At 36.8% G+C, this 288,358-nt stretch overlaps 1 protein-coding gene across 3 annotated transcripts; it reads right to left on the bottom strand.

Moving 5' to 3' along the window:
- Positions 1 to 83,258: 83,258 nt before the first annotated feature.
- LOC131035147 (uncharacterized) lies at positions 83,259 to 258,564 on the bottom strand. Of its 3 annotated transcripts, XM_057966786.2 has the most exons (10): positions 257,893 to 258,560; positions 254,730 to 256,617; positions 220,710 to 222,188; positions 220,064 to 220,458; positions 217,585 to 219,545; positions 154,286 to 154,736; positions 125,063 to 125,225; positions 89,640 to 89,740; positions 89,434 to 89,525; positions 83,259 to 83,868 (listed from the first exon to the last, which is right to left on the bottom strand). In XM_057966786.2, the coding sequence occupies exons 1-10, from the start codon at positions 258,240 to 258,242 to the stop codon at positions 83,792 to 83,794; spliced, it is 6,957 nt and encodes a 2,318-aa protein (XP_057822769.2). In that variant the 5' UTR covers positions 258,243 to 258,560; the 3' UTR covers positions 83,259 to 83,791. The 3 variants fall into 3 exon arrangements, 2 of the variants coding, with proteins under 2 accessions (XP_057822769.2, XP_057822782.2); XM_057966799.2 differs by lacking the exon at positions 220,710 to 222,188 and having other exon boundaries at positions 257,893 to 258,558; XR_009103919.2 differs by lacking the exon at positions 125,063 to 125,225 and having other exon boundaries at positions 83,824 to 83,868; positions 257,893 to 258,564.
- Between the last annotated feature and the right edge of the window lie 29,794 nt (positions 258,565 to 288,358).

Genomic DNA, 288,358 nt, shown 5'->3' with positions numbered 1-288,358 from the left:
AGCTACTCCCTCTGTCACAGAAGCATACTCTGTTCACATGCTCCCAATTATGGAAGACATATTTCTCCAAGAGACTCACATGTTTCTGAGTATCTCAACTCATAACATCATCTAGCATGATCCACACATGGTTGAATGCATTGGATTCAAGACAACCTTGGATCTCCTGTCATAAATTGATAAGGAACTATTGACACTCCTGTCAAGTGCACAAATTATGTAAGTGCAATTGTTCTCTTTGAAAGATCTGTATCCATCTTTCTCAAGACAGGCATGATGACAAGTTTTCGATGTCATAGCTATCATAAGAAGATATAAATGCTTGGGTTGAGCATCCCGACAAGATATATAGGCCTCCCTCTCAAATCATAAATATCATAAGATTGAGCCATGCACAAATGCCTCGGAAAGATTCCTAATGCATCATACTTCTTTTCCCGCAAAACCCATTTTAAGGGCCAAGGAAAAGAACAAGAGCATAATGAGGCAAATAACTCTTATAGTACATATAGGAATACAAATAAGAGTTTGACTAGGACAAACATAAAAACTAAAGAGATAATAATAAAGATAAATACTTATCTCATTATTCAAGCTCCATTTGGCTTTGGATAAACTTGCAACCCTTGCAAGTAGCATAACAACAGGCCAACCTTAACTACTAAGGTCTTCAAGTGTCCCCTGCAATCACACATACACTTGCACATGGACTTGTAATAATGTGTTGTTAAACATAACTCATAACAAAAAAATGATAATGATAAATTAAGATGTCTTAAATAGTATGAAATCATAGCTAAGGGGTACATGACTCCACCTTACACATGGGCAGTTCTAGTCTCATGCATAGGAAGGCAACCATTAGTCCAATGCATACAATAGACAAATAACATGAACATGAGCAATGCACCATATACATTCAGATAAATGTGGTAATAGGGAGAATATTTATCTAATCAGTTTGGTTCTATCATCTAATGAAGGTCCTGATCTCGTATTTTAGTCACCATTGACAGATGCAGATCTGCAAAGTTTCCAAGGTTGAAGATAGAAATGTCACTTCTATGAAGAGAATCATCAAAGTCTCACTGGAAAGAAGTGGCCCCAACCTCCTTCTCATTATTCTTGGCATCGTTCTCAATTATAACCTGTATCCAATAATCTCTCTCTACTCAATCTAAAGATGAACATTATCCCCTGTCATATCATTCCACTCTTGAGCTCAAGCTCCTCCTCAAGACAGAGGGGATGCACTAATTGTGACAATGACTCTTCAAGAACCTGCTTTGATACCATGTTGAATTTTATTACAATACTAGGATCATAGGAAGACGACCATGCACAGTAATCATAGGGTGTGCTCGATTAACCATGAGAAATGATTTAGATAATTGTTTCCCTCCCAACCATAGATGATATATATGGATATCATCTCCCTCGAGCACAAAATTCTCTCTCTCTCTCTCTCTCTCTCTCTATATATATATATATATATATATATATATATCAAATATGAACAACAAGATTCTCTTACAATGATCAAGTACAAAGGCCAATGTGAATCGCTTCACTCCTTGAAGCTATATGCTCAAATTAATTTACAATGCACAGTTGTGTATGTAGTATGCACTGCATTAATCTATCTAACCTATGGGGTCAGTGCAATACGCTGAGTCCACTTTTTGGCCAAAAAGTTGAAGTGTTTTCCCTGATTTTCAGATTTTGTCTCATTTGAGCTTAAATTTTGAAACACTTGGAGATTGAATCTTGGAAAAAGTCAGGAAAATAAAAGATAGCCCTCTGAGTGTAATATCCAAATATGTAATTTATTTTAATACCCACATAATAAAAAATAACTTTTTGAATGGAGTTCTAAAAACTATTTTGAAAATGTTTGTTTCAAGACCATACCATGCATGTGTACGACCCACACTTTTTGACACAATTAAAATTATTTTCTCAAACTGTTTTGGGAAATGGTTTGTAACACACTGAAGATTGATGAGAATATTTTTCTATATTTTTTTAAATATTTTTTTTAATTAATTTTTTAATGACCGTAATTATCTTTTTAAAAATTTGATGTGTACGACCCACATAATTTAACGTAAACTTAACATTTTTTTATTTTTTTTTTAAATAGAAAATAATTTTGTGTAGATTGATGACATAATTTTTTTTTCAAAATTCATTAAAATAAAAAAGTTATTAAATTAACATAATTAGTTAATATTTCAAGTTCCTGGACCTGATTTAGTATAAATTAAATGAAAAATAGTTATAATAATTAATTTTTAAATAAATTTACATATTTATAATCTAGACAGTATAATTTGAAATGGATTTTAATTTCGTATAACAATTCTCTAATTAGAGGCACGTAAACTATTTCAGAAGTTCATATTTGTGCTTTCGTTGCAGGTCCATGTCTCAGGTGTGGCCATCCCATGCCTATCTCAGACCTAATCCTAAGGCAAGTGGTGGGTTGTGGAATCAACTTCCATAAAATGGGCCCCCATTTTCAAAATAGGGGCCCGTTCCTTTTTTTAACCGTTGGTTTTAGGAACGGGCTTCCATTTTAAAAACGGGGGCCCTATGAAGAATGTGTTCGATCAACTAAGGAAGAATACGATCTGCCAAGTAGTGTATTCACTCTCCCAAGTAATGATTTCGCTAATAATAATTTAATTCAATCTGAGATATATGAAAGTCGATCTGTTGTGTATGATGAACGAACTTGTTCATGATAAACACGAACTACATATAGGAAATCTTCCACACGATTAGAGTATGTTCCAAAATTCACCAAATCAAAGAGGTAGCATTTCCCTTATACATGTCATGGTGACTCTTCATGAAGAATCAAATTCTTCAAGGGCAATGTGATCCTTCATCAAGGGGTGGCAAACAATATCAATTAGGAGATGTGTGTAACCATGGGTGACAGGTGTGTGTCTTAATCGATGCTTAGTTAAGGACTTAAAAAACAAAACTGCTTCATAATGTATATTACCCACTTTCTCTAGAGTATACACGGGTTTATGATTGTCTAAGGTCGATAGGCTAATTAGACAATCATGTTTGCTATGTCGACCAAGGGAAGGATCCAACATAGCTATAACTTCATTAGAGGGTTGAGTTGATCTTGAAATATAGGTTGATGATTTGCATAAATATATGTAATATTCATTTGTGAGATGTATCTATGTTGTATCTGCAAGTGTGCGATCGAGAAAGTGTTTAGATCTTTCAAAAGTGTGTGGCAGAGAAGATTAGATTGTACTTAACCAGAAATGTAACCAGGCATGTGGAGATGCTATATCATCAGTTCATGATCCTCTGGATGTAATCCGAATGTTTTGGAAAGATAGCACGAGTCTTTCTCAAGGTTGTAGCCCTTCTTGTTTTGTGATTTGAGCAGTGAGCTCTAGGCAGTGTTCCTGAATGCATGTACATTCCCCATTGTAATATTTTCACTTACTCCTAACAGGATATTATCTCATTGTGGGTAGGTTCCCACAGTGGTTTTTCCCTCAACCAAGTTTTCCACATCAAAAAACTTGGTGTTATATGTGTTATTGATGTGGTGATGGTTTATGCTTTCATTTTTAATAATCATATCTAAATTTAAGTTTGAGTTGTGTAGAGTTTGTAAGCAAGTTGATTCACCCCACCCTTAGTTTGTTGCCTTGTTGCCAAAAAATATACCAAGGAAAGATTCAATACTATGGACTTTGGTTGCAATCCCGATTTTAGGCTTTCACTCAACTATTAGGTTTGATTACATACTAATACTAATCCTACACCTATTCCTACAAACAAAAATGATTTTTTTTAGGATGAATGGTTTTGAAATAGTCTAAGAAGATGGGACCAGTGTCTATCCTATGGTGAACAACATCAAATCTATAGATAAATTAAAACTCATTGTAATGTATCATCATTTCAATACATTCGAACATGTTTATGACTTGCATATTATGTTAATTAAAACCACATCAAGACTGAAATACACCTCACTATATGCACATTGTAGTAGTTTTGGAACAAAATTTAACTCTTTCATCAAAAGAGATCCATTATCAAAACCATACATTCCTACTTTGAAGAAGACGAATCAATGTGTCATTAACACACATCTTCATACAAATTACACCCAAAGAAATAAAACAACCCACTAATGATTTTCCTTCATTAATCTTCAAGAGTTGATACAATATGACAAAAGTGTGCAAAATATATATAGAAAAGAAACGTTCCAGCTTCTATTTCCTCTAACTGGTTCCTATTAAATTCTACTTCTCAAAATTTTCCAGAATGCCTCTTATGGTCCTTGATTTCCCTTTCATAGGACAAGAGAGAAAAAACAAGCTTCAGGCCTTTCACAATATAAAAATTTAGGTAACCACCTGACAGGAGAAAGACAAACAAATTTTGGGATTTTCTGACAAAGATGAACATTCTTTCCCTTTGCTTTGTAGGTGGTAGGTGTTGGAGATGATCTGGAATCCTCCTTTTCCTTGTTCGAGCTCCCTTATGAGGTTGAAAAGAGCGATAACCCTACACACCTATTTAATGCACAGTGACAAAGAGAAGCTTACAAATTATTCTTAGAGATATGCAATTAATAAGTAGGATAAAGATCAAGATCTTTAGAGAGAAGTAAAGATTGGTGATTTAACCAAGAAATGTACCATCTGTTATCTCCTACATTTGAGATTGTACAATAATATCCTCTTAGAACTTTCTCTTTCCCAAACTAGAGGATTAATTAATGCAGTAAGAACACTGCAACAACCCTTATCACATAAACCTTACTTGTGATAGCAAGGAATTATAAAGAGATTCAAAGCATATCCAAAGCACAATAAATGTGAAATTGAAAAAAGATCATGTTGATATAGTTGAAGAAATCTGGATCATCAGTCAATTGAATTCATTTGTTTCAGGAATGTAGGCTATTGTGATGGTTGGAGATAGTTGTTACAATTCATATTTGAATGTTGGGGCCCCAACAACAAAATCCCAGTCAGTCAGCAATGAATGAAAACTTGGCACGTAGAAACTTTATTATTTTTTATTCACTGTCGCCTCTTCAAGCTTTCTCGGCACTGTGGAATTAAATCAGTATTGCCTTCCTTGTTTAGTCATGTGATCACATGAAAACCACTTATTTGTCGTCGCATTCTTCAAAAGTTCCTTCTTCTACCCGATTTTAGAAGATGGGAGAATAGGACCCACACCCTTATTACGTGGCTCATCCATCCATGTGTCCACATTATTATTGGTTCAAGTGTCTATTGTCGTCACACAAGTTTTTGATCATGGGGCAACTTCCATCAAAGAATTAGACTATCAATCTCTTTAAGAACCATGGAACAATAGAACGTGTGTGCAAAAAGATCCTAAAAGTGTGATCAGTTGATATGAGACTTGTGAGGGGCCCACTGACACAACACTATAGGGGATCAAAGATCAGGTGGAACAAAGCTTGGTGACAATGAGAAATAATAATTTATACTCCCACCGGGTGATGATAAGCCAATAAAGAAAGGGTAGGGCCCATTTACAGGTAACCAAGACTTGACACCTAAAATAAGGTTGATCGATTGATCAAGCAGTTTTAGAACTAAAGCATGTGAAATGCTACCCAAAATGAAAAAAGACTTTGAGACCAAAGGGGATACTCTGACTACAAAGACCAGGGTTTAGGGTTTATGGTCTTTAGACCAAAAACATTATAGCAGAAATAAGCCTTAAACCCATGATGAACAAAATTTTCAAAAAGCATCCCAACACTTTGAAAGGGTTTTTTAGGAAAATATTTAACGCAACAAATACGACCAAACCCTTCATTAAACATGACTGGCCCGATTTATATTACCTAGCACATGGGTTTGGTCAAAACACAACGAGGAACCCCTCTCATGATGACTTAAAAAACTTACGACCCGCTACAGGTGGTCAACAACAAATTAAAAGAAAAAGAGGGGATCATACACTAATGAAAATAAAGCTTAAACCCTCCTCCCTTTTGATAAACCCTAACCCCAAGGGATTTAGGAGACAATACAAACATAGACAAAGACAAATATTAGCCACTCCTAATAGTGCCTCTGGTTGGGGATGCTTGATTTACTAGATCAGTGTGAGAATCCAGAATGTTTGGGGAGCAAACTGACCAACAAAATCACCAAGGGCTATTTACATATATACAAAACCTAACCTACCGTGCATGGAGAAAATGTTAAGCAAAGAAAATCTTGAGGAACTATCCATGCACTGGTAGTTCCTAAATTTCACCATTCATACCTTTCAAGAAGTAAAAATTTGCAATGTCATAAAATTATGACCCTAGCAATTTTAACCACATTTGAGGTCCTCACCTTGGTGACAACATCTTCCTTCCCAACTGGGACTTCTCTCTACATTTTCACCTCAAACCTCTCCTTGTTTAAGCCCTGAGATGGCCTCAGGACCCTGTCCAAACCCCAAGATAGGGTAGGACAGGGGCGTGACGCCCTTGTCCCCCCCTCTTAGGGTGGCCCCAAGATAGGTCCCTCTGGTCCTATCTACATTTCAGGATTCCAAATCTCCCCAATGTTGGCCTTTGGTGAGATGAATTAATTATCCGAGGCATGCATAAAAGGGAGATAGTCATCTCATTTGCAGATATAGAATAGATAAAGGAGGAAATATACACAAAATACATGATATGCAAAGTTCAAGCATCCATCAAGTCTTCTTCTTCATCTGTCTTCTTCATTCATCATTTGGAGCAACATTTACAACATTCATTTGTAAGCATATGTGTGTTAGGATTTTGTCATGTTACATGTCATTTCATGCAACATTTGTGTTTACATTCAAGAAGCAAAGCAACCATCATCAACAAATTACAGATCTACAAGTTATACATTTCCATTGTTTACATTCAAGGATTTGCAATCACTTTCTTCCAAGGTTGATTCCTCAACTGGGGTTTGACTGGGGAAAACCCCTATCCACAACCCCTCTTCCCTTCTTTTCTATGTGTAGGTTACAAGTGTGCAACTATATTTCCAGATCCAAACTTCATTTACAAAGGCATAAGAATCCTTTTCATTTCGCGGATTTTTTCAGAGAATCGTGGACACTTTCAGCATGGTCCCAACAACATTTCCTCAAATTTGCAGGGTAGATCTGTATCAGTCTAAATATCTCAGATGCGAAGTTACAACGCAATCCCAAACTAGTAGCTCTTCATTTCACTCATTTTATCTTTCTTTTCTACATAGTCAACAAGTCAACTTTCTCATTTACAAAAGAGGGTAAATCACACTTCAACCCTTGCAATCCACTTGGAATTCGCATCCTTGTTTCCCTTGGATTTGGATCTAGTGGATCCAAGCCCCTCTTTTGAATGTAAAGTTACTCCAAGTGAAAATCATCCTAGTGACTTCCTTTCTCTCTCCTAGGTGGGGAGTCACTAAGATCCAATTTTCCACTTTACATTTTGGTGAACCCAACGTCTTACAAATTAATTTTGATTTCTCATCATTAGATATGATTAATTGCAATTTGAATTTCAAAACTTCATTTCCAAGTTTGATCTATTTGCAGATTTTAGAGGTTAATTGCATCAAAACCCTAATTTTTCATTTTAAGGAAATTAAGCTTGTGAAGTACAAAATTTTAATTGCTTGTTTCAGATTTGGTTTTTATTTCAAAATTGCAAATCAAATCTATCTTTTTGTTTTGAAAATTCAATGGTTAAAAAGAAAAACCCTAATTTTTAAGATCCTTTTATTTTCGACCTTTGACTACCAATTTGACTGATCTAGACATCTCCAAATCAACTGTTTTTTTGGATTCTGCAATAAAATCATAATATCTATCATCCCAGAAAACTTTGAAAAAAGTTGGTTGGACCATGTGCACTTTCAACATGGTCCCTAGTTTTTTTCCCGAAATTTTAGGAGACAGAATTGACTATATTTTTCTACTTAAATCCAGAAAATTGGCATACTTTATTAATTTTAACACCTCCTAAGGTCCAACACAAATTCAAATTTCATCAAATTTAAATTTCAAATTAATTTTCATATAAAGGTCCTAATTTTAGATCTTCTTTTCCAGCAAATTAAGATTTTAATTAAGAGACTTTCAATGGCAATTAATAAATTGGATTTACTTGCTCTTTCACATATGATTACATTGTTTTTCACATATATTTACTACAATCATGTGTCGGATAAGGGTTTCTTTCATTTCCCATTTCTTCTCTTTATTCACAACTCTTGGTCATATTGTCTTGTTAGGATTTCCAAATTATTTCCTTTTCAATTAGATCTTAAAGCTTTCATCTATCATTTATCTTGTATTATGGTAGTGCTGTTAACAAAATGCATTTCCTATGTTAATCACCTTAAAGCTTTTGTAGATCCTAACCCTTGTACCTCTCCTAGGGTATCTTGTGTGGATGAGATGAGACCTAATGCTTTAACCAGTGCTCTCTTTAAACAAGTGCAAGCATTGGAAAGTGAAAAGGACCCATCTTCTTCAACACATACCCTTGAGCAAGGGGAGCAAAATCAAAACATTAACATTCTTACATCTTTAGATCCTCCTTATTCTCCTAAAACCTATCTTCAACATCAGAGTATATGTAGGGAGGATGATGTCATGCATTTTATTCATGATCTTTCCGCTCGCATAGAAATACCTAAAAATGAGCTTCTAGATGATGAAGATGTTCATACCCAATCCCCCACAAAGGATAAGCTTGATAAAGGAAAGGAGATTGTAATTTTACATGATACTCCTTCTTCATCTACAAATCCTTTTCTTCCCCCTTATACATCAGATTTCAAATAAATTCATGATCCTATTCCCCCATCTAGTCAATTGCAACATTCTTATAGTCGTGGCTTTCATATAATAACAAAACAAGGTTTTAAAGGAGAGGGAATTGCGAAATTTGAGCAAGGAATTTCTGTCCCTATAAACCCTCCTACACAAACTACTACAAAAGGCCTAGGAAATGATGCTCCTCTTTCTACGGATGAACTCCTTAGGCTCCAAAATTTTAAAAATTATCTTAAAAGACAACAAATCAAAAGAGCCTGCAAGAATGCTTCTTCTTCAAAACGTCCTTTTTGTTCATTTCATCAAACCCACGACCATAATGCTGATGATTGCCCTCATTTTCAAAAATCTATTCAAGATGGCATAAACAATGGCAAAATTAGAGTTGTGGATAATAAATCTTCCTCTTCTAACAAACCTTCTCTATGTCAAGACCATATTTATCACCCTAAACAATTGGCTGCAAGAATATATTGGAGATTAAAGTATGATAAGAACATTTCCTTCCCTCCTCAAAATAAAAAACAAAAATCTTAAGCAAGTGGAAGGAATTGAATATTGCCTTTATCATGATTTACATTCACATTCTCTTGTGAAATGTAATGCATTTAAGAAATTTGTTCAAAAGCAATATGATCTTGCACGAATTTCTCTTACAATAGATCTAGATGTCTTCCTTGACATCAAAATAGTGCCTTAGTGCTTCTTTTCTCTTCATGTTTCTCCTCACCCTTATCACATAAATAGTCAACTTAGTTGGGGGATTTTTATCATTTGTGGTAGTGTTGTTTCAACTTTACATACTTTGGGGCGGCAACATGAAATTTATTTCTCTTCATTCTTTCTATATATTCATCTCTATTTTGGTGCATTATACATTATTAGATCTCTTTTCTCACATAAGAATTATTCCCATGTGAGCATATAATTGTTCTTGGGTTTTCCTCTTTGATTGAGAGTGGTTTCTTTAATGAATAGTGCACTTCTTCTCTTTCCTTCATTCTCTTGAAAACATTACCTCTTCTATGGTCTCGATTAGTCGCAAGTAGGATATGCCCCCTGACATGGAATGATCTCTTGAGATGTATGTATCCCTTCCTTGTGAGGATTTGTTCCACTAGGAAGGCATACCACTTTCCAATACTCACCATTAGAAGATGTGTAATGTTTCTCTTTGTCCTCCTCACTTGGGGGGCAAGGATTTTTACTCCTTTATCTTTCTTTCTTTTTATCTCATGTATCATTGTTTCCTTAAGGGGCTGCATTGTTCATATGTGATTATCATTTCTTACTGTAGTGTCATGAAATTGCGACCCTTGCAATTATCGACCACATTAGGGTCCTCACATACATGATTCAAATCCCTAAACCTGATCGGAGACCGTAGACTTGGTCAACACCTGAAAAACTGCATCTCTCTTGCCCTTCACACTGCTCGAACTGCATCCTGTCCTGGAAAAAAGGGCAGGACAAGGGCATGACGCCCCTATCCCCCTAGAATAGGGGTGTGATGTCCCTTTCCCTACCCCATTTTGGGCCAGGACCCTTCTTAATTATGCTTTGGTGGTTGTGCATTGAGTGAGAAAACTCCCCCAGTGTCGACCTGTGACAAAAAATTAGTCAATTAACCCTAATTAACAAGTATATAAGTCACATTTCCCCTTCCATTTTGGCATAAGACAGATACATGAGATCACACATTCAAGCATTCTTTTCCAGCATTGAGCATTCTCAAGTCTCCTTTCAAGGCTAGGTGTTGCATTCAAGTCAAGGATTCAAAAAATGAAGAGGAGATTCAACTTCATACAAACAATTCTATCAACATTTCTATCACAACCTCACTTGAGGTTATTACATTCCAGTCTTTCATTTACATTTACTTGCAAGTACTTTCTTTCATCGTTTGGTTAATTTGAAAATTGGGGTTTGACTTGAAGGGAAACCCCCAATCCCAACCCCTTCTCCTCTCTTTTCTATGTAGGTTGCAGGTGCACAACTGTATTTTCAGATTCAGACTCCATTTGCAGAGGCAGAAAAACCCTTTTCATTTCGCGGATTTTTTCAAGAACCATGTACACTTTCGCAATGGTCTGGGCAACTTTTCCTCAAATTCGTAGGGCAGATTTGTCTCGGTGCACAACTTCATCCTACGCTTCTATCTCGAGTTATAATTGGATCTTTGTCGCTTTTTCACTTAGGCTTAATAAACAATTCAATCAATTCAAATCTGATTCTAGAAGAGGGGATTAACTTACCATTCTTATATCACTCAGAATTCAATCTCCTTTTCTAGAGGTTGAATCTAGTGTATTTTCCCACCTCTTCTAATGTAATGCATGAAAAGTGTTTGAAGGGAAATCCAAAGTGAAACTTTCATCTCTCCTTGAGGGGAAGAAAATCTTTCCTCTAGATCTCCATCATTCACCTTTTCTCAATATTACACTTACAATGGTATGTTTTTATGATTAATCCACCTTGGGGAATATATGATGCTTTTTCTCTCTTCCTTTTGAAGATTACCACTTCTTGAGACATGCATTTTACATATACTAATGTCTTTCCTTCCATTCATTCACTTATGTTTAATCTCTCTCTAGAAGATTGTGTAAGCTCTTCTCATTGTCCCTTAGCTTGGGGGGAAATGATCCCACTCTCTCTCTATCTCGAAGGATCCACTCTTTCCTATGTTATGGATGATATGAGTTTTATTACTTGATGGCATTCCTTGTGTGAAAACATTGTTGTTTCTTCAAGGGTTCTCTCTTATACAAGAGGTTTAAGTCCTTGACTACAACCTCTTTCACACTTGGTTATGTACATCTATAATAAATTCACCCATCCCCATCGGATTAAAGGTGAGTCATCCTTTATCAAGAATCCCTTTCACCTAGCAATAGGAGGAAGGATTGAATTATTTTTTCTCTTATGCGCTTCATTCTAGAAGATGTTATATTTGTCTAAGATGACTCCTCTTGGGGGGTTGTCTTATTAACACAAATCTCTTCTCCTCCAAGGATCTCCTTTACACTCACAACAAAATATCTCTTTTCAACTATCTTATCCTAGCTTGAAGAGTATTCCCTCTCTTGCTTGGATTTATGATGTTGTTGCATAGCATATAACTTCTTTGTGATGAAGGTAGGTATCCTTGTTATACTTTACTTAAGATATCAACATCAACCTATGTTGACATCTTAAGGGGGGACACCCACATTGCTCATTTGTACCATACTTCTCTCGTGCATTGTATAGTGGGACATTCTTGGAACTGGAGGGTAGCCTCTTAGAGAAAGATGTCATCACTTTTCCTTGTATAGTGGATCATTCTCGGAACTAGAGCACAAAATATTCGAGCGAGATGATGCTACTTTTTCCTTATATAGTGGGTCATTCTCGGAACCAGAGCACAGACTCTTAGAGCGAGATGTCATCACTTTTTCCTTGTACAGCAGGTCATTCTCAGAACTAGAGCACAAACTCTTAGAGCGAGATGACACCACTTTTCTCTTATGCAGGGTGATTATTCTCGGAACCAGAGCATAGACTCTTAAAGCAAGATGTCATGCCTTTCTTGACACTTGTACTATACATTCTATATAGGTTGTAGCATACTCGAGCATAGACTCCTATGAGGTGCTTCAAACCTCACTTGCACACACACGCGCTTGAGGTTGGGTGGAACTAAATGTGTTCTCACTCTCCTCCCTTACATGGATCACCTAGACAGACTCTGGGGGCTAGATTTCCATTTCCTTCTCTCCACAGAACACCTAGTTTTAGGCACGAGATGTCTGTGGTTTCTCTCTTGTTCGCCTTTCTTCTCATGGATCACCAAAGTGTGTATTTGTGTTCTCTCTCTTCTTCCTCCCATGAACTCATAGTTTTACTATTGATGGTTCACGGATGATGTCAACTTTTCTCTTTTATGTGATCGCTTGTATTTATGTGATGGCATTGGTCCTTATGTCTTGATTAGTTGTTGAGACATCTAAGTATCGAGGTCTCCTCGACTAGTTGGTTTGTCTTGTATCTTGTTTTTGTTATGTGTCTTTTGCACTTTATTTTTGTCTTGTGTGTCTTATTCCTTTTTGTTTTGTATTCTCTAGCATATGTTTGAGTGAGTTAAGACCCTAAGATTGGGGGCTTTGTTCCTCAAGATTAGTGATGTCTTATACTCCTTTTGGTATTGCTCTACATCTCTCATCTTCATCTCTATTTCTTCTACTTTATCGATAGTATTGGCATAAGTCGTACTCTCACTAAAGTGGGAGCTAAATGTAGTGTCATAAAATTGTGAACCTAGCAATTTTAACCACATTTGAAGTCCTCACCTTGGCGACAACATCTTCCTTCCCAATTGGGACTTATATCTGTATTTTTACCTCAAACCTCTCCTTGTTTAAGCCCTGAGATGGCCTCAAGACCCTATGCGGACCCCAAGATAGGGTAGGATAGGCATGTGGCACCCTTGTCCCCCCTAGGATAGGGGCATGGTGCCCCTGTCCCCTCCTCTTAGGGTGGCCCCAAGATAGGTTCCTCGGGTCCTATCTGCATTTCGGGATTCCAAACCTCCCCGATGTCGGCCTTTGGTGAGATGAATTAATTATTTGAGGTATGTATAAAAGGGAGTTAGTCTTCTCATTTGTAGATACAAAATAGATAGAGGAGGAAATATACACGAAATACACGATAGGCGAAGTTCAAGCATTCAAGTCTTCAAGCATCCATCAAGTCTTCTTCTTCATGTGTCTTCTTCATTTATCCATTGGAGCAACATTTACAACATTCATTTGTAACCATATGTGTGTGTTAGGGTTTTGTCATGTTACATTCCATTTCATGCAACATTTGTGATTACATTCAAGAAGCAAAACAACCATCATCAACAAACTGTAGATCTACAAGGTATACATTTCCATTATTTGTATTCAATCATTTGCAATTACTTTTTTTCAAGGTTGATATCTCAACCAGAGTTTGACTGAGGAAAACCACTATCTAAAACCCCTCTTCCATTCTTTTCTATGTGTAGGTTACAGGTGCACAGTTGTATTTTTAGATCTAGACTTCATTTACAGAGGCAGAAGAAACCTTTTTGTTTCACGGATTTTTTGGAGGACTGTGGACATTTTTAGCATGGTCCCAACAAATTTTCCTCAAATTCACAGGACAAATTCATATTAGTCTAAATATCTCATATGCGAAGTTACAACATGATCCCAAACTGGTAGCTCCTCATTTTACTCATTTCATCTCTCTTTTCTACATAGTCAAAAAGTCAACTTTCTCATTTACAAAAGAGGGCAAATCACACTTCAACCCTTGCAATCCACTTGTAATTCACATTCTTGTTTCCCTTGGATTTGGATCTAGTGGATCCAAGCCGCTCTTTTGAATGTAAACTTCCTCCAAGCGAAAAACATCCTAGTGACTTCCTTTCTCTCTCCTAGGTGGGGAGTCACTAGGATCCAATTTTCCACTTTACAGAATCTTCTCCATTCTTTTCTACAACTATGTAGGGGCCTAGCCACAAAGCCTCAAAATTCCCATGTTTTCCTTTTTCTTGAGCTCGTGCATTCTATAGTAGCACCAAATCATCAATATTTAACTTCTTGTTAGATGCTTTCTCGTCAAACAAATATTTTCTCTTCTGCTGCAGCTTTAAGTTTTTTCTGTGGGCCTCACCTCTAACTTCATCTAGCTCAACCAGCTGGGCCATCCTTTCACTCATTGGGTTAGGTATCTCTAGATCATTTTCATGAATAAATCTATATACTGACAAGAGGTTGTTCATAAGTAGTCTTTCTTGTGTTTCATATACCAATTCAAAAGGGAATTTTCCAATAGCCTTCTTGATTGTTATCCAATCAGCCCATACTGCTATCGTCGGTTTTGAATCCCATGCCTTTTTATTCTTTTCTAAAGTTATTTTGATGATCTTCATGAGACTCTTATTACTGGATTCTTCTTGTCTATTACCCTATGCATGGTATGGAGAGGCATATGATATGCATATACCATATGATTTACAAAAATCAATGAATTCCTTAGATCTGAAAGACATTGCATTATCCATTATCAATTTCACAGGTACCCCAAATCTAGTGATGATATTGTTTACTAAGAAATCAGTGACAACTTTTCTTGTTGCCTATCTTATTGAGATAACCTCCACCCACTTTCTGAAGTAGTCAGTAGGTGCAAGTATCCACCTGTGTCCACCACTTGATCTTTCATCTATCTCTTTGATGACATCAATACCTCATTGGTAAAATGGAGCCTCTACTTGAATAGGTCTAAGTGGAAGTGCTCTTGAATACTTAAGCTTGCCTAAGAATTTTTGGCATGACTCAAACTTTCTAACATGGGTATGTGCATCCTTGAATAGAGTGGAACAAAAATAGTTTGCCCTCAATACCTTGTGAGTTGTTGTGTTTGTTGTGAAATGACCTCCACACACTCCATCATGCATCTCCCTTAGCATCATTTTTGGTTGGTGCTCATCCAAACAAAACAGTAGAAATTCATCCCTATCTTTGTAGTAGAGATCACCACTAATGAAAACATATCTTTGACATTGCAGCTTCAAAGTCCTTTTCTAACTTTTTGTCAATTCATCAAGACACTTCATATATTTCAAAAAAAAAATGATGTTGGTGTACCAAGGGGTACGCTAAAGACTACAAATGTTGTCCTTAGAAGCAGATAAAGCATTCACCTAAGCAACTTTAGGGTTCTCCTCTGCTATGAGTTTTGCCAAGCCTAACCCTTTGACCAATTTAGTGACTTGAATGTCTATATTGAATTCTTGGATCTTATTTATCCACTTGCATCTTCTCCCTATTACTTCAGATTGGAAAAAAATCTTTCATCATTGCATTTGGGACATATGCCACAACTTTGGCTCCCAAAAGGTAAGGCTTGAAATTATTGATTGCCTTAACCAAAGTGTAGGCTTGCTTCTCCACTATGTCATAGTTGAGTTAACAACAGCTTGGAGGGACTTGTTGTAAAAGGCAATGGGCTGCTTATACCCTTCATCATTCTTCTATAGAATGACTACTGCAATAGTATGGAATGAAGCAAAGGAGAAGATATGAAAGGGATTATCAAAGTCTAGGGATTTGAAAATAGGGGCCTCCTTAATTTCTCTTTTTATTGCTACAAAGGCTTCTAAGGATTCATTTGTCCAATCAATCTTGGCTCCTTTCTAAAGAATTCTTGAGATAGGTTTGACAATCTCAACAAAGTTGAAAATAAACTTACGGACAAAGTTAATCTAGCCAAATAATGACTATATTTATTTCATAGTTTTGGGGATGGGTATCCTATCAATGGCTTCTACTCTCTCTAGATCTATCCTAATCCCATCTTTTGATACAATATGGCCAAGTAGTTTACCTTTAGTCACTGCAAGGCCCCGATGAACACCTTCTCTAGATGCAAACAATGATCCCCTACCTTCTTGGAGATTGTAGTCAAATCATCCTGATATACTACCAGAATAATATCAATTAAATCTAAAAAAGCCATGTCCAGAGCTCTCTAAAAAGTAGGCCCAACATTGGTTGATCCAAATGACATTCTCACATACACATAAGTCCCCCATGGTGTAGTAAAGGTAGTTTTGTATTGCTCAAACTCTTTCACCTATACTTGAGTATAGCTTGAGAATCCATCCATCATAGAAAGTAGCTCACATCCAGTTACTTTTTGCAGCATTGCCTCCATGTTTGGGAGAGGATAGTTGTCTTTGAGTGATGACATGTTTAGATTTTTGAAATCTACACAAATTTGATGTCACCCTTCTTTTTCTAACTGGAACTAAATTTGAAACCCAAGAAGAATGTATGATTAGTTTTATGATCTCGTTGTCTCTAATCTTCATCAACTTTTCTTGCATTTTAGGTTTGAGTGCCAAATTGATTGGTCTTTGTTTCTACCTAAAAGGTTTTGCATTTGTCTCCAAAGGGATTTCATGTTGAAACAAATCTTCCCTATAATCTTTTAGGTCATCATAGGACCAGGCGAAGACATACTTATACTTTCTTAGTAGAGCCACTAGCATAGATCTGATATGTGGATTGATCCTTCTACCAATATAGACATTCTTGGGAGCTAAATATGTCCCTAAATTGATTTCCTCTAGATCCTCTTTTCAGACAGGGGATGGTCTCATGGCTTGACCATCATTGTTATCAAACACTCTTTCTAAGGCCACTAACCCTCTATGGAAATTGTTTGTTTGTTTGTTTGTTATCAAACACTCTCTCTAAGGCCATCCACAACCTCTACAAAGTCATTGAAGTCTATTTCTTGATTTTCATACTTATCTACACAGTGGAAAAACTTTAGTAAGTCATCATCATTGTTTAACACTTGCCAATTACAAATATTATCTAGGATGGATGGCCTAGTTTTCACCTCCACTTTTGAAATTCTAGCAAGGGTTATGTCATTACTTTTTAAGGCTACATTCACCGAGAAATAAGCCATAATATTCTTCGAACTTTCTACCCAACTGATATTGAAGGCATCAAACAACTCAATTGAATCCCAAACACTACACCTATATTATTTTAATCTCTTAATTTTTGAAGAATACTTTGCCCTGATCTGAGATATAACCAACTCCAAGTATCCCCACACTGTCAACATCTTAATTCCATATTGTGTGGCTAGGTTTAGTCCCAATAGAAGAGCCTCATATTCAGCTATATTGTTAGTGCATTCAAATAGAAATTGGGAAGAATATTTAAATTTTTTTCCACTAGGTGCTATAAAAATCATACCGACACCTGAACCCTCTTTACTACATGCACCATCAAAATACATGTGCAATAACCCTCCTTGATCACTTTGGATTTCATTTCCAATAGGATTAATATTCTGAAGGAATGGTTGGCTTGGTTCAAATATGAAATTACCCATATCAATGTCATAAAAGCACACTATATTGTTCGTGTCAATATGGTCAACTATGGTGTCTGATCTTGACTCTTTTTCCAATTTAAAATCTTGACCATTCACAGGAATAGTGGCATATGACAAGTCTAATTGTATATTACCCCCTACCACTATTGTCCACTGCCTTGATAAGAGAATACCATAGTTAGGGGGGACATCTACCACTATCACATCCACCTTATATGTAGCTTCTGGAAAGTTGGCCAATTTGATCTCTAAATCCTTAAAGATGCCTATTACTAGTATATGCAAAAAAAAGGGTTAGTGGTCAATTAAGAATTAAATGAACAAGCATACCAATGAAACATTATATATGAAAGATAAAACAAGTTAAACAAGTTTAAACCAATATCCTCTCAAAACTGTTCCATTATTCTCTATCTCATAGGATTCCTTGAGTCATGATTGCTCTCAGATCATTGAGCAATTGACTCTTGTAATGACAACTACAAGAATGAGGGATGAGATGATAAAAGATCTATATGCAAATGCAACTAAGATCTATGATATGATAATGAAATCTAGTTATGATGGAGATTATGCTATGATAATGAAAGTTAAACAAGTTATGCTAACATGATAAAATGCTATAGTAACATGCTTCTAAATGTTTAAAATGATTATTAACAAAAAGAGGCAAAAGCTTGACGAAATGAACTATAATCTGGATGCATGAAAACTTGGGGATGATGATAATGAAGGAAATGAGATCTATTTATAGAAGAAATGGGGAATTGGATGGTTAAGATTGAGTAATCTTAACAAGGGCTAGGATTGAAGGATACTCAATCCATGTGAGACTTTCAACCCAATCCCATGTTGACAAGTGTCACCATGAGGAGGCTTGAGAGGAGAGATAAGGAGCATTAAATTCTTGAGAGGACATGATGGTTACCCTAGGGGGAAAGGTTAAGGTTGAGTTAGTGGATAAATCTTTTATCCAAAGGATAAACTCTTGTACAAGGGTTAAAGGGATAACCATGGTCAAAGCAATCAATGCTTGAAGAGATCTTGTGGGTTAAATGGATGGTTGAGTTAGAGAGAAAGTCTCTAACCAGGGGTCAAAGGTGGGTTAGTTATATTTAAGCCTTAAAAGCTTGGGAAGACTTTGGGGTAAAAAGGATTTAAATGTTTGTAAGAGCCTTTATTGTTTTGGAAGACTTTGAGGGTTAATTTGGGTTTAGGATTGTGTAAATGTTTATGAGAGGATTAGGCTTAATTAGAAGGGTTTAGAAGAATCTAGAAGGAGGATTAGTGTGAAAGTGGATTTTATAGGAGAATGCAAGTGGGATGGGTTTTAGGATTTTAATTTATTTAAATGTGCATGTGAATTTTTTATTTTATTTAAATAAATCTTTAATTTATTTAAATGAAAAAGGGGATTAAAGCATTAAATGCTTGAAGACTTGAAAGGAGTCATTAAAGGTTTGATGACTTTAAAGGAAGTCATTAAAGGTTTGAGAAGTCTCTAGAATGAAACCATTAAAGTTTTGAAGAAATAAAGCCTTTAATGCTTTATTAAGACTTCAGATGTTTTTGATAAGTGACCCCTTCTTAAGGAATGTGAAAACCATTAAAGGGTGATTAGGCTAATAATATGGGTTTAGACATGATTAGGAGGAAGGTTAATTTGCAACTTGCATTTTCTAGAAAGTGCAAGTGGGGGAGGGATTTTAGGATTTAATTGAAATAAATTGATTTATTTCAAAACGATGGGTTACAACTTGCATTTCAAGGATATTTAAATTAATATTCATTTATTTAAATGCCATTGGATTTTTAATTAAATAAATCTGATTTATTTAATTAAAGGCTAGAATGTGGTTAAATGAATTAAATTAAATAAATTGAATAATTCATTTAATTAATAGAGGAATTGGGGGTGAATTAGTTAAATATGATTTAATTAATAGAAGAATAGTTAGTGGATTAGATAAATATTAAATATTTATTTAATTAGGTGGTTAGATTTATGCATCTACATTTTGCCCCTCTTTGAAATGATGTGTGGTGACACGTTGATTCAAAGAAAAAAATCGTTTGATGATGCTGATAAATTTTTTGATTTGCCCTAGATATAAATTTTTATTTTCCTCAGACACTGATGGTCAGATAATGATGTGAGTATGCCCCCTCAGGAGATGAATCAGATTGATTTTTTATTTTTTTAGGATTTTGACAATCGATTCATTTCCCAGTAAATTAAAGAATTGATGTTATCAATTAACTTGATTTGATCTCCCAATAAATGTCAATTTCTTGATTGCACTGATGCATTCACTCAGTTAGATGACTGATTGAGTTTGATTGCCCTCATGGTTGATGAGTGTTAATGATATAAACTAATGATTTAATGATTGGATAGGTTTGATTGATTGTGTTATCTCATAACGGATGAGAGTCACTAATAGATTGAATTTGATTGACCTCTTGATTGATGAGGATCAATGATATAAACTTGAGGATTGATGATTTGATAGGTTTGATTGACTACAATGACTTCATGATTGATGAGAGTCGTTGATAGGATAGATTGGATCGATTTATGTGACTGATAAGAGTTTTTGATAAAAACTCCAAGGTTGATGATTGCATGATTACATCACTGATAGAATAGATTTAATTTGATAAGATGTAATGATATATTAACTCCAATGATGGTTTGATTGTGTCACTAATAAGATAGATTTGATTTGATTACCCGATTGGTAAGAGCTTATGATAAAAACTCCAAGTTTGATGAGTGTCGTGACTTGCGTCACTGATAGGTTAGGTGTGTTTAACCTTTTGATAAGAGTTTATGATAGAAACTTCAAGTTTGATGACTTTTTGTGACTTGCATCACGGATAGGCGCTCAAAATAGTTGATGAAGATCTCACATGAGCAGATAGGATAACTAATGAATTGATTGATTGATAAGAGTTTGTGATAGAAAATCCAAGTTTGATGATTGCGTGACTGACGTTACTGATAGGATAGGTTAGATGAACCTCCTCATTTATTGGTTGATGACTTTGATTGATAAGAGTTTGTGATAGAAAATCCAAATGTGATGATAAAGAACTTGACATTTAGTTGATATCACGTTGCAGGCAGATTTAGATGTGTTGATGTTGGGGCATCTGGGGAAGTAGCAAGGTGATTTCTTGTGCTTATGTATGATGACGTGTAACTAATATGCAATGATAATGATTATGATAATGATGATGAATGCAACTGAATGCACTAATGATAGTGAATGCAAGTCTAATTGTGCCACGTTGTCATTCTGTCGGTCAATTGTTTGTTCTCTTTTTGTCATCATTGAGCTTTTAAAATGTTGGAAGTTAGTACAAACATCGATGGTATAATTGAACCATGATGACCCGAGTACAACTTACATGGATTTTGATATTCCAAAATAACACAAGCGTCAAGGTATAAGGGAACCAAGATGACCCGAGTGTTGTTTGCGTAAAACAGACAAGAGTTAACCATCAGTACATGCAAATTTGAAATATCTTTAATGATATGTTTCCAATAATTTATTGTGACAAATTTGCACCATAATAATGATTCACTCACATATAGCAGACAAATAAAATATCAGAGTCATTCCTTGCTTCTCTAGTTCAATACATCCTTGAGTTGACCAGGAGATCTAACAACCAAAAAAAAAGTCAAGATACAATAGTCAAACCTCATGCTAAAGTAAACAAATAATTAATAATAGATCATCCATTGATTTTCATTTTACTGATGTTGAAGTTGACTCTGACGATCTTGATCCTAATCCTAGTGTTGAGTTTGACGATTGTCTTTGTATATTGTTTTCTAGGAAGTTGAGGTGTATTTTGAATTTTGTTTTGATGCCTTTGTCCTCTTGCTAGTTGTTTGTTTGTAAAGCCTAAAATGGATTGCCCCTACTGAGTTTAGGATTTTGCCCCAGTTTTGACACAACCTTATTTTGGATATATACACCGATCACCAAGCCATGGTGAGATGTTATGCGCTATTTTAAACAAAGAAGGATAGTGACTATGCTAAGTGTATACAAGCTTGTATGCATTAAAGGGTTTTGCAAACCGTGTGTATTGTGTCGATGACTTAGATCATGTGGATACAAAAAAAGTATGATACATGTACTAATAGATAGAAGAGTTGATCTATCACAAATAACACCTGTTGCCAAGTTTTCACCACTTTCTTTTATTGCACCCCCTCCTTTTTTTTTGTTGCTTTTCCGTGCATTGGATAACTCATGTATAGAACCTATTGAGATGAATGATGGTGATAGGTTCATTGAATAGGTCCCCTTCTATTGTGGATAACTGATATGCTCTAGATCCATATGTCATTATGATGACAAAAGAACCAAGCCAGTTTGGTTCAAACTTGCCCTTCTTTTCCCAATCCTGTTAATTGCAAGGATTTTCTTTCAGTACCAAGTCACCAACCTGAAACATTCATGAATTTACTCTGTGGCTATATATTTGAGCCATCCATTGTTGATGTGCTTTTAGATGATCAAAAGCATGCTGACAATGTTCATCTATTAGTTCTAGTTCTTGTAGTCTGTTGACCTTGTATTCTTCATCTGGGATGATTCCTCTTAGTGACACTCTGAGTGATGGTATCTCAACCTTGATGGGTAAAATATATTTTTATCCATATACAAGGGAGTATGGTGTGGCTCCTATTGGGGTACAAATGCTAGTTTTGTATTCCCATAAGGCAGGATTGAGTTGGACATGCCAATCTCTACCAACATCGTTCACTGTTTTCTTCAGGATTTTCAAAATGGTTTTATTGGAAGCTTTAGCTTGGTCATTCCCTTGAGGATAATAAGGTGTTGAGAAGCGATGCTGGATATGAAATATTTTGCACAGATCTTTCACATCTTGGTTCTTGAAGGGTCTACCATTATCAGTGATAATGGAACTAGGAATGTTGTATTGACAAATGAGATAGTTCAGAATAAATGAGGATATTTTTTTGCAGGTAACAATCATTAATGGAACAAATTCAATCCACTTTGTAAAATACTCAGTGTTTGTGATAATGAACTTGTGTCCATTTGAGGAGGAAGGATGAATTTTACCCACAAGGTTGAGTCCTCACTGATAGAAGGGCCATGATGTGGTGAATGATTACAATTCCTATGTTGGTGCATGTATAAGATTTCCATGAATCTGACATTTCTTAGAAAGCCGATAGGAATGTTTTTCCATGTTTGGCCAGTAGTATCCCAGTCTCAATAGTTTCTTGGCTAAGGTAGGACTACTTGAATGTGTACCACATATACCCTCGTGAACTTCTCATAAAGCATTCTTAGATTTGTTACTTTCTAGACACCTGAGGAGAGTACCATCAAGACCCCGTTGGTAAAGCGTATCGGCGGTTAGGGTGTAATGGGTTGTTTGATGGATGAAGTTTCATTTTTGGTTTCTAGAATGATCTGGTGGAAGGGTATTATCTTTCAGATAGGTATAGATTTTTCCATAGATGGGAGATTCAAAACCAACTAGGTGGCATATGACTTGGGATTCAAGATTGTCATAAGTGGGAGAAAATAATTGGTCCACTAGGAACTCATAACGATTTTATCTTTCTGGAATTTATAGAAGAGTGGCAATGGTTTCCATGGCATTTGCAACTTTATTGTCCAACCTTGGAATTTGTTCAAAAGTGATATTGACAAAATAATTCTTGAAATCATCCACCATTATTTTATATGGCATTAGTTTGTCATCCTTTGTTTGATAGTCAAAATTGACTTGATTGATGACTAATTGAGAGTCACCGAAGACTTGGAGCTATGTTATTTTCCATTCTACTACTAGCTTGATACCTATGACTAGAGCTTCATATTCAGCCATATTGTTGGTGCAAGTGAACATCAGTCTGTAAGATCTAGAGAGTGTATGCACTTGTGGGGTAGCAAATAAGATTCCAGCACCTGATCCATGATTTTGTTGTGACTACCAAGACATCTATATTTGGAAATTCCACATAGATTGGATGATTGTCTTGTAATGGCGCTTCTAATAATTGGTCTGATATTGCTTCCCCCTTGATAGCCCTTCTATCTATGTAGTGAATGTCAAACTCACTCAATATCATCACCCATTTTGTCAGTCTGCCTGTTAGAGTATCCTTGATAAGTAGACATTTTAGAGGGTCTATTTTTGCTATCATCTTGATGGTGTGAACTAACATGTAGTGTCGCAGTTTTTGAGATGCAAACACTACAACAAGACAAGATTTTTCCATGAATGTGTAGTTAAGTTCATAGCCACTTAATTTTTTGCTGATGTAATATACTACTCTTTCTTTTTTGGTAGAATCTTCTTATGCTAGAAGAGCTCCTTGATAGTTTTAATACTTAATATAAGTACAGATCCAATAGCCAACAAGATGAGAGAGGGGGGGGGGTGAATCATATAAACTTAATCATCCATTAAAACATTAGATTCAACCTCGGTAACACATATATCAGTCATATAACCAAAAAATGTCAAACATGCAAACTCAAAAGCATATGAACAATATAAACCTCATAACACCAGATTTAACGTGGAAACCCAAATAGGGAAAAACCACTGTGGGATTTCAGACCCACTAAGAAATATACTCTTCTAGAGTATGCTCAGTTAAAAGCAAATCCTGTTAAAGATTAAAAACACATTGCTAGATGTGACCTGGTTAAGGGATTTCCCTCAAATCTGTTAGGATCTTCACTTTGTTAGAAGTGACCTTGTCAAAGGATTTCAAACACTCAATCAGAATGTCACCTTGCTAGAGGATTTACATATAAGACTGTTAAGTCCACTCGGTTAAGAGATTTCCTGTCACTTTCACAAAATAACAGTAATAAAATCTGTCTGCAACTTCAGATCTAAAATGCTAAAGCAGATTCCTATTTGTTAAATACAATCTAGACATAGAACTAATCTTGTCTATCTATTGGGCATCAATACTCTATTATTCTAATATCTCTTCAAGCTTCTATGCTCGGTAATCACTATGTAGCATCCCTGTGCATACACTTGCCTGCATAAATTGTTTATCAACAGTTTCCTATTTATAAACAATCTTCTAACCACTTAATCTCATTGATCACATTTCCCATGATCAATCATAGCCACCAGATCTTCAATCTTGTCCAAGTTCAATGTATCTTTCAATCTGAAAAACTTTTTACCCCGCCTTGGAACTTGTGTTAGGGTAATGCGGTTCAATCTGAGCTGTAGATCTTCTTGCCGACTTTCCATTGCCTTAGATTCCTTAACAAACTTCTTCCACGGCTCACCAATCATTTGATCCGCTCTATCTCATTAGCATAATTCATTAAATATCACATGTAAACATTGAATACATTCTGTTATAGCTCGGTTACAACTCGATGAATACTAAACTTCACTTGGTAGACATTCTGCCTTCATTAACCGATAGCGATAACCTTAGGGTTTAACAACTAGGCTCCTTAGGGTTTACCAACTAGGTTCTTTGCTTGATAACATAGTATAGTATTAACCTACACATTTTACAACATATGTATGATGTTAAAATAATCTAAAACATCAAGATCTCATCATTGTCTGACTCGGTAGAGTTGCCCGTTGAATAACTTATCCCCTTATTCATCATATTCTTTCCTATGTCTTTACCGACTTCTTTATAATCTTCATATCATACTTCTGAAGATATGGCAACATCATACTAAATTAGAAAATCAATTTCTTGACATCGATGACAAAATAATAATATCAAGATAGTAAAACATCTTTAATCAGTTATGTCCATAATCATCAACAACCTTCTCAATATCCTTATTGAAATGTCAACAATCTTTCATTGTCTGTTATAATGCAATATTGCCAACAATCTCCCCCTTTGGCATTGATGGAAAAACCAATTTATTTGACCTTTAAAAGATTCGGATTGCTGTGATTCTGAAATGCTGAAATGCTCTCCCCCATACATTAGACTTCTCTTTTGTTTTTAGTCTTTATTGTCTTTATTTCAATCTGTAGTCTTCTCGCAGTCTTCTCAAGTCTTCTACCCCTTTGGTAGATCTTCTCCCCCATAATAGTCTTCTCCCCCTTTGACAACAATGCCAAAAAGAATAGAACTAAAACATAATTTCTTTCTGTAAGAAGTTATTTCCTGCTGTTGTGTATCAACTGAGTCTCGGTTAGAGTATTTGTCTTCAATTCCTGTTCCCTGTATCATTCTCTGTATTATTCTAGTATTAATTCCAGTACACTTTCAGAAAAACATTCTAAAGTGTATCACTCCAGCATCAACTCCCCAAAAGATATTCAATAGAGTCATCAAATTGATGCTTTCACCGAACTCGGTCAGTGAGTAGAAGATAGGGGTAGGACCCCTAACTTACTTCTGAGATATTCAAAAGTGTCCTTTGGTAGTGGCTTGGTGAAGATATCTACTATTTTCTCCTTTGTGTTAACATATTCCAACACCAGTTTCTTCTCTTGAGCTTCTTCTCTAAGATAATGATATTTGATAGATATGTGCTTTGTCTTAGAGTGCATAATAGGATTCTTTGAAATATTAATGGCACTAGTATTGTCACAGAATATAGTTACTGGCTTGGTAACTTTTTCATTTATACCTTCCAACAGTTGTTTGATCCATGCAATGTTGGTACAATTTAGTGGTGCAGCAACGTATTCAGCTTATGTTGTTGACTGAGAAATACATCCTTGTTTCTTGCTAAGCCAACTCACTAGTCTTTCTCCTAAGAAGAAAGCTCCTCCACTTGTGCTTTTCCTGTCATCAATGTTGTCTGCCCAATCAGCATCAGTATAAACTTTTAAATCAAAATCATTTCCTTTTTGATATACTAAGCCATACTCTTCAGTGCCTTTTAAGTATCTGAAATTTTTTTTGATTGCTGTCATGTGTATTTCCTTAGGATCTGTAGAGAATCTTGCAACAATACCTACTGCATGTGCTATATCTGGCCTACTGTGAACAACATATTGCAACTTTCCAATCATGGATCGGTATAGTGTCTCATCAACAGATGCAGGTTCATCATTCTTTGATAGTTTACAGTTGGTAGTCATAGGAGTACTTACTGGTTTTGAATCCTCCATTCCAAGTTTCTTCAAGATTTCCTTTATGTACTTGGATTGGGTAATGCAAATCTCATTTTTCATTTGCAGTATCTGTAAACCTATAAAATACTTTATCTCACCGATTAATGACATCTCAAATTCTTTGCTCATTTCATTTCCAAAGTTCTTGCATAAAGAGTCATTTCCACAAAATATAATATCATCAACAAATATGGCTGAGATTAGTATTCCATTTTCATCATTCTTCATGTACATGTTGTTGTTCTCACTTGTCCTTATAAAACCAATCTTAATCAAATAAGAGTGCAATCTTTCATACCATGCTCTTGGTGCTTGTTTCAGACCATATAAAGCTTTGTTCAATTTGCATACCTGATCTTTATTATTGTCTTCAACAAATCCTTCAAGTTGTTCAATGAAAACTTCTTCTTCTAATATTCCATTCAGAAATGCAGATTTGACATCCATTTGATATACCTCGAAGTTCTTGAAAGCAGCATATGCCAACAATGTTCTTACTCCTTCAAGTCTAGAAACAGGTGCAAAAGTCTCACCATAATCAATTCCTTCTTCTTGGGCATAACCTTTGCAAACTAGTCTTGCTTTGTTCTGAATGACCTCACCTTTTTCATTTAGCTTGTTTCTGAAGATCCACTTTGTACCGATTACATTTTTGTCCTTCGGTCTTGGGACCAGTGTCCATGTGTCATTCTTCTTGATTTGATCAATCTCTTTTGTCATAGAATTTATCCAATCTTCACTGTTAAATGCCTCTTTCACTATTCTCGATTCAAATTCAAATATCAAACATGTGTTCTGTCTCAATTTGTTCCTTGTCATCACTGGATCATCCTTATCTCCTATAATCTGACTTGGTGCATGGTGTCTTCTGACATACTTGGCTAATACAGGCTCGGTAGGCTCTGTATGATCTTCTTCATCACTCAGTAACTGGATATTTTCTTCATTTTCTTCAATAGTTATCTCGGTAGAACTTCTCGGTTGCACATAGACAAATTTATCATAGTCTTCTGGTTCTTTGTAATTTCCTTCATCATTTCTTTCTGCAAATTCATCAAGTTTCACATTTGCACTTTCTACTATTTTGTTAGATGATTTGATTAGACATTTAAATGCTTTGCTTCTGGAAGAATATCCTAGAAATGTTCCTTCTTCACTTTTCTGATCAAACTTGCCATTTCTATCATCTTTATGAACATAGCATTTACTTCCAAAGATTTTAAAATAACTTGCATTGGGTTTCTTGCCATACCAGATTTCATAAGGTGTCTTCAAAGTACCTTTCTTCAATTGAACTCGATTCAAGGTGTAAACAACTGTGCTTATTGCTTCTCTCCAAAATGTTTATGGAACCTTCTTCTCAATCATCGGTGTTCTAGCACAATCCACAATAGATCTGTTTCTTCTTTCAGCTATTCCATTCTGTTGTGGAGTTCTCGATGCAGAGACTTGTCTTTTAATACCATGATCATTGCAAAATAGGTTGAACTCATCAGATGTGAACTCTCCTCCTCTATCTAATCTAAGACATTTCAGTTGTCTTCCTATTTCATTTTCAACTCTAGCCTTGTACCATTTAAACATTTGAAAAGCTTCTGATTTTTCTTTTAAAAACATTACTGACATCATCCTTGAATAATAATCCACAAATAATATGAAATACTTATCACCATAATAACTTTGAACTTTCATAGGACCACAAAGATCAGTGTGCACAAGATCTAAAATTCCCTTAGAAGTGTAGGACTTACTTGTAAAGCTTGATCTTGTCATCTTACCCATCTGGCATCCTCGGCATATAGCATTCTCAGGTTTTTCAAGACTCGGTAGACTTCTTACTCGGCGCTTCTTACTTATTTTGATCAGATTATCAAAATTAACATGACAAAACCTTTTATGCCATAACCAGGTATCATCAATCTTTGCATGCAAACACTTATTGTGAGTTGATTCAAGGTGAAATGTATTACCTTTTGTTTGTGTCCCGGTAGTAGCTAACTTTCCATTCTTGTCATGAACTTTGACAATCCCTTTCTGAAATTCTATTCAGTAACCTGTGTTGTTTAGTTGTGCTACACTTAACAAATTGTATTTCAAACCTTCAACCCAATAAACATCATTGCATCTTGCATTATCAAGAAGTGTTATGGATCCTTTACATCTTACCGGACATGGTGCATCATTACCAAATCTAACATAGCCTCCATCATAATCTTCTAACATAACAAACTTGTGTTTATCTCCTGTCATATGATGTGAGCATCCACTATCTATAATCCAAGAATCATTAGTGTTTATGTGAGATATTAGGGATTTTTCTTCATACCTTTCTTCATATGATCCATCCTTGATAGCCACATAAACAACTTCCTCTGTATCGGTATCATCAGATTCCTCATCAACAATTAAGCATGTCTTTCTATCTCTTCTTTTGAAGTCTCGGTGTCCTCTGTAATGATTATCTTTTTGTCTGTCATCTTGGTAATCTCTCTTTTTAGTGAAATCTTTGTCAAGACAGTTAGAAGCCATATGTCCAATCTTATCACAATTGAAACATTTCAAAGGTAGTTTTCCTTTATACTTACCTTTGCCTCTCGGTAACCTTTTGGCCAATAGTGCTTCAAACTCTTCTTGCTTTCTGATTTCTTCATACAGTTTGTGTACCTCCTCCATGTTCTTCTGAAATCTTTCACTTGCTCCACTATGATCTCCTTCAGAGTACTTATACTTTCTTTCATTGTAATCATTGGATTCATTCAAATGAAAAGAACTAAATGCAGATTCAACTTTATTTACCAATGACCCACTGTTATCAAAATTACTTAACTCAAATGCATGTAGCTTGCCAATAGTATCATCCAAGGAAACTGGCATATTAGGTACAAACCTCAATTCATTGATTGCAGAGACTCGGATTGCATAGGTAGGTAGAAGGGTTCTTAACAACTTACTTGTCACATCCTTTTCTTCAATAGTTCCTCCTACTCCTTTGATTTGATTTACAATTTCCTTTAGTCTTGTACTGTACCGGGTTATGTTCTCACCTTCATTCATCCTCATAGATTCATCCTCTTAAACTATCTACTTTTTCTCTTTGAACATGTTCATCTCCTCCATATATAGATATGAGCTTAGTCCACATTGCCTTTGCATCAGTACATCCTTCTAGATCATTAAACTCAGAATCGGTCAATGCAGATGTTATTTCAATCATTGCTTGAATATGTTCTTGCTTCGCCTTTATCTCTTCCATAGTCAATGGATAGGTGCTCAGTGCAACAAAATCATTCTCTAGATAGTATATAGCATAATCTCCAACTCTTGATAGATGTAGCTTCATCCTTTTCTACCATGTAGAGAAACTTGACTTATTCAGCTTAGGTGCATCCCTCTTATACATCTTTGGATCTTTAACTTAAGTGCCTTTAAACTTTCCTTTCGGAGTCCAAAGCTCTGATACCAATTGATAGTTCTAATACTTAATATAAGTATAGATCCAATAGCCAACAAGATGAGAGGGGGGGGGGGGGTGAATCATATAAACTTAATCATCCATTAAAACATCAGATTCAACCTCGGTAACACATATATCAGTCATATAACCAAAAACTATCAAACATTCAAACTCAAAAGCATATGAACAATATAAACCTCATAACACCAGATTTAACATGGAAACCCAAATAGGGAAAAACCACTATGGGATTTCAGACCCACTAAGAAATATACTTATCTAGAGTATGCTCGGTTAAAAGCAAATCCTATTAAAGATTACAAACACATTGCTAGATGTGACCCGGTTAAGGGATTTCCCTTCGATCTGTTAGGATCTTCACTTTGTTAGAAGTGACCTTGTCAAAGGATTTCAAACACTCAATCATAATGTCACCTTGCTAGAGGATTTACATATAAGACTGTTAAGTCCACTCGGTTAAGAGATTTCCTGTCGCTTTCACAAAATAACAGTAATACAATTTGTTTGCAACTTCACATCTAAAATGCTAAAGCAGATTCCTATTTGTTCAATACAATCTAGACATAGAACTAATCTTGTCTATCTGTTGAGCATCAATGCTTTGTTATTCTAATAGGTCTTCAAGCTTTTGTGCTTGGTAATCACTATGTAGCATCCCTGTGCGTACACTTGCCCGCATACATTGTTTATCAACAGTTTCCTATTTATAAACAATCTTCTAACCACTTAATCTCATTGATCACATTTCCCATGATTAATCATAGCCATCAGATCTTCAATCTTGTCCAGGTTCAATGTATCTTTCGATCTGAAAATGTTTTACCCTGCCTTGGAACTTGCATATTCACCTTGGAACTTGTGTTAGGGTAATGTTGTTCAATCTGAGCTGTAGATCTTCTTGCCGACTTTCCATTGCCTTAGATTCATTAACAAACTTCTTCCATGGCTCACCAATCATTTGATCCACTCCAGCTCATTAGCATCATTCATTAAATATCACATGTAAACATTTAATGCATTTGTTATAGCTCGGTTACAACTCGGTGAATACTAAACTTCACTCGGTAGACATTCTGCCTTCATTAACTGATAGCGATAACCTTAGGGTTTATCGACTAGGTTCTTTGCTTGATAACATAGTATAGTATTAACCTTTACATTTTATAACATATGTATGATGTTAAAACAATCTAAAACATCAAGATCTCATCATTGTCTGACTTGGTAGAGTTGCCCGTTGAATAACTTATCCCCTTATTCATCATATTCTTTCCCGTGTCTTTACCAACTTTTTTATAATCTTCATATCATACTTCTCAAGATATGGCAACATCATACTGAATTAGAAAATCAATTTCTTGACATCAATGACAAAATAATTATATCAAGATAGTAAAACATCTTTAATCAGTTATGTCCATAATCATCAGCAACCTTCTCAATATCCTTATTGAAATGTCAACAATCTTTCATTGTCTGTTATAATGCAATATTGCCAACACTCCTAAAGACGCCTTTGTAGTTGATATGTAGAGAAGTAGAGGTTTTCCTACTACTGGTGGTACCAAGATCAGTGGATCCATTATATATTTATTTAACTGGTTGAAGGATTCTTCACATATTTTCTCCCATCTGAAATGAACATTTTTGTGGAAGAGATGAGTGAAAGATATACATTTGCCAACTAGTTGTGCGATGAATCTTCTGATGGACTATAGCCTTCCTTGGAGTGATCTTAGCTTACCAATATTTCTTGGAGGTGGCATCTCCTTGATAGCTTGGACCTTTGCTAGATCTACCTCAATACCTTTAGCTGAAAATATGAATCCCAAGAGTTTGCTTGAAGTTACTCCAAATACATACTTCTTTGGATTCAGTCGCAAATTGAATTGTTCTAGCCGCTAATAGATTTTGTCTAGGATCTCCGAATGTCCTTCTCTGGTAAATGATTTTGCTAATAATTCATCAACATAGTCTTTCATGAAAGTGTGCATCATATCATGGAATATTACGGTCATGGACCTTTGATAGGTTGCCCCTACGTTCTTCAAGCCGAAAGGCATGACATTCCAACAATAGGTACCCCATGGACATGTGAAAGTTGTTTTGTCTTGGTCTTCAAGTGCTATCTTGATTTGATTGTATCCTAAAAATCCATCCATTAGTGATAACATGGCATGTCCACTTGTTAGGTCTACAATGGTGTCTATGCTTGGCAAAGGAAAGTCATCCTTCAGACAAGCCTTGTTGAGATCCCTGAAATCTATATAGATTTTGATTCTTTTTATCTGATTTGGATATAGGTATAGTGTTAGAGATCTATTCTGCATAATCTATGGGTCAGATAAAGATCCTACATGAAGTATCTTCTTCCGTTCTAGTTTGACCAAAAGTTCGACATGTGGATTCATTTTTCTCATCTTTTGCTTGACTGGCTTAGCTCTTGGAGCTATAGATAAATGGTGCATAATCAAATCTGGATCTACCCCTGACATATCTGCATAGGACCAACAAAAATTGATTTGCTTCTCTTTGAAGAAATTGGTGAAGTTAGGTCATTCTTGTTCTATAAATGATTTTGCCAGATGAATGGCCTTTGATGTTACTTTAGTGTCGATGTTGATTGATTGAGTTGGTTCAATCAAAATTGAGGATCTCTCTTGATAATGTTTAGGAAGATTGTCAAGTATCTCATCCTTTAGTGCCTCGGAGAGGTTTTCATCATTGGATATGTCCTTTTTTTTCCTTTTTTATGATCTAATACTACCATTGAATGGTTTTCACCATTAGATCAATTTTTCATTTTATTCATTTTGCGACTAAGAGACTTGGCACTCTCCTGATTGAGAACTTCATTATGAGATTCACTAGTGGAACATGTTTCTGAGTTTACCGAACAAAGGTAATGAACAATGGCTTCATCATCTTGAAAGATTGGGATATTGAGTGGCTTTGTTTGTTCCCAATCAATGATTTTAGGATATATTAATGGTAAGGGATCATCTGGTGGGTTAAGGTCTATAGCAATGAGGGTCATGATGGATATGTTATCAAAGTTGGTAATAGTGAAGTCAATGTCTATGATGGTACCCTCCTCATAATCTATCTCACTCTGAACCTGATCATCCTCACTAGAGTCATTGATATGTTGTGATCCAAATTCAAATGGTCTATCTCATGAGCTTTTTCCCTCATAGGGTATTGGTGTATATCTTTGGATGATAATGATCTCTTTCTCATCACAAGATATTTCGTCGGAGGAATCCCATTCCCATTCATGTGAGTCAGTCTCGGAATTAGCTTGTATCTTGTGGATCTGTTCATATAGATTTTGAGTGGCTTCTTCCTTCTTGATAGCAATTTCTTCTTCTTCTTCTTGTCACTTGTGAGATATTTCTTCTTCTTGTCTAGATACTGCAATTTTTTACCAAAGCCTATTCTTGATTTGTCTTTAGTATTTTAGGATGGAAGTTGTACAGTTTCTATTATTCCTTCTTTGCCTTTTCCAAGAGGACCACTTCCTTTCTATCCCATGTTTTTCATGATATTGAACCCTTTACCATATTGTTTTGTTTGGATCTTGATATTCATAGCTGATTCTTCATTTGCTTCATCTTTGTATAGCCAATTTAGGATGTTTTTGTCGTCAAATTCATCTTCTAGAGTTCCTGCCCTAACAAATGTATCATTAAAGAGTTTGATTGGTTTTGAAGATTTTTGTTTAGATGTTGAAGGTTGCCCATGAGATCTTGGTGATATTGGCATCTTGGATAAACAAAGAGAATGTTCAAAATAATATTCTCCCATTCCTATATCTTTTAACTACATCCTCTTTTCAAAATCTAATGATAAAGAATTTAGTTGTGTACTATTGCTTGATGATGTAAAAGTGATAGCTTCTCTATTGTGTGGTACAAAAAACTTCTGTACCACCTTGAGATCATTACAGTATTAGAACGGATTGGAATCTCCAGGAATTGAAATCTCTTGGCCATTGCAAGGGAATTTTAGACATTGATGATACGTGGATGGTACCACATGCATTTCATGGATCCAAGGTCGACCCAAGAGTATGTTATAAGGCAAGTCCATGTCCAAGACTTGGAAAATTGTATCCTTCTGAACTGGTCCCACTTGGATGGGTAATGTTAGGAGTCCCTCAGAAGATATTTCTTCATCATCATATGCCTTGATAGTTATCTTTTTCTTGGGGTCTATGGCATTTTTTGAGAAACCCAATGCATGAATAATATTTAAGGTACAAATATTTAAACCGGATCCTCCATCTATTAGTACACGCTTGAATCAGTGTTTATAGATGAGAACTTCAATACAAAGAGGTATTTTATGCAGATGACTTAAGGAGACGTCATCATTCTCAGAAAATGATAAGTTGTGAGGCATAGTTAAATGTCCCAAAATCGATCAATATCCAAATTATTTGGTACTGTTGTGTCTACTAGTGCTCTTTCAAGAATCTCCTTATGCACAGGTGAGATCTTAAGGAGTTCTAATATGGATATTTATTTTGGGGTCTTTTGTAACTGATCCAGTAAGTTGTATTGATTTGAAGGAATATCAAGTGCTTTAGATGTGCTGCCTTTCAATACAAACTTGGATTGTGCTCGTGTGGTCACATTGACTGGTCAATATTATTGTGTGTCTTTGATTCTGGTGACATTTATTTGGTTGTCAAATGTGGAGATGTGGTTGATGAAATTATCATAGATGCAGTTTCCCTTGTTGCCTTTGTTATTTGATGAAGATGACTCTCCCTTATTGTAATTAGGAAGAGGATCTTTGAAATCTCTATGGTCATCATTTGTTTTGTGTCCTTCAACTGTTATGTCACCTCTATCAAGCAAATATTGAACCAAATTCTTTAATCATTGACAATAATTGGTTCTATGACCTTTGATTCGATGAAATTCACAATGATATGCATCATTCCACCATGATGGTTTAACTTTTGGTTCAAAGTCTTTGGTGTCAGGCAATGTTATAAGTTTGCTTGCCAAAAGTTCTCTAAATGCTAATTCAAGTGATTGGCCCAAAGCTGTAAACTTTCTGCGATACGGGGTTGTTTTTGGTTTTAGTTTGGTATTATCTGGAGGGTTCAAATGTGTTGTTCCTGATAAGTTCAAAACTGGTTGTTTTGGCTTTACATTGTGAGTGTTGACTACACCATCATTGACAATATTCTTGTTCCTTGTCCAGAATTTGGATTTGTGATTGTTATTGTTAGAAGGACCAGCTTCTTCTTTGCGAAGTTTTAACATTCCCTTTTTGACAAAATCCTCTTCAATTTTGAGACCATTTTCAATCATGTTTGAAAAAGAAGGTGGACATTGTAATTGGAGTTGATAACACATTTCATCAGTTAAGGTATTAATGAAGATGTCCATTTTTTTTTGTTTATGGAACATCTTGAGGATATCTTGAAAACAATCTTCACCACCTTTGTAAGTAGGTGAGAAAATATTCACCACTCTTTTGTCTTGTATTGCATAAATCGATCATGGTGACCTCATGTTGAATGTTATATGCGTATTGAGACACAAATTTGTCTACTAACTCATTGAATGTTCTGATTCCTGATGGGAGTTTTGAGAACCATTCCATTCTTGGTCCTCCTAAAATTCATGGAAATAATCTCATCAAGTAAGTCTCGTTATGTGTGAATTCCAAGATCATAGTGCAAAATTCCCTCACATGATCTTGTGGGTCAAGTTTGCCATTATATTTGTCATACCTTGAAATTTCACAATTTGGTGGAAAATGAGGCATGATTATGTTTCTATTGAATGGATAGGGACAAAGATCTTCCTCATTATACCTCCTTGTTGTTCCTCTTTGCATATCTTGCATTTGTTGTTGGAGATTTTGGATTTGTTGAGTTAATGCATTCAAGGGGTTGTTGTTGTTATTGTTGTTGTTGTTGTTGTTGTTGTTGTTGTTGTTGTGGTGGTGGTGGTGGTGGTGGTGGTGGTGGTGGTTACTTGATTCCGTTTCTGCTCTATGATGTGTTGCCTTGGGTTGCTCTTGGTCAAAATCAATAGTTATTTTGGCTCCATGACTATTTAGCATTAGGAGATACTCATCCTTATCATTTTCTAGAAGCCTTTCCATAAATTTTTGGAACTTGGGATCTTGTTGGGATTCCTAAATTTGTCATCGCTTATGTCTTCCACTTCGATATCTTGATACCTACTCCACACATTTTCCTCCCTATATGACATGGTTGCTTATGTTTCCTTCTCTTTTTGTTTTAGTCTCTGAGATCTTGTCCAAATGGGCATGTGAATGATCTACATGTGATTCAATAAGTGATTGGTTCTTTGAGTAGATGGGACAAATTAATTTTGCCACTAAAATTGAGATGTTGTGGTAAGGCTGATCTTTATTGAAAAGCTCGAGTTTTTAAGGATTCCTCATCAAACTCAGTTCCTTTACCATGTAGATAGTTGAAGAAACAGTGCAAGAAAGTTTGATGCTTTAGGAGTTTGTGATTTATGTAGAGAAACTTGCTTCTCTTCAAAACCTTCTCTTGGCTAGGCTTTTTCCTTTTCAAATCAGTCTTTTAACGAACATTCTTCTTCTTCAAGTGTCGAGGGGTGGTCATACGAGTGATCAAAGTTTCAATTTTTGATAGGTTGATTTGAGAAATACTTTGCTTTGATACTCAAGCCTACTAAGTCAAATAGAGGGTTTGATATTCCCCTATTGATATGACTAAATATGTCAAATGATGTGATGAAGTTTCTCGATGAAGGATGATATATCCTAATTTTGGAAACTAGATTGTTTTGACCAACTTGGATAACTAACTAAGTATTTGATGTTGATATTGGTTGAAATTGTGCAACTTAGATCACTAGTTGATATCCTCTGATTTTGTTTGAATAAATCTTGTCTGTGACAATTGGATCTGAAAGAAGACCTAAAAGGGTATTTGAAGATGGTGTCAATTTTGCAAAAGAGTTGATAACGTGCTCTTTGTCTAAGACAATTTTTTTGAGGCACTAAAGTATGTGTCAAATGCGCTACTCTGATCTTCCTATGCGCTAAGTTGTCCGATAAATGCGCTAAATTTCTTTGCTCATGCACTATCTAGTATTTTTAGATTGTTTGATGTTTTGAATATTTGATTGAGGTTCACGCACTATTGTATGAATTGGATGCGCTAATGTTTGCTTCCTAAGCACTATTATATGAATAATACGCGCTACACTGTTGTTTCAAAGCACTAATCTACTTTGAGGTTGAAATTTTTTTACAACTTGACTTGTGTTTTTGAAAAACTTGTTTGCTTAATGGATGATCTTTCGAAGATGATTTGAAAACACAATAACAAGAAGAAGACAATTTGTCTAGTCTAAAAAATGAGTGTATGTTCAGTAGGATCTTTTCAAATCCCTGTTTGTTTTCACTGGTTTGAATAAAAAAGATACATCAAGAAGACTCTTTAATCCCAAGGGTCAATTAAAATATCAATAGCTCACATCTTGATACTCCTTCAGCTCAAATAGTCGCGTCACACCCTAAGGTGCGCACATTTTTTTGCCTTTTTCTAGAAGTTGAACCAAAGAGAATTGCTTCTCAATTGGATCATTTTCTTGGGGGCGGATTCTTCCCCACCCTTGCACTATGATATTGGAAATGTTTGGCTAACTAACTCAGCGAGGCTTCTACTCTTAAATCTTTTTAGTAGGGATTTCATTTGGTCTTTAGTGATAAACTCCCTCGGGAGGCTTCCCAACCTTTAGAACAAAGGCTTTACATATCTCAAGGATACTGGAGGAAGGCTAATCACTGAGCAAAACCATTGAACATGATTTTCATCATATCCACATTTGATTATAGTGGGTTGGAATACTTGGCATTAGTCGTTCCCCTCTCACTAGCCTTATGAGCTTCTCGGGAGGACAGGCTTGCTAAAGGATTTATCTTACTTGCAAAATTTGAAAGAAATAAAATAAATGGCGAGTTTGGCTTTTTGATCACCCAATTAAGGGGAGAGCATATACCTATCACCTTCGATTCATGGAATACAAGTTTTTCTTTTTAACCCTTTATTGCGATGGTGATCTAATTGCTAATTGGAGATGTTGTTCCAACAAACATGATGATATTTTTAATCCAAAATAACAATGATGAGAATGTCACAAATTTTGAACCTTTTGCAAAAATGAAGCCTTGTCAACAAAAGAAAAATCGCCAAATGATAAACAATGATTTTCTTTGAAAGTAAACTCCTATTTTTTATGTGGATTGTTCATTTGTTACCTTTTCAAAAACCAAAATGGTTTGTTCTTTTTACCCCTTTGCAAAATTGAAAGTTTGTCTTGTTCTTTTTAATAGACCAAAAAGAAGTGTGAACCTAACTTGCCAAATGGAAGTTTGATTTGTTGTTCTTTTTACCTCTTTGCAAAAAATAAAATGTGATTCTTTTTAAGCACCAAAAAGAGAAGTGTAATTCTTTTTAAGAACCAAAATGATTGCAAAGTTCTTTTTACCTTTGCAAGAAAAAGAGGTGAATTCTTTTTACTCTTTTGCAAAATTGAAAGTTTGGATTGTGGTTCTTTTTACCTCTTTTGCAAGAAATAAAGTGTGATTATTTTTAACCATAAAGAACAAATTAGATTCCTTTTAAGAACCAATTGACAAGTAGGGTTATTTTAAAGCCTTTGTAAAAAATAAAAGATGAATTATTTTTTAAGCCCCTTTATAAAAGAAAACTTAAAAGAAAAATCTAAGATTTTAGACTATCTCCTTGGACCCTACAAAAAATGTTAATACTTGCAAAATCTCTTCAAAAAGTTAGTTCATATGGTGGGCTCACAAACCTAAATTTTTCTTTGGGGTTACAAATTTTAGTTCTCTGTCTAAGACAAAAGTGCTAAACAAAAGAGCATATGCGCTATAAAATGGAACAAATGTGTTACTTTCCAAAGAACATGTGCTACTCTGGGGAAAATATGCGCTATACTCATGATTCTATGCACTAAGAGAAATTAAGACACATTAGATTGGAAAGATCCTCTATGCACTGGAAACAAGTGTAGATGTGCTACTTTGGCCTTCAAATGCGTTGTAGTAGAGGGCAGATGCACTGAAATATCTATTGTATGCACTATACTTTTTCACCTATGCGTTGTTCTGATATTCTTTTTGAAAAGTGCCTCCAACCTACGTGCAAAATAGTTAAAAATTCAGGGACTGGCCCCACAATGGGTGCCAAAAATGTATGCAAGAAAGATGGTTAGTGGTCAATTAAGAATTAAATGAACAAGCATACCAATGAAACATTATATATGAAGGATAAAACAAGTTAAACAAGTTTAAACCAATATCCTCTCAAAAGTATTCCATTGTTATCTATCTCATAGGATTCCTTGAGTCATAATTACTCTCAAATCATTGAGCAATTGACTCTTAGAATGACAACTCCAAGAATGAGGGATGAGATGATAAAAGATCTATATGCAAATGCAACTAAGATCTATGATATGATAATGAAAGCTAGTTATGATGGAAATTATGCTATGATAATGAAAGTTAAGCATGCTATGCTAACATGATAAAATGATATAGTAACATGCTTCTAAATGTTTAAAATGATGATTAACAAAGGGAGGCAAAAGCTTGATGAAATAAACTATAATCTAGATGCATGAAAACTTGGATGATGATAATGAAGGAAATGAGATCTATATATAGAAGAAATGAGGAATTGGATGGTTAAGATTGAGTAATCTTAACAAGGGCTAGGATTGAAGGATACTCAATCCATGTGATACTTTCAACCCAATCCCATGTTGACAAGTGTCACCATGAGGAGGCTTGAGAGAAGATATATAGAGCATTAAATGCTTGAGAGGACATGATGGTTACCCTAGGGGGTAAGGTTAAGGTTGAGTTAGTGGATAAAGCTTTTACCCAAAGGATAAACTCTTGTACAAGGGTTAAAGGGATAACCATGGTCAAAGCAATGAATTCTTGGAGAGACCTTGTGGGTTAAATGGACGGTTGAGTTAGAGAGAAAGTCTCTAACCAAGGGTCAAAGGTGGGTTAGTTAGATTTAAGCCTTAAAGGCTTGGGAAGACTTTGGGGTAAAAAAGATTTTAATGTTTGTAAGAGCCTTTATTGTTTGGGAAGGCTTTGAGGGTTATTTTGGGTTATTTTGGGTTTAGGATTTTGCAAATGTTTAGAGAGGATTAGGCTTAATTAGAAGGGTTTAGAAGAATCTAGAAGGGGGATTAGTGTGCAAGTGGATTTTATAGGAGAATGCAAGTGGGATGGGTTTTAGGATTTTAAATAAATATAATTTATTTAAATGTGCATGTGAATTTTTTATTTTATTTAAATAAATCTTTAATTTATTTAAATGAAAAATGAGATTAAAGCATTAAATGCTTGAAGACTTGAAGGGAGTCATTAAAGGTTTGAGAAGGCCCTATAATGAAACCTTTAAAGGTTTGAAGACTTTAAAGAAAGCCATTAAAGGCTTGAGAACTATCTAGAATGAAACTATTAAAGGTTTGAAGACTTTGAGGGTTAACTTGTTGAAGAAATAAAGCCTTTAATGCTTTATAAAGACTTTACATGTTTTTGAGAAGTGACCCCTTCTTAAGGAATGTGCAAACCATTAAAGGGTGATTAGATTTATAATAGGGGTTTAGACATGATTAGGAGGAAGGTTAATTTGCAACCTACATTTTCTAGAAAGTGCAAGTGGGGGGGGGGGGGGATTTTAGGATTTAATTGATATATTTCAAAAAGGTGGGTTACAAATTGCATTTGAAGGATATTTAAATAAATACTGACTTATTTAAATGCCATTGGATTTTTAATTAAATGTAAATGGGGGGATTTAGTTATATAAATGTGATTTATTTAATTAAAGGCTAGAATGTGGTTAAATGAATTAAATTAAATAAATTGAATAATTCATTTAATTTTATTTATTTTTAATAGGTAATGGACTGAAGCCGATAAGGTGTACATACCCTACCCCCTTGCGGGATTTGAACTTGTGACCTCTCTTCAAGAGCACAAGTTCTCCACCACTAGGCCAACTTAGGTTGTATAAATAATTCATTTAATTAATAGAGGAATTGGGGGTGAATTAATTAAATATGATTTAATTAATAGAAAAATTGTTTAGTGGATTAAATAAATATTAAATATTTATTTAATTAGATGGTCAGATTTATACGTCTACAACTGGTATTGACCTATTATCCATGGCATAGCATTTCCCATAATTGTTGTCAACCCACAACCCCAACTCTTTCATGACACCAAATAGCATTATGTTTGTGGCAGCACGAGAGTCAATCATGCAATTTTTCACATACTTGTCATTTATCAATAATGTCAAATAAAAGGGGTCTACTTGGGAAGGATTCTTAGTTATGGTGGTTTCTAAATACACTTCAGGAATTTGCATAATTTCCGGCTCTTCCTCTTGAACATATGCATTATTATTTTCTATAACCTTGCTATCACCCATAGCCTTTTGGAACACACTAGGAACATTAGATATCAAAGACAATGCACTATCCCTATGCTCATGTATCATTTATAAATGAACTGATATCTTTATTTGTGACAAAGTTTGAACCATGTCAAATTAGGGTGCACTAAGAATACCTAGATTGACCTCCTTCTGTGTAGTCGCTTTTGGTTCCTTGTCCTTTTCCACTATTGCAAGTTTTGGAAGTGTTTCAGTTGGCGCTTCTTTATCAAGCTTCTTATACTTTTGATTTGCCTTGGGAACATGTTGTTGGGTTTGATTTGTCTTGACCACTTTATTCTTATCCTCACCCCCTTGAGAAGCCTACTACATTTTAGGATTTGATTGCTTTCTTTTCATGAAAAGATCTCCAGGCTTCCCTTGATTAGGCAGGACACCCTTTGATCTCAAGTTGTAGTCACTCTTGACTTGAGTGATTGCAACCATAGTCAATTGCCTAATCTCTTCCTCTAAGGGTCTTCTCAAGATGATTTCTTCAGACTGGCCATAATCATCTACATCCTCATTATCTGAGAAAATTTCCTAATGTTGTCTAGTAGTCCATTTTCTTTGATTATCAACATCTAATTATGCCCCATCTTCCTCAGTAGAAGCATATCATGTATCGCCATTATACATCCCAAGAGAAAGCATGTTGACCGTATGATCCTATTCAAAATCATCCTCCATACAACTAGCATAAACCTCATCTGATTCCTCCATAGCTTTGGAAAAAGCACATTGACCTTGTGCATGTGGTAAGTTGCATATAACACACCATGGGTTATCCTCCACAAAATGCACCCCTAGCTTTTTCAAAGGATCTGGTGTCTCCTTACTGCTTGAAGGTTTCTGATTATTATTTAAAGGCTTTCCATCCTTCCAATTGGTATTGTAGGTTATGTCATGCAATCTCGGCCTATCATGTCTATGATAATTTTATCTATCCTAAGACAATCCCTTCTCATTTCTTGCAATCTTATAATTTAGGTCCTTTATGACATCCATGACTTTGTCTATTTTGTCTTCCTCTTTAGGTTGCTTGTTGTGATGCCCCTTAGGATTTTTCAAGATCCTAACATCATCTCTCCTAGATGCTTTTCTTGAATATTTTTTGTTATTTTCTATGGTAAGAGCCCCCTTGAATGCTTCAATAAGGGTTGAAGGGTTTTTAGATCTCAACTCATAACCAATTTTAGGATCAAATGCATCATATTAGAAGACTAGGCACATGCGATCTGTCGACTTCAAAAGAGGGGGTATCTTGTTGAACAACTTGATGAATCTATTGTTAAAAATAGATACCTCTTCAATATGCCCCTTCTTTATGCTAGTCAATACATGGAGGGAAAATTTTGGGTCAAAATGGTCACCATATTGATCTTTGAACATTCTCTTGAAATCTTGGAAACATCTTATTAACAAGTTGGGTAAACTCCTATATCATTCTTGGGCATCATCTATGAGTGATTGCATAAACATTCTCATGTTCCACCTCAAATTTATCCATTACATTCCTAAATTCTCTAATGTGGTCTTCACTAGTGATCACATTATTCCTCAAGAATTTAGGCACTACACTTCTTAACTCATTGTTGATTACATTTGGATAACCCTGGATCCCTATAAAGTCTATTTGCCTATATCTATCTAGTTGCATAGGCCTTCTAGAAAATGGGTTATGAGGTGGGTTAGGGATCTGTTGTTGTTGTTGTTGTTGTTGTTGTTGTTGTTTTTTTTTTGTTTTTTGTTTTTGTTGTTGTTGTTGTTGCATATTTCCCTAGTTAAACTGATGCTGAGGTATTTGATTGTACTACTGATATTGGTTTGCTTATTGTTGCTGATATTGCAAAAATTGTAAGTATTATTGATAAGCATTATTTCTTCCCATATGATTGTTTGGTAGGTATTGGGGAGGAGGTGGATATTGTGGTGGAGGAACATTTTATCCATATCCAAGCCTTTTTGAACTGATTCTGTGCGTTGTATTACTCCTGTTGGGCATTTTGTTGTTGACTAGTCCCTGCTTGAATAGTATTGCTATATTGAACCTTTATAGGGGGTAAACTCACACTTGCAGAGAAAAAGGACATACTTGGCATTCCAATAGTCCAAGGGATAGAAGTAGGCATGGTACTTGTTGTAGCATTAGACACATCCACTTGAGCATTAGTCTAGGTATGACCTGCAAGCTATGATGCGGTTACACTTACCATAGGGGTCTGTGTACTAACACTCGCAACATGAGCGAAAAGGACATTGCTAACACTGGGTGCAACTGATGGTGGGAAATAGGACAATGAACAATTACAATTTTCCATAGTTGATGTGATGGGTGTTTGGTTCATTCCACTACTACTACTATGTCCACCAGAAAGAGGGGGGAATGGGAAGGTTGTGCGAGAAGCTAAGTTTAATATCTCTTGTGCCATTATTCCCTTTCTCTCATGAGTTGCAACCTATCCTTTTGGGCTTTCATTTGATCTAACTGTCACTGCAAATCCTCTACTGACTGTCCAGATGCATTACCCAAAGTGGAACACACATTGGCATCAGTAAATTGAGCTTGACACTGGGCTTGGACAAGAGGACAACTCATTGATATAGGGGTAGTTATTATCACTTCAAGATTGGACCCATTTTGAACACTAGCTAACTGCTCAACATACCTAGCTTCATGTTTTGCTTGCAATCTAGCCCTTTCAAATTCTGCATAAATCCTATCCTAAGTCACTTTTGCTTGAGCAGGATCCTCATGAAAGAAATTAGAAGGGTTCCTATCCATGGTTGGGAAAATATGACTAAAGAAAAGGTTTTCTTTAAATGAAGAATCATCACTACTGGTATCTTCTAGTTCTTGTGCAGACTTATATGGGTCACTAAAATTATTTTCTGAAACACCTTTACCCTTCCAATAAATTTGAAACTGATATGGACCTTCTACACTATCTATGGGAATTCAAGAACTACTATTTACCAACTCTTTAATAGAGAGAGTTTCAAGATTACCTCTTTACTTGAAAGTCCAACTTTTGTTTATGATAGGTTTGCTCGAACGGTTGCTCCTTTGTTCTATGCATTTAGCTTCCTTATCTAAGCTATGCTCAACCTCTAATGCTTTATGTCTAGAAATGCATTCACTCCTCTATTTTGTAGTATTTATAGCATTTTCACTACTCATATGAACTTTTCAAGCTCTGAACGAGCTCACTTCTTTTCAAAGTCACCAACCTAATATGGGAATCACTTCTTTCCAAACTATATTTATTCAAACCTTGTTTTAACCTTATGAATATTAGTCTGGTTGTATGGACAAACCATGGGTCAAAACATTAAAAAAGATTCAACTAACTCCCCAGGAGAGTCGCCAATCTGTTGGTTCCCAAGTCAATAGATTGTAAACCCTAGAGGTTTAAGGACTTGCTCATCGACATGCTTATAACAGGATTTGGCCAATGGACAAGATCCAGTCTCGGGACTAAAATCTTCTACACTTTTGGCTCTACAAAACCAAGGCAGGTGTACCTAAACAATGTCTAAATAAGATACTTTGATGTATACAAGGAACACTATTTTTTAAGCAGATTTCCCAATGAAAATATAACAAGGAAAGCTTCAATACTTTGGACTTTGGCTGCAATCCTAGTTTTAGGCTTTCACTTAGCTATTAGGGTTGATTATAGACTAATACTAATCCTACACCTATTCCTACAAACATAAATGAAATATATTTTGAGGATGAATGATTGTGAAATAGTCCAAGAAGATAGGACCAATGTCTATCCTGTGGTGAATAGAGTCAATTTTACATATAAATTAAAACTCATTGTAATGTATCATCATTTCAGTACATTCAAACATATTTATGACTTGCATATCATGTTAATTAAAACCATAGCAAGACTGAAATACACCTCACTATATGCACATTGTAGTAGTTTTGGAACAGAAAAAAATCTTTCATTAAAAGAGACCCATTATCAAAACCACACATTCCTACTTGAATAAGACAAATCAATGCACCATTAACACAGATTCATATAAATTACACACAGAGAAATGAAACAATATACCAATGATTTTCCTTCATTAATCTTCAAGAGTTGATACAATATGACAAAAGTGCAAAATATTTGTAGAAAGGAAATATTCTAGCTTCTATTGCCTCTAACTAGTTCCTATTACATTCTACTTCTCAAAATATTCTAGAATGCCTCTTACTGGCCTTGATTTGCCTTTTATAGGACAAGGGAGAAAAAAAAATCTTCAGGCCTTTTACAATATCAAAATTTAGGTAACCGCCTGATAGGAAAAAGACAAACAACTTTTGGGATTTTCTGACAGAGACAAAAATTCTTTTCCTTTGCTCCGTAGGTGGTAGGTGTTGGAAAATATTTAGAATCCTCCCTTTCCTTGTTCGAGTTCCCTTACCAGGTTGACAAGAGTGATAACCCAACATACCTATTTAATGCATAGTGATAGAGAGCAACTTACAAATTCTTCTTAGAGATATGCAATTAATAAGTAGGATAAAGATCAAGATCTTTAGATAGAAGTAAAGATTGGCGATTTAACCAAGAAATTCACCATTTGATATCTCCTGTATTCGAGATTATACAATTATCTCCTCCGATAACTTTCTCTTTCCCAAACTGGAGGATTAGCAAATGCAGTAAGAACACTGCAAAAACCCTTAGCACATAAACCCTAATTATGATAACAAGGAATTATAAAGAGATTCAAAGCATATTCAGAGCATTGTAAATGTGAAATTGAAAAAAGACGGTGCTGATATAGCTAAAGAAATTTGGATCATCGGGCAATTGAATTCATTTGCTATAGGCATGTAGGTTGGTGTGATGGCGGGAGATAGCCATTATAATCCATATTTGAATGTTGGGGCCCCAACAACAAAATCTCGGTTAGCCGGCGATGAATGAAAACTTGGCACATAGAAACATTATTATTTTTTATTCTATCGCCTCTTCGAGCTTTCTTGACACCACGGAATTAACTTGGTATTGCCTTCTTCATTCAATCACACGATCACATGAAAATCACTTATTCATCGTCATCTTCTTCAAAAGTGCCTTCTTCTACCCGACTTTAGAAGACGAGAGCATAGGACCCACACCCTTATTATGTGGCTCAGTAATCCATGTGTCCACAGTCTTATTGGTTCAAGTATTTGTCGCAATCGCACAAGTTGTCAATCATGGGGCAACTTCCATCAAATAATCGAGCTATTGAGCTCTTTAAGAACCATGGAACAATAGAGCGTGTGTGCAAAAAGATCATAAAAATGCGATCAACTGATATGAGACTTATGAGGGTCCCACTGACACAACACTATTAATGATCAGAGATCGAGTAGAACAAAGCTTGGTGACAATGAGAATTAATGAATTATATATACTTTCATCAAGTAGTGATAAGCTAATAAATCAAGGGTAGGGCCCCTTTAGACATAAGTGAGTCTTGACACCTAAAATAAGGTTGATCAGCCAATCAAGCATTTTTGGAACTAAAGCATGTGAAATACGACCCAAAATAAAAAAGGGGCTTCGAGACCAAAGGGGATACTCCAACTACAAAGACCAAGGTTTAGGGTTTATGGGCTTTAGACCAAAAACATCATAGCAAAAATAAACCTCAAACCCATGGAGGACAAAAATTTCAAAAGCATCCCAAAACTTTGCAGGGGTTTTTAAGAAAATATTTAATGCAACAAATACAACCAGACCCTTCATTAAATGTGACCGACCGGATTAGATTACCTAGCACATGGGACTGGTCAAAACACAATGAGAAACCCCTCTTGTGGTGACTTAAAAAACTTACGACCCGCTATAGGTGGTCAACAATAAATTAAAAGAAAAAGAGGGGATCATAAACTAAGGCAAATAAAGCTTAAACCCTCCTCCCTTTTGGTAAACCCTAACCCTAAGGGATTTAGGAGACAACACAAACAGAGACAAAGGCAAAAATTAGCCACTCCTAACACCAACTTTCTCAACTCCTTTCCTATCTTCATGTAAGGAGGTTATGTCACATGTTGTAGCATTTACGAAGAAGCTAAAACCTCCCACTTTTTATGGGGAATAAGATTTAATGCTCCCCTTGGATGTATATGCTATTATTTTTCTATATAATAAGCATTATACTCTCACCTTCACCAGTTTAGTGATAGATTTGTGAGTCTTCTCCAAATTCTCTTCTATCTCCATTCTTTTCTCTCATATAAGATTTTTCTTCATTTAGATATTTTGATCTCCGGTCATCTATTGTATGGAGATCTATGATCAACATCAAATCTTGGCTTGGTTCTCAGTTCTTGCAGAATCTAACATGGTATAAGAGTTGTGTTGTCTAGTATAACTCATTATTTTTATGATTTAATTGAGAGATTTGAGACTATTAGATAGCTAATATTTTCCTTAAAATACAAGTATGCTCTTCTCATGCATTCTCATATGACTTGGAGAATCATATCAATTTAAAGGAAATTAGGCTTCTATTAATTTGGTTTATTATATATGTTCCTTTGAGATATGGGTGATTGCAACATTTTGGTAATATTGGAGGTTTCTTTAGCATTTCCAGAGTGTCCAAAAGGCTTGAGAAAGTCAAAAGTGACTTTTATTTCACAAAAATCAAAGTTTGGAGGACATAGTAAAAAAATGAGTGATTTTTTTTTACCAGGGTTATTTTCATTTTGGCTTCAAAATTTCAGCTTTCTCTCAATTTCAAGAAAAAAGATTTATGGGTTTCCTTCTAACATAAATTTTTTGGGGGGTTTCTACCTTTGTTTCCATAAAATTATTATTTTTTTTTTTTTTCTGAAAATGAGTTTGAATTGGGTGTGGGCCATTTTTCTAGCAGACAAATTCGACAACCCTTCTTAAAAATTGCTTAACTTTTGCCTCGAGTGTTGGATTTTCACAAACAAGTACTTGATGAAAATTTGGAAATGAGCTCTTTCCATTCACATGGGTATCATTGAAAAGTTATGCTTTTATCAAATATTGCAGGTTGAATCAGTTGCATTTTTTTCCTTCCATTGGTCATATCTTTCATCTCACAACTCCGTTTTTCAAAAACAAATAGTTGTTGAAAAGGTATTGAGAAGCATTGAGAAGATAAGACTAATATTTTCCAGATTTTGCATTAGATTTATTTGTATTAAAAATTTCTATTTTGGGACATTGGAGCCTTAGAAAGCATTATAATCTAATAAAAGGCCTTGTAAACGCATTAATCATAAAGTGCCAACCTTGTAATATTGGGGGGAGGGGGGGTGATTTTTGAGACTAGTGGAAAAGGGGGGTGTCTTGTGTGTCTTCTTTCTTTCTTTTTTCCTGGTTCTTTGCAATCTTCTTTTCTACTATCATGGATGCATCTACAATTCCTCTTTTAACACCATATCATTATTTTGAATGGAAATCTACGATGATAATATATCTGAAAAGATATGGATATGATTGTGTTATAATGGGACTTGAAACTGAACCTCAAGAAGCTAAAAAAAAGATAAAATGGTTTAATAAACATGATGAAGCCTTTTGTACTCTATGTATGTCAGTCTCCCCTGATCTTATTTTTCACATTGAATCTACCACTGCACCAAATGGAGTGCGGACTACTTTGGAAAACCTCTTTGGTAGGCAGGATGAACTAAGAGGTCATCAGTTGGAGAATGAACTCATAGGGATGAATCCAACCAATTTTGACACTATACAAGACTTCTTCACAAAACTCAACTCTATAAGATTGCAGTTGGAATAGTGTGAAACTAAGAAAGATGATAAGAAACTGATCTTGAGTATTCTTTCTAAACTTGGTCTTAACTATTCAGTGTGTGTTTCTACATTCTATGCTACAAAATGTGTCCTAGGTACCACATTCAAAATGCCTTCTCTAGATGAATTTGTTGCAGAACTCACTAGGGAGAAGGACAAATTGGTTCAAATGGGTACAATAAAACCCTCTAAGTCACATGCCTTAGCTATAAATCAAGGCACAAAAGAATAGAAAGGGTCTAGTAAGAAAGATAAGAAACAAAAAAACTAAGGAGAGAAGAAGAAAGATAAAAAAATCTGCTACTTCAAAAGCAAATAATCAAACCTCTTCATCAAAAGGTGAACAACCTAAGAAGGATAAGGTCAAGTGTTCTTATTGTAAGAGGCATGTTCATGATGAACATAAGTGTTTAAAGAAACAAATTGATCACCTTTCACATCTTCTTGAAAAAAATAATATCAAGGTGCCTGATTTAGTCAAATAGAGTTCATTAGAAGTGTCCCAACTTCACATGAAATTGATCCAATGTAGGAATGATAAAAAAAATTGGCATCTAAAGATTTAGTACCAACCTTAACAAGAAGATTAATAGATCCAATGGCAAGACAATAGAAACCATCAAATATCTTGATCACCACATCAAATTTATCATATGTTACTTGATGCAATTGTAAGGTATAGAGATATTCTTCAATTATCACATTCACCATACACATAGGATCAATCAGAACACCTCATGAGAGCATGTCTTTGATCTTCATAGTGATATATAATGGGCCATCAAGTGCCTTAATAGTTTCACTAGGATCAAAGGTAATGCATAAGTCCTCAGGAGGTGTAGGTTTATCAATAAAATTTGCCACATTATTAGACTCAAGGCCAATATCATTAGGAGAAAAGACAAGATGTTCATATTCGATCACATTAGTAGAATGAGAAGGCAAAGGATTGGTAAATATTTGAAGGTTTTTATTAGGAGGAGCTATGAATTTGTTTCCTTTGTCATTCACACTAGCTACAAATATGGTATTATTAGCAATAAAGTCTTAAATCTTGCTCCTTAGGGAATAACACTTTTCAGTTTCATGATCAGGTTGATGATGATATTGGCAAAAGGCTTTGGCATCATGATAAAGTGGAAAATATTTATATGTGTCAATTGGTTTGATGGGAGGAATTTTCAACACATTTTTTTGTAACAATTATATCATATTGCTATGTAAAGATTCAAAAAGAGGAGTAAATTCTTTTTTAAAATAATTAGATAAAGGAGACTCACCTGTTGTTGTGGTTGCTACTTGGGTATTCTTGTTGTCATTGAACTTGATTAATCCCTTGTTGGGTTTAAAATTCACAAAAGGTTGTTGAGCACATTCATTCTTAATAATTGGATCCATTGAAGGAGATTGTTCAAATTGACTCACTTAAAGCTGATAGTTATGAATCACTATTCACAACTATGCAAAGGAAGTAAACTTAGAAATAGAGAATCTTATCTCTAATATATTTTTGCAGATTAGAAATAAAAATTCTTTGAACATCTTGATCAGGCATAGGATAAGAAATTTGAGAATACAAATGCTTATATCTAACAATAAAATCAGTCACTTTTTCTTTAACACCTTGCTTACAATGCATCAAATCAGTCAAAGTAATCTTAGGACCAATATTATTGTGAAATTGTTGAATGAAAACATTAGCCAATCATTGAAATGATGTAATTGAATAAGGAGGCAAAGATCAGTACCATTGCAAGGCTTTATCCCTAAATGTTCTAGTAAACAATTTAGCAAAAAGTCTTTGATCATAAGCAAAATCACTACACAGAGTTTGAAATGTTATCACATGAGTCATGAGATCACCTTTTCCATTATAAACCTCCAATTGAGGGACTTCCACATATTTAGGGGGGACAAAACGACCAATATCATTAGATAATGGGATCTCTACATCAAATGTGGGCACATTAAACTTGGATTGGTTCATGGAAGCTATATTTTGTTGCAAGGATGGCATAATTTGAGCTAGGTTATGAATGGTTTCTTTAGTTGATGGGTTGAAATTAGACATATTGGATTGGGATGGAGTAACATTGTTAAATGGAGGAGGAGGTTCAGAATAAGGAGGTGGAACATTATGATTGGGTAACAAATGGAAGACTCAAGGAAGGAGGGATGAAAGAGTTTTGATTAATGTTTCCCCCTTGACTAACATGTGTAGGAATAATATTTTGTGTGGAATTAGCCATGATGTTGGATGTGAAAGTAGGCACACTAGTCAGAGAAGTAGTCATAGGAATATAATGATTACCTTGACTAGGAGGTTGAGTGTAAACAAGGACTTCAACACAACTTTTCGAAGGCATGATATTGGTGTCAAAAATATAAGCAAGACCACACAACGAATCAATGCCAACTTTATCAATTTGAACCATTCTTTTTTATCCTTCAATCAATGGGATAGCCTCACTTTCTGACTCGTCCATTGTTGAAGATATTCAAATTCATTGTCAATCTTATCCAATTGGTTAATAGAAACCCTAGTTAGTGATTCACCCTCATCATGAGAATTATGTAAAGAATGGGGATAAATAACATCAATTGCTGGAATAGAAGAAGCACCCACATTCTCAAGAAACAAATTATCCAAATTAGGCTCCATATCCTTAGTAATTAATCCTTGGGAAGCCTTAATTTTACAACTTCTTCTCATGGGAATATTATAGGTAGGACTAATAGTAGTAAAACTCATGCACAAAGGAGGGAAATTTGAATTTGAATTTGAAATTTATGATGCAATACAATTTCTTGTGAAAAATGATTGATTAACCAATTAATTAAGCAATTTGATTTGTGGATTTTATAGATAAATGCATGTAGATCATAGCATAACATTCATAAAGAGTATATCTGAAAACTAATTAGAGAAATTATGCAACCCACATGGTAAATTTAAGAATTATAAATTAGGGTTTTTGTAAATTCAACCACTAAATTTATGTATTTCTATTTGAAAATAAGATCTAGGAAGGAAAATTTGAATTTGAAAATGAGTAATCAAATCTCAAATTATAAACCCAAATTAGGCAACTCATAGGCTCAATTTTAGAATTAACAATTAGGGTTTTTGTGAATTTAACCTTTAAATTTTTAAAATTCAATAAAAAAATTAAACTTACAAATTTAAATTTGAATTTGAAATGCATAAACACTTAGATCTGAGAACACAAATCAGAATTGCAGGTGTAAGTAGTCAGGTTCACCAAAATGTAATGGTTAAAAATTAGGATTTCCACCATTAGATGTATGAAAATCGTTAATTTTTACTTGGGGACCATTACATTAATTAAGGAAGTAAATCTAATGGATCCAACCACAAAGCAACAAGGATAAGGGTTAAGAGTGCTATTATATTTATCGAGGATTTGATTATATTACCCTCTTTTAAGTTGAATTGTGAAAATGTTGAAATCAGGGTAAATGTGTTAGAAATTGATGTAAAAATGTATGAACAATGAGTTACAGTTGTCAGATTGAGCCACGAACTTGGATCTAAGGATTGTAAGAGGATTCAGATATGTTCATAGAAGGGGCTCCTGATTTATCAGGACCGATGTGGTGGTCGTCCTGGTCCTTCACACTTTTTGCACTGTAATGCCCCGCTAGGAAACCCCGAAGGGATAAGCCAAAACACAAGATTAGAGTGCAATAAATTTTTTTTTTTTAAAGTTACACCACATTAAGATACAACAAGATATCCAAGATTCAGATTACATAGCGGAAGACATCAACTCACACCTAAAGAGTTTCCCAACGAGATTACTTAAATTCACAATTCACTTAACTCACACAATTAATCCAATAAGCTGATTATCTTAATAACGAGATAATTCTTAATCAGGATAATTTCTTTCACAAGATGGACATATTAATCACCAGCAACGATTCAACCATTAAGATACATTCAAAATCTTCATTCAAGCTTTTCATTAAAAATAGAAGCCAAACATCTACTATTCTAGCACACTAGAATTTCATCATAAACATATGAGATCTTTTCAATCATACTTAATTTCCTTAACAACAATGGAATATATTCTATTACTCTAAGCTACATTCTTTCATATACCCATTTATTGCATTTAAAAGACGATTGCATACATGCATCTACGATAAATCTCATCTAAACCACTTATGCATTTGATCAAAAAGGCATTCAAGAAAGGACTGCATAAAAGCATTTAAAGTTAATTCCATCTTATCCACTTATAAGTTCTAACATAAGCTATTCATACATGATAAAGTTGAATAAGGGAAACATAAGAGAATAACACCACATAACACCATAATGGTCTCGGAGTTCACCCGTGAAGGGCTACATCTCCGGGTCTGCTCAACTGCAAGACCCCTCTGATAATTGATAAAGTTAAGAATACATGAGGTTACACCATTACAATCCGGCCATCAAGGTGAAATATAACAATATACAAATGACCACATCGGTCAATTAATACATAAACGATCCCTGAAAAGAAAAGGATCCAGCTGAACATAATAAAAGCTAAAACAAAGGTCCATTGGAGCATCCACAAAACTGAGTCATCACCACCCAAGGTCTAACATGAAACTAGGTACTCACAAGGGCAAAGACAATAGGATGACTGACAAAAGTGCTCCTAACAGGACAAAACGACAACACACTAGCGAACGTAGGGACAAGTGTCATCACACAACCTGGTATGGTTACCATGGCAAGTCTTCATAGGTCCTGACCCCATACACTGGGTTACCCTGGCAACCTAATCCGAGCTTCCGGCCCATCCAAGCCTCATGTGGACCCACACATCCTCTCGTGAAGACAAGGATGATGGTTTGCCATTTCAAGCCTTCTCACAGCATGTCGGGTCTGTGTTAGCACTCGTCCCATGTGTGAGGCACATTATCTTACTTAGAGATTACATTCTAATCTACTGATAGGTTATCACTTATTAGACTCACTTTCAACGGGTTACCCAGCAGGCACTTTGGGCGTGGCCCCCAATCGAAAGCCACTTTCCCATACGACACTAGACTAAACTCAGACGAACTCAAAAACCAAGGAATAGACATGGTCAGACGAACCGAGTTCAAGATGGAGAAATCCACCATTTGGTCAAACATGACTTCATCATTCGACACCTACACAAAGGATATGACCAACTACGACACCACCACAATACAACAGTCAACTCGGGACCGAGGACTGAAACAGGTACCCCAAGTCAATCCATATGACAGGGACCTATCAAACAAAGCATGACTTGCCATTTCATAATCAAAAGCGAATACAGAAATTAAACTCGCATAGGCAATAATCGGAAAAGACAATATTTTCTCAAATTGATTTAAGCATAACAATTGACCCAATTCTCTGATTGATCTAAGTTTTCAAAATGCATTGACGGAAAATCACCGTTACCAGGTGAGTACAATACCACAATTAGCAATAGTACCATTGTCTATTTCTCAAACAAAGGGAAAATATAAATTAACCATTCATTTTACTACATGAGCATATCAGTAACTAAACAATTTCCCAAATGATACTAAATTAAATTCCCAAAAGCACATCGTTTAAATTCCTAATGTCCAATGGTTAAATATTCATTTCTAACATCTCCAGATGGCTTATAACATTAAAATCTTCAAACCATATATATTCGTGAATAAAGTATGTTTTAACTCAAAAGATTCTCCAATATAACAATATTTCATCTTCCCAAAATATACGCAATTGAAATTAAGTCTTGCATAATAATCTACTAAAAATTCATCAGCATATATATATTTATGCCACATTACTCATAATTAAAAACTTAATTAAAAATTTCCATTAAATAATATTAAAATATTATATATATATTTATTTTTTATAATTAAAAAAAAATACATAAAAAAAAAACATTTTTAAAAAAACTAATAAAACAAAGCATTTTAAAAGGGGCGGCGAAGGCTGGGCGCCTAAACCCTAGTCGCAGGAGATACCCGTGCGGGCGGCGCCACTGTGGTGCCCGCAGGTTCCGCGGCACCCTGCGGCCACCACAGTGAGCCGCGGCCACTGCGAGTGGTGAACGAGCGGTAGGGGGGAGGAGGAGGCGGGTAGAGCTCCACTCCCCGCCCTCCAACCCCAAACACAAGTTTTCATTTCTTTAAAAAAAACGCACAGTTCGGTATTATAAACAAAAAACCTCAACTCAAATTAGTTTTTTTTATAAATTTCGATTTACAAAATGAGCAGATTCAAATGAAATATGCTTTGGAATCATATTATTCTTGATGGGTGTTCATTTCTTCAAACACAAATGGGTTTCAACACCCAAAATAGATTGAGGAACATCAAAACCCCAATAAATTTATTTTTATTTTAAAAAAAACCAGACATGGCAAAAAGAACCATTTTAACACAATGATTTAACTATGTAATTTTCTTGAAGAACACAAGCTAAAAGCATAGTTCTAAACCCACAATTCCAAATTTCAATCTGATAACAATTTTAAAAAGATTGGATTTTGACAACAAGCAATTTCATTCAACAACAGACTATTTCCATGGCAACAAGGAAGAACAGTTAAGGTAATTCCTACCTTCATATGCATTCCTGGAAGAGCTGAAGGAGAGCCCACCTGCCAGATCCAGAATAACTCCTTCCCAAAACCCCCAAATTTCATCCAAAAAAATATTTTCCAACAACCATTTTTCCAAAAACATTCCTCCCCCAAAATTTCCCAAAAAGTTAGGTTATAAGGAAGAGTTGACCAAAATTCTAATTTTGGAATTAAATTTTTTTATTTAAAAATAATTCTTTTCTAACTATATCAACAAATTAAATTGTTTTTCAATTCCAAATTTATTTCCTCATTTAATTCAATTTAACCTTTCTAATTTCAAAAGCCAACAGAATACAATTAAATCTATGGCAATTAAATACAAAACTTTCTTTTTCGACAGCATATACAAAATGCATTTAATATTCAAAATCAGCTATTTAATTGAACTTACTCCCAATTTAAAACGAGCAATCCAATATCAACGAAAATCGCATAACGAAATCCCGATTAATCTAGTCCATTAATCTCTAATGCACAAATACATATTTAATCAAAATAATTACTAAGGACTAATTAATCAATTTAACCATACACACCAAGCACGCAAACCGAGAAGGTCAACCAAACAGACGACTTGCAAACCCGAACAAAAAGGGATTACCGACGGCGACTGACGATGCTCACTTGAGCACGACTAAGGTCAACTAGGGTCTTACGACCACCTAATCCAACTCTAAGGATTAAAAGAGGTACACTCAAACCTGCAAATCCAGGTGAAGACGAACCTTGCACTCATGCGGCGTTGTACCTGAAATCCCCTGCAACCAAGAGTCATACATGCATACATATATAAACTTAATGAAAGCGTTAGCCCGATATTAATACCACGAAATAGGAACACTAAACAACTTGCATACAACTAGTGTGTAAACCACATCAACAGCTATGCATTAAATCAAACATCTGACTATAATCATTGTATTAAGATAAACTAACCAAGATTAAACTGAGATTAGAAATTGATTAGGGCAGGGGTACTACACGCACTCTAATGGGGGATCAATTTGTCTCTATAAATAAAGCTTATTCTGAAGATCGCAACTTCGTACCTTCTTCCTACACACATAAAGAAGGGGAAATAGGTTGGAAATAGGGGTTTGCCTAAGTCAAAACCCGATTTTGAAATTAACCATGAAACAGAAATGAAATCTGATTGAATTGCAGTAAAGGAAATGTTCTCCTTTTGAGGGAGATGTTGAATAATGACTGAAACACAAATGCTATACCTCCTTGTGAATTTTTGTTTGTCTCCACATGGAATTAGGGTTTCATGAAATCTTCAATAACATAGAACATGAATGTCAACTGTAATGCTTGAATCTTGACTTTATCTCTACTTCAATGCTTGAAAGAAGACTGATTCCTTGCTTTCTTAACTTCAATTCTTGATTGCTTGTTGTCAAATTGAATTTTATGTGTGTGGGATGCTAAAATGATAGGGGTAGACCTCCTTTTATACTTGCCCATTGAAAAACAATTTAATTTTCTGACATGAGCCGACACAAAGCTGGTATTCTCGCTCACATTTCATGACCGTTAAGGGGCCCAAATTTGGGTCCTAATTGGGAGGACCAGGGTATTGGGTGCTCTGGTCCTAAGGGGACTAGTGCACCATGCCCTGGTCCAACCTAATCAGAGACCACAATTTAAGGGCAAGATGGGGTGTGCATTGAAAATAGTGATAAATTTACATAGCATGAGCAAAAACAGGTCCCTTTCAAACCTGAGAGCAAGAACGCCAAGGTGAGGGCCCAAATGCAGACAAAATTGTAAGGGAGTACAATTTAGGATGCTACATATACAAAATTTTAGATACTACTTAAAATTTACTTAATAATAAGAAAAATTTTGGCTCGTGAGAAAAAAAATGGTACCAGTGAGTTTAGATGGTGTTTGAGTGCAAGTCAGTACTTGTCAAAGGCCATTGTGACACCTAGGGATTAGTAGGTGGCACTGCATATTTAATCAAGTATTGTAACTCTGGGAAAGATCTTGTGTGACTCTAATCACCCTATAAAAACCTTTTACTAGTGTCTTGGAGACCTTTCCTCATGTTCAATTGATGTTTCAAGTGTTAAGTCTTTTGCATGTGTGGTATCTTGTATCAACAAGTTTGTACCTAGTCTCGAGGCTTGAGATTTAGTACTTGCTTATGATTCATATGCTATACTTAATTAATTTTCAAAAAATCCACATACTCTTATATTTTTTTGGTGTTAACTGTTAGAATTCGTGAAATGCGAATCCCACAAGCCCGGTTGTCTTCTGCAAGAATACCCAACACACATAAAGAGAGAATTGAACAACAAAGAATAATTGAAGATAATTAACAATAATTGAATGTATTTTTTTGAAATTTCTTAATTACAATGAAGGATGTGACATCCTTATAAAGAAATCTAACTCTAAAGATAAAAACCCTAAATGGTGGAGTCTAAAAGATAGACTGAGAGTTAAACTAGAATGCATGAATCAGTCATGTATGCACAAAAAGAATAATAAACTAATTAATGCATGAAACTCTCAAAATTCTAAACATAGTTTTCTTTTCGTAGTTTGCATTATGCATGGAGATAAATATTAATTAATTAATTAATTAACTAAACAATAAATTATTTAGTGAATTAATGCAATTAAGTGAATAATTAATGTATGAATTATTTACTCCAACATTTGGCTCATATCTTCTAGGGTTCCTTGGCGGGGTATTACATGTGTTTTGACACATCATAAAGAATATTGGATTGGAGATAAGTTAGGCACCACTTTTGGGGGTATTTTTAGCTCATGGTTTTGTAATACCATTTGACGATTTCATGTATTGTATCTCCTATTTATTAGGTGCATGAGATGGAGGTTGTGTGTAAAATTCTTGTAGCTATTGAATTACCTTTGGAGCTTCAGTTGGTGATACTCCTATGCGATGCTTCCTTATGCAGTATTGTTGATTTATGAAAGATATATTGGGCAAATTTTAGAGTGTGTAATTTTTCTCTTGAAATTATTTTCCCCATATAAATCATGTTGTGTTGTGGTATGCATGCTATTTATGTTTCTTTTTTTTTAAGTTTTTGTAACTATTGTAAAGATCCGAAAAGTTCTTCATAACCCTCTTCTCAAGGTTAGTGTAGGAAGTTGTTCTACTTTCCTTAACTTTATTACAATTTAATGGTAACATTAATTGTAACCATATCAAAAACCTAACTTAATCCTGATCTTAAATGAACCCTAACCCTAATGCTAATTAAATCTTAATCCTAAACCTAACCTTGATTGAATTCTAAAAATAATATAACCATAACTAAAACCTATCCCTAAGTAAAACTATAGTTAAACTCTAACCTTAACTCTAGTTAAAGCTTAACTATAACCCCAACTTTAATGGTAACTTTAATTGTCACTCTAGATAAATAATCATTTGTTTAGTTTAAAAGATAATGATTGAAGAGCATTTTTTTCTTTTTTCAATGTTATCATATCAAATGGATGTGTGATTTTTACATTTCATTTTAGTTTCATCATTGTTAGTGTAAATCAAATAGGAGTCATGGATAGGGAGGATAATGTTCAAAATGAAAAACAACATTTATAGATCTACCTTGTTGCAAAAACCACCCAAAGCACTATCCCATCCTCATAAACAAGTAAATATGATGGTATCACATTTATTGGTGTGTCATTTCACATTACATAATTTATTATTTTTAAAATCTATAGAATATATTTCATTAATTATGAGTATTTATAATCAATACTAACAACTCTAAAGCCATGTATGTTAAAGATTAAATTAACATAATAATCATAAGTATTGAAACATGATCAAATACACTATTATAAATAGTTGCTCAACTTTGAAACATTAAATTAACTTATAATGGCAACTATTGATGCATGCTCAACTGCCCTACCCCATTCAAGTTTCAACCCCAGTCACTTAAAAGAACTCAATTGAAATTAAGATAACTTAAAATAATAATAATAATTTTTTTATTAATTAGAACTAGAAGAAACTTCAAACCTGAAAGGATAATGCTCATTTTTTTATTTAAATTTGTTTTCTAATAATCTTAATGGACATAACTCCATATCTAGACTATCAATATATGTAAATTTTAACATCCAATATATTTGTGCCACAACCACTAATATAATGCATGCATCTAATTTCCAATCTAGTGTTATACCAATAACCATGTATATGATACTAACACCCATTATCCAATGGATAAAGGAATGTATCATAGGAAATGGAAAGTATTCACCAAGTATCTCTTCAAATTTCAATACGTGTAAATAGTTCAATAGACTCTCTTACTACTATTATATGTATGCAATATTAAAAATTGAATGAATACAATATCAACAGTCAAGGTAAGAATGACTCAATGCAAACTATCTAATGTTCAAATATGTAACAATACAACCAACAATTAACATTCCATTGTAAGAACAAGCTTACAAGAAAAAAATTGAAAATAATCATATCTTCTTAAAAATGTCCCTATCATTCTCAACCATTTTTTAGAATAAAATTGACAACTCTTATCAAATGAACCAAAATTTTATTCATCCACTACTCATTAAGAAATTTGTTGCTCAGAAAGGGCATATATTATCTATCACTTGAGATCATAGGACCATGAAACTATTAATGTGCTACTTGAGCCTAGCCTAGAACATTTATACCGCATAAAAATTACAAACTTGCAAAAAAAAAAACTAAGACTAATGTCATATTAAATAACAACATTCATTGAGAATAACAACACTGGAAAGGGTGGTTGACTATATTTACAACACTGGAAATGATATGTGCATAAATATTTTTGGAGGAAGGGTGGCTAAGTATATTCACAATGTCAAGTGGAAGGATTTATCCTCTATGGATCAGGGTCTCCTTGACCTCCAATCTATATTGAATCACATGCATATTCCTATTTTGTCTGGTCTTGATTGGGTTGTTTGGTATCCTTCCCTTTAGGAAAGTTCATAGATGCTTTTTCTTTTCCTCTTCATGTTCAACCCATCTCTCCTCCCCACTTTTGGGCTTTGGTGTAGAATACTAATTTTATTCTTAAGGTTTTTTTTTTTTTTGCTCCTCATTCAGAATCAAGTTCTTACTATTGACTGCCCCAAACAACTGAGAGGGGGTTGAATCAGTTGTCAATTAAAATCATTTACTTATTCCACAAAAACATATTTGGTAAACAATTTTATGACTACTTAACCATAAACAAATATAAGCATGATAAAGCACACACATGAATCATACACATGAAACACCAAATTTTACGTGGAAAACCCAAGAAGGGAAAAACCACAAAGAATACTAATTCTCAGTTATGAAACACCTATTAGGGTGACATCAATTAAAGTGATTTTTACAAAGGGTGGCTCACTGCCATAATGCTCACTATAGGTGGGCTCACTACCCGACTAAAACCACTAGAAAAAGGGCTCACTACCCAAAAGAAGAAGAAAGAAAAAGAAAGAATCCACCACTAAAACACAACTGCCACAATGCTGCAATGCCAAAAGAAACCTTTGGCTCACTACCTCCGGTACAAAAGAACAACACACAACCACACTACTCAATCACAACTTCACATAACCTCACACAAAATTGCACCAACATATTTTATTTTTCAATCCACTTGCTTCTATATGTTCTTCATTATAATCATCCTTTATTTATACCGATCTCTTGAATAAGAAGTTTCCCAAGTTGACCAGGGAAATGGTCGGAACACAATTTGAAATAGGTCTACACTAAACATTCCCATAGTGGAAAGGAATGAGAAGTGGACCACACCACAAAACACTACATCAATCAAAACAACATGTTAACCATACACCACAATCATTAGAGCAAAAATAGAACATTCAAGGTCAATCGAACCTGGAATTAATGTATCAACAACCACAACTTTGGAGAACATCATCACATCCCAAATCAGAATAACAAAGGTAAATACATGAAAAGCTTAAATCCAAAATATCATCATCAAAACCAAAATGTAGAGAAATGTGAAGCATTGCAAATACTGTCAAATGTTATCATTGAGCACACTTCTAGAGCGCAACTTTCAAAGCACCAAATCATAAGCATGACATCCCAAGGCAACATGGTACCAAAACCTCATGAATACAACTATAACATATCAAAAATGCAAAGCACAAAGAAATCACTGAAACACAAAAGTAGTATATTGTCATCAATGGCAACCATACTAACACATCATCAACTTCACATTTGCAGCAACACTTTGGAAAAATTGTGTAAAAGAGGCTTTTCCTTGGTTAATAGATGTCATCTTTGTTGTTAAGAGTCAGAAAGTGTTCATCATATCCTCTTGGGTTGTTCCTTTGTGTGGGGTGTTTGGACTCATATTTTGGCCTTTGGAATTTCTATTAGGTATTTCCCTCTTCTTTGAGTGACTTGTGGAATCAATGGGCTACCCCTTTGCATAACTCTGCTCTCTCCTTTCTTTTCTCTTTAAATATCCCTCATGTGGCTTGCGGAGTGTGGAAGGAAACGAATAGACATATATTTAGAGATTCCTTGTTATATTCTTCAATTGTGTCCTTTAAAATTATCCAAGCTATCGAGAAAATATTCCAAGTTGGAGTTTTCGAGTCTAACTTCTCTAATGTAATGGTGGTTGATTATGATCTATAGGCTGCTGAAATTTGGGGACTGGACTATGATATCTCTCATCATATTAGTAAGGATAAATATTCTAGAGATAACATAGCTTGGCATCTTCCTCCTCTAGGTTGGATCAAAATTAATTTTGGACCTTGATATATGGTTCACTTCTTTGAATTAGATCCTTTGAAAAAAAATGTAATCTCATATCTTTAGGGAAGGGAATGACTTGGTGGATTCCTTCACCAATATTGGTGTGTTAAGGAGAAATGGGTTTATATAAAAAAGGAATAATCTCCTTTTGTCTAATGTTGAAGACATTAGTAAATATGATTTTCTTCATGGCTGGTGAGGTTATGACAATTATTTGCCTTTATGATATCTCTCATCATATTAGGAAAGATAAATATTCTAGAGATAAAATAGCTTGGCGTCTTCCTCCTCCAGGTTGGATCAAAATTAATTTTGGACCTTGATAAATGATTTGCTTCTTTGAATTAGATCCTTTGAAAAAAAAAAAAAAAACCTCATATCTTTAGGGAAGGGAATGACTTGGTGGATTCCTTCACCAATATTGGTGTGTTAAGGAGAAATGAGTTTATATAACAACTGAATGATCTCCTTATGTCTAATGTTGAAGACATTAGTAAATATGATTTTCTTCATGGCTGGTGAGGTTATGTCATTTATTTGCCTTTCTTTTTCCAAGGTCCTTATTGGAGTTTGGGTGGTGAGTTCAATTAATGATTGTAAAGCTAATTCGTGTCATTTCATGATTACTACATGGATTGTGAGTGTTATTCTTGCCTAATTATTATTTTGGGGGAGTTGGAAGGTGATTTTTAGGGTGCTTTTGTTGACTATGATTGTGTGGGGCAGGTTCCTAGTTGTAACCTTTTGGCTTTTACTCAGAATGGGTGGGGAGAGGAATAGGCTTGAGCTATAACATGTGATGATGTTAAATAAATGCAAAGGTTTGGAGTATCCATGGATTGGATCTGAAAGGTTCAAAAATCTTCTTTAATGGTTGGAAAGACCAGACTCTTTCAGTCTACGGTAAGATTATTGAGATTATTGAGGAGCTCATTTCAAAGATAATCAAGGTCACAATGGAGGAAAGGAAAACTTTGAGAGATAGGAAATCCTCAAAGGTGGTAGTGCAAAAATTTCTCAAAGGAAAGGAGGGTAATAAACTGGTGAAGAAAGCTAATGGTGGGTACTAGGTCAAATCCCTCAAATCAATTTGGTTTTCTTTGGTTAAGGAGATGAGGAGTGGAGAAATGAGGAGAGTGAGTCTCATTCCTAGGAGATGAAAGCCTCCCCCACCTTGAGATGTTGTTACATCCCTCTTTTTCACTGATACTTTGATATGATTAATTTGCACTAATATGTGATGTTGAGTTGATGATGACAATTGAACAATGGTTCAAAATTTCATATATGATATATTTTATTTGATAAGTCAATAAGTTGTATATTGCTATCTAGTCATACTTTTACATGTTAGAATTATTGATACAATTTTGGGCTAACTACATTATTTTGACCTAGTGGTTGCAGGAAATTCATCATCCCTTGAGAAGGGAGGAAAATTATCATGGGGTATGGGAGGTAAGCACTAGTCTATTTCTTTGTTCTTGTTAGAAACAAATAATTATAAGACCTAAGATTTTAGGTCAATAAGTTTATAACATAGCAGTATTGTGGTTTAGTATGCAATAAGATCATTAGTGTAGTTATGTTGAAGCATTCGTGGCATTCATTAAAGAAAGGGTATGCCTTTTGTAGTGTATCAATTTTGAGACAAAGAAGCTAATATAATGGCAACAATCTAAAACATTTCATTATCTCAAACTATGATGCAAGAAATAAACTTAAATTATATAACCCTTATGGGTAGAAATATAGTAGCAACAAATAAATGTTAACATATTGTATAGCTGAACAAAGTAGTCGTATGCTTTATAATAGTCTTTATATAAGAAGAGATTAACTTTTAAGATATGGTAGCTTCATTGTGATTAAATCATACTTGTTCTTGTATGAACAGTGAAGAAGGTTAACCAATTAAACAAGGTTTGAGGATTTAGTTTAAAGTATTGAATAAGGAAGATTTTGCATTTTGTTTTCAAGCATACATTCTCATATATTGTAAGTCAAGGTTCATTTTACAAAACTTGTTGGAAAATTGAAGTAAAGATAACTATTGTGAACCCTAGAGTTGGGGGCATATGTATAATCATGAATGTGAGGGTGCAATAATGCAAACTCATGTTCACAAATATGGTGCATGTTGAACTCTACAACAATTAGCTCAATTGAAGTAACCTAAACATGTTGTGAATGGTTTCTATCCATAATCATACAGAACAACAAAGTCTGAACTTAGAATGGTCAGTTGACTAATCCCTATTATAGGTTCTAGTCGAGTAGGGTGGTGAACAATAACTGTACATTAAATCATGCTTGTAACTGTTAAAAACTTTGGCCAGGGTGACACAATCAATTACAAGCATCTATTAGTTCACATGGTCTACACGCACTACCTAGTTAGAGGTCATACTAGTTAGGAGGTAACTATAGTGTGTGATCGACTAGGGTTGTGTATGGTCAAAACATTGGCTTAGATGGCATTAGACCTTTCAACTTTCTTACACCCTTGTGAAGGGAAAGGTCGCTTTCAGTAAAAATATGTGCAGGAGATCACCAGGTATATGATTGGATGGTAAATCACCCAAACGATACTTACCTTCTAGTTAGTTACTTTGGATAATATAAGAATTAGAATGGATTATCGAATGTTGTAAACTCTAAATTCCTCTTATACTTTAGTTTTTATGTACTCACATTAAAATAGTTCTTGAATTATATTTATATGCACTTGTACTCATTCATGAATAATTTTATGTTACTACTTACATGAAGAAAAGTTAAGTTTTTCATTTACTTTTATATAAAAAAAAACTATAGTTCTATGCTATTATTTTCAATTTCTTCATACTTAGAATGTTATTTTACATTATTGTTCATCTATAGTAGTTTAGCTTCTTACAAATGTAAAGGGTAAGATTAAAAAAAGGAAGAGGACTAATGTGACTTTATCGAGGTCTAAGGGTTTGAGTTCTATAGGTGATGATTCCTTTGGGCTGCATAATTTTGGGGTTGAAGTAGAAAATAATACTAACCCCAAAATCTAAGATATGACTAGCAAAGGTATTCCAGGGGTTTCCTCTTCTCTTTCCTCTCCCTCTAGGAGTGGTGAGGACAAAGTGGCCTGGCCTCCTTTTCCTAGACATTTGCAAAAGAATTTTCCTTAATTGAATTTTGAAAGAGAGGATTTGGAGGACCTGCTTGGGGTGGATAGGGATGCGGTTGTGGACCAATTTAGAATGTCTAAGTCATTGCTTTAAGAGATTTATCAATTCAATATTAGAATTCGGCCTATTTAGAGCAACATTATGACCCTTTAAGACAAAGATGACAATTTTAGGTCCGATGAGGGTGATAAGAAAATTGTAATGATTTTGGAAAATGTTGCTAATGATGTAAACAAAATGAAAACAAATTATGAGGGGCATATTGTTGGGCTCAAGGCCAAGATGAAAAAGGTAAATGACAATTTGATTAATCTAGTTAATAAGAACCATAAGGATATTCAAAATAGTGCTAAGAGCATAAAGTGTCTCGTTGATAAGTGGCGGAAGCTTTAGGCTTCTAAGTCTTCTAACAAGTGCTATATTGATCAAGATAATGTTCGTAAGGGTAATCAGGGTGCTGATGAGAAGGGCTCATTTTCTCAAACTCAAGGCAAATTAAAGAAGTCTGTTGAGCAAGCTAAAATTGATATGCAAGAGTTGAAGAATATCTCAGAATTTAGAGCAACTAAAGGGTGAGGTGGCAGAGGCCCTAAAAAATATCCATTGGTGTTTCTTGGTCTGCTCTCTATTTTTTTTGTTATTCTCTGTTGGTGTCTTTACTTTCTTGTGTGTTTCAATATTTTTGCTGGTTGTTGGTTGTTGGTTGATTATGAGTATCTTTATGATAGCATTTTGTAAATGAGGTTTCAAGTCCCTTCAAAACTTTATTTACCCTTAATAAAAAATAATAGTGGCAAGATAACCTTAAATTTCATATTACACGCACTTCTCTACATTATTTGAAAGATTTTGAACATTAAACTAGTATAAAAAGTTATAAATCTTCTTTCCTTGTATCACCTACTACTTCAACATTCTTGTAAGCTAGCTTGCATAGCTCGACTTGCTCAATGTTCCTCTTCAACATAGTCTTTTAGATTCAACTTTGTGGGATGCGCATTTGACAAGTAGAGCAAATTTATTTTGTGAATCTTGTCTTATAGATTTGAAGTACACATATGAGAGCTTCTTTCACCTTTCTTATGACAATTACATAGCTATTTTTGTGAAACCATCTTTTTAATTGGAGGATTTTGTTCATGATTTTTCACATATCCTTCATTTGTCACCTTCTTTATTGATTGGGCATGTAACCGATTTGATTGTAGCATCATCATATTCCATGAACATGGTGACACGTGTAGATTTTAGAGATATTAGCATACATCTCCATTCTTGTTCGTCTTAATTCCTATATGAAATGGGAAGCATTTCTACATCTATAATCGATTTTGTTTCTTTCCAAGGAAAAGAATTTTAGTTGTAGGTATTGGATCATATTTTATCTTTAAGCATATACCATTTCTTCTAACATTTTTATAAGAAATTACACATTGTGGAGGGGCCACATATTCTCTCCATTTCTCTTTTATGGGGGGCTATTGATTGTATGTGTGATGGATGTAGTCCTTGGGGGACAAGTAAAGTCCTCCATTCATTACTTATTCCATCACTTGTACATGATTGTTTTCTTGCATTCTCTCTTTTGGAGGGGGATTTTTTCCCATATGTTTTTTCTCCTTTACTCTTTTTGTGAAAGATCCTTTGGAAATGGGTATTTGGCATGTATTAAAGGAAAGGATCCAATAGTTGAGCATGTTCAATAATTGTTATACTATCTATTGATTTAATGCTGAATCTTTTCAACAATATTGCACCAATAGTTGTGACTTTGAATTTGTTAGTGTTGATAATGAGTATCAATAATTGAATTAAATATATTCCTTAGATTAAAAAAGAAACAAATCATATGATGAAACATCAATACACCAATATAACATGGCTTCATGCACAACTATCAATCTCTTTCTTTTTGGTCCTTTTTGAACACCTCAACAAAAATTGTGTTAATGTGGCCCTAAAACCTTAGTTATAAGTAGGGGACTTGCCAAGTAAGCTACTATAAAAAATAGAAGTGATTTGAAAGTACACGTAGGATTTTGAGAAGCATGAAGTTAGGGTGAACAACTAATGGGTCCTCATATCTTTGCATCATCTGCATTTGTTTACTTCTCCCTAAGTCGCACTTAAGGGGGGTGTTAGTGTGAACATGGGAGTTAACTATGTATGATTTCCCCTTTGTAGTGTGTACAAAGCACATTATCTAACTAGTTATTAGTTAGGTCTTATTCACACATGTTCACATATTAAATTTACTCAAAAGACTAGGAATATTTCTAGAAGATACTAGTTATCATGTGAGCTTATCACTAGTTATCTCATGTCATTTGATTAAGAAACGCATCATGATCTTGTCTAATCCTACCTCTCAACCTTGCCTATATAAAAAAGACTCATGTGCACATTATTTAATCAATTGTAATCAATTGTATAAATATAATCATTTTGCATGCATAAGTTCTTGTTTTTCTCTCTCTTGTAGAAGAGAGTTTTGATTGCAAGTGATCCTTGGATCTTGAGTCCTTGAGTGACTCTATCAATATCCTCTTTTTATTACTAGTACTTGTATGTTAGTTAGTGTATGTCATCACCTTCAATTTAACATCCAATTATTGGATTGTTATAACAAAAATGTTAACCAAAAGCATTTTTATATAAGATGAATTATAATTTTGATGAATGATCTATATCATGTCAAATATAGTTATGATAATCTTAATGCATGTTCAATAGTCCCAACAACATTAAATGTCAACAATATTATGCATTAAACATGATGTTATGAATCAATATCCAATGTTAACAATAGTGAAATTTTGAAAGCACTCAAATTACCAATCCATGCTCAATATGTTTGTTAACATATCCATCCATTTCGTTCATCTTATTAAATTTACTTTCACAAATATATAACTTTGCATTTTGATTTTGACTTTGAAACTCTAAAAACTTTAGACCAAAAGAAAATTATGGTCAAACACTTGTTTATGTTGTTACTAATTTGAATGGACCCCAACCCTATGACATATTATCTTAAGATATTTTAAAACATCTAATCCACCCTTAAAAACATAGGGATATTTTTTATTTAGAAAACTCCAACATGAATGAATATGATATATAATTGTTCACTTAGTGAATCCCCCATGTCATAGAAACACATGCAAAAGGTAACAAATATGAGTTGACACGGTCTTTCCAAAGAAAAAATCTACAATGCCACTTTGAATATCTAAATAGAGATGCATCATACACATCATTACTATTCACAAAAGAACTTTATTTTACTTATAGCATCTTCTAATGCTAAGCTTGATGGGTTCAGAAAAGAACAACACAATTTAGATTGATCAAGATTGAATACTTGTGAGTATATTTGCATTCATCTACCTTAGCTAAAAAACTTCACTTGAATAATATCTTCCACCTAGTAAATCCATCATGTTGGGGACATGCCTACAAAAGGTAACAAATATGGCCCAACTCAATATTGTCGAAGGAGAATTCTAAGTATCACTCTTAATATTTTGCGAGTGTACATTGCATACATCACTACTACTCACCAAGAACTTATTTTTACCTTAGGTGTCTTCTAATGATGAACTTGATGTTTTGAGGAAAGAACAATAGCTACATTAAGATTGGGCTACTACAATCTGTTGCCCAAATTGTTTGAAATAGTTTGGCTTGGGTTTCCCTTTATTACTAATTGCATTGTACTTTATTTTGCTTTCGAGTTTCATCCATGAGAGGTGAAGGAAAGAAAATAGATTAACAAAAGGCAAATTGAAAAAATACCCGTACTCTTCTCCTTTACCATTTGATTGAAATATTTCTCTCACTTTTCTATTCATATTTTAATATCTTTCTCAAACTTCATAATTTGTTTTGTTAGTGATTTTAACTCTCTTTTTTTTTTTGTATAATTAAGCATTGCTTTGTTAGTGAATCTAACTTGGATTTTAAACATTCTTTAATGTATTAAGCATTGTGCATATCCAAAACAATTAAGAATGTTGAGGCGAGAAAATAGTATCCAAAATAGTTAGAACATCCAACTATCATTTTTTGTGATAACACTAGTACTATTGACATGACAAAGAATCTAGTGTTTCATGCAAGAACCAAACACATAAAGCTCTGCCACCGTTTTGTATGTGATTTGGTTCAAGTTGGGCAAGTGGAATTGTAGTTTTGTCCTACATCTAAGCAAGTTGTTGATATATTTACCAAAGCTCTTCCTATAGCCAGTTTTGTTGCTTTGAGAACTCAGTTGGAACTCATCCCCGTTGTTCATTCAGGGGGAGATTGAAAGTGAAATGCATGATCAACAATAGATTGCAGTAAAGTTTCTATGTGTGATCATCAACAAAAACTCCAGTTGAATGATTTCATGCACTTCATGCATTTCAATTCCCTAGCAATAGTCAACGCCTATATCTATTCTTTTCTTAGTTTTTTTCTTTTTGCACAATCAACTGTTGTTAAGCAATATTAAATCTTATTAAGTGCACTAACTTGCCAATCTTTATAGGTTTTTTGCTTTCTTATGTGATATTTACTTGCCACTATAGTTTTTTGGGTATGGCAAGGGACAATAATATACATGACATCAAAGTTCAATTTTAGACATTCCTATAGTGTATCAAATATAATTTGTAACATTCATTGATTTGCAACCACTTGTATAGTTTCCAAGAGCAATGTTTCTCATTTCTCTAAAGGTTAAAATGGCCTCAATAGTATCATTGTGGTTATCTAGGTTGGCGTCGCTGAAACATAAATAATCCACACATTCTACTATTTTTTTCTTGTTACTTTTGTAGATAATAGATGCATTCAATTTGTTGGTTCAACAAATTTACAACAATTTCAATAAATTTGAGTGTTTTCTATAGTTAGAGTTAGAAATATTATATCATTCATGCGGCTAGGCTTGTTAATTTGTTTAGGTTTGTTAGGAGTTTTATTATTTTTTTGAGCATTTGTTGAGTGGTATCCTTATGTTATAGGATATAGTCTATAACAAGTATGATGTATTATTGAACAATAAAAAATTGTATTGATCTATTTTAAAATCTCTAATATGATATCAGAGCTAGTTTAATGAAATGGTTTAATGAGATTATTCACTCACCCAATTATGTGGAAACCCCTCTGAATGTACTCAAAGGCCTTTGTAGTTCCACTTCCTTTGTCATTCGATCCACCAAAATTGTTTGTTGTGCTACAACTCTTATCTACATTCCACAATCCTTACTATGACATACCCATGATTCATTCAACATATTTTCTCGACATTTTTGCAATTCACTTTGCTTTTTCCTTCTCTAGAATTGAGATATATCCTACTAAAAATTTGCAATTTTCTCTAAATAGTTCATGTCTGGATTGAAAAGATTTTTTGTGAGCATGTTACTCACAAAATTACTTCTTGTAAGAACAAATGCTAGCTACATTAGATCTTGAGGGGGACGACCCGATGTTACATCTTTACTTTCCATCATTCCTCATCGTCCAAATGCTCGTGAACCTAATTTTGAGGCATTGTCATTTGTTATGACTAACTATGTACATTTGACCTAAGAAAACTGTGTTATGCCTTGACGTTGTTCATGCTTTTATAGTATCTCAAGTTGGCAAGATAAACAGGTCTTCACAATCATTAAAATTAAATGTTGGATCTATTATACGTCTGGTGCAATTTTCAAAAGCATATTCTAGATGCAAGCCCAAAAATTTGATTGTGTGATGAAAGAATAAGGATCCAGTAAACTACTGAGAGGGGGGGGTGAATCAGTAGATAGAAAACTGACATAAACTTTTCACCAAACAAAAACAACCTCTCAGAGCAAACTCTAAACTGACTGGTTCAAACACTGAACTTCAAATGCAATAATATTGACAAATTAAATCGGTTGACTGTTATAACAGATTAACGGTAGAACAGCTTTGAAACTCTCAAAACCTTTAAACTAAATCATTCAAATACTTTACAGATAGAAGTAAAATCTCATTTCATATTGTTGTCGGTTAACATAACATATCAAAGTGGATTTAGCAGTTAAGCAATTCAACCATAGAAAACATAACCACAAAAGCATTCACCACTTGACACAATATTTTTGACGTGGAAACCCAAATGGGAAAAACCACAGTGGGGATGAAAACCCACAAGTATTCTGAACTCTTCTGAAGTTCACCCTGTCAGGAGCCTAGCCTGTTAAAGCTTTACAAAAAACCTGTTAAAAACATATCCTGTTAGGGACCACCCGGTTAAGGGATTGACTATAATGCCCTATTAGAAGCAATATCCTGTTAGGAGTAACCTCGGTAGAGGATTTGAAATCCAAGCTAATGGACCACTTGGTTAAAGGATTTGAATAACACTAAGCTTGTTAGAGCTTACCCGGTTAGGGGATTTGACTGTTGTAATTGGTAGAGAACAATGGGGGTTTGTTGATCTGTTTGAATAGCACTACACTTGCTTGTTCAGATCCTTTTCATGCTCCTATATGCCTTTACACATACTGCAGATACATCATCTGGTTCGGCAACCACACTCTCTTACTCTCAACTACAAATTGTCAACTCTTCAACAAAACAATTCTTCGACCTTATAAACAAATCAATAGGTCGGTAACACATCACAAACCTAAACATCTCATAGAGATTACAAACAAATCGGTTCAAGTATGACCATTGGATTACATAACAATCATTGCACAACATTCAAGATATCCTTGACCGCTCCTTGATCACCGCTTCATTGAACACTGTAACTCATCACGCAGTTTCCATTACATGCAATGAATTTTCTCATTCCCAAGTCAAAAACCGTTATCTCTACGTGCCAAAAACCATTTGAAACTCTTCTCATACAACATGCATATGTGTCATAATCATTACCGCTCATCATTAGATCATAAACCAATACAACTGATTCACCAAACTCTATCAGTTACGGTTTATCATATCAACAGGTAGGGTTTACCGATTGATCTCACTTCATCTCTAGTAATATTGGTTTCTTTCACAAGCTCACTTACCAGTAGCAAAACAACATTATTACAACATCATTACCGATTATAATTGACATCAATGACAACATAACATTTCATTAATGCAATCTTCATACAAATGCCAACAATCTCCCCCTTTGGCATTGATAACAATACAAGTATCAATACCCTTGATTGCTATGATTGTGAATAGGAATCCTGGTTTACATTTTACCATGTACTCTCCTTCAACTGAGTCTCCATGTCTTCAGCTGGTAACTGGCTATAGATCTTTTCTCTGTCAATCATACAATTCTTCTTACCAATCATATAGTTCTTCTCCCCCTTTGACAACAATGCCAAAGTGAAAGTAAAACATGCAATGTCATACTTCATTGTTAAGCATCATCAATTTGCAACTTGATGCTCCCCCTGTGGAATAACTCCACTCTACACCAATCCTGTTGTAAAATTTTGCAAGTAGCTACGGGACTGATGTATTCTACATCATGCTCAATTGACCTCATGTAGGGGTACAACCCCTAGCCGACTTCTAAGATACTCAAAAATAGTCCTAGGCAGAGGTTTTGTAAAGATATCTACTAGCTACTCCTTGGTAGATACATGCTCCAATAAGACATCTTTACTCTGCACTTTTCTCTCTCAAGAAATGATATTTCAGCTCAATATGATTGGTTCATGCATGCAAAACAGGGTTCTTTGAAATATTAATTGCACTGGTGTTGTCGCATAAAATCTTTACCGGTTCTAAAAACTTCATCTTGAATCCTTCCAGAATGTGTTTCACCCAGATAGCCTAGGTACAATTCATATAAGTTGCAACATACTCAGCTTCACCAGTGGACTGTGATATACAACTCTGTTTCTTGCTACTCCATGAAAAAAGTCTTCCTCCAAGAAAGAATACACCACCGGTTGTGCTCTTCCTATCATCAACATTACCTACCCAGTCTGCATCTGTATAGACCTTCAAATCAGAGTTACCTACATATGGATACCATAATCCATAGTCAATAGTGCCTTTCAAATATCTGAATATCCTCTTGGTTGCTATCAAGTGTGTCTCCTTTGGATTCTACTGAAATCTGGCAACTACATGAGCTATATCCGGTCTGTTGTGAACAACATAATGCAATTTCCCTATCATTGACTTGTACTCCTTTTCATCAACAGATGTGGCTTCATCTTCCTTAGACAATTTACAACTTGTAACCATTGGTGTCCCAACTAATTTATAGTCACTCATTCCAAATGTCTTTAACACCTCTTTCACATACTTAGACTGTGTGATAAAAATACCACTCTTCATCTGTTGTATTTGCAAACCTATAAAGAAATTTATCTCTCCCAGTAGAGACATTTCAAACTCACTTTTCATCTCATTTGCAAAGTCATTGTTCATGTCATCATTGCCTCCAAATATGATATCATCTACAAACACTTCACTAACCAGTATCTTATCTCCTTCAGATTTGAGATATATGTTGATGTCTTCACTGGTTCTCTAAAAACCTATCTTCATCAGGTGTGAATGTAACTGTTGTCCTTTTATGAAACCTTTGGTCCATTAGTGAGAATCGATCAGAGATATGTTTCATGGACCAGTGCGGCCCTAGTTGATCAAGGAGAGAAGAATCATGAAGTGTGAAGTGTTGCCTTGACCGGAGCAAGTTCCTCCCTTGGCCTTTTCTTCTTCCCCAGAACTCTCGGAACCCCGAGGTTTCGAAGTTCTTTTCTCTTTGTCCTTGTCTCTTTCCTTCTTCCTTTTTCGAAACTCCGGAACCTCGAGGTTCTAAAGTTCTTTGCCTTAGCCACTTTTCTTCCTTCTCCGGAACTTCGGAATCCCAAGGTTCCCTTCCTTTCCTTAGCTTTTCTCCAGTTTCTCTAGAACTTTGGAACCCTGAGGTTCTGAAGTTCTTTCCCTAGCTTAGGCCCTCCTCTCCTTAGCCTTTCTCTCTTTTCCCCTGGAACTCCGGAACCTCGAGGTTCTGAAGTTCCTAGCCTTCCTCTCCATAGCCTTTCTTCTATCCTTGCCCGGAACTCCGGAACCCCGAGGTTCTGTAGTTCCCTTTCTCTCTTTAGCCCTTTCCCTTTTCGAAACTCCGGAACCTCGAGGTTCTGAAGTTCCCTTCCCTTGCCTTTCCTGGAACCCCGAGGTTCTGAGGTTCCCTCCTCCCCCTTCTTCCTTCTTCTCCCCAGAACTCTGGAGCCCCGAGGTTCCGAAGTTCCTTCCCCTTTTGCCTTCTCTCTCTAGTTCCCCTGAAACCCTGAGGTTCCGAAGTTCTTCCCTTGTCTTCCTCACTTCGGGAGTCCAAGCTTCCGAAGTCTCTAGGCTTCCTTCCAACTGGCGACACTTCCAAATGGCGTGATCGACACTCGAGGCTTTTAATGGTCCAACAGCTTGGTGACTTGTACACTTTTTTTTGTGGAGCCACAAGGGTGCATTAAGTGTTTTTGGCAGGATTTCAATCAAGGAAGGTACGGGGCCATGCTTGGTGACTTATGTCATGACTGACTTTGGAAGGTTAGTCAATCCACCTTCCTTAGAATTGCCTTTTGAGGTATGGCTAGGTTGCTTGCATGTACAAGCCAAGTGCATGCACTTCCCTGCACTTCCAGACTGACATGCAGGGGTCATGATCACTCTTGTAACCATTTTTCTATATAAGGTTGTTAAGCCTCATTGTAAAGGGTTATCTCCCTGCTGCCTTGAGATTTCTTATGCTATTCTCTTCTCTTGAAGACTTGTAATCTTTTGCATTTCTGCAACTGTAAGATTGGCCTTTGGCCTTATGATTAATTGAAAATCTCTATTCTTACCTTCCTTTAACTTATGTATGATGCGTATGTGTTCTTACCTTCATTATAAGTGTATGTTTGTGGTTTCCTTTCACATGTATGCTATGTTAACTGGTTTTCTGAGTGTGACTTTGTGGGATTCCTTCTCCCCTCTTAACACTTAGAAAATTCCACCCTCCACACATGCGTTTGGGTCACTCATGCAATTGAAGCTTGTGCATCTCTTAGGCTTTTCAGTTGATTCCTTGTGCCATTTCGAGTGGGGAGAGGAACAATCTCTTCTTGGTGCATCACCTCCCTTATTTCAAACAATTTTCTCTTCCCTTTACCTCTGCAATTTGTTAGGATAGGCTTAGGAATTAGTTTGAAGTGTTGAGTTGGTTCAACACCTGCATCTTTTTGAAGAAGGAAGTCGGCCCTTTCTGGAGATTCAACCCCTTGTGCAAGGTCCCACACTTCAAGGTTGTTTCCATGTTTCACAAGGTTGTTGAGTTGATAGCTTAGCAAGGGTGCAAGATTTTGTGATAGCAGTAAGCTTTCATACCATGCTCTCGGTGTTTGCTTCAAACCATATAGTGCCTTGTGCAATTTGCATACCATGTCCTTTGCATCAATCAAAGCATAACCATCTGGCTGCTCAATGTATACTTCTTCTTCCAGTATTCCATTCAAAAATGTTGACTTCACATCCATCTGATATACTTTGAATCCCTTATGTGTTGCAAATGCAAGTAAAGTCCTAACACTTTCCAATCTAGCAACTGGTGCAAAAGTCTCACCATAGTCTTCTCCTTCTTCTTGTGCATAACATTTGCAAACCAATCTAGCTTTGTTTCAGACTACTACACCATCTTCATTCAGTTTGTTCCTGAACATCCACTTAGTACACATTTTTATTCACCGGTCTAGGTACTAGGGTCCATGTGTCGTCTTCTCAATCTGATCAAGCTCCTCCTCCATAGCTTTAATCCAGTGATCATCTCCAAATGCTTCCTTAGCAGTTCTAGGCTCAATGGTGGAGATCATGCAAGAATTTTTTCTAATTCTTCTTCTGGTTAACACTCCAGCATCTTTATCTCCAATAATCTGGTCAGGATTATGATTGAGTCTCACATACCTCAGAATAACATGATCATTATCTTCAGGTTCTTCTTCTTCATTATCATCATCTTCTTCTGAAACTACCTGTTCCAGTTGAACTAGTACAACAACATTCACTTTATCAGTTTCAGATTTCACCGGTTATGGTTCCAAAAACAAAATGCAAGGATCTTCGTCCTTTTTCTCCACACCGGTTTCCCCTAAGACTTCAGGATACTCATCCACTCAAACATCAGCACTTTCAATGATTCTCTGTGTCCGGTTGTTGTAACATCTGTAGGCCTTACTCTTGGTGGAGTAACCAAGAAATATACCTTCATCATTTTTAACCTCAAACTTGCTAACATAGTCACCTCTCTTAATAAAACATTTACTGCCAAATATCTTAAAATAATTGACATTAGGTGATCTACCATACCAGTATTCATAAGGAGTTTTATCCTTACCTCTCTTTACCAATATCCGGTTCTTAGTGTAGACAGTTGTGCTGACAACTTCTCTCTAGAAAGTTTTTGCTACACCATCTTGTATCAACATCGTTCTAGCAGCTTCAACAATTGACCGGTTGTTCCTCTCTGCAATACCATTCTGTTGTGGTGTCCTTGGTGCAAAAAGCTGTCTTTTGATACCATTTTCTTCACAATATCTAGTGAATTCCACTGAAGTAAATTCACCACCTTGATCAGTCCTCAGACACTTTATCTTCTTACCACTTTCGTTTTCAGCTAAGGCCCTGAATGCTTTGAACTTACTAAAGGCTTCTGTTTTGTCCTTCAAGAATGTGACCCACATCATTCTTGAGCAATCATCAATGGAGATCATAAAATATCTGTCACCTTGAATACTTTTAGTCCTTATGGGTCCACAGAGATTTGTATGAACTAAATCTAACAAATGTTCTGCTAAAAAATATTTGTTCTTGAAAGTTGAGGATGTCATATTTCCCAACTGACATTCCTTACACAGAGCATTAACCGGTTTGTCCAACTCATGCAAACCTCTCTCTGACTTGGACTTACTCACTTTGACAGTGTTATCAAAATTTATATGATAAAATCTCCTATGCCAAAGCCAACTATTATCTACTTTAGCAATTAAACAATTGTTGACTTTAGGATTCGGGTGAAATAGGTTACCTTTAGTTTGCTTGCCAGTTGCAATCAATTCACCTTTGCTCCCATAGATTTTGCACATTCCATTCTTGAATTCCAATGGATAACCTATGCCATTGAGTTGGGCTACACTAAGAGAAATAATTCCCTTACCTTTTACCATGCAGGGTGAGTCATTACCAAATCTCACAACTCCATCAAATTCCTTCAAAGTAAGAAATTTGCTCCGGTCACCGGTCATGTGGTGTGAACAACCACTATCAATGATCCAATCATTAGAATTATCCATGTGAGAAACTAATGCCTTCTGATCAGATGTCTCCTCTTTAATTGCTACAAAAACAATGTCTTCATTAGCATCTCCCTCAGATTCATCATCAGTGATACCACCATCAACTGCAATGAGACAATCTCTTTTGCCTTTTCCTTTGTACTTCTTGAACTTCTCATGCTTGTGCTCATTGTCACCATTAGGATAGTTAGCTGCAATGTGTCAAATCTTGTTGCATGCAAAACATTTCAAAGGTAATTTACCTCTGTAATTACCGGTACCTCTGGGCAACCGCTTGGCCAACAATGCTTCAAGCTCAACCAAAATGTCTTCATCATCAACTTCTCTACTTGATCTAGACTCATAACTGTGACGGACATCTCTACTTTTCGTCATAGATGGGTTAGAAACTGAAGCTCTAAATGCGGATTCAGATTTCTGAACACTACCATCATAACCATTTAATTCAAAAGCAATAAGCTTACCAATGATGGAGTCAAGAGTTACCTTAGTTTTATAAATAGACTTTAGCTCCTGAATGGTTGCAACTCGAATAGCGTAGACCGGTAGAAGGGTTCTCAAAACCTTACTAACCACTGTGGCATCTTCCACTTTACCACCAACACTCTTGATCTCACCAACTATCTATTTGATCCTCTGACCATATTGTTGTATATTCTCACCTTCAACCATTTGCATGTCATCAAATTTTCCTCTTAGACTCTCTTCTTTGGCAATCTTCACATGCTCATCACCGCTATAGATCTCTTCAAGTTTCTTCCATACCTCATAAGCAGTCTCCAGACCATGGACATCAACATACTCTGCATCAGACAAAGAACTGATAATGGCCTCCAATGCTTGATTATTTTCTTGTTGCTCTTTCTTCTGATCATCAGTCATAGTCCCACTAGGTGCAACATATTGAATACCAACATGTTCCCAATATTGACTTCCTAGACTCTTGTTATAGATTTTCATTCTATCACTCCATATTATGTAGTTCTCTCTATTAAACTTTAGACCTTTCTTCATCATGTTCTTCAAGATCTTCACCTCAAGTTGTTAGGCTTAGACCTTAGAGGACCTGAAATGTTCTAATACCAATTGATGGTATGATGAAAGAATAAAGATCCAGTAAACTACTGAGAGGAGGGGGTGAATCAGTAGATAGAAAACTGACATAAACTTTTCACCAAACAAAAACAACCTCTCAAAGCAAACTCTAAACTGACTAGTTCAAACACTAAACTTCAAATGCAATAATACTGACAAGTTAAACTGGTTGACTGTTATAATAGATTAACAGTAAAACAACTTTGAAACTCTCAAAACCTTTAAACTAAATCATTCAAATACTTTACTGACAGAAGTAAAAGCTCATTTCAGATTGTTGTCGGTTAACATAACATATCAAAGTGGATTTAGCAATTAAGCAATTCAACCATAGAAAACATAACCACAAAAGCATTCACCACTTGACACAATATTTTTGACGTGGAAACCCAAATAGAAAAAACCACGGTGGGGATGAATACCCACAAGTATTATGAACTCTTCTAAAGTTCGCCCTGTTATGAGCCTAGCCTGTTAAAGCTTTACAAAAGTCCTATTAAGAACAGATCATGTTAGGGACCACCCGGTTAAGGGATTGACTATAATGCCCTATTAGAAGCAATATCCTGTTAGGAGTAACCTCAGTAGAGGATTTGAGATCCAAGCTAATGGACCACCTGGTTAAAGGATTTGAATAACATTAAGCTTGTTAGAGTTTACCCGGTTAGAGGATTTGATTGTTGTAATTGTTAGAGAACAACATGGGTTTGTTTATATGTTTGAATAGCACTACACTTGCTTGTTCAGATCCTTTTCATGCTCCTATCTGCCTTTACACATACCTCAGATACATCATCTGGTTTGACAACCACACTCTCTAACTCTCAACTACAAATTGCCAACTCTTCAACAAAACAATTCATTGACCTTGTAAACAAATCAATAGGTCGATAACACATCACAAACCTAAACATCTTATAGAGATTACAAACAAAACGGTTCAAGTATGACCATTGGGTTACATAACAATCATTGCACAACATTCAAGATATCCTTGACCGCTCCTTGATCACCACTTCATTGAACACTATAACTCATCACGCGGTTTCCATTACATGCAATGAACTTGCTCATTCCCAAGACAAAAACCGTTATCTCTACGCACCAAAAAACCATTTGAAACTCTTCTCATACAACATGCATGTGTCATAATCATTACCGCTCATCATTAGATCATAAACCAATACAACTGATTCACCAAACTCCATCAATTAGGGTTTATCATATCAACGGGGGGGTTTACCGGTTGATCTCACTTTATCACTAGTAATTTCAGTTCCCTTCACAAGCTCACTTACCGATAGCAAAACAACATTATTACATCATTACCGGTTATAATTGACGTCAATGACAACATAACATTTCATTAATGCAATCTTCATGCAAATGCCAACAAAATCTACCCTCAAAACAAGATGGTATTAAACAAAATGCTTTCCAACATAAACACATCAATGAGGTCAACGAGGAAAAATACTCTTTAACAATGTGCAATCGATTGATTTTGAAGGTGTTGCAGGAGCTCAACATTACAAAATCAAAGAGTGTGGTCACAGATCATTCTATGCTTGAATAGGGTCCAGTGATTTTTTTATGAATGCAAATGAGAGAATGAGGAAGAAAAGAGCATCAGAGCTTATCCAACAAGATGAAGAAGAAGAAGAAGAAATAATTAATAATATTGATGAGAACAATGCCATCATCAACTACAAAGGATTACATGGTATCCACATGATTCCCTGTTTTGATGCCATCTTCAAAGGGGTCTCCATTGTAATGATTAGACATTCTAGTTGGAATGTAATGAAGATGCATACCAACCACTTTTTTATTTCTGATGTTCTCAAAAAGGAATTCACTTCCAAGGGTGGTACTTCAATAAAATACATGCAAAAACCAACAAATGAAATGTTATATGTTGGGGGTTGTAGCAGAGAATCTGGAAAGAGAAGATTGTTGCTATCAAAAGACAAAAAAAAAATCACAAATGGGCCTTCTAGGGGATTATCTATCCCAAAAAGCATGGATGTTGGAGTTCAAGTTCAAAGGCAACAAGCATCCAACTTCAAAGGTTCTTCCGCACAACAAACTAGTGGACCATTGCATCTAGAAGGTGGATTTATTTTGTTAAATGAAAGATGTGTCACAAAAAGTGTAAAATAATTATAAAAAAATTGCCTCAATAATAATTGGATACACTATTGCTTGTATGTGACATCCATCTTATGGGGGGCATTATAAAATTAAAACTCAAAAGCCAAATTCACTAGTAGCAAATCAACTAGGGGGTCTGACACGAGGTTAGAGGACATTCAACAACCTCTCATCAATCACTATTGATGGGATTGCAAAATTGTTTTTGTGAGAAAATTACTTGTGCCAAAATGACTAAATACAAATTGGTTTCCAGGTGGCAGCAGAGACCACCTCATATCGTTTATGATCAAAATGGTTGTGGTCCATAATGATGGGTGCACACATGACAATGAGAACTTAATTCTCAAATTTGTTATGTTGTGATTGGATGTATTTGTCCCCAATCACATTTGTTGAGTAGTAATTACTGAATGTGTTTGTCCCCAATCATAAATGTTGTGAGCAGATGTGTGTGTCCCTAGTCGTAACTTTGATGTTGGATTATGTGTTTGTCCCTATCCAAACTTGTTGACCTCAAAGAAGTGTTAGTCCCTATCCCTAGTTCCATGAGTAAATGTGTTTATCCCTATCCTTGGATAAAGTTCAGAAGCATAGTGTTTATCCTCAGTAGATGTGTATGTCCCTACATAGCGTGTACTATTGATGAACACTAAACGTGTACATCAAGCATTGTTACTCCACCTATCTGCATTGGAGAATGACATAAAATAGGGAGTCCTATGAACATTACATCATTCACGTGGCTAGGTTTGTTAATTTGTTTATGTTTGTAAGAAGTTTTCTTGTTTTTGTGAGTATTCGTTATGAGTGATTATAGGAGCTCTCCTATAGCATAGGAAATGTGAATCCTATAAATAAGGATGATGTATTGTTGAGTATTTTAAAATCTCTGAGAGTGCCCAAGTCTCCATGAATTCAATAAGTATCTAGATTTTACAAGTTTCAGTAAACTGTCAGTGTTTTGTTCATCAACACATATCAGTCGATTTTTCTTAGAAGATTTAGTTAGTGTTTCATAAATGGTGTGGGAGGGCTTGGGCACTCTCCAAACCCTTGATTATTTTTTAAACTGAAAATATTTTTTTTTTATTTAAAAAAGTGAAAATCTCTGACCATTCATGGGGCCAGTAAGGGACATCATAGACACTGCTAGCTACCCCGAGGATGACCAGACATCCCTAAGAAACCAAGAACCAGGGACGGGGGTTTCCAGGATGCATTCCTAGTTTCCCTGAGGATTAGGGATGTCAACGGTACCCTGCTGTCCCCATCTCAGGGATGCCAGCGGGAACAGGGATGCATCTCCATGTATTTTAGAAAAAAATTTATCATACATGAGCTGACACATGTTATCCAAAATCTCAGATTGTATTATAATCTTTACAGTTGATATTTAAACAGAGGTGAATAGCCTTCCAATTGTATAAAACTTCACCTTGCCAAAACTAGCAGCATTAGGGACATCACAACTTTTGTAAAATATCCCAATGTGAGTAGAGAGGTTTGCAATATGAAACCATAGATAAGCTTGAGGGTAATATTTAGATTCATGTGATCACAAAAATAAGTTTGAGCATTATGGGTTCTCTAGACAGCCTCCAAAAAATCCTCATAAACTCCAACAGATATCAAAACCAAAGAACGGAAGGATTATGGTCTTCAAGAATGTAAGGATTTAAATATGCTTTCTCAGATCCTGTTTTGAAGCTCCCTAAAACTCATTTTTTTGGGTTCTGTAAACACTTCAAATAGACCTTGCTGACGGGCTGTTTAGTGTGGAACAGCTGTTGTTTACATATAAGAGGAAATTAGTTAGCAGACGTTCTCCAAAGTTATAGGCACATTTTTTCGGTTGAAGAATAACATTTTCCATTGAATTATTTCATATTTTCCCCTTGTAGTTGTAATATCTTTCACAATCATTTATTAGTGTCTGCAGTGCAATTCGGTGAGGCCCCTCTGCAAAATGAAAACAAAGAAAAGTTTAGTGGTTCTGTTAAATAAGACATGGAAACTTTTAGATGAAAATTTATCATTTGAAATCTTCATCTAGTTTACTCTTTAGATACTATCAGTGGTTATTTCTCTACAGTATTCACAGTTTATAACTAACCAAAACTTTGGACTTTTTAACATAAATTTCTGGTATCCAAGAAACTATCATTAACAACATATTGCTCATCACACTGGAAACCAGGTTTCGAACTTAATGTATTATCAATTAACTCCATGTACATAATCCATACAAATTTCCTACCTTTTAAGCATGCTGTAGTATCAGAGCAGCCATGTTAAAAATATAAAAAACAGAACCAAAGGATGCATGAAATTACCTTGAACCAATATAAATACAACAGATAAAAATTAGAACATGATCTAAGTTGAATCCAAAAAAAAAAAAAAAAATTAAACATAATAACATTTGCGATCTAAATTGATTACTTGAACTAACTCACCAGACAATAGAAAAAGCTCTTACCATTCTCCCTCTCTGACTCAACACAAGCATGTCAAAATTGGCAGAACATAAAATTACCATTCTTTACAGAGTTCATTGTCTTACCCTTTTCTAAGCTCGGGATTTAAATTTACTGTCCTTCAATCCTACTATGATGGCATTTACAAAGATTCTGCCCTCAAGATGAGAATTTATATTTAAAAGGGTGGTGTTTGATACAATTTGGTACATTTTTCAAGAGAATGAAATAATTCATTATATTCAAAATTTGAAGTTTCTTATAACTCCTAATATTTCCTGATCTGAAGTCACAATGGATTTTGTAGCATCTCTAGATATTGATGGGGATTTACACACCTGTTGCAGACAACTGATAGACTGGGATAAAGAAACTCAAGTATTCAGAAATCAGTCAACAAGTCTTGCAAAATCTAACATATTTAGAAGTAAATGGAACAGTACACATTCACAAGATTACACAAGACTCAAAGATTTATGTGGGAAACCCTTATGGAAGAAAACCCACACCTAAAATACTTCAGAGTTATATCATTCAGAATCAAAGATTCAATACAACAAGGTCTTTAAGACTTTAACAAAGTCTCAATCTACAACATACTTCTTCTGCATCACTCTAATGTACTTTGACAAAGTCTTAATCTACAACATACTTCTTCTGCAATCACTCTAATGTCTCACAGTAACAATGGTCAATTCAATGTATCATCTTGAGTGAACTTTGTACAACCATTCAACCTTCTAACTTTGGTGCATTCCCACAAGATGATACATATAGACATGCACATAATAATACCAACCATCTAATTGTCCAACCAATATGTAGAATACCAAGAGCCATGCAACTATATTTTGACCACAATATGATCTCCTCATACTACACATATCACCAAAAATGATGTACCCACAAGGATGATCACCTAGTATGCATAGCTGTTGCCACCCACTATGAATCAATAGTTATAACTCTTACACTATCAACGAGTTCATGTTTTCCTTGTATAACCACCACTACAATTTATACACTTGTCGTAGCTCATACAAATATAACATCACTTCTAACTGCTCACAATATCTTGTGCCATCTTCTAGAATATTATCAACTTTCACTCTACCACAAGTGCTCCTACATCACTATTAATGGTTCTAACAAATAGCATCTTCCATATGTGGTTGAGTTCTCCAAGTTCCTTGGGCTTGCTATCACAACACCATCACATGTGAAGCAACACGTATGTTGTACTCCATCATTTGCAACAACATTACCACATGTAAATCACCATGTCTACCGTACCAAAATACCTATAACTTCACCACATGTTACAGCATTGAAGTATGTTAAAAACTCTTCCTACAAGAACTCTCTACAAATGAATATCACTCTAGTCCCAGCATTCTCCCACTTGATATGTACCACAAGAGAGAATGTGGCATTCAACCCTACACCACAAGTACTTGGTAGTACTTACAAGTATTTTCAAAGAGATAACGATGTTTACCACTTTCCTACTCTCAACCATCTCCAAAATGATAAAATGATATTGAACATCAATATACTTATTTCTAGTGTGGTAAACAAGATTCCTAGCCAAACAAATTGCACTCTATGAATCACATTTAACAATTGTATGACTCTCAAAACAAATACAATCATTTAACCTCTTCAACCACACCACTTCTTTTTGAACATGTCGTGTAGCCATACATTCTACTTCAATAGTGGATAGGGTAACTATCTACTACCATTTGCTCATCCAACTAACCACTCCAAACAGAATAAAGACATTATGACTTGTTGATCTCTGGTTATCAAGATCTCTAGCCCAATCCAAATCCACAAATCCTTGTAAAACACTCTGCACATTATTAAAAGTAAGTACCATGATAAATTAAGCAATAATCTTGAGTTGCTTTCAAATACCTAAACACTCTCTTTACACGTGTCCAATCTTCTTATACCTGGCTTCGCCATGAACTTACTTAGAAGTCCCACTTCTCCAGCAAAGTCTAGTATTGTGCAATACCATTGCATACGTGAGGCTTTCTACCACACTAGCATATGGAATATTCCCCATGTCCTCCAAATCCTTTGTGAATTTAGGACACTGTTTCAAACTCAATTTTTATGCTAATTGTTAAGGGTGTACTTACTAGTTTACTATCATACATTCCAAATCTTTGCAAAATAGTTTTAAGATACTTTCTCTAGTTTCACAAAGCTTCCTACTGGTTTATCCTATTATATCTCCATACCAATTATGTATCTAACAACACCTAAGTCTTTAATGTCAAGCTTACTAAACAATTGAACTTTATGTTCCTAAATTAATGCCTTGTTGTCATTTATGATCAACATATCATAAACATATAAACAATAATCTGATTGCAACCATTTAACTGTTTGAAGTACACACTATAGCAACAAAAAAAATTTGAGGAAAAAATCAGCAAACCAAAAAGTATATAACTTTTTTGAAAAAATCAGGATTTAAACGAGAAAAAATCAGATATTAGATAGGAAAATTTGAAGAACCACAAGTAGTGCCAATCATTATGCTTTGGCTCCATATCCCACAACTTTATGAGGGTTTGGGGGCAATGCCCCTAGCAGGATCAAGGGGTAGCACCCCTTGCAGGGGTCTGGGGGCAGTGCCCCCAATGAGGTAGAGAGACAACACCCCTTGTGGGGTCCTAGGTCAAGAGGAAAAGCCCCCGCCACAAGCACAAATGACTACCTTCAAAACCACACAAACATTCATGATCCACCCATGCCACTTTTCATTAAAATTGTATTTTTTTTAAAGCATCAAAAAAGTGTCTAGGCCATAGGGGATGGCTAATCGTCGCCTATATCACTCAAGGGTCTCTAATTTTTTTTGGATGTCTCGAAGGCATTTCCTACTTTTTCAAAAAAGGGGGGCAAGGAGGGGAGATTTCTTATCCATCCCCATGTCTCCAAAATGTCCCCTATAGAAGACGGAGTCATTTAGGGTAGAGGATGCATCTTTATTTATAATTTATATAATATATTAAAAGCTAATTTATATTTTAAATACTTATAACTTTATAATCCATTCATGGGGCAATCTAAGGGCTTTTTTCGTCTCTCCAATTGGCTAGTAGGACAAAGTCCCACATCTATTCCCTTCTTATTATTATTGTAAGGGGGCTAGGGAATGTGTCAGATCCAGATTCCCAATCTACTAAATTTAAGACTAGGAAACAAAAATGGGAAAGGCGGACTTTGTGTTCATGTCAGATCTATCACGTGGAAGAAAACACATTATTGGAAACCCTAATCATAAATTAAAACATGTTGTTTACAATTTTGACCCCACTCAAAATTTTAAACTTTTCTTAATCTCCCTATCATTGTTTTCACCTTATTGACATAGGAGCCACATTTCCAACCTTCTTTCCTCGGTCAACAAACCTATTTTGTAGCTAAATTTTGTAGATACAAAAACTTTTACTATGTCATACATGTAAAAGCTCCTCGTGATATGCACCAGTATAAAATATTGAAACGTGAAGCATATAATTATCCTTTCATCTCCAAATATCACTCTTACCGTTGAGGATATGATGGGAACAATTTCAACATGACAATGGATGCAAGACAAGTGCCATAATAAACTTGGTTCAAAAATAAAGATCATCATTTCAGCTATAACAATTGGGAATGGATGCCCTCATCTAAGATCAGTAGTCTACATTAATGTGTTGTCAGATAAGTGCAGAATCATACATTGCAAAGTTCCTGTTTGAAGGCTTTCATCAGAGTTTTGAATGGGTAACACAACCACCTTCAGGTCCCAATGGGGTTGTGACAACCCCATCAGGACCCGAAATACCATTAACAACCGTTGAGAAAGCAAGAAAAGTGATTCATTGGTGATTTTAGTAGTTGCCATTTTGCCTTGTTGGAACTTTTCCACGGTTTCAAAACCACTTTTGGTCACCGCAATAGTTGCCACAACAGTTCCAGAACCCGGCATCCCTTTTGTTTCATGGCGTGAGAAAGTAAAGTGCGCAATCAAAATAAAGGATGAATTTGGAAAATGCAATTGGCAGAGTTTAATATGGTTTTCGAAACCTTATGAAGCCTGACGAGGTTCTCAAAACCTCATCAGGCTCTGACACTATATTCTGAACTACAGATGGATTGGGAAAGAAGCCATCTCACAATGGAATCAATAAAATTGAAAGATAATGCAGATTGGGAAGAAAAGAGAGAACTTTCTTCTCGCACCGAAGGAACAACGTAGACCAATGACAAAAGACTTGCCAATTTTTCCAGTTGCAAGTTAATGAGTGCACAAAATGGGTCTGTTGAAGAGGCTTTGAGAATTCTTAAGCAAATTCAATTGAAACCTTTATCAACAATCTTCCTAGCCCATGCCAAAATAGGGACTCTGGAAGACAGCATGGGCATCCATCAAAACAAAAACAAAAAAAAGCATATTGATGTTGTAGCAATTACTCGGGTAAATATGTATGCAAAATATGGAAGCATGCACACAACATGCAAGTGTTTAATCAAATGATCAGAAAAATATGATGCGTAGGAATATCCTTGAATGTATTGGTCAAAACTAAGGTTCGAAATAAACATAAAAAGATACAAGCAGCAATCGAATTCTTACAGAGTTGTGCATTGATTATTCCTTCCAGGTACATGTAAACTGTTTTTCATGTTATCCCATGAAAGCAAATAATAATTGTAACTATCTATGTTGTCAATGTAGAGGAGATGACAGTCCATAACAAACACTACTTTTTTTCAACTATGAACTAACCTATCTGCAAAATTAGGATTCTTTGGCCACCTATTTTTCAATAGGCCACAGTTTGTATAAATTTGCAATTTATAAAAGGGAAAAAAATAAAATCCATAGGAAAGGTTATGACTTTACAATAAGATTTTTTCACCATAATATTGAGTTCAAGGTAATTTGATATGAAAATTCCTTGCTGCAAAGTTTGAAGTGGTGGTTTAAGCAGAATGACAGAAAAAGGGCATGCAAAAATGTTCCAAGAGACATTACCTCCAAGAACTACATGCAATTGTTGAAGATCTTCCCGAGAACAGGCATGAACTAAAGCATAAGCTCCCGATCGAAGTGCTTCATCTATCTCCCTGTCACAGAAAGAATTTCAATAAATTAAAGCTCCAAAACATCATTACAAGTTATCTTATAAAACTAAATATTCAACTATACAATATGTGCAAGTTAGGATAGGATAGTTGTACCTCTTGAGGCCTGATTTTGCTGGACCACATCCAGACACCACAGATATGTAGTCAGAAAGAATATGAACACGATATCTCCCAAGAGTCTTATGTTGTCCCATCTGCAAGGTGAAATTTGCATAAGCATAGGATCGATAAATGTCTAAGCCTTCCTATTAACTAAAAATGGCTGCAAGGAACAAATAATTTTGCAGATTTTAGAATTAACTAATGCAACACACATGGAAATGGTCAGCATTTCTTCAAATTATAATGTTTGAGCCTGGCAATCATAACAGAATATGGAAAAGCAAATATTCCTGAATTAACTTTTAGGTGTACCGTGTATATATGGTTTGCTATTGTCTTCACCATACGCAACAGTTAGATTACTGGTATTCAAGGTTGCCAGTTCCGGTTCAAACTCAGGTTCGGATTCGAGGGTTCGGTTCGCCGGATTGGGAAAAATGTTTTTGGGGGTGGGTTCATTTTGGGTTTGCCCATACAAAAACAGATAAAAATCAGAAATATATACATATTTGCAGCAGTAATTAAGTTCAAAATACACCATATTAATAGTCAAATAAAATAGCAAAATGTTAAATTCGTGCCCTAGATCAGTAATCAGATTTGTAACATTTAATCATGCCCTAGTTTATTAATCAGATTTGTAATTTAGTAAACTATAATCAAGTAAATTAAAGAATGAAACAAGGAACCAAGAGACAAACACAAATACCCTGGGAAAACCTCCAAGGAGGAAAAATCCAGCATTAAAGACCCATAGGTCAGATTATGTATTCACTCTTATTGCACAAATACAATACTTAGCTTGCTTTTCTGAATCTGATCTTTATATATCAGATCTGCCCTTTTTGCATGCTTCAAGACTGCACCAAAATGCCCTATATCCTCTTGAATAAGTTTGCCCAATCCTTGGACAAATTCGCACAACCTTCTTTGGTGATTTCGCACCTCTTGTTTGCAAAGCTAATTCGCTGATTTCATGGATAACTGAATTGTATTTGCATTTGCAATTTAACCTTTATTTATATGAGTCCTTAGCCTTTATTAAATCCAAGTCGGCCTCCCTCTTTTGGCGCCAATTTATTTATTGTGGCGTGGAGTATTTAGGGTGGCATGGAGGTATAGGGCTGGGCTCAACTTGGGGGCATGTTACCCCTTTAGGATAGGACCCAGTCCTATATGGGTTCGGATGTTGCCTTAAGGCAATCCGAACCCATTTTTACCTAGTTACAAACAACACTCCCTCTTAACTAGGGAAGAAAAGAAAACATAATCTGAACCTTTAGAGTTCCATCTAGCACACAAGCATAGAATGGATCTAGCACACAAGCATAGAATTACATCTTCCACCTAGCACACAAGCATAGGATGGTTCTAGCACACAAGCATAGAAAATGTAATACACAAGTGGGTCTTTACATAATTACAATTTTCCATCTAGCACACAAGCATAGATTGGACACAATTCATTCTTGCACACAAGCAAAGAATGATCAAAGTGCTGCAGATAGAGTCACTGAGATTGGAGGTCCCTCTCAATCAGAGTTCCGTTTTCCACAATACCAAGTTTGTCTCTGAAGTATTCGAACTTCACTCTAGATAAGGGTTTGGTAAGGATGTCCGCAACCTGTTCATCTGTGCTAATGTACTTTAGTTGAATGGCGCCTCTTTGCACCATATCCCGAATGAAGTGATAGTGTGTTTCCACATGTTTGGACGGGTCATGGAACACAGGATTTACTGACATCTTTATACATCTTTGATTATCACAATGAATGGTGGTAGGACCACTAGCTTGACCAAATAATCCTACGAGGAGTTTGCGAAGCCACACTACTTCTCTGGATGCAACAGATGCTGCAATGTACTCAGCTTCTGTAGTGTTCAATGCTACGGAAGATTGCTTTCTACATGCCCAAGAGATCACTGCAAAGCCCAAGTTGAAGCAGATACCCGAAGTACTTTTCCTGATACATTCATTGTGCAATCTGTAATCTGAACTCAGCCAGCACTCCTTAGAGAGGATCACAACAAGTAGCCAGTAACCATAAGTAATAAGCAACCAAATCACATAATGGTAACTCATCATGGATCCTTTTATAATATTCATCTTGCCTTGCATGTAGAGGATGAATCCTGAACTTTATCATGTACACCTGCAAGACATGAATACAAACACAAGTATATATATGCTCATCATGGACTCTTTTCATGATATCTATCACGCATATACACCATTCATTGCCTGCTAAGAATGATGAAGAGCTTCAATTTCAATCTTCTCTCAGAGAAGATTGCAGCACCAACTTTATTTGCACACGAGTATTCTCCTTAATCTTCTCCCAGAGAAGAATGCATTACCTTTACCTCAATCTTCTCCCAAAGAAAAATGTAACATCAGAAAATCATAATCTTTCATCTTGCTCACAAGCATAGAATGAAGTTACATAAGCCATAGTCCTCCATTTTGCACACAAGCAAAGAATGAATAAACATAATCTTCTATCTAGTACACTTTCCATCCAGCACACAAGCATAGGATGAAAATCCATCTTTTCTACCATCTTACATTGCCCGCAGAGGATGGTAACAATTACTCTTCTCCCTGAGACGATTACGCTACCACCTTACATTAGCCGCAGAGGGTAGTTGATGAAACACAATGCATCATTGAGGTTGAGACTCCTTCTCAATCAAGGCGGTGTTCTTCACAGCTCCAAGTCTATCTTCTGAAGTACTCAAGCTTCAAAAGACTTGGTGAGAACATTTGCAACACTAGATCATCCTGCCATAAGACACTGAATTTTCAGGTATCTCTATACGACATAATAAATAATTATAAGAAAGCATTCAACAAGAATTTGAAAAACCACACAATTTCCTTGATACAGTTCATGCTCCAATGAATTCAGCTTCAGCAGTACTTAGTGTGACTGAGGACTATTTTGCCATAGTCCTAAGAGATCATAGGGTATCCAAGTTACAACAAGAGATTGAAGTGACTTCCCTTATCTGAGACACTTCAGAATCTGAGTTAGCCTTCTGAGGTGATTACAGTCTTCTGCTCACAATCATTTGAGATTTTCAAAATGCAACAAGATATGCTTGGCAGCAACAACATGCTTCAACCTTGATCATGAATTAGCTGAGGCATCCACCAATCAGTTGCTTGTCTTCAGATGAATCTGCAAAATCAGACTTTGCTACAGACATCCTCAATCTTTATGTTATTTGTCATAAAGGTTTACAATCCATTATTCTAAATATCAAAAGTATACTTGACTTGGAATAATTTGGTTAGATCCTTGACATATTTCTAATCCTAGAAGACAATAAATTTAGATCCTTGCGCTAATTATTCCTTATATTCCAATGATGAGAATAGAGTTTAAATCATCACATCAAAAACCAAAATACTTTAAGAAAGGAAGTTAGAACTTTACAAAACCCTAGACTTAACAAATGATTGTCAATTTTTTAAATACTAAGTCTTTATTGAAAATAGGACTCCCTCTTAATCCTTAATCAAATAAGAATCAATAAAGGAACCAGAAATAATATAACACTGAAGATGCTACTTGCTTTTCTCTTACTTTCACCTTCTGCAAGGTGAATTTTCAGAAAACCTTCATCTTTAACTCCGAGAGGCTGAGATACAACCTAGTTCCCATCCAAATAACCATGCCTGAAAGGATCCTTATATACTTATTCAAGCAAGCAACATACATAAGCCAAATCATCTTTTAAACTAAACAACTGAAATTGAGATTTCTTAGAAACCCAATCACAAGATATAGTATGACTACATACATATGATTGATAAATATCAAGTAGAACAGAATCTTCATACTTTGCTGAACAAGATCCTAATTATATTCAGCTTTGGTGGAAGTAGAAGAAGTTAATGAGTAAAATGCTTACCTCAGCTTGAAGAGATCTCAATGCTAATCACAGAAGGAGACCACTGACTTGATCATCTTTCACTCTTCCTACATATGCTATTTACAACAATACATTCTAACTTCTACTATGTAGGAATGAGCATCATCATAACCAATTAACTGAAAGCAACCTGTCATGCAGTTATTTTAACAGATAATTGACACATAATAAAACTGCATTTGTCACAACATTTAATGACATGAGCTTGAATGCAACAGGGATGATATAAGGATGGTAACTTGGGATAACACAGGCACAAACTTGCTTGTAGACCTACAAGGATAAACACCTGACATAGGGAACCTCAAAACATGATTGGCCCAACACGGGTTAATTCAAAGAGAATATCATTTTCCTTTCACACAACCCAATAGGGTTTTTTACAAAACTAAGTAAGCTCAAACCCATAACAAGCAAATATTGATAATGAAACCCTTATTATTACAACTTGACAAAGAAACCCCATATAAACAAATTGACAAAGTTATTCAACAGGAATACTTAACCTTCAATTATCATAAAGTCTCTCATCACAAAGTTAATAAAGAATTAAGAAAAATACACCTGTTGATGTTTAGATATCACTGACTCTGGAACCGAAAGCTTCCCCAGAAGAAACTATCTTTGCAGTCTATCTTCAAAAGGCCATAATTCGCAATCTCCTCTTGATGTGCCTTAGCACAGTCAGCTAGGGTTTGAAGATTGGTGGGAATACAACTGATTTTGTTAGCAATACAAAATAGTAGTTGCATGTCTAGTAGCAAAATAAATCTACCATACCATCAAAGATTCAATCATTATTAAAATTAGATCGGATCACATCAAGGGTTAAGAATCATGAAATATATACCAATCTAGGGTTTAGACCAATTCTAAAAATCAACAACTCTGAAGGTCTGAATAAGGTAATAACTCCACAGTATACACTTTGCATTCCAGAGATCTGAAAATTTGAAAGGAGAAATATCAGTTACTTCCTTCTTTGATTCTTCACTCGAATCTCCACAATCTTTAATGAATTAAAGAATGACTCCTTGATGAGGACCCGATGATGCCCTCTAACTTCACCCCTATCATTATCTTAATAAAAGATGAACAACAACCTGAAGGTAAGAGCTTACTGAAATTTGAGGGTTAGTATAACCTTAGCTCTGATACCATGTTAAATTTGTGCCCTAGATTAGTAATCAGATTTGTAACATTTAATCATGCCCTAGTTTATTAATCAGATTTATAATTTAGTAAACTATAATCAAGTAAATTCAAGAATGAAACAAGGAACCAAGAGACAAACACAAATACCCTAGGAAAAATCCAGCATTAAAGACCCACAAGTCAGATTATGTATTCACTCTTATTGCACAAATACAATACTTAGCTTGCTTTTCTGAATCTGATCTTTATATATCAGATCTGCCCTTTTTGCATGCTTCAAGACTGCACCAAAATGCCCTATATCCTCTTGAATAAGTTTGCCCAATCCTTGGACAAATTCGCACAACCTTCTTTGGTGATTTCGCACCTCTTGTTTGCAGAGCTAATTCGCTGATTTCATGGATAACTGAATTGTATTTGCATTTGCAATTTAACCTTTATTTATATGAGTCCTTAGCCTCTATTAAATCCAAGTCGACCTCCCTCTTTTGGCGCCAATTTATTTATTGTGGCGTGGAGTATTTAGGGTGGCGTGGAGGTATAGGGCTGGGCTCAACTTGGGGGCACGTTACCCCTTTAGGATAGGACCCAGTCCTATATGGGTTCGGATGTTGCCTTAAGGCAATCCGAACCCATTTTTACCTAGTTACAAACAACACAAAATACACCACCATATTAATAGTGAAATATTAGTCAAAATCGAATGTCATGATCTATATTAAACTTGGAAGTTAAAAAATAATAACGTCAAGTGTCAACAATCATTGATCAAATATCATTTGGCTCATCAAAAAAATCATTATCATCCATATTAGATGACTATCTACTTGTAGGTCATTTGACTTGGTTTACTTGACATGACTATCATTTCAATTTGTGATTATGACCTCTATAGACCATAGTCTCAATAGACCATGAATGACATTTTACAGATAACAACTTGATGACTATCATATCCATGGCTCCTCTTAGAACATTGTGATACAAAGGATGCTCTTCATAGAACACTATGATCTCTCTTTTGATACCACTATCACTTGAAGTTTACTATGATTCTCATGATGGCTTATCTGTACACTGTCTTTGTTTGGTGCTACATCACAAGGTCTTTATGCATATTAAGACTGCTTCTTGTTGAGTTTATAGGACCTTGAAGTGTGTCAAGAATTTGGACAAGGCTTAAGGAATCCTTAAAGCAACGAACTGGCCCTAAAATTTTAACATGGTTCTAACCCTTGCTCACTATTATCTACAGACCACTGCCCCTACACACTTGATAGAGCACTGAAGGCAGTCATCTGATACTCTTGCAGACACGATCCACTGTCCTTAACAATGATAAACATGTTTCATGCATAGTTAAAAATTTGATAAAGTTAGAGATTGAGAATTGAATATGCAAGGGTTCATGATTTATATTAGACCTCCCATTTCATTTCTAGCATAGCAACCCGGAAATTATTCCTTGATGCCATGCTTTTGAGAATATTCTTAGTCTTACCACTTCTGTAGATGGATACCTTACAATAAAAATAAAAAACAATTTAAAAAACATCGAATTTCGCTGGCTCGACACATCTGGAGGTGAAATTCAGATTAGGTTCACTTGGGTTCATCCAAGCTGAACCCATAGGTTGTGGGCGGGACCCTGGCTGAACCCATAGAGGACTGGACCAGGACCAGAACCCGTTTTGAACAGGACCAGGACCTGGGGGGTGCAGGGGAAGGACCTGGTAACCTTGCTAGTATTCTAACCATTATAAGTATCATAATATCACATAATAATATCATTACAATGTTTGTACATTGATCGAACCCAAACTCTATCAATCTGCTCTATAACTTTGCCAGTATTGGCATGGTGTGATGGTTAAGTTGTGGTGTTGTTCTTGCCATCAAGGTTCAAACCCAGTTGGGGTGCTATTAGTGAATGTTTAAATGGGAATGAGGTTTCCCATTTGTGAGCTCACCGGTTCATAGCTTTGGATCAAAAGTGTTTACCTCTTCAAAAAAAATCTGCACTCTCACTTTAATCACATAGATACATCTACAGAAACAATAGCCAAACAGTATAGCATTAGCACTGAGTCTCATGTTACCAAGCTTGAATGACATCATCTTAGCAAGTCGGTTCTTCTTAACTCAACCCCACAGCTGGCACTCCACCTATTTGGCACTCCTGAGTTGGCACACAATCCAGAAGAATTCCACAGGCCAGGCAAACCTTTGTGCACAATGGAGGCACTCTAGTCAGCACTCCCATGGCTCATGTAACGTCAGTAGACCATCCTATACAGCACACATCTAGAAGACAAACCAAAACATCAGCAAGAAGATGAACGGTCAACTGTTCAAATCCTGGACCACCTCTATTTGTATTTCTTTATAGTTTATAACTTTATACACTTGTACCTGACTTCTAAGGTCATTATGCAAACACATTATTTCCATTCCAGCTAAGCAAATCAGTTAGGAAGTGTTCTCTTAGTTCTATGATCGCAATAATTCTCATTCTCAGTCTTCTGTATATGGAACAGTAGACTGATAATATCTGTTGCATGTCCTTTCCATAGCTCAGTAATTTCGTAGATGGACTGGATTAATCCCCACACCAACATTTTAGGCTCCATTGTGCAGATCAGTGGAATGAAAGCAGATTCCACAACATTCTATTTATAGGGCTCATATGCCTGCCTGTTAACACTTGTGTATAACAGCAGATGGAATGAGCACAACCTATACATTTATCCAGCTACCTGGACAAATGCCAACACACAAGCAAGATGGCCAATTCTCTCAAGAAACATTTGATGTCTTCCCAGACATCCAACAACTCAAAAATGATGCTCTTGGGAAGCAATGCATTACCTTCTATACTTATATCAACATGCCTTTTCAGCATCAAGTTCCTTTCAAGATCCAAACCAATTTAGAGATTCCAGTGTACCAAGGAAAACTTGACATTGTAGTATAGGATGGATTCTACAATTGGAGGACTGATTCTTTGTTGACCACTTCATCAATGCCGAGAAGATTACCTTTGCCATGTTGAAAATGTCCACACAATCTCACAATGGAGGAAAGATTTCAACATGCAATAAGAGAATGATTTTGAACCTGCCAACACTTGAATAGTTTGTTAGTTATTTGCAAATTGCACCATATCCTCTTACACACTATGCAAATTAGTAATTGAAACTTCAATAGTTGTGGCAAAGGAGGGATCAATGAAGCAAGATAATACAAATGAGTTCCATTCTTCCTTGCAAACCAGCAAATCAAAATCACTGAGAAGAATAAGGTGCTAAAATACATTAGCATAATTTACCCTTATATATGTGCCACGATGGAATTGCTCACTGCAAATACATTGGGATAAGCATATCACCATGCCTCCAAGATCAAAGCAAACACCAAGATGAAGTAGAACACTTACTCTTCAAGCACTGCATGCAAGAGTTAACCCACACAAAGTAAACCAAATTCTCTAGTGCTGAAGCACAAATCCCTTGTGCCAATGAGAATAGGCATCCTATGACACAGAAGAAGGCCTCAGCATGGCCAGCACTAGAGAAAGGCAAATGAAAGCAAAGCGATAAAGGATGCCAATGCCACATGACCAACCCCACAATGATCTCTAGTGCCACACACAGCAGTCATTGATTGTTTAGTCCACATTAGATATAGTGAAAGCAGATATCACTGATCTAAATTCAACTTGTTAACCACCACCACCTTTGCCACAAATGCCAAACACCTTAGTCTAACTACTAACGCTCATCCCCATCCATATTCATTGGGGTGGCTCCAACAGAGGAGATATTCAAGTTCAGTGCAGATGCATCTCAAGTATGAAATCAAGCCTAATGCAATATAGTCTCACATTGTCTCAACTCTCAACAAGCCATATGTCTATGACTGCAATGGCACCTACAAAACTAAGACACAATGCTATTCTATGATTCTATCATAGTCAATGACTACATTTACAACATCGCACAAACCCTTTTGACAAAAAACAACTTTTGTACCATCCAAGCAATGCTGAAAGCTTGCATCCCACACATAGAAGTTTGTCGTGTTCATAATCTCTACCCAAAGACACTGGAGTACCAAAGCAAGCATGCATTGCCAGCACACCAAGTGTATCCCATAATCACACCAACAGCCACTCAACAATCTATAGCCACAACATTGCAACATCTTTGAAAAACCCAAAAATGTGCCAACACACTATGCAATAAAGAATCAGACCAACCAAGATCTAGTATCTCCATTTTCAAATAGCCCATTGTATCACAGATCCATTTGAGAAAAAAAACAAGATTCAGTGCCATATTCAAAATGTTATTGATCAGAATACCAGGTCGACCTCTTGTTGTGGTAGCTTGATAGTCTTAGTGTGAAACAAAGACCACTCTTTGCACTTGTGCAATATTGCATATTGAACACAATACATTGAGTACCTTTCGGACCAGCTCTGAGGTGTACAATACTTCACCAAAATCAACCAGAAATTTGAGAGAAAAACAAGATGCAGTGTCATATTCATAAGGTTATTGATCAAGGGAATATCAGGTCAACCTCTTCTTGTGGTATCTCTGAGTATCTTTCGTACAAGACCAACCTAGATCTAGTATCTCCATTTTCAAATAGCCCATTGTATCACAGATCAATTAGAGAGAAAAACAAGATTCAGTGCCATATTCAAATAAGGTTATTGATCAACGGAATATCAGGTCAACCTCTTGTTGTGGTAGCTTGATAGTCTTAGTGTGAAACAAAGACTACTCTTTGCACTTGTGCACTACTGCATATTGAACACAATAATTGTGAAGAATCAGTATCCACTAAAACATTGAGTACCTCTCCGACCAGCCCTGAGGTGCACAATACTTCACCAAAATCAAGCCGAAATTTGATTATTATCAGATTTTTGTCCATCCCAACAATATTTGGAAGACAACATTTATAACAAATGATGGATTGTATGAATGGTTGGTTATGCTTCTTGGTTTGATCAATGCACTAGCAACATTTGTGTGTCTAATGAATAAAATACTTAGGCATTTCACCACCTTTGTTGTCAACATGCATGATATTCTCATCGTCAACAAACCTTGGGAGGAGCATGTTGAGCACATAGCACACACCCTAGAATTGTGCCAACATAAGTTGCAATCAAATTTAAGCAACTGTATATTTGGTGTATCCAACACTTGGACTACTTTATTGACTGTGCCAATATATATGTAGATCCAAAGATATCAAGTTAATCCTAGATTGACCAACTACAAGAATTCTCATAGAGCTCAAGATTTTTCTTGTACTTGCAAACTTCTATTGCAACTTCTTCCTTGGATTTCTGTGGTTGTCATGGTTGCTGAATAAAATTATGGGACCATATCTACTTTTTAGTGGATTCCTACAAAACAATATGCCTTGGATGAGCTCCAATAGCACCTTTATGCAACACCAATTCTAGCCATGTTAGACATCAATCGGCCCTACAAAATTGAAAGTGATGCCTCTATCTGGACAATCAATGCACTATTTGCCCAACATGAACATCCAATCACATCACCTGGAAACATTTACTTACATGGTTCATCAATACTCCAACTATGAAAAGCAATTGTGTGTCATCATACAACTAATCAATTGGTGGACACATAACATAATGTGGAAGCATTCAGTTAGATCATAAGCTGCTTCAATTCCTACATAGACGAAGTAAGCTAGAGAATGCACACCATATAAAGGCGTGACATATACCTACAATTGTTCCACCTAGTGAGCAAACATAAGAAGAGAAAGGACGAGGCTCCAAACTACCTGCCTTGATGGCCCTCCTGTCCATAAACTCATCATAGTGCTTGACACTTGCAACCACAACTCTAGGTTTCTCTCTAGTCAATAAGCTCAAACTTCATCCCAACCTTTGACCAAGTTATCAACTTCTATCTATCTAACTAACTACTTTATAAGCTTGAGTACCTCTATGTTCTGTTGACGTGTATTTTGTACACAATCATACACAGAATAAAATACCCAAGGGTACCTTATCCTCTCTTGAATAAAATCTCTAACTGCTGAAGATATCGCAAGAAGGATCAATTAGGGTGACTTCAATGTTCTTTTAAGTAGGGTCTCTACGTGTGGATAAGCACCAGTGGTCGTTGTGATTGCTGTTTCATCAAGGGGTCTTACGCCAAATCCGAACTGCAGGAACAGGGTTTCCTAATACTAACAAGCTCTCAAAAAAAAGATCAAAAGAGTAGGGCTTGCAAGGGATCTAGTCTAATCTAATCCTAGGAATGACTCAATGTGGATAAGACTTGGCGAGATTCTACCAACTTCAATATTGCCATAAAATAACAACTCAATTGAAATTGATGCGATCTTCTAAGGTAACAAATGATTTTTCAATTCATCAAGGATCATAGACACTACCACGAAGGCACATATCCAAGATACAACAATGATTGAAAGTTTAAGTGATTCAAGTTGATCCAGTTGACCACGCAAGGCGTTCCTACAATCAGCAAGAAGCTAGTGGTTTGGAAAGTGAATCTCACCGACAATCAAGTCCAACACTTTGTCCTTCAAATTAAAACACTACTTTGATTGAGAATGATTCAAGAAAACGAACAACCATGAAGATAACCACGAGAATTGCAATAAAACACCATAACTTCAATATTTTATTGATCTCAAAGCCATCATGAACAACAATTGTTTGAAATTCCTTCTTCAAAGCTCAATCTTGCTACAAAATACTTGCTTCTCTAATCACTAATGCTGATATCTAATCTCTAGTTTTTTAGTTCTAGTTACAAAATGAAAAGAAATGAGGGTATGTATAGCATCCTCAATTACAATGAACGGTCCAGATCAAAAAGAAGATCAATGGCCAAGATTATGACACCTAAACCCTAATTAGGGTTTTATTACAAAAGTTCCCCTTTTATTGCACAACATTAAATGCATAGCCAAATATTAAATTTGGCACGAAAATCTAGGAGACATAGACCAATGACAATTAAGGTGCCACATCATCTATAACAACCTCTCATCTAGAATCTTATTCCCTTTCCAATGCTCCTTTTTAGCATATGCAATGAATCTAGACACGATTCCTTCGATCTCAGCAATTGGAATCTCGAGAAGATTCTTCATTCGTTCTTCTAAGTGGATGACCTGATCAAATGCCTTAAGAAGAGCAGCGTCCCATTCAGGTTCAAGTTCCTTGGTCTTCTCAATCAGGAGCATGGTGGCAAACATCTGATCCCGTTGCTCATTTGTAATAACATTCTCATCTTTGCAAAAGATGACCTTGACTCTATCTTCCAATTCCTGCAAATCCACATCTGTCTCAACTTCGATCCTCCTGCCAAGAATAGTACGTAGTACCTCAAACACTCTGTCCTGGACCGGGTGGATAACCTCCTCAACATGATTGCATCTAGTACTGATGTCCTCGAAGAGAACTTCCTTCATTTGGAGTAAAGTCGACCACTGAAGTAAACTATGAGGTCCTCCATCCATTATCTTTTCTTGCACTAGAACCTTCCTTGATGTTTGTCTGATTACTTGCAGGACAGGAATGATAACATCCTTAGTATGAGCAAAAGCAGCTACAGTTATCATCAAGTTGTGGATGACCTCAAGAACCTAAATAGCTCGGTGAATGGTCTGCATCATCCTTGTTGCAAATTCAATAGCAACTGTATGGGATTTGTCAATCCATGAGCTCATAAGCTGAACCAAACTCCTGACTCTCTCTGCCTCGCCAACTGATTCAAGGGGAAGTGCCTGTGTAGGAGATACTGCTGGATCCTGACGTCTCAAAGGCTGATTGAGATGGCTAAAATAGCCTCTCCAAGCACTGACCTCTCGCTCAAGCTTCCTATTCTTTTCCATTTCTTCCCTAAGCTTGTCCTTAAGTGGCTCAAATGAATCAGTGGCATCATCCAACGTCTGTTCGGCTGTGGGTGGACCAAGCTCAAATGTCTCTACATCATATTCCTCTGGGAGTATCTCACCTTCATACTTGTCCACTGCCGGTGTAACTATCTGCAATTTCCTGGATCCTGTCTCATCTCTGATCATCTTGGACATCTTAGTAGCTTTCCTCTTCTCTGTCATCTTTTGAGAATCTCCAACAAGGCTCTCTAAATCAATCACACTGTCCTCGTCTTCGATCACAATCACCCTCGTAAGTCTTTCCTTTAACCAATCTGGGATGGCCGATCTTGTTTCTCTAACCTGTATCTCATTGGGCAATGTTTCTTCTTCTCTGAGAGGAGACGTTACTTCATTATCTTCCTTATCTTCATGTAGCTCATTAGCTTGGAGAGACCCACTTGGTGACCTTCGAGGTGCCTGTCCTTCTTTATCGTTCTGTACCATTGATTCCATAGACTCCTCTATCTCAAGTGTCCTCTTATTAGGTCGAGAAGATGTGCCGGATGAACGATCTCAGTTGGCCTCTTGCTTCTTTTTGGAAGATTCTCTTTTCTCAGGTCTCTCTTTCCTTTTCGAGCCTCTTGGATGGGGATTGTCCTCACTTACACTTCGAAGGTTACCTTCGCTTGTATTTCTGGGATTAGGATTACCCTCACTTACACTTGCTCCTCCTTCAACTAGTTTCTCTTCCAAAGTGAAAGTCATAGATATACCTTGCTCTCTCAACTTCTGATGCTGCACATCAACCCATCTGCGAGTACAAGACAAGACTGGAGCCATCAAGGCATCTAGATCCACAACCTCGGGTTCATTCCAATCTAGCCTCACTGATTTGCTTTCTCGATCATAAGATGATTGGAGATGTCTGCCACTGTCCTGAGCTTGGTCGGCCACTCTGTAAATCTTGCATTTCCTGATGAAGTCTAAAGGCAATCTAGAATGCATCTTTCTTTTCACTTCAAGGTCATCCAAGAGATTCATCACAAAGTCTTTTACCTGAGGTTCATGTTTATATTTTCTTCCGACCGTCTCCTCTATATACCCATATGGATTAAAGCTCTCTCTCAAGGCAAAGAATGAAAATGAATATAAAGCTAACTCCTTCTCTGCATCATCCATGGCTAGAGCATTAGGACATACCTCAACTGAATTGCCCAATATGATAGGCACAAGAACTCCATTTCCATGTCTGTGTCTGAATGCTTTCACATAAGCTGCCAATTGTCTTGTTACCTCAAGTAACACTATTCTGTCTATCGGATATCTCGGCAACATATAGGGGGGTGAAGGACATCCATGAACTCTAATATATGTAAATTTCTGGAATTGGATAAACCATGCACCGTACCTCTTCACCAGCTCTTGTGCGTCCTGAGATAATCGGTTGTGAATCCCGCCTTGCAATATCCTGGTGATGTTCATCGTGAATGTATCATTGACTAACTTGTAGTTACTCCCTGGCGGATGATGCAAGCGAACATAAGAATCACAAACTCTGACCTCGCCGGGTCCTCTTCCAATCACTCCTCTGTGAGGTAGTCCTGCATATTCAAAGCTCCTGATCAAGGCATATATGATGTATGAACTCATGTGGAAAGACTTAGTAGCCTTCAATCTCCTTAACTGTACGTCCAAGCAATGGCTAATCATTCTAGCCCAATGGATTGTTCCTTTTCCCTGAACTATCACTTGGATGAAGTAGAACATCCACTTCTCAAAATAGAAGGCTTGAGGGGCTCCTGTGACTCGGTTGAGTAGTGTTATCAAATCTCTGTACTCCTCCTGGAAGTCGATCCTATGTGGTGTATTCGGAATCTTGCTCAGGCGAGGACGACTCTTGAGTAACCAATTCTTGTTGATGATGCTTAGGCAAGTGTCTGGATCATCTTCGTATATGGACCTGGCTCCTTCTATGCTTTTATAAATCATATCTTTATGTTCTGGCAAGTGAAGAGCTTCACTGATAGCTTCCTCTGAAAGATAAGCAAAAGTGTCTCCTTCCTTGGACACTATCGATCTGGACTGTGGATCATAATGGCGAGCACACTCGATCATCAACTCATGGCACTGGATTGCTGGAGGGAAGCCGGCCGCCTTGATAATGCCACTTTCAATAATTCTTCTTGCGACAGGTGATGGCTTGCCAATGTAGGGGACCTCTCGAAACTTCTTCACACTGAAGTTGCCCAAGTTGGTATCTCCAATGTTGCTCCACTTCGACACGATCTTGGTCTCCAATTCTTCGTTCTTCTGATCTTCCTTCATGAGAGCTAGACGACTGGTGGATGCTCCCGCCTTCGGGGTCGCCATCGTAACACCTACACAACATTTCATAATAAGTAATAGATTTTGCAATGTATAAACATAGATTAGATTAGAGATTGAATTTAGGAAACTTCATGATAAGTCTTTGAGTTATCATTTCCTAAATTCGATTGAGCTACAGGAAATTCAAAATTTCAAAATTCAAATTTAAGATATGACGATCAAGATTCAAAATTCAAGACAAGGGAAGACTTCGCCATACCTCACTTGAGAGCTAACTCTAAAAAGATGCAAAATTAGGAAATTCGCCTAGGCAAAATCGAAGTTTGAAGTTTTCAACATGATCCTCCTCTGGCAAAGGCGCCTCCTTAGTTAATTTCACCACCTTGAGGACAAATTCGCTTCACTTGCAATAAAATTCGCACTCCTCCTTGGATGGAATTTCGCACTTCTCCTTGTCTTCCAAATCGCATATGAAGGGATGATAAAATGATGATTTAAAATGAGATATCACACCTCCTTTTATAGGCGCTTACCTCTTCAATCCCCATAGGCCGACTTTTGCAAATAAATAAATAAATTTTAAATAAAAAGAGGAGGCCGACTTTTACAAAATATAGAAAATAAAACCCAAGCGCTCCAATTTTATTTATTAATAATTAATTAATTAATTAAATGCCTTGTAATTAATTATTTCGATTTTTAAAAGGCAAAATTAATTAATTAAATGTCTTGTGCGCATTTATTAAATGCTAATTTTAATTAAATATTTCAAGTTTTATCGAAATTTAGCATTTAATAAGATTTGAAAATGATGTTGGCGCCAAAACATGGGAGAATAATGGATATTAACCTTATTGCTCTGGTCCCTGGGAGAGGGACAGGAGCGCTTTAGCATTTTGATCTTGATTTTCACGCCTTTTACGTTCAAAGTCACTTCCCTTACGTCCAAATTGGCATCTTAATTGGGAACCTTGAGCTTGATCGATTCAATCTTTTGAATGAATGTCTCTCAAACCATTTTCGCCCTGGTCCCTTGGTGAGGGACAGGAGCGAACTTTACTTTTTTCCTTGATCTTTGATCATTTTGGTTGCCAGCTTACGTCACAAGGCAAGAAATAACTTCATCCATTCATTCTACGCATATTTAATTTGTTCTTTGCAAGGCAAATTTGATATTTGAGTGATTTTCGCCCTGGTCCCTTGGTGAGGGACAGGAGCGAACTTTGTATTTTAGCTCCAAATTGTCAACTTTTAACATTAACTCCTTGTTCATCACCTTTCTAATGACATTTCGGACCTTGCATGACTTCGCCTTGCTATCGTTTTTTGAAGGAAATGACTAGTTTAATGAATATCGCCCTGGTCCTTGACTGAAGGACAGGAGCGATTTTGCATCTTTGCTCAAGTTGATCACCTTTTGACGTTTGATTCCTTGTCCATCATCCTTCCAAAGACATATTCGATCTTGTGAAACTTTGCCTTGGCGTGGTCTAGGAAGAAAAAGATTGATTTCATGAATATCGCCCTGGTCCTTGACTGAAGGATAGGAACGATTTTTTGTTCATTGTGCTAATCCTTGATCATATCGACTTGCAATTGCCTTCGAAGTATAAAATGGTGTTCCTTACTCCCTTTTGAACGTTTGAAATGGAAGTGGCATCTCAAAATTAGGCATACTTAGACATTTCGCTCTGGTCCCTTCGTGAGGGACAGGAGCGAACTTGACCATTTCCATCACTTTTCGCGGTCCTTGCAACTTGGTTTCTCTTCGAGGCGTTCCAAACATCATTGCCACCTTATATCTTGGCCTGGAGCGACTTAAACTTGAAGGGGAATATTAGATAACCTTGATTTCGCCCGGTCCCTGACTGAGGGACAGGAGTGAACTTTCATTTATAGGCTCATTCGTGCTTTGCCAACTTTCAAATTTGTCTTCAACGGGCTCATTACGCTCCCCTTCACTTATCTTTAACGTGGGCCTTGCTCCAACTTGGTGGGAAATTTGTTTTGAGAAGAAATCGCTCTGGTCCCTTAGAGAGGGACAGGAGCGAACTTGGCAAATATGGGCTTCATTTGGTGTCTTGCAAACTCTAAATGATCTTCAATAGATTCGTTATGCCTCCTTTCACTTGCCTCAAACTTAAAAACTCATTTCACTTTCACCAAAAACTTGTCTTGTGGAAGAATCGCTCTGGTCCCTGAGAGAGGGACGGGAGCTACCATTAAAATTCGCCCTGGTCCATGGCTGAGGGACAGGAGCGATTTTGCTTCTAGGGCCAATTTTCTCCTTCGAGGTACAATCAAATTATATTCAACGAGTAAAATGTACCTCCCTTATTCTTCTCAAATCGCGAAATCGTTCAAATCTTTCAAGGACAAGGCAATTTTGGATTTCAAGCTCCGGTCCTTCAGTGAGGGACAGGAGCGATTTTTGTCCTTGAGGGCAAAAATTCAACCTTTTATTGCAAACGACTCAATCCTGGTGCTCTATCATGTTGACTTCACCTTCCATTGCATCCTTGACGCTTCAATTTGATCAAAATGAGGTCAAAATGATCTAAGTAAGTCATTTCGCCCTGGTCCCTGACTGAGGGACAGGAGCGATTTGGCTTTAAACTTCAAAAATTCGCCATTTTGAGTCTCAAAAGTCTTTCAAAACCTCCAATTCGTGTTCAACTGCATCTCCTGGCGACCCTGCACAAGATAAATGAAATAAATTAATAACCAAGATGCATAAAATATCATTTTCGCCCTGGTCCCTGACTGAGGGACAGGAGCGATTTCACTTCCATAGGCCAAAATACCAAGATTTTAAGACTTCAGTCACTTCACAAGGCAAGATTAGGCCATTTCCAATGCCTGGGATCAATTATCAAAATTTCCAAAATTTGGTCAAAATCACTCAAACAAAATTCACAATTCCATCATCAACACTTAGGCAAAATTTGGACTTGCATTCAAAAATCTGACTGAACCTAGACAGACTTACTTGACCCCTTGACAATTCACCTTACCTCAAAATTGCATCTTACGAGAGGAAGCTCAATAATCCTCAAAATTTGGACTGGATTCTGGCTTGAAAACATCAAAACGGAAACCCTAAGGCTTAACCCCAATCCAGACGACTGACTCACTAACCCAAAACCCTAAAAGCAGAGAGAGAAACAGGCAAAACCAAGCAAAAAGAGGGGGTCCCCATTTCAATGGGGCGATGTGTGAAATGGTCACAACATGTTCCTACCACACTACTCATCAAAGATTCATCTAGAAAGCATACTATTCCAAGACTACAAAAAGCCTCAAAGTGAGAAACACCTTGTTTATACTCCAAGAGCACTATTTTAGTCTTGCATGCACATAGACAAAGTAACATATCAAGCCATACATTCCTTGTTGCTTCTTCAAGCCAACAAATATGATGCACAACTCTAGGTTTCTCTCTAGTCAATAAGCTCAAACTTCATCCCAACCTTTGACCAAGTTATCAACTTCTATCTATCTAACTAACTGCTTTATAAGCTTGAGTACCTCTATGTTCCTACCACACTACTCATCAAAGATTCATCTAGAAAGCATACTATTCCAAGACTACACAAAGCCTCAAAGTGAGAAACGCCTTGTTTGCACTCCAAGAGCACTATTTTAGTCTTGCGTGCACATAGACAAAGTAACATATCAAGCCATACATTCCTTGTTGCTTCTTCAAGCCAACACATATGATGCTTGGAATCTATAGACTATCAATAGTTCCTTCCAAACCTTGGCAATAAATAAATGTGGATTTCTTGTCTAAAAAGTCTATAACAAAACATTCCAATGAGGGTGCTCTATAGTGGATAGGTTTTCAAAGATGGCCATCATGATTGCATGCAAGAAAAATATCAATGTGCTAAATACAATATGTCATGTTTGGGTTAATTTTGAATATCTATTATCCATCATGTCCAATCACAATAGAATTTTGTCAATCATTTTTTAAATGTCGTGTGCTTCCCATCCTCAGACAAATAGGCAAACAGAAGTGGTCAATTGCATGTTATCTATATGTTGCATGTGTACAATATTCTATCTCTACGCACATGTGATGGTAATTTGCCCTTCATTCACCATGCCCACAATAGAGCTATCCACAGCTCTATTAGGCATTGGCCATTTCAGACATGTCTTTTCTTGAGTTCCCACATCTCACTCCATTCATGCAGGTGGACCTACACAAACTAGTGCTAGATTGCGTAAAATTAGCACTAAGCCTTATGGTTTCAAACTCTAGCACCATCATCTCAGAAATTCAATACTTCTTCAATCAAAACCTTGCATGATGCTCAACTTAATTGGCATTCCCCAATTTGATGCATGGTGCAGACGACTTTCATTGATTTCAAAATCAATGCCAAACTTTTGAATCATATGGCACTACTCCAAACAAAGCCCACACTGTCCACAATACATGCAACACACATCTAGAAAACGAGCCCACACATCAAAAAGAAGATGAACCATCAACTATTACAGCACTTTTATAATTATGTAATTATTCTTGATTTTAACCACTTCTTTTGTATTTATAAATGCATTGGTACTCAACCTCTAAGGTCAATATGCAGACCCATAGTTTCCATTCCATTTCAGAAAATCAGCTACGAATCATCTCACAGTCTTCTAAACATGGGGATTCTCACTCTTAACCTTTTGGGCATTTGAACTCATATGTACTACACATATTCAATTTCCTTGAAGCAAAAGAAAACACATTATTTCATCTTGAATATATAGTAATTTTATTATGCTATTTTTCTTCACATGCTCATTTCAGAACTCACTAATTTACCAACTCATTCTACACATGGTCATTGTGATGTGCCACATGTTCGTTGTGTGCTACCTAGCAGATGCTCTAGAAAATGAAACCAATCCCTTAACAACCTTGGTGCTTGTCCTCACCACTAGGCCAATCTTTTGGCGTAGTGGCACATCACAGTGATATCTAAGCCAAGGTCTTGAGGTCAAGCCCCATGGATCACAATGAGTAGCCCCAATAGAGGTTCCTCCATCATGCTAGCAAGCATGCACCTAATCCAAATAATGGAGCCGCCACAAATATTTGGCTCTAAAACCATCTAGAATACAAATTATTGAACGAAAGCAAGAAAAAAAATCTAGAATTGAATGAATAAACAATATTGTATTCAACAAGAAATGAAAAGAAAATTAAAATTAGTGATTACAAATGAATTATAAGTGAGAATACCACCCAAGAGACTAAAAACAAAACCAATCTGAGATAATGTATAAAAAGCCCCTAAGTAAACTTAGCCTAGTTACATAATGTACCTAGTTCACATTAACACCTTCCCTTAAGTGCAAATTAGGGTGAAAAAATGACCAAAGCACTCAAGCATGGGTCCTAGCAACAAGTCCTAATGAGATACCCATGTAAAAAGATCACCTTAAAATAGAAGAAAAAGAGAAAAAAGATTCCTTCCCATGAGAAGAAGGGTGGGAAGAACTAAGTGACCCCCCCCCTAAGATGTATCACACCCCCAAGAGAGTTTGAAGATAGAGGGAGTTGCTCTTTGTAATTGTAGCGTCATAAATTGTAACCAGTACAATTCACACCTCATATTTGTGCTCCCACTTTAGCGTGGCCTATTTCCATTCCCCTAGGTCCATTTTGGTCCTCTTTATTCCAACTTTTGAAGTCACCTATTGACACCATTGAATGGGCCCCATCTCGAAATTTGTCCTCCTATTTATTGATCGGTCGATCCTATTTTTTTAAGGACCAAAGCGTGAAGAACCTTGGTCCTAGACCTGGGCACCCCAAAACGCCCTAGTACCCTTTAATGTGGACCCAATTTGAAATGGGGCAGGTACTCCCCCTCCCCAATGGATTTTGGTCCCCATGGCTACATTTGACGGTTGGAGGTCGGCCTAATGGATAATTTACCTAGGGAACCCTATATAAAGACATCCTATCAATTCATTTTGACAACCACTATCTATCCATAATATTTGTGCATCCATCAAACATTCATCATCAAGCATTTTCAAAGATTCAAGACAGCATTTTATCCTTCAAGCATTATGGAGAAAAGTTGCATCAATCTTCATGCAAGCATGTGTGTGTGATTAGGGTTTTTCATGTTCATGTGTTTGTCATGCCATTACATTCAAAGAGCATTGCATCATCATCAACAATTGCAGATCTAAGGTACATCTCCTAGCATTTACTTTAGTATTTACATTATTCAATTCAAGGTTAATTCCTAAACCAGGGTTTGACCTAAGGCAAACCCCTATCCACAACCCTATTTCCTTTCTTTTTGTGTGTAGGGAACAAGCTCAAGGGTTGTACTCAGGGATTCCGACAGAATCGACAGCGACGAACAGGTTCAACTTTCGACAAAGCAAAATTTGGAGGACTAAGGCGAATCTGTACTACCCGGTCCCGAAAACTCAAGTCGAACTTCTAGGAACGGGTTCTAAACATCTTATTTTGCCCAGATCTCAACTTGTGGCTCAGTGGGGTATCTATAGTGGTCTGTTTTCATCAATCTACTTCAACTATTCATTGTTTTACCCTAATCATCCAATTTCAACTAGAAAGAGGGTAACTAAAAATAACTAGTGAATCTAATTAGAATTTCAGCCCTTTCCATATTTGAATTGTAGCTAGATCTACTAGATTCACCCCTCTTTCAATGAAGTGGTCTCTAAGGTAAAATTAGCGATTTTATTATCTTAATTGATGAAACCTTAGTTTTTCCACCATTACATTTTGGTGAACCCAATGCCTTTCATGCTTATTTCTAATTTATGGTCTCAAATCTGATATGTAGGCATTTAAACACTAAATCTTGCACTCATAAATCATATTTGCAATTGTACATAAATTTAGTGGTTAATTTCATAAAAACCCTAATTTATTCTTCAAAAATTTGACTTTTGGGTTGCATAATTGTTCAATTGTGTTTCAGATCTGATTTTTCATAATTTCATTGCATATATTTAGTGAACATTACTTTGGTTACATGGCATATGAGTTTCTTGTTTGATCATAAGTGCATATGGAGTTCTTATCTTATTTTGCTAGTACAATTTCAAGTTACATTCAAGATGTTCATGATGTTCCCTTTCATGCCTATGATGATATGCTTAGTTCTCCCTTTCATTCATAGCTATGATTTACCCTCTCCCAAAATTGGTCCCGCCAATGAGGCCACATTGGTGCAAGAAGAGAATATGAACACTTCTTTCAAAGATCTCCATCCTAGAGATAAATCTTTGTTCATCCTTCTCCTAAAATCTACCTCCTTCGTAAGGATTATTTGGTGTAAGGGGATGATATTGTAGCTACCTTTCCTAGTGATACCATACCTTCTTTTCATTTCAATGATCTTCCCCTAGAGATGAAGCATTACTGATACATGATTGTCCCTATCCTAAAGTTTGTCTTAATCATAAAGATATCTCAGAGCAAGATGATGATACCATTTCTCATCATTATAATGTTTCCAATGCTCTCTCTCCCAAAAATGAAGAACCTAACCAAGATCAAATCAATGCCATTCATGTTGTTGAGAAGCCTAAGGTTGTTGTCCACCTTCGTCAAGATGTCTCTCAACGTCAACGAAAACCAAAAAGTTGTTAAGGGTGCAATGAATCATCAACCTATCATGCAGTGCATTACACATATAATAATGAGGGGTTTCCTTTGGAAGCTGACAAGAACATACAAATTGAAGCACAATATACTTTTTTAGTTCATACAATCTTCTCTCCAATTCAGACAAATACACCATCTCCTACTAAAGATGTTCCTAATGAGGAACTCTTGGAGGATGATTGGGGATCATTAGATTTCACCTCCTTTTCGTAGCAAATCTAAGATACCTGAATTTGACACTCAAAATTTTTGTCCTAACATATGTTTGGATGTTGATTGGGCCTCTTTAAACTTCAATCCAATTCCACCTAAGAACAAACCCTCCCTTCTGTACATTTCAACACCTATATCTGATCCTACGCATGGATACAATGGACATGTTTTAGGATGTGTGCAACAAAGTCTTGAAAGTCATGAGAAATCACACTTTTCTAGTGAAGAGCTAAGTTTCCAACCACTTCCTCTGTCAACATCCCCTCCCTCATTGTCTAGTGAATCCATCCAATTTGACATTACAACAAGATAATGTTTTGACTAACCTCCTTCACGCCAATTTAATTTCTCTTCTTTGGCCTAAACGAAGAAAGAAATGTAGACAATATCTTGAAAATACTACTTTCTGCAAGTATCATCAAATCCATGGCCATTCTACTAATGAATGTCCAGCTTTGCAAATTAAAATACAATATTTTGATTTAGGTATGATAGAAGTAACAAGTGACAATGAATGGCATATTTCTTCTGATCATTTCAAATAACATTCAAGTTCCTATTATGTTGTTCCTCACTATGTGACATCGTTAGCTTACCTATTGGGGGCTCATTGTAATTCATGGTGGAACAATTTTAGGTGCAATCATACTCAATGAGCAACATAATAGTCTATTTATTCTTGTCTCTATGCTTGAAAGGCAAGAATAATTTTCCATCTCTTTCCTCTTTCTAAGGATTCACCTTTTCCTTTATGAGTTGCATTTTTCATAACATGATGTCCTTTCTTGCATAGAATTATCCTTCATGCAAGTACATGTGTGTTCCTTGTTCAAGACCCATTCTTTCTTTAAAATAATACATCTCTTCTGAACAATCTCTCATTGGTGAATGCGTGCAATCTTTTACTAAGGATCCACTTTTCCTTTGTTGAGTGGTGTTTGCTTATTATACAATATTATTCCTTGTGTGAAGTTGTTTGTTTGCTCAAGGATTCTCTCTTATGCAAGAGGTGTGTATCCTTGTGTACAACCTCTTCTTGGCAATGTATATCTACTATTAAAAAACTCCTCACTTTGGGTCAAAAGTGTGTTATCCTTCACCAAGAATCCCTTTTATCTAGCAAAAGGAGGAAGGTATGAATTCTTGTTCTCCTTCCTTTCTTTTAGTCAATGATGTTATTTTTTGTTCAAAAACTCCTCTTGGAGGTAGAGATGTCTTTGAGCAAAGATCTCTTCCTCCTCCTCCAAAGGATTCCCTTTACACTTGTTGCAAGATATCTCTTTTACAACTATCTTTTCCTTGCTTCTAAGAGTCCTATCTCTTTAACTTGGATTTATGTACATTCTTGCCTAAAGGATATCTCCTTGTTGTTGAAGGTGTGTATCCTTGTTTATAGGTTCCTTAAGACATCAACATGTCTTTATGTTGACATCTTAAGGCGGGGCATACATAACACCCTCTTTGTACTCTATTATTTTTTATTTTGCATTATTTATACAGGGTGTTCAATCTCGAAAACAGACCAACAAGTCTTATACGAGATGCTTCATTCCCGAAACCAGACGCAACCTTTTATATGTCTTGTACAGGATGTTCATTCTCAAAACCAAACCAACAAGTCTTATACGAGATGCTTCATGCCCGAAACCAGGCATATTTTGTTTTTATTTCATGTCTTATACAAGTTGTTGCATGCTCTAAACCAGACCAACAAGTCTTATACGAAATGCTTAACTCCTCAAACCAAACAACATATGCGACAAGGTGAGTTGACTGGCATAACACAGCTTGCTAGACCATTCAACTCTTCCTTTTTCAGAGAATGGAGCTAACATAACACAGCTTGCTAGACCATTCAGCTCTTCCTTTTTCAAAGAATGGAGCTAACAAAACACAGCTTGCTAGACTATTTCGACTCTCCCTCTTTACATGAATCACACAACATAACACAACTTGTTGTCCCATGAGTATTCATGCTCTCGTGGGTCCCCTAGCATAACACAACTTGCTATCCTGTCGATTCCACGAACCCTCTTGCTCTTCTTCTCATGGATGACCTAGCATAATGCAGCTTGCTAGCCTGTAACGTCCATGTTCTCTCTTTTCACCTCCCCATGAGCTCATAGCTTTGCTATTTGTGGATCATGGTTCATCACTTGATGCATGCTCGTGCTCTTTTTATGTGATCACGTGTTCTTGTGATAGCATTCCGAGAAGGATATCAGTGGCTGAGATATTTGATTATTGAGGTCTCTTCAACTTGTTGACTTGAAGCATTTTTTGTTTTTTAGTACTAACCCCTTGTGTGTCTTTTGTCTTTGTTTGTCTTTGTCTTGTTTTGTGTGTCCTTGCATGTGATTGTGTGAGTTAAGATCCTAAGATTGGGGGCTTGGTTCCTTGAAATTAGCGACGTCTTATCTCCTTGTGATTTTGCTCCTAGTTGCTCTTCTCTCTCTCTTTCTACTTTACCGTGAGTATTTGCATAGATTCAAACTCCTGTTAAAGTGGGGGCTAAATGTAGCGTCGTAAATTGTAACCGGTACAATTCACACCTCATATTTGTGCTCCCACTTTAATGTGTCCTATTTCCATTCCCCTAGATTTGTTTTGCTCCTCTTTATTCCAACTTTTGAAGTCAACTATTGACACCACTGAGTGAGCCCCATCCTGGAAGTTTTCCTCTCCTATTTCCTAATTGGCTAGTCCTATTTTTGGAGGACCAAGGCGTGGAGCACCTTGGTTGTGGACCAAGGCGCCCCAAAACACTCTAGTCCCCCGTAATTCAGACCCAATTTGAAATGGGGCAGGTACTCCCCCTTCCTTGATAGATTTTGGCCCCATGGGTACATTTGACCGTTGAAGGTCAACCTAATCGGTAATTTACCTAGGGAACCCTCCATAAAGACATCCTATCAATTTGTTTTGAAATCCACTATCTATCAAAATAATCATGCATCCTTCAAGCATTCATCATCAAGCATTTCAAAGGTTCAAGATAGCATTTCATCCTTCAAGCATTATGGAGTAAAGTTACATCAATCTTCATGCAAGCATGTGTGTGTGATTAGAATTTTTCATGTTCATGTGTTTGTCATGCCATTACATACAACATTTGTGATTGCATTCAAAGAGTACTGCATCATCATCAACAATTGCAAATCTGAGGTATATCTCCTAGCATTTACTTTAGTATTTACATTATTCAATTCAAAGTTAATTCCTAAACTGGGGTTTGACCTAAGAAAACCCCTATCCACAACTCTATTTCCTTTCTTTCTATGTGCAAGGAACAGGTTCAAGAACTGTACTCAAGGATTCCGACAGAGTCTATAGCGACGAAATAGGTTCAACTTTCTACGTAGCGAAATTTGGAGGACCAAGGCGAATTTGTACTACCTGGTCCCGAAAATTCAGGCAAAACTTCTTGGAACAGGTTCTAAACATCTTCTTTTGCCCAGATCTCAATTTGTGGCTCTGTGGGGTATCCGTAGCAGTCTATTTCGTCAATCTACTTCAACTGTTCATTGTTTTACCCTAATCGTCTACTTTCAACTAGAAAGAGGGTAACTAAAAATAACCAGTGAATCTAATCAGAAATTCACCCCTCTTTCAATGTAGTGGTCCCTAAGGTAAAATTAGCGGTTTTATTTAAAATTAGAGGTTTTAATATCTTAATTGGTGAAACCCTAGTTTTTCCACCATTACAGTAATGTCCCCTTTTTTGGAATATCTATATTTTGCCCTAGAATCACAAATTCAATAAAGCAAGAACATAATACAGTTAAAGATATAACTTTTACCCAAAGGATGTAAAGAAAAATAGATCCTTGTTGAGATCCTACAATCATGCTAGACAAAATTGAAGATACAATTCACAAGATCAACCATTACTTGGGTTAAAGATCCTATATTCATAATTATCTTAGTCATATAGCCTATCTAGTTTATTGTTTGGGTTCAGTCATAACGGAGATTGAATAAGGAGACATGATAGGGTGCCCGAAGAGATCCTCTACCCTATGCCCAAGAGCGGATATACCATCCCTCTTGGCCTCATGTGGCCTTTTGCCATCCATATGAGGTGGTGTAGCTAGTGAGGTATCCTATAGCCGTTCCCTCTCATCATGCCACCCTTATTCACCCTCCTATGATTGAGACTCCCTAGAATCCATCCCAACAATCAATCAATGTAAAGGTTGGAGGAAAAACTACAATAGGGTGTTTGGAGCATCCTTCCCATCTAAGCCCAAGTGCGCAGCTCATTTAACCAAGACAACAAGACCCTTCAGCCCACAAGTGGCAAGAACATCCAACCAAGACAATTCCATCCCTTCAGGTGGTGTACTTAGTAGTGGACCTCATCACAGTTCTCCCTCCTTGTATGCCCTCACTCACCTCACCATGATTGATTGCAGCTATCTGACGAATAGATTAGAAATCAATATATTCCATGTTTATTTCCTATATTAGTATGTGAGGAATTGTGCATGAAAATAATTAATATCATGCTGCATTCGTTAAGCATAAATAAATATCCATGCATATATTAAGTAGATACCATATGCATACCACAATTGAATAACCATGCTACAGCCTGCAATAAATAGTGCCTTCTGGACTGATCTAGATGCCTGATTCATTGATATATTAAGAATGGGGCTGTTCTTATGAACACCAATGCTATTTCAGTTGTTTCTCTTAATGCAGATGTAATTCTCCTTGATGTTTGGTCCAAATGCTTCCTTGCTGATCCAAAATATTTATCTCTTCCTGTTCGATGCTTATTGGATTGAGAGCAGACTGTATTAATGAATGAATTCTGATCCTTGTTAATTCTGCATATGCTTCCCCTTTTAGATCTGCTTATAGCATATTTGATGTATCTGCTGTTATACATAGAATTTCTGCTTTTTTTAGATGCCCCCCTATATCTTATTCTTTTCCTCTACATATACCATCTCATGCCTCTTTAAATGAGGTGACTTCTCCAAGTGTTTGGCCCCCCTTAATAAATCATTTTTAATTAAATTTGAAATCATTTTAATCCTTTCACGGTGGTGTTAGAGTAGGTCGGCCAGCATTTAACATTTAAATATAATCTGTTTTAAATATCACAAAAGAGGTGACAATTTTAGGAGGGTTGGCCTTCATTTAAGTTATTGTAGCTAGTATTATTATTTTTGTTTGTTTATTTTTTCCTCCAGTCGGCCCTAAACCTTTATTTTACCTAGGTCAGCTTTCATTCCTTGCACACCACTATCATTATTATTTACAAGGGCTGCGATCTGAGTTAGGGATATGATACTCTTCATGAAGGATTTTGAAGATTTTTGCAATCTGCTCTACTATCGAACAATAGTACAAATCAATGACCTACTCCTAAATTACCTCCCTAAGAAACTACATGTGGGTCTTGACATGTATGGTCTGCTAATGATGGATGCACACAAGAAGTAATCTAGTAGATGCACCTAGATATAGTCTAAACCAACTTTCCTACTACCATTCACATAAGCTACATTTCTACTTGCACTACATTGGCTAGGACAACATCCTTCAAAATCTAGAACTAAAATTTGATGTCCCTGCACCTTCCAAAACAATAACAGTGAGGGACAGTGATTAACGTTTGTCCATGATAATAGAGGATCTTTATTTCACCCATGTCTCCTTCATCTCCATCAACAAATTAACTTTTGAGTAGTCTTTGTCAAGAAATGAGATCTTAAATCAGTTTTTCTAGGGAATCCAAACAATATAAACTGGGATACCATTGGAAAAGACAAATTTTGTTTAAGATCTATATGCCAAAGAAATGTTCAAGAAAGATTTTTTTTTTTTTGACATTTCAATTCAGACCACATTTCATGGTTCTTCAAGAAAGAGAATGGCATTATATGTGTCATCAAGTGCTTGACATTAAAACTATAACCAATTAGGAATTCATTGCCTTCTGATCCTTCAACCAAATCCATTTGAAAAGTTGAAACCCCAAGATTTGGACAAGGATCCCTAGAAGAATGCCAAATAGAATTCATAGATAAAAAAGTGAAGATACTAGATGTAGTAGGAGAAATACAACCTCTACATTTCAGCCCCTTCCCCAAGTATAACCTTAAGACAAACACCAAACCTATGACCTAGGACATGCAATATTTATGCATTAAACCCTAGTAATGTGGCCTTCTGAATCATCCCAACAAAAAAATTGCATTTCCAAAGCCAATTCCCCTCAAATCACTTGCCCAATTTTTGTCAAGATTATGTGCAAAATGCTGCAAGGGACTCTTTGCTATGAATAGTCCCATTACAAACGGGACCAACAACTTCGATGGACAATCAAACATGCGAACACTTCCAACCGAACTTTCAGTTTGCATTTGAGTGCCACTTGCTCCACCCTCTTTTCCACTTTCACTCTCTAATTTTATTGTTTCAAACTTCTTAATACTGTTGGAACTCATCTTGTTTAGTAGGCCTTGGCTACTATTCGAAAATGGAGAAATTAAAATTAAAAAGAGTGGTGGAAAAAAAGAATAAAAAATGATGGTGGAAAATAATATTCTAACCACCCCTACTGATTCCACAAAAAATGGCAAACTACAATGAAAAACACAAATAAATATCTTTAAAAAATTGAATTTTATAAACTTCTACACAATGAAATTATCCAAAAATGCAAAAAGTATGGGAAGGAAATGCAAATACCTCATTGACATTGCTTTCAATATCTTGCAAAATTCTTCCTTGGCTATACAACTCTCTTATGCCTCTTTTTCTTTTCATTCAAAAGAAAAATAATAGATTTTAAGGATTTGGTGGGCAGCCTTAGTGGGGGGGCCTTTATGTTTTTTGTTAATGGTGGTTGCTGGTATTGGGAACATCACGGCATTTTTAAGACTATCAAGGGGCATCTCCGGCATTGGACGTCCCCAACAGGTTGGGAGTATTCCTAGGCTAAGTCACCAGGTTCGAATTCGAATTCGAAGTTCGACAGCTTTGAAATTCGAATGAAGTTCGATGCGGAAAAAATTCGAAATGTATAAAATTCGAATTAAATTCGCCATATGTAATTTTTAAATTTTTTTTTAATAAATATATGTAATATATCTATAAATTTGCGTAAATAGTTTAACATTGATAAATAGATTTGAAATCATTACAAAAAGATGACACATTTATAAAATATAAACCGTAGGAAACATATGCTTTCACTATCGCAAAGATGTTCTTTTGTCAAAAAGGTACAATAACAGTCAAAAACTTTAGAACTTTAAAATAACTCTAAGTCATCAAGAGCACTTGGCTGGGATGCCAAATCATCATCATCTGTATCACTACTCAGTTCATCATCTGCAAAGTCAGGCTCATCTGCATCTGGCATTGCCATGCCTTCAAGAGGTTGTTGTAAAGAAGTGTTCTTTGCTGATTTGTTCATCAGCAATTTCAAATTGCTGCGAACATAGACAAGATCTCCCAACTTTCCAGTCAGCAATTTGTTCCTCTTTTTGGAATGGATGTGGTCAAAGCAACTCCAGTTCCTCTCACAAGCTGATGAACTTGCTCCCTGACTCAAAATTCGAATAGCAAACTCTTGCAGTTCAGGAGCTGATGATCCATAAGAGATCCACCATCTATATCCAGACATACGTGGCGAGTCATATTTGGCTTCTGCCCCTCCAAACATCCCTTCTCCTCTCTTGTATTGCCAACTTTGATCTCTGATTAGTGCTGCAATTTCTGGATTTGGTACATACCTGCTAATGGCTTGGTAAAGCCCTGCCATGATTTCATTATCACCCCTTCTATCAATAGAAAACAACTTAGGCTCCAAAAAGCAAGCTGCTGCATGTAAAGGTGTGTGCATCATTTTCCATCTGCAATCAACTGTCTCCCATATCTGCATATATTCTGCTTCTTCATTGTTTAGTGCTTTTTGAATAGATTCCTTACATCGGTCCATGCTTTCATAAAGCATGCCAAGGCAAGGAGTGTCACCATCAACCATACGAAGCACGTCAACAATTGGTTCACATACAAGCAAGACTTTTGCTGCACTTTCCCAGAAATTGCTGTTTAGGATGATTTGCTCTATGTTCTTCCCCTTGGGGCCTTTAGAAAGCACTGAACTTTCCCACTGATTGGAACATATAACAGACCTCAAAGCTGCTTTTTCTTCAACCACTCTTTTCAAAGTGATATAATATGAAGCAAATCTTGTTTCACAAGGCCTCAACAATTCCTTTGATGCATGCTGCCTATAAATACTCAATGTGAGACGATGATTCCGTATGAAATTTGCAATTGCTCTCCCTCTATGAATAGCTTCATTTATCCATGGGAATTTAGCCAAGTCATGAAGCAACAAATCGAGACAATGCGCTGCACATGGGCTCCAATATATCTGTGGGTACTTCTCTACAATCAGCCTCCCAGCTCCCACACAATTTGCTGCACTATCAGTTACCACTTGAACCACATTTTCCATCCCTACTTCAAGAATGGCTTCCTCTAATATTTGAAAAATATACTCTGAAGTTTTTTTGTGGTTCATGGTGTCAATGACTTTCAAAAACACAACACCTTCAGGACAAGACACCAAAACATTAATCAATGGCCTTTGACACATATCTGACCATCCATCACTCAATATAGTGCAACCTGTTTCCTTCCAAGTGGCTTTGACATCAGCTAATTTTTCAGTCACTCTATCTTTTGACCTCTGCAAAAGAGTTGTCCTGATAGCCTCTGAACCTGGGGGTGTGTACCCTTTGCCAAACTCTGCAATTTTCTGAACTGCATTGCGGAAATGAGGATTTCTCGCAACATTGAATGGAATAGCACTTGTGTAAAACAAATCAGCAACTGCATCATCCACCTGTTGTTTCTCTACTGGTTTCCAAAAGTTGTTCAGTGTTCCACTCTGTTTTGGTACACTCGCCGCTTCGGATTGCATAGAAGAGGAAGACATGGTAGATGTGAATCTAGATATATCTCCTTCAATTCTCTGTTTCTTTTGTGCCTTCTTCATTTTGCCTACCGTTGAAGCAGCCAACTCTTTCTCTAGAATAGCTTTAAGTTCTGGAGTCGCCCCTGTGCATGCTTGAACACCTCCACCTGGACCCCCTGTATTAGCAAGGAAGTGGTCCCTAAGCCTTGTTAAAGTTCCAATGATATTTGCCTGACATATGTTACATTTGACGCGAGTTCCATTTCGGGTCACATGCTTCCATGCCTCAGAAGTTGATTTGGGAGGAGCCATTAAATGAAAATCTGCATGTTTGGAAAGAAAAATTAAAAAACACACTACTTTTATTTCAACCTTTTAAAAATATATAATATTAAACAATATAATAAAAAACCATTAATATAAAATTATAAATTATATAATAATAATATTAAACAATATTATAAATTTATAAACATAAAAAAATTGACACCATATTAATATCATATAAAAAAATGAAGCAGAGATATATAATAATAATATCATATTAATATCATATTGACACCAAGATTAGTAATTTATTCTGAAATGTGGATGGAGTCGCATTCATTAACATTTTTTATTTTATTTTCAAAACTTGTTTTAAGATTTTATGGTTTACTATAATGTCTTATGTCTTGGTAAATAATGCATAATGAAAAATATAGAGGTTATTTGTTTATTTGTTTAAACTAAGATATTGGTCGATAAAAAGATTGATAATAGAGTAATAATAAAATAATTCTTAGATAATTTGTGATTTATTACATTCGCATTTAATCTAATTATTTCATTGAAATGTTTAGATTTAAAGTGAATAGTAGAATTATTTGTGAAAGGTTCTTTTAATTCATACATCTTATAATTCACAATATTAAACTATTCATAAATTAATGAAGCTCAAAGTAGGTTTTCAACTCCTTTATGCTATAAATTATTTAGAGATATGTTACGTTGGGTAATATATTATTAATGGAGAAACGTGTAGAAACTCCTCATGGAGTAATTCCTTGTTATGCAATATCAAGTCAAAAGGGAGGATGAATTAAAATTTAGGTTTAAATGGGGATTAGTATTAGCATTTCACTATTGCAAATATTAACGAATAATATGAGATAAGTAGCAATGTTGTTTAATTCAACTGGTATGATACTATTTGTGATGTGTTTTAAGTCAAAACAATTGATGAATGCAAAATGGATAAACAAAAAAAAAAATAATAAAATTAAAAAAAATACCTGTGCAGGTCGCGGACGTGTGGAGGCTGGCCGGTGGCGTCGCGGAGTGCAGGCGGCGTCGCGGGGTGGTGGCGACGCGGACCGTAGGTGGCGACGCGGACCGCAGGTGGCGTCGCAGACTGGAGGCGACGCGAGCTAGTGGCGTCGGCACTGGTGGTGGCGTCGGCACTGTTGGCGTCGGCACTGGTGGTGGCGTCCGAGCAGGGTGGGCGCCGTTAGCTATCGCGTGGCGGTCGGGCAGAGCAGGCGCCGTTAGCAACTCGCGTGGGTGTGGTTGCAACTTCTGCGGCCGCCTTTTTATAAAATCCGCCAAAAAAACCCTAAAACGCAAACCCAAAAAGTTAAAAAAACACTTTAACAAACCCTAAACTTTTTTCCGAATTTAATCGAATTTAATCGATTTTTTTAATGGTTTTTCAAGTTCGCCGAATTTCGAACTTCAAGGTTCAAATTCGGTCGAACCTGGTGACTTAGTTCCTAGGCATTCCATGGATGTCATGATATCCTTAATGTCGACTAAAATAGTGGAATTTCCCTAGTGTCACCCAAAAAAAGCCAAGAACATCTCAAGCATTGCATAAAAATGTGAAAAGAAGAGGGAAAGACAGGATATGGACATCTGATTCGCATAACACCTCAAATGTTCGAGAGAAGCCCATAGTGCAAGGAACGTGTCCCCATACAACACCATGTTGAATCCAACTAAATGTTTAGAAATACACAAGCTAGAGAATGATCCCTTAAAACATGCAGGGAGAAGCCTTAGTTGGAGGGGTAGGACTACCAAATGCAATAATAGAAACGTCACCATGATCCATATAGGCTAAGAGAAACATTCAAACTCTGAAAAATTCAACAAGGCATTAGTAGTCTAACTCAAACGAAGGAGCTATCAATACAGTGACAGGATCACCATGGTGATCCTGCAGTTTGAATCCACAATTGTACATTTTCATTGACAGTTGAGTCATCATCATTGCTTGCTGAGCCAACGTCATAGATGTTGATAACTGTCACCACAGTCACACAAACAACTTCTGTTGCAGTTTAATATTTACGGTTGCATTTTAAGTTAGAGATGGTGATATAGTTTCTTATTACAATGCTCATTTGCTAGAGAGAGTATTATTTCCAAAATTTGATGGGAAGGAGCATGTTTACCAAGTGCAGGATTGTGCTTGGTAGATCCTATAAGGGGTTGAAGAACAGGGGACCACGGTTTCATGAAGAATGTTGATTTTTCAAAAAAACACAATCCTTCATTAAAAATAAAATCTTTCTTTCTCGTGCTTAGATGAGAGAATGGCCATGATCAATGATGTATATTTGAGTGTCACTGGAACATCAACCAATCCAGATGGCTTCCAGTTTTCCCAAACCCTTTCTCAAAGACTCAGAGTTTTAGAGTCTGAATAGGCTCCAATCTAGGGACAGATGAGTATCTTTCTTGAGAATACATTGCCTAAATTTTGTCTCATTTTGACGTCTTACCAGAATTCAACTGCTTATGTTCTGTCTTCCTATTGCGAAGTGCAGCTTGCATGAAATTATATTTTCAGGTAACATTCATTAGCCTTTTAGTAGGAAAAGGCAGCTGAATGACAGCTTGTCAACCATGTTACTGTAGGTATTTTATCAGATCATCACTTGTAGTATGGCTTTTATCTTGTGAGACAGCAGATCTAAATGAGGAAGGAGGAGTTTCTGGGGAGGAGATCACTGCCTCACATACAACAAGTCAATTTCGATGGTAGCTTTATCGCTTAGAGAGATACTAAATGAGATCTGATGGAGTGAAAAGAAATATGCAAGGGAAAGCGAAAGATGAATGATCAAAGCAAAGCCTGTTTCGTATTTTCATCGGACCCAACATGCCCACTTTTACAGAGAGATAATCCTTGATAAAGATTGATAGATAAAATGTTGTAATGAAAATGCAAGTACAATTTCATAAGATATCTATTTTAGCTATATCAATGACCTCTTCGTACACTCGTCGAAGCCAACATGCACATTTAATTCCTTCCTGCATAGTCCAGCAGTAAGCCTTCAATTTTTCAGTAGTGTGCAGATCCACTATCTCCAGGCAAAAAAGGAATATGCGCAATGAATCTCCAAGGAGAGAAATACAGTGTCCACTTTCCCTATCAGAAAAAAAACAAGAAAACAGAACAAGTATCATTACCCACTAAAATTGGACACTAATATAAAAATTTATACCTAGGAAAGATAATAAACACATAACTGTAAGAACAGCCATTAATAAGCCTTCAACCCTGAATGAAGCCTACAGTTAGCAAATTTCAATCATTTCAAATCCTCCAATGATAACGTATCTAAGAGCCTAGAAAATTGTCCATGAAAAAGTATAGATGGATCTAAGTGACTGTTTCATGAATCTTGTGACCAAAGTTGTAATGATCCAAAATCCCTGCTATCAGAAGCAAATAAATATTTTAAACAACATAGTCAATGTTTGACAAAACTGCAATTGGAAGTCCATCATTACAAAGAATATCACTGACAAGAAAGGAGATAGAATGAGATTAATGATGACACATTTTCTACCTCTCAATGCAGATGTCAAAATATAGTTAGTGGATGTAGCCTACTTATAAGATGTGAAAACCTGACCATCAAGAGCAACTTCAGCAAAATATGTGATCCAAAGGTGCCTAATGTGGTCTAAATTCAAGAAAAAGAAATCTAAGAAATTTCTAAAAACCTTTGACTACATTTTTTTTGTATTCTAAGAAATAAAAATAACCAAGACATTATTCTTACTAGAGAAATGCAACTTCTCAGACTCCAAACATTAACAGAGATACTGATCATTCATTCTGTAAAAATGTAAATATGGCTAGAAGAAGACTTTTCTATTTTTGTGGTATTTTTAACAATGTGGGAGTAGTTTTACTACTCAAGATGTCACATTGATGAATATTTTCCATGACTAGTTATTTCTATCTGATCTTTTTAACTCGTCAACACATCAACAAATGATCATGAATTAAGGGAATCAACAAAGCAAACAGGCACAAGAAGGTATCACCAAGAATCAACATTTGGCACCTTCAGAACATTGTTACTTAAAATTTAATGAACATTCAAAGCGTGTTTTTAAGAACCAGCAAAGCACAAATATCAATAACAAAAATAGAATATGGACATTTTATATCTGAATAATCTAAATAGAAGCTGAGAACAGTGGATCAACAGTCAATCCAAAGCCCTAAGATAGGTTTTACCTTTCCAGGATGAGTTAGAAAACCTTCTCCTAAAGTGGCAATATATTTTTACCCTAAAAACTTCTTATATAGGCCCCCCATTATGGAGTGTTTATTTTAACAAAATACACTAGCTTCTAACAAAGACTGGTAATTTGACATGTGTCAGATCTTTTCCTATTTTGCTTTAATGTAACTAAGAACATAAATGTATATCTTGCACAAAACATTGTTCTTATCAATTTATTTGTAACCATTTCTTTGACCCAGAAATCCCAGCATAACAGCTTAATTTTTCTTCTCTTGTCAATAACTGCTTAGGCGTACAATTATCAATATCACTATTCGATTTGTTTATTACAAGGGGAAATGAATGATATGGTGTTTTTCATATTCTGAAACCAAAACAATGGTTTGATGGTATCTCGAAACAAAATTTAAGAAATGGTATTGGTAAAAAAATCATCACAGATACCAAGGTACTGTGCATTTTTATCATGCAGCCATTTCCATGTCATGAAGAAAGGAGTTACTCAAGTTCATACTCTGTTAGAATTTTTTACAAATTTGAGTACTCGGCACAATTAATGATACAAGGTCGTTTGGCGACATCAATTAGACTCAAATATATTGCATGTACCTCACCTCATACTAATCAGTCTTACTAATGGTATCTTCCAAAATTGTCAATCTTCATATACAGTTTTAAAAGTTTCAACAGATTTATTTCCATCATATCAATCACTTCCCAAATAAGAAGCAAACTGGCTTGCTAACATTGGATTTTTAAATAAAAACCTACTTGTTGCTAGAGCACTGTTAGCAATAAAAGGGGGGAAGACAGACCGAAGTTCCAAGCCCCAAGTAATTTTTGTGTGTTGTATTTATACCCCAGACTCAGTTATACAAAGGGAACAAGGAGTTAATCCAGATAGTGCCTTAACTAGTTATCAAAGATCATTCATGTACATTCGTATTATCCTTATATCTCCTTATAACATTCTCTATCATTTGGATATCACATATTACATCTCTTTCTCATATATCTCCTATTTAGTTCTCCTATCTCTTACTATGTTACATTACATCTTCCGCTATACAAATATCTATCTAATGGGACATGACCCATTCATACTACTCCTAATCTACATGACGCCCCTTCAGTTTGAGGCTCTGCAAGACCTTTGCAGTAAAGTACAGTAGGATCTGCAATGATTGTTCCTCCGCTGCTACTTTCCTGACAACATCATCCCCCCTTTCAAAATGTTTGCTTGTCCTCAAGCCAACTCTACTGCACAGGGAGAATACCCTTATAAATTTGTTACAAATTAGCAAAAGTGCTATCCCATCGTGACTTGGCTTGTTGTAGTTGTTGGCTCTGCACCTAAATTTGAGTATGAAGATCGTTTTGTCATTGATGTAGTTGATTTGTGGTCATGTGTCCGCACAAGACTTCGTCTGCACAAGACTTCTTTGCTCGACAGGTGTTCATGGTTGTTCTGGCAAGACAATTTGGTTTGTCGCTGAGTGGAAGCCATTTCTTTCTTGTTTGTTGTTCGTATTTGGCAGAGCAGTTCTGAATGGTTAGAAATTTTGACAACACCATTCTTGAGTTATATTGTTCAGAACGATTCAGGCTTAGAGATGTTTTTCTGCATAAACCAATGAGGTCGTGTCTGGTGCTCTCCATCTGGGTAATGCCTGTTTTTTTTTAACTGCACCTGTCTGCTACGTTCTGATGAGAATGCTTTGTTCAGATTCTGAATTTTGACAGTGCCGTTTTTTTTTTAAAACGGTTCTGTATTTTTGCTTTTGTCAAGTTCATTTCTCATGAATATCTCTGCGATTTTTGGTGAATGTAAGATTTGGTTTATATGGGCAGATCATTTGAAATTCTCTTGCCCGATATTAAAATTTCTTAATGATTGTAAGTGTTTGCTGGAGTATTTGGTGCCCTTTTTTTTTTGAGCAATATGCGTATTCCTTCAGAATGATGTTTTTTTAATCAAAAAATTAAAAAAGGTCTCTTTTTTTAATATGAATGTCGGCTTTCATATTTTTGAGACTATTTTATCTGTGCTATGTCAGCTATTTGAGGATATCTTGGGTGGTGACACGTGAGTTTGCTCGATTATTTTCTTTATCGTGGGAGTATTTGGGTGTGTTTCTTTAAAAGAAAATATGATGTTGCGACTGGAAATATATATACTCTGTAAGGCATCGTTTTGGAGGTCTGTCTTTAAAAATTAATTGGAGTGGACAGTTGAGTAGTGCAGTGACAAGATATGTCTGGAAGATGTGCATGGCGGGAGATTTTGAGCAGTGAGCAGCATTGACATAAGGGTGATGTTCAAAATAAAGTCGTCAAGGGTGTGCAAAGATTCGATGTATTTTTGAAGCTGATTCTATTTGGAATTGATTATTCGAATATTTCAAGTCTGATGGTCTCTCATTGAAGCTCAACAGATAAATGATGTCTTGTTTTCAGTATTAAAAACTGAAGTGCGTGTTGAAGCTGTCTCAGAAAAGTGTGTTGGAAGTTTGAATTTCAGAGTGTCTCTATAATTCTCCAGAGCTATGTTGTTGTTAGAATGTGTTTACAGAGATTTTTTTGTCTCTAATGGATGAGTACTGAATGTAACTAAAATTGTGTTGTCTATGTATTTTTGTTCTAAGAGTTTTACTTAAGTCAGAGTAAAACATAGAACGTTCATTTTCTATCAAGTCCTTAATTTTGAATTCAGAGGTTTATGAGTTGAAGCTCTGTAAAAGGGTTGGTGCCCATTTCTAGTTATGATAATACTGCTTTGAACCATGGCTTTTTACCCAGCTGGGTTTTCCACATGATAAACCTTGTGTTCGTTCTATGTCTATGGTTTCAACTTTTATTAGGCTACATTTGTTTTATCAATAAGTTATTGAAATACCGATTCACACCGCCCCCCCCCCCCCTTTCTCAGTATTTTTGTGTTTGCTTTCAATTGGTATCAAAGCCAGTCATCTTCTGTCAAAGCTTAAAAGCCTGAAGATTTGATCCTGATAGTTTAAAATGAATCCCCTAGAAGGTCTAGCATCCAACCGAGCTCCCTTGTTTGATGGGTCAAACTATGCTTTTTGGAGCGTTCGCATGAAAACTTATATCATGTCTCTAGGTTTTGATGTCTATATGAGTCTTATCAATGGCTACACACCTCCTTCTAAACCACCCACAAATCCTGATGGAAAGAAAGCCTTTGAGAATAATGCCAAAGCTATGAATGCCATTTTGTGTGGTTTGTCTGAATCTAAGTTTGTTAAAGTCATGCATTGTGATTCTGCTCAGGCCATGTGGGAAAAACTGAATAATGCTTACGAAGGGGATGAGAAGGTTGAAAATGCAAAACTACAGACACATAGAATGTTGTTTGAAGGTCTCAAAATGCAAGAGGACGAGAGCATTGCAGCGTATTTCTTAAGAGTAGATGAAGTGGTCAACTCTTTAAAAGGAGAATCTCTAAATGATGAAGTTCTTTTTATGGTTGTAGAAGAAACCTTGTCTGAAAATGGTGAAGTTGTTGAAGTAGATTTGGAACAAGAACTTATTTCTGCTCTAAATGAAATTAAGAAGCTTAGAAAGAAGAAACATAGTCTAAAAATGTTGCTACAAGAGGAAGGTAACAAGGTTTCTAAAAAAGTTATTGCATTAGAGATTGCTGGAAATCAAATTGAAGACCTTAAAGTGCAGATTGAAGAAGCCAAAAAGATTGAAGAAGATCTCAGAAAACAACTCAAGGACAAGGAGTTTGTTTGTGAGAAGCTTGAAAATGAAGTTGTCTCATTGAGAAAGTTAGAAAAATCCTCACAACAGTTTAGTAATGAAAACACTTTTCAAAAAGGTACCATGACTTTGGATGGCCTGTTGAGTTCTCAAAAGCAATCTCTTGACAAGAGTGGAGTTGGCCATGATGAAGGTCAATGTTCTAAGTCCTTTGAAGGTGAACAACAAAAGCCTAATGCTGGTTTTATTCATATAAATAGAATTGGTAACTTCAATAAGTTTTCTAATACTGGACAAGCTCATATGACTAGATATAATAATGTTTACTTTCATGGTTATTGTTTTTCTTGAAACTACTTTGGTCACAAGGCTATAAATTGCAGAATATTTCCTAGAAAAAATTTCAGTTTTGTGAATCAAAATCCTTTTGCTCCTTTGAGGAATTATAATTATGTTTGTTATAAGTGCAATAACCCTAGTCATTCTGCAAAATTTTGTAAGAATGTTTTGACAAATTCATCTAAAAAGATGGATGCAAAAGGGAAAGCAAAGGAGAGTGTCAAAGTTTGGAAGAAAAAGAAGAAGCCAAGTTCAAAAATGTCTTTAGTTGTGCAAACTGACTTTTTAGCACAAAATAAGAGAGACATTTGGTATGTTGATAGTGGTTGTTCCACGCGTATGACTAGTGACAAGAACAAATTTCAGTCTCTTAGAAGAATGAAAGGAGGTAAAGTCAAATTTGGAGGTAACTCTTTGTAGCGTCCTAAAATTGCGACACTTGCAATTTCGACCGCATTTGGGTCCTCACGATGGCGGCGCAACGTTGAACCTGAATGCAGACCCCGAAACCTGTTTACGACACCAAAAACTGCATTTTTCTGCACCCTGGCCTCATCCCTCCTTGCACCCTGCTGTCCCGGGAGGTGGGACCATGGCGCCCAGCGCCCTGGTCCTTCTAGACTAGGGCGCCCAGCGCTCTGGTCCCCCAGGACCATGGCGCCCAGCGCCCTGGTCCCTGGCCCTATTTTGGGCCCGGTCTCTTGTGGGCATCGGGTCTTTAAGTTTGCAAATTGGAAAATAATGTTTCCTGGTCGGCCTAAGGTCGGGAAAATCAGTCTATCAGCCCTAATCGACAAGTATATAAACTACATTTCCTCTCCCATTTGAGGAGGTCGGAAAAAGGAAATAAGCAAGAGCAAAAGGCGGAAGCGATATTCAAACATTCAAGCATTCAAGCATTCCTTCAAGCAATTGAGCATTCTAAGTCTCCATTCAAGGCTAAGTGTTGCATTCAAGACAAGGATTCAACCATTGAAGAGGAGATCACATACATTACACCTTCGGATGTAAGGATACAAACATTCTTACAACAAGGTATCAGTACTTGTTTACATTACAAACATTTACATTTACAGCATTCTCATTTCTTGGTTAATTCCAAAACCGAGGTTTGACCTAAAGGCAAACCCCTCATCCCTAACCCCCCAATCGTCCTCTCTTTTCTGTGTGTAGGTTGCAGGTACGCGGCTGTAATTGAAGATCTGGAATCCTTGTGCAGAGACGAACATATCCCCCTTCGTTTCGCGGATTTTTCGGAGGACCCTGTGCACGCCGGGCGCCATCGTCCCGTCAACTTTCGCTCAAATTTGCAGAACAGCACCGTCTCGACATTTTACTGCTAATTCCAGGTCCGCAGCTTCATCCCATATCCCTATCTCTGTTTATAAGCGAATCTTTCCTACTTTACATGCATTCCTAATTCAATCTTCCTATCTACATTCTTTACAAAAGAGGGTATCCTTGATGTCACAACCCTTGAAACTCATATAGAATCCAACCTTGCATTGCGTGGGATTGGATCTTGTGGGTTTCAACCCCTCTTTTGAATGTAAAGTCTCTCCTAAGTGAAAACCATCAACCCTAGTGACTCTCTCTTCTCTCTCCTTGGAGTTGGGGAGGGGAGAACAACTAGGGTTCGATTTTTCCGATTTACATTTTGGTGAACCCGACGTGAACATCCTCATTCTGATTATTCATGATTAAATCTGAAAATTTTGCTTTCCTAATTATATTTCCATGTTTGATCTTTTGCAAATTTTAGAGGTTGATTGCATAAAAACCCTAAAAAAAAATTTTTAAGTAATTAAACTTGTGAAATGTTTAATTGTTAATGCTTGTTTCAGATCTACCCTTCTATTGCAAATTGTCAATTCATATTTGTGCTTTAATTCTGAAAATTAAGTGGTTAAATGTCAAAACCCTAATTTTTAAGACCTTGATTCAACCTTTGACTGATAATTTCACTAATCAAAACACCTCCAAATCGGCTGTAACTTTGGATTCCGCAATAAAATCACAATATCTTTCATCCCTAAAAATTTGGAAAAAAGTTGCGAGGACCGTGTGCACCCCGAGCGCCATCGTCCCCGACATTTTTTCCGAAATTTCGGGAGCTAGATCTTACTGTATTTTTCTGCTAAAATCCAGAATTTTGGCTGATTTTATCAATTTTAACACTCTCAAAATTAAAGTCAAAGTTGGTCTAGCGATTGCTTGGATTGAGGCTTCTAATCATTCAAAAATTGTTGAAATTGAAATTTGTATCAAAATTGTGTTTCTTACAGTCCTAAATCTGAAAAGTGTGTTAGCATTCATTCAAAATTTCAGTGTTTTATTCAAATTTTTGCAGTTTGTGACTTTTGAAATTAAGTGTTTAATTGCAACAACCTTGATTTCCACTTTCAAATTCGAATTTTGCATGAAATCGAGTCAACTTTTAAATTTCGAAGCCTGCATTGCTTTCAGTATTCCCTCTAAAATCATAAAATTCAAAATTTCAGTTTCCCCCTCTTTTTCAAAATTCAAATTTTACATTTTTCAACAATCTTGGTAGGGTTTAATTTTGAGATTGCAACTTTAATTTGGCCTATCTACAGATCGTAAAATCACTCAATTTTTTCAGATTAGCTTTAAAATCATCATAACTTTCATCCCTGAAAATTTCGAAAAAAGTTGCGAGGACCGTGTGCACTCCGTTCGCCACAGTCCCGGACATTTTTTCCGAAATTTCAGGAGATTGTCCTGATTGCATTTAACAGCATAAATCTAGGAGATTGGCTGATTTTATTGAAATTTGCTACCTCTAAAATTCAAAATCTTCTCTCTTTCTTTAGTGCATGAGTTTTACAACAATAAGTCCTACTTACACTATTCCCATTAGACGAAGCCTTAGAATTAAGTCTTTCCAAGGTGTAGTTACCGAGGAGATGGAACCTAATTTGAATGGCCTTTTTAACGAGGACATGGGTAATTCCTCTAATCCTCTTAATGATGAAGAAGCTCTCCATGAGGTTTCTGTAGAACAACTTTCAAAATTGGATAACCAATTTGATGATTTTCGACAATGGATGTCTCAAGAATACCCCGATAGTCAAGCTCTTTCATTAATTGAGGGTCTAAAACGTATGGTTCAAAGTGATAAGAATGGAATTGATATTTTGCGTGGTATTGCACACATTGTGGATTTGAATGTGATGCCTATGAAGAGTTGTGCCGAAACCTTAGGTTATACACAACCTCCTACTCAAGTTAATCATTCTGTTCCTTTGACAACTCCTATTGCTAGTATACCTACTTTTACATCAAACATAATGACTACTTCAATACAAGACATTCCTCCTATGATCACTAATCATGGGGGCAATCCTTCTTCAATCAACCCTCTTCCTTCATTCAATCCGACTTCTTCATTCATTCCTTCAATGAGTGTTCCTATTATATCTCCACAAATAAACATGACACAAGGGGGCAATTCATTTAACCCTTCCATTCCTCCTTGTAGTGTTCCTCCTTTCCAATCATCTCCTATGACTAACTATCATAGTGTCCCACCACCTTACTCTCTACCTTCTTTCAATAACATAACACATCCATCACAATCTAACACGTCTAATATGAACTCTTCGACTGAAGCAACCATTAACAATCTTGCACAAACTGTCTCTTCTTTACAGCAACAAATTGTCTCTATGAATCAATCTAAGTTTAGTGTGCCCACATTTGATGTTGCGAGCCCACTTTCTCTTGACATTGTTCGAGCTATCCCCCCTAAACATGTTGAAATTCCGCATTTGGAGCTTTATAATGGTAAGGGTGATCCTCTAACACATGTTAAGACCTTTCAAACAATATGTACTGATTTTGCTTATGACCAAAGGTTGCTTGCAAAACTGTTTACTAGAACATTAAGAGATAAAGCCCTACAATGGTATTGCTCGTTGCCTTCTTATTCTATTACTTCTTTCGAACAACTTGCAAATGCTTTTATTCAACAATTTCAAAACAATATAAGTCCTAGAGTTACTTTGATTGATTTAATGCATTGTAAACAAGGTGTTAAAGAAAAAGTGACTGATTTCATTGGTAGATATAAGCATTTGTATGCTCAAATTTCTTTTCCAGTACCTGACAATGATATTCAAAGAATCTTTATTTCTAATTTACAAAAAGATATTAGAGAAAAACTTCTGTTTTCTGAGTTTACTTCTTTCCAACAGTTGTGCGCAACTCTTCACAATTATCAACTGACTGTGAGTCAAATGGAACAAGCAAATCCTATGGCTCCGAGTGATAAGGGTGATAGTAGTCAACAACCATTTGGGAAGTTTAAACCGAACAGAGAGTCCATTAAATTCAATGAAAACATCATCAACAACAATGTGAATGCGGCATCAGGTGTGCCTCCTATTCCTAAGTTTTTCAAGAAAGAAAGAAAGTTCACTCCTTTGAATGAATCATTGCATAGTATTATGAATAAGTTATTGGAACAAAATGTGCTTACTCTTCCTCCTATAAGGCAAATAGATCCTACAAAGATTAATACACCCTACTTTGATAACAAATCTTTTTGTCAATTTCATCGTCAACCTGGGCATGATACTGAAAAAATGTTTTGCTTTAAAGGGTAAAATTCAAGATTTGATTGATAATAATACTATCTCTGTTTCTGGTGTGAATGATAAAGGTAACGCATCTGTAGCTCCTCCTAACCAAAATCTTCAGATTTTTACTGATCCATTGCCTTCTCATACCTCTAATGCGATTGATACTACTGATTCCTCTGTCTCACCTGATGATCTTGTGTCTATGACTCCGAATGTGATTAACTTTGTAGAGCAGCAGAAGATCCCTAAAGAACCTTCCATCACCTTTGATTCCAGTGAAATTATCAGGGCACCTGATGGTCCTTTATATATAGTTGCAAAAGTCAAGAATACACCTTGCCGTGGAGTGCTTATTGATCCTTCTTGTATGGTTAATGTCATTACTGAAGAATTTCTTTTTACTTTGCAATTGAATCAAGTGATCTATGACGAAACAAATGTGGTTGTGAAACTATTTGATGCATTTTCTTCTCCTGCAATTGGTTCTATTACATTACCTATTGAGGTCCATAACAAATCCCTTGATGTGGACTTTGCTATTATTCCATCATCTGAACAATTTCGTGTGAAGCTAGGCTATCCTTGGCTGTCTTCCATGAAAGCTATTGCTTCTCCTATTCACAAGTGTTTGAAATTTCCCCATAATGGTGAAGTTGTTACTGTCAATCATAGTCTCTTTAAACCAGCTGAAAGAACTTCTAGCGTTCCTATTGATTACTTTTGGCCTAAACAATTCCAATCTCTTCCTCCGCGAAGTGATCATCTTTTCAAAACTTATCAAAAATGGAAAAAAGATATGATCCTATCTCTAAGTGAACCTAGAACACCTAAGCTTGATATTCCTATCATTCTTGAGAAGGAAGTTCTTCCTTTGAAAGATAAAACTAATGTCTTTCCTCAAGAAGATTCCCAACCCATTCCTATGAATGTGACTATGCCTATATCTAATAAACTTCCTAAAAGTAGACCTATACCTCCTCGTCATGATGGACTTGGTCTCCTTCCTAAACCAAGTATTCCTCCCTTATATGGAGTAGTTCCTCCTCCTTCCTCTTATGGAGAGAAGAGACCTTCCTCTTCTCCTATTATTCAACCTAAGAGACCACAACCTAAACACCCAAGTGATAAGGATGAGAACATTCCTCCTCCTCAATCTTCGCAACTTCCCACTAAGACTAGACGAAATCGTTCTACACGTGAACACCGACGAAAGCATCGTCTTAGAGCTCAGGCAGCTGCTTCTCAAACTTTGCAATCCCCAAAAACACCTTCAACCAGTATTATTCCATTTTCTCCTCAACCGACGATTGAGCCGAAATCTCCTAAACATAAGATGCATGATGGTCTTGATCCTGTGCGAGTTAAAGATCCTATTTTTATAAATCTTGATGATGATATAGATGAAAATGTTATTCATGATGAAAATGTTACTCCTGTTCATTCTGATAGTGAGTATGAATATGTTGATGTTGATAACCATTTATCTAACGAATTTTCTAAAGCACTTATCCTAGCTCCTAGACAAGAACAATGTGGCTCGGAACATGAACATAGCCCTTGTTTGGATCTTGTGATAGCTCCATCTGCTGTGTTGAATGTTCCTCCTCTAGCGTGTTTCCTACCTTCCCGAAATATGGATCAACAAGATCGGGGGGTAGATGACGTGCTAGACTAGTTCATTAGCATAGCAGACTCTCTCCTCCTCTCTTGATCTCTTTTGTTACTTCTTCTATGTGTTATTCTCATTCTTCTATTTGTTGTCCTTAGTGTTGTCTACTTGAGGACGATGCAAAGCATTGAGATCTCTTTTGGTCTCTCTCATGTTGACTCAAAAGACACATGTGTTCCCTTCTTCTAGGTGACCTTCCTTGATTGGAGAATGAAGAACAATTATGCATACATACATATGATATACATGAATTATCATACAGCATACTGACCCCGAGGAAAGCGAAGTCACCTTGTGCTTTGTGTTTTGTGTCTATTATCCTTGGGCTTATCTCACACTTGGGGGCTAAATCCTTGTGATAACGTGCTCCTTTCTCATTTCTTATATGTATCACTACCTTAAAGCAATCACCCCCGATGAGGCGTGTGCGATCGCTTTAACGTAGGGGGGCATACATCCCGTCCATATCTTTTCAAGATACTTGAAAATTTCTTGACAAATTTAGCTTTGCCTTGAAAATTTTTGATATCTTTCTTGCATGACTCATAGTGAGGGAACCTTACTACTGACAGTCATGGTTCTCCCTCGTGATCTTCCCTTTTACTTTGTCAATCGAAATCGTAAGATCCTTAGTTCACTGGGGGCTTGGTGTATCTTGCCTCCTTGACGTGGTGAAAGTTTTTCAATGTTGTTTCCTTGTACTTTACCGAAAGTATGAGCATACGCTTATACTCCCGCTAAAGTGGGGGCTAAATGTAGCGTCCTAAAATTGCGACACTTGCAATTTCGACAGCATTTGGGTCTTCACGATGGCAGCGCAACGTTGAACCTGAATGGAGACCCCGAAACCTGTTTACAACACCAAAAACTGCATTTTTCTGCACCCTGGCCTGATCCCTCCTTGCACCCTGCTGTCCCGGGAGGTGGGACCATGGCGCCCAGCGCCCTGGTCCTTCTGGACTAGGGCGCCCAGCGCCCTGGTCCTTCTGGACTAGGGCGCCCAACGCCCTGGTCCCCCAGGACCAGGGCGCCCAACGCCCTGGTCCCTGGCCCTATTTTGGGCCCGGTCTCTTGTGGGCATCGGGTCTTTAAGTTTGCAAATTGGAAAATAATGTTTCCTGGTCGGCCTAAGGTCGGGAAAATCAGTCTATCAGCCCTAATCGACAAGTATATAAACTACATTTCCTCTCCCATTTGAGGAGGTCGGAAAAAGGAAATAAGCAAGAGCAAAAGACGGAAGCGATATTCAAACATTCAAGCATTCAAGCAATTGAGCATTCTAAGTCTCCATTCAAGGCTAAGTGTTGCATTCAAGACAAGGATTCAACCATTGAAGAGGAGATCACATACAACATACAACATACAACATACTACATACATTACACCTTCGCATGTAAGAATACAAACATTCTTACAACAAGGTATCAGTACTTGTTTACATTACAAACATTTACATTTACAGCATTCTCATTTCTTGGTTAATTCCAAAACCGGGGTTTGACCTAAAGGCAAACCCCTCATCCCTAACCCCCCAATTGTCCTCTCTTTTCTGTGTGTAGGTTGCAGGTACGCGGCTGTAATTGAAGATCTGGAATCCTTGTGCAGAGATGAACAGATCCCCCTTCGTTTCGCGGATTTTTTGGACGACCGTGTGCACGCCGGGCGCCATCGTCCCGTCAACTTTCGCTCAAATTTGCAGAACAGCACCGTCTCGATATTTTACTGCTAATTTCAGGTCCGCAGCTTCATCCCATATCCCTATCTCTGTTTATAAGCGAATCTTTCCTACTTTACATGCATTCCTAATTCAATCTTCCTATCTACATTCTTTACAAAAGAGGGTATCCTTGATGTCACAACCCTTGAAACTCATATAGAATCCAACCTTGCATTGCGTGGGATTGGATCTTGTGGGTTTCAACCCCTCTTTTGAATGTAAAGTCTCTCCTAAGTGAAAACCATCAACCCTAGTGACTCTCTCTTCTCTCTCCTTGGAGTTGGGGAGGGGAGAACAACTAGGGTTCGATTTTTCCGCTTTACACTCTTCAACAAGAGTTGTTGGGTGTCTTATATGATGGAGAAACAAAGGTTGAGAATGTCTTGTCTGTTAAAGGTTTGAAGCACAATTTGTTGAGTGTCAGTCAGTTATGTGATCAAGGATATGACCTTGTTTTTAATTCAAACTACTGTGTCATTATTAAAAGTGGGAAGCATATTGCAAATGTAACTAAAGAAGCAAATAATTTATATATTATTGATGATTCTGTAGCGTCCTAAAATTGCGACACTTGCAATTTCGACCGCATTTGGGTCTTCACGATGGCGACGCAACACTGAACCTGAATGGAGACCCCGAAACTTGTCCATGACACCAAAAACTGCATTTTTCAGCACCCTGGCCTGATCCTCCTTGCACCCTGCTGCCCCTGGAGGTGGGACCATGGCGCCCAGCGCCCTAGTCCTTCAGGACGAGGGCGCCCAGCGCCCTGGTCCCCCAGGACCATGGCGCCCTGGTCCCTGGCCCTATTTTGGGCCCGGTCTCTTTTGGGGCTTCGGGTCTTTATGTTTGCAAATTGGAAAATAATGTTTCCTGGTCGGCCTAAGGTCGGGAAAATCAGTCTATCAACCCTAATTGACAAGTATATAAACTACATTCCCTCTCCCATTTGAAGGAGGAAGGACATATGTGTACAAGACATGGAAACGATATTCAAGCATTCAAGCATTCAAGCATTCCTTCAAGCAATTGATCATTCTAAGTCTCCATTCAAGGCTAAGTGTTGCATTCAAGACAAGGATTCAACCATTGAAGAGGAGATCACATACCACATACAACATACAACATACAACATACAACAACATCTACACCTTCGCATGTAAGAATACAAACATTCTTACAACAAGGTACTAGTACTTGTTTTACATTACAATCATTTACATTTACAGCATTCTCATTTCTTGGTTAATTCCAAAACCGGGGTTTGACCTAAAGGCAAACCCCTCATCCCTAACCCCCCAATTGTCCTCTCTTTTCTGTGTGTAGGTTGCAAGTACGCGGCTGTAATTGAAGATCTGGAACCCTTGTGCAGAGACGAACAAATCCCCCTTCGTTTCGCGGATTTTTCGGAGGACCGTGTGCACGTCGGGCGCCATCGTCTCGTCAACTTTCGCTCAAATTTGCAGAACAGCACCGTCTCGACATTTTACTGCTAATTCCAGGTCCGCAGCTTCATCCCATATCCCTATCTCTGTTTATAAGCGAATCTTTCCTACTTTACATGCATTCCTAGTTCAATCATTCCTTCCACATTTCTTTACAAAAGAGGGTATCCTTGATGTCTTAACCCTTGAAACTCATATAGAATCCAATCCTGCATTGCGTGGGATTGGATCTTGTGGGTTTCAACCCCTCTTTTGAATGTAAAGTCTCTCCTAAGTGAAAACCATCAACCCTAGTGATCTCCCTTCTCTCTCCTTGGAGTTGGGGAGGGGAGGACAACTAGGGTTCGATTTTTCCGCTTTACAGATTCTAATGATGAAAAGTGTTGTTTGAGTCAGCTAGATGAAACATGGTTGTAGCACAGAAGACTTGGGCATGTGAGTTATGATAATCTGGTTCAAATCAGCAAGAAAGAAGTTGTTAGAGACATGTCAAAGCTTGAAAAACCAGCAGATATTGTTTGCAAAAACTGCCAGATGGGTAAGCAAACTAGAACTAGTTTTAAATCTTAAGACTTATCCAACCCTGACCACTTGAGTTAGTCCATATTGACTTATGTGGACCAACTAGGACAGCAAGTTTACAAGGTGAAAAGTATTTTATGCTGTTAATAGATGATTTTTCTCGCATGACTTGGGTTACCTTTTTGAAAGAGAAATCTGAAGCTTTAGAAAAATTTAAAGCTTTTAAGCTTTTAGTTGAGAATGAATAGGATTTAAAAATAGAGTGTTTACGTTTTGATAATGGTGGTGAATTCACTTCTAATGAGTTTGTCAGTTTCTGTGAGAAAAATGGGATTAAAAGATAGGTTTCAGCATCCAGAACACCTCAACAAAATGGTGTTGTTGAGAGAAAAAACATAACAGTTCAAGAAATGGCTAGTAGCATGATGAATGAGGCCAAAGTGAGTGATGCTTTTTGGAGAGAGGTTGTTCATACAACAATCTATATTTAGAATAGAGGTTTGTTGAGAGCAAAGCATAATAAAACTCCCTATGAGCTTTGGAAAGGTAAACCAGCAACTGTAAGGTACTTTAAAAAATTTGGCAGCCCCAATTTTATAAAAAGAGATGATGATAATCAAAGTAAATTTATTCCTAGATCTGATGAAGGCATCTTTTTGGGCTATTCATCTAAAAGTAAAGCTTATAGATGCTTTAATAAAAGGTTGCATAAGATTGTAGAAAGTGTTAATGTTAAGGTTCATGAACTTACTAACACTAGTGGTAAGAATGGTAATGGTGACAGCAGTGTTCAAAATGAGGAAACAGGAGGTGTTGTTCACTCTTCATCTTCACACTCACAAGTTGGGGCAGCAAGTATCAATGCACTTAGCAATCCCAAGAATGTTGAATTGGGAGAAACAGATACCTCTCCTTCTTCCAGTTTGCAGTTTGGAACAACAGGTACTCATTCTAAAAATGAATCTGAAAATGATTATGGTAAAACTACTTCTAAAACTCCTTCTAAGTTTGTGCAAACAAATCATCCTAATGATCAGATTTTACCTGATACTAGAACTAGAGCTACTAGAAGGAATGTTAATTATTTTGAAGATGAAGATTTTTCTTTGTTATCAATGTTTGAACCTAAATGTTTTGAAGAAGCAGCTGAAGATAAACACTGGATAGCTGCCATGAAAGAGGAACTTGACCAAATACAGAAAAGTGAGACATGGGAGCTTGTTCCTAGACCCAAAGATAAAAATGTGATTGGCACTAAATGGGCCTTTAGAAACAAGTTAAATGAAGAAGGTCAAATAGTAAGAAATAAAGCTCAGTTAGTATGCAAAGGGTATACTCAGGTGGAAGGTATGGATTATGATGAGACTTTTGCTCCTGTTGCACATCTTGAAGCAATTAAACTTTTTTTTGCCTTTGCATCTTATAAAGGTTTTAAAGTGTTTCAAATGGATGCAAAATCTGCTTTCCTTAATGGACCTTTGAATAAAGATGTTTATGTTGAACAGCTAGATGGATTTGTTTTGTCTGACAAACATGACTATGTTTGCAAGCTGAAAAAGGCTCTATACGGCCTTAAACAGGCTCCCCGTGCATGTTAAGATAGGTTGGATAAGTACTTGCAGCAGTAGGGCTTCAGAAAAGGAATAGCGGACAGCAACCTTTATGTAAAGAAGGAAGGTAAACATATGTTGATTGTTGTGGTTTACATGGATGATCTACTTTTTGGCAGTGACTGTGTAGGTATGTGTAAAGAATTTGCAGCCAATATGAAGAAAGAATTTCTTTTTGGGTTTGCAAATACATCAAACTGAAAAAGGTATTTTCATCTCTCAAGGCAAAGTACATTAGAGAGATGCTAAAAAGATTCTGAATGAATGATTGTCATCCTGTAAGTACTCCTATGGTAACAGGATGCAAACTTAGTAAAGGTGATGAATCACCTAATGTTAATCAGACTTATTACAGGTCTATGGTAGGCAGTTTGCTTTATGTTACAGCTACTAGGCCTGACAATATGCAGGCAATTGGATATGTAGCAAGGTTTCAAGCTACACCTAAAGACACTCATGTGCAAGCAGTGAAGAGAATCTTCAAATATCTTAAGGGTACAATGAATTTTGGTTTATGGTATCCAAAATGTCAAGATTACACACTAACAGCCTACACTAATGCAGATTGGGGAGGTTCTACAGATGATAGAAAGAGCACGAGTGATGGTGCTTTCTTTGTCGGTGGTTGTCTTGTTTCTTGGCTAAGCAAAAAACAAACTTCTATTTCTTTGTCTACAGCTGAAGCAAAGTACATTGCAGTTGTATCTTGTTGTACACAGGTTATTTGGATGAAACACACTTTGCTGGACTTTAAGGTTAAGTATGTCGATCCTATTTCTATATTCTGCAATAATACTAGTGCTATCAGCATTTCGAAAAATCCAGTCTTACATTCCAAAACTAAACATATTCCAATCAAATATCATTTTTTACGTGAGCAAGTTACTAATCAGATTGTTAAGTTGGAATTTGTATCCTCTAAAGAACAGATTGCAGATGTTTTTACCAAGCCTCTTCCAAAAGAAACGTTTGAATTTCTCAGCCAAAAACTAGAAGTGATTTCTCTTCCTTGATAACCTACAAAGTGGTCTCAGGGGAGTTTGTAATGATACTCTTCATGCCCCGGATTAAGAATATTGATTAATTTTTGCTATTCATTTTTGGTTTTGTCCTTGATGTCAAAGGGGGAGTAGTGAGACAGGGGGAGCATCTTGGATCCACTTGATTTGTTTCAGTTTCGGTTCAATTTAGTTGGGTTGCCATCAATGACAAAGGGGGAGATTGAAGATCGTTTTGTCATTGATGTAGTTGAACTGTGGCCATGTGTCCACACAAGACTTCTTCTGCACAAGACTTCTTTGCTCGACGGGTGTTCATGGTTGTTCTCTAGCAAGACAATTTGGTTTGTTGATGAGTGGAAGTCGTTTCTTTCTTGTTTGTTGTTCGTATTTGGCAGAGCAGTTCTAAATGGTTAGAAATTTTGACAACGCCATTCTTGAGTTATATTGTTTAGAACAATTCAGGCTGAGACGTTTTTCTGCTTAAACCAATGAAGTCGTGTTTGATGCTCTGCGTCTGGGTAGTGCCCGTTTTTTTTTAACTGCACTTGTATGCTACGTTCTGATGAGAATGCTTTTTTCAAATTCTAAGTTTTGACTGTGCCATTTTTTTTTTAAAACAGTTTTGTATTTTTGCTTTTGTCGGGTTATTTTATCATGAATATCTCTACGATTTTTGGTGAAGGTAAGATTTGGTTTGTATGGGCAGATCATTTGAAATTCTATCGTCCGATATTAAAATTTCTTAATGATTGTAAGTGTTCGTTGGAGCATTTGGTGTCATTTTTTTTAGCAATATGCATATTCCTTCAAAATGATGTTTTTTCGATCAGAAAATGAAAATAGGTCTTTTTTTAATATGAATGTCAGCTTTCATATTTTTGAGACTATTTGATCTGTGCTATGTCAGCTATTTGAGGATCTCTTGGGTGGTGACACGTGAGTTTGTTGGATTATTTTCTTTATTGTGGTAGTATTTGGGCATTTCTTCAAAAGAAAATATGATGTTCCGATTGGAAATATATATACTTTGTAAGGCATTGTTTTGGAGGTTTGTCTTTAAAAATTAAAAAAAATTGTAAGTTGGAGTGGACAATTGAGTAGTGCAGTGACAAGATATGTCTAAAAGATGTGCATGGCGGGAGATTTTGAGCAGTGAGCAGCATTGACATAAGGGTGATGTTCAAAATAAAGTCGTCAAGAGTGTGCAAGGATTCGATGTATTTTTGAAGCTGATTCTATTTGGAATTGAGTATTCGAATATTTTATGTCTAATGGTCTCTCAATGAAGCTCAACAGATAAATGATGTTTTGTTTTCAGTATTAAAAATTGAAGTGCATGTTGAAGCTGTCTAAGAAAAGTGTGTTGGAAGTTTGAATTTCAAAGTGTCTCTATAATTCTACAGAGCTATGTTGTTAGAGCATGTTTACAGAGATTTTTTTGTCTTTGATGGATGAGTACCGAATGTAACTAGAATTGTGTTGTCTGTGTATTTTTGTTCTAAGAGTTTTACTTAAGTCGGAGTAAAACATAGAGCGTTCATTTTCAATCAAGTCCTTAATTTTGAATTCAGAGGTTTTGAGTTGAAGCTCAATAAAGTTTTGGGAATATGAAAAGAGTTGGTGCTCAAAAAGTGAGTTGGAGCTCACTTCTGTAAAAGGGTTGGTGCCCATTTCTAGTTATGATAATACTGCTTTGAACCGTGGTTTTTTACCCAACTAGGTTTTCCACGTGATAAACCTTGTGTTTGTTCTATGTCTATGGTTTCAACTTTTATTAGGCTACATTTTTTTATCAATAAGTTATTGAAATACTCATTCACCTCCCCCCCCCCTCTCAGTATTTATGTGTTTGCTTTCAAAGTAATCATTCTATCTCCTAGATGGCTCTAAGGATTTGTATCTAATGTGCTAGCTTTTGAGCCTCCTCAAGCATTTTGATGATGTGGGCTGACCGCAAGCTTACTACCTCCCTCAGCTAGTGAAATGTGTGCCTTATTTGGCCCCGCTAGTCCTATAGCTTTAGAGTTGTGCATGCAGAGTTTCAATTTGTACCTAGGATTGTCCATCTACATATGGTAGAGCATTGTATGTGGTAGCCCTTTGAAGTTTCCGCACCTCCAATTGATTCATCTATGCCTTAATAGGAGCTATCAATGTGGACCATTGCAAGCAAAATTGTTAGAGGGGCATCAATATCTCCCTCGATATTCTTCAACGTACTAATGTGAGCTTCAAGGGCAAAGTGTGTGGTGGCACACCTTTTCCTTTCTTCCTCCATTCTTGTCTTTTGTAGCTCTACCATCATTTGTTGCTGCATGGTTTTCTTCTACAACTAAGTATCCTATAGGACCCCATCTACCGAAGCCTTCAATTGCACTGCAAGGGGTTGAGTAGAATCCCCTTGTATTTGAGGGAATTTGTCCAAGAAAAATTTCATCAAATCCTCTAAATATTCTAAGATGTCCACATGTTGCTTCAAGATTTCTTCTCTTGCAGTTTGGTGTAAGAGATCTCCGAATTGAGATTTATGCAAGGGAGAGATTTTGCATCCTTAATCTCTATTTTGATGTGCTTGGTCACATGTGGCTTCCCTAGCATCAACTTATCAATCTTTTGTTTGGACTGCAATTCTTTTGTTTAAATTTTAAGAATCTTTTGCTTTTGAGGAGTACTAGTAGGGGCTATCTCCTCAATGGCTATTTCCCTCAATTTTTCTTCTTTTGTTGCTAGCTCCATTCTAAGTTTGAGTGTGGTAGCTAGCTGATCTGGAAAGCGTCCCATTAGATCCTCAAGGGTGGTATTAGAGGCCACTATATACTAGGTACCTGATTAAGGCATTTTCTGCAATGAGCTTGTTGGGTGTCGCTATGTCAAGGTAGATCTAGAGTTTTGTCTAGCACCCCTCTGCAAAACAAGCCACTGTAAAATTGATCTTCATCGACCAACAATGCTACTTGCTTCAGAGCAAAAGTATCTTCTAGTAAGTTTTGTTCCTCCTCATATTCCTCTAGCGAAGCTTCCCTATGTGCATTCTCCTTCTCTTTTTCTTTCACTCCACACTCATTTGGAGTAGAGTTGTGGAGGCCTCTTCTTCTGATGGTTCCTTTTATGATGGTGTGGTACGGAGTTTCCTCTTTGGTCTCCTTGAACTGCTTTTTGAGTGTGTTGATTCGACTAGGGATGTGCCAACCTATAACTGTCCAAATCTACATGAAGTGATATGCTTTGTTCCTCTAGATATGCCTTAGGAAGGCCCCATTTCTCCCTTAATTTTCTCTATTCTTCTCCATATGCTCCTCTAACTTCTTTTTAGCCACATTGTCCATGAATTCTCTATATGTTGTAAAATTCTCAACCTTAGTGTCCTTGGGGAGGTTGAGAAGTGTGGCTGCATATGAGTAAATCTCCACATCAATTACCTCATATGGTAACCAAGGAATCTAGGAGGTCCATGGTTCAATGGCTTCCATGAGTGTGAAGTCCTTGTCAACTAGGAAGATGATTATATCCATGTACTATCTGACCATGTCATAGGAGATCATCTTTTTGTCTTGCATATTCTTCTGGAATGATTTGAAAAACCCCAATAGGTAGCGGTGTATGATGTGACATCCCTAAAATGTATGACGTTGTCTTGGATTTGGGTGGCAACTAGGCTAGCAACGTTTAAAACTTTCCCTACAAATGCTGATAATTCATTCATGAAATAGAATGCCAAGCAAATAATGAGGGGTACCATGCCGGAACCAATAGTGTGATTGTTTAGTGCACTCCAAATTCTCCAATAGCTCTTGGCATAGGACCTTGCAGAGGTCAATGTCTTTCCCTTCTACCACCATCTAATATGCTACATGTATAGAGGTTGCAGTGGTCAAATCCTCCTCATTGGTGTAGTAGACCTTGTATGTGATGCCAATGGTCAGATATTTTATAGCAAGATTTGTGATCTTGGTGACATCATTTGGATCTTGAGTAACTTAGAGATTGAATTATTTGGTCACATCATTTCTCTGTAGTGGGCAACTTAGAGATTGAATATATGATTCTTGAGTTATCTTCTTCATCTCCCTCTTGAACAATGTCCTCTACATATGTCCTATCTGCTCCTTCTCCTAAGGAATGTTGACCACTCTATTTTATTCACAAAAGAGATCTCATCCTTCCTTGAATCCACAATTCCATTGGCATTAACAAACCACTTTAGGCCTAACAGTGCCCTAAAAGTCTTGAATGGTTCTTTCATCTTTACTACCTCAAAATATACTAGTTGTTTAAGGCCGTGAATGTTCACCTCTACATTCTTCCATGTACCTAGTGTCTCCACACTTGATCCATCTACTAAGCTTATATTAATTGGAGTTTTGACCAACTTGGGCCGGCCTACTCTTTCGCAAGTGGTTGTTGGAATTATGTGCAATCACCAATAGAAGTCCATTCTCCTAGCTCCAATCATCTGTAATTTTATGGATTAGTGGTTGCTTTTGTTTGTTCCAATATTTGCCCAAGTGTTTTAATTTGACTAACAAATCTTTTTGTTAGGCAAGGAGGCCAAGATTTTTCGCATCAGTGCTTCTTCTTCAAAGAAACAAGCAACACCTTTATTTTGTTGTTGTTGATATGTTATTTGGTAGTCTCTACCATAGTTGAAAAGCTTTGCGAGTACTTGCAGGACTCACGAGTACTCGCGGGTCATTTGCTCAGCCAAGTCACTCGCGGAAAGACTCGCAGACATAAAAACCCAACGTATTTAAATGTAAAATTAATACTATGAGAGATGAATTTTTAATACTATGATGTTAAATTAATACTATTAGGACTTAAATAGTTTTCTATTAATATATATTTATTCTAATATAATTAAAAAAATAAATTTAATGACATTAAATTTATATAAATGTGTTTTTGAAGAATATTTTAAAAAATATACTTTCAAATGTTCGGTAAAGTTGCCCAGTTATTGCCGAGTTTTTCCCCGAGTTTTTGCGAGTCCCGAGTTTTTTAAATATTTTGTGCTTGCCGAGTCATTGCCAAGTCCGAGTTTTTCAACTATGGTCTCTACTATCTTATCGTGTTGTTGTCTATTAGGTTGGAAGTAATCATATTCATCCTCTTCCAAACCAAATTCCTCACTGATTCCTTCAACAATCTTCTTTTTGTTTCTTTTGGTATCTATCCCTTGGCAAGTTAGGACTGCAACTTTGTCCTTTTTTATTTTTTGACTTCTTAGTCTTTGTGGTCTGCACCTATTGTTCTTCTCTGGAATATTCTCCATTTGAAGTAACCGATGACCAATTGTTTATTCTTTGGCATCCTCTCACACTTTGCAGATGAAATCTGCTTATAACTCTTGCTCCTCGATTTCCTTGTAGGTCATCACTCCTTGAATGCAGTGAGGCATTCTAAAAATATTGTTGTGCCCTTTGACATTTGAATAGATTATGAGTATCATCTCCACAAACTGCACAACTTTTCTTCTCCTCAGACCAACATTCTATGGCAAAGTGTCCAATCTTTCCACATTTATAGCAGGTTGCATCATAACTCCTGTGATTACTCCTTTCACGTCCTCTTCCTCCTCTATAATTGAATAGTATATTATCCTCTAAATAGTTCTACGAAGGGTTGTTTTGCAATGCATAGGTGTTCCTTTCATTTCTCCATGGAGGTTGTCTATATCCTCCATCATTAGCATACAAAGGTTGCTTTGCAAGGCCTTTGACATAAGCCACGTTACAGTCTATCTCCCTATCACAGTCATGATGTAGCGGACATCTAGGGTCCAGACAATCCTCAACTTTTCAAAAGTGTAGGTAATTAGCAGGGCAATTTTCTATGGGATGACTGTCCCATTCACCACATGCCCCATAATACAATGAGTTCAATTTGGTTGGTGTGGTTTTTAACTCTACTTGGATAGCAATCATTCTTTTTCCTTGTGCTTTGGGGCATTCATTCCTTAGGTGCCCTTCCCTTGAGCAATATGAACACCAAATCTCTTGTTTAGGCTTCTTTACTTCTCCTTGGGCCATGATACCTTGCTGCAAAGTTAATTGTTCTACCACTAATTTTAGTTTCTCAAAGGCCTTTTTCTGTCCATCTTTGTCTACCTTTCTCTATGGTTGGGCCTCAATGCAGTAGGCCATAGTGACAACATCCATGTAAGTGTCAAAGATTCTCCCATCCAACACTACTTTAGTGTACTTCTACAACCCAGAAATGAACCATTCAATCTTTTGTCTTTCAATCAGGGGCTCCCCCAATTTCCAACATAATTCCTTGAATCTCTTATCATATGCTTTAACTGATTTGTCCTCATTTTGGACTAGTTCTCTCATCTTACTTACACTTTTTGCTGGGATATCCTAAGTATCAAAGTTAGCTAGGAAGTCTTTCTTCACCTCCACCTAATCTTTGTCATGTTTTGGATATCTTTTTGTACCAATCTAATCTATCTTTCCACAAGGAAGCCACAGAATCTAGTAGTTTAATTTTGTCTTCTTCAACGTCATGCCTTGCCCAAAGTGATTCCAACAAGAGAATATGTTTTGCAGCTTCTGTGGTGTCCTTTCTGAACACTAGTAATTTTCCTTCCCCTCTGTTTTGGGTTTGCAGGGTTGTGGATTGTTTGTTCTATCCTTCTTGATGCTTTTTACTACAAGAGACTTATGCTTTCTACCCTTATCTCTTGCCAATATTATCTTAAAATATTGATCTCCAAGAGGTTTTGTCCAATCTGCTGCCTTGTCCTTTTGTTTGCTTGTTTCTTATTTATGCAATACTTTCTCAACTGAAATTCTCCTACTTTTATACAGCATAGGGGATGGATATTGGTCTGGGGGTTGTAACTCCTCATAGCACCTCTTCATTTTCTTATTAGTTAACAACATTTTGTTTGATAGTGAACATAACTCTTATCCCAAATTAAACATGGCTTTATTTTCCTTTTCTATTTCTTCTTTTCTTAATCTCTTTACACTTCTATTAACTACTTCCTACAAATATTCGGCTTGAATAAATAAGGCTTTTTCAGAGTTTTAAGGAATTCAAAGAATCTATTGTCTAACTTGATTGTTATGTTTGATAGATCTGATCTGATTGTCGGACTCTTGGAGGGTTGTGGTAGGGATGAAGCATTCATGCTACTACAATCTCATAACAACAACTTTTTAGATCTTCCATAGTCATCAATGCTCTTCTCTAAACTTGTTATAAGTTGTCCTACCTTTTCTTATCATGAATTTGATTTCTTCGCAGTCTTCCATTCTTCCTCTCTGGTTTCTTTTTCTTTCTCTTCTGACAGCACCCACCTTGGCGCACTCAGCAGCACCCCCATTGATGCGCTCACTCCTTTTCTTTCCCACATTTTCCAATCTTTTGCAGTATCTCTCTTTCCTCTCAACATTTTGTCTTTATCTTCTCGCTTCACCATTTCAACTTGCCATGTTCACTTTTCTTGTTTGCAGAATTTTGTCTCTAATCTCTCTTGAGTTCTTCTTGTCTCCTTTGGCCATAGGTGTGTTTAATTTGGGATTGCATTACTCCTCTATCTTTTCTCATAGTAGTTATTTGGTATCTTTTCTAATGGTCACATCCTTTTAGGGATTCCTTCCAGAGATCCCCCCCAACTTCCATTCTTCATCCCCCTGGTCCCTAACCCCCTGTCACAAGGCAAACACCAAGGAGATAGTGCCGCAGTTTATCAAAAAAAAATCATCTTTTTCCCTCCTTTGTCCAGTTCAACGTTTTAAAATTTGAGTATATCCTTGCTATCCTTTAGGGTCCCAACAACAAAACCAATGTTAGCAAGAAAAAGGGGAGCACAAACTGAAGTTCTAAGCCCCAAGTAATTTATGTGTGTTGTATTTATATCCCAGACTCAGTTATACAATGGAGAAAAGAAGTTAATCCAGACAAAGCCTTAACCAGTTAGTGGAATCTTGAAACATAGAACATTCATAAGACATAACATATAATATATCGAATTCCAATATAATTGTATTATCAAAGATCATTCTTGTAAATTCAATTATCCTTATATCTCTTATTACATTCTCTATCACTTGCATATCACATATTACATCTCTTTCTCATATATCTCCTATTTAGCTCTCCTATCTCTTACTTTGTTACATTACATCTTCCACTATACAAATATCTATCTAATGGAACGTGACTTATTCATACTGCTCCTACTCTACATGATGTCCCTTCAGTTTCAGGCTCCGCAAACTTTTTGCAGTAAAGTGCAGTAGGATCTGCAGTGACTGTTCCTGCACTGCTACTTTCCTGCCAACAAGTACTATCCTCCATGACTTTTTGTCTCATTCAAATTTGCTCATATTTGATTCACATGATATCTGCACGTGAGATTTTATTTTCTTTCATGCAAATCTATTACAATACTAACAGCCTCAAATTGCATACCAAACAACGGCCAATTGCTATTCACCAGGCAGAAATTTTCCAGGATCTTTAATAAGTATAAAATGTAGAAACTTCTAACTTGATCCAAAAGGCAAATGATAAAGCTTCAACTTCATAAACAAATTTTTCATAAAACTTATACAAGCAATGATAGCTGATATGCATCACTTTATGGCCCAGTATGAACAATATTTACATAGGATAAAATTTGGTGTTTACCCTTTAAGCTACACGAAATTACCATGAGCTAATATATAGCTCCTTCTTAGCTAGCAACAATAAAATTAAAAAATGCATTGGATTATCAACATAACTTGCATCAGCAGTTTTCCTATGGAATTAAAAGTTTCTTCCATCTTTAGATTTACATTTAACATTATAAGTTATTTAGTTTTGTGCTTATCTTGTTAATTTCATTCTCCATTTCTAGGTCTGTACTAGAACTGTGTCTAATCATAGAGCTAGCACTGGATTGATTCAGTCCTAACAGCACAGATTTTTATTCATATCAAGGATTTGAGACTGGTAAAAGATTCTCACCTAGCCTTTTTAAATTTCATAATGCAACCAATTAGAAGATCATATACCACTTAATCTACTTTTTTATTTTGTCAACAATAAGTGTTAGGTAATACACCTAGGCCACCTTTTTGGTAGCCTCCTACAACCCACCTTTTTAGGTAGTGAGTCCAGCAGCAAATAGTTTTGGTGAGTGCATCCCAATTTCGGCCATTACTACCATATTCAATGTATCTGTTTGGTAGGTAACGGTAGGCACATAAATTGCAATTAATAGATTATCCTATGTGCATCAACTGAGAAAGTCGTGATGGGGACAGTAATTATAATTAGGCCCTTTAAAAAGGTCATTGAACTTCTTGAAAGACACTTCCAGTGCACAGGTTTGCAACTATGCTTTGCCAAGGGAGTGACTGTACTTTGACAGTGGATTCCGTATCTTCTCAAGAAATCTCTTTTCTCCCGTTTACAGCAATTTTTCAGTTGTGTTTCAGAATATTCTTCAGTAATTTCAAATTTTTGTTTGAGTTTTCAACTTCTAGCTTCATAGTAAATTTCAGATTTCGGACTTACAACAGATTCAAAAATATCTGATTCAGGTTTTCACTTCAGATCTACAAAATTTTAAGTCTGAATTTGTAGCAGTATATTGTAGTTCTCAATTAGACTTTGAAGTTTCAGACCTAGGGTTTACTGAAGATATTTAGAACCTATATCGTTCTACAACTTCACTTGCTTTTCCAGTTTGACAGTGCAGACTTTATCTTTACTCCTTTAAAACTGCGGTTTCCATCCTAGTGTTTGTAGCAGTTATAGCAACTACAAGCTGGGCTCACAGGCATACCTACCATTCAAGCAATCACTTAAATGTTTTTTTGTCGAGCATTCTTTAAATCTTTCTTCTTGACGTCACAAGTGAGATTTTGTCCTATTATTCAATTAGCTTCATCTAAAAACAGATGAAACTCTCTGATAACTAGAACCGGGATGGCTTCTATAAGATAGAGTAGGGTATGGTACTTACTCTTTACAGTTATTGTAGTTCATAGAAATCATTTCTAGATCTTCAAATTTTTAACATCAACCATAAAAAATTCTTAACCTTAATGCTTCACAATCATGGATATCTTTAGATTGTAAAAGACATTATATAAAATTATTTCCAGCTTCCATACGCATAAGTTAACAGATGAGTTTATACTCTCCTTGTTGAGTAAATTAAAGGATATTTACTGTCATGTCCCCATTTGGGATTTACCTTGATTTAGTCCTGAAACAGCAATTCCAACTTAAAGTGAGAATTGTAATACATTTATAAATATAATTTTATCAATTCAGAAGACATATTTTTTTAAATATTTAACTCATAATGCTACGAATGGTTTAGAAGATGGAACTTATCTTTGTTAGCTTCCTTTGTTTTGACAATGGGAGTGTAATGTCCCCTTGCATGCCACCAAGGACAAGATGCTACTGCCTGTAACTTAATAATAGGTCTGATCTGATCTGTTCGATGGTGATTGTCCCTGGATAATTTTAATTCCTTTCCTTTATATCTCTCAAATGTGAGGAAGAGGTCCCACCTCTTCATCATCCATGCCCTTTGGCAAGGGACACATCCTTTCACCATTAGCACCCTTTGAAAGAGTGCAACTCTTCATTATTTCTGCCCTTTGAAAGGGACACAACCTTTCACAATCAGATCTGCACTTCTTATTTAAATCAGATCTGCACTTCTGATTCCCAAAATTATCCCCTCCTCAAATGAGGTTCTCTTCTCCCTTTTATATCTCATGTTTGAGGGAGCAACTTTTCATTCCATCTCTTTTGACCATTCATTAACTTAATTAAATTTTAATTATATTTAATTATATTCTTTTATATTTTATTTTTATTTTTGTTCTTTTGAATTTTAATTTTAATTTTGTTATTAATATTTACCATTAAATTCTATTCCAAAGTGGGGACATTACATTTACTCAATTTATTCCATTTGCTTCTAATTAACATCTAGATTTGAATCAAATATTAACTAGAAAATCACATTTTCATGGTAATCATGTTTGTCCTCAGCTTGAAATGCTTTCCAGCTACTTTTGTGCCTTATCTGGATCCAATTCAAATATTCCCATTTTCGCATTGGCTTGTGTAGAATGAATTATATTAATGTGACAGAATATAGTTTATTCAGAAGTTCAATGGATAGTCTATTAATGTGACAGAATGTAGTCTATTTTTGCAATGGCTTGTGTAGAATAAGTTATATTAATGTGACAGAATATAGGTGCAATCTGAATGACCCTCAAGGCTAAAATATAATGTATTCTAATCTACCCAAAAAAACTTAATCTCAAGAAGAAAATGAGATACCTTCCATAATTTGTCAGAAGAGCACAAAGTAACCTGCAACATGAGATGCATAACTCAACTGACACTTTTCTCACTGCAGCAGAAGTACCTCCAGAGAGCCATGTTGATTTCTCAAAATCTCTAGCTTGATTTTGCAAGGGCATTGTTCGTGGACTAACACACTGGGTAGGTTTAAACTGACAAAGATGTTGAAAGAGTACTCCCGGCAAGGCCAATGATTGCCCCACGTGACTAGCTCTCATAGCAAAGACTTCATGTCGTAATACAAATTTTGATAATACCTCCACACAAACCAGAATTACTGATGCTGGATCAGCAAAGTTCCTTTCTTGGCATTGATTAAAGGTACTTACAAAAAATATTTGTGGACCTTGGAGGTGCATAATAACATTGAGCAAAGCTGCAACAAAACCTGAGCTGTATTTTGCAAGCAGCTTCATTCGTTTTGGACCTGCAAAAGAATCTTAAGTTTTTAATATTTTGCCATATGCATCTTACACAAATGTTTTGTAACATACTAAAAATCCTTAGAATCAATGTCAATTAAGGAATACACAAACATACAGAATACACACAGCAAGATTATTTAATATCTAAAATGAAGAGTAAAAGCTGCTCACATTTGTTCATCTTAATTCCAAAAGGTTTTCAAATTTTCAGTATACAAGCTGCATCATCTATTATTGAACGCAAAAAGCAAGGACTTAAAGGCCATATAATATTTGATTCAAAAGTTTCCCAATAAGGTACAGACACACAGGTGCAGCAAAAGCAAATTAGAAAACATATTGGATTCAAAACAGAAAATATAAATTTGATATTAATTCAAGATAAAAGACAGAATCTTGTACTAGATAGAATATGAGGAAGAATTGTTTTTGAAATAAGGCAACTAATCAGTAGCAAAATTGAAGTCTGATCAAAATTTAACCAAGGAAAGAAAGTTTCGAGCTCTCTCTATCAAAAATTATGGGAGCCAAGTTCATTAAAAGAGGAAAATAACAAAAGAACTAAACAAAGCAACATCAAAAAAATGCAAAAAAAATCATAAATATGGATTAAAATAAACCCAAAAAATATGTAGCACAAACTAGGATTGAAAATTACGCACAAGAATTTGACATATTAAAATCCAAAAAAGAATTTATAGACAAAAATATGTAGAGAAATTATAGTTTTGTTGACAGAGGATACATGTTTGATTTTTGTATTCTGAGAGCCCAAGTTACTAGATTCACCAAGAAAGGCCCCAGTACTCAGCCCAAATGAGTGTAAGTCCAGGTCCTAAACCAGGTCTGTTACAGCATAATATTTATTGTGGTTCATACGTTTTAAGTAAACTTAAAATAAATATTAAAGATTTGTCTTTAATATTAATTAATTTATTAAATAAAACAGATAAAACTACTAAAAGCTTTCACAACTTCCCAAACAGGTACAACCTACCTTCGCTTCCTATATTTCAGGTATCTAATTTGGGATTTTGATATGGTGTGGAGAATTTTGATTTAAAGAAAATTCATACCACATTAGAGATTTATTTCTGTGAGACCACTTGAAAGAAAGAAAGAGAGTGCCCCTATATTCTTCTTTTTGTAAATATGAAAACAAATATGTTAGTTTTCTCAATTTTGGTGCTTTTGGGATTTTTAACCATTATGAATTTCCCCACCATAAAGTTGTCTTCGTGTATCAATGTCTCTTTTATTTATTTTATGTTGAATTATTATAAATGTAATTAATTTAAACACCATAGCATTTTAATCTCTAGCGTGGTAACATAGCCATCTTTAGGCTATGTAAATTGTTTTGCAAAAAAATGAATAAAAATTGCAAGGAAAGGAAAAACAATCCAAGACAAATTCAGTTAGTATATATCATTTAAAATTAGAAAAATAGAAAAAAAAATGATTTGGCAATATCACTCCTTAGTTAGGGCTTCGCCCCTCTCCCCCTCTCTAACAGATTTTCTGCCTCTTTGCGATTGGGTTTCTATTCCCTTTGGAAATCAATAGGCATCTAGCGATAACTGCTCTCAAGGCAATTGTTTATCCACTAGAACTAGGACTTCTTCACAGGCATATTTGTCTTCTTCTTGCACTCTTGGTTCGCAATTGGATGTTGGTGTTGGTGATTTTGAGTTTCTAGTGAGTAGTCTTCTCGCAAATTCAATCCTGGCCTCCATGCTAAGGATTTCAAGGAGATCCACTTAGAAGTGTGCAAAGGCAAGGCCACAACTAGCAATAGTTCACAAATTTTGCATGGCTCAAAGTGCGTACAAGGGAAATTCCCCCCTTTAATTCCCTACATCCACCCGCCCACAATTGATTTGGAAGACCTAGCATCGATGGAGGAAGTACATAAAAGAAATTCTTTGGTATGTCACTTCCATAATTTCTAGCCTAGCTTAGCTGAATTAAACAAATGGACTTCAAAAAATTGGCAAACTTTACTTGAGGGAGAAATTTGTATTGAGCCTTGCGCTAAGGGGTTCTTCTATGTCACTTGTGAGCTCCCTAAGGATAGAGCTACCTGTTGTGACGTTTTCACACATCGGCTCATTGCAAATGGGGACCCCCACTTTATCCTGCTTTCTAGGATAGTGGTAGAGTCTTTTGCTATTAACCTTTGCGTTGAATAGGTGTGGTTTCTCGAGTGGCCAAGAAGAAATCAGGATAAGTCTCACTCTTTAGGATGAAGTGAGGTTAGTCAATTGTCAAGGTTTAGGAAATGAATGACTCATCTTTTGCTTGCAGAACTAGGGATGAGATGCTAAATTTGGCTAAGGCATGAAAATTTCCTTTGATTGCCTAGATCGGTGACCGAGGCATTGACAGCACTTCCTTTGCCCACCCAAGGCATAATCCCTTCCACTTCTCCCAGCACTGCCAATGGGTGCCCATACCCGATCACTCCCATTTCCATTCCTCACCTTTGCCATCACCATTTCACCCTTCCATTCTTTTCATCTCTTTCAAAGCCGGTGCCACATTTCAGAGAGCTATGGATATCGCCTTCAGGGACTTGATAGGGAAATGTATCATTATATACATGGATGATATCACCGTTTTCTCCAGGAAAAGGGAAGATCGTGTGGATGATTTGAGGAAGGTCTTCCAGAGATGCAAAAGATATGGTGTCTCTCTCAACCCCAAAAAGTGCATATTTGGAGTAACGGAAGGAAAGTTGTTGGGCCATGTCATATCAAAAAAGGGAATTTCCATTGATCCTGACAGAGTAAAAGCTATATCAACCATCAACCTTCCTGCCAGTAAGAAGGAACTTAAATCATTCTTTGGCAAGATCAATTTTGTCAGAAAATTTATCACAAGATTTGCTGAGATAGTGAGGCCTTTGAATGAGATGTTAAAGAAAGATGTCAAGATAGAATGGACGGCACCAACAAAAAGGGCATTCGAAGAAATAAAGTCAACAATCGCAGAGGCTCCAGTATTGATCAGTCCTGACTACATGAAGCCCTTCTACCTGTATTCATTCGCCTCCGAATACACTTGTGCAGCTATCCTCACGCAAAGGAGTGAAGAAATGGACAAGAACCCGATTGCATTCATGAGCACTCCTCTAAAGGATGCAGAGCTTAGGTATCCTAACATTGAAAAACAGGCCTATGCATTGGTTAAAGCCATTAAAAAATTCAGACATTATCTATTGAGGGCCAAAGTAAATGCAATAGTACCTAATGCAGCTGTAAAGACCCTCCTCATGCAAAATGAACTAGGAGAGAGAAGAGTTAAGTGGGTCGCCATCATCCAAGAATTTGATATTGAAATCCAACCCATGAAACTTGTACGAGGACAAGCCCTAGCACAAACATTGGCAATCGACGAACCCGGGTTAGTTCAGCAGGTATATGAATTGGAGAATGTTACCCCAGATGAATGGTACAAGGGGATTGTGACTTACCTACTCAATCAAAAGTGCCTTGCTCACATGACACCTACCCAGAAGAGAGCATTAAGGTTAAAGTGTCAGCATTTTATGCTTCAAGGCTCGGTCTTATACCGAAAAAATCACGAAGGGGTATATCTAAGGTGTGTTGGCAAATTAGAAGCAAAACAGATAATAGAACATTTTCACACAAAGTTTAGAACAGGGCATGGTGCTAGCCTGGCCACAGCACACCAAATTCTAAGAGTCGGATATTATTGGCCAACACTATTCAAGGATACATACGATCATGTCAAGACTTGTCATACTTGCCAAGTCGTTGCTTTCAAAGAAAGGAATCCTGCCATGCCGCTCAATCCAGTGATCGAAGCTAGATCATTCACGAAATGGGGAATGGACTTTATTGGTGTAATCAACCCCTCATCCTCGGCGCAACACAAGTATATCATCACTGCGACTTACTATTGTACTAGGTGGTCGGAAGCTCAAGCTCTTAAGGTATGCACTACTGAAGCTATGATTAAATTTCTTGAAGAAAACATCATTACAAGGTTTGGTTGTCTGTATGCTTTGGTTTGTGATAACGGTTCTACCTTTACATCATTAAAATTTTCAAATTGGGCTTTGGAATATGGTATAACCCTTTAATTTTCATCAAATTATTATCCTCAGGGTAATGGGTTAGCCGAATCCACAAATAAGAATCTGCTTATCGTAATCAAGAAATTATTGGAAAGAAGCCCGAGAGACTGGCATACTCAACTAAGATTCGCTCTTTGGGCAGATCGGATCAGAACCAAAGCCTCATTAGGAATTTCACCCTACTTTCTAGTTTACGGTCAGGACCCTGTATTCCCGATGCAACTAAGGATCCCAACATTAAGGTTTATCCAAGAATACATGGAAGACACAGATACAGTGCAAGCTCAATTGATACAACTCCTAAACTTAGAAGAAAAAAGAGATCAAGCCTTACAGAACTTTGAGAAGCATCAAGGAGTTGTCAAGAGATGGTTTGATAGACAAGAAAGAATCAAAGCATTCAGAATCTCAGATCTTGTTCTATACTGGGATAAAGCCCATGAAAAGAAGGGTGAGCGCGACAAATTCGATAAATTATGGAAGGGCCCTTATCAGATCTCTGAGATATTGGGGGAGAAAGCATTCAAGCTGAAGACCTTAAGTGGGGAAGATGTCCCATTGCCTGTCAATGGGAGGTATCTCATACATTATTTCCAGCCCTAAAGTTCTAAGAGGTCTGCCTCTGTATATAGTTAGCCTAGGTTTTTGAGTTTGGTTTGCCCTGGTTTTGGCGTGTGGTGTGTTTTGGGTTTCCTTTCGTCTTTGTCCGGGTCTTAGTTTAGGTGGCTTTTGCTTTGTGTGTCTTAGTTTCGTTGGTTTGCACGAAATGGGGAATGGACTTTATTGGTGTAATCAACCCCTCATCCTCGGCGCAACACATGTATATCATCACTGCGACTGACTATTGTACCAGGTGGCCGGAAGCTCAAGCTCTTAAGGTATGTACTATTGAAGCCGTGATTAAATTTCTTGAAGAAAACATCATTACAAGGTTTGCTTGTCTGTATGCTTTGGTTTGTGATTATGGTTCTGCCTTTACTCATTAAAATTTTCAAATTGGGCTTTTGAATATGGTATAACCCTTAAATTTTCATCAAATTATTATCCTCAGGGTAATGGGTTAGCTGAATCCACAAATAAGAATCTGCTTATCGTAATCAAGAAATTATTGGAAAGAAGCCCGAGAGACTGGCATACTCAACTAAGATTTGCTCTTTGGGCAGATCGGATCAGAACCAAAAGCCTCATTAGGGATTTCACCCTACTTTCTAGTTTACGGTCAGGACCCTGTATTCCCGATGCAACTAAGGATCCAACATTAAGGTTTATCCAAGAATACATGGAAGACACAGATACGGTGCAAGCTCGATTGATACAACTCCTAAACTTAGAAGAAAAAAGAGATCAAGCCTTAGAGAACTTTGAGAAGCATCAAGGAGTTGTCAAGAGATGGTTTGATAGACGAAAAAATCAAAGCATTCAAAATCTCAGATCTTGTTCTATACTGGGATAAAGCCCATGAAAAGAAGGGTGAGCACGACAAATTCGATAAATTGTGGAAGGGCCCTTATCAGATCTTTGAGATATTGAGCGAGAAAACATTCAAGCTGAAGACCTTAACTGGGGAAGATGTCCCATTGCCTGTCAATGGGAGGTATCTCAAACATTATTTCCAGCCCTAAAGTTCTAAGAGGTCTGCCTCTGTATATAGTTAGCCTAGGTTTTTGAGTTTGGTTTGCCCTGGTTTTGGTGTGTGGTGTGTTTTGGGTTTCCTTTCGTCTTTGTCCGGGTCTTAGTTTAGGTGGCTTTTGCTTTAAGTGTCTTAGTTTAGTTGGTTTGCTTGTTTTTGAGGGGTATCCATTGAGAAAAGGCAATTGTATCATGAAGCACACTGGCATTCTACTGAATTGTTCATTTCATTTGTTTAATCATGAAGTCCTCTGGAACATAAAGAATTTTTACTTAATGAAATCTTGAGTCAAACTGTATTTACAGTGAAGTAAGATTTGCTTATTATAATGAGATACTAGTATCCTTTGACTATTATATTTTTTCACACTAATAATCTCCGAGTCATTATGGTTTTCAGGCAAAGCTATGATTAGTGAAAAATCTAAAATCTGGCTTCAGCAGCACCGCAATTCTCAAACCCTAGTAAGCTTCATCGCTTACAAGCCAAAGGAATTGATGGAATATGAAAAGCAAAGAAAGCAATATCAAAAAAAAAAAAGAGAGAAAATGAGAAAAAGAAGAAAAAGAAAATCTGAAGAAAGAAAATGAATGGCTAATGGGAACATGCGTTAAACTCCATCGGGGCTATGGACGCCCGGCTAGCAATGGAGCAATGTTCGTGAGATTACGGCAATAACCTCGTTGGGACTATAGACGTATGACTGGCAGCGAGGCTCTATCCAGGATGCTTATGAAGTTCAAATAAACTACGTAGCTAATCACAAGGGAACCTGAAGGTCATGATTGTCTTGTCGAGGGGAATTAACGCATTGCACACACATGGATAATCATGGATTTAGTACTTTATCTCAATATGAAAATCTCTTCTTGTAAATGCTTTCTAACTTCTTGATTTATTAAGGGAGATTCTCCGAATGTTACGGAAGATGGATTGATTCTTAAATGTTCACGAACATTTTTAGTGGTGTCGCCAGATGTTGTGACCATTTCACACATCACCCCATCAAAATCGAGACCCCCTCTCTTTTTGGGGGGGTCTTGCTTTCTCTTTACTTGGCTTTTCTCTGCTTGTTGGGTGTTTTGAGTGAGTTAGTGGTGGCCTGGGTTTGGTAAGTTAGGGTTTCTTTCATAGAAGCTTGCCTAGGGTTTCTTTAAGGGCCAAATTTGACCTAATCTTGGGGAAGTCATTTTTTTCTCTGCCTAGAACCCTGATGTAATTTTAGCAAGATCCTGCCTTAGAAAGATGGAGAATGTATATTTTGCAAAGAGGTCTTGAGGAGTTTGAGTCAAGATGAGTCAAGGTTGAGAGTTGTTAGGCCAGAGTCTTGTCTTCTGCTGAGTCAAAGTCAATTGGATGAAGCAAGTGATCGAAGTGTAGGCATGAAGGACGAATGCTAGCATGAGCAAGCTTGGAAGGATGTAATTATAAGGAATTGGCTTGAAAATTTGAGAAAAGATTAAGGGTATGAACTCAAAGATGAATTTCGTTCCTAACCCTTCCAAAGAGTCCAGGGCAAATTCTCCTAAGAACCTCCCTTGGTCCTAACTTGGGCTATATTTTTTGCTCCCAGGCTTCAATTGGATGAAGAAGGATTGATCCATGCCATTGGAATAAGTTGCAACCAATTTGGATTAGGAATTTGTGCAAAAAGAGAAATTTCACTCCTAACCCTTCCAAAGGGTCCAGAGCGAAATTCCTAGATAGGTCATGTCCCTCCAAAGGTACCTGAGCGAAATTGTTAAGATACACTTTTGATCCAACCTTTTGAGCTAGGAACTTCCTTAAGGTGGTTTGTTAGTATGTCTTGAGGTGAGAACAACATGAATGAGGGTGAAGTTTGAGTGTTTAAATGATACCTAAGACTAATTTCTCAAAATCGCTCCCGACCCTTCCAAAGGGTCTAGAGTGAATTTCCTAATATCTCCCTTCCTGGTCCTAATTTGCATAGAAAAAACTTGTCCTTATGGCATGATTAAGAAAGAATTGATGTGTTCAACAAAGCAAAGTGATGAAAAGGTCAAGAAATTGAACATAATTGCAAATTTCGCTCCCGACCCTTCCAGAGGGTCCAGAGTGAAATTTCCCAAAGGACCTAATTCTTCACCAAAGTCATTGAATGGTTAGGCAAATTTGCAAGATTGTGGAAAGAAAAGGATGAGAGATCAAGTTTAAGACAAAGCCAAGTGAAAAAGGAGGTGAATTGAGCCTAGAAGAGCAATTTCGCCCCTGACCCTTCCAAAGGGTCCAAAGCGAATTTCTTCATAAGGCATTCTACCTTGCTCAAAGCTATGAACTAATCCTTTTCCCATGCATTTTTGAAAGCAAAGCACTTGCTTTGATAGGGAAAGGTTGGAAATGAAGTCAGTGAAGTCAATTTGACCGTAAAACATCAATTTCGCTCCTGACCCTTCCAAAGGGTCCAGAGCGAAATTCTTAAAAAACCTTTTTTTCTCACCACTTTGATAGCCAGTTGGCTTGAATATGATAGGATAAAGAGGAAATGGACAAGTCCTAGGCAAGTTGAATGAGAATTAAACCTGAAAATGCAAATTTCGCTCCTGACCCTTCCAAAGGGTCCAGAGCGAAATCCTTAACTAGACTCTCTATTTTGCCTAATGCACTAAAAGGACCTTGTTTTGAGCTAAATAGATGGCGAATTGACTTGATTATGGTAAGAAGAGATTGGACAAGTCAAGTTTGAGGTGAGTTGAGAGGAAAAGAAGTGTGAATTGAGCCTAAGGAAGAATTTCGCTCTTGACCCTTCCAAAGGGTGCAGAGCGAAATTCCTAAAACCTCTATTTTGCTCATGTTTGAGATCAAGATCTTGATTCCTAAGGCATTGTTGGGTGAGAATTGTTAAATCTTGCCTTGAGAAGTGATTTGGAGCAAAGGAAATGATAAAATTGAGACTTGTTTACAAATTTCGCTCCTGACCCTTCCAAAGGGTCCAGAGCGAAATCGGAAGGATCAGGAGCGAAATCCTTAGGACTCCTTATTTTTACCTTGTTTCAAGCTGGGATGGAAGCAAGTTGCATAATCATGGTGAAAGGAGGTTTGAAAGGTTAAGTTCGCGGCTAAGAAATGGTGAAAATACGAGGTAAATTGAGCAAAAGGGCAAAAATCGCTCCTGACCCTTCCAAAGGGTCCAGAGCGAAATCTTTGAGATAGCCTAATTTCTTGCCAAAACACTTTGAAGTAGACATCACTTTGAGGGTAGATGAGCTAGATTTAGATGGGGAGAGGCCCCAAAAGCCAAGCCTAGAAGTAGAGTTGAGAGAAATGGTGAAAGGTTTGAGTGCAAATAACTTTTTCGCTCCAGACCCTTCCAAAGGGTCCAGAGCGAAATTTCTTAGAGAGGAGTATTTTGTTAATTAAGATATCTAGACAAGCCTCCTTGAGGGTGATTTAAGCCTTTGCCGCATCATGAACCTTCTAATGATCATGAAGATTAAGTGTGTTTTCAGTCAATGAGTGAGAAAACTAAGACCAGCTCATAGTTCGCTCATGTACCTTCCAAAGGTACAGGAGCGAATTACATTAAGGATCAGTGTTATGTTATTGATGGTGCGTTGATAGTTTTCTTCAAGGTGATTTCAAGTTTTCAAACACATCCTAAACCTCATGCAAATCATAACAACTAAGCATGCCTTCATCAAATAGTGATAAAACTTCAGCATCTCCTAGGTTCGCTCATGTCCCTTCCAAGGGTACACAAGCGATTTTGATGTTAAAGGCATGTACCTCTTCAAAGTACAAGGGTGAAAGTGTATTGCATTGTGATAAAAACCGAATGGAGAGGAGACTAGATGCAAGTCGGCCAAGAAGCAAACAAGGCGGTTTGATGCATTAATAAACCAATCTCATCTTTGGTGCCAAGAGCAAATTTGAATTTCCAATGAAGAAGTCGGCCAGCTTGGGGAAGATACAATTAATTTTATTTATTCAAACAAAGTCGGCTTTTCAAGACAGGGGTGAAGGCGCCTATATAAGAAAGAACACATCTTAGTCATTCATCATTCATTCAAACACATTGTTTTCTAGAGCGAATTTAAGAAGCAGACTTAGGAAGCGAATTTTATCAGCAGATTTCATCAAGTATCAAAGAAGCCGATTTCAGATCTTAAGAAGGAAGCTTAATAATCTTCATGAGCTGAATTCTACAAAGAATAAACTAGAAAGAAAGCGAATTCCAGCAGATGGTAGGCGAATTTCAAGATTGAAGAAGGCTGGTCAAGGTCTGAATCATTAAGGGGGCTTTCTTGTGAAAACATCACTTAGAAAGAAGGCGAATCCAGCAGCAATTTCCCCTTTTACCCATCTTTTTCAGGTTGATAGCTAAAGATCAAGATTAAGGTATGTGCAATCTGATTTATTTGAAAGAGTTTTAAAGATCTGATTCAATTCAATATCAATTATTTTTGAAGTTAAGTCTTCATGATTTAGATTAATTCATTTGTAATTTCAATTTGTAAATTTCAATGCTTATTCATTTAAGTCCAAATTGAAGTTCAATTGTTCTTTTTAAGGTCTTCAATTGCCTATCTTTGTGACCATACCTAAAACCTAACTTAACCCCTTTTTATAGGTAACAAATGGCGGGCCCCAAGGCAAGTGGATCCTCTACCCGGCAAGGCCTCATTAAAGAAGATCAAAAGAATGACAACTTGGACACGAGGATCGTATCCAAATGGAGCAATATTGGAGACACCAACTTAGGAAACTTCAACATGAAGAAGTTTCAAGAAGCACCCTGCATCGGCAAACCATCACCCATATCCAAGAAGATAATTGAGAGTGGGATCATCAAGGCCGCAGGCTTCCCTCCCGCAGTCAGATGTCATGAGCTAATGATTGAATGTGCCAGGCACTATGATTCGCATTCAAGGACAATTGTAGCCAAAGATGGGACTATCCTCACCTATCTCTCAGAAGGAGCTATAAGTGAAGCTTTTCATCTTCCAGAACAAAGGGATATGATCTACAAGAGCCTAGAAGGAGCCAAGTCTATCTACGAAGATGATCTTGATACCTGTCTAAATTTCATCAATAAGAATTGGTTACTCAAGAGTAGGCCTCGCCTAAATAAGATACCCAATACACCTAACAGAATTGATTTCCAAGAAGAATTCAGAGACTTGATAACCATGCTTAATCGAATTGTAGGTGCCTCTCAAGCCTTCTTTTTCGACAGGTGGATGTTTTTCTTTATACAAGTGATCGTTCAAGGGAAAGGAATGTTCAACTAGGCCAGGAATAGAAGTAACAACCTAGATGTGCAGTTGAGGAGGCTAGTCCCTACTAAGTCTCCCACATGAGTTCATATGTTATATATTCTTTAGCCAGATGCTTTGAATATGCAAGACTACCACACAGAGGAGTTGTTGGGAGAGGGCTCGGAGAGATAAGAGTATGTGATTCTTATGCTCAATTAAATCATCCGCCTAAGAATTACTACAAGCTAGTCAACAATACTTTCACAATGCATATCACCGAGACACTACAAGGAGGAATTTACCAAAGATTGTCTCCAGAAGCACAAGAGCTCGTGAAGAAACATGGTGCGTGGTTCATTCAATTTCCTAAATTCACCTACATCAGGATCCATGGATGTCCTTCACCTCCTTATATGTTGCCGAGGTATCCTACGAATAGAATAGTACTACTTGAAGTGACTAGACAGCTGGTAGCTTGTGCTAAGGCATCAAGACATAAGCATGGGAATGGTATCCCTATACCTATTTCACTTGGAAATTCAATTGAAGTATGTCCTAATTCTCAAGCAGCTGAAGATGCAGAAAAGGAGCTATCTCTCTACTCATTCACATCTTTTGCCTCGAGAGAAAATTTTGATCCTAATGGTCATATGGAAGAAACAGTTGGGAAGAAGTACAAGCATGTATTTCAAGTAGAGAACTTCTAGATGAATGTTCAGGATGATGTAGAGGTAAAAAGAAAGATGCACTCTCGATTGCCCTTAGATCTTATCAAGAAATGCAAAGTTTATAGAGTAGCAGATCAAGCACAAGACAGTGGTAGATATCTTCAATCTTCCTATGAGAAAGAAGACAAAGAAATGAAGACTGATTGGGATGAGCAAGAGGTCGCAGACTTAAGAGCATTGTTGGATCCAATCTTGAGTTGTACTCGCAGATGGGTGGATGTCCAACATCAAAAGTTGAAGGAACAAAACATAGCTATGACAATCAGCTTAGAAACAAGAACGGAAGAAGGGGAGGCCAGTGCAAGCGAGAACTCTTCTCATTCTAGGGGGTCGAAGAGAAAAGAAGGAACTGAAAAGAGAGAATCATCCAAGAAGAAACAAAAGGTAAATCCTGATCATCCCTCGAGTGCTTCTTCTAGACATGAAAAGGAGATAAGTCAAGGAGAGGATCAAAGAGAGAAGGTGTATGAGATAGATAAGTCTACGGAATCCACAATACAGAATGACAAACAAGACAAAGGAAGGACACCTCAGCACTCATCAAGTCAGTCTCTTCCTCTCCAAGTTGATGTTGATGAGCAACAAAGAGAAAGAAATGATGATGAAGCGACATCTCCTTTTAGAGGCGAGAAGCCATTGCCTGAGGAAGTGCAAGTAAGAGAAGGAAAGTCTTCCATTCCAGATTGGCTTAGAGAAAGACTTACGAGAGTAGTTGTGGTTGAAGATGAGGAGCAAGTATTTGATTTGGAAAGCCTTCTGGGCAATTCTCAAGAGGAGATTGAAAGGAAGAAAGCTACAAAGATGTCAAAAGTAATCAAAGATGATACAGGATCCAGAAAGATACAGATAGCTACACCAGCAATGGACAAGTACGATGATGAGATCATGGTAGAAGAATATGATTTAGAGACATTTGATCTTGGCCCACTTACCTCCGAGCAAGCCATGGAAGATGCAACTAATTCAGTGAGGGCAGTTAATGATAAACTAAAAGAATAAAAGGTTGGAAAAGGAGATTAATGCTTGGAGGAATTATTTTAGCCACCTTAATCAGCCATTAAGGCGACAGGATCCAGTAGTCTCACCCTTGCAGGCACTCCCTCTTGAATCAATAAATCAGGCAGAAAAGATGAAGAACTTAGCCCGACTCATGGATACATGGATTGATAGATCCTACATGGTAGCTAAGGAATTTATCAGAAGAATGATGAAAACAGTCCACAGGGCCATCCAAGTCCTTGAGATCATTCATAATCTAGTGGTAACTGTGGATGCATTCACTCACACTAGAGACATTGTCATCCTAGTATTGCAAGTGGTAAGAAGGACATCAAGACAGGGTTTAGCACAAGAAAGGATAATTGATGGAGGAACTCATAATCTCCTACGATGGTCAACTTTGCTCCAAATGAAGGAAGTTCTATTCAAGGACATAAGTAGTAGGTGCAGCCGAGTTGAGGACACTATCCATCCTATTTAGGATAAGGTGTTTGATGTACTGTGTACAATCCTTGATAGAAGGATAGAGATTGAAACAGATGTGAACGTCCAAGAATTGGAGGACAAGATCAAGGTCATCTTTTGTAGAGAGGAAGACATAATCACAGAAGAGCAACGAAATCAGATGTATACTACTACATTCCTAATTGAGAAAACAAAAGAGTTGGAGCACGGATGGTAGATGACTCTTCTTGCGGCCTTTGATGAGGTCCTTCACTTAGAAGAGCAAATGAAGAACCTACCCGAGATCCCATTGCAGAGGTTGAAGGTATTATGTCCAGATTCATTGAATATGCCAAAAAGGAACAAGGAAAAGGGAACAAAATTCTAGATGAGAAATTGTTATGAAATTATGTGGTGATTCAATCCCTATTGGACGATGCTTCCCCGTTATTTGTGCCAATTTCTATTGGCTATGTTATGATAATGCTTATCTAATTAGGGTTATTTTTGTAAAAAACCCTAATTAGGGTTTAGGTGTCAAATTCTCAACCCTCGATCTTCTTTAAATCTGGGCCATTCATTGTATTTGAGAATGCTATATAAGCTCTCACTCATTTCATTTTGTAAGGTTAAGCTTAAGAGGAATAAGTTTATTAGCAGCAGAGAAGAGTAGTTATTCATAGAGAATACAAATTTGGTGAAGAGAGAAAGTTGAACAATTGTTGTTATATTTTGCTATGAGATCAATGAAATATTGAAGTTATGGTATTTTATTGCAATCTTTGTGGCTTTTTACATGGTTGTTCGTCTTCTTGAATCACTCTTATTGAAGAAAGTATTTAGATGTTAGAGTTAGATTGAGTGATAAATGTTGTATTTGATCTTTTAGTGAAGCTCATAGTCCAAACCACTAGCCTCTTACCGATTGTAAGTGTGCCCTGTGTGGTCAACTGGAGATATTGAAATTGTTTAGGGTTCAATCATTACTTGAAAACTGATATGTATCCTATTGATAGTATCTATGTGCATTAATGATTCGAGAATCTTTGAATTCTCTTAGAAGATTGCACCAATTCCGGTAGAGTTGTTGTTCTATGGCAATACTGAGATTGGTAGAGTTTCACTAAGATCGCCCTCTATTTAGTCATTCTTAGGCTTAGTTTAGTGTTGACGTGTCTAAAATCGCATTGCTACGACTCCATCCGGCCAACGCAGAATAAAATGCTAAGTATCCTATCCTCTCTTGAGATAAGGAAATCCCTAATGCTGTTTCAATTGATCAATGGGGACGACCTCAAGGTTTCGATTGTCAGGTCTTGACTGCAGGATAGCTCAACGATCGATGCGATTTGCTGGGAGCACAAGGGGACTAACGTTTTGCAACAAGGTGGTCTGCTGCGATTTTCGGACTACGAAATAAAATAAAAAAGGAAGGGTTCAGGAAACCTAAGGACAAGGACGATAACAATTGATGCAACGGGTAGACAGATTTCGATAAACCAGTTCTTGTTTCGCCAGAGACACCCTCACAACTAGACAAGAACAGTGCAAGCTCCAAGGGATGAAGGATTTTCAGACCGGAGAAATTCATTCAGGCACCCAATTCTAGCACAGCCTAAGACGAACAGCTACAGTTGAACTAAGCAAAGTTTGGGTTCAGACTAACCATGCACGGTGACCTACAATCAGCATACCCCCAATGGTATGAGCCAGAAATGCATCGAATAGCCCTCCACACTTCACCATTAAAATCCCTGCACTCTAAAATTAACTAGCTGAAAGAAACCAAGCAAAAAGACTAAAACAAAGACAACAAACACCACATTTCAATGTTCATATATTTGCTTCAGCTTCCATTACAACAATTTTTGCAGCATCTCTATGCTATTCCTAAAATCTAACATGTTCTAACTCTAAAATCTAACTAACTAACTCTTTACAAAAGAAAGGCCTCTGCCTTTTATAGATTTTACAATATGAATCAGAGGCTAGGATGAACTGCATCCAAGGGTCCTGTCCTGCCTTCCAGAAGCTGGCAGCTTTAACCCATGCCGATTAAACTCTCAATCATCTACCCAACCACTCCCCTCAGCTGCCTACAACTGTTTGTATTTAATTTGGGTCTATCCGGTGGTTGGACATAACTAACCCGTATCCCCTTTGTTTCAAAATATCTTGAGTGGGGCTCACAGACAGTTTTATAATAAAACAGTTTCAGTTTTCAGAAACTGAACTTCTGGAATTAAATCCAGCAGTGTATTTCTCAGGAATGCATAAACTTGTTGCATTCTGAATGTTCTTCGGTCTTTGGTCTTTGTGGTCTGGTGGCACAGCGGCATGCTTACCAATGCTCAGTTCAGATCTCGCACTCTTGCAGCGCGTTCTTGCATCTTCTTCTTTAGCTTTCAGCACCTGGCTCCTTGACGTCGTCGATCATGATCCTGCAAGCGATCAATTTCAACTTCTAATCAATTAATTTGAAAAATTAATTAAATTAATTTGACAAACATTAAATTTTAAACGATGTCGCTATTAAGACATGGACCAGCTAGGACTCAAACCTAGGACCTTCCATACACTGCTGGAGTGCTCTACCAGTGAGCTACTGGCCCCTCTTGGACCAATCCATCGAAAGTCCGGGTGTAGCTTATTTCCAACACCAACATCCTCCCTTAAGCCACACCTCTCGTGCGCTTGGGGCTCCTAGCCTGGACCTGGCTCTGATACCATGTTGATACATGGACCAGCTAGGACTCGAACTTAAGACCTGTTGATGTGTTTTTTATGCACATGCGAACACGGAATAAAATACCTAAAGGTACCTTATCCTCTCTTGAACAAAGTTCCCGACTGCTGAAGATCTCGCCGAAGGATCAATCAAAGTAACTCCAAGGTTCTGTTATGTAGGATCTCTACGTGTGGATAAGCTCTCTGTGGTATGATGTGATTTTGCTGGAATCACAAGGGGACTTACACTTGATGACTGAACGTTTGATTTGCTTTGAATATTACTGGAACACAGGGTTTCACTAGCCTAGATTTTGAAAAAAAAAGAAAAAAGGATGAGGGCGAGGAAAGGATTTAATTCTGACACTAAGAATGTAAGAGCAATGAATGACCTTTGATGAAATTCTAACTAAGTCTTGTTTTGACATCCGAGGACCATCTCCACAAGGTTAGTGCGATCTTCGGAGGAAAGCTTTATGATGTTCAGATCATCACTACAGGCATAGACACCATCAGGCTTATGCATGTCAATGAAGAAGCGACAATTGAAGTTAAGCTCAAGCTGAATGATTCCAGTTGACTACACAAGGCAAGTCTGCAATCAACAAACTGCTAGTAGTATGGATATACAAATTTCACCATCAATCAAACACATTTCTTCCACTCATCTAATAACATGAAATCAAATCTGAGAAGTATAGAGACCATGCAAATTGTTGAATCGACCCACAGATTTCACCATTTCTTCAATGAAGTTTACAAGTCTTTTACAACAACATCTTGGCAACAATCTTTGCCTTTCTCTTTCTATTCTACTCTAACTGCTATTCTATTTGCTATTAATCATTAGCTATTCTAACCTCTATGAACTAACTATTCACCTTCTAACTATTAATGACTAACTATTAGCCTTTACAAATGAGGAGTCAGGGCTTATATAGCGCTCTCAATACAATTCAATGGCTCAGATCAATTTTAGATCAATGGCCGAGATTTTACAATGAAAACCCTAATTAGTGTTTGTTACAACCAACTCAATTCTGACCAATGAAATAATTGCATTATTTGGACACATGTCTTCTCTAGAATATTCGACCAATGGATAGCCAGGGTAGGTACATCGAAGTTTGTGCCATCTTTGATGAGTCAGGTACATTGAATCTGGACACACTGAGGTGGACCAATCCAACTGGAGGAGTGATGACTGGGATGCCACCTTGTCTGACACTTGCAACTTGGTAGGTATTCAATTTGATGATGCTGAGAAGCTAACTTTAATTAACTCTTCTGAAACTATTTGCCTCTTCAACGAACCCTTGCTTTAACCTCCTTTGTCTTCAATGTGCAGGATGGATGGTGTACCTTTCCTTGGAACGCTGTACTGGAAGATGTCGTCCTTGATGATGCTAGACTGGAGAAGGTCGTCCCTAATGAAGCTGGACTGGAGAAGGTCGTCCTTGTCTTGGCTTGGTCTTCTTTCAACTGCAAGACAAACCAAAAGATGATTAAGGACACATAATAAATTCATTTCAACATAGTATTTTACACCTTAAATCATCAACAAGAAGACATCAAAATGAAGTTTGTTCAAGATTCATTCCAGGGACAGGCTCTATAAGAATTTCGCCCTGGACCCTCTGGAAGGGTCAAGAGCGAAATTAGCATTCCTAGCTCAAATTGTTCTCACTTTGCAACCGTACTTGCTTAGATACATGCCCAAGGACACCCTCATTCTCAACCAACACCAATCTTGATGCAAATTTGGGGCAAAAGAGAGGTTTTTAAGAATTTCGCTCTGGACCCTTTGGAAGGGTCAGGAGTGAAATTCACCTTTTAGGACAAAATCTATCATGTTTCCACTCCAAAATACCTTCCAAGGCAAGCACACACTAGTTTTCCTTCCTCCAAAGCCCAAGGATCCATGCCTTGACCTGTATCATGAGCAATTTGAGTGAGATTGGGAATTTCGCTTTGCACCCTCTGGAAGGGTCAGGAGCGAAATTCACCTTTTAGGTCACAACTCTTCATTTTCTTCACTTCAATTCATCTTGCAGGGCAAAGTAACATCATTTCAACCTCAACTACGCCTTAGGACTCCTAGTCTTGACTTGACACAAGGAGGAAATAGGTAGATGAAGAATTTCGCTCTGGACCCTTTGGAAGGGTCAAGAGCGAAATTCACCTTTTAGCTCAAAATTCACACTTTTGAAGGTCAAACATCTTTCCAAGGCATTCCAAATAGCTTTTCTCACCCTAGTCTAGGCCTGACTTAGCACAAAATTTGGAAGATAAGATGGTTTTTAGGATTTTCGCTCTAGACCCTTTGGAAGGGTCAGGAGCGAAAATCTTATTTTAGGCTTGTTTCCTCATCTTTTCAACTCCAAACCACCTCCAAGATCAAGGACACATCGCCTCACTCCTATCTAGGCCATAAAAACCAAAAACTTGACTTGATTTGCAAGGAAAAAAGGGTGATCCTAGGAATTTCGCTCTGGACCCTTTGGAAGGGTCAGGAGCAAAATTCTCATTTTGGCTTCAAAATTTGCATTCTTGGTGACTAAAATCCACTCTAATGCAATCCAAAGGACTTCTCTCACCCTTGTCCAGGTTTGACTTTGCTCAAATTTTGGAAGAAAAGATGGTTTTAAGATTTTCGCTTTGGACCCTTTGGAAGGGTCAGGAGCGAAAATCACTTTTTAGGCTCAATTCCTTCACATTTGATAATCATTGATAAGTCAAAGTTATTTCTAAGGACCTCTCCCATCAAAACTCACCTTAGTCAGCACTAGGCTTGGCACAAAATTGGGAAAAAAGGTGGTTTTGAGAAAATTCGCTTTGGACCCTTTGGAAGGGTCAGGAGCGAAATTCTCATTTTGAGCTCATTTCTTCATATTTGATGACTCTTGACAATTCAAGGACACCTCTAATCTTGACCCACACTAGACTTGGGATAAATTTGAGGGAAAAGATAGGTTTTGCACAATTTCGCCCTGGACCCTTTGGAAGGGTCAAGAGCGAATTTCATGATTTGCTTGTTTATCCTCACTCAATTCCATTCTTTTCGCTTTGTTTACTTGGACTCTTATCCTTGAATCCCTCTCCCATGCTTGCAACATTTCGCTTGACCTCAAAGTGACTAGAAAAGAGAATTTCGCTAGAAATCATGGCCAGGGACAGGACCTATAATGAATTTCGCCCTAGACCCTTTGGAAGGGTCAGGAGCGAAATTCTTCCTCTAGCCCAAAATCATCATTTTTTGAGACAAAAATCCATTCAAGGGCAATCTCAAAGGCTTCTATCATCCTTGTCTAGGCCTGACTTGGCACAAATGTGAAAGGAATAGGTGGATTTAGGATTTTTGCTCTAGACCCTTTGGAAGGGTCAACAACGAAAATCTCATTCTTGACTTGATCCTTCATCTTTTCACCTCCAATCTTCTCTAGAAGGTAACTAAACATCATTCTCATGCAAGGATCAAAGTCTTAAGCCCAAGCAAGGTCAAAAAGGTAGGCTTGTAAGGAATTTCGCTCTGGACCCTTTGGAAGGGTCGGGAGCGAAATTCACCTTCTTGGCTAGAATCCTTCATTTTTTCAAAGCTCTCACACATTTCCAAAGTCCAAACATGTCCACTCTTCCCCTCAAGATGCCTTGCAACTCAAAATTTGGTCAAACTAGGGAGGAAATAAGCCTTAGGAGGATTTTCGCTCTAGACCCTTTGGAAGGGTCAGGAGCGAAAATCACCATTTGGGCTTGATTGTTCATTTTTTAAACTTCAATTTTCTCCTGGAGGCAAATATAGATCGTTTTCCATCAAAGGAGCAAGGTTTCGAGCCCAAACAAGGTAGCAAATGAGGTTTGTAAGGAATTTTGTTCTGGACCCTTTGGAAGGGTCAAGAGCGAAATTCTCTTTTGAGCTAAAATCTTGATCTTCCAAATCATCCCACTCCCTCTCAAGGCAAGAACATACTAATTCCTCCTTCATCATGCCAACGCCTAGCCAAAACAAGGAAGAAAACAAGAGATATAAGGATTTTCGCTCTGGACCCTTTGGAAGTGTCAGGAGCGAAATTCATGTTTTAGGCTAGAATTCCTCATCTTTCAATCCTTACAAGGCTAGAACATTCAAAAACACCTCCAAGCATGCCTTAGAAACTATGACCTTGGTCTTGACAAGTGATAAATTGAGGTGTCTAAGGATTTTCGCTCTAGACCCTTTGGAAGGGTCAGGAGCGAAAATCTTCATTTTGGCCAAGATCCTTCACATTTTTACATCCCATCACCTCAAAACTAGAACATTGGTCCAAACAAGGGAGAAAATGAGGTGCTTTCAAGAATTTCGCTCTGGACCCTTTGGAAGGGTCAAGAGCGAAATTCCTACTTTAGTCTAATTTCCATCATTTTGTCACCTCAAATCTCCTCTCAAAGACAAATGTGCATCAAAACCTTCCCATCACGCTCCAGAAGTCAACAAACTTGGTCATATCAAAGGGCAAAGTGGAGAAAAATGAATTTCGCTCTGGACCCTTTGGAAGGGTCAGGGGCGAAAATCATCCTTGGGCTCAAATCCTGACTTCATTTTCACATTTCCTCATTCAAACAAGCGTTTTTACCTTCATTCAAGCCTGGGAAAGCGTTAGTTCTAGGTTTTGGTCAAAGTAGAATGTCTTATGGAGAGTTTCACTCTGGACCCTTTGGAAGGGTCAGGAGCGAAATTTGACATTTTGGTCTCTCCGTCAGGATCATTTTATGGAAAATTAACATTTAAGTATAAGTGACATTTCCTTATATCTTTCTTCTTTCTTATACTTAAAGTTATATTCCATATATACTGTCAGGATGTTTGAGAGTGGTTTCGGACCTCCAGGAGTTATATTGCAAAATCTAGTTTTTGGAGGATTCTTTAGTTTTCCAGACTTAGTCAAATTTCAGGATCAGGACATTCCAGACAGCCAAATTTCAAGACATTTGAAGATCAGGATGACAATCCAGACTTCATCACCCACCAACTTGACCTAGCTTGGACCTTCAAGAATGATACTCACCAAGCAAGACACAACTAGCAACAAGATCAAAACCAGGCCCTAAGGAAGACTTTCAAAGAAACCCTAATTCTGGGGCCCCAAAGACTCACCTCGGCTCAAGTAGAGCCTGCCATCCTAGCTCTCCCTGGCGACACTCAAAAAGCAAAGGCTAACAGACAAAACTCTAAAACCTAGAAAGCAAAACCCCACAAAGCGAAAAAAGTAGGGGTCCCCATTTGCAATGGGGCGATGTGTGAATACGTCACAACAGGACCTTCCATACATTGCTGGAGTGCTCTACCACTGAGCTACTGGCCCCTCTTGGACCAATCCATCGTCGGTCTGGGTGTGGCTTATTTCCAACACCAACAGTCGGGTTTTGTCTCAATGGAGTTCGGGCCTAATAAGCTCTTTGTGAGATGTATCTTTTAAATGTCGTCTTGATTCGCTCTCGAATTTAGACCAAATTTAGGCCTAAGAGGTGGACCGCGAGATATTAAGTTTAAATGTTTTCGCCTTCTCGCTCGGATTTCAAGACCTGTAGGCAATTTAGAACTCTTTGTTCATCATTTTATCATTTTTACACTTTTGGCTCTCCGACCGATTTTGCAAGTTTGAAGCCTTATGTGCGATTTGTCTTTTAGAAGATTATTTTCAGCTTGAAACTCCTTTATGCGATGTACATTTTCTTTGGTCTGCGTTTTATGATCTCACACTCCATTTTCAGCCTATTTGAGGAAAAATGGCGACTTTCATTTAGTGTTTGTTCTCGCCTTAAGTCTTCAACTTCGGGCTAAAAGATCAAAATGCAAGACCATACACCCCTTCTGCCTTAGAAACTCGGTTTGCAAACACGCAACGTTGTAATTGCTTATAGGCGTTTAAGGCAAAAATACACAATGTTGCCCTTTATCTTCAATTTCGGCCAATGAGCCATTTTTAGAGTTTGCTTGCATTATGGCCATGTAGGCCAATTTTGAGTTTAAGTGGAATCTCAGGTTAAAGGCTTATTTTGTGAGTTTGTTATCATTTTCACCCTTTCCTATTTTTAGCTCACTAGCCGATTTCGGCCTAGAACCACGTTTTGCAAGCCTTTGTCATTTTGAAATTTTCAGCCAAGAAGATGGTTTGAGAGTTTTGCTTTTTTTATTTTCCCTTTCGGCCTACTAATGCCTTTTGCGAGTTCGAACTTAGTAAATTCGGCTAAGAAGGGGAATTTACGAGTTTGGAAAACCTGCAGTTTTCGAGCAAATGATAAAGAATTCGCGATTTTGGTTTTGTGGAAGTTTTCGGTTTCCAAAGAGATTTTGCGAGATATTAAGTGTTGACATTATACACTCAGATGAGAATGGTTGATGTTGTCATTGATGGCAACCAACTGGTAACAGGGTTCAAAGGTTCCACCGGCAAAAGACTTCACCTACAGGCACCGTGTTGTGACGTATTCACACATCGCCCCATTGCAAATGGGGACCCCTAGTTTTTGCTTTCTAGGGTTTGTTTTCTTGGTCTTTTAGGTTCTGGGCTATTAGTCTTTGCATTGAAGGGTCGCCAGGGGGCTCATTAGGATAGCAAGCTCTGCTTGAGTCAGGTGGATCTTCAGGTCAATTGAGTGATTAGGGGTTATTTAGATCACTCCTAGGGTGTTTTTTGTGTACTATCCGATCGCACTTCAAGTTGCTAAATCAAACCTTGGTTGAATGCATAATGTCCTCCTAGGTCCCATCCCTTACATCAAGGACAGAGCGAATTCGCCTTGAGAAGTCTGGAATGTCATCCTGATTCTCAAATGTCCTAAAATTTGGTTGTCTGGAATGTCATCCTGATCCTGAAATTTGACTAAGTCTGGAAAATTGAGGAATCCTCCAAAAACTAGATTTTGCATTACAACTCTTGCAGGTCCGAAACCACTCTCAAACATCTTGACAATAAATGTTATATTCCATATATGAATCCTGACGAGACTAACATGTCAAATTTCGCTCCTGACCCTTCCAAAGGGTCCAAAGCGAAATCCTCCTTATTGCTTATTTCTTCATTAAGGACATCAAATAATGGACTTGAATGGCAAGGAGAGGATTCAAGAAGATAAGTCTAAAGCATGATGAGTGAAAAAGGTCAAGAAATTTGAGCCTAAACTTAAATTTCGCTCCTGACCCTTCCAAAGGGTCCAGAGCGAAATTTCCCCAAAGACCTAAGATTTCACCTAAGCCATTGGATGGTTGGGCAAATTTGCAAGAACATAGAAGGAAATGGATCAAGGATCAAGTCTAAGGCAAAGCCAAGTGGAAAAGAAGAAATGTTGGAGATGAAGTCAAAATTTGAGCCTAAGTGTGAATTTCGCTCCTGACCCTTCCAAAGGGTCCAGAGCGAAATTCTTGTAGGACCCTATTTCCTCACAAAATCTTGAAGTAAAACGCCAGTTTGAGAGCAAATTGACTTGATCATGATGGAGAAAGGTTTGAGAAGTTAGATCCAAGGTAAAAATGGGAGGAAAGAAGTGTGAAATGAGCTGGAGGAAGAATTTCACTCCTGACCCTTCCAAAGGGTCCAGAGCGAAATTCCCATAACCTCTATGTTCCTCCTTGTTATGGCCAAGTTTTTTGACTTCTAAGGCATGTTGGGAAGGCTTTGATGCATATTTGCCTTTGAAAAGGTAGTTTGAGGCGATGAGGTGGTGAAAATCAACCTAGAACAAGAATTTTGCTCCTGACCCTTCCAAAGGTTCCAGAGCGAAATCCTCAATTTGACCCTCTATTTTGCCTAAGACATTCAAAAGTGAAGATTTTGAGCTAAAACTTGAATTTCGCTCCTAACCCTTCCAAAGGGTCCAGAGCGAAATTCCTTATAGGTCTTGTCCTTGGCCATGGTCTAGAGCGAATTCCTCCTTTCAGGCTTTATTGAGGGTCAAACAAGTGTTGCCTTCATGAGAGAGGGATCCAAAGGTAAGAATCAAGGTAAAACGAAGTAAGAAGGATAGAGATAAGTGGAGAAAAGAAAGCAAAGTATAAATTTCACTCCTGACCATGCCAAAGGGTTCAAAGCGAAATTCTCAAAAACATATAATTTGCTCATGTATGAGTTCAAGATATGGATTCCAAGGCCTTGGTGGAGAGAGGACTAATATATTTTTACCTTAAGATGCAATTTGGAGCAAGGAAGTGGTGGATTGAGTCTTAATAATGAAAATCGCTCCTAACCCTTCGAAAGGGTCCAGAGCAAATTTCAATTTTGCTCCTGACCCTTCCAAAGGGTCCAGAGCAAAATCCTAAGATAGCCTTATTTCTAGCCAAAACACTTTGAAATTGACATTACTTTGAGAGTAATTGAGTAAGAGTGAGATGGGGAGAAGACATAAAAGACAAGCTTCGAAGTAAGGTTGAGCGAAATGGTCAAGATTTGTGCATTTAGCAAAAATCGCTCCTGACCCTTCCAAAGCGTCCAGAGCGAAATTCCTATAGGGCCTGTCCCTAGAGAGGATCCTAAGCGAATTCCATTTTGATGACTTCTTGTTAATGATTTGAGGTAAGAAATGCTATGTTGGATAAATTTATCATGTGTACTTAATCATCTTTTGGTTTGTTTTGCAGATGGAGGAGGATCAGGCCAAGATAAGGGCGACCTATTCCAGTCCCATCATCATCAAGGACACTTCAAATGCGTGGAGGACGACTTCAAGTGTTCGAGAAAAGCATTGAGAGATTTCAAGTGTTCAAGGAGTTCCAAGCTATCCTCAAAGACTCCATTCTGCAACACAAAGGAACCACATGATGACAGAGAAGAAGGATCTTACAAGCACTTTAAGGCGAAATATGTTGCCAAAGGAGAAATGACTTGACCGTGAGGAGGCCTCATCAAACACAGGAGGGTCAAGGAAAGGTGCGCCACTCATCAAGTGCATCAAGGACAAAGGAGGATCGACCAAGTTCAGCACAGAGCAAGTACCAGACAAGGTGGCATCCCAGTCATTGTTCCTCCAATCAGATAGCTCCACCTCCGCATGTCCAAATTCAATGTACCTGACTCACCAGTGATGGCACAAACTTCGAGGCACCTACCCCTGGTTCCTATTGGTCTACACTCATGAGATGTAATTTTTTCATTGGCTAGGGGAGTTTGTTATAACAAACCCTAATTAGGGTTTCTATCTTGTAATCCTAGCCATTCATTCTAAATCAATCAAAGCCATTGAATTGTAAAGGGCTCCCTATATAAAGCTCCGGCTCTTCATTTGCAGAGGTTAATAGTGAGCTAATAGTTAATAGTTAATAGTTGGTTAATAGAGGTTAGAATAGCTAAGAGTTAGTAGCTAAACTAGTGAATAGAATAGCAATTAGAGTAGATTAGGAAGAGAAGGCAAGGAATTGTCGCCTTGATTGTAAATGAACTCCATTTTCAGTGAAGTTATGGTGAAATTTGTCGTTTCTTTGCAATATGCATGGTCTCTTGTTGAATCTTCATTTTAGATGGTAAATAATTAGATTGAATGAAGGAAATTATTGAATGCACTCGCGTGGAATCTGCCTAGTCCAAACCACTAGCCTCTTGCTGACTGTAAGTGCGCCCTGCGTGATCAACTGGCATAGAATGAGCTTAATCTAGAGTCGTTACACGTCTATTGTTCATGCATTATCTTGAATGGTGATCAGTATCTGATGGTGTACGATTTGAATATATTCGTAGCATCCCTTAGAAGATCGCACTGAGTTGGTGTCGGATTGTTCAATCTGATGATGAGACCCAACCCAGTAGGACTCCAACTAGTCATTCATCCATCTTCTCGCATTCTAGGTCTTAGAGTAGACTTTCTGAGCCCTGTATCTTTTGATGTTTCTTTATCTTCCAGCTAGTAGATAGGACTTGAGTTCCAGTAAATCAAACGCTCAGGCAGTCGAATGTAAGTCCCTTTGTGATTCCAGCATAATCACATCAAACCAAATTGAGCTTATCCACACGTAGAGACCCTACATACCAGAACCTTGGAGTTGCCTCAATTGATCCTTAGGCGAAATCTTCAGCATTCGGGGAAACTTTGTTCAAGAGAGGATAAGATACTTTGGTTTTTTATTTTGTGTTCGCATGTGCATAAAAACACATCAACAAACCGGCAGTCACTACAAGGTTTATTCACACCGGCATCCAGTTACACCAGTAGCAGATTATACCGGCAATCCAAGCCGACTTGGAAATAATATTGTTTATGAGAAATGTATTGTAATGTAATACTATATTTGTATGGCCGACATGATGTATTGTAAAGACTCATATATGTATGAGATCTTGTACATCATTTGTAATGTAAGCAAGGATATGATAGGTAATGTAAGGAAGTGGTAATATGTGATAGGTTATGATAGCGAATAATTGTATATGCACTTTGATGTATTTATCTTGAGAGCGAATAAGAAGCAAAGCAGAGCAAAGCAAGGTTTTGGCAGAGGTATCAGACAGAGCTTAAACTGGTACTGAATCCAGCATTGCAGATGCTATTTTGAGCAGTACATTGTTATTGGATTTAACCATCCAATTGTGTAGTCAGTGAGACTCCATTTTTGTATTGAGCAGTGATCTCTAGGCTGTTGGCCTTCCTGCATGTGCAGACCCCAGAGAAATGAAAATCGCCGGACTCGGACTCGGACGAGTCTGGCTGGGTTACATAAAATGACAAAAAAAAAACATTTTAAAAAGTTTTTTTAAAATGAATGGTCTCGTCTTTGTTCACTACAACCTCCGCCTGAAAATGAGAAAAATTAGAGTTACAACATGTCAGCCAATAGAAAAATAACACCCATCACTACAACATGGCTGCCCCTTGACCCCACCTTGGGGGCACTGCCCCCAAACTCCCGTCGAAAAATATGGGGGGAAACTGCGTTAATAGAATTAGGGAGCATTTAACCTCCGAGTCTGACACTGATTGGATCGACCAGGTAGATATAGAGCCCAAGACTATAGCCATGGCAGAGGAGGAGCGAAGAGCACGAGCACAAATAGGAGATTCAGAGGCAGATAGTGACACGGATGTTACTAATGTTGGTGAGCATGGCATGGTGTCATGGGGAGCGGCTGTCGAGTCATCCAGGACCTACCTTAGACGCCTTCGCAGGGGGCCGAGGCCGGAGGGTGGAGCTGTGCTGGCTCCTCTGAGCCATAGGCTTGTAGTTGTATTTACCTTTGGTATTTGTATCAAACATTTGATGATGATCATATGATGACATGGATTTTTTATTCCATGAGTTTTGTATATTGTATACATTTGACAATATTTATATATCTATGTTTGTTATTTCCTTCAGCTACAATTTGGGTTTATGCTTATGTGATTGATGTATACTTGTGTATGTAATCAAATGAGCCGAGTTTGATGATGTTATTGTGTCTTTAAGGTGTATTCAATAAAGGGTGCCTGAAAGAAGTTTTAAATCTTTAAAAATCTCTAAATTTCTTGAGTTTTTCACTTTCCCGAGTCCAGCCGAGTCTGACTCCGAGTCCCGAGTCTGAGTCCGATTCGGCCTTGCCGAGTCCGAGCCGAGTCTGAGTCTCGTTTCTCTAGCAAGCCCCTATTGTACTAAGTAATATTTATTCATATTGGCCAGTGAGTAAATATTGTGAGTCACAAATCCCACCGAGGTTTTTCCCTTACCGGGTTTCCTCGCCAAAAATATCTGTGTTATGGTGTGCATTGATGCTTATTCTTTTGTTTCTCTTTACTGCATTATTATTTGCTTACCGGTATATTAATTTGGATTGTAAAGTTGCAAATAAGTTTAAATCTTTCATCTACTGTTCAAACACTGATTCACCCCCCCCCCCTCTCAGTGTCTTTGGGACTAACCAAGTATCTAACATTAAGTTTAAAGAATTTTTTGACTCCCTAATTTCGGCTCAAAAGCCCCTTTTTCTCACGATTTGCCTTAGTGTTTGTGGCATGATGAAGAGTTATGCACAATTTTCAAACTTGGAATTTCCGGCTATGAAGCCGATTTTGCAAACTCGAAGCTTGCTCCGTTTTCCCTTTTCGGCTTATGGATCATTGCGAGGTTGTCCTTATCGCTTCTTAAAAAATGCGATCTTTAACAGACTTCGGGCTATTGAAGAGTTTTGAAACTTACTCTTCTTCGGCCTGTGGAGGGGATTTCGAGAGCCTCTTATCACTTTCGGCTCAGGAGGAAACTTCGCGAGTTTGAGGGCATTAACCCTCTTTTCGGCTTATGAGCGTGTTTTGCAAAACTTAGTTTGTATTTCGCTTTCTCACGTGATTTCTCTTTAAATGATTCCTCACGATTTTGGCTTCTCTCACAATTAGCTCCTAAAGCGATTTTCGGGGTTGGAGTTTGCAATTTGGCCCTAGAGACCGAATTTGGCTTTAGCCGCATTTGACTTGGGCTTTCTATTGCGAAGATCTCAGAGACAGGGGTCCCCTGTTTGAAGAGAATGGGGGCGAGGTGTGCAATACGCACAATATTTAGCATAGCCCTCTCGAATCCCTTATCTTTTGTCTTTTTTTAAAACATCGGTTAGTATTAGGAAAATCCAGTTCCTCATTGGTAAAGTAGTTGCAAGAAACAGCTTTCATAGAAAGTACGTAAGGCCCCTTGATGAAACAGCAAACACAACGAACACTGGTGCTTATCCACAAGTAGAGAACCTACATATTAGAACCTTGGAGTTGCCTCAATTGATCCTTAGGGGAAATCTTCAGCATTCGGGGAAATTTTGTTCAAGAGAGGATAAGGTACCCTTGGGTATTTTATTCTGTGTATGATTGTGTATAAAAGACACATCAACACTACCCTTCACCCACATTTACACCAACTTCACTTTCACCTACACCTGCATTTACCTACATCCTCTACCCTCTATCTCACATCCCCCACCCCTCTACTTCCCTTAGCATCCCTTTCCACCCTCTATCTTTCTTCCTACCCTTAGCCTACCCTTTCTCTACCTTCCTACCTTACCCCTTCCATTTCCATCCCTTCCCTTCCTACCTTCCACTACCTCTTATACCTCCCACATCCTTTCTCCCTTACTACCACTTCCTACCCCTCATACCCTCCACTTTACCCCCGTGGCATCTTTCCTTACCCCTCCCCCACCACTCATCTTTTTCACTTCCAACACATGATACCACACGTTCCTCTCCCTCTCTACCTTGCCACACATCTTGGGCCCCACACACTCTTAAATGGAGATTTAACAAGTTTTCATAAGGCATAGAGCATTTCCTTTGACTGCCTCCACTATTGTATCCTATGCTTGGGCCCCACCAAAACTTTGGAGACAAGAAAAGTTTTAAGGTATTTAAAAACAAAAAAAAAAAGAGGAGCATCCACCTCACCATTATGACACATGCTCAAGCCCCTTAAATCCACGATGAAACATAAGGCAAGAGATGGCAGTATTGAATAAGGAAGCTGGCCTATAAAGTAAAAGATGTGTCACATAAACAAAACATTGGAGGATTTCAATTCAAAATCAGATCATAAAATGAGCATAAGTAAATGACAAGACAAAGGTGTGAATTCATATTTGAATTGAGGTAATCAGATTCTAAGGAGAATTCAGGAGGTGCAGATTTATTTGAATAATCTGGCAGACATGAATTATAATCTACATCAGATTTTGGGAACAAGTTTATGCAGTCCTGATATGAATTAAGCAGAGATAGTGCAATCATGAAGAAGATCAAATTTAGGCCAAATCAGAGAAGAAGGGAAGCAATTTGTGAGGACAAACAAGTTGTTCATATTCAAATCTGGGTGTTTTCCTCCCTAATCTTGTGCAGGTAGAGATCTGATATGTCATTTGTAGGTCTGAAAGAGCGTTTGCAGGTTTGAATTATCATGTGCAGAACCCTTGGTGCTATTTCCAGATGTTGAAGAGTTTCATGAAGTGAATCCCGTGAATCATCTCACATTTCCTTAAAACTAGTGTTTTTGTTCACAATTTTGATCTAAGTGTTTTCTTGGCTTTCAGGTTTGGTATGAAGATAGAAGGCTAGGAAAGATGAGCATTCAAGGAAGCATAGAGGACCAGTCACATGGAGAAGTCAAGAAGATCAAATTCAAGATAAGCAACTCACATTTCAAGACAACATCAAGCTAGAAGATGGCTATGCAAAGATGACTTCTATTGCCACTCAAGAAGCCCAAAATCCTTCCATTGCTCTTCAAAAAGCCCAAATTACTTCCTTAGCTAAGAATTGCTCTTCAAAAAGCATGAATTACTTCCTTTACTAAGCAATGTTTTTAATCCTTTCAGTCACCGATCTGGCCTAGAATGTATATTTTTGACTTCTTAGAAGTCCGATTTGGGCACCAAGAGTTGTGATTATGGTAAATGGAAGAGCTTCAGTGAATAGAACAAGAATCTTCAACATTTGTTGTGCCTTATCACAAGTGCAACCTTTCCTTGCTCATTGACATGGATGATCAGCATGAGGATCGAAAACAAAGATCAAATTAAAGGAAGATTTGATGGGAGCAAGCTGGAAGATAGCTATTCAAAGATGACTTCCTTTGCCCCTCAAGAACAAAGTTCCCAGTCTTGGACTCGGCAAGGCCGACTCGACTCGTGACTCGGCTATGACTCGGCAACGACTCGGCAATGACTCGGCAAAATAAAAAAACCCTCGAAATCAAGAGATTTTTAACAATTTAAAACTTGTTTCATGCACCCATTATTGAATAAAGCCCAATTATAATGTGTGCTAGCTTGTTATGCCATGAAAGGCATGTTGGTAGAGTATCTACTTGTTTGGGGCTTCTGTTTAGTATTTTCTTTGGCCAAATTGAAATTTTGGGAGCACCAACATGAGACATCATGAACATCTTCACTTGGAAACTGTAAGCTTGTGTATGCTAGCATTAAATAGTGTGCTTGTTGAACTTAGGTTTTACCTTGGGACTATAGTTGACCTTGGTCTTTCTTGGACCTCTTAGTTTTTAGGCTATATATATGTTGGATGAAAGGAAGAATTGTGAGGTCAGAAGGGTTTGAAAATATGCTCCTCAGAGACATGTCCCTTGCCAAAAATAACCTTGTGCCCCATGGGGGGATTTTTGGGATGTGGGGACAAGTAGGAAATGTCCCCAACTCACCCCCTTTTTTCAAAATTTTAAGAAACATCCCTGTTGTGAGGTACTCACACATTGCCCCATTGCAAATGAAGACCCCCACTTTTTCCTTTCTAGGGTTAGCTCTTTTAGTTTTGTTGTTGGTCGTTTTAGTGTCTTAGCCTTTGCATTGAAGGGATTGAGTTTCTCAAAGGTCATCAAATCAGGTGGATCTCCTCAAGGTGGAGTGAAGGAGGTTAGGTCAGTTGAGTGATTAGGGGTTATTTAGATCATTCCTAGGGTTTTTGTGTACTATTTGGTCATGCTTCAAGTTGCTAAATTAAACCTTGGTTGAATGCATAGTGTCCTCCTAGGTCTCGTCCCTTACATCAAGGTCAAAGTGAACTTGCCTTAAAAGTCTGGAATGTCATCCTGATCCTGAAATGGCCTGAAATTTGACTAAGTCTGGAAATTTGAAGGATCCTCCAAAAACTAGATTTTGCATTATAACTCATGGAGGTCCGAAACCACTCTCAAACATCCTGACAATATATATGGAATATAATTTAAAGTATAAGAAAGAGAAAAGACATAAGGAAATGTCACTTATACTTAAATGTTATATTCCATATATGAATCCTAGCGGAGAGACTAACTCGTCAAACAAGTGAAAACATTGACCTGTCATGGCCGAGTCTTGGAGCTTGGACTCGGCGAGTTTTGCCATAACTCACCTGACTCGCGAGTCAGGCGAGTTTTGGTCAAAACTCGCCGAGTCCAAGTCCCGAGTCAACAAAACTTGCCGAGCTTGGCTCGACTCGCCAACTCGGCGAACTCGCCTGACTCGCGGCGAGTTTGGGAACTCTGCTCAAGAAGTCCGAAATGATTTCCTTTGCTACTGAAGAAGTTCGAAATGACTTCCTTTGCTACTGAATAAGTCCGAAATTACTTCCTTTGCAAATGATAATCTTGATCCTAGCAAGTACTGATCTGGTCTATAGCAAGTTTCTTTTGATCCCCTAGTGACTGATCTGTGCACAAACATTTGTTTGAAGGTTAATGATGTTCTTGTAGTAGAGAAGAGGGTTTAAGCAGATGGAACAAGACTCGTGAATGTCTCTTTGCCTTAATACAAATGCAACCTTTCCTTTAACATGAAAGATTGGCATGAAGATTGATCGAGTTAAAGAAGTTTGGCAAACCGCAGGCTGGAGATAGTGATCTGAACCCACTTCCTTTGCTGGTGGAAATGCACGAACTCTCACTTCCATTGCCCCCTTAAAGGAGCATACTGACTTCCATTGCCCTCTTAGAGGAGCGGCCTCACTTCCTTTGCCCCCTTGGAGGAGCGGCATCTCTTCCTTTGCCCATGCATAACCCCGACCTGCCTTCCTTTGCTCATCAAAAGGTCCGATTGAATAAGTATTATTGGCACCACGGGTTTGAATTTAAATGGAAAATGTTTAAAATAATCAAGTTGGCCACCTTAAGGCTAATATCAATTTTATTTAAAGCCTATCAAGTCGGCCTATAACTGAAAAGACACACCTATTCCCTTGCATACCTATAAATGCCAAGTCGAATTTAATCATTTGATCACCAAAACAAAGTGAACTCCTCCTCTAAAAGAACAGAGAAGTGAATTTAATAGCAGCCCAGTGAATATAATTCTGATCTGCACCTCAGCATATAACGAAATACAATCATTTTGATCATTACATTTGATCAAAATGCACTTAGAAAAGGTGATTTTGGATTTTAGGATCAAGTTGAAGGCATTCTCAAAAACTGATATAGGATCAGATCTCACAAGCATGAAATCAGATCTCTATACATGTGGCTCAGACCTTGAAGCACTTGAAAATCAGATAAGGGAGTCAGAGATAGAATCACAATTTCATCATCGTTTTGAGGATATACCAAATTAGAGGATTGTGAAATCTATCCATATCATGTGTGTTTAATATCATCTTTGCTTATTTTGCAGGAATGACTAACGAAAGATGAAGATGCGGACTGCAAACAACATCAAGAACACTTCAAAAGCATGGATGAAGACTCAATATTGTAAAAAAATCAAAGAGGCTTCAAGCAATGCAAAGGAAAAGAAATGAAGTTAGAGCTCAAAGTCAAGTTTATCATGAACAAGGGAAGATCAACCAAGGGCATCACATAGTCTACATCCAATGTGATCAAGTCAGAAGAGTTAATCAAAGTTGGAGGATTAGCTTGAACAACATGATATAGTTTGGAAACACGCCTTCATCATCATCACTACTGAAGTTTGAAATGTTGAGTATCAAGAGATATTATCCAAGACATCAATATTCATTCATGATGACAAATCAAGTACAAGCAAACTGAGGTGTCATCCCAGTCACTACTCGCCCAATCAAGAGTTCCACATCAGCATGGCCAGATGCAATGTACCTGACTCACCCTAGGGAACACAAACTCCAATGTACCTACCCTCACTATCTATTGGTCAAATATTCAAGAGAAGACATGTGTCCAAATATTGTAATTATTTCATTGTCTGAGAGGAGTTTGTTGTAACAAACCCTAATTAGGGTTTTCATCTTGTAATCTCGGCCATTGATCTCAAATTGATCTGAGCCTTTGAATTGTAATGAGCTCTCTATATAAGGCTCAAACTTCTCATTTGTAAAGGTTAAAAGTGAATAGCGAATAGCAGGTTAATAGTTAATAGATCAGTAGTTCAAGAATAGTTTAGTAGCAGATAGCAGCTAGAGTAGAATAGGAAGAGAAGGCAGAAATTGTTGCCAAAGTTGTAAATAAACTTCCTTTTCATTGAAGTTATGGTGGAATTTGTTGTTTCTTGTACAATAGCATGGTTTCTTGTTGGATCTTCACGTTAGCTAATGATAATTAGATGAATGAAAGAACTATGTGCATGATCAATGGTGGAATTCATATATCCATACCACTAGCGATTTGCTGATTGTAAGTTTGCCTTGAGTGGTCAACTTTGAATTCTTAACGAGCTTAACTTCAATTGCTATTCACACTTTGATATGCATTGCCTTGATGGTATCCTTGTTATGGATAGTGATTTGAACATCATTTTACTCTCCTTAGAAGATCGCCCTAAGCTTTGTGGAGTTGTTGCTTTGCATGTCAAAACAAGGCTTAGTGGAGTTTCACCAAAGGTTGTCCATTGTCTCTTGCATTCTTAGGAGTAGCGTAGTCTTCATAAAGCCATTTCTTTTGCGTTTTTTTATTCTCCAAGCAGGTAGTTAGAATCTCAGTTCCAGCAATTCAAGCATTCAATTATTCGAAATAAGTCCCCTTGGATTACCAGCAATCACATCAACCATTGAGCTTATCCACAAATCAATACCTGACAGTAGAAACCATGGAGTTGCCTCATTTGATCGCAAAGCATAGCATTTAAGAGACTTTGTTCAAGAGAGGATAAGATACCTTGGTATTTTATTTTGTGTTTGATTGTGCATAAAAAACACATCAACACTACCCTGCTACAAGAAGGCCCTTGGAGCTGTAATAATCCTTTTTGGGCCTAAAACCATGGCATCCAAATTTTAACCCTTCCATTGAATCTTTCTTTGCTACTCCAATCTAGGTGCAGCTAACAAATATGTCATTGCACTTTTCAAGATTTTCATGTTTGCACTCCATGGGTAACTCCATCAGTAAATACATTTTCTAGACCGACATCTTCAAAAGATCATTCCACATTTACTCTATAATCCTCCTTCACATTTGCATGAATTCTAGTGGAAATGGATCTTACTCATCCCCTTCCTACAAAGGTTAAAATCAAAACTTGGAAGCTCCAAGTTTTGGAATCAAATGCTAGAGTATGAAGGAATTTCTTTTAGGTGTAGGCATTGTTATGCAACAAGGCATAAAGCAAAGGCATGCCCAAAATCTTCTTCTACTACTTCAACAATTGTTGTTGATTCAAGGAAGCAAGCCACTTGGTGGAAAAGGGCTAACCCCAATTATCAACACATTTATCCATTTGCACCAAATGTGTTGACAAAGAGTCTGATGTGTGCTACATATCTGGGCCAATTGAAACTGCCTCAACTGGCAATGAAGGTAGTGTGTTCTCCTAGTAATAGATATGAATATAAGAAGATCAATACAGCTTCCAATGGTGTTATGACTGCAGCAAGGTTAGAAAATGCCATTCTAGTTCCTAGTGAAGTCAATGTGTTTGATAATTTGGTGGACATTATGGTCCTAGTGGCAGAAATACACCCTTGAAGGAGACTAACCAAAACTTCAACAATGAAAAAACATGTAAAGACACTAAAAATGGTTGGACCCCGGTCAAGCGAGGCAAGACGGCAAAATTGTCAAATGGCATGTTCTCGATGACTTTGCAGTCCCATGATAAAATGGGAAGGCTAGAATCACAGGCAAAAATGCCATAACAAATGGACAAACATGAACTATCAGAATTCAAAAGTTTTTCCTATCTTGAAATTTAGATTCTTCTAGGATAAAATTATGCACCCTTGTTTATGAGTTAGATGCATTGTGTGACCCTCCACATTGAAGCATCCATTTTCAAGATATTTTTATTTCACTTTTATGGGTATGGCTCCAAGAAATACCCATAAAAGTGAAATAAAAATATCTTGAAAATGGATGCTTCAATGTGGAGGGTCACACAATAAATCTAACTCATAAACAAGGGTGCATAATTTTATCCTAGAAGAATCTAAATTTCAAGATAGCAAAAACTATTGAATTCTGATATATATATATTTATTTATTTATTTATTGGAGCCATACCCATAAAAAGTGAAATAAAAATATCTTGAAAATGGATGCTTCAATGTGGAGGGTCACACAATGCATCTAACTCATTAACAAGGGTGCATAATTTTATCCTAGTAGAATCTAAATTTCAAGATAGCAAAAACTTTTGAATTCTGATAGTTCATGTTTGTCCATTTGTTATGGCATTTTAGCTTGTGTATATATATATACTTGTTAGAAACACGGTTGTCGTTGCACCAAAAGATCGACCTTTTAATGCCCAATACAACCGTGCAACTTAATGAATCCACGGGAGGCAGTTAAGCCATGTCGTGAACCCAAGAGTTGCACTACACAGCACAAGGAAACCAAGGGCGCACACCTTGCAACAATCCCTCCCAGCGCAAGCGAGGGGTTCAAACCCGTGACCTAGGCTCTGATACCACTTGTTAGAAATACAGTTGTTGTTGCACCAAAAGATCGACCTTTTAATGCCCAATACAACCATGAGACTTAATGAATCCACGAGAGGCGGTTAAGCCATGTCGTGAACCCAAGTTGCCATCAATGACAAAGGGGGAGATTGTTGCAAATATGCCTTTCAGCTTGTCATTGATGTCAACTCTCTAGTCCAAAAGTAGTCCAGTTGTATACAGTATGTTCAAGTTGTGCACAAATTGTGTATATATGTTCCAGATGTTGTGTGGATGATCAAATAGTGTTTCAGATGGTAAATAATGTTTGTATGATGAATTTTCGAAGTTCATGTGAATTATGTTTGGTTGAGTTGGCATCAAAAGATGTATACAGATGGAACTCATACAGTTGAAGTTGAGCGGAAGAATGTATTGTGTTCTTGTCTTACCGATGAGTAAAGGGTGTTTTGGATCATTAGATCATGCTCCTAGATTATCTTAACTTCTATTTCTGTGGTCCGCTCATATTGTTTTGATCCGGAATAAGAATTTGTGTAAGATAGATTGGTTTGTACCATTTTGGGTCCATGCGGTTGTGTATAGTGTGTATAGAATTATTTTTGGAAGGTGAGCCGACATGGTGTAGGTCCTTACACAATTTTGTGCATTCCACATTTGTTATATCGATCATTTTGGGCCGATGGTAATATACACGCTACATCTACTTGTGGCCGACCTTATGAAGAATTTTGTTGATCCAGATGGTATATAATGAGCAGTTCAGTTGGGTTATGTGTATAGAATTGTGTACGAAGAAGTGCATGTGACAATGAATTGATCTATTGTGCGAGTTTGTGCAAAACAAAGGTCTGAAAGTATTAATGTGACAAATGAGCTTTAATCTGTGAATTGTTATCAGCATATTGACAAATGCCAGTTTCCTATACAATTCAATCTTTTACTTCTATTGTATCTGGATAGTTATTATGTATCTTGCCCTGAAGAAGTGATCTTCAATTGTGCAAGTCCTTTATTTGTATCTAAAACAATTATTCTACATTGAAAATCAAATTGATGGCTGAATTTATAGCCATGAACATATGGAACATTATAAATGGATCCAAAAGACAACCTTCGAGTAGACATTCAATTATAGAGATTATAAATGCATACCAGCATAAAACCCAAGAATCAATGTCAAATTCTACGAAGTATTAAAGATGAGTTTCTCCTTCACATTGGAAGTTTAGAATCCTTAGGAGAAGCATGGAAATTCCTAGAATCTAATTTGCCAATCCTAGTATAGGAATTGGGTACAAGTTGCCAATTCTTGTGTGAGTTCAAGTATGAGTACGAGGTTTTGGTATGCCATTACGGGGGGGAAAAGGGGAATTTCTCGAGTATGGTATGGTTGGATATCAGGGTATAATATATGTGTGTGTAGAAAAAAAAATTAAAAATATATAAAACTGTTTGATGCATCATGCAATATCATATTTTGAATTTTTAAAAATATGATACTTCCATCATTTATCAATGATAGTGATAAAGATATTTGTCAATTGAAAGTTCAAAATTTCAATATTATGTTATATATCATATATGTCTAGGATGAATCAAATGAAAATCATTACAATTACAAAGTTTGAAAATAATACAATCAAAAATTTGTATCTTGGTTCAATCTTCATCAAAAGTATCTAGATAGAAGTCATCACTAGATTCAACATCATTTAAAGCATAAGCAAATGGAGTGCCACTCCCACTTGGTACATCATGTGTAAGAGCCTCATCATCATCTACATTGACTCTAGCAAGCTCTACAGTAGATGCATCCAATTTGGTACACTCGGGAGTTATATATCAATTCTTCATTGCTCCTTCCTTGTAGTCAACTTCCTTATGTGATAGGAGACACAAGTTAGAATGGACATAGACCAAGTCTTATGCTTTTCTTGCAGCCTGAAGAGCATACGGTTATACTGAGAGGGTGGGTGAATCAGTATAACAACCAATTTAAACTTTTTCAACTTCAATCACAAGTAAATAACTTATCTCATTAACATATTCATTGCATACCAACATTCATATGTGATTTAACTTAATATGAACACAAGCAGAACACAAGATATATGCGTGGAAACCCTTACAGGAGAAAACCACAACAAATCAATGCTTTTATATAATCATTCTTTTACAATGTTTGTAGGCACCAACCCCTAAGTTTGTTTGTGAGCACCAACCCACTGGAAGCACCAACTCCCAAATCTGATTTTGTGAGCACCAACCCACTAGAAGCACCAACTCCCACTTTAGAATTCGTGAGCACCAACCCACTTCACATAAATATGAATTTCCACCTTGACAATGTTGCTACAAAAACGGATGATGGACATCTAATTTCCTTCTTTATTCTCCTCTCTCTTTTAAATCTGCATATATTTTCCTTCCCAATTCACATCTGCATATTCTCATATTTACATATACATTTCCTACATAAATTCCCCTTTTATATTTGGACACATTCCTCTTCTATATCTGCATACATCTTTTTAAATCTGCACATATTCCTCTTTTATATCTGCATGTACATATCTTTTATATCTTTACATATCACTCTCGCTTCTCTCTAAAATCTTCTTCTTTTTATATACGCACTCTCTAAAATATATTCGTTTTATTCCTATACTCCACACACTCAACACTCTATACCCAAATCTAATTTATAATCTGCAACAAGTCTTCATCTCAATATTTTGATCTCCTAAATAATCTTCTTTATTTTCTTCATTCAATACCTTCTCATAATTTGGTATACAAAAATGATTGTCTTCAAAAATATATATATACACAGCCACTCACACGTTCACCACACAACCCTTTCACAAATGATTTTCACACTTTATTTATATCTTTATCATACCTTCTCATAAGAGATGTGAATTCCTTCCAAAGAATCACCTCTTTTTTAAAACAAATTAAACTTTATTTATTAATCAAACAAATCGTAGCTTTTACTATCCTGAATCGGATATTAGTCTTCATGTATTTTAATTGCTCCAAAAACGGTTGTCTTTGAGACAAAGATAACCACCGAATGGCTGTATCTCTTTATAATCCAATAGTAATCGCAATCCTTGCTTATTAAATTGATTCATTAACTATTGGTATTCCAGACCACTTTCTAACACGATCACTTCTTTGGAATGTATAATATGATCTTCTTATTAATGGATCGATCAGCATACTGACATTAACACATATGTTGTTTGTTTGGACTAGTCAACCCGTGCACCTTCTGATAATTTATAATGTTTATTTTATATTTTTGATTGCCACGTATTCATCTTTATTTCAGACTAAATGAATTAACCACAGCTTTATACGTGAGATTATTTTGTCTTTTAGTGGGGCTGTATTATAAGGAGGTGGGCCCCATAAATATTGTCTTTTTCTGTTTTGTTTTTTTCCTTTTTCTCCTTTTTTGCTTTATTCCAATGACTTTGTCTTATGTGGTTTGCTGTCTTCCTTTTTGAATAAAAACCAATCGCTAGTCTTTCACAATTTGCCTTTTCTTTGACAAATCAGCAAATTACTAACCAATCACTGGTTCTTTATTCTTTGTCCTCTATTATATGTCATTGCTGCATATGATCACTGTATACCCACATCTTGTATACAGAGTTCATCTTTAATTCTGATTATTTATCTGATCATGGAGATGTCTTCAATTTTGATCCTTCAACGGTTTCATGTGGATGTCTTCTTCATTTAAATCACAGCTATCCAATTCATATAAATCATCACCTTTGACATGACTAATTTGTCTTCTTGCATCTTTGACATCAATGACAATATTTCCATCACAGCCAACCATTTATGCTTCACTACATGGATTAAGAAGCACGTACTCCAACTCCATTCAACCGAAGAACTTGAAACCTATTAAAATTGGAAAGAAAGTCAACACAACTTAAAAATAAAAAATAAAAAAGAATGGTAAGTACTATAGTCTACGAATGTTAATACTTACTTGTGATAGAACCATGATTGCAAATTTGCAAGAGACTAGAAGAACATAGAATCTAGCCCGTGGAGGTATGTTGATGTGTATTTTACCCACATAACAATACAGAATAAATTACCAAGATAATTTACCCTCACTTGAACAAAATCACCTCAGATGCTAAGAATGAGATCAACTAAAATCATTCCAAGGTTTCTACATGTCAGGTCTTAACGAGTGGGTAACTCAATGGTCGATGTGAATTGATGTGTTCACTTGGGGACTTACGCAAATGTTTGGATTATCATGAATGATGCGGAATAGGTGTGCTAACAACTTAAGATTTATTAATATGGCTCTGGATTTACTCCTTACTAAAAAAAGGGCAAAAGGAATAGGGTTCAGGAAATCTATTCTAAGCCTAGGAATGTAGGAAAAGATGAATGGATTTAGTGGAATCAAACCAAGCAAGGTCTCACAATCAGGTATTGACACAAGCTCAGTGCGATCGTCTAAGGTATACTTAAAGATTTTCAGGCTATCACCATCAAACGTTGACACCATCCAAGTTGATGCTTGTCAAGGGACACGTAATAGTTGAAGTTAAGCTTACTTAAATTCCAATCGACCACACAAGGCGCACTTACCAGCGGCAAGAGGCTAGTGGTATGGATTAAGGATTCCACACAAATAAATTCAACAAATCTTTCACTCAATCTAACATACATGAAAATAAATTCTAATCTAAAATTCTAATCTAACTTGGAGGAATTAAGAACCATGAATGCAAATACAACACTTGAAGAGCAAAATCACCAACAATTGAACAATGATTATGATTCAAATAGCTGCAGCATATACCAACAATTCTACAAAAACTCTCCCTTACAAATGAGAGACAAGGAGGCATATATAGAGTCTCTTACAAAATGGATGGCCAAGATTGATCCAAGATCAACGACCGAGATCATGCCAACAAAACCCTAGAATTGCCCTAATTACGATTTACATCAAAAATGGCGCCACCAACATATGGCCCAATGAAAAGATACCTAGTCATCAAATAGGGAATCCTCTAGAAGACTCCTCCCTCCCTGCATCTCTCTCTCTCCTAGCATACTCCGAGAATCTAGCCAATATTGAATCTAACTCCTACATGGAAATGCTAGGCAAGGTATCCTGTTGTAAATCAATCACGTCCAGTGAATCCGAGCAAGCATCCAAAGTGTTCTCGCATTCTGGCATGAGAATCTGCGAACTATGAACATGAATCAACAAAGAGACCAAGTCGTCTATCTGACTCTTCTTCAAAGAGTCCAACTGGCAAAAATACATAAATTTCATCTTGTCTCTTAATTCGGCTAAGTGTAAACCACTAGCATCACTAACATCAACACCCAATAATTCCTCAATCAAGGCAAGGATCTTCATCTAAATGTCCTGAATCAATCCTTCCATCTCCATACAACTCGACTGGGCGTTCTCATAAGTTGATTTCTTCACGGCTAATGAACAATACCAGCCATGGGAATCGTATCTATCTCCACTGTGCACAATGCTCTCGCTGACCAAGGTGGAATAGGAATCTTCTTCAAAACCTGGAGGCGTGGAATAGTCTTGTCTTGAATAGGCCGGAATTCTTCCCAAACTCCCTCAAAATACTGGATTCTGAATGCAATCCCTGTTGTCCTATCATATGCATAGACAAACTGAGTAAGGAAATCATTTGCTTGCTTTCTTGTATTCTCAATCCACTTCTCCACTTCCAAGAGTGTACCTCTCGCTGCCTCATAGTGTGAATGCATTCCATGGTCAACTACAATAGAGGAAATAAAGGTGGGATTTTCACGCCTTATCCCTGCAATATACTCTCTAAGTCTGATATTCTCTTTTCTGTACCTTTCTTTCTCCGCAATCTCTTAGTCTAACCTTGCATCGATTGCCTTGAGGTTTACACCAACCTCCTGAAATTTTTGATTTCTGGATGTACGACCAAGGGCAACTGAAGTGATCTAGAAATCCATAGGAGTAGCAATGTTTGTTGTCACGCCTGCAATAGGAACAGCAATCTACGCAATCCGCATTCCTGTCTCATCTCTAGCTATGTGCGACAAAATCTCTGCTCTCTTGGGCTCTTTCTCCTTAGCACTCCTAGCTAGGTAGTCATCAATGTCGTCAATAGGTTGTACCTCTATCATTTGTTTACTTTTCTCCATACTTTTCATCAGCCATTCAAGCATAGCGGCCATCTCCATACCATCATCGAAACATATACCTCAATCAAGTCCTCTCAATGCCGAGATAACATCATCATTATCATCAAGATTATTCTTGGTCCAATCATATACCTCATTTCCCAAACTAACTTCCAAAAGGACAGTAGGGGATCCCGGCTGATCATCATTCTCATTCGGAGGTGCAGATGTCGCTGTGGCATGAAATTTTTGAGTATTCCCTGGCAGTATCACTGTGTTGGAACCAGAGTTTTGTGACTCACGGCAAGTCACGCGAGTCAGCGGGCCAGGTCACGGTGACCCTGACTCAGGCTCGAACGGGTCAGGGGGCGTGACTCACCCGAGTCGCCGAGTCAACAAGTCACTACCTGACTCACCGAGTCCGAGGGTTGTGACCCGGTCGGCGTCACTTAAAAAAGTGCAGTCAGAAAAACAAAAAAAACATAACATTTTTTTAATGGTTTTTTAAGGCGGCCATTAGATCTATATATGCTAGAGTTGAGGATAAGTATAGGCCCATTTGGGGCATAATTGATAGAAGATGACATAACCAGCTTCATAGGCCCATCCATGCAGCATCTTATTACCTCAATCCATCATTCCGTTTCCGTACTAATTTCAAAGCGAATGAGGAGGTTCTTAGCGGGCTATAATTAGTAGTACAACGGATGGGCACTGATACCACAACCACACTGCTCGAGATGGATGCATTTAATAATGTAGTAGGGGCGATCTTTGCCAGCCAATTGTGCAAAGAGGGTCGGACAAAATTGCAACCAGGTAGAAAATTCTAAAGTTTATGACTTATGCATTTTAATTTTTCATTTTATAATCTACCTTTAAAGTTGGAAATGAGGCTAATGTTTTTTCTTTTCCTTATCTCAGATAGATGGTGGCAAATGTTTGGGCCTTCAACCCCAAACCTTCAAAAACTTGCCATCCGCATATTGAGCCAGCCATGCAGCGCTTCTGGATGTGAGCGCAACTGGAGCATGTTCGAGCACATCCACTCGAAGAGGCAAAATAGATTGTCTGTGGAGAGGTTGAATGATCTAGTCTTTGTCCATTACAGCCTCCATCTCAGGACCAGACAAATTTTGGACGCTGACTCCTCTTCGATCACTCTAGAGGAAGTCAACCCCGAGTTCAATTGGCTCACTGAGTCCACCGATACAGTCTTCACTGATGAGGACCTTGAGTGGGTTGACCAGGCAGACAGAAAGGTTGAGGCTGTGGCTATGGCAGAGGAGGAGGATAGAGCACGATCAGGCATAGCACCTATGGCTACTCAGACTGGCACATCATAGGCAGAGACTATGGCTACTCAGCCATCCAGGACCTACCTTAGACGCATTTCTAGGAGGCAGATAGACGAGACTGAGCCAGAGACTGAACCATAGACTTGTTTTTGTTTACACTTTGCAGTTACATATATGTTTGGGAACATTTGAAGTCATGGATTTTATATACATTGGACAACATTTATAACTCTATATATCTATGTTTTCTAATTCTTTCAGCGACAATTTACATTTCTACGCATGTGATGGATGTATGTTTATGTATGTGATCAAATTAGCTTCTATTTGACGATGTTATAGTGTCTTTAAGCTTAATTCAATAATGGGTGTATGAAACAAGTTTTAAATCATTAAAAATCTCCAAATTTCAAGGGTTTTCTTATTTTGCCGAGTCACGAGCCGATTCAGCCTTGTCGAGTCAGAGTCGAGTCCGAGTCTGGGAGCTTTGGTTGGAACACTGTTGAGTCTCCTTGTTTTGTCTGTTACTTCAATCACTTCGATTGATGAGACACTGAGAGGGGGTGAAGGAATAATAAGTGGAGGATTGATAGTCTTTTGTTTCTTCTTCACCTCCTCAATCTTCTTCCCTCTGGCCTTGACTTCTCCTGGCGTATTCTTCCTTCTCCTGGGAGCTTGACTCTCTTCGTCTGCATGAATCCTGACATCACTGACAGTCCATTGATCATTCTCGGAAGTAGACTCTTCCGACTTCATCCTTTCATAAGTGAAGGGAACACCCATATCAACTAACTTATTCATCTGTATATCTACACATGCATGGAAGAAACTCAAGACCTCTCTCATCAATACATTCAGGTCAATCTCTTCTGACTCTGACCAATTATGCAATAGGATTGCCTTCTTCATTTCACTCTCATACTGTGGATGTGTATGATCTTTGTCATCTAACACTTGATTAGGAATGAGGAAAAGTCCACACTTCCTCATAAAATCCACTCACATTGTGGACCACATTCTTCTCTTCACTGCTTGCTCGTCCATCAAGTTAGCCCAATAATCTTCTCTGTCAACTTTGTGGATGAACTTCTCTCCCCTGATCCTTCCAACTTTCTTGTCTGGATCGAATCTTTCTCTTTTCTTGTATGTAGAAAATAGATAGAATGCAAGCTCCTCACTCGCAGTGCTGGCGGCTATGGCAGACTGGCAAACCTCTAATGTCTTCCCAACTGAAATAGGGAATGTCATGCCTGTCCTGTGCTTCTCTCTTTGATGACGTCGAACTCTAGAAGTTGTGTCACCACTTCCAACAAGATCATTCTATTAGTCGGATACCTAGGAAGTCTGTAGGGTTCAGATTGAAACCCATGAATCCTAAGGTATGTGAAGTGGGAAACTGAATATACCACGATCCATATTTTTCTATTAACTCTGTTGCCTCCTTGGACAATCTTCTGTGGATCCCGGGTTGCAGCATCCGTGTGATATACATAGTGAATGCATCATCCACTCTCTTATAGTCTTCAATTCTATACATGCTCAGCTGGGGGTAGCATTCATGACTCCTGAATTGTCCTTGCCCATTCCCGACTTCACCTTTGCATATTAATCCTCTGTATGAAAAAAACCATGCAAGCAGGTATACCAAGTAAGAGGTCATGGTGAATGACTTGGACCGCTCTACATTTCTCAGCTGAAAGTCCAGATTGTCACTTATAATCTTAGACCAATTTACTAATGTTCCTTTAAGACAATCCTGGATGAAGTAGAACATCCATCCATCGAATATTGTTCCTTGCAGCATCCCCAACACATCTTCGTGTATCTTTCTTCGTATTCATCCTTGGTCACATCCTTCATGTCTGTTCCGCGTGGAATCCCGAACACTTTTGCAATAGCATCCTCAGCAAGGTAGGCAATGACAACGCCCTTAGGAGTCTTGATCATTCTCATGAGCGGATCGTAACATCGTGCACATTCCAAGATAAGCTCACTGCACTGTATCGACAGTGGAAATCCAGCGACATGAAAAATATCACTCTTCATAATGTTCGCATATGTTGGGGAAGGAACTTGATCTCCGACTCCAAACATCTGTCGTTGCATCTGGTCGAAGTCTAGGAAATGCATGTTTGTATCTGTGATCTCTTTCCATCTGGATGGAATCTTAAGTTCTGGATAAAATCCAGTCTCCAGCATCTTCAATAGTTTTGTCCTTTCCTTATATCCAGACTTCGACATCGCACCTCTACGAAGCTTGAAGTTAGACTTAGGAAAATAAATAATGCTCTTGATAAAATTCCTGACTTTCTAAAGATTTTAGCTAATTAGAGCATGGAGTCAGGAAAATAATCCATACACTTGGTAAATTTTGACAATTAGATTCAAAGTGTGACAACATTAGGGCATGGAAACCCTCTATAAAAATCATTAATACCTCCTTATGCTTAGAAAATATGCAAGCTAAAATGCAAAGGAGTATACCGGATCAACGATGACTAAGGAAAGGTGTGAAAGGTTGTGTTTTCACACAAAGTATGTCTGAAGACACCTTCCGCAGTCAACAATGGAGGTCAACAATTCTGAGGACAACCTGAAAATCAGACTTTTAAAACATGTTGTAATCCTTCAAAAATGTGCATAAACTCAATAAAAATCAGTTTTAATGATGAAAACAATCATATTCAAGAATGTAAGTGTGGTTGGTAAAAAATAAATTTCTGAAGATAAGTCTGAAAATTGATTACTTCAAACTTACCTGCACCTTGCAAAGTAGTTTAAAATCCCTGAAAATGATGGAATATAGCTAAAGAATCAGCTCCAAGCAAAATCGCCAAAGTGGTTAGGTGGCTGGAAATGAAAATTTCTGAAGACAACCGCCTAACAATGGAGTTTTTAGACCTACAACAGCGATAAGATGGTCTAAAAATGCACAGAAAACTCCATAAAACACCTCCAAATGCAAATCGTCTAAGTTGGAATTGGCTGGGCAATAAAAATTGAAGTCTAAAAATTAATGGGCAGCCATTAATGGAGGTCAAATCTGAAGACAAACCTCAGATCTGAAGCAAATCATCAAGCTGGGAATGATGGCAACCACCAAATATGCATGAAAATCACCAAAATGTGGCACCAAACCACTCCCAAACCAAAATCGAAAGTTTCCCAGCTATGGTGCCAAAGTCAAAATTCTGAAAATGTCATTAATGGCAGCTTGGATCTGCAGCAAGGATGGAAGCAAGGATGGCAGCAACCTGGAAAATCGCCCAAGTTGGGAAATAGACACCCCAAACACAAAAAAAATCGCCTTAACAAAATCGCACTTCACCAAAAATCGCCATTTTTGCAAAAAATCGTGGCATTCAATCAACAATGGCAGCAAGAAGATATGGCGCCCAGCTGGAAAATGGAATGGCAATGGCAGCCAACAAAGTCTTCAATCAATCACTTCACTTCAATCACTTGCCAACTATGGAGAAAAATCGCCTTTCATGGAGACACCTGGCAGATTTTAATAATAAAATAATGCTAAAGGCTCCTCTCTTATACTTGCTTTTACCTCTCACTTTCACCACACAAGCAATGTGGGATAAAACACTTGCTTAAATACTTGTTTGGTAGAAAACTAACTTGCTTCTAGAAGGTAAAAATATTAAATGTTTATTGCAAATTATTTAATTTTGCTTTTAAAATTTTAAATAATCATTAATCATTATTTAAAAGCAATTAAATGGGGCTTATTAAAATATTGCAATTTAAGTCCAAATTAAGCCTTCAGGGGAAAATCGACTTGGGTTGGGATCAAAAAATCCCTTCAAAAATTATTTAGGTGTCCAAAATTTCCCCACAAGGGAAAATCGACCTTAGCTTGGATAAAAATCCATGCTCAAATTTCATCAAAATGCACATAAAACACTCCAGGGGAAAATCGTTGGCAGTCTGGACTGAAAATCCACACTCCAAACTCACTTTACTTGCAAAAAATACTCCCTGATGGAAAATCGACCTCTGTCTGGATGAAAATCCGGACTTAAAACTCGTCAAAATGCTCTCAGTGGAAAATCGACTTGAGTCTGGACTGAGAGTCTGCACAAAAATCCGCACTGACTTGTCATAAAACATCTTGGTGGAAAATCGACTCAGGCATGGAATCATCCTTAACGTTGTCCGCACTCCAGTCCGCACTCTTGGTGGAAAATCAATGGCAGTCTGGAAAAAATCCTGACACTTAGCCAAATTTTAGCACTTCCAGGGGAAAATCGACCCAGGTATGGATAAACAGTGGTGGAAAATAATAGCCAGTATGGATTTCAGGGGAAACCCATGTGTAGTGTGGATTTTGAGTGGGGGAAAAGGGTGGGTAGTCTGGAATATGAGGGGAAAAGCACCTCTAGCATAGAATTTGACCTTTTAACCCTTGGAATATGGATTTCCCTTAGGAATTTGGCAATTTAACCACTCAATATCACTTAGAAACTTCAAATTTAGACTGGACTTAGGCAAATTTTCCAAAATATTGAGCGAAACGCTAGAAAAATATTGGGATAAAGTGCGAAATCAATTTAAATAATACCTTAGAGCGAGAAAACAACTCCAAAAGGTCCGGGAATACCCTGGCACTTTAAAATCACTGATGCGCGTTTTAAAAACACGTTAACGCTCAAAAGGTCAACACTTAGACAAAATTTAGGATCATTAAAATATCAACGTTTGCAACTTGATCCTATAACCTCAAAAAACCTAGACGGCACTAGGCATGATCAAAACTCTGAGACTCGGACACAGGAAAAACAAAATTGCCCACTAAGCAGCCAAAACCCTAACCTAACAACGCAGAAAGAAGGAAAAGAGGGGGTCCCCATTAGCAATGGGGCGGTGTGTGAAAAGGTCACAACAAGGTACCACCATGTAAAAGCACCTTCCTTATATTGGTCTCAAAGAGCATGAATACTATGATCTTGTCCTCAAATAAACCCTAACATTATCCGCCACTTTTGAATTTGAAAGATTCTTCAAAATGTCAACTTGTACCTGTTAGCAACTTCATTATCTCTGTATGGTGCAATTCTCCTCGCAAAGAAACTATTTTTGTGCTATAATATTTGGGGGATAATGCACGTGCACGAAGATGCAATGGTGTGTTCAACTTGTTCTAGTGATGATGCATGATTTTTTTTCAAATTCAAAAATATTTCTTCCAAGTCATTCTCCTTCTATGCTATTATGACCTTAACTTTTTCTATCATGGAGTCAATGCCCTCATAGATTTCCCCGAAACATAGCTGATTTGTATCGACAAACTTGATTATACTCATGAAAGGCTCAATGAAACTTAAGACATAGTCCACATGAGACCACCAATAACCATCTAAGATCAATGACTTAACCTTTTGGGCCCTCTCCGAATTTGATTGCTTCTAAATACTCCATTGAAGGCTAATGACCATGGCATCCAACACCTCTTGCACCTTCACAAGCCATCTCAAACTGATTGTGTGTGATGTGAAGAAACTCTCAACAACCTAATGTTGTGTAAAAAATTAGGTTAATAACACATTAAAATGAAAGTAAATATGGCTTAAATTGCTCTCTCTGCTTCGATTCATTCTTCTTCACTTGTGTGCCTTGCTTCACCCATTCTCCTGAGCACTCGGGCCCCTTGTGGTTTCCAGTCTGGTTTGACGAATCTGCAATTGGATGGTATAGCTTCTATGGGAGCTCCACCTAGTTTGAGTGGTCTGGGGAAGGGCTTTCCGCCTGCAGCACCCATTGCCACAGGGCACCCTAACCCTTTGGCTTATTTAGTGGCTGTTAGGACCATCCTTGGATCTGTCAATGCAATGGCAAATCTGCCAAAACCTCCAACAGAAAACAAAAACTTTAAAGAGGCGTTGTGTGTGGGTTTCTGGGCTGCCAGTGATGGAATTAGGGGCTCTTCCGTTGTGCAATCTTCTACCAATCCTAGTGTAGATGCAAGGCAGTGCCCCCCTTCCTGTCCACCCTTCATCCACAACCCTAGTAGTTAGCTTGGATGAATATGTTGTGGACAAGGAAATTTGTTTGCAAGGACATGCCCTAGCATGCCAATTCACAAAGATCTAGTCAAAATTATGTGATCTACACTCATGAGTTTTTGAGAAGTGGAAAGAATATATGGAGGGGGGAATTTGGATTTACCCCAGCGTCAAAGGCTTCTTTATCCTAGAATTTGATTCTTAGGTGGATAAGGAGTTGTTGCTCGAGAATGGCCCTTGGATCTTCGATGATTATTTTTGTGTATGAAACCTTGGTTCCCAGCCTTTGATCTGTAATTTGAACTATTCACTACAGCCTACTTTTGAGTTCGATTACCATATCTTCCTTTACAATTTTGGGAACTTGACTACCTGCAAGCCATTGTAAATGGCTTAGGGAAGTACCATTGCACTTCTAAGGAAACTATCAATTACCAAAAATAAACTCGTGCTCGCATATGTGTCGAGATAGATTTACCTCATGACCTACCTACAAAGATATTCTAGAAGGTGGGTGATAAGAGTTGGACGCAACCTATTGACTATGAGAAAATCGCATTCAATTGAAGGAGATGTTTCTCAATGGACCATTTCATACCCCATTTCCATAAACAACATGTTGTGGGTACTCCAACATCTTTTGGCAAACCGTCCTGGTGGGATGGGGTTGGGCCTTGGTATTATTGCATCCCTCCCAAACCTCCTCAAGATTCGAATCAACTTCATGTTCCTTCTGAAGATTCTAAGGCCGGTTCCCCTCCTCACCCAAAACCTGTCCTTCGACTCCATCTGCTATCCTTGGAAGCCTCTATGGTGGACCCTCAAATCTCGCAAAAGACTCCGACTTTGAAGGATTCTGTTCTTGTGAAATCTTCTGAGCAACAGGAAATTTCAAGTGCAACGAATAGTGTGGTTGATCTTGTGGTTGAGACCTGACATCTAGAAGACCAAGGATGGAGAGAAGTTAAGAGGAGGAAGCAACTTATTCAGCCCCAAATGAATTTAAAGTCCTCCAAGAAAGAGAATAATACAAAAACTAAATAAGTTCAATTCATCCATTTGAGCTGGAGGGCAGTTTTTATTGGTGGCGGCAAGCATTTCTGCTTGTTTGTAGATTAGCATAAGTTGTGCTACCATTAGTGGCAGTAGTGAATATATAGATTTGGCCCAAAATAGACTTTTTTGTGACTTTCCTCAGTCGGGAATTTATTGGATGCACCCCTATTAGAGGGTTGATTCTATTTTTCTTTTTATATTTTATTTTATACGGAGTGCACCTCATGTCCACATCTTCTTACGAATCAAAAAAAAAATGGCTCAAATTAACTTTAAAAATTGAAATAAATTAAGTTTACCTTCAACAAGTCCTAAAGATGCCTTTTTGCATATGATGGTTTGTCACAAAAATTTGAATCTCCTCACCCTTATTGTATATATCTCTCACCCACTTTACCTAAGTACCAGTTGCTTGCATCACCAAGTTAAGGAGTGTAAGGTACATGGTGTCTAAAATATCTACTCGTACCTTTCCTCAATCAAAGCACCTACTACCCTACAATTTTTCACATTGTCCATAATGACTCAAACAACATTATCAGGGACCACCATCTCTACAAACTCAATAGGGATTTTATAAATGAATTATGCATCTTGACTTGCCCCTCACAATCAACCACCTTCAAAAACATTGCCCCTTTGAGGGACACAACAATAACATTGGTAAATTTACAAATTTTGAAATCTTTCTATCCATCAAAAATAATGAGCACTCTTGTTTCAATCCAACAGTTCCTTATAGGTTTGAGCGATGTCTCTACAAAAAAATTTTTTGCTAAAAAGGTGGAGTGCACCTTTTCATACCCAAGACTTGTGTAACTAGAAGGTACATTACAGATTACCGTCACCATTATCAGCCAATATGGTGATTTGACCAAATTGAAAGGAAGACCATTAATGTAAATGTTGAATATTGTCATGCATTGTTGCTGCTAGGATATGTTGTTGTCATTGATGTCAACATATTCCTGTGATTTGCTCCGGTGATTGCAGATTGGGAAGATTTTCTGATCCAATTTGTAGTGTTGGTTTGCTGATCACTGTTTTGCTAAATTCGGTATATCCTCCAGTATATTCCGGTGTGATCAGATCTGGTGCTGAGACTTTGGGATATTGTTTGGGATGGTCTTGTGTATCTTTATTTCAGATGGTTCGTGATTTGGTGCTCCACAAGTTATCTTTCCTCGTGACAGTTGTCAATTGGTTGTATTCTTGAGCTTTCAGATGTTGATCGATGAAGATTTGATAAGTGGTGTTGGTGCAGCTGTTCCTGATGATTCTAACGTGCTTGTTGGTGTTTCTTAGTCATGTCCTATTTGTTTTGGCGATCACATTGATCGTTGTGCGAAGTTTTTGGTGGTTTTCATCAACCGGTATTGATTTGCGTGTGATGCGATATTTCTAGTGGTGTAGCATGTTGCAGTTGATCTTGGCGTGATTTCCAGTGGAGTTGTGTGTTTGGGAATTTGAATTAAGACCATACTATGCTATGTAAACCTTTATATTGGTCCGGTAGACGATCTTTGTATCGTATGATGTAATTTTGTAATTATGAGTTGAGGGTTAGGGTTTAGCCGACCTTGTTATCAAGGTTGATGATTTGTATATATAGGTGACATATTCATGTAGTTTGGGTGTTAATGTTGTGTCTGCATTATCAAAGAGAGGTGTATGTGCGAACAAGTGATTTATCCTTCGGTGTTGAGTTTGAGGAGAGATTGGTGTTGCAGAACAAACATCTATTCTTAACCAGAACTTAATCAAGCATTTAGAGATGCTATTCTTTCAGTTCATTTCTTCCAGATTGTAGTCCAAATCATATTGTAAGTCAGTGAGACTTCCCTGAGGGTTGTAGCCTTCCGGGCCATTATCTTTTGAGCAATGAGCTCTAGGCAGTGTGCCTGAATGCATGTGCATTCCCCATTGTAATATTTGCACATACTACTGCAGAGTATCATCTTACTATGGGTAGGTTCCTACCGTGGTTTTTCCCTTAACCGGGTTTTCCACGTCTAAATCTTGGTGTTGTGTGTTGTGCTTTCAATTTGCCTATCTGTCATCTTGTTGCAGTTTATTAGATCTGTTTTTTATGGTTAGGTTTGTTATTCCGGTGAAGACTGATTCACCCCCCTCCCCTCTCAGTCTTCTTTCTTGGTTGCTACTAACAATTGGTATCAGAGCTAGATCCTCCGGTAGAAGCTTAATTGCTTAAGGAGATCCGGAATGGCAGCTCAAGGTGTTATCTTTAAGAAGGGCAGTCTGAGGTTTGATGGAAGCAGTTATACTATATGGAAGAACCGGATGGAACTGCACTTGAAATGTCTTGGTGAAGATTATTGGAAGATTACAAAGAATACCTTGTTGCAGTTTATTAGATCTGTTTTTTATGGTTAGGTTTGTTATTCCGGTGAAGACTGATTCACCCCCCTCCCCTCTCAGTCTTCTTTCTTGGTTGCTACTAACAATTGGTATCAGAGCTAGATCCTCCGGTAGAAGCTTAATTGCTTAAGGAGATCCGGAATGGCAGCTCAAGGTGTTATCTTTAAGAAGGGCAGTCTGAGGTTTGATGGAAGCAGTTATACTATATGGAAGAACCGGATGGAACTGCACTTGAAATGTCTTGGTGAAGATTATTGGAAGATTACAAAGAATACCTATATTGTTCCTCAGAATGGACCATCTACTCCTGATGAGGTCAAGGAATCTAAGCATAATATTAGAGCGAAGGAAGCATTGCTTAGTCCCCTAACTAATTCTGAGATGACAAATGTAATGGGACTTCAGACCGCACATGAGATCTGGGTGAAGCTTGAGGTGTTGTATGAAGGTGATAAACAACTGAAGGTTGCTAAGTTGCAGAGTTTGAAAAGAAAATATGAAACATTGAAGACGGGAGATGGTGAGAACATACACTCTTTTATGGCTAAGGTGAATGACCTTGTCCTAGGTATCAGATGTGCCAATGGAACCACTGAGGAAGATGAAATTGTTGCTAAGGTGTTGAGATCTTTGCCTCCTGCTTATAAACATAAGGTTGTTGCTATTGATGAGATCCGCAGTGTGACTACAATGACAAGAGATATGTTGGTTGGAAAGCTTGTTGCATTTGAGCTGAGTAAATTTAGAGAATCACATGGAAAGTCTGAGACAACATTTAGGGCATCTGCATCTGTATCCAGTAAGCAGAAATATGATCCTGATGAGTGCAGAATATCTAGATATGAGAGAGAGAGAGAGAAAAGAGATGGAAGAGAAAGAAAAAGAGCTAGATGAACTTGAAGCATTGATTGCTCGGAGATTGCCTAAAGGTGTCGGTAAGCTAAGTCACCAGGTTCGAATTCAAATTCGAAGTTCGACAGCTTTGAAATTCGAATGAAGTTCGATGAGGAAAAATTTGAAATGTATAAAATTCAAACTAAATTTGCCTAAATAATTCTCATGCAGGCTCCGACTACCGCGGGTCCGCGACTACTTCTCCTGCAAGTTGCGACTACCACGACTCACGGTGGACTGAAGATTCACGCAGCCTGAAGACTCACAGCAGCGGGCAGACTGAAGAGGTGTTTCAACAAACGTTGGCCTCTCATTTATAAAAAAAAATGACAGAAACCCTAAATCGCAATTTAAAAAATATTAACAAAAAAATAAAAATCACTTTTTTTACCAATCAAACTTTAACGAATTTCAACGATTTTTATTGCATGTTTTAAAGTTTGGTGAATTTCAAACTTCAAGGATGAAATTCGGCTGAACCTGGTGACTTAGCCGGTAAGTATGATGGAAAGTTGCCTTTGAAATGTCTCTCTTGTAACAAGATAGGACATTTTGCTTCTAGATGCCCGGAGAGAATGGCTAAATATGACAAGCATGATAAGTTTGATAAGCATGATAGGAATGATAGATATGATAAGCATGAGAAGTATGATAAGCCTTACAAACCTAACCGGAAGTTTAGAAATCAAAAGAACTGTTATTATGTTGTTGATGAAGGTGTTACAGATGAAAAATTAGAGGGAGATTAAGTTGTATTCCTTGCCATTAAGGAAGATGGACCTGTGCCTATTGATTCCACTAGCTGTACTATTAAGGAGAAAGCTTTAGCTGCTAAGGTTGAAGAGAAAGATGAATGGGTGAGTGACAGCAGTTGTTCACATCATATGACCGGTGATAAAAGCAAATTTGTGAGTATGGAAAGGTATGATGGTGGAATAGTTAGAAATGGAGATGACAAAGCCTGTGTGATCCGTGGGAGAGGTTCTATTTCTTTTGATGGTAAGCATAACACTGATGATGTCTTGTATGTTGAAGGATTGAAGCATAATCTTTTGAGTGTTGGACAGATGGTTGATAAAGGTTATGATCTACAATTCAAGTATGGTAAATGCAAGATCTTAAATGCCTTCAGTATAGAGATTGCATCTGGAACTAAGACTGAAGGTAACATTTTTTCATTTAAATGCTGGTGAGAAAAGTTGTTAGATTGATGAGAGTTGGTTGTGGCATAGGAGAATGTGTCATGTGAATTTTGATTCAATGATTAAGATCAGTTATACACATGCTATTAGAGATCTGCCTAAGATTGTTAAGCCTACTCATCCGATATGTAAGGAATGTCAGTTGGGTAAGCAAACAAAGATTTCTTTCAAAAGAAAACAGTATACATCAGAAGGATTGCTAGATCTTGTGCATATTGACCTATGTGGACCTACAAATGTTAGAAGAGTGCAGGGTGATAGATATTTTATGTTGCTAATTGATGATTATTCTAGGATGATGTGAGTTGTCTTTTTGAGAGAAATCAGAAGCATTTGATAAATTCAAGATATTCAAAGCTAAGGTGGAGACTTTTGCCCCGGTTGCCAGACTTGAAGCTGTTAGACTGTTGCTTGCTTATGCTGCTTATAAAGATTTCAAGGTGGATCAGATGGATGTCAAATCTGCCTTTTTGAATGGTGATCTTGAGGAAGAAGTATACATTGAACAGCCTGATGGATTTTCACTGTCAGATGATGGAGACATGGTATCTAAGTTGAAGAAAGCTCTTTATGGATTGAAACAAGCCCCTAGAGCCTGGTATGTTAGACTAGACAAATACTTGTTGAAATTGGGATTTACTAAAGGCGTTGCTGACAATAATCTGTATTTCAAGATTGAAAATGAAAACATCCTGATTGTTGAAGTCTTTGTTGATGATATTATCTTTGGTGGTGATGAGAACTTGAGCATGAAGTTTGTCGGTGATATGCAGAAAGAATTTGAGATGTCTATGATTGGTGAGATGAAATTTTTCTTAGGTTTGCAGATTGCACAAACTGGAAAAGGTATATTCATATCTCAAACTAAGTATGTGAAGGAATCGCTGAAGAAATTTGGGTTAAATGACTCCAAACCGGTTGGAACTCCTATGGTGACTGGTTGTAAATTGTCTAAAAATGATGAATCTCCTAAAGCTAATCAGAGTTTGTATAGATCTATGGTTGGTGAACTGCTATAACTTACACAGACTAGGCCGGACATTATGCATGCTGTGTGAATGGCTGCTAGATATCAAGCTGATCTGAAAGAGAGTCATGTCACTGTTGTTAAGAGGATATTCAGATACTTTAAGGGAATTGTGGACTATGGTTTATGGTATTCGAGGAATGATGATTTCATGCTTTGTGCCTATACTAATGCTGATTGGGCTGGTGATGTAGATGACCGGAAGAGCACTACCCGTGGAGCATTCTTTTGGGTAAGAAATTGGTTTCATGGGCTAGTAAGAAACAAGATTCAGTGTCCTTATCTACTGCTGAAGTTGAGTACATTGTTGTTGCTAGTAATTGCACTCAGGTAGTTTGGATGAAGCAAATGTTGAAAGATATCAGAGCTATTCATGATGAGCCTACTGTTATTTACTATGATAATTCCAGGGCTATTAACATGTCAAAGAATCTGGTGCAACATTCAAAGACTAAACATGTGTCAATCTAATATCATTACTTGAGAGAGCAAGTCAATGAAGAGAAGGTGAAGCTAGAGTATGTATCTACAAAGGAACAAGTTGCTGATATTTTCACTAAACCTTTGCCTGTAGATACATTTGTCTATTTGAGAAACAAGTTAGGGGTATCCACCCCTCCTGATGAGATCTAGATGCATTAAGTTGCATCAATCCGATGGATTTCAGGAGCTTTATCTTTTTATCCGGATTGGTGTGTTGGTGTTGCTCCTCTGCTGGAGTAGTCTGTGTTTTAGGGAGAGAGATTCATGTCCCTGTTTTTGGGAGGGTGTTTGGTTTTCTGTTTTTGAGAGCTTTGGCATTGCTGTCAAAGGGGGAGAAAGATCATGTGAAAAACTTCTTTCTAAGTCCTAATCTTAGGGGGAATTTGCTGGAGATATATTCTTTCTTTGCATTGACTGTTTTTCACATTCATATGTTGCCATCAATGCCAAAGGGGGAGATTGTTGGATATTGTCATGCATTGTTGCTGCTAGGATATGTTGTTGTCATTGATGTCAACATATTCCTGTGATTTGCTCCGATGATTGCAGATTGGGAAGATTTTCTGATCCAATTTGTAGTGTTAGTTTGTTGATCACTGTTTTGCTGAATTCGGTATATCCTCCGATATATTCTGGTGTCATCAGATCTGGTGCTGAGACTTTGGGATATCATTTGGGATGGTCTTGTGTATCTTCATTTCAGATGGTTCGTGATTTGGTGCTCCGCAAGTTATCTTTCTTCGTGACAGTTGCCGATTGGTTGTGTTCTTGAGTTTTCAGATGTTGATCGATGAAGATTTGATAAGTGGTGTTGGTGCAGTTGTCCCTAATGATTCTAACGTGCTTGTTGGTGTTTCTTAGTCATGTCCTATTTGTTTTGGCGATCGTATTGATTGTCGTGCGAAGTTTTTGGTGGTTTTCATCAACCATTATTGATTTGCGTGTTATGTGTAAATGATGTTCAATTTACATTCAATATGCAAGTTTATATTCTACTTTAATATTTATTTTATCTATCACTGAATTGTTATATAAATCTAATTGTCTTCTTTTATATGGCAGGAGAGGAGGAGCATTTATATATTTCAATGACCATTCTCACACATTTCATTTGGTATATGTAGTGGGCTGGGTACGGTCAAGTGATGCCTTGACCGGCCATGTCTTTTGGACATGGCCGATCAAGACATCACTTGATCGTGCCCCCTCACGATAATGATGCATGGCATTTTATTTACCAACCGGTGCATCTATTAAAACACCCGATAATTATCGGTGGTGCATGGTTATATTAACACCCGATATAATTATCGGTGGTGCATGGTAATATTAACATTATCTTTTACACCCGATATAATCGGTGTATGCCAAACGGTGTATCCTTAACACCCGATATAATCGGTGTGAACATAGACTAATATAAATATCAAACGACAGTTTAACCGATAATCATTAAGTCTTATTTGCAAGAGTTAACTCGATTTGTCAATCGGTGAATATGAATAGATTATCAAATTTGGATACTATGATTAATATAAAGGGAATGTTTATCGATTGAATGCTTGAGTTTATTCATTTTAATAATCGATATGATGAATGATTGAATGAGAGACTTCATTTATCTCTCATTCAATCATTTATCTTACCGAAGCTCTCTATACATTAACATTATGTTGTATTTCTGGTGGTGTAGCGTGTTGCGGTTGATCTTGGCGTGATTTCCGATGGAGTTGTGTGTTTGGGAATTTGAATTAGGACCATACTATGCTATGTAAACCTTTATATTGGTCTGGTGGACGATCTTTGTATTGTATGATGTAATTTTGTAATTATGAGTTGAGGGTTAGGGTTTAGCCGACCTTGTTATCAAGGTTGATGATTTGTATATATAGGTGATATATTCATGTCGTTTGGGTGTTGATGTTGTGTCTGCATTATCAAAGAGAGGTGTATGTGCGAACAAGTGATTTATCCTTCGGTGTTGAGTTTGAGGGGAGATTGGTGTTGTAGAGCAGACATCTGTGCTTAATCGGAACTGTAATCAGGCATTTGGAGATGCTATTCTTTCAGTTCATTTCTTCCGAATTGTAGTCCGAATCATATTGTAAGTCAATGATACTTCCCTGAAGGTTGTAGCCTTTCGGGCCATTATCTTTTGAGCAGCGAGCTCTAGGCAATGTGCCTGAATGCATGTGCATTTCCCATTGTAATATTTTCACAAGCTACTGCAGAGTATCATCTTACTGTGGATAGGTTCCCACCGTGGTTTTTCCCTCAACCAGGTTTTCCACATCAAAATCTTGGTGTTGTGTGTTGTGCTTTCAATTTGCCTATCTGTCATATTGCTGTAGTTTATTAGATCTATTTTTGGTGGTTAAGTTTGTTATTCCAATGAAGACTGATTCACCCCCCTCCCCTCTCAGTCTTCTTTCTTGGTTGCTGCTAACAGTAAACGCAACTTGCAATCTTTTCATTTGCAATGTCTCTTGTTTCATTTTTAAATGCCTTAAACAATGGGACTTGTCAATAACTCATTTTCATGTCTCATCTTTGCTTTGTTTTGCTCCAAAATTGTGCATTTGACCCTATCCACCCTCTATTGACAATCAATATAAGAAATCTCTGGTTGGGTCCCCTATATTAAGTAATTGTGGCTATTCATTCAAAATTTCAAAGTTTATCTTACATTTCTAGTTCCTCTTCTACTGAGAGGAACTAGTCTACTTATAGCTTCATCAACTCCTTTAAGAGGAACATACTTACTGTTAATTTTAGGATCAGACGGATAAATTATGATCAGACAGATGATAGCTATGACAGAAAAATCAAAATAATGAACACAACCAAAATACCTTGGGAAAACCTCCCTCTTGGAGGTGAAAAACCCAGCTATAAATCTCAGATCTTATTATGCAATAATCAGTCAGTATCTTTACAATTCGACTTCAACACTTGAAGCATTTAGAACAGCAGTATATGCACTGTAGTATAATGAATCCAAACTAGGGTACGCACAGCAGAATAATGAACTTATCTGCAGTATGCTTGAATGATAATCAAGGAAGACAGTTTAATGACCATTCGCTGATCATTGACACCATTCGTTGATCAAAGGAGACAATTCGCTGACCATAAATGAAGTTCACTCCAAAGTCAGTTCGCTGTTATTGAAGATGGATTTGTTGATCTTGAAGTGTATTTGCTGTCCCAGAATTGATTCGCTGTCCTTTGGGAATAGTTTGCTGCCCTTTAGATCATAATTCGCTGTCCTGCTGAAGGAGTGTATTTTGTTGATGCTCTGCTGAAGGAGTTCGCTGAGGAATGAATGTATATTATGTTTGCATGAACCCCTGAATATATATGTAACTTAGCCACCTTATACACCTTAGGCCAGCTTCACAAATATGCTCAAAACTTGGCACCCAATATAGGGTCAGCCCTATTATATTTACAAGTTACAATGTTCAATATAGGGTTAGCCCTATTCACAAGTTACATCGCCCATTACAAGTTACATTATAGGGTCGGCCCTATGGCCAATAGGCCAATTAGTCACCCATTGGCTAGGTCGGCCCTAGAAGGAATCCGACCTAGCTACAAACATCAACACTTACCTCTAGGAGAGCAGAGAAGCTTGTGGCTATGCATAGTGCCTTGTGTGTCATTGACCGCAACATACTTTTGTACAAGGGAATCCCAACATCATGGTGGGACAAAGAGCCAGAGGAACTAACATAGATCGATGAGGATGCTACATAGACAAAGCTGGTTGGTATTAGTTTGGAGGAGCTTGACCATGTGCAATCCAACAGTTCTATTGATGAGTTTGGGGATGATTAGAGGCCTCACTTCACCCCATTTTGTTATTTTGAACATTTGTAATCATCATTGTACTCATTGTAATCAACATTATGAAATCTTCAATATAATATATATTTTGAATTTGACATTTTCATTGTCCAGGATAAGGGTGAGTTTGGCAACTTCATTATGCCATAGAATCATAGTCTTAGTGCTCTTTGAGAAAACTATAAAATACACTTGTACATAGTGGTGCCTCCATGGGCAAGTCTCTAGTACCTACAACCTCTTCGAATCAAAGTTCCATCACAATTAACCATATTATATATTTCATTATTACAAATATTGTATTGACTTCATCTCCAATTTCAACTAGTTTCTGTTATTTTTAGATCAGAGTGATAGCAATGAACAGAAAACACAATGCACACACAAAACACAAGAGTACCCTGGGAAAACCTCTCTCTTGGAGGTGAAAAACCCAGCAACAAATCTCAATCTTTATTATGCAGAAACAGATTGTAACATTACAATTTTGCTTCAACACTTGAAGCAGCCAATAACTCAAAACAGCAGAATGATGACATCAAACTAGGGCACAAACAATAGCATTAACTTATCTGCAAGATCTCAGAAGTCTGTTCGCTGTCATGCACAGATTATGCAAGTCAATTCGTTGACCAAGGATGATATTCGCTACTCTCAGACTTGCTGCTCATGAATAATGAATCGCTGCCTCTAGAGAGATGAATCACAGAAGAAATTCGCTGATCATATGCTGGAGAAATTCGCTAGTCTTGCAGAGACAATTTGCTGATGTAATGTATGTCATTGAAGCATGAAATGACCTTGCATATATATGAGCCTTGACGCCTTGTATGCCTTAGGTCGGCCTTGCTATTTGAATTCATAATAATAATTATGCTTTGGCACCCAATATAGGGTCAGACAAATAAGCATATACAAGTTACATGATATAGGGTCAGCCCAATCAGATCCACAAGTTACATCGCCACTTTAGGGCCCAGCTTAATTCACAAATTATATCGCCCATTTAGGGTCAGATCAAAGTACAAGTTACACATTGAATTTTGCATAATAATGTGGCTAAGACCGATAGGCCAATTAGCCACCCACATGTGCTAGGTCGGCCCTAGAAGGAATCTGACCTAGCTACAACATCAACAGTTGCAAGTCCTTCAATTGAGGAAAACTAGAGCATATACTCACTCATCCATTTAGTTAAGCGCACCTAACTGGCTGGGAAAAAAAATAGTTAATCTATGTGCATTCCAACATAAGCAAGTTGACTACAAGCAAGGGTTATGTAGAATTGGGATGTAACCTTGAGTGTGCTGACTTATGCATTTGTTACACAAATTTTCACAATCTTTTTAGAATGGGGAGGTTCCTACATAAGATGTAGCGAGTGGGTGTGGCGCTTCAATTGGTTGTGGTTGAAATGACCCAAGTGATGTCTTTGATGCTCTCAAGGAAGACCAAGGTAGAGATTATTGATTGTCTTTTGTATTGATTTGACAATTGACACTGAATTGTCAATTATCTTTATCACTATAAACTATGCTTTCAATTCTTCCAAAATATAGATGTTTTTATCGTTTATGTATTTTTAGTATTTGTCAAAAAGAGTTGTCTTTGCTGTTCTAAAATACAAAGCCTTAAACAATTAACTATAAAACAAATTTCAAGGGTACTCTTTGTCAAAGTCTTGTATATTATAACTAACTTTAAGTCTTTATAGGATGGGGGGATGTAAATACAAGGTTCTGGAAATGGAAAAAAAAATTACAAAAATTTAGGGATTTTGGGGGAAACGGCTATTAAAATAAATTAAACAAGCTAAAAGGAGCTGAAACATTTTAAAGTAAATACAATGTGCCAAATTGAAAAGGACAATCTTTCCCCTTTTAGATTTTTATGAGGGTTTTAGCATTTTTTTCCTTCAAAAGTTTTTTTTTATATGTTTAGTGCCAAATGGTGCAAGCTGTCTAGTACTGCAAAGGTGACATCTACTCCAAGTCTCTGGGACATCAGAGACATCAGCCAAAGCTTTGGGCACACATTCCCATATAACATGGATTACTACTAGATCAAAAGATAGTTCAAAACCATAGGAGGCAATATGATTTCTCAATTTCAAAATTGTGTGTGTGTGCACGATGTGTGTGTCTGTGTGCGTGTCTGTGTGCATGTATATACAGTAACATAGATCATTTAAAATATTACAAAAGAACTCAGATTTAACAGTACAATTTTTTTTTAATATTCAAAAGAAGTTTGATCAACTTTTTAACTAGAAAAGCAAAGTTGAGATCTAGATAAAAATGCTTTGAAAGGAAATCATCATTCTATGTAGTTGTCTTCATTTAAATAAATACCTGAAACTGAATCCAGAGTTAAATCTAAGCATTCAACACCAGCTGCAACTATCAAACCCACATTTCCACCACTTTGACAGCCAGTATTTAGTTGAGAAGCAATGTTGTAGCCAGTCCATGCTCCTGTTAAGGCTCTCTCTATAGACTGCAATGCCATAACTAGATGCAACTGTAAAGGCTTCTTCAGTAGCATAGAAAAGGAGCTCCGCAAGGCAGTTTTCAGGTCATTAAAAATGGTATTATCCCTTTGTTTTCTGTGTATTGTACTCTCCGAGGAACACTGATTGCCATTGCTGAACTGAACTTCTTCAGGAACTGAGTTTTTAATTTCTAAAGAGATTTGAAAAGAAACAGCAGCCATCGCTTGTAAATGTAGATTAATCAACTTGGCATAGGCCATGGGAGGGAATGTTGGATTCATGTAAGGAATAAAACTGCCAATGGATTCCAAGTACCTTACAATTCCAACCAGCCAACCAAGTGAAAATACTCCAGAAGTCATTATTATTGAGGCCTCAGATATTAACCAATGTGCTGCTCCTATGTGGAAATTCATGAATGCCAACGATGTTGATTGACTATTTTTTGTGGGAATAAAAGCCTTCGGGGAAGATGACAAATGCTTTAACTTAATAATACCTGCTAATACCATGAAGAGTTCTCCAAGCAAAGTGGCTTGATCTGGATTTTTTCCTTTCAACAATTTTTCTAAGAATGGCTTATTCAAATATGGTATTTCAAAAAACGTGGCATGCTGCACGTTCCCCTTTGAAGCATGTAGCTCTAGCAAACTGTCATTCTCGGCATCCCCATCACCTTCTTCATCATCAGCCTTGTCCATGCCACCATATAAACCATTCTGTTCTGCTTCATCTTTTTCCTCTTCCTCCTCACTGTCCTGCCCTTTCCCGAATCTAGCTTCAATCACTTCTCTATTGAATTCTGTTAGTTCAGCATCCCTATAATGTCCAAATGTAGCTTTTGAATCATGTTGACTCATGACATCCCTTTCGGTGACAACTACTTCATCAAGTGCATTACTATCAACTATAAGAAGCTTTTTGATCCAAAAATTAACAAAACACTCAAAACCTTCACCATAGTGCTCCCATTTAACAAGAAGATCATTTTGCCATTTCAATGATCCTGTTCTATCCTTGCGGCATTTCTCATCAAGATCATTTAAAGCAGATGCTAAGCCCCAAGTAATACTTTTAATGCCACCTGTCAATGCAATAACTCCAATCCAAGATCGACAATATGCTTTACCTTCTTCCAAAACTTGTTTTGGATAGTTCATCCTATTACAATTACTCTTCAAAGGGCCTATTGACTCGTGTGAATCCTGATCTGCATCAAAACTGATTTGTTTGAAATAAGCAAGTGTATCTCTTGCTTGCACACTCAAAGTCTTGGCCAAAACATCAACAGATGTTTTAACATCCATATAATTTCTTTCAGATATAGGGTCTGTGGCAGAGATTTGAGCATTATCAATTAGTTTGTCACCTTTGCATATATCCGATGTGCATTGGACATCAAATGTTAGCGATTTTGCAGCTATATTAAACAGCCCTTCACATACTATCATAAGCATCCCAGCAGTATGATCAAGTATAGAATATATAAGGTGTTTCCAAGGATTGGCATCCCCTTCCTGATCACCTCTCAAGGAAGGTTGCAACAATGAACATTGAGAAAACCATTTAGCAACAACATCCACTGACATTAGTAGCCATAGGCATGAAGAGGAGCTTTCGAACAGTATCGGTACAAGAGATAATCTTCTAACTTGAAATTCATCATCATTACATGAGAGTGTGATTGATTTCAGTGCTCTACGACAAGCTGAAAACAAATCAAGGAATTCTGTTAGATACTTGATACCAGAAGATTGCAATATTGCAAATGGTTTAGAATGCGAAGCTTTTTGAGCCTGATATAAAGTGGTCATCAAAAACCTGGTAATTTCGAAGACAAGATCAAAAGAACAGCTGTCAGTCAACAGAAAAGACAACATTTGATTGAATAAATTTTATAACTTGCAATTGAATGACAATGAGAAATCAGAAAAGTTCCAGTTCAATTAATTTCAAACACATATGATAAGCAGGAAATATCAAAGGAAGCGACAATTAAATGAATTGCTTCACCACTGAAAGACCATTGGGACATTGCATACAAGTATATACATCAACAAGAATAAGTTGATGAAAGGAGATAAGAAATCAAAGAAAAATTGTTTATGAGTAATACACTTACAACATATATGCTAACATTTTTTGAAAAAGGAATATTAAACTGATTATTTCAAAAGCTTTTCACTGAGCAGATATAGATGCTTTAAAGAGTATTGTTGAGACTGAAGCCTCGGAACACTATTGCACAATTAAATAATATGGATTAAGGATAAAAATGCCTGCCTCAAAACTAAAATTGTTTCACAAGTAAAGCATAAAAAAGTCACATAAATGCAAACCTTTCAATGTTAAGTATATGGCGTGCATATATAGATGCACTTTTGACATCACCATAACCTTTTGGAAGCCAACACAATAGGTTGAGAAGGTTTATCCAGTCTCCAAATAACCGATTGCAAGAAGTGATAGCTTGACTTTCCTCGATAGTAAATACAGGTACTGGCATCACAGTTGACACATTTTTATAGTTTTTGGTGTTTTCATATAAAGACATTTCAAAGTCTGCAATGGCCCCAACTTCTTCCAGGATATTTATGAATTTTGGCCAATCTTGCAAATTGCCAAAATCTGCCTCAGCTGGGGAAATCGTCAAAAATGGTAAATGATTTAATTTTGATGGTAGAGACTTTCTAATCTTCTGACAGATTTTCACTGCTAAATATCTGCAAAAGAACTGGAAAAATACAAACAACTATGAATAATAGTGAATAAGAATGAGCATAAAGTTATTTTTTCTGCACGCACATACATATAGAAATTTGAGAAAGTTGGCAGGTAAGAGAAGTATTCTAATTATATAATCAGTTATTTATATGAAAATCTAAATTATATACAGATAGAATACAGATTAAAGAAATACCAATTAAAAGTTCATAACAATAGCTTGACAAGAATGGAATCTATTGTGTAAAGAAAAAGCCTTGCCTCTTGCTCATAAAGAACATCATTTTCTAATAACTCTGAAGATGTATCCTCTATAGTGACTATCTTCCTCTCGTTTCCCATTTGTTTCTTTGCTGACTGGAAATCAACATCAGAAGAGACCCTTTGTTGAAAAGACAATAAACTTTCAAGCAATATTGATACAAACTTCTTCTTACTTTTCTTGGAGGCATGATCTGACCAAATGTCCACATTTTGGCATACCAGCTGCCAAACTGCTGTAACCAAGGAATATTCATCCATTGTCCCTATAATTGAATCCCATGCATACAAACTACTGTTGTCTGGCACATCAACAAGGCAGCTTTTGCTCTCAAACTTATTTTCCACAAAGGAAAATGTATAATTCAAAATAAAATCAGTCAAAGTTGATGCCTCTTGCCTTGAAACTTTCAGAAGTTTTTCCAGCTTCTTTCCTTTTTTAAATTTAGTGCATACAACATCATTATTCGCTGCTATTGCAAGATTCAATCGTGCAGTCTTGTCATATAAAAATTCCAAAGCTTTTATGTGCCTATTCAAGTCAACAAGCCTCTGTAAGGCTATAGTATGTAGTACATACATTAAAGCTGAAGCTTTTCCAAACCCAACTTGCTCAAGAGTCTCTGAAATAGCTATTAGCACACTTTGAACAGCAATGGAAGATTTACCTATCCAGGAGAAATATCCTCCTATCATGTTGCCTCCCTCTTTTATCCAATCATTGCCAGAATAAGCTGTAAGTGAATCACCCATTGCAAGACTTGACTCCTTTGCTGAATTAGGAGGCATAAAAGAAATACACTGCCGAAATAAACTGCGAGAAGAAAGGTATAAACGAAATATGAAAACCAGAATCCATGAACCACACAATATTCTTGCCTGCATTTTCTTATTTTCATCATTGTTCTCAGAGATCTCCTTCCCAGTAATAACAGATAAAATGCATTGCCACAAGCCTTCCACAGAATCAGAGGTCTTTTCCACAAAAGAAGCCAAACATAAACTGACACAGATTACTATATCCTCTACAAATTTTCCAACTGACTTGCTGTTATTTAATGTCACATTTGACTTGTCTAATATCAGGGTATACAGTTCAGAAAAAGCCTTGCCTATAACTTCAGCCTGTGCACTTGAAACTTGTTTTTCTTGGTTTTGAAAATCTATTATCTGTGATTCTTCCAAATTATCTTTTATGAGAGGATTTTTCATCCATTCCAATGTTTCACTAACATCTGCTTTCAGCTGTTTTATAAATTTTGACACTTGACCCTCTGGTACAGAAGAAACCACATCAGCAACTACATTTAGAAATCCTTGTGAACATACTAATTTCAACACTGCTTCCACACGTAGTGTAGAAGGGAAAGAATTTATAGATGACAAAAACATTCTCCTGTCTTTTTCAATTGTGCTATTGTAGCTGCCAAAAATGAAAAGCCTGATAGATTCAAACAATCTGAAAAGTGAACGGTCAACCTGTACAAGAAAATGCAATAGAAACAAACATGAAACAGAATGTCACAGTTTCCAAAGAGTTGGCCATCTTCAATAGCAGAGGTAAATAATAAATATCTTAGTTTTGATATACTGAATTGGATTAAAACTCAGAAAGTGATAGCAAAACATTTTTAGAACAATGTCCTTGGTATGGCACACATTTAGAAGATAGGTTTTCCTAAATTCTACTTTTCAAATCAACTCCCAACTGTTAATGTTTGATCAGATTTAGAGGTTTATAGTATGCTTTTAAAATTATGATCACTGTTCTCCAAATATATGTAAATTCAAATGATATTATTGGGATGAGTGCAATCTGAACATATATCGATCTGCTATTATCTTGTTTTCAATGTCAATTCAATAATGCTTAGAGATAATGCAATTCTAATATTGATTCGAACTGTATATATATTCGTTGATATATTTTCTGGAATGATTGCAGGTTATGTATATTCTATATGTCTTGCTAGACCGACGCAATACGCAAATGAATGCTGATTAGTCGATATTCACTATCGATTCATAATATAGGCAAAATCAACAGTTGACATACATAATCAATTCGTATAAAGGAATCAATATTAAATATCGATACTTCACAAAATCGATATATGTTATAATGTGGTATCAACATTAATATTAGTGTAAATCAGCATTATCAATATCAACAATAACATGACTAATATCAACAACATGAATGGCATAATTAATGATCACGTCTATATATATATATATATATATACAATATTAAATGTATATATATGTACATGATTCTGAATTTCAGTCATGCATTGTGATAGTCATAATCATGACAGTATACAAAAGAAAGATAGTAATTAAATGCTTTTGATTTCATCGATGAGAATAATCCGACCGAAGCCACAATTCATTAACACTCCCTCTTAGCTAGGGAGGATGATTACTGTCCTGAAATAAACACAATAGATCCATATGAATTGTGAGAGAGATATCACCTCAATGTAATATCAGGAGTAATGGCATGTCCAGGAATATCAAGTCACATGATATTCACCATACTCACGATATCCATTATGATATGTGCACTGGCATCAAGTCACATGATGCCTATCATAAGGATATCAACTCATGAAATATCCACGGATATTAAGTCACATAATATCCACCATGAGATATCTCAGTAATATATCTCATTGTGATTATCCACATCTTAATATTACTTAAGAGGTATCAACTATCATGACATGTCCACGGATACCAAGTCACATGATATACATCATGATAGTAAGGTTAAACTATTGTAAAGTCCTCACCTTACAACAGTAACTTGAAGAATAGATGTACATCATTGAAAGATCGTCATCTTTCAAGATGTTCACAGGAGCCCATGAGGTCACACATGACCAAAAAAAGAGTTTACGAATTAAACATCTTTAAAATATATTAGTACAATAAATTTATATAGTTGAGACTCAATCTCAGATAACATTATATTTCTACTATACCAAGCTTACCTCTAAAGTATTCCACCTTTGTTTTGGAGAGAGGCTTGGTGAGAATGTCTGTTGTTTGTTAATTTGTACTAATATATCTCAACTGGATAACATTTCTCTCCACCATGTCTCTAACATAATGGTAAGGGATCTCAATGTGCTTTGATTTGTCATGGAATACTGGATTCACTGAAAGCTTTATACAACTCTGGTTATCACAATGGATGATCGTGAGATCTAGGGATTGTCCAAAAAATCCTACAAGAAGTTTTCTTAACCACACAGCTTCTCGAGCTCCCATAGATGCAGCAATGTACTCGTCTTCGATGGAACTCTGTGCCACTGAAGATTGCTTCCTGCTAATCTAGGAAATCATGGCTGATCCTAAGCTAAAACAACACCTTGAAGTACTCTTACGATCAACCACACTTCCAGCCCAATCAGAGTCAGTATATCCATGTAGATTTAGGTCTACATTATTATATCTTAATCCATATCCAATTGTGCCATGCAGGTATCTCAAAATATGTTTCACTGCAACTAAATGTAACTGCCTTGGTTCACACATGAACTGACTGAGTGCATTAGTTGCATAACAAATATCTGGTCTAGTGTTGAGCAAGTACATTAAGGACCCAATCATCTGTCGGTAGAGAGTGGAATCTGCTAATTCTGAGTTTGCTGCTACTTCTTCTAACTTATGTAGATTTGTCTCCATGGATGTAGACATTGGTTTACAATCCATCATTCTGAACCTTTTTAGAATATCAATAGTGTACTTTCCTTGATTTAGAGTGATACCATCAGCCTGCTGCCATACTTCGAAACCAAGGAAATAGTGTAGAAGGCCTAAGTCCTTCATGTCAAATTCAGATGCTAGATCTTGTTTACATTTGGTAATGAGATGGTCCTCTCCTGTAATCAATAAGTCATCAACATAAAGGATGAGAATCAACATGTTGCCATTTATTACCTTCGAGTACAAGTTTGGATCTGCATCATTCTTGGAGAAACCTAACCCTAAGAGATAGTTATCTATCCTTTCATACTGGGCTTGAGGAGCCTGTTTAAGACCATATAGAGCCTTCTTTAGTTTGCAAACATGAGAACCATCACTATGTACCACAAATCCGTCAAGTTGCTCTAAGTATACTTCCTCTTCTATTATGCCATTAAGAAAAGCGGTCTTCACATCCATTTGGTGAATCTGCCATCCCTTTGATGTGGCAATAGCAATCAAAGCCCTGACGAAGGTATATCGAGCAATTGGAGCAAATGTTTCTTCATAATCAATTCCCTCCTTTTGAGAGAAACCTCTGGCAACAAACCTTGCTTTATATTTTTCAATACTCCCATCTGTAGCATGTTTGATTTTGAAGAGCTATTTAGATGAAACTACTCATATGTCTTTTGGTCTAGGAACAATGTCCCAGACATCATTCTTGAGTATAGACTGGTATTCTTCTGTCATGGCATCTTTCCAAACTTGATGTTTGAAGGCTTCCTCAACACAAGAAGGTTTTGATGTGATGATTTCACTCATACGTGCAACATAGCTGGAATATCTATTAGGTCTCTTGCTTTCCCTGAAGGTTCCTTTTGGAGCTGCATAATTTTCAGCTTCTTGAATCATTTTCCTTGCCCATAGAGGTCTTTTACGACTCCTAGTAGGGTCTCTAGGCTCTAGAGCATAATCCATAGGTTCATTTTGATTATTATCTTCATTTATCTCCCTCTGAATCTCGGAAGTATGATCCTCTTCCATATTTAGAGGAGACTCATCATCAATTTCAGTAGTGTCTTTAGATCTTTTAAAAGCAACATCTTCTTCAAATATAACATCCCTGCTTAGTTCAATTAATCTTTGTCCAGGGATATAAATTCTATAAGCTTTAGATGATTCGTTGTAGCCAACAAATATTCCCTTTTAAACTGAGGGTTCTAGCTTAGATCTTTTCTCTTTGGGTATGTGGATGTAAAGAGGACACCCAAAAATTCTAAAATGACTTATGTCAGGTTTTATCCCTGTAAATGCTTCTTCAGGGGTTTTGTTATCTAGAAGGAAATGAGGACATCTATTTTGAATGTAGACAGTAGTGCTAGAGGCTTCAGCCCAGAAGGAGGTATGTAGGTTTTGGTCATGCATCATGGCTTTGGCTGCTTCTACAATAGTTCTATTTTTCCTTTCTGCTACCCAAATTTGTCGAGGGTTGTAAGGAATGGTGAACTCCCTCTTAATTCCAACATTATTGCAAAAGTCTTTGAAACTATCAGAAATATATTCCCCCCCATTATCTGATCTTAAGAGTTTTGATTCTTTTGCCTGACATATTCTCTACTAGAGCCTTGAATTCCTTAAATCTTGTAAGGACTTCATTAGACTCTTTACATTTTAAAAAATATATCCATGTTTTCCTAGAGTAGTCATCTACAAAAATAACATAGTACAAAAATCCTCCTAAAGAGGTTACTGACATGGATCCACATAAATCTGTATGAATAAGTTCTAATACATTTTTAGATTTACTTTCACTACTATGAAAGGTGCCCTTTGTGTTCTTCCCTAAGGCACACCCTTTGCAAGTTCCTTCATGATCTTGTTTGAGTTTAGGTAAACCTGTTACAATTTTCTCTATTGAAGACAATGCCCTGAAAGTGAAGATGCCCTAATCTTCTATGCCATATCTCACTTGTAGTAGAAGAATCATGGATTAAGGCTTGAGAAAGAGGAGTGCAAAGTTTGTATAGGCATCCATGTCGAATTCCTATGGTGTGAGCTTTCTTTATATTTGAGTTCTTAGGCCATGCTAGAACTTTACCATCCATGAAAGTAATCCAGTATCCTTTGTCTTCAAGAGCTGAAATAGAAACCAAATTTCGCTTGATACCTGGCACAAACAATACGCCTGTCAATTGAAGAGAGATGCCCGATTTTAGTTGAATATTGCAGGTTCCGATTCCTTTGACAAGGTAGTTGGAGTCATCCCCAATGGTGACTTCTTCATTTGAATTTTCCACTAGGCTATCAAGATGTTCTCTGAATCCTATTATATGTCAAGATGCACCACTGTCTATGATCCAAGTATTAAGGCTAGTAGATACTTGGCTTGATAGGGCTGAATAGAATACAAGCCTTTCAGAGTCCTTATCTGAGCTTTCCTTGCTAGCTTCAGCTAAGGAGAGTTGCAGCTTAGGCCTGTCTGGGCACTTCATCGCAAAATGACCATATTTGTCACACCTATAACATTGTACTTTAGACATGTCCCTCCTTCTCTTGAATGAGTGTTTTCCATGGGAGTCCCTTTCTTTCGTTTGAGGTTGCCTTTCTTTCCTTTCTTGTGGGAGTTTGAATTTAGAACTTGAATTTCTTCATTGGAGGTGTTTAAGCCAATTCCTCTAGTGATCAGCCTTGACTCTTCTTGAATGCAGTCGGTTTTTAAACGATCAAACTTAGGAAGTTTAGATCGAGCACTTATTCCTTGTATGAATGCTTCCCAAGATGTAGGAAGTCCGGTGAGAGCCAGCATTGTTAATTCCTTGCTATCAATTGTGTGTCCAATGATCTCTTAACTCTATTATCCTCAAGAAGTAAGATGTGATGGTTTCTCCCTTGTTCATTTTGACATGGTGGAGTTGATGTTTTAGAGCAAGATCCCTGCTAGTATTATTTATTCCATACATGTTCTCTAGAGTAGTGAACATTTGATATGTTGTGTCTAGTTTGGATATGATTGGAACTATATGATCCTTCACTGCATCCACTAATATCTTCATAGCCTTGTTGTTGTTCTTTGTCCATTGAAGTTTCTCATCATCTTCATCAAGTATAGGTATCACCTTCTCCACAAATGTGTTCAAATCATGTTCTCTTAGTGCCATCATTATTCTGAACTTCCAAGAAACGAAATTTGCAGCTCCTTCAAGTCTGTCCTCAAATCTTACACCATTCACCATTTTTACAAATTTAGAGAGATTTTAATGGTGGTTAGAATTCCTCTTCTTATTAATCTGATCGGATCTTCCTTATGCTAGCTCTGATACCATGTTAATGTTTGATCAGATTTAGAGGTTTATAGTATGCTTTTAAAATTATAATCATTGTTCTCCAAATATATATAATTTCAAATGATATTATTGAGATGAGTGCAATCTGAACATATATCGATCTGCTATTATCTTGTTTTCAATGTCAATTCAATAATGCTTAGAGATAATGCAATTCTAATATTGATTCGAACTGTATATATATTCGCTCATATATTTTCTGTAATGATTGCAGGTTATGTATATTCTATATGTCTTGCTTGGCACTTATATTTTATGTGTCTCACAAGTATTTGGATCGATCATAATATACGACGCTGAAGGAACATATCTCCCGTAGAGACATGTCTCTACGTGAGACATGTTAGTTAGACCGACACAATATGCAAATGAATGCTGATTAGTCGATATTCACTATCGATTCATAATATAGGCAAAAAACCATGGTTGACATACATAATCAATTCGTATAAAGGAATCGATATTAAATATCGATACTTCACAAAATAGATATATGTTATAATGTGGTATCAACATTAATATTAGTGTAAATCAGCATTATCAATATCAACAATAACATGACTAATATCAACACAACATGAATGGCATAAATAATGTACATGGAATGTCATGCATACAGTTGGAAGGAATATTATATTTAGCTCTGCTAAGACAGACTCTCTCTAACTAATGGGCATGGTCGCACGGTGTCATAGCTCTGACAAGGTTTAGACTTCAAGAGCATGGGATCACGTGATAGGCCGCCATGTGGACAAGTGGAACCAATACCTCAAGACGAATAACAAAGCAACGTCGAGGGCCTACCTCGGATAAAAAGACATATGGCACAATTGCGGAGTATCATGGCTCTAACAAGGTTCAAACCTTAGAAGTATGTGATCGCATAATAGGCTATCGTGTGGGCAAACAGGGACCACCTCCTCTGGCAAGAGAACGAAGGAATGACTTGGGCCCGCCTCTGACAAAGAGAAGCGTGACACAAAAGCGCACCATCTTGGTCACAACTGGGCCCAACCCCTCGTATCATGCACAAGCACGATAGGCCACCACGTCGATCGTGGGGACCACTTAATGGGTCACCTTTCTTCAAAAGACGAAAATTAAAATGGTACCAAGGCGACCAAGAATAGAAGGTAACTAGGCCAGCATGGCCGATAAGTGCATGAACATAAAGGCTCTGGTTGTAACTTAAACAACCAGACACGGGCCATAGCAGGTTAATGCCAAAATAGAAGATAAAGCAACCAGAGCGTAGTAGGTTTAGGATTTTGGCTAAAGCAAAGAGTTAAGACCCTCCAAATTAGCAAGATAAACCCTAATATTGCAAAGTTCTACCAGCACCTATGACACTAACATAGTGAGTTAACAAAGCATCACTAATGTTGAATTATGTTAAATATGATATGTTAATGAAATGCTATGGCTATTGTTAACAATTGTGTTTGTTTCATTCCTATATGGCTACATCCAACGTAAGGAAAATTAAATCATGCATGGAAAAGTAAAAGTGGTGTAGTTGATGAAATTGATCGAGTCTTGTGATGTGATTATATTACATTCTACAAGAATGTGCATGATTTTCAGTTACTTTAGCATGTTGTTCTACATTTCTAATCACTAGAACCAAAGATAGAGTAAAGTGGTGTTAAATAATATGCAATCAGACTGAGAAGATAGCTCATAGTATGAGAACGGTGAAAGAATAATGCTAGAGTTCATAGCTTTTTTATGCTTTTAGGCAATGGTTTTGTTTATGGTTATTTCTCTTTAGCAATAGAAATCATTCATTGGCATGTAACTTTGTAAGTTGTAAACTTTCTATCCAAGATGTAGTTCTACTTTCAGAAACTTAAGAATAGAGTAACCAATTTGCACAAGGAGACTATCCAATTCAGTTACCAGAGAGATTGATGTGTTAGTCTTCCATCCAACATTTGGTTCTATTGTCAAGACCCTGAAGGCAGAATTATCAGTTCAATGAAGGAGGGCACCAATTCACTGCTAGAACCATATAATGGAGATGATTCTAGCATGGTGGGATTTAACTAACTTGCTAACAGAGGCACAGAACTATCTCACACCAAATGGAAGCACTAAAGAAGAGAGAAGCTAAAATGGCCAGTAAAGCAACCTATCAAATAAGCCTTTTTTAACACTATTCATGAAAGTTGCACGATTGAATCAATGAACAAAATTGAAGCCAAGGTAGAGGAGAATTTTGGAAAATTAATTGTTGATTACTTGTCAATCAACTTAGGGAGCTAAATAGTTTTAAAATTCTAGCACGATGGGAGAACTCCAAGGGGATATAAGACTGGAATAATCAAACTAACAAAACCTTGTGGCTATTTTTTGCTTCACTGGCATTTTGTGGACATGTAAAATCAAGACTATAGAAGAAATATTCTAGATTGGCAGGTAAATATTTCATTCTACTTAGGGTTTAACTTTAGAATGAATGAATGAACTTTAATGATGTCCACGAGACTATCAATCTATGACTCTATGGGACCTATTATCACAAAAGCTTGCACCCTTGCTGAGCTATCAACTCAGCAACCTTGTGAAACATAGAAACAACCCCGAAGTGTGGAACTTTGTGCAAGGGGGCTGAATCTCCGGAGAAGGTTGGCTTCCTTCTCAATCCAGGTGTAGGTGTTGAACCAACTCAACACTTCAAAACTTACTCCTAAGCCTATCCTAACAATTTGCAAAGGAAAAGAGAAGAGAGAAATGCTTAAAATAAAAAGAGGTGATGCACCAAGAAGAGATTGTTTCTTTCCCTACCCGAAATGACACAAAGAATCAACTGAAATACCCAGGAGATGCACAAACTTTAGTTGTATGAGTGACCCCAATGCATGTATGGAGGTTAGAATTCGTTGAATGTCAAGAGGGGAGAAGGTTTCCCACAAGTCACACTCAGAAATAAATTAACACAGCATATATGAGAGAAGAGCCACAAAACATACACCTATGATGAAGGTAAGGAAACATACACAGCATACATAAGTTGAAGGAAGGCAAGAATGGTGATTTCAATTCATTATAAGGCCAATGGCCAAACTTACAATTGCATAAATGCAAGATAAATGCAAGAGAAGTGAAAGAGCATGGCATAGCTCAAGCCAGCAGCGAGAGAACCCTTTACAATGAGGCTTAACAGCCTTTATATAGAAAATTGGTTACAAGAGTGATCATGACCCTTGTGTGTGCAGGGAAATGTCAGTCTGGGAGTGCTGGGAAGTGCATGCACCTGACTTTTTGTACATGCAAGCAACCTAGCCATACCCTGAAAATGCATCCTTGAGAAGGGTGGATTGACTGACCTTCCAAATTCAGAGCATGCAGACATGACATAAGTTACCACAACAAGCATGGCCTCGTACCTCTCTTGATGGAAATCCTGCCAAAATCATTAAATGCACCGCCGTACCTCCACAAAAGAAGGTGCACAAGTCACAAAAGTAGTCAGAGCATTTAAAGCTTTGAGTGTTGGTCACACCATATGGAAGTGTTGCCAGCCGGAAAGAAGTCCAAGGACTCCGGAAACTCGGATTCCCGAAGTGGGGAAGACAAGGAAGGAACTTCGGAACCTCGGGGTTATGGAGTTCCGGGAAAGGGAAGAAGAGACTAAGCAAAAAGAAAAGGGGAGACCTAGCAAAAGAACTTCGGAACCTTGGGGTTCTGGAGTTTCGGAGAAGAGGGAAAGGCAACAAGGAAGGGACTTTGGAACCTCGAGGTTCCGAAGAATAGAGAAAAGGCAAGGAGGGAAGGAACTTTGGAACCTCGGGGTTCTGGAGATCCGGGAAAAGAAAGGAGCCAAAGGAAAGGAACTTCGGAACCTCGGGGTTCCGGACTTCTGAAGAAGGCAAGGGAAGGGAACTTAGGAACCTCGAGGTTCCTAGGTTCCAAAGAACTGAAGAGGAGGGGGAAGGAAAGGGAGGAACTTCAGAACCTCAAGGTTCCGGAGTTCTGGGGAAGGAGAAAGGAGAGGCAGCAAAGGGAAGGAACTTCGAGATCTCAGGGTTCTGGAGTTCCGGGGAAGGGGAAAAGACTAGGGAACTTCGGAACCCCGGGTTTCCGGTGTTCCAAAGAAAGAGAAGAAGAGAAGGCGAAGAGAAGGAACTTCGGAACCTCGGGGTTCCAAAGTTCTGAGGAACATGAAAGAAAAGGGAAGCAAAGGGAAGGGACCTCTTCCAAACAAGACAACACTTCTTACCTCATAATTCTTCTGTTTTTCTCCTTGATCAACTAGGGCAATGCTGGTCCATGGATCATATCTCTGATCGGTTCTTACTGATGGACCAAGGGTGTCATAAAATGACAACAGGACCAACAGCATCTTTGTTAACAATTGTCAAGTTCTTTTCATTGTCGACTCTTCTATTGTGGATCTTGATCAAGAAGCCCATTGTTTTGTGAAGTCTTGCCTCATCAAATAACTCGTTTAGATTGCTCCCCTTCAAATTGTCCTCATATTGTGTACAGATATCCTCATATGCAGCACACTAAAAAATGAAGTGCCGTTCAGTTTCCACCACCACTTTATTGCAGAAAAGACAAGTTCTTTCATCCCACTCCTTAGGGACTGCCCATCTACCTGTCTTGCATCTAAGATGTTGGGACCCAATTCTGATTTGTGCAACTAGAAGTCTAGCCTTTCCCTCAATTGCTGCCCTTAGGTAGTCTTTTTCATCATGGTCTCGCAAGAGGTTGAACTCTTTGATATAATGTGCTTTTTTCTGACCAACCTGCTTTGCCCACATGGCAGTTCTAAATTTTTCAAACATAAATTTTTTTATCTCATCATTACTGTTGGAATAATCTTGCAAATGTTGATCCCTTAGAGGAATGTTAGTAGGTTTGGAGAAGTTTAGGGGCTGAGATGCTCTCTAAGCCTTGTTCTTAAGAAAGACTTCTTGATGGTGCTTTCTCAAAAGGTAGAGGGCATCCTTTGCAGATTTTACTTGAGAGATTAATGGAGGGTAGTCCTCAAACCCTGTCATGACTGTTCATGTACCATGTAGATCTATAGATTGTATGACCCAATCTATGATGCCAAAGAAAATTTATGTCGTCCACCTTTGCAACTATAGCTACAAACCTTGATGATTTGCATGGTGAACCTAATTCATCAGGCTTATACATCTTAATTGTTTCATCACAAAACCTTGATGAACCAATCCTGAATATGTTGTACATGTCTTTACAACCCAGTTATTTAGCAAAATTTGACCTATGATGCAATAGACAAATAGTATATTGGGACCCATATCTGCAACACCAAGAGCTTCTTTGAATCTTGCATTACTGATAGAGAGATTGCCCCTTCCTCACTAGTTGCAATTCATTCTCCCCAATGCATGGTGGAATGGATGGAGTGCATGCTCCTGCAAATAGTCATATTTTGACTTTCTCCTATGTCAACTAGCCATTCAAAAAAGGCTTTCGGGCTACAAAAGGAATGTAAGGTGGCGTGAGATTTTACCAAGAACTTGTCTCTAGCTATCTGCTTAGCATGCTCTTTGAGATCTCAAATCCAAATTCCTCATTCTCTTTCATCATGATGTAATGTCCCCTTTTTTTGAAATAGGATTTAATAATAATAAATTAAAATATAAAGAATAAAAAACATATAATATAATTAAGTTTAATGAATGATCAAAAGGCATGTAATGATGAGTTGTGTGAATCCCTCAAACATGACATATAAAAGGGAGATCGTTTCATTTCATTGAATCAATCATCAATTGGGAATGAAGGAAGCAATCAATCAATTTGGGAATAAATTATTATTTTCAACGGCAGCAATGAAGGATATGACTGAATTCTTGTGAAGGGTGGTGACTTGTTTCTTTTGAAGGGTGATGACTCCTTCAAGAAATGGATATAAAGGGCAAATCATTTCATGGAGAGAATCATGGAATAACTCATCAATTCATAAAGGAAACAAGCATTCAATCAATCAATTGGGAATAGAACATTATGTGACTTTGCAAGTAAATTAAATTATGTTTTCTAGAGTAGTGATCAAGCAATCTATCAATCAGGAAAGATCAAATCAAGCAATCTATCAGTCAGCAAAGATCAAATCAACAAAATAGACAAACAAGCAATCAAATCATCATCAATCATCAATTCAATCTTGGAATCAGCCAATCAATTCAAGCACCAATCATACAAGAAACTCATCTACATAGAAATTAATTTCTTTAAAGTATCAATCTCAGAAATTCATTCAGCAATAAATAAAAAATCAGAATTGCATTCAAGTATCAAATCATAAAAGCATCAAATCAGCAATAATCTAGCAAATACATCTAGTTATCTGTTTTGTATTCAAGGTAGTGTTGTGACGTTTTCACACATCGCCCCATTACAAATGGGGACCCCCACTTTTTCCCGCTTTCTAGGTTAGTTGTCCTAGTTTAGTCGTCTGGTAGAATCTTTGCTATTAGCCTTTTTCTCGAGGAAGTATAGTGCCTTAAGTTGATAGGAGGTGATGAGGTCATGTTTCTCTCCCTTTGGGTGGAATTGAGTCAGTGTGGCTGTTCAAGGCTTAGGAAATGAATGATTATATGATGATCATCATCATTGACTTGCAAAATCAGAGATGAAGTGCTGAGTTTGATTATGAAGAATTGTTAAAGGAGATTGAACTGCTTGAAGGAAAGATGGATTGGCTTAAAACAAGGTAGTTGCATGAGCAAATTTAACATTTGATACCACTTCCTTTGACCCCCTCAAACCCCGATCCAGCTTGATGTCATTTCCTTTGACCCCCTCAAACCCTGACCTAGCACTTCCTTTGCCTGGTCAAATCCGCAATCAAGCTTAGGCATTTCATTTGCCTAGTCAAGAGTCCAACCAGCTCTCACTCACTTCCTTTGAACCCTTAAAAGCCCGACCAAAGTGATGGAGTCTCTATGATTGGTGAAGATGAACTTTAATTGAAAAGATCATGGTAATGGAGATAAGTAAAATCTCCTTGCAGCGAATTGAAATGCCTGGAACTGATTGATTGAGCAAACATAGTTGATATCTTTGACACTATAAATGCACCCTTAGATCCTCGACCTACTACTTGCCATTTCCTTTGCCCCCTTGAAACCCTGATCAGGCTTGAGCCTATTTCCTTTGCCCCCTTGAAACCCCGATCAGGCTTGAGGTCAATTCCTTTGCCCCCCTAAAAGTCTGATCAGGCAGGATATGTCCTGTTTTGGTGAGTTGAATGCTGGTTGGAGAAAGTGCTTAAGATTCTGAAAGTTATTGTTGTCTTAAGATTGGTGAAATTGCTGAGGATGAGTAGAAAGTCCTTGAAGTGCTAACTGAACAGGTTATACTCATGCTCCTAGCATTGTCAATGACCTAGCAAAACCCCAACCTACCTCAAGCCATTGTCTTTGCCCCCCTAAAAGCCCGAACCTCCTTTGCTTAGTCAAAACCACAATCAAGTTGATGCACTTCCTATGACTATGTAAAAGCCCAATTAGTGTCAATGCCCCCACTCAAATGATGAAAAGGATGCAAAGGAGAAAGGAAGGAAGAAGTCACTTCCTTTGCCCCATGAAATCCACGAACTTCCTTTGCCACCTGAAACCAATGCAAATCAGGCATGTCTCAGACCTGAAACCTATCAAATCAGGCATATAAAAGTGAGAAATCAGACATAAATCTGGCCCGAGACACAAAATCAGACTCAAATTGATGAAAATTAAGTCAAGAGAAGGGAAATCAAACTTAAAATCAGCTATTTCCATGATCACAAAATTCATTTCCAGATTTAGGAAGGGTAGTGAGAAGCTTAATTTGTGAATTGATAGTAGTACTTTCTACGATGTTTTGATTCAAATTATGTTTGTTTCCAGATTTGATGCAAGGGGGATGAACATACAAAGGAATGTGAGAAAGGCAAGACTTCAAGGCATGGAAGGAAGATCACACTTACATGCAAGAGGGAGAATCAAGGCATAGATGACAAGCAAGTAGCAAGGGCAACACAAGGATAGGGTCATCAAACACAAAGCACTACAATGCAAGGGAAAGAGATCACGGAGAGCACAAGAAAACTCCAGGTTTGGTATGAAGGATTTCCACCACATGAAGAGGATAACATTGTACAAGGAAGATCAAGCACTCAAGGAGGAAATTTTGCACAATCTTGAATTTCCTCCGAAAATCCAGGAATCAATGCCAGTACGTCAAAAGATTTTCCGATGCATGAAGAAGAAGAGGATGCAAAGATGATCAAGACAAGAGATAATTCTAGAAGAATTAATCAAAGTTAGAAGATGATGCAATTTGGGAATATCTCCTACCTTCGTCTCATTCATGATTGAGCTTGGAAATGTTGAATATCAAGAGATATGCCTCCATCACCTACCTTTGTGATGAGTTACAAGGATCAGCTAGCTGAGGTGGTGCCCAGTCATCATCCAATCACATCATTCCAAGATAAGGCATTCAGATTCAGACTCATCCATCAAGGAAGATAACTACCACATGTGGGCACAAAGTTCGATGCACCTAACCTCATCATTCATTGGTCGAAACTGAAAGAAGGACATGTGTCCATCTTATTATAATTCTATCATTGGTCAAGCATTAAATGCTTTATAATGGGTGTAACTAACCCTAATTAGGGTTTTTTATCTTTCAATCTTGGCCATTGATTGTGAATTAATTTGAGCCACTCAATGTAATGGGAGCACTATATAAGGCTCCACTCTTTCATTTGTAAAGGTTAATAGTGAATAGTTCAAGAATAGTCAACAGCAAGTAGATAGCAAAAGGTAGTTAGAATAGAGTAGGAGGAGAAGGCGAAGATTGTTGCTGGCAGCATATCAATTTCATTGAAGATATGGTAAACTTTATGTGTTGATTCAACAATTTGCATGGTCTCTACTTCTCATTTAATTTTCATGTTGTTTAGATGAATGGAAGAACTTTGTGCATGATCAATGGTGAAATTCATACATCCATACTACTAACACCTTGTTGATTGTAAAGTGGCTTGCGTAGTCCACTGGATCCATCTTAGTCAAGCTTAACTTCAATTTCTACATCTTCATTGATATGCATCATACACAAACCCTAGGAGATTGCACTAAGCTTTGTGAAGTTGTTGCTTTGCATGGCAAAGCAAAGTCTAGTTGAGTTTCACCAAAGATTGTCCATTTCTCTTGCATTCTTAGGATTAGATTAGCTTTCTCAACCCTTTTATCCTTTTGCTCTTTTTCTAAGTCAAGTTAATCTCAATGTTCCAACAACACTCAAGCATTCAAGATTCAACGTAAGTCCCCTTGTGATTCTAGCAATATCACATCAAACAACTGAGTCTATCCAAGAGCATGTCAAGACCTGGTATTCGGAACCTTGGAGTCATCCCATTTGATCACGCAGTTTAGCACTTGGGAGGATTTTGTTCAAGAGAGGATAGAATACATAGTATTTTATTTTGTGTTGCATGTTGCATTAAAAACACATCAATAAGTAGTATCTTGCAAATAAGAAGGATAAAATCCTTCAAAGTCCACGAGAGTTGGAAGGATAAAAACCATTTCATGCTCTTAGTGAATTTAGACGAAAACCCAAATCTTGGTCAAGGAGGACAAAACCCTGCCAAGGTGGGCTAGGAGTTGGAAGGACAAAAACCCTTGGTATTGTCACAGTTGAATTAGGGATGAAAACCTCTAATTCAGCTGATTTTTAGTATTTCTGGAGAATTCACGCTTTGATTGATTTTGAATATCGTGTTATGATTTATTGATATGAATATTATCATAGATTCTTAATCTTTGATATAACTACTATCAATTTTAAGTAAATATTATTGTTTTCGAGTAAAAATCAGGAATATCCCAAAAAGGGGCATTACAAATGATAAGTTTTTCCACAATAGCCACATTCATGCTTTTTATAGACTGACCTCCTTGACTCCTAGCTTTCAATTCTTCAGAGGATCTAACAGTGTGAGCTTGATTTGTCGTAACGTCTTTCCAAAGTTCTATAGGGAGGCCTGAAATTGCATGAAAGTTTGGCACACTTGCTCAAAAGATAGATCTTTCACTTCTCAAGGAAGAGGCAGCACACGTGAAAGATTTTTTGAGAAAAATAAACACATACTTGAGATCCTTCTTTTATTAACCTCCAACTACTCTAAGATCCACTCGGTCTCAATTGAATTGTGAAAAGAAGTCCTCAATAAAATCATAATCAATGAACTGGTGAGTGTAGACTTCTAACTCTAGACAATTGATCAAATAGTGTTGCTGGTACCCAACAAATCCTTGAACTTGTACAATAGTTTAGCTAGGTCATCTTTTGTACAATAGCACCAAGAGCCATCTTCTAATACAATTGTGATGATCCTGTGAATTCTTTCTATGCTCTATCTAGCGTTGGCCTTCAACTCCATTGTGTCTTTTGAGGGTAGGTCATTTTAGACATAGATGAATAATCCTTGACCTTAAGATATGCTTCCAACTAGATCTTTCATGATGCATACTTCAATCCATAGTTGGAAATCCCATACTCAGCAAGGCCCGAAAATGTGTCTCGACAAAATACTCAGCAACTTGAAAAATTGCTTAAATTTCATTAGAAACACATTTATTTTGCAAAATTCAATGAGAAGATGCATCCAATGAGTCAATAGATGAGTACATAAAAGAAACAAGTTGAGTCTAGTTATATTTGATAGATTTTAATGCAAAATGGGTACGAAATGGCATCCGCATGTGGAATGTTGATGGCTGATAGTCTGAAACAAAATGAAAATAGCAAATTATTTTTGTAAAACTAAAAGTAAATACTACATTAAAACATTTTGCATCTTCTTCTTCCTAACTCTAGTGAAAATTAGGGGACAGGTAGAACTAGAGAGTCTAGTCCTAGGAGTCTGCAATGGCTCCTCCAACTTCCTTGGCATGACAGATTGTGGCTCGACCTCCATCCGATATGTAGATGCTTGTGGCACTAGCGATGACTCCTCATCCTCCTCAATGTCATCCAATGACAATCCCAATCCACCCCCTTCCTCCATTGCCTACCTCTCAAAATCATAGATCTCATCCTCTATAAACAATAGAGGCTGCTCCTACCCTATCCAATCACTATAAGGATCTATCTCATCCAAATCAATTGGATCACCTAATATTTCCTCTATCTTTCTTATGCGCAACCGAAGATTGTATTGCAATTCTAAGCTAATTTGTTCCTCTTCTTTGTATGGATGGCCTTAAACAAGCTCCAATTGTGCTCACGGTTGGATGCACTACAATTCGGCATAAGATGCGAAGGGCAAATCTTTGGTGATTTGGGGTATTTCCACCCCATTTTGTCCACCAATAGTCTACAAAAAAAAAATTGAAGAGTTAGAAAGCCAAGTCAAAACACATTTTATCAAAATATCAATAGATTCAATACTAATAGTTGTAAAATTGTAGATTTGAAATTTGTAACTTATAAGATGCTTGTGATAGACTCAAAATATTATACTTGGTGTTTGAGTGGTTATTCCTCTCTTAACCAGCTCTAAAGGGTAGAGCTTACCCTTTGATTCCCTATAATTTTGCAATTCATTGACAACGAGGTCTCTCACCTCAACCTTAGGTGTCAGCCTCTGATTGCAAGCAATGAGGCCCTCCATAACCTCTCCACTAGGATCTGAGAAGCGATTTGAGAAGAAAAAAGAGGGTTGAGGAAGTACTCTACTGCATGGATGTGTTGGTGGAGTTGATTGTTCCACCTATCAATAATCTCCCCTATGGGATCAAATTTGAGGTGGTCCCCCCTGTAATAACTTTTGATAGACTCCTTGGCCCTATCCATGGCCTCATAAAGATACCCCATTGGGTTTGTTCCCTATCTACCTAGTAGAGAACTCTAACCAAGGGCTCTAACACCTACAATTTAATGATACAAAAAATATTAAAAGTACAAATTTATAATGAAAAACATATAAAAAAAAATTAAATATCCAACTTGAAATTAAATTCAATGCTTTAAAGTTACTTTCACAATCTTTGTAGCTCTTTGTACAAATAGGTTGTCGAGGACTATGCATGGAACCCTCTCTCCTTCGGTCTTCTTTGAATAAAGTCTAGAAATGCTTGACTCACAAACATTTGCTTCAAAGCCGTCAATGAACCAATAATGCTTTCCAATGTTAAAAAAATCGTTGCAAACTTTGTGACACCCGATCTTACCAATTCTTTCTCTTGGTTGTGGTCTCTCATCAAGTGAAGAACCCAAGGGTGATTGTAGCTATCTTTTGTGGTCCTCCTTGCATCCTCTACAATTGGTGTCACCCAATCAAGTTTGCCTATGTCCTCCACAAGAAGATCAAGGACATATGCTGCACAAGGTGTCCCAAAAAGTGTCTCGTGTTTCTCTTGGAAGATTCTCCCAACCACCACATTTGTTTTTGCATTATCAATTATTATTTGCACCACATTTTTAATTCCCACTTCCATGTCAACTTGCTCCAACAGTAGAGCCAAATTTTCTGCATTTTCACTTTGTTGGAGGCATCCACCGATTGCAAGAAAACCAAGTCATTTTGTAAGCAACCAATAAAATAATGATGGTGTGGCTTTTCCCATCCATCCACCCATCTGAAAGAAAAGTGCAATCATACTTTTTCCATTCTTTTCTTTGCTCTTCCACCTTTACTCTTGCCCTAATAGTTGTATTCACAAGAAACTTACAACTACGAAATGAAATTAAGTACACAATTTTGATTTTTAAACAAAAAATAGCTTAAATTCAACATAAATTTAGTCTATATTTGAAAACTCAACATAAGTTATCAAAATATTTAAATCAACTAATTTAACCTGCCACTCAATTCTTTGCGAGAAAGTGCCTTGTAGCCTTTTTCCTGCAACTATCAATGCGGTAACCAAATTCTCCCAATAAGCATTTGTTGCCACATTGAAAGGGATGTTGTCAAAGTACCAAAAATCAGCACATGCAATGTTTGCATGCTCATGCACCTCCCTATTCCACCCAATTGCCTCCAATAATGGTTGTGCTCCAGATGTGTTTTTGGGCACAAAAAAATAATAAGCATGTGCTAATGTTGGTGCTCTATTAGAAGTAGATGATGTGGTGCTCGTGGTGGTGGTGGATTTGTTCCAGAAGTATGGGCCATGAAGAGAGCCCACTATGCTCTAAAATGCATCTTCATCTAATCCAAGGTTGATTGAAGCACCTTGCGAAGTGTTGTTTGTAACTAGTTCGAAAATTAATTATAAAGCAAAAATCAAATTGCCCAAGGCAACATTTGATTGTTTGCTAAATAGGGTTGGGCCCGCCCTTACTTGTATCCACACCCAAAGGTAGCGTGGGCATTCAAACTAACACTAGCGCCAAATTCAATATAGGGCCGACCCTATATGATATAAGGTGGAAGCATTCAAATATATATATATTAGCGTGGGAAATCAAATTTGAAGTTGGCGCCAATTACTTATTGGGCCGACCCAATAAGTCAGCAAGCACCATATATATATGGTGCCATTTGGAGTGCATAAAACAAGTTTTTCAAGCAAATAATTCTGCTCCAAAAGATTGATGCGAACTCTACCTTTGCCCTATGGTGCAAAATTCTTCAGTCGTACAGTACGAACCTTCTCAGCTATTATGTCCAATTAGTATATCAGTATACGAAGAATCTGAGTCAACTTGATGTGAACTATCTCTGCTGTTAGGAGCAATCCATGCCTGAAGAATCTGATCCATTGTATGTGAAGAACTGATGCTATATAGACTAAAGGCGAATCCCATTCATGGGCATAATTCTAGATGCAAATACCTCCATTAAAGAGTGCAGACTTCATCATCAAAAGGTGCAGACCTGTGTACTTCATATTGATATTGAAGACAGGTTATCAAAGCTCTGAGACATCATATCAGACCTGGAGCAGATCTAAAGAAGAAGGTTGTTTATATCTGATTTGGTGCAGTCTTGGTCAAGCTTGTGTGCTGACCTAGTTATCAGATTAGAACAAACAGATTGTTGTTTGTTCATCATCATTAGCATTAAAGGGATAAGTATTGTAATCTATCCTGGTAACAATCAGATCTGAGGATCATTCCTTGCTGGGTTTTCCTCCAAGAGGGAGGTTTCCCAAGGTAACTCGTGTTTTGTGTTATATTGTTTATGCATTTCATTTAGACTATGTTTGTTTAATTGTTCAGCTAACCTTCATGTTAATATAAGTTGTCAAAGATACAATTCTGATTTTTGTTCTTACTGTTAATCTAAGACCTAAAATCCAACATGGTATCAGAGCTAAGGTCATACTAACATTCAGATTTCAGTAAAGTTTTTTTTTTCAGATTCAGATGATAGCAGGGTTGAAGAGAGACTTGATGGGGCACTCAACTTTGCCTCTTGAAAGGTTCGTACTACTTTCACCCTGTTGATGTGTATTTTGTACATGACCAAACACAGAATAAAATACCTAAAGGTACCTTATCCTCTCTTGAACAAAGTTCCCGACTGTTGAAGATCTCGCCGAAGGATCAGTCGAAGTAACTCCAAGGTTCTATTATGTAGGATCTCTACTCGTGGATAAGCTCTTCGCGGTATGATGTGATTTTGCTAGAATCACAAGGGGACTTACACTTGACGACCTAAACGTCTGATTTGCTGGAATCACAGGATTTCACTAGCCTAGATTTTGAAAAAAAAAGAAAAAAGGATGAGGGCGAGGGAAGGATTTAATTTTGATACTAAGAATGTAGGAGCAATGATTGATCTTTGATGAAATTCTAACTAAGTCTTGTCTTGACATCCCAAGACCATCTCCACAAGGTTAGTGCGATCTTCGGAGGAAAGCTTTATGATGTTCAGATCATCACTATAGGCATAGACACCATCAGGCTGATGCATATCAATGAAGAAGCAACAATTGAAGTTAAGCTTAAGCTGAATGACTCCAGTTGACTACACAAGGCAAGTCTGCAATCAACAAACTGCTAGTAGTATGGATATACAAATTTCACCATCAATCAAAAACATTTCTTCCACTCATCTAATAACATGAAATCAAATCTGAGAAGTATAGAGACCATGCAAATTGTTGAATCGACCCATAGATTTCACCATTTCTTCAATGAAGTTTTACAAGCCTTTTAAAACAACATATTGGCAACAATCTTTGCCTTCTCTTTCTATTCTACTCTAATTGCTATACTATTTGCTATTAATCATTAGCTATTCTAACCTCTATGAACTAACTATTAACCTTCTAGCTATTAATGACTAACTATTAGCCTTTACAAATGAGGAGCCCAGGCTTATATAGTGCCCTCAATAAAATTCAATGGCTTAGATCAATTTGAGATCAATGGCCAAGATTTTACAATGAAACCCTAATTAGGGTTTGTTACAACAAACTTAATTCTGACCAATGAAATAATTGCATTATTTGGACACATTTCTTCTCTGGAATATTCGACCAATGGAGAACCGGGGTAGGTACATCGAAGTTTGTGCCATCTCCCATGAGTCAAGTACATTGAATCTGGACATGCTGAACTGGACCAACCCGACTGGAGGAGTAATGACTGGGATGCCACCTTGCCTTTCCTTCAAATGTTGGACTGGAAGAGGTCGTCCTTGATGAGGCTGGGCTAGAGAAGGTCGTCCTTGATGAGGCTGGGCTGGAGAAGGTCGTCCTTGTCCTGGTCTTCTTTCATCTGCCAAAACACAACAAAAGATGATTAAGGACACATGATAAATTCATTTCAACATAGCATTTCCTACCTTAAATCATCAACAAGAAGATATCAAAATGAAGTTTGCTTAAAATCCTTTCCAAGGACAGGCTCCATAAGAATTTCGCCCTGGACCCTTTGGAAGGGTCAGGGGCGAATTTTGCATTCCTGGCTCAAATCCTTCTCACCTTGTGATCATACTTGCTTAGATACATGCCCAAGGACATCCTCATTCTCAACCAACACCAAGCTTGATGTAAATTTGGGGCAAAAATGGAAGTTTTAAGAATTTCGCTCTAGACCCTTTGGAAGGGTCAGGGGCGATTTTCTCCTCTTGTAGCTCATTTTTTATCGTTCCAACTTCAATCCACCTCACAAAGCTAGGAAATATCTTTCTTCTTTCACCCAATCTAAGTTTGATTTCATTTTGCAAGGCAGAATAGGAGATTTTAGGATTTTCACCCTAGACCCTTTGGAAGGGTCAAGAGCGAAAATCCTCCTTTGGCCTAAAATCATCTCTTTTGGAAACCAACATCAAGTCAAAGGTAGTCTCAAGGGCATTTCTTACCTTAGTCAAACCTTGTCTTAGCATAAATTTGAAAGGAATGGGTAGGTTTTAGGATTTTCGCTCTGGATCATTTGGAAGGGTCAGGAGCGAAAATCTCGTTTTAGGGCTATCTTGCCATCCTTCCAACTTCAAATTACTTCCAAGGCATAGAACATCTTGTCTTTCTCCTTCCCATGGTATAAAAACCAAAATCTTGTCTTGAATTTGCAAGGAAAAAGGGGAATTTTAGAAATTTCGCTCTAGACCCTTTGGAAGGGTCAAGAGCGAAATTTTCATTAGGCTTTCAATTTTGCATTCTTGGCAACCAAAATTCACTCTAAGGCAATCCAAATGCCTTCTCACACCCTTGTCCTAGCTTGGTCTTGCCCAAAATTTTGAAAAAACAATGTTTTCAAGGATTTTCGCTCTGGACCCTTTGGAAGGGTCAGGAGCGAAAATCACTTTTTAGGCTTATTTCTCTATCATTTCAAGTTGCATTCACCTCAAAAGGCTAGAAAACACTTCTCCTCTCACGTCCAACCCAAGTTCAACTTAATTTTGCAAGGGAAAATAGGTGTTTGAAGAATTTTCGCCCTGGACCCTTTGGAAGGGTCAAGAGCGATTTTCATCATTTCTAGCATGTTCCCCCATCATTTCATCTTGAATTCACCTCACAAGGCAAAGAAAATCCTCTCTTCTCTCATCCAACCCAAGTTTGACTTGATTTCACAAGGAGAAAAGGTGATTTTAGGAAATTTCACTATGGACCCTTTGGAAGGGTCAGGAGCGAATTTCCTATTTTGAGCTTGTTTTGGCTACTCCATTACCTCAATCCAATATTCAAAGGCAAGAACACATCAAAGTCCACCTAACCATGCCATAAACTCAAGAATTTGACCATCTCCAAGAAGAAAATATGAGTTTCCAAGAATTTTGCTCTGGACCCTTTGGAAGGGTCAGGAGCGAAAATCTGGTTTTGAGCTAAAATCATCATTCTTTCAACTTGAAACTTCATTGCAAGGTAAAATCTCATCTCCCTTTGCCCTAGGAACAAGGTTTTAAGCTTGAGAAAGGTCAAAAGGTATACTTATAAGGAATTTTGCCCTAGACCCTTTGGAAGGGTCAGGAGCGAAATTTCCTTTCCTGCCTAGAATCCTTCATTTTCACAACTTCTAAACATTCCCAAAGGCTAGACCATGTTCATACTTCATCTCATCATGCCTTGGACATCAAATTTTGGCCAAATAAGGCAAGAAATGTGTCTCAGAGATATTTTCGCTCTGGACCCTTCGGAAGGGTCAGGAGTGAAAATCCCTTCTTGGGCTAAATCCTTCATTTCTACTTTCCAAACGACCCCAAGAGGCAAAAGCAAGTCATTTTCCTTCCATCCATGCCATAACAAATCAAAACTTGATTTCCTTTACTGCAATATTAAGAGCTTTTAGAAATTTCGCTCTAGACCCTTTGGAAGGGTCAGGAGCGAAATTTTCATTTTTGTCCAAAATCCTTCATTTTCAATGCTTTCAAGCCTTTCAAAGGCAATAAGAATGTCCAAGCTTCCTTCCAAGGTACCCTGCAAGTCAAAGATTAGCCAAACTTAAGATGAAATGTGCTTTGGGAAGATTTTCGCTCTGGGCCCTTTGGAAGGGTCAGGAGCGAAAATCTCATTCCTGGCTAAATTACTCATTTTTCAAGCTTCAAACCACTTCACAAGGCAAAATTAGATCATCATCCACATTAGGAGCAAGGTTCTTAATCCATTCAAGTCAAGAAGCAAGGTTTATGATGAATTTCGCTCTGGACCCTTTGGAAGGGTCGAGAGCGAAATTCCCCTTTAGGTCAAAATCTTGTCCTTCAAAATCAACCAAACTCCCTCTCAAGGCAAAAACATACCCATTCATCTCCCATCAAGCCAACGCCTAGCCAAAATAAGGAGGAAAACAAGAGTTATAAAGATTTTCGCTCTGGACCCTTTGGAAGGGTCAGGAGCAAAATCCCTACTCTTGGCCAAGATCCTGACTTCATTTTCACATTTCTTCATTGAAACAAGCGTTTTTACCTTCATTCAAGCCTAGGAATGCATTAGTTCTAGGTTTTGGTCAAAGTAGAATGTCTTATGGAGAATTTCGCTCTGGACCCTTTGGAAGGGTCAGGAGCGAAATTCGCTTTGGACCCTTTGGAAGGGTCAGGAGCGAAATTTGACATTTGAACTCTCCGTCAAGATCATTTTATGGAATATAACATTTAAGTATAAGTTCTTATACTTTAAGTTATATTCCATATTAACTTTCATGATGTTTGAGAGTGGTTTCGAACCTCCAGGAGTTATATTGCAAACTCTAGTTTTTGGAGGATTCTTCAGTTTTCCAGACTTAGTCAAATTTCAGGATCAGGACATTCCAGACTTAGCCAAATTTCAAGATCAGGACATTCCAGACTTAGCCAAATTTCAAGGCATTTGAAGATCAGGATGACATTTCAGATTCATCACTCACCAACTAGACCTAGCTCGGACCTTCAAGAATGATACCCACTCACAAAGAAAGACACAATTAGCAACAAGAGCAAAACCAGGCCTAAGGAAGACTCTCAAAGAAACCCTAATTCTGGGGCCCTGTGGACTCACCCTGGCTCAAGCAAAGCCTGCAATCCAACGATCCCCTCGACAGCACTCATCCTGCAAAGGCTAACAAACAAACCCTAAAAGACCTAGAAAACAAACCCTAGAAAGCAAAAAGCAGGGGTCCCCATTTGCAATGGGGTGATGTGTGAATACGTCACAACACACCCTTAAGGAGAATATCTTACTAAAGGTTGGGAATCAAGTTGAAGAGTAAGGGCATTGGCAAGTCCACATCATAGGTATGCAAGATTCAAGAGATGCCTTCAAGAAAGGCTCACTTCTCTTGAACATTTGCTTTGATGTACTTTGCTATTATGACCCTAGTTGGGGTCCTATCTAAAGATAAGGTCATTCTAACTTATTTTCTTTCACATTAAGAGTATTATCGAGGGTTTGCATATTTTCTAGGCTTTGTAATTTTCCTTGTGATAAGTATTCTTGTCCAAACCCTAGATTGACATATTTTTCATGATCCTTAACCCCTGATGTGATATGATCGAATATTGACAATGGTTGAAGTCTTTTAAATGATAGACTTATTTTGCTTCTAGATATGCAACATCTATTATTGGACCTAGGTGATGCTGGACATAAATTGCAAATCTTCTCTTGTTCCATTACTGTTGTCTTGTGCTCCTAATGTCATAGAAAGGCTTCTTTCGATTGGCCTTGATCATTTCTTCACCTTGGCAAGGTATGTCAATTATTGTTGAGTAGTGCTTCTCTAGACAATGATTTATCTATACATGAGAGCAACATATCATTGTTAATTAGTTATGATGATGTGTTGATAGTTGAAGTTAGTCTGTGTTCAGTAAAATAGCATATGCAGTAAAAGTAAAAGATGAATGATTCAATACAATAGTGGTTTCTTCTTCTTTATTCATATGCTTGTGATGCCTCAGGTTGAGGTAAGCATTTCACTTGATAGTTTTGGGCCCCTTCCATCCTAGCTGAATATAATTAGGTTCTTGCCCGGCTAAGTATGAAGACTTTGTTCTACTTGATATTATTCAATCATATGTACATGATCAACCATATTGTGATTAATCTATAAGACTCTTTCAGGTTTGGCTATTCGGATATTGACTAAGTTATATATTAGCCTCATTCATCTCTCATGGTCAAAGGTGAAGGTTATTTAAAAAATAAAAAATTCTCCTTGGTAAGGTTGATTCTGACAATTTATGACTCGAGTTGTAATTGATCTCTTCTGAGTTCAAGTTATATCCTTTAGGAAAATTAAAATTCCACTCGTGATATCAATACAATCAGGATGAAACTCATAACTACATTTTGTAGTAATATTAGTATCTCTTAATCCATGAATCTTTGTATGTGTTTGATACTTCACAGGTTGCTATGCCTCTTTGCTGAGATAAAGGTGGCCTCTCAGTCTTCAGAGGTTCTTAGGGTTAAGAATGTTGGAGGATTGCCAATCAATGAAAGAGATAAGCTTTCCTTATGTTTGATGATTTCTCTTCAAGATAGTTCTTGCTTCAAAGTTTCAGAGGGAGCTTGAAAAAAGATATGAAAGCCTATACAAACCTTCAACTCGTTTAATTACTGAAGAAGATGTCCAAAGGTACGCCATAGGTCCTTTCACAGAATGTTAAAGTAAGAGAAAAGCAAATTAGCATCTTCAGTTTTATATGATGTCTGGTTCTTTTGTTAATTCTTATATTTGGTTAAGGATTAAGAGGGAGTCCTAGGATTCCCACAATCTTCAATGAATACTTGGTATAAAAGAATTGACAATCATTTATTAAGCGTAGGGTTTTGTAATATATTGTGAATTCTTATTTCTGATGTGGATGAATTAAGAATCTAAAATCTAATGCTTTACTTTCTAGGGTTAGAAGTATGTCCAAGATCTAACCAAGTATTCTAAGTCAAGTATACTATTGATATTTGATGGATTGTAAACATTTATGTAAACTAACTTAGAGAAGTTGAGGATGTCTGCAGCTAAGTTTGATTTGCAGATCCATCTGAAGACAGGCGGTTGATTGGTGGGTTCTTCAGCTAATTCGTGATCAAGGTTGTGTATGTTGTTCTTGCCAAGCATACCCTGAAGTATTTTTGCTAAGCACAGATGATTGTGAGTTGAAGCTGTTATCACCTGAGTATTGGGCAAGAAGTGACACAAATAGGAAAGACACTTCAAACACCTTGTTCCAGCTTGGAAACTCTATGATCTATTAGGACTACAGTAATCAATCCTCAGTTGTACTGAGTCTTGCCGAAGCTGAATTCATTGGAGCATGAACTGTATCAAGGAAACTGTGTGGCTTTTCAAATTCTTGTTGAATTGTTTCTTATAATTATTTATTATCAGGGTTGTATAGAGATACCTGACAATTCGGTGTTTTATGGCAGGACAATCCTGTGTTGCAGATGTTCTCACCAAGTCTCTTTGAACTTGAGATAGACTTGGAGCTGTGGAGAACACCGCCTTGGTTGAGAGGGAGTCTCAACCTCAGTGATACATTGTGTTGTATCAACCACCCTCTGCAGGCAATGTAAGGTGGTAATGTAATCTTCTCAGGGAGAAGAGTAATTGTTACCATCTTCTGCGGGCAATGTAAGATGGTAGAAAAGATTCTCTCCACCCTCTGCGGGAAATGTAAGGTGGATCCAGTCTATGCTTGTGTGCAAGCTGGAAGACTATGTTATGTAGTTCCATTCTATGCTTGTGTGCAAGATGGAAGATTACAATATTCTGATTATGTTTATTCCATTTCTTGCTTGTGTGCAAGATGGAGATTTATGTTTATTAGATTCCATTCTATGCTTGTGTGCAAGATGGAGGTCTATGTTTTCATTTTATGCTTATGGAGAGCAATGATTATGTATCTCCACTCTATGCTTGTGTGCTGGATGAAAGATGTGCTAGATCCACTCTATGCTTGTGTGCTAGATGGAATCTCATCCTATGCTTGTTGTGCTAGATGAAAGATGTGCTAGATCCACTCTATGCTTGTGTGGCAGACGAAACTTCATCTTATGCTTGTGTGCTGGATGGAAGGTGTGCTAGATGGAAGATTATGTTTATTCCCTTCTTTACTTGTGTGCAAGATTATGAATTTCTGATGTTATACTCTTCTCTGGGAGAAGATTGAGGTAAAGGTATTGCATTCTTCTCTAGGTGAAGATTAAAGGAGAATACTGTGTGCAAGATGTAAATAAAGAAGATTAAAATGGAAGTTCTCCTTCATCCTTAGCAGACAATGAATGGCAATGCAAGATGAATACTATGGGTTATTATTCGTGATGTTATTTCTGGCTACTTGTTGTAATCCTCTCTAAAAGAGTGTTGGCTACAAGATATAGATTGCATGTATTACTTAGGGCCGGGCCCTAATCATGTAAGTTGGTTGTAAGATTATTTTTCTCCCTAGTTATGAGGGAGTGTTGTTTGTAACTAGTTCAAAAATTAATTATAAAGCAAAAATCAAATTGCCCAAGGCAACATTTGATTGTTTGCTAAATAGGGTTGGGCCCGCCCTTACTTGTATCCACACCCAAAGGTAGCGTGGGCATTCAAACTAACACTGGCGCCAAATTCAATATAGGGCCGACCCTATATAATATAAGGTGGAAGCATTCAAATATATATATATCAGCGTGGGAAATCAAATTTGAAGTTGGCGCCAATTACTTATTGGGCCGACCCAATAAGTCAGCAAGCACCATATATATATGGTGTCATTTGGAGTGCATAAAACAAGTTTTTCAAGCAAATAATTCTGCTCCAAAAGATTGATGCGAACTCTACCTTTGCCCTATGGTGCGAAATTCTCCAGTCGTACAGTACGAACCTTCTCAGCTATTATGTGCAATCAGCATATCAGTATATGAAGAATTTGAGTCAACTTGATGTGAACTATCTCTGCTGTTAGGAGCAATCCATGCCTGAAGAATCTGATCCATTGTATGTGAAGAACTGATGCTATATAGACTAAAGGTGAATCCCATTCATGGGCATAATTCTAGATGCAAATACCTCCATTAAAGAGTGCAGACTTCATCATCAAAAGGTGCAGACCTGTGTACTTCATATTGATATTGAAAACAGGTTATCAAAGCTCTGAGACATCATATCAGACCTGGAGCAGATCTAAAGAAGAAGGCTGTTTATATCTGATTTGGTGCAGTCTTGGTCAAGCTTGTGTGCTGACCTAGTTATCAGATTAGAACAAACAGATTGCTGTTTGTTCATCATCATTAGCATTAGAGGGATAAGTATTGTAATCTATCCAATTGGTAACAATCAGATCTGAGGATCATTCCTTGCTGGGTTTTCCTCCAAGAGGGAGGTTTCCCAGGGTAACTCGTGTTTTGTGTTATATTGTTTATGCATTTCATTTAGACTATGTTTGTTTAATTGTTCAGCTAACCTTCATGTTAATATAAGTTGTCAAAGATACAATTCTGATTTTTGTTCTTACTGATAATCTGAGACCTAAAATCCAACAAGAAGCAGCTATGGATGCCGCCATGGCTAGCCTTACCCTCTCACTTTGCAGTTTTTTCTCTTTTGCGGCTGCAAGTATGGCATTCATTTCTTTTTATATTTCCTCGGTGGTCTCATTACAACCCCTAGCATCATGACGACTGATGCCTACAAGGTGGTATTTGAGGTGGTTTATGCCTCCATAAAATACTTTTTCACATTTAATGCAAAAAACTAACCCAGCTTTCGATCTTTGATAGGCATACTTCGAAGCAGGGTCTCTAGCTCCTATAGGACGAGTGTCTACAAATGATGGTGGCATTGGCAGCACCAGCACCGATGGGACAGAGCCTAAAGCTGAACCAGATGTAGAACCTTCTCTATTTGCCATTATAAATTAACCTACACATAAAAAGTGAAAATACAAGTTAATATTTAAATTAAAAAATAACAAACTAACTATATTAGTTTAAATCAAAATAGATTAGTTGAAATCAATAAACATTTAATCTATTCTAAGATTCTAAACATTTTCTTAAAAAAAAAGATTCAAATTAAAAATTTGAAAAAAATTGTGAAAACGATGAAAAAATCAAAAAAATTGTCAAAAAAGGGTGATGAATCTTGTTCTTTGGAATCTAAATCTATTTAGAGTACTTAGGTAATGCATTGATGAATCTTTGTAAACCTCAATGCAGCATAAAAAGACGTAAAAAGTTTTTAAAAAACAAAGGAAAAAAAAATAGAAAACCTACCTTGAAATCCAATTTGCCTTTGAAATCCACCTTCAAATCTTCACTCCTTGATGCAAAATCACTGCAAATGGACTGGTAGAAGGTTGAGAGGGTGTTTTTTGGCTGGAGGAGCAAAAGAGAACAAGCAAAATGAAATAAAAATCACTTTTTGCCGGCCCCAGGCCTCTTATTTTACTACGGACGAGTCTTTTTCACGAGCTTGCCGAGATTTTGTGAAAAACTCATCCAAAAACTCGGCACATTTGTTTGGCGAGTTTTTAGTGGAAATACTCCCAAAGCAAAAAAAATCTCGTGAGCTTTTAAAAAATTGTCAAGTACTCTGCAAGTATTCCAACTATGATTTAATCCATAGAGCCTCACTAAGCTGAAGTTGGATTCCATTGTTTCTACTGTTCTAGTTGCAGAATTTGCTTACAACAACCACCCTGAAAGGCACTAAACTGTATACCAACACATGGATCTCTAAATCAGCATTCCAACACATGTAACCAAAAGTCTAACATTTAGAAGGTCAAGTACTTCATATGAACCTCACACAATAACAAGTGACAGTTCTTTACCCATCAATTTTATTGTAGAAACTTGCCAATTGTACAACAATGAAATTCAAGCCACTACTAAAAAATCATTTTTTTTTTAAAAGGCAAGGATGCACATAATTGGTCCATACAAATGTTGATGATATCCGTGGTGAGTTGCTAACATGCCTTACAGGATCTACTTTCCTTTGGGAATTGACTCTTCTTCTAGATTTTTTACCACTACCCTAGGAGGGACCAAATCATAAGAAGTGTGAAACAACCCTTGAAATTTTTATAGGATTTTAAATCTTTGAATGGATTTGAAAAATTACAAACCAGCTATTCCTTGCAAAAAAGTTAGATCTAGTAGTATCTTGTTGGAGAAGATACCCAAGGCAGTAAAATTTCAGGGGGTAGGGCTTTGTAGCAGTGAAAAATGAACCCTCTAGCTGAAAATAGAAAGTAATAAATCTCTACGAGAAAAAATTCCTTGAGTTGAAGCAAGAAAATCACATGCTCCAATACCATGTAGAAAACTGCCTTAGGAACAAAGTGACATTAGCTTCAAATCAACACAAACACATGAGAGAACAAAGATGCAAGCATAGGCCAAAACACTCCATGTACTAAATATGAATGAGCAAGATCAAAAACAATGAGATTAGTACGTGTGTGTGTGTGTATCCAAGTCATTGATATGTGGCAAGGCTGACTTGACCCAAAATAATATTACTATAAGAGGACTTGGGATCAACTGCATGCTAAGAAAAGTGAATGTCAAGGTTACACACATTCCAACATATACTCGGACATGATTGCCAAAAAAGGATGGAGTTGCACCATCTGCAATGTAATAGAGTAGCAACATCAACACAAGGACAAAAGAGCATGGGCACAAGGACCCCAAACCAAGAGAGTATCTATTGTTCCAACATCAATGAATTGACCATCATTAAAATGTGATGTCAGTTAGGATGTATTTATGAAAGGTTATTCATGTTGTGAAGACTTGTACCCTATGTTACCAGTCTGGGTTCGGGTACGCAAACCCAGTTCGTGGGTACAAGCAAAATTTATTTGACCTTGGGTTAGTGGGTTGGGTTCGTCCGTACATAACAATCACTAAATTTTATTTAAAAAAATAAATATATATATATATTTTTTTAACTATAAAAATAAAATTAAAATATTAAATTCTATTTTAAAAAACATAAAAACAAAATAAAAAACACTAAACATAAATATTGTTGATAAAAAATACTAAAATTTATTCTATTTACAAAACAATGATTGATAAGTAAATTAAAACATACGATTTTTCGCTACTGTCAATATAAAATCATTGTTTGATATTTTCTAAAATAATTTTTTGTCCTTTGCTCGATATGGTTTTCAATCTTCCCAAAGTGAAATGTTTTTGTATCTCTGCAGTCGTAGTGAAAATGGTGGAAACCTGGTATGTCAACCCAATACTCATCCTCGTCTTTAAACGACACGGTATGCTTACTAAGCAATCACGTGAATCGATGAAGTTCATTCTTCCAGGTTCGCACAGGTGCGGCTCGAGTGCACCTCAGGGGCCCCGGGTTCACTATGGTTCCACATTCACGGACTCACACCGAACCCAGGGCCTCTGGGGCACACCCATGCGTACCCAGACACGGACCCGAACGAACCTAGTTTGGATACGGCAGGCAATCTAGACAAAGTCACCAGTAACTCAGATACGGCAGGTGCTAATGACTAATGTAATTAACAATCAATCAAGTAGGGAATGATGAAAGTGGCTTACTTTTTGAAATATCAAGTCAAATGTGATGTGATTGTATTTCAGTTTACGAAAATGTTTATAACACATCAAATTTCAAGAACATAAACCACAATATCTAATGAATTTTTTTGCATCGCTACTTTACTTCCTGCAAAGTTTATCCCTATAACTACAATGAAATAATGAAGGGACTCACTAAGACTAGATTAACATGGCTATTTGTTTGGTTGTAGCATTATTTAATATGATTTCTTCTATATTTTCTTTATTATTGATAAAGGAGTTTCTCCTCAACTATTTATGTATCAGTAGCATATCTTACAATAAGCCATTACTTATGCATGATTCTTCTATTTGGACCCCAAAGGACATCTATATATAGGCTCAACATGATCCCTAAAACTACTCTCTTGTGTCCTCCCATTTCCTTCTCTTCCAGCAGATTAATTGTAAAAATTGAGAGAGTTATAGAATTCATGCAAACTATAAGAAATAGCTGGGGCCTTCCTTTCAAGGTTGATACATAAACTAACAGGCAAGCATTGACTGACAAAGATGTGAAATATTGTACTTACCTGTCGAAGTTCCCCATAAATAATGATAATCCGGCAACCCAGATAAACTATTTGAGAATTTAACATAGAACTCTGCTCTTGCTTCTTGTTCTTGCCAGAGTTCATTGCTGAGTAAGAAAGCAGCAACAACCATAAATCAAACAATTCACCATCTGCTACCCTGTATTCTATCTCCAGCAAGTAACTCAAGGCAAGTACAATTTCCTTCATTATCATTGTAGGCAAATTTTCAAAAGCCGGATCAAGCATTTGTAGTTTGCTTCTAAGAGCTTTGCCATTTGCATTGCTACCCATTCTATCAAATCCCTCCATAACATTTAAGCAAAGAGTAGGTACTAAAGCACCCAATTTGAATACCGTATTATAGATCTTTTTCAAGTAATTGAAGTGTGCTTGCTCTGGGGTATCCTCTGTAGGAACAAAGAGTTTTTCATCCTTCACAACAAAAAGCAAACCATTTATTGCTACCAAGGTTGAGTGAGCACATGACAGCTGTTGAAGTTTCTGAGTCTCTTGAAGATGAACAACATTTTCACAATGTTCAACGTCCATCTGCAATGGATCCATAAATTCTACAAACAGATTGAATAGAGGTTTAACTGTGGCCTGATCATGCTTACTGGTGTGAACTTGTTCAATGGCTGTATGCTTGCTTTCATTCATATTACTGTTCTTAGAAGTGCCACTACTAGTTTTAGAAGAATTTTCTCTGGAATGAGGTATCTCTTGCTGCTGCTTATAAGTATTAATTAATTCTAGTGACTCTCCAGACATTCTGGAATTTTTTGTTTTCTCAGAACCAATTATTTTTTTCCTGCATATGTATATACTCAGAAGTCGCCCAATCCCATGCAAAGCAGTAGCCTTGCCTTCTTTTCTCAGATATTCCAGTTTCTGAAATAAAGATTTATGATAGCTAGCAAATGTTGCTGTTGAATCTTCTCTCTCACGTTCCCTAGATGACGCTGATTTAGATTTCTTCTTTGCTTTCATATCTCTTTGGGATTCACCAGAACCACCAATTTTGCAAACATTTAAATAGCCATCTATGTGGACGGGGTGAAATAATCCAAATGAAAAAATATCTTCAAGGATTCTTGCTAACCTTATCCTCCAGGTGTAGGCAATCCCATCCTTGCAAAGATCTTCCAAATTTTGTTCTCTTTCTAAAACTACTAGCAGTGACAGCAATGGTTCAAACAACTTTTCCACAATTACTGGAAAAACATTTCTTGGATTAGAATGTGAAGCCAAATATCTTGCAAATTCCTCCAACACAAGACATGTGAGGTTTGGAAAAACAAAATCGTAATCATCTTGACCCCCCGTCAACAACACTCTTTCTGCCAAAGAAGCTGCCCCTAAAGCTGAAGAAGCCCACAAATCCAAAGTGAGTCGGATGTATCTCCCATGTAAAGAAAACAACAATCGTACAACTTCTGCAAATTCTTTCATAAAAGCCCCCGTAATAATTGTTTGTGCTTCATATTCAATAGGTTTATCTAATACCAGTGGACACCTACTATCATTTCCTCTGGTCTTGCCTGGGAATGCAGCTGCAGCTGAGAGCACAGAATTTATGGTTCGCATCAAATTTGAAGGAAAGCTTGCTCTCTCCAAATATTTAGATTGTAAACACCACTTAAAAATAACCCAGCATCGAACATCCAGACAAGCATTTTTCTCACTATTTGTTGAATTTTGTGCTGTGTTATTTTGTTTTGTTGAAGATATTAGGACTGACTGTATCCAATAACACATAAGGGAGACAAGTTGTGGCATGCCCATCCAGCTTTTCTCTTTCTTTATAAAATCAAAATTCTGCTTCTGCTGCTGCTGCTGCTCATCTGTAACAGACTCAACAAATAGATGAGCCAACTGAATCTTCCTGCAAAATAAACAAACCATCTAAATTTTGAGATGCACAAGAACAATTAAGGCATTGGATAGGTTCATGTAACTTTATTTTAATGCATTTGGACACATAAAACTTCACAATCATTGGAACTTACAACTAAATTCAAAAATGGTTTAGCAATATCTCACGATTAGATAATAGATGCCTTAGATATGTATACAAACAATGTTTTAAGTAAAAAACTTGATTGATATGTGTAATATGCTGATGGTCTGCTGTTCGAGTAGATGGTTTCTGAGCATTTGAAGTAAAAAGCTCTTCCTCAAACATTTTATCTGCTCATCCCATTTACTCTATTTTTTGACAATGATACGTGATGTTTCATGTGGCTTGATGCCTGAACTAATACCAAAAAGAACGGTCCTACAAAACATCTTTGTTTTGGGGCAAGAAATTTGTTGACTGCATTCGGTTACTATGTTGTTGTTTTCAGCACGCCAATGGTTTCTAGTTGAATGTCTTCAGTTTATAACTGGTTCCTGTGAACCTTTTTCTCATTTGCCTATGAAAATAAAGATAAGAAACCTGATAGCATCCACTAGGATAAAGTGGTTTGTAATATCTATAGGAGCATGTTTACTTGTTCAGAAAATTCTTTAGTTTTAGAATGAATTCTCCAAGATCTGATCGTCTGTCTTGAATGCAAGACCTATCACAGTGTGTTTACTTGATCATTAAACTCTTCAGTTTTAGAAAGACTTTACCAAGATGAAATTGACTGTCTTAACTTGAGATTTGCAATTAACGAGGTTAAAAGGAAATGTGTTAGGTAACAAACATGTAGGAGTTGTCATATAGGGGAAAGATATAAAATGTGGTTTTAATGTATCAGCCTAAATTTTCATTTGAGCAAATAGGATGAGGATTTCGCTTTCGACCTCTGCAACTTCTTTACAACTTCCAAAGTGTGGTCGACTTTTTTGGGGGAAGCGACCAACAAGAAAAAGAGTGAACTGAACTCCCTTGTGTCTGCGATGCATTGAGTACTTCATCATAGTTTTTACAACTCCATACGAAGCCATATTTTCAGCTTTATTATCTTGAAGACTGACTATGCGTGGAGACCTGTGTGACATCCTGAGTAACTGTTCCTAATACAATTACATAATGGACACGTTTAAATGAAATGAGTTTGATAACAAGCATGTGGGAATTGTCATAGAACAATGGGTTAGCTAAATGTAGTTGAAGCTCTGTTAGAAATCGAACGCACCAATATTTATATCAAAATCTCAGAGACCAAACCTTTGAAGCGGCAGGTCTTTATTGTGCAGACACCTCATCAGGCTCAGACTGCTCACATCTTCTAACCCAACTTCGGCAACCTTTGTTGGCATGTCATCTTCAACTGTTTCTGAAGATTTAAGCAAATCCTGCTCATATAATTGACTGATATCTGTTTTTTTACTGTGAAGGCTTTTTTTCCTGCGTTTTTTGGGTGGCGTATCCTCCTTGTTTTCAAAAACTGGTTTTCTTGTATTAAATTCATGGCTGCCCGTCTCAACCAAAACGGCTGGGGAATCATCTGAAATGTTTATGATCTTGTGATGGCGTTTCTCTTTCTTAGAAGAGCGTTTAACTGGTTTGGTATCCATGATTAGAACCCGCCCAATAAAGCCCGCAATACGTCTTCAATAAAATTGGATATATCAGGGCTTCCACACGAACGCCACAAAAATTGTATTTTTAAACACTTAAGCCGCAGCTTTCCTCCCTCGCGACGCCACAGCTACTAGTACCCATTCCATCACATTGGCGCTCCTCAAGAATTTATAATCTAGGTTACAGATGAAGTATTTTTTCTGTAAAATGTTCGCAATGGCGATATTTGCATATACCCATGTTAATTCCCCCTCACCTAGTTGAGTGTAGACCTTGATGAATAGGTATCTAAGAGGGATCCATCATCCCCATGAAAACTAGAGAGCATGCAAGAGCATGCAAGGATGAAAAATAATCAAAAAAAGAGAGGGAGGGGGCACAAAAATCTAGGAGGGAAGAAAGACTAGACAGAGAAAAAATAAAAAGAGATAAAAGAAAAGGAAGCAAAGAGAAAGAATAAAAATGAAGAGAAAACAAATAAAATAAAAACACCAAATAAAAATAAGAAAATAAAAGCACCAAAATAGCAAAAACAAACAAAATCCAGGTAAAAAATGACAAAGACAGAGAGAAAATAAGAAAGAAGGAAAGAAGAAAAACAAAACCAAACACAGAGAAACCAACAAATATATATATATATATATATGTATACATATACATATATATATGTATACATATATGTATATGTATATGTATATGTATATGTATATGTATATGTATACATATATGTATATGTATACATATACATATACATATACATATATGTATACATATATGTATATGTATATGTATACATATATGTATATGTATATGTATACATATATGTATATGTATATGTATATGTATATGTATACATATATGTATATGTATACATATACATATACATATATGTATATGTATACATATACATATACATATATATATATCACAGGCCAACTCACATAAACATACACACACAATAAATAAAAACAACCCAGGGAAAGATGCAATAAGAAAGCCACACAGAAAGAGAAAGAAACAAAAAACACATAAAGTAAATAACACAAAAATAAAAACAAGCGAAAGGATCAGCTCACGAAGGGGGGGGGAGGGGAGGGAGACCCCAACGAGGTGACATGAAAGGGAGGACAACACAGGAAAGTCAAGAGTCATAGATGAGGGCAAGAGCAAAGGTTTGAGAGTAAAGGTTGCCAAATATGACTAAGACTCCAACCCTCGTCACAATTGAGGTTGGAAGAATGGTTGTTGATTTCAATGGATTCTTTGAGCTTGCACTTGAAAAAGTTATCCTCATGTTATCCTCGATTTTTGTATTACGGAAATCAAGGGTACCCCACAAATTTTTTCCCATTTGTGGTTTCTTTGTTCTATGCACGCTTTACGAGACATTTTGTCGTCGTAAGTGCATTTGTTTTTCCCCTTATATCTCCTTTTTCACTTATGTGAAATTGTGGTGCAAATCGGGTTTGTAAGCCCAATTTACACTAAGTGTGCCTTTTAGGTGTGAATTGGGTTTACAAACCCAATTTACACCTCTTTCACTTAGTTTGCCCTTGCAGGTGCAAATCAGGTTGCACGTATTTAATATACTTCAATTATTAATTGCTCAATTGAGTAATTCTAATAGGAGTCTTTTTGTTCGATTTGTATATCTCCCTTTATCATTTCATTTTGCATTTAGTTCATTTTGATCTTGTTTAAAGCCAAGAGAGGAAGACTTCATCAAATTTTTATCCAGGTATGTGTTTCTTCTCGATTTTTAGGGTTTTAGAAACCCTTTCTTTTAATTTTGATGCTTTCTTTAGATCGAGTTCAATGATGTCGTCTAAGTCAGTAGTCTCGGGCAACATCCCTTTTTATTACCAGTTTATGTCAAACACAAAGTGGTGGTGGCGGGGTCCTAGGCCCGTCACACACCATATTGTGGTGTGTGGCAGGTCTGCGAACTTCACCCCACACCTTGTTCTTTCCCTGCATATTTTTCTTTGTGCACCATCATCATATGGTGGTGGCGAGGCCGTAGGCCCATCACACATCACACCATGGTCTGTGGCGAGTTCGCAACCCCAAACACCACCATTCTTTTTCTCTGCTTACTTTACCAAACACAACGTGGTGGTGGCAAGATCGTAGGCCCGTCACACACCATGGCAGGTCTACGACCCTGACCACCACCATTGCTATCGTTATATTGCAAGTATTGTCAATCATGGTGCTTGGCGAGGTTAACAACCCACTATACACCAAACATGGTGCTTGGCGGGTTTGTAACCCCGCCAAGCACCTACTGGTCTTCCTTTTTTCCTTGAGGTATTCGGCAGGTTTGTATGACCGCCCTCCACTTCATTTACACTCTTTTATTTTCCTTTGGTGTTTTGCAAGTTTGTAACCCTGCCCAACACCTATTTTGCATTTACACTTTTTCAAGTGTAATTCTAGTTTCTAAACCCAAATTACACCTGAGTTTGTTTTTCCCAAGTGTAATTGGGGTTTCTAAACCCGAATTACACCTTGATCCACACTTTTTCTTAGGTGAATTTTTCAAGCTTATAAACTTGAAATTCACTTATTGCACACATGTAAATTGAGATTTTATATCTAATTTACCTTGGAGATTTCATGATTTCAAGAGGGTTTTGGAAACCCTAATGGCCTAAAATACACCATTTTCTAAAGTTTGTTCAAATCAGATGAATAAAAATGATTGATCAAATGTATCATTGTAACACTGATGATTTTTTCTTTTCTCAGTGTTATTATTGTATCAATGACAGAAGCTTCTCTAAGTAAAAGGGCCATGAAGTTCAAGAAACAGGACCCCCATCCGGTCTTTCCACCTTCTTTAGTCAACTCAAACATTGATCATATAAGAGATACGGAGATAGGTATGTTGGCATTACATTAAGTTTGTTGGTATGATGATATTGAGAAGGTTGTTGGAGATTGATGATATAATTGATAAAGGATGATTACTATCTTAATAATATTATTTTGTCATTGATGTCAAGCAATTGATTTTCTGATTCAGTATGATGTTGCCATATCTTAAAGAGTATGTTTTGATGAGTATAAAGATGTCGGTAAGTGACACAGAAAGAATGTGAAAATGAAGGGGAGTAATAAGTTATTCAATGGGTGACTATTACCGAGTTAGACAGTGATGAGATTATACTATTTTGATTGTTTTGATATCCTATATATGTGTATTCGAAGACTGAATAAGAAGGAGAAAAGATTTCATGTAATAAAATGAGTAAAGGTTTGATACTGTTCTATTTTACCGAGCAAGGAGCTAGTCAGTAAACACCAAGGTTATCAGCGTCGGTTAAAGAAGAAAGAAGTTACCGAGTATCAACCGAGCAGTAACAGAATGCATTAGATGAATAAATACATTATTAAATGAAGGATGCCAATGAGCTGGAGATTTATAGAAGATTGGAATGTTGTGCAAGAAGTTTGTTAAGGATCAACGGCAATGAAAATTCAAGAGTTAGATCTACAGCACAGATTCAACGGTCATAACCGAGTATAAGTACCAAGAAAGGAATACAAGTTTTAAGGCAAGATAAAACGTTTTTCAGTTCGAAGGATTCAATGAACCTAGTCAAGTTTGAAGATCTAGTGGCTAAGATTAATCATGGGAAATGTGATTAAGGAGATTAAGTGGTTAGGAATTGCTTATAAATAAGGAAAAGATGATGAACACTAAAGGCAGGCAAATAGAAGAGCAGTGATATTGCAGAGGTGATTACCGAGTACAGAAGATTGAAGATCTGACTGAAGAACAGATTGAGAAGCCTAGCAAGGAGGAAGATAAGTCTTATGACAAAATTATTTTGAGCACATACAGTCTGCTTTAACATTTCAGATGTGAAGTTGCAAATATATTTTATTACTGTTATTTATTTTTGTAAGTGACAGGAAATCTCTTAACCGAGTGGACCTAACAGTCTTATTTGTAAATCCTCTAGCAAGGTAACATTATGAATGAGTGTTTGAAATCCTTTGACAAGGTCACTTCTAACAAAGTGCAAGATTTTGATAGATCTGAGGGAAATCCCTTGACCGGGTCACATCTAGCAATGTGTTTATGTAATCTTTAACAGGATTGGCTTTTAACCAAGCATACTCTAGAATAGTATATTTTCTTAGTGGGTCTGAAATCCCACAATGGTTTTTCCCTATTTGGGTTTCCACGTTAAATCTGGTGTTAAATGTGTTTTGATGTTTTAAGTTTATTTGTTTATGAGTTTGAATGATTTACAGTCATAGTTGCATATCAAGTAAGTTCTACCGAGGTTGAATATAAAGAATATATATAGAATTGTAAACTTATCCGATTAACCCCCCCCCTCCCCCCCCCCCTCATCTAACTAACAATTGGTATCAAAGCTAGAACTCTGAAAGAAAAGTTTAAAGGAACTTGAGGCAAGATCTGAAGATGTATAAAAGGGATGCACGAAAGTTGAACAAGTCAAGTTTCTCCACATGGCAGAAAAGGATGAAGCTGCACTTATCAGGAATTGGAGAATATGCAACATATTATCTAGAGAATGATTACACTGCACCTAGCACCTACCCGGTGGCAATGGAAGAGATAAAGGCAAAGCAAGAACATATTCAAGCAATGATTGAAATAACATCAGCATTGATCGACTCGGAGTTTAATGATCTAGAAGGTTGTAGTGGTGCCAAAGCTATGTGGAATAAGCTTATATCTGTGTATGGTGGTGATGAACATGTTCAAAGAGCAAAAGTAGACAGTCTAAGAGGACAACTTGAATCCATGAGAATGAATGAAGGTGAGAACATAATCCAATACAGTTCAAGGTTAAAGGAAATTGTCAATCAAATCAAAGGAGCAGGAGGAACTATTGAAGAAAAGGATGTAACAAGTAAGTTGCTGAGAACACTTCTACTTGCTTATGCCATTCGAGTCTCTGCAATTAATGAATTAAGGTCTGTACCAAACATGCCAGTCTCTTTTGGATGGTACTATCAGTAAGCTACATGCTTTTTGAGTTGAGTAATTTTGATAACAGTGGGTCTTCGGTTAACAAAGTTGAATCTGCATTCAGTTTTTTGCATCTTGATGAATCTAATGATTACAATGATAGAATGTATAAGTGTGCTGAAGGAAATCACGGTGGAGCAAGTGAGAGAATTCACAAAAACATGGAAGAAGTACACAAACTATATGAGGAAATCAGAAAGCATCATTGGCCAGAAGGTTGCCGAGAGGCAAAGGTAAGTATAAAGGAAAGTTACCTTTGAAATGTTTTAACTGTGATAAAATTGGACATATGGCTTCAAACTGTCCTGACAAAGAATCTAGTGAAAAGAGAGAATACCGAGATGATAGACAGAAAGACAACCAATACAGAGGGCACCGAGACTTCAGAAGGAGAGATAGAAAGAGATGCCTAGTAGCTGATGAGGAATCCAATGATGATAAATCTGATGGGACTGAAATAGAGGAAGTTGTATATGTGGCTATCAAAGATGGATCAGATGAAAGGTATGAAGAAAAATCCTTAATATCACACATAAATAATAATGATTCTTGGATCATAGATAGTGGATGCTCACATCACATGACAGGTGATAAACACAAGTTTGTTAAATTAGAAGATTATGATGGAGGTTATGTAAGATTTGGTAATGATGCACCATGTCCTGTGAAAGGTAAAGGATCTATCACACTTCTTGACAATGCTAAATGTGATGATGTATATTGGGTTGAAGGTCTGAAATACAATTTGTTGAGTGTAGCACAGCTAAACAATACAAGATATCGAATAGAATTTCAGAAAGGAATTGTCAAAGTTCATGACAAACATGGAAAGTTGGCTGCTACCGGGACTCAAATAAGAGGTAATACATTTCATCTTGACTCAACTCAGAACAATTGTCTGTATGCAAAAATAGAAGATACCTGGTTATAGCATAAAAGGTTTTGTCATGTAAATTTTGATAACCTGATCAAAATAAGTAAGAAGCACCGAGTAAGAGGTCTACCGAGCTTGGAAAAACCTGAGAATGCTATATGTTGAGGATGTTAGATGGGTAAGATGACAAAATAAAGCTTTACAAGTAAGTCTTATACTTCTAAAGGAATTTTAGATCTTGTACACATTGATCTTTGTGGTCCTATGAAAGTTCAAAGTTATTATGGTGATAAATACTTCATATTATTTGTGAATGATTACTCAAGGATGATGTCAGTTATGTTTTTAAAACAGAAATCAGAAGCCTTTCAAATGTTCAAATGGTATAAGGCTAGAGTTGAAAATGAAACAGGAAGACAGTTGAAATGTCTAAGATCTGATAGAGGAGGAGAGTTCATTTTAGATGAATTTAACTTATTTTGCAATGATCATGGTATAAAGAGACAAGTATCTGCACCGAGAATACCACAGCAAAATGGGATAGCTGAAAGAAGAAATAGATCAATTGTAGATTGTGCCAGAACTTTGATGATAGAGAAGAGAGTACCTCAAATATTTTGGAGAAGCAATAGGCACTACAGTTTACACCCTGAACCGAGTACAACTGAAGAAAGGAACTATGAAGACACCGTATGAAATCTGGTATGACAAGAAACCAAATGTAAGTTATTTTAAAATATTTGGAAGTAGATGTTATGTTCACAAAGATGACAGAAATGGAAAATTTGATTAGAAAAGCGAGGAAGGAACATTTCTTGGTTACTCCTCTAGGAGTAAAGCATTTAAATGTCTAATCAAATCATCTAACAAAATAGTGGAAAGTGCAAATGTGAAAGTTGATGAATTTGCAGAAAGGAATGATGAAGGAAACTCCAAAGAACCAGAAGATTATGAAGAGTTTGTATATGTACAACCGAGAAGTCTAACCGAGAAAGCCAATGAAGAAAATACTCAGTTACCTAGTGATGAAGAAGATCATACAGAGCCTATCGAGCCTATATTAGTAAAATATGTCAAAAGAAATCATGGATCAAGTCAGATCATAGGAGATAAGGATGCTCCAGTGATGACAAGGAACAAACTGAGACAGAGCACATGTCTGATATCCGAGTTTGAACCGAGGGTAGTAAAAGAGGCATTAAGCAATGAAGATTGGGTGAATGCTATGGCATAAGAGATTGAACAAATTAAGAAAAATGAAACATGGACACTGGTCCCAAGACCAAAAGAGAAAAATGTAATCGGTACAAAGTGGATTTTCAGAAATAAGCTAAATGAAAAAGGTGAGGTCATTCGGAATAAAGCAAGACTAGTTTGCAAAGGTTATTCTCAAGAAGAAGGAATAGACTATGGTGAGACTTTTTCACCCGTGGCAAGACTTGAGGGAGTGAGAACATTGTTGGCATATGTTGCTTACAAAAAATTCAAGGTATATCAAATGGATGTTAAATCTGCATTTTTTAATGGTATACTAGAAGAAGAAGTCTATATTGAATAGCCTAAAGGATTTATTGAAGAGAAGAATAAAGATCAGGTATGTAAGTTGAACAAAGCTTTATATGGCCTAAAGCAAGCACCTAGAGCATGGTATGAAAGGTTGCATTCTTACTTAATCAAGATTGGATTTATAAGGACTAGTGAAAACAACAACATGTACATGAAGAATGATGAGGATAATGGAATACTGATTTCAGCCATATTTGTTGATGATATTATTTTTTGTGGAAATGATTCTTTATGCAAGAACTTTGGAAATGAAATGTGCAAAGAATTTGAGATGTCATTAATCGATGAAATAAAGTATTTTATAGGTTTACAAATACTACAAATGAAAAATAGAATCTTCATTACTCAATCCAAGTATATAAAGGAAATCTTGAAGAAATTTGGAATGGAGGATTCTAAACCTGTAAGTACTCCTATGACTACTAATTGTAAAGTATCAAAGAATGATGAATCTGCATCCGTTGATGAGACACTTTACCAATCTATGATTGGAAAGTTGCAACATGTAGTTCACAGCAAGCCTGATATAGCACATGCAGTAGGTATAACTGCAAGATTTTCTACAGATCCCAAAGAAACCCATATGACTGCAATCGGGAGAATTTTCAGATACTTGAGAGGCACTGAAGATTATGGTTTACTATATAAAAAGAGGAATTATTTTGACTTAAAAGTCTATACTGATGTTGATTGGGCAGGAAATATTGATGACGGGAAAAGAACAAGCGGTGGAGCTTTCTTTTGGGGAGAAAGACTAGTGAGTTGGCTTAGCAAGAAACAAGGATGCATTTCACAGTCAACAGCTGAAGTTGAATATGTCACTGCAGCATTGAATTGTACCAATATAGCATGGATCAAACAACTGTTGGAAGGTATGAATGAGACAACTACCGAGCCAATAACTATATTTTGTGATAATACAAGTGTTATTAACATTTCAAAGAATCCGGTAATGCACTCTAAGACAAAGCATATCTCTATAAAGTATCATTGTCTGAGAGAATAAGTTCAAGAAAAGAAAGTTGTGTTGGAATATGTTAGCACAAAGGAACAATTAGCAGACATCTTCACAAAGCCATTGTTAAGGGACACTTTTGAGTATCTCAGAAGTAAGTAGTACTCACTAACAGATTTCGGTGAAAGCATCAATTCTATGACTCTATAGAATACTATTTGCGAGTTGATGTTGATTTACACACTTTAGAATGTTGTCTAAAGTTGTGCAGGAAACAGTTAATGAAGACAAGATGCTCTGACTGGGACTAAGATGATACATTTGTATATGATTTAACAAGCAAGGAAATTACTTCATAGGGGAAGTAATCATGGATTAGTTTTTACTTTTGGCATTGTTGTCAAAGGGGGAGAAGATTAATGACAGGGGGAGAAGATCACAGGAGAAGTTTACAGCTCAAGGATAACATGAGAAGAATAACAACAGTCCGAATCAATTGTAATAAATCAAGTCGGTATTACTATCAATGCCAAAGGGGGAGATTGTTGGCATTACATTAAGTTTGTTGGTATGATGATATTGAGAAGGTTGTTGGAGATTAATGATATAATTGATAAAGGATGATTATTGTCTTAATAATATTATTTTGTCATTGATGTCAAGCAATTGATTTTCTGATTCAATATGATGTTGCCATATCTTAAAGAGTATGTTTTGATGAGTATAAAGATGTTGGTAAGTGACACATAAAGAATGTGAAAATGAAGGGGAGTAATAAGTTATTCAATGGGCAACTATTACTGAGTTAGACAGTGATGAGATTATGCTATTTTGATTGTTCTGATATCCTATATATGTGTATTCAAAGACTGAATAAGAAGGAGAAAAGATTTCATGTAATAAAATGAGTAAAGGTTTGATACTGTTCTATTTTACCGAGCAAGGAGCTAGTCGGTAAACACCAAGGTTATCAGTGTCAGTTAAAGAAGAAAGAAGTTACCAAGTAAAGTTCAGTATTTACCGAGTATCAACCGAGTAGTAACAGAATGCATTGGATGAATAAATACATTATTAAATGAAGGATGCCAATGAGCTGGAGATTTATAGAAGATTGGAATGTCATGCAAGAAGTTTGTTAAGGATCAACGACAATGAAAATTCAAGAGTTAGATCTACAACACAGATTCAATGGTCATAACCGAGCACAAGTACCAATGAAGGAATACAAGTTTCAAGGCAAGATAAAATGTTTTTTAGTTCGAAGGATTCAATGAACCTGGTCAAGTTTGAATATCTGATGGCTAAGATTAATCATGGGAAATGTGATTAAGGAGATTAAGCGGTTAGGAATTGCTTATAAATAAGGAAAAGATGATGAACACTAAAGGCAGGAAAATAGAAGAGCAGTGATACTGCAGAGGTGATTACCGAGTACAGAAGATTGAAGATCTAACTGAAGAACAGATTGAGAAGCCCAGCAAGGAGGAAGATAAGTCTTATGACAAGATTATTTTGAGCACATAGAGTCTGCTTTAAAATTTCAGATGTGAAGTTGCAAATATATTTTATTACTGTTATTTATTTTTGTAAGTGACAGGAAATCTCTTAACCGAGTGGACCTAACAGTCTTATTTGTAAATCCTCTAGCAAGGTAACATTCTGAATGAGTGTTTGAAATCCTTTGACAAGGTCAATTCTAACAAAGTGCAAGATTCTGATAGATCTAAGGGAAATCCCTTGACCGGGTCACATCTAGCAATGTGTTTGTATAATCTTTAACAGGATTGGCTTTTAACTGAGCATACTCTAGAAGAGTATATTTTCTTAGTGGGTCCGAAATCCCATAGTGGTTTTTCCCTATTTGGGTTTCCACATTAAATCTGGTGTCAAATGTGTTTTGATGTTTTAAGTTTATCTGTTTATGAGTTTGAATGATTTACAGTCATAGTTGCATATCAAGTAAGTTCTACCAAGGTTGAATCTGAAGAATATATATAGAATTGTAGGTTTATCTAATTCATCCCCCCCTCTTATCTAGCTAACAAGGTCATGTTGACCTAGCTAAGTTTCTCAAGAGGATTACAAATCCACCTTCATATCATGACTTGGAAGTTGTTATCAACAGTGGAACTCATTTGGTTGTTGCTTTTCCAATGTCCGCATAAGACCCTGAATTTGTTATGGCAACAACAAATCATTTTGAGCCTTTAAGCAGAAGTGTCAAAGATACCAATGGCAGGAAACTAATCAGGATTGACGAGGATTTCTTCGACACTATTTTCAAGTGTCCCATTATTGAGAAATACTTAGATATCTTTATCCAATCAGCTCTGGCCTACTTTGATAGGAATTCTGACAAGTGCAGAAAGAATATAAACGACAACTAGTTGAAAACCTCAAGGCCTACCATAGCAAGATAGCCAAAAATGCTTCCTAGGTGTGACTTCATTGAAGAAGTCAATGATTTGATAACCCTTTTAAGTGGAGTTAAAGGACTTCCCACCTCCAATACCTTCTACAAATGGATGTATCAATACATCCATGTGATCAAGCAGAATAAGGAGAAGATTTTATGGGGAAAACATATTAGTGATGTTATCTGTGAGAAGCTCACTAAGGTGCCTACCACACTCAAATTATACATGACCTCATACTTGGGTGTATGTTGTGGCTTCCATGAGACACTTTCCAAGACTATAGATCTACAGCCGGAGATGGAAGGGAGATTGAGGTGCATAAGTATTACTCTCAATTGGTTCTTCAAAATAGTTGCAGTCATCTTTGGAGAGTCAACGATGCCTTCTTTGGGAATCATATGTGTATGCTTAATAAAGATTTATATAATAAGAGAGTGTTTGATCATGCCTGGGAGGTGGTTAACCAATATGGTTGCTTGTATCTACAATTTCCAACTTTCACATACCTTAGGGTTGGATGCTTCAATGGTGAGCCTTTCATGCTCCTAAGATATCCTTATGATAAAATTGTGTTGATGGAGCTAGCTCATGAAATGATGGCAGTTCATGTGGCTCGGTCTGGTTCTCATAAGACGAGTCTAAAGTTTTCTCTAACTATTGGTAGATATTCCATTACTTCCATTTTCAAAGTCAAAGCCATGGAGGAGGAGATGAGAAGAGTTACTATGAGGTTCTTCAAATCCCAGGAAGGACTTTGACTATAGAGGAATGAGAAATAAGTTGAAGAAGGACTATGTTCATGTGCATTGCATTGAAGATGTGTGGGTTGATTGTAGAATCGAGCATGATGTAAGGAAACTTGACTATTTCTAGTCGACAATTGATCAAATCAGGGAGTTTGATCTCGCTGATATTCCAGATGACTTTGAGGAGGATGGCAATATCTTGGACTTTGCCTATGTTGACAATAAAGTTTCCTCTACTCCTTTGACTCTTATTCAATGGTCACAAAAGAGTGTACTTCCACCAAAGAGTGGTTTCAAAGTATTCTTGCGAATACAAATATGTGGCTCTCAAGAAAGGGTATTCCATTGAAACCTTTCTCCTCCAGTTCCGATGATGATATTGTTGGCCTAATGGGAAGGAGATCTGAAATTAGGACCAAGAAGAAAAAAAGATCCTACCACTTTGGCCAAGGCTCCTAAGTTGAAATTCACAATTGGAACTAAGAAGGCGAAAACTCGGGGAGAGACTTCACTTTTTAATGTTCATGAGACACAAGAGTTAGAGGGTGAGCACCTTGATGAAGAACCAACTGATATAGATCAATTAGAAGGAGATCAAGAAGAAGATCAGGAACAAGGAGAATTTGATGAGGAGTTACCACAAGATGATAAGTCCTTACCCCAAGTATCTCTATCATAACCTACATCATAGGTTCCTATCTCTATTTCTAAACTTGAACCTCTCGTTGTTACTTGCACTTCTCCCACAAATGTTATCCATGTATCTTCCACTAGTGCTAGTAAGTCTGCTCTAGATACTATTAGACTTGTGTGAATATTGTTGATATTGTTGTCATTGATGTCAAACCAGTTATCTGGTTTGGACCAGACAATATATGTAGCTCGGATGTCAGTCCGGATGTTATATGTAGTCAGTATGTGTAGTTCTTTTGTTATGGATAGACATTATGATGCAATATGATGGAGGTAATATAATATGGTAATCTCTGGAAGATCCTTGTTCCAGAATTTTGAGTTCTCATTGATCTCGATATTAGTTATGTGTCTCGGTATTAGTTGTTTTGATTATATCAGTAGTATCTCTTCAAGTTTTGTGTTGTCTAGTATCCTTGGTATGCATGGAGTCTACAGTTTGGATATATTATGCTTAATTTTGTTATAATGGGTCAGCATTCTTGGGTCTGAATGGCCCTACCCCACTCTAGTAATCTCGCCATATGCATTGGCAAATGAGGTATGCAAAGGGAAGTGCGTAGAGATCTTGCAGAGGCCGACATGAGTGTCTTGCTAACATGTTGGGCTTGGCCGACACACTATTTTGTATTTGTGCCCTCTGGTACACACAAACACACACACGCATATATGCATATATATGTATATATGCACATATATGTATATATACATATGCATGCATATATCTAGATACATATATATACATACACATACATACATATACACATACATATATATACATATACATATACATATATATACATACACATACAGACCCATATATAAATATATATATATATATATATATATATACACACACATACATACATCTACACATACATATACATACACACACACACATATATACACACACACACATATACATGTATGTATGTATGTATGTATGTATGTATGTATATACATACATACATACATGCATGCATGTATATATAGATGTATACATACACACACACATACATATACATATACATATACATATACATATACATATACATATACATATACATGTATATACACACACACACATACATATATATACATACATACATACATACATATATATATATATATATATATATATTTGTGTGTGTGTATGTATGTATATATGTATTTACATATATACATAAACACACATACATATATATATATATGTGTGTGTATATACATACATACATACATACATACATACATATATATATATATATATATATATATATATATATATATATATATATATATATATATATATATATATATATATATATATATATATATATATATACCACATTGGAAGATCCTTTTTTTAGAATTTTGAGTTCTCATTGATCTCGATATTAATTTTGTGTTCGGGTATTAACTATTTTGATTATATCAGTAGTATCTCTTCGCGTTTCGTGTTGTGGTATCTTTGGTATGCGTGGAGTCTATAGTTTGGAGATATTATGCTTAATTTTGTTATAATGGGTCAGTATTCTTGGGTCCGAATGACCCTGCCCCACTCTAGTAATCTCGCCATACGTATTGGCAAATGAGGTATGCAAAGGGAAGCGCACAAAGATCTTGCGGAGGCCGACATGAGTGTCTTGCTAATGTGTTGGGCTTGGCTGACACACTATTTTGTATTTGTGCACTTCGATATATATATATATATGTGTGTGTGTGTGTGTGTGTGTGTATACACACACACACATATATATATATATGTACATACATACATATATATACATATATGTATGTATGTATGTATATATGTATATATATATGTATGTATATATGTATATATATATACATGTATGTATGTTTATATGTACATATATATATATATATATACATATATATATATATACATACATATATATATATATATACATATATACATACATATATATATATATACATATATACATACATACATATATACATAGATATCTACATATATATATACATATATATGTACACACACACACACACACACACAGATATATATATATGTATGTATGTGTATATATATATATATATATATATACACATACATACATATATATATATATCTCTGTGTGTGTGTGTGTGTGTGTGTGTGTGTGTGTGTGTAGTAGCATGAGGTATGGTATGAAGGTGTGTGTGAGAAAGAGATTAATGAAGTTCATGAGATATGTGAAAGAGAGTTAGCAGTGAAGGTAGCAGTGTGTGAAGTGTGAGTTGTGGACAACGAAGACAGACAGTGTTGCGTAGTGCAGTAGTCCTTCGCCAGATCTGTTGTAGAAAAATTGTACAAAGATCTCTAATCGGATTTACTGTAAGAGTTTGTAAATTGTATTATGAGCTTAATCTTAGAACTGATCATATGCATTTGGAGATGAAATCCCTTTCAGTTCAACCTTTTCTTTTGTAGTGACCATTCCAATGGTAAGTCATTCCTTTGTATCTTTGCAGTGAGCAGTCCGACAATGAGTTGCTTTGGTAATCTAGCAGTGAGCCACTTTGGTAATCTGGCAATGAGACACCCCTTTTTTAAACACCATATAACTAGTTATATTCTTCTGAGAGTTAACATTCTCCATGGTTTTTCCCATTTGGGTTTTCCATGTATAAAATTTGGTGTTTGTCTTGTGGTTGTGTTCTTCATGTTTCTTATTCATTTGTTGTTTTATATTTGTTAAGTTTGTTTGATGATGATTGATATCTCTGCAAAAGATTAAAGTTTGAGAAAAGTTTTAATATCTGTGGGAATACTGATTCACCCCCTCTCTCAGTATTTTGGTCCTTTCAACCTAATCAACAATTGGCATCAGAGCTTTGGTCCCTTGCTTGAAAGCTTAGCCGCTTAAGGGAGATCCGTGTTGGTTGAATCATGCCACCTATTTGCATGACTGAAGATTTGCAGATGGATGAAGATTTGAAGACATCTCTTGAAGATTTGGAAAGTGTTGAATCAAAGAATGAAGAATTGAAAGAGAATGTGAAGATAGCAAATCAATGTGTGCAAAAGTTGAGAAGAAAATCTAGAATTTCAAACTAAGGCATAAGGAGGTTAACAATCAGTTGAAGCAAGTGAATGAGACTATTAAAGATCTGATGCACAATATCGAGGAAAAAGACAAGACAAAGCAAAACCTGGAGGAAACAATAAAGCAAAAGTCTAAGGAATGTGAAAAGTTTGAGCAGGAGGTGAAGAATCTAAAGGCAGAAAATAAGATCCTTGTCAGTACTAAGCTCCTTTAAGATTTGATTAGCATGCAACAAGTTAATTCGGACAAAACTAGACTTGGTTTCCAACCTGGTATGTTTTTAGATTAGAATGATAAAGAGGAAAATAAATAAGTCAAAGATGAAGTGAAGAAGAAGACAAAAGATGAAAGAAAATCCTGAAATCATAATTCTAATGCAAGAAGACCACTGGTTCGACAACTTAATGCACAAAGGTACCCATATTTTAATGGTTATTTTTTTAAATGCAATAAATTTTGACATAAGGCAATAAATTGTAGAAGCATTCAGTGTTATAGTTGCAAGAGGTTTGGACATAAAGAAAATCTTTGTAGAAATCATGTTATGAAACAAAATTATAATCGAGTTGAAGCAAATAATAAGGGTTACAACTTTCAAGGATACTATTACATTTGCAATAACTATGGGTATAAGGCTAATCAATGTAGACATAGTTCACGTCCGGTAAGACTTGAAAGGAAAGTTACCAATTGTTTCAAATGCAAGCAGCCCAGACATTATGCTAATCAGTGCAAAAATGGAAATGACGAGAAATCTGCTGAGAAGAGTGTGATGAACTATGGTGAATCAAATAAGAAAGAAAATTTGTTAGAGAAAGAAGATTGAGAACAAAGGAAGCGAGCTTGATGTACCGGAATCCGATGCAGGCACCTCTTCCTCCGGTAACTAAGTATAGAGCTTTGGGTTAGGGGGAGTTTGTTTTGAAAGAAAAATCTTTGATCCTCCTCGTTTGAGTGGATCATGTCATTGATCTAGCATGACAGTGTTTTAAGTGCTCTCTAGTAATCAAAGGAATTTTTACTAACATCATCAACAAGATAGTTTCTGGTGGCAAAACCATAAGAAAGTGTTTTTGGCTAGATAAGTATCGGCTTTTTGAATTCATTCTTTCATATCAATTATTTGTGTTTGAGATTATTGTGAACAATAGAGGAGTAGCAAAGTGAGTAGTGCAAGCAATCATGGAAGGAAAATTGATCATCAGAGAATCTAGTAGCGAGAAATTTTAGATTTTGGACAAGGTGCTCTGGGATAAATTTAACCCGGAGAAAACCAAAGATGTTGAAGCTGGTTTGAGTGATGTTGAGTTGCAAATGGTAAAAGGACTGGAAAACAAAGGTTTGAATCTTTGGACAAAATTCCCTTGGTTTAATAATGTGGAAGTTATTAGGATGATCCTTAGCCGTGTGCGGGATGACAAAATCATGTTGGATAAACCCTATCCAATCACGAAGGAAGTTATTTATGTGATCACCAGCTTGTGCAACAATGGAGAAGTTCTGGCAAAGAAGTAAATCTTGAATAGAGAAGTGGAAACCCTAACCAGCATAGAGGGTGATCAACAAACTTTAATCATTAACATAATCGTCAACCCTGTGGTGAGGTATGTTGCCTATGACATCTCTTATAAAATCTATTTCGGGAATAGGGAAGGTGCCACATCAGAAATTATAGTATATATGACACATATGCTTGCAATGGAAAACAAATCATTTGACTTGTGTAAATTATTGAAATAATTTTTGTTAAAGAATATCAAGATGACAAAAGAGAAGAATTACGCTTTTTGGTTTGGGTCATTGCTTGTAAGTTTGGCTATGTATTGTTTGGGATCCTTTCCAACAAAAGATAATGTCATATGGGAGTCTGGTGTTCCAATTGCAAGGCAGATATTTAGATATTTGAACAATTTGAATAATAAAGAGGAAGCTTGTGATACCTATTTTAAAGCATTTCTGAACATGTGGAGCTTTGGCCCGGTATCTGTATCTTTCATTGCCTGTTCTGGAGGTTCCTCCTTTGGAAAGAAGAAAAGGAGACAATATGTTCCTGTTAGTATTTTGAAGCCAAAGAGAAGCAAGGCAAAATATGTTGTTGTGATTGATGATCTGAAATCCCCTGTAGTTGGAGGAGATTCGATTGTTGCAGAGCAGGAAGCTGGAGAATCATATGATGAATATAATTTGATGTAAATGGTTGACAGTGTGGATGGAATCAAGAAGATTGGTGTGATGTGGTTGACTTTTGTTGAGTCAGATAAAATTGAAAGCATTTTGTTGAATCATTTGATCCAGAACAACACGAGCCTTGAAGATATCAGTAATCTGCTTCCAAAATCTCTGAATGAAGTTCTAAAGGAGAAGTTCTCTGAGTAGTCAGTCGAAGAAAAAGATGGATATACAAAATATGTTGAATGAATGTGTTAATGCGCAAAAGATCTTATCAACATGTATTAAGGAATTAAGGAACTGCATTCGTATTGCTAGCAGAGTCTATAGGTATTGTATCTCTTGGCCGACAACTGCAGTGAAGCACAAAAGCAAAATTGATGCTATTTAAGACGAGCTGACAACCCTAGGCAAATCTTTTGATTTTCTAAATGATAAGGATGTTGAAAAGAGGAAAAGAATCAATTCTCTTCAAGCTAAACTCTTATTACTGCAACGGTAGAGAGAAGACTTTGTGAATATGTTTTGGAAGGTTAAGGATATTGTTGAGGCCAAATTGGAGCATTTTTCAGTGTTGCTTGGGAACGCAGTTGGGTATGAGCAGAAGTCATCTACTTCAGATAGTTTTTCCCATGTATTTGATCTATTAGTAGAGTTCAGAAGCATTTCAATTAGCATTAAACTAGTCATACATTCTTGGGAAGTTCTTCTTCCTGATCTAAAAGAGAAATACAAGTTTATCTTTCCGAAGAAGAGCAGCTGAAGGTTCTTGTGCGGTGTTCAACTTCTGACATTTTTGCAATTGTATATATTATGCTATTCTTCCTTTTTCTTTTCATTCTTTTTTCATCAAAGTCATCCTTTGTCCTTGATGTCAAAAGGGGGAGAAAGGAATGTGGTTTCTTGGATTTGAGGAGTTGCATGAGTAAGGGGGAGTTATACGCAGTTATATTTTGGATATGTTTTGCCATCAATGACAAATGGGGAGATTGTTAGACTTGTATGAATATTGTTGATATTTTTGTCATTGATGTCAAACCAGCTATCTGGTTTGGACCAAACAATATATGTAGCCTGAATTGGTCTGAATAGCTGTTTGAATGTTGTATGCAGTCAGTGTGTGCAGTTCTTTTGTTATGGATAGACGTTATGATGTAGTATGATGGAGGTAATATAATGTGGTAATCAATGGAAGATCCTTGTTCCAAAATTTTGAGTTCACATTGATCCCAGTATCAGTTATGTGTCCCGATATTATCTATTTTGATAATATTAGTAGTATATCTCTTTGAGTTTCGTGTTGTGGTATCCTTGGTATGCGTGGAGTCTATAGTTTGGAGATATTATTCTTAATTTTGTTATAATGGGTCAATGCTCTTGGGTCAAGATGGCCCTGCCCCACTCAGGTAATCTCAACATACGCATTGGCAAATGAGGTATGTAAAGGGAATCATGTAGAGATCTTACGGAGGCCGACATGAGTGTCTTGCTAACATGTTGGGCTTGGCTAGCACACTATTTTGTATTTGTGTCCTACGATATATATATATATATATAATATAGTAGCATGAGGAATAGTATGAAGGTGTGTGTGAGAAAGAGATTAAGGAAGTTCATGAGATATGCGAAAGAGTTAGCAATGAAGGTAGTAGTCACTAGTACATTTGGGGCTCAATTCTAATGGCCGCTCATCAGAATTCTGACTATTTTTCATCGGACTGCCGACAAACGCAATCGTCGAAGACTTGTTGTTGGATACTCCAACGATCCTTACCAACATCAAAATTTTGACGGAAACCATCAAGCCTCCATCAGTGTATGGCTTATCGATAGCCTCATTGGCAAGACCAAATGTTCCCTTCACTGCTAGTGTAAGTCCTGCCGATGGATGTCTTACCGATAGTCTATGAGACATACACTGATGGGGGCCTGATGTCTCACGGGGTGCCATTGGGGTAGTACATGCCGATGAAATCCATTGGCAGGACTTACACTAGCGGCGAAGGGAACATTTGGTCTTGTTGCTAATGTAAGTCCTGCCGTTCATTGGCAAATGCTACCTCAACCGCTCATCCGTTGAGAGAATGTCGTCAGACATATAGCATCCTCGTCGAATGTTTTCGTTGATTTCCATCAAAATATCAACGTCATCCAATGAAAACGAGGAACTATGTACCGACGAGGATGTTGGATGCTTGACGATATAGTTGTCGGTGCAAATATAGGGGGCGTCAGAATTCTGACGAGAATTTTTTTTTTTTTTTAATAAATAATACAAAAAATCATATAATGGCTTCTGAAAGCCGATAGTTTCACGTCAACCCGTTAATTTTTTTATGGCATGAGATAGGTTTCAGGTCAAAACCCCACACAAAATGTAGCCTATCGGCTAATAATGCAGCAATATTTTGATCAATTTAAGCAAATAATTAGAACTTGTTAGGGCACTATCCTTTTTAACTATGCCTGATACAAGGATTTATCTCTAGGTTTCTATCATGGCTTGTGCTCTATCAAATCTCCTCTATTTGAGCTACCTTGAATGCATGCCTACCACTGTTTGAAACTTTGATAGTCTATATCCTCTATGTTGCTAATGTTGAAAGGCTCCTTTATCACTATGAATATTGGCTTAGGTGTATGGCTTCTGCAATAAGCATAAGATAGTATTTATATTGATTTGATACAAAAATTCTTACTCACAACTGTCTTTGCAATAGTGAATGTCCTTGTTGTCACATACAATGAGTATGATGGCATCCTTGTCATCTTTTAAAAATGATCTCTTATCTAAGTGTTTTCTCATCATCACTAAAAACCCTTCATCATTGTGATTTACTAACTATCTACACTCATGGAGAGTTATTTGACCTCTCTTTGTATCATCTATGGATCTAAGGCTTTTGGTTTGACTGGCAACTCTTGGTCTCTAACTTGGTATGACTTCTATTGTCACTACTCATTCTCTTCAATTTGACATCTACATTACTATTGCTATATCTTTCCTGTGATTGAAAGCTTTTATATCTCAACTATAGTGAGGTTTGACTATGAATGAGGATAGTTCAAGACCTCTTTTGTGATAAGTTTCTTTTAGATCAAAAGTTGACCTAGATGATCATCAAATGAGAACTATTGGCTATCATAATCACTATGCATAACGAGTTTTTGTTAGAGAGATCAAGTATTATATTAACAAAGTAATGAATTTACAAGGCTACTTTGATGCATTTTATTCCTACCTCTAGGAGGTAGCAACTTTTTTATGTGCACTCATCTAATTATATGTTAATTTAGGCTTCTAATAGACTGAGGTTGTCTAACATGCACATAGATGACTCAAGCATCTTAATTATGTCTCTTGAAGGTTGAGACCTACAAATGGGTCATTGTGCATTTAATTGTATCCTCTTTAACATTAGAAAGAGTTGTTCCTCCACCTATTAACAAATGTTGAAAGGTGCCTATGTGCTCAATGGGTCTCTTAACTTAAAAAAACTGTCAACATTCATGAAGAAAAATGAAAAAATGTCATTAGTGAATGATTAATCATTGAGATCATCTTAAGATGACTTAAAACACAACCATCATATCCCACAAAAATAAATACTAGCCAAATACGCCTCAGAAGCCTCTAATTACTTAAAAGTTAATACTATCTTCCAGATGTCAAAGGAAATTTGGTCATGTGCATTGACCGCTACAATTTGGAGTGCAAAAGAGGGAATGTACCTGACAGCCCGCTACAATTTTAAGAACAAAGAGACTCTATGGCATCGAGAGGTTGCAATTATAGCCTATGTTGGCCATAATCCCTATTGCAATAATAATGAGATGTGAGGTAACAGTTATAAAATTTGGATGAACTCAAAGAGACATTTACAAATACAACCTACCCTTTATAATACCTGATTGAAAAAATGGATGCAATGCAAGTCCTTGTATCAATAATGTCTAGAAGATAGTAAAAAACTAGAACAATAAATTCCATATAAAAGTGGTTAGAGTTAAAATGATAAGGAAAATTAAAAAATGCTAAAGAAAATGTCAACTAATAAAAAAACTTACAAGGATGAGGCATATTCACAACTTTTGCAGTCGCGCTGTGCATATCAGCACTAGAAGCAACTCATATTGTTAGTGTACGTACAAGACAATATGGGAGTTCATTATACCCAACAACTTGTGGTGGTGTTGTTCGTGTTGGCTCTGTTGGACCTTGCAATTAAGATTCAATATACATTATTCAATAAGATTAACTGTGCAACATAATGAAATATTGAAAAGTGTGTTTTCTTATTGAGCTTCGCTTTGTTTCAAGAATATTTTAATATTCTCTACTTAACAAGGCCAACCACGTGAAGGTGGAAGCTCATTTGGCCCCTCCCCCCCTAACATCACTCTAAATTCCCCGTTAACATCTAACATTCATTCATTCTTTTATCCATTATTAAAATATAGCATTCATTCATTATCACATAACATTCATTAATGCATAACATTCATTAACACGCAACATTCATCAATATTCATTAATGCATATCATTCATGAACATTCATTAGCACATAATTACATTCATTAACACATAAAAATCAGTAATTATCAAATAAGGTAGATTACAATCATTTTTTTTATTTTTTTTTGAAGCTATGTAAAAACTAAGTGGAGCATCGTTTTCTTCGTCATTTCATTTCCCCCATCTTCAGTTGTTCTGCCCTTTTCTCGTGATCTCGATGTATGCCTAGTCCTATACAGAGGACGAGGACACTGAACCAAAGGGGGGTCATATGCAATAACAAATAAATGGGTTAAATTCAAAACATTTTTTATTATTGTTACAAGTATTTCATTAATTTAAAGAACATAACTATGGCACTCTTTACCTGATGGGGCGACATCATCTTCCACATCATTTTGTCTAGCCTCAACCTCAACATGTTGAACACCCTCTAGATCCTCTAGAGTTGAAATACAAAAGGTTACATTAATCAAGGTTACATTCATAATTTTCTGCATCATTTCATTTCCCCCATCTTCAGTTGTTCTTCCCTTTGCTCATGATCTTGATGTATGCCTAGTCCTATACAAAGGATGAGGACACTAAACAGAAGGGGGGTCGTCTGCAATAACAAAGAAATGGGTTAAATTCAAAACATTTTTTATTATTGTTACAAGTATTTCATTAATTTAAAGAACATAATCGTGACACTCTTTACCTAATGGGGCAACATCATCTTCCACATCATTTTGTCTAGCCTCAACCTCAACATGTTGAACACCCTCTAGAAACTCTAGAGTTGAAACATTAATTAATACACCAATTGCAATTAAATTTGTTTAAAGGAATAACAGTGGTCCTCTTTACCTGATTGGGGAACATCACATTTCTGATGTTGTCTACTCGGATCATGCTCCACTTGGTCACCACCGACTACATGCTCCAAAATATTAACAAAAAAGGTTACATTAATTACTACACTAATTACAATTTAATTAAGATGTTTAATTATATTAATAATTACATTAAAAAAATGAATAGCAAATGAATACCTCCACTACTGGAATGCACATCTAGACCTTCATGTCCAGGTTGTGTTCCACGATTAACAGGCTGCATTCCAATGTCATGCACATTGTTATCATCGCTTTCTTATTTAAAAAGAATATAGTCACTTTATGTTGGAACTTAACATCAAATAGATTATTGGTAAATTATTCAATTGGAAATCATTTTCTTTTAGATTATTTACCTTTATGGCGGATGCATCAGAATCTCGTGTTTGCCCACTCAATTCTCGTAGTCGTTCAGCCATGGCTATATAGCCTTGCTGGTAGGAAATTCTCTTGTCATCTTCTATGGGCACTCTATTGAATTCAGAGCCCTGCATTTTTGCTTAGTATTATGAATTTTGCTTGTATTGTTTGATAAAAAAAAAATTGTTTGCAATTTATAAATATTTTGATGCGATATTTCATTTACTGATTCTTACAATACGTGCGGCAAGTTTCATATAACCACCAGAACCGAGTTTGTGTTGTCCGTGCTTTTCTTGTCTTGCCTTGGTTGCCTTTGACATGTCACTCAGTCTATGAAAAGTTTTAAATATGTTAAATTATATAAATATAAAGAGTAATTAGTACATAATTACATTCTTAATAGTTATCACATACCTTCTTCTGGCATCTAGTGGTGTATTTCCTTTTTTCCTTTCAATTCTCTCCTTCGCATCCAAAATCAGGTCCTTCCACTCCCTCTTTGGAATCATGGGGGGACACTCATACTTTATATTCTTCTCTAAAAGTGTCCTGTATTGGTCCCTCACATACTTTAGATATGTGTCAGCTTTTTCAAGGACCTTGGTTTTGTCGAATGTGTCATTTCCGAACAACCCAACCATACGGTTTGTTAGTTCATCTTTTAACTTTTTTTCTTTGTCATTCCACCTTTAAAGCAAAAACAAACCTGTTAGATTCAAAAATAAACTAAAGCTACCTTTGATATAGTTCAAGAAAAGGATCAAAGGAAAACTATTATAGCAATGATATGAAATCAAAATAGTGGATTAGGGTTAGGTCACATATGATGTTCCACCTTTTATGTATGGTGGGCCTAAATATCTGCAATGCAATGTCATTAAGATTTTTATAAAAAAATATCATTTCCTGCAAAAAAATCATGGGATTATTAGTCTAAAACGAGTGATCAGTAAGTAAATTACAGTTAGACTATATATAATAATAATTTTAAATTACCTGGAACCTTCTACACATCTCTAAGGGAATCAATTCTTCGTCGCTCACCACCAATTTGGCTTGCAACGTTCCCGTAATAGCAATATGGGAAGAACCAGGAAATGATGGTATGTTATCAACTGTAGTCGCCTCTGGCAGATCCTCATGTGCATCTCCTATTGCAAAAAATGAATCCATTATGAAATGCCCCCAAGAAATAACGCTTCAAGGGAAATAAACACACAATGAAGGAGAGAGAAAAAGAGGGATCTACCAACAGTGGGTGGGACAACATGACGTGCAATAGACGATGTCTGCATATTGCATGTTGTCGACATTGTAGTCAGTAATATAGGTGGGGCTAACCTCAGATGAGGTGGCGTTTGCATGGGAACATTGACATCACCTAAAGAATAATACATTAAATATATGAAAACTGCAAGAATTGTAAACAAGGATGAACCTTTATTAAGAATTGTAAAGAAAGATGAACCTTTTATTAAGTGTTCGATGCTAATCTTAATGATAGAATAGTATGAAGGAGGAAAAAGGTAGGTAAATTTGTGACAAGAAGGTTGTGTAAAGGAAGAAGAAATGAGACACCTTGAAGAACATTATAATGTATTGTGGTTTGATAAAATCAATAAAATTTTGTGTTTTGGAACTTGTTAATTGTAAATTTCCATGACAGTCACATTTCATGCACTGTTTCAAGTTTCTTCTCATCAAGCAAATAGATTAAAAATGTCTAATCAACGATTGGAGGGTGAAGTGTAATGAATTAACTTTGTTTTGTGCCAAGTTAGAGCAATGGCCGTGAAGAATGAGAAGAGTTTGAATTGTTTTTCTCTAAACTATCCAAAACCCTCAGTTTTGGGTCAGTCACAAGGGTTTGTTAATATCCATTGATGTAGTCATTGAAAACTTCTCAAATTATGGATTCCTATTATCAACTCAAGTATCTTTCATATTGAATTGTTCTTATGTTGAATGGTTATACAAATGTTAAGAAAACTAGTGCCCTAGCAGACTGAGACAAAGTTTTCCCTGTTTTGGGACAACAAACCATATTGTTTTGTTGAGTGATGTCCAATGGGTTGAAATAGGACTATGCTGATTAAATAAGGTTGGAAAAACTCTAAATAACCTTCCCTAGTATGATGGACATTGATAAGCCAAGAAAGTTTCAATCTACTTCTTTGATCATGACAGTTACAAGGAATGGTAGTTTGGGTTCCTTATTTTGCAGTTTTGGAATTTGTAAGGAATTTATGAGTAAGTGCAGATTATGAGTTCTTGGGCAGTTGGAGCAGACATTAATGAGATGAGGACAGTGAAAGAATACTCTTGGAGGACAGGGGTAAGTATATGTTAAGGTATGATGGTTGAATTACTTGGTATTTTCATAATGTTAAGGCTAACATGGAGTTGCTTGAACATGTAACTTGTCTTGTTGGAAGTTTATCTCAAGTAGAATGTGAGCTTAAGTAGAATATGATGAGCTTTAAAAGGAGAGAGTATCATATAGTGAGAGGTAAGTTGATAGTGAAGAACAAATCACAGTATGAAGCTCTCAAAAATTATAAGTGATGAAGTGAGAGGTTGATCCAAGTCAAGGATCTAGAAAAAGGATGTGTTGGGGGTTTGTTGAGAACAAGTGAAGGGATGTGTAAGGGGGTTTTTGCCCTAAGGTATGAATGATCAGTCATGAAGAGCATCAACTATATCCCTCTGCATCAACTACATAATAAATATATGATCAATAACACTAGCATTAAAAAAGCAAGTTCACAAGTCCGAAGAAGGAGTAGTTTTAATGTATAGAACATAGTCATCACCTGAACTACCTGCAATACCTTGATCATGGCTACCAGGTTGATGAGGATGCATAAAATCCTATAAAAACAACACGTACATATTTTAGTTAATGACATAGAAGAGAATAAAATATAATCCATTATTGAACTTTTGTTATAATTAAAGCTTTCATTACTGCTTACTTGCAAGTTTTGTGTTGTCCGCATCAATTGTTGCACCCTCTCTTTTATTTCATCGATCTGAGGGCTCATGGATGACAAAGCAAGAATCTCTCTATTAATTTTTCTAACAAACTTTTTCATCATTTCTATAGGGTTTGTGGTAAATGCGATGTCATCATCGCATAATACTGTTGAGTCCACATCCCTATAGAGGTGTTGAGGTACTGTAGGTCCCTTTCCCTTTCCCCGAACATCCGTTTTTGACAAGAATATTATTAACACTATCAAAATTACTCCAAAACACTCAAGAAAAAAACATAATAATGTAACAGTTTGCTTCCATCTAATTTGTACAATTACAATAAGGTTTACTTGATCGGTAGAATTGTTAGGACCTACATCCCTATCTGTGCTATGTGACGGATCCATGTCGCCCTGTGACAAAGAAAAAATATAAAAAACGTTAGCGAAATGAAACAAATAGACTTAGCAAAAAAACTTAATAATAAAATGGTATATTGGAGTCATTAATTGGAGGTTGGTTTAAATGGTATATAGTACGTGACACCTCCATGATAGTAACTTTGTTTGTATCTATACAATTCAAATTGTAATCGATTAGCAGCTCTTCCCCTACACTTATTGATTTTATCGCACATACAAATACACGATTTCCCTCATGTGCCTCAAATATGCAATTGGGCTGCTTATTAGTTGACCCAAGTCACATACTATTTATAAAACCTACAATATTCCCTGTTGCTTTTGGCCTTCCATCAATGTATATAGCCACTCATTTACTTTGATCACTATCTGTCTGTTGTATATAATTTACCGACAGTGCATAACTAAGCATACTTTTTTTATATCGAACAATCTGCATCCAATTTTTTTAATTTTAATAAGGTTTGACAAACTCCATCAATTCAATAACTTTGTTGTAACAGACCTTTATGTCATCCATGGAAAATAGGCCCAAACCATGTAACGACGAAGGTGCTAAGCGATATATCCTCTTGTTAACACAAAAATCAGTATTTATTGGAGGAAGTTCCTTGGGTACCCATTGTCTCTGTAGATGTTTGTACCTCAAGGGTACCTCGATGTCGCCTTTGGTCTCATCATCGTAAGAACATAACCCCCCTCGAGCAAGGAAAAATTCCATGCGTTTATTGAATTTTCTTCTAATCTTTTGACCTCTAGTTGATCTCCTTATTTTAGATCTACTACATGTATCACTTTCATCTTCTATTCCTACATTTCCCTCACTCAAGGAAGACACATCTAACAAATACCTATTTGGTGATACCTGCATTCTATCAAATGAGAGAGTTAGTTGGTAATGACAGATATATTTTACAAATGAGGCTAATGTTGATGAAGAAGTCGACCCTAAAGTTGATGTTGAGATTAAAATTTGAATAAGTCCAACTGGGGCCTCAAGTGTTGATAACTGTATTAGATTTGCTGCTAATGTTGAGGTTTGAAAAACCGAGGAAGTTTGTTTTCCTAGTAATTTTTTTTTAAAAAATTGTTTCTATAGGGTGTATTGACTTATACCCGTTGATCCATGAGATTGTGCAAGATCCTCATCAAAGGGGTTCAGGTTCCTGCATATGTAGTTCAATTATCTTATGTTAGCTAAAATTACATGATACGTATACTAAAAATTACATAGTACACAACATGAACAATATGCAGTCATTATAATCATTATATATTTTTGTATTCCTTACCTTTACTTTATGTAGACTGTGTGGGATCCTCAAGTAAAGGGTTGATGATGTCTGTAGTCAATTACCTGTTTCCACCAAGGGTGGCAACATCACACAAAATATATACATGAAATCAGCACCAACAATTGAGCATCATAAGCATTATATTTGTAATTTGATAAACAATAAATGCATATGTATCATGAGCATCATAAACATCACATATGTATCATCATATATGTAATTGAGAATCATAAGCATCACATATGTATCATCATAAACATGTAATCCATCAAATATCTATCATAAATCACCATCCATCACATAACTAATAAATAGTCCACATAATGAATTAATTATGTAACCATATAAGTCAAATAAATTTCTATCAAGAAATCAATATTAAATAGATAATATACTAATCGCATACCTCATACATTTCATTCATGTCATTGATCTTCTTCTTCATCCAACTCATCATCATGACCATCATGACCATCATCGCCATCATCGCCATCATCACCATCACCATCACCATCACCATCACCATCACCATCACCATCACCATCACCATCACCATCACCATCACCATCACCATCACCATCACCATCACCATCATCATCAACAACAACAACAACAACATCATCATCATCATCAACTTGTTCTTCTTCGTGAACATTTTCATCAGGAACATTATCGACTAACTGTCGATCGTGATCATTATCTACATCATCTTCTACTTCTTCGGTATCTTCTTCTTCCATCACATTATACTTTATCGGCCTTCCTCTTGGATCATGTCTAACAACAAATGACCAACCCGATTTATGTGGAACCTCTAAGTAAAATACCTACTCACATTGGCTTGGAAGAACATAGGGCTCATCCCCAACTGGCTCAAACGACCTTGTATTAACCATTGTAAATCAATTATCATGTTCAATAACAGTTCTATCAGGATCATTTTTATTCAGTCGTAGCCTGTACCATTTGATGATGAACATAACTAATTTGAAGGAATTAAAGTCACACTCAAGTATATCATCCAAAATGTCATAGTATCGATTTTGAGACTCTTGAGGATGTATGTCGTTTCTAGATGAAATATTGGTCACCTCAAAGACTGCAGTTATCCCAGAATCACAAGTTTTCTTCGTGTCATCTAACTTTTTGATGCGAAATTTATGACCATTGAAGCACATAGCGTTGTGGTGTTTGACCTGCAATATGTCAAACATGTAAAATTTATTGCATCATGAGTTGATAAACATATGAATGATTAATAAATTTATATGTACATGTTTATCTCTTAAACCATATGCTAAATCAATTTCCTTTTGGGTAACATTGGAATATGATGAGCTTCTTTAACCAATGAAGACACACCTTCCCATGTTAATGTGCGACCAAAATGTTGACATCGTTCAATCAATAGTGTCATCCAATCAAGATTGTTTGCAATATATAAATGTAGTGCATCCCACTCTCGACAAACTGTACAAAAAATAAATAGACGACTTACAACCGATTTATTTTGAAGATTAAGAATTAGTAAACTACAATAACATCTTATAATTACCTCTCACTTTCCTCAATCTACCTTTTCCCATCAAGTACTCCCTTCGCATTTATTAATGGGGTTGGGATCCCAAATGCGATCTACGTAGATCTTTGTTGCAAAATTAGGAAGATATTTAGTAATGTACACCATATTCTGGTATACCACATATCCCTCCACCATAGAACCCTTAGGATGTGCTCTTTGTCAAACCAAAGCCTTCAAAAATTTCAAGTGCCTCTCAACCATCCACATTGACCTAGTGTGTACAGGTCCACACAATTCAATCTCCTCAACTTGGTGTATGAGGTAGTGTACTTGTGCATTGAAAAAAGTTGAAGGTAGACACTTTTGCATTTCACACATTAGATGAAGAATTTTTCTCTTCCAATATTTAATATCTTCTTTATGGATTTCTTTAGATGACAACCACCTACAAGAGATTCAAGACGCAAAAATATATAAATGAAACTTTACAAAATAATATACAATATATTATATAACAAGTAAAACAAATCACAAATATAATATCTATACAATAAATTGAACAAACATCACTACTTACCTCCTGTATTTTCCAAGATCATATATGACTTGCTTGACATTATTGTCGAAGTGGTAT

Source organism: Cryptomeria japonica, chromosome 5 (assembly GCF_030272615.1).
Source record: "Cryptomeria japonica chromosome 5, Sugi_1.0, whole genome shotgun sequence".
NCBI classification, from domain to species: domain Eukaryota; kingdom Viridiplantae; phylum Streptophyta; class Pinopsida; order Cupressales; family Cupressaceae; genus Cryptomeria; species Cryptomeria japonica.
This window is presented reverse-complemented; position numbering and strand designations above follow the sequence as displayed.

Excerpts from the sequence above, each read along its gene's own strand:
- LOC131035147 (XM_057966786.2), bottom strand. The coding sequence starts at position 258,242 with ATGGATACCAAACCAGTTAAACGCTCTTCTAAGAAAGAGAAACGCCAT. Across the intron at positions 256,618-257,892 it reads AAAGACCTGCCGCTTCAAAG|GAAGATTCAGTTGGCTCATC; the intron begins GTTTGGTCTCTG and ends TTTATTTTGCAG. Across the intron at positions 89,741-125,062 it reads TTCGACGAGTGTACGAAGAG|ATGGGACAACATAAGACTCT; the intron begins GTCATTGATATA and ends TTCACCTTGCAG.